The sequence below is a fragment of the Symphalangus syndactylus genome, chromosome 14 (assembly GCF_028878055.3).
Source record: "Symphalangus syndactylus isolate Jambi chromosome 14, NHGRI_mSymSyn1-v2.1_pri, whole genome shotgun sequence".
Lineage (NCBI taxonomy): Eukaryota > Metazoa > Chordata > Mammalia > Primates > Hylobatidae > Symphalangus > Symphalangus syndactylus.
In genome coordinates this window covers 102,461,092-102,694,906 of record NC_072436.2, presented here as the reverse complement: position 1 = coordinate 102,694,906, position 233,815 = coordinate 102,461,092, and the positions used below count along the sequence as shown (strand labels likewise).

Genomic DNA, 233,815 nt, shown 5'->3' with positions numbered 1-233,815 from the left:
AGGAAGAAAAAGAAGAAGCAGAAGCAGAAGAAGGAGGAGGAGGAGAAGAAGAAGGGCAAAAAAATCTTCACAAGGATTGTTCTACAAAGATTTATTTACTGTCATTTACTCACTAAAAAACATTTGCTCAGGCACACAGAAAAAAGAAACCATTTACAAACAGCACAGCATAGGCCGTTTGCTAAATTAAGGTTGATACTGTCAATGAAACAAAAAGCTACCTGAATCCTTACCAAACTGCAGTGTTCACCTAAGCCAAATCACCCTCTATGCTTAGTATAGGCACTCCTTTGGAAGGTATTAAACATCTTACATGTAGTAGAAGACATTATGGTTTCTCTCACTGTGCCTTCGATTTTAAGGACTTCAATTCTATCTGCTAATCTAGGCTGCTACCCCATGTGTTTCGTGTTTTGCTTTGCTTTTCTCTTTTCTTTTTTTCTTCCTTGCCTATGTTCTTCTCTTTTTGGTGTTCTGCCTGTCTTGGCTCCCAAACCCACTCTCTCCCCCATCTGTGGTTACTATGCCTGAATCAACAGAGGTCAAACCCTTATTTTAAAAAAAAAAAAAAAAAAAAAAAAAGGCCGGGTGTGGTGGCTCACGCCTGTAATCCCAGCACTTTGGGAGGCCGAGGTGGGAGGATCACCTGAGGTCAGGAGTTCAAGACTAGCCTGGCCGACATGGTGAAACCCCATCTCCACAAAAATACCAAAATTAGCTGGGCATGATGGCGGGTGCCTGTAATCCCAGCTACTTGGGAGGCTGAGGTGGGAGAATCACTTGAACCTGGGAGGCGGAGGTTGCAGTGAGCTGAGATTGTGCCATTGCACTCCAGCCTGGATGACAGAGTGAGACTCCATCTCAAAAAAAAAAAAAAAAAAAAAAAAAATAGGCTGACCCTGGGTACACTGCCTGTGAGTTAGCCCTGCTCCGCAAGGAGCAATAGCATTCAAAAAAGATTGCTGCCTAACACCACCAGCTCAAAAAAAAAGAATTAATTAATTTTTTGCCTTCCAGAAAAAAGTCAGTGATTCCTAAGGAAAATTTTTCCCTGCCACCTCTCAGGGAGACATTCCTTCTTATAACTCTTCTATGAGAAAGCACGGGGTACTGAGAATATGAGAACTGACAAGAACTTGCCCTACAATCATCTTAACCTTCATGGAGATGGTGTAAGATAGAAGGAATGGGCCAGGCGCAGTGGCTTACGCCTATAGTCCCAGCACTTTGGAAGGCCAAAGTGGGTGGATCCCTTGAGCTAAGGAGTTTGACACCAACCTGGGCAACATAATGAGAGCCTGTCTCTACAAAAAATACAAAAATTAGCCAGGCACGCACCTGTAGTCCCAGCTACTGAGGAGGCCAAGGTGGGAGGATTGCTTGAGCCCATGAGGTCGAAGCTGCACTGAGCCAAGATCACACCACTGCACACCAGCCTAGGTGGCAAAAAAAGAAAAAAGATAGAAGGAAAGTTCCTCCCTGTGAGAGGTAGAGATTTAGATACCCTTTAGTGGAAACCGCTCTCTTGCCTGGGGTGATATCAGATGGATGGGGCAAGGTCAGAGTAGAGAAAAGCCAAAGAAAAATATAAAGCAGTGTTGTCAATAGAAAAGGTGTTGGATATTGCTGAGGCTGAAATGAGATAAACTACACTCTCCGAGAATGAAAAAGGCTGTCTATGTTGCGGGCAAACCGCATCTCTGCAGACCTTGTTATCTTTTCAGTGATATGCTTCCTGGAAGTTTTATTTAAGCTACACCATGCTTGCAAACTGTTGCTCCTGAAGGTATGTATTTTCTAGTGCAAGAATGGCTGACAGAAATGAAGAAGTTGTTTCTCTGAGACTATGTGGAGTTCTGGATGCAGGCAGAGCTGCTTCAGGGCCCAGGTTACAAAAAGCAGAACAGGGCTGGGAAATTGGCCTCAGAGACCTGAAGCACTGGAGGTACTACAAAGCAACGAACTTGACCCAGTCGCCAATATTCTCATGATGGACTCCGTAGGCTCCATTCATTGACCTGAGGGGTAGAGACCATTGATTTGTCCCAGAAGTTGTACAGTGATTGTGGCTAATGAACTGATTTGCCACAGGCGAGGCTTCCTTTGGCGGAGGGGCCAGGGAGGAAATATTTTGTAGGGACAGAGGGAGATTGGAGTACCTGCTGGAGTAGTGTGGACAAGAAAACGGACTCTGGTCTTGGCTTTATCTTTGTACTTGAAAAGTAAGTAAATAGAAGAGAAGAATAGAATAGGGACTCTGGGTTATTGACTGGCAGAAAAATTTTATTTATATCCAAAGCTAGTGATTCAGGGTCATTGGGATAGACCTTCTAAGGGAGATTAAATTAAGAACATCAAGAATTGCCGGGTGCGGTGGCTCACGCCTGTAATCCCAACACTTTGGGAGGTCGATGGGGGGGCAGATCACAAGGTCAAGAGTTTGAGACCTGGCTTGGCCAACATGGTGAAACCCTGTCTCTACTAAGAATACAACAATTAGCCAGGCATGGTGGCATGTGCCTGTAATCCCAGTTACACAGGAGGCTGAGGCAGGAGAATTACTTGAACCTGGGAGGCGGAGGTTACAGTGAGCCAAGATCCCACCGCTGCACTCCAGCCTGGGCAACAAAGCAAGACTCCGTCTTGGAAAAAAAAGAAAAAAAAAAAGAAAAAAAACATCAAGGGTTTCTGTGGCTAATATTTGCTGTAAGAGCCTGGACATGGGCACATACCTCTCTGGCCCAGCCGTTCATGTTGAGACTTGCGGGCATCTTCAAAGGCATGCATTAGCCCCATATGAAACACTGTGAGTAGATGGGTTTCTGCCTGGGTTTACTGCTTAATATTAGGTGTTCTTTTTTTTCTAGAGCAAGGGATAGACAGCTGTCCCTGGTTAATGCAAGAGGGAAATAACGACCTTCCTAGCTGTATTCCTCTGCAGGGGCAATGACTTAGACTGAGATACGTGAGCATCAGTAGGGCTTAGTGGAAAGAACAGCAGCTTTGAGTGAAAGTAAAGGAGTGAAAGTAAACACCATGACACAGAAAATATGCTTGTAGCTTGAAGCGAACACGGCCGTGTGCTTTAGGCTCCTCTGAAAACGGGGTAGTGAATGGTATCCTCCTTGGACAGCCTATCTGGACCACGCCTAATGTGTTTCTCATACCTTGCCTGCCCTCAGGAATGCCTTCGAAATCAGTGGGAAATCCAGACTTCATAGAAGGAACTGCATATCTTGGCCTCTTTTAAGATTAAGACGATATCTACATTGGCCTCATTATAGCCAACATACTGTTCCTTAAACCGGAGAGCTGCCAAATCTTTCTTTCCAACTCACACTCAAGCTTCATTCCTAACTTCTAAAAACTGGCTGGCTGGTTGGGAGGAAGAAACACTGCACCTTGACAATGTCCCTAGAGCCACTGTCCACGTTGTAACTTATTTAATTCTTGGATTCACTGCCACTAGAGTCATTTCATTATTATACTTTGATGGTGAAATCTCTACTCACCTCAAACACTTCCAGCCTCACACCATTTTTCCCGTTCCCAAATATTCTTGGGGTCTGTCTTCAATTATAAATGCTCAGAATACGAGTTCCATCTTTTCATTTTCCCAACAGTTCTTTGCCCAGACTCAAATATTGTGTGTAATGCCACTGCCACTAGGTCAGCCTGGCAAATATTTATCTTTCAAGCTTATCCTGATCACCCTCCAAGAAGGCAAGCTATAGTAAGACATAATAAAATGATTGTTGTTTTAAGATATTTTGTTTTGTAACTGGAGAGCAGCCAAATATTTCCTTTCATCTCTGTAATTTGTTATAGGGCAATTGGTAACCGGAACACATATCCATGGTGTCATACCAATATATAAACATATATATATATGGTAAATGCATAAGCAAATACATAGCAACAATAAACTCTCAATTCAGATAGTGCTAATCACTCTCTGTTAAAGTTACTTGTTTGCTTCTGCTGTCTAAAGCAGTGGTTCTTAATTTTTTCATATTGTTTTGTTTTACAGTGATACAAATGACAAATGGCACTCACTAACAGGACATGTTCCATAGGTATGCCCCAATATCCATTGGTGGCCACTGTAAATCAGACTATGTGCCACGTAGCTCCCATCAGGAACAGATTTAGTATTTTGGGGGTCCTGAAGCTTCTACAAGTTTGAGGAATTTCTTTAAGAAAACAAATTGTGAGGCTAGGCGTGGTGGCTTATGCCTGTAATCCCAGCACTTTGGGAGGCCGAGTCAGGTGGATCACTTGAGTTCCAGTCCAACTCAGGCAACATGGCAAAACTCCATCCCTACAAAAAATACAAAAAAGTAGCCATGTGTGGTGGTGCACACCTGTATTCCCAGCTACTTGGGAGGCTGAGGTGAGAGGATCACTTGAGCCCAGGAAGTTGAGGCTGCAGTGAGCCGACATTGCACCACTGCACCCCAGCCTGGGCAATGTGAGTGAGACCCTGTCTTGAAAAACAAAAAAACAAAAAAAACCCACAAAAGCAAATTGTGAATTAAAACAAATTATATAAGTAAATGCGTATTTAGTAAAAGAAAAGAAATCCCCTCAAAATCCCAAATTTTATCTCACACATACTACAATACAGAAAAAATAATTTTTTTATTTATTAACTTCATAGCATACCTTTCTAAAACCACATTTTCTTTCTTTCTTTTTTTTCTTTTTTTTTTTTTTTTTGAGACAGAGTCTTCTCAGCTCTTTTGCCCAGGCTAGAGTACAGTGGTGCGATCTCAGCTCACTGCAACCTCTGCCTTCCAGGTTCAAGCGATTCTCCTGCCTCAGCCTCCCACATAGCTGAGATTACAGGTGTGCACCACCACACCTGGCTCATTTTTGTATTTTTAGTAGAGACAGGGTTTTGCCATGTTGGCCAGGCTGCTCTCGAACTCCTGACCTCAAGTGATCCGCCCACCTCAGCCTCCCAAAGTGCTGGGATTACAAGCATGAGCCAACTCGCCCAGCCTAAACCATTTTTTCTGATCTTTTCACTGTATGGTCTTTGACTCTTCATGTTATGCCAATTTGGGGATATCATTTTCTGAAGAGAGAATAGAAGGGCAATTCAGTTTTTCCTGTAGTGTAGTGAATAAAGTTTTTATTTATCTGTGACTTAGAAAATTCTCTTTCAGTCTGGGTGTGATGGCTCATGCTTGTAAATCCCAGCAGTTTGGGAGGCCTGGCTCCTGCTTGAGCCCAGGAGTTCGAGACCAGCCTGGGCAACATAGAGAAATCCCATCTCTCCAAAAATATATAAAAATTAGCCAGGTGCAATGGTGTGCACCTGTAGTCCCCGCTACTCGGGAGGCTGAGGTGGAAGAATTACTTGAGCCAGGGAGGTTGAGGTTGCTGTGAGCCATGATCATGCCACTGCACTCTGGCATGGGTGACACAATGAGACCCTATCTCAAAAAAGAAGAAAGAAAGAAAAGAAAGAGAGAGAGAGAGAGAAGAAAGAAGGAAAGAAAGAAAGAAAGAAAGAAAGAAAGAAAGAAAGAAAGAAAGAAAGAAAGAAAGAGAGGGAGGGAGGGAGAGAGGGAGGCAGGAGGGAGGGAGGGAAGGAGAAAAGAAAAGAAAAAAGAAAAGAAAAGAAAAGGAAGAGAAAGGAAGGACAGGGCAGGACACGGCTCAGCAAATTAAAAATGATGGTTCATGGTGGTTAGGTGGAAATGGGGCTAGTCATGCCTTCTTAGCTTCCCTTGGCTGGGACCCAGAGGTCACCACACATGCTATAGAGGATTAGGGAGGTAGCTGAGTTAAGAACCAGAGGTCATCATAGCGGTACAGGGGTGTTCAGTCTATGCCAGGAATCAGATGGATGCTGGAGGTGAGATTCAGACAGGCACACCAAGGAGACCTGAATCACAAAAAGGAGCACCAGGACCTGAGTAAAAACCAAAGAACAAAACATAGGGTCAGCTCCAATTCCAGGGATATGAGCGCAAGGGACCCAGAAACCAGACTAGCCAACCCACCTCACAGCAGAGCCCACCGAAGCCCCACACAAGAGTACTAGGATCCAGGCACACATCCCAGGCCTCCTCCCTGCTGCTAGGTGGTCACACAAGAAAGCTTCCCACTCTGTCTGCAATCTTGTTCCTTTAGCTGCTGTTCTAGGAGGGAGTAGAAAAAACGGAGCCTAAGATACCCAGAATCAGATTCTCATGTCACAGAGGAAACTCCCTAGAATCGTCTGCTAACACTTAAAATAACATCTAACATTTATCAGGTACTTATATGTGCCAAGAATTCATATGAAGTAATAATTTATTACTCTTTTTTCTTTTTTTTTTTTTGAGATGGGGTTTCACTCGTCACCCAGGCTGGAGTGCAATGGCACGATCTCGGTTCACTGCAACCTCTGCCTCCTGGGTTCAAGCAATCCTCCTGCCTCAGCCTCTTGGGTAGCTGGGATTACAGGTGTGTACCACCATGCCCAGCCCATTTTTTTGTTTTTAATAGAAACGTGGTTTTGCCATGTTGGCCGTGCTGGTCTTGAACTCCTGACCTCAGGTGATCCACCAGCCTCAGCCTCCCAAAGTGCTAGGATTACAGGCGTGAGCCACGTTAAACCTCACAATAACTCTAAAACAGAGACACTATTACATTTAACATTTTATGCTGAGAAACCTGAAGCCAAGAGAAATTAAATAATTTGCCCAAGACTACCAGGTGTATAAAATAGTGGAGTTGGGCTTTGACCCCACAGATAGAACCCTGGGGTTCACACTCAGACTACTAAACTCTGTTGCCTGTAGTAGCTTGAAGAACTCCAGATGTATGATACCAATAGCTCCTTGGGGTTGGTCTAACCATTCCCAACCACAGTTCCCTTCCTTGAATTAGGATTTAGGTGATGAACAAATCATTCAAGGGTTCAGAGTTGTCAACTCTCCACTGTTGAGTCAAAGATCATGTCGAATACCGACAGTGTTTCCATTGGGCATTTTTTTTTTTTTTTGGCCACCACCAACATCAATGGCAGATCTCAGAAGATAAAATGAGTGCTGCTCCAATGTATTCAGTGTAGTCTGCTTCTCAAATTCAGAGCACAAGTTGCTCGGTTGCTGGAGACGCATTGTATGCCTGCCATCACTACTCTGTGGATACCACACTGGGGCTGTTACCCATTGCATTGAGTCACAAAGGCATTGCAGGGCCTATGTGACTTAGGTGGACCCCTACCCTGCTTTTGTTGCCCAATGCAATGCCTATGTGACTTAGCAAAATTCCTACTCTGCTTTGACTCTGCATATTTTCAGAAAACAGGGGCCAGGCGTGGTGACTCAGGTCTGTAATCCCAGCACTTTGGGAGGCCGAGGTGGGAGGATCACCTGAGGTTAGGAGTTCAAAACTAGCCTGGCCAGCATAGTGAAACCCCGTCTCTACTAAAAATACAAAAATTAGCTGGGCGTGGTAGCACGCGCCTATAATCCCAGCTGCTCAGGAGGCTAAGGCAGGAGAATCGCTTGAACCTGGGAGGCGGAGGTTGCAGAGAGCCAAGATCGTGCCACTGCACTCCAGCCTGGGTGACAGAGCAAGACTCTGTCTCAAAAAAAAAAAAAAGAAAAAAGAAAAAAAAAGAAAACAGGATGTCTGTGGTCAGAAGTTCCTTCTTAGGCAGCTTACTCCACCTCTGAAGAACCTCTAACTTCATTATAATCCAATTTCCATACTAAATGACACTCCCGGGGGCGCCATGACAGTTGACAATTACCATGACAACAACAGGAGGAAACCAAAACAGGACAAAAGGGAGGCGGCTCCTTGATTCCAAGTAAATCTCTGTCCCTTCCCAAGAAAAAGCATAAATATACCTCTCCTCGATCTTAATGCTCAGCCCCTTCATCAAGAATACCCTATATGCGGAACTTCCCAGTTCCCAGGAGCCAAGAAGTTGATTTGTGAGCTATGCTCCCACTTCTCCCATTCCGTGGCCATGAAATAAAGGCTGCGCTGCTTGACACTCACTTTCAGTTTTGTGTGTGCCGAGCAGGAAAGAGCCCCTCTTGGGGTAACCAGGATACCTGGTAGCAGGGTTGTGCTGGCAGCAGCAACCCACCCCCTCCATCTTGTACCCATTTTCTGCTCCATTCGAGAAGCCTCTGCAGCATCTCCAGGGCACGCTCTCTCCCAGCACAACCATATGTTGCATATTTTTAGAAATAACCACATTTGCTATGGGTAACCCAGAGACTGGAGCAACAGGGCTCCAGATTCCAATTCTGAATTTGTGATAAGAACCCTTGAAAATGTGTTTAACCTTTATGTACCTTCATTACCACAAAACTGAAGGGAGTGCAACATAACAGTATCATTTATAGCTTGTTGGTTGGTTATTTCTTGAGCAAGTGTTGATGTTCATGTGATTCTCCAACACCCTCTCCATCAGCATCTGCTTCCGTCAGCACTCTCAAGACAGAGCCATATCCTTGCTGCTGCTGACAGTGCCCATAAAGAAAGCCAGGTCTGTGCCAAGCCTGCAGACTGCTGATGCTCCTAGAGTCTCTGGTCCACTGGATACCACAGCTGAGAAGAATTCTGTGCACAGCCATGCTTTGTTCCTAAGCAATTCTACTTGTGCCTAAAGATTCCCAAAATCTCTCATAAATAGTTTTGCGGTTTCTTGCTCTCACCTCTTGCTGGGAATGCCTCAAAGTCTCATGAAGCCAACTCCTCTGTTTCTGGTCTCACGGTTCTAACCATGGGTCTCTGACACCTTCCAAGAGGGCAGGCAAGGAACAGACACTGTGCCTCTCCCCCACTATTCACCTCTCAGGCCTTGCTTGCAATGAATCCTACCTGTTTTCCCCACAAGGGCCTGGATGTTTGACCAACCCAGCACAAAACAAGGAGACACCAATAGGTGCAAATTGACACTGGGAAGAGGGAGGCAGGAGCTGAAAGGGACTAGAAAAAGAAATATTGTCCTCACTAGCTATATTTTGGCCCCAGCTTGGTAGGTGAAAGTTGCCCCATAACAGATGTTTATAATAATCATAGTTAGTAATTTCAGGATAGATTAAGTATTTTCCTCCTGTTCTTATTTTAAGTAGGGAGAACCAAGAATATGCAGGTCCATATGGGAAAACAGCATTTTTATTTTTATTTTTATTTTATTTTTATTTTTTTTTGAGACGGAGTTCACTCTTGTTGCCCAGGCTGGAGTGCAATGGCACTATCTTGGCTCACCGCAACCTCCGCCTCCCAGGTTCAAGCGCTTCTCCTGCCTCAGCCTCCCAAGTAGCTGGGATTACAGGCATGTACCACCATGCCTGGCTAATTTTGTATTTTTAGTAGAGACGGGGTTTCTCCATATTGGTCAGGCTGGTCTCGAACTCCCGACCTCAGATGATCCGCCCACCTCGGCCTCCCAAAGTGCTGGGATTACAGGCGTAAGCCACCGCGCCCGGCCACTGGGAAAACAGCATTTTTAGGTTCTAGTTCATGGGCATATTTAAATCTGAAGGTCAAGACCTATACCACCCTTGTATCCCAAATTAGGGCTCGCTCCTTACATACATTCATGTTTTCCTTTATTTCATCCTTAATTGATGGTGAATGAGAGGATTTTATCACATACAGGTCAATGACAAAAAGCTAGAAGGAATTCACCATGTCTGTAGGTTGAGTACTTGTTCTCTACAAGATTGGCAGGTTATTTCTCTCATAAAAGTTGCAATTGTGTAAAAGAACACAGACTCTTTCAGTCTAATTCTTTGACAAGGAGAACTACTGTCGAGTGGTTTTAGTATCATAATGCTTATATGAAAACTGGAGAGCTGGTAGCCATTCTGCAGGGAGCTGAAAGTGGTGGAGATTAAGCACTATATTCAGAAGACTGCTACGTGGCTATTTCCCCCAAGTAAATCAGGAGAGTTCCAGGAGACCACTGCAGTTCCAGGTACACACTCAGACGCTCTCAGAAGGGTGGAAGAAAAATAACAGGCCTCTGATGAAAAGTCAGGAAAATGAATATTATGGGATAAAGGAGCTCCTCGTGAGCAGTTGAGAGTGGCAAAGAGGGACTAAGAGGAAGTTAGGTTTATGAAGGTAACTGAAGCAAAAGAGTGTCCACTGTGTAGTCCAGCGGGAGGAAAGAGAAATTAGGCACCAGAAATTCTGGAATGAAAACAAAGAAATAATGGAATGTACTCAAGTCCAATATGATTCTGGAGAATCCGAACCCAATCACTAAATAATGGAGGTCCCAAGCCCCATAAGCAAGGAATGAAGAATAACATCTTAGTTTCTGGTCTATCCTTTCCAACATTCACTAAAGCAATTCCCCAAAGCAGTAATTTGGCCAGCTATTCATTCCCCCTTGCGGGGCAGGGAAAAGGACGCAATGAAGGTGGGAGGGAAATAGAAGGGACAACAGCAGCAAATACTTTAATAGAGGAGAGACTTAGGAGGTGCTGCTGGGGAAATAGAAAGAAATGTAGGAGCTGCAGGGGGTGGGGATCTGGTAGACCCAGCCTGGAGGAGCAGTGTCTGCACTGGGCTAGCAGATAGTGATCACAGCCAAAAGGTACTTTGTAGGATTGAGATCCTTTGATAATCTGGACTCTTTACAGTTCAATAAGCATGGTGATTTAAGTCTAAGACTGCAAGTTCAGTCTCAGTGGCTCATCCTGAAACCCCAGAAACTTGGGAGGCTGAGGCAGGAGGATCACGAGGTAGGAGAATTGCTTGAGGCCAGGAGTTGAAGACCAGCTGGGCAACATAGAGAGACTCTGTCTACACAAAAAACATAAAAATTAGCCCAGCATGATGGTGTGCACCTGTAGTCTCAGATACTAGACAGGCTGAGGCAAGAGGATCACTTGAGTCCAGGAGTTCGAGGCTACAGTGAGCTATGACCACACCACTGCATTCCAGCCCAAGTAACAGAGACCCTGTCTCAAAAAAAAGAAAAAAAAGAAAAAAAAACCTCCACGATGGCACTTGATTCCCCACATAGTACACCTAGGGATATGGTATGGAGCACCAGCTTCCAATCCACCACAAATACCCAAAATAGCTCTCCTCTCCCACCAGTGAGACCTCTGATCACACCCACGCCTTCAGCAGGTTCCTCCACACACAGACAGTTGTAACCTGTGGAGGCGTTTTCTTTGAGCATAAAGGCCAACGTTAGCATTCATATCCTGCCTCTAGTAAGTTCTTTGTGGACACAATCTAGTCTTAAGGGGAAAGCTGGCTTTTTCAATATATTTTTTATTTTATTTTTTTTTGAGATGCAGTCTCACTCTGTCACCCAGGCTGGAGTGCAGTGGCGCGGTCTTGGCTCACTGCAACCTCCAACTCCCCGGTTCCAGCGATTCTCCTGCCTCAGCCTCTCAAGTAGCTTGGGACTACAGGCGCCCGCCACTACACTTGGCTAATTTTTTGTAATTTTAGTAGAGACGAGATTTCACCATGTTAGCCAGGATGTTCTTGATCTCCTGACCTCGTGATCCACCCCCCTCGGCCTCCCAAAGTGCTGGGATTACAGGCGTGAGCCACTGCGCCTGGCCAGTTTTTTCAATATTCTAAGTGGAAAATCATTGATAATACATTTTTCAGTTAGGATGCTTTAGAAGAAAGTAACAGAAAACCCAACCAGAAATGGCATCAATAAAAAGGAGAAGGTAGGCTGGGCGCTGTGGCTCACGCCTATAATCTCAGCACTTTGGGAGGCCGAGGCAGGTGGATCACGAGGTCAGGAGTTCGAGACCAGCCTGGCCAATATGGTGAAACCCCATCTCTACTAAAAATACAAAAATTAGCCGGGCGTGGTGGCGCCTGCCTGTAGTCCCAGCTACTCAGGAAGCTGAGGCAGAAGAATCACTTGAACCTGGGAAGTGGAGCTTGCAGTGAGCCGAGATCACACCACTGCACTCCAGCCTGGGTGACAGAGCGAGACTCCATCTCAAAAAAAAAAAAAAAAAAAAAAAAAAGGAGAAGGTAATACCTCATATCACAGTAAGTTCAAAGGTAGGATGGTTTCAGGGTTGGGTTAACTCACTGCTCAATTACAGCATTAAGGCACCTGTTTTGTTTCGTTTTCCAATTTTCTGCTTTTTTCTTCCTCTATAGGTTGACTTTTGTTCGCGTATTTATCCTGCATAGCTCAAACTGGTTGCCAAAGTTGTAAGTGCCCCATAAAGATACACCAGGGGAACAAAAGAGTGTCTACTTTCTGCCTTGAATCTCTTCTTATTAGAAGGAAAATTTCCCAGAAGCCCCCTTAGACTTTTCCTCAGTATCTTGTGTACTCACAAGTGAAATACATGTCCACTCCTAAACTAATTTCTGGCAAGGAAAATGGACTCACCATGATTAGTTTGATGTAATCAAGGTCCACACTGCTTTGGGCTGGAACCAGTTTTCCCTGAAACATGTTAAGTGGCCTGATATCTGAACAAAATTGGGATATTGTTAGCAGGAGGAAGGGTAGAATGGCTGATGGAAGGGCAGCCCGTAATGTCTGGCATTGATGAGAACACTGGGCACGACTTCTAAGCACACTCTGGCCTACCATCTCCTCTTTTTCTCCTATAATCCACTTGTCACGAGGTAAATGCCCCTTTCACTTGGGTATAAATAAAGTAATGAAGGCCTTTGTACAACAGGAACCCCCGAGAACCAGTCAAGAATTCTACAGTTCCCAGAGAAATTAATGTGAGTTACAAGTGCTTTATACTGAAACATGCCACCAATTGAGAAGCTTAAGTTACACCACGGATGGTGAGAAAGGATCTTCCAGTTATCACTAAGCATCAGGCATGTGCTGTCCTTGTTCTTCCCTTGACCTGGGTTGTGTACAGAGTTCCTGGGTTTCAATGAGGCCTTGCTGCATGGTTGAAAATCCTGTTTATCTTATCGTCACATGCATCCTTATAATATAGCCACCCATAAATTGAAGTAACTTGAATAAATGTTGGGTTTTTCCCTTCAGAAAATCAATTTAGCCAGGAGACAGGATTGGGAGACTGAATGAAACCAGAAGCTTCGTTTTGTTTGATACTCATATAGTTGGCTTACAAAGTGATTTTTTTTAATTTTTAAATTAATTACAAATAATTAAAATCAGAAAATTACACACATTTTTAAAAGTGTGCCCCATCTCTACAAAAAAATTAAAAATTACCTGGGTGTAGTGGTACATGGCTATAGTCCTAGCTACTTGGGAGGCTGAGGTGGGTGGATTGCTAAGCCCAGGATGTCAACACTGCAGTGAGCCATCATCGTGCCACTGCATTTTAGCCTAGGCAACAAACCAAGACCCTGCCTCAAAAAAAAAAAAAAAAAAGTAGATTTCAGGTTTAAAAAACTATCTGAAGATCTGACCACCAGAGCCAGTCTACTTATACAGTGACCACTGTCTGAAGCTGACTAGTGGGTCCCCCTTTGATCAGAAATAGATTCTCCAACTTGCCACAGACTCCATTTCACACTTGTGCTACCTGCCTGGCCCATCTCAAGCATTTGAACTCATGGCCCTCAGCTACCTAATCAAAAATGCCCACGGAGTTACCTAATGGACCTAACTCAAGAGTCATAGCCAGTACAGTAACCAAAACAGCACAGTAGCAGTACCAAAACAGACACATAGACCAATGGAACAGAATAGAAAGCCCAGAAATAATGCCACACACCTACAACCATCTGATTTTTGACAGAGTTGACAAAAACAAGCAATGGGGAAAGGACTCCCTATTCAATAAATGGTTCCAGGATAACTGGCTAGCCATATGTGGAAGATTGAAACTGGACCTCTTCCTTACACCATATATAAAAATCAACTCAAGACCAATTAAAGACTTCAATGTAAAACCTAAAACCATAAAAACCTCAGAAGATAACCTAGGAAATACCATTCTGGACATAGGACTGGGCAAAGATTTCATGATAAAAATGCCAAAAACAATTGCAACAAAAACAAAAATTCATAAATGGAACCTAATTGAACTAAAGTTTCTGCACAGCAAAAGTAACTATCAACAGAGTAAACAGACAACCTACAGAATGGGAGAAACTATTTGCAAACTATACTCATGACAAAGGTCTAATATGCAGAATCTATAAGGAACTTAAATTTACAAGCAAAAAAACAAACAACCCCATTAAAAAGTGAGCAAAGGACAAGAACAGACACTTTTCAAAAGAAGACATACATGTGGCCAACAAGCCACAAAATGCTCAACATTACTAATCACTAGAGAAATGCAAATCAAAACCACAATGAGATACCATCTCACACCAGTCACAATGGGTATCATTAAAAAGTCAAAAAATGCAGCCATAAAAAGAATGAGATCATGTCCTTTGCAGGGACATGAATGAAGCCGGAGGCCATTATCCTTAGTGAACTAACACTGGAACAGAAAACCAAGTCCTGCGTGTTCTCACTTATAAATGGGAGCTAAACATCAAGTACACATGGACACAAAGAAGGGAACAACAGACACTGAGGCTGACTTGAGGATGGATCGTGGGAAGAGGATGGTGGGAAAAACTAGCTATCTGGTACTATGCTTATTACCTGGATGACGAAATAATCTGTAGACCAAACCCCACTGACATGCAATTTACCTATGTAACAAACTTGCTCATGTAACTCTGAACGTAAAATAAGAGTTAAAAAAACACACACACACACACACACACACAAGTTGGCCATGTTGGTGGCTCATGCTTGCAATCCCAGCACTTTGGGAAGCCGAGGAGGGTGGATCAGTTGAGGCCAGGAGTTAGAGGCTAGCCTAGGCAACATGGTGAAAATCCCATCTCTACTAACAATACAAATATTAGCTGGCTGGGTGCGGTGGTTCACGTCTGTAATCCCAGCACTTTGGGAGGCTAAGGCGAGTGGATCAGCTAAGGTCAAGAGTTTGACACCAGCCTGACCAATATAGTGAAAACCCATCTCTATTAAAAGTACAAAAATTAGCCAGGTGTGGTGGCAGGCACCTGTAGTCCCAGTTACTCGGGAGGTTGAGACAAGAGAATTGCTTGAACCCGGGAGGTGGAGGTTGCAGTAAGCCACGATCATGCCACTGCACTCCAGCCTGGGCTACAGAGCAGGACTCCAACTCAAAAAAAAAAAAAAAAAAACTGCCATATGTGGTGACACACACCTGTAATCCCGGCTACTTGGGAGGCTGAGGCAGGAGAATCGCTTGAACCCAGGAGGCAGAGGTTGCAGTGAGCCAAGATCACACCACTGCACTCCAGCCTGGGCAACAGAGCGAGACTCCGTCTCCAAAAAAAAAAAAAAAAAAGTTATAGCCAGTTCAGAGAATGAAAAGCAAATACATTGATGAAGGGATTTCAGGAGATCAGAAACATGAGTCCCATCACCAAAGAAAAAAACACTCTGAACCTCACAGCCCTCCTCCCTCTCCCCACAAATCTTGGGAAGCGGGCCAACGCTGATAGTAGATGAGTAGAGAATAAAACATCTCCTTGTTTCTAGTGTACAACAATCACTGAGTCATGGGAAGCCCCAGAGCGCTAGATCTGATTACCTGCTGATCATGATTTCAGCTTGCAGAACAAGCCTGCTCCCATTAGTGACAGTATACAATTACTAGCTGACATGCTTACAAGATCTTACCACAATATTCTTTTCAGGAATGTATTTCTTCTACCATCCCCTACCCACAGACACACACACATCCTATTTTGATATGCCTGTCCCAAATGGATTCTGAAAACTGGCTCAGATAGACTCTGTTTTATTAGCTCTCTATATATGTTTCTCAAGGTCCAATTTTCTTCCTTCTTTAATCCCCATGTCATGATTATGACCATTAAAAACCGTCTTTTTTTTTTTTTTTTTTTGAGATGGAGTCTTGCTCTGTTGCCCAGGCTGGAGTGCAGTGGTGCGATCTCAGCTCACTGCAACCTCCACCTCCTGGGTTCAAACAATTCTCCTGTCTCAGCCTTCTGAGTAGCTAGGATTACAGGTGCCCACCACACCTGGCTAATTTTTGTATTTTTAGCAGAGATGGTTTTTCACCATGTTGCCAGGCTGGTTTCGAATTCCTGACCTCAGGTGATCTGCCCACCTTGGCCTCTCAAAGTGTTGGGATTACAAGTGTGAGCCACCATGCCTGGCCGTTTTTTTTTCTGTTTTTTTGTTTGTTTGTTTGTTTTTTGAGAGGGAGTCTGGCTCTGTGGCCCAGGCTGGAGTGCAGTGGCATGATCTCAGCTCACTGCAACCTCCGTCTCCCGGGTTCAGGTGATTCTCCTGCCTCAGCCTCCTGAGTAGCTGGGATTACAGGCGACCGCCACTGAGCCCAGCTAATTTTTGTATTTTTAGTAGAGACGAGGTTTTGCCATGTTGGCCAGGCTGGTCTCAAACTCCTGATCTCAGGTGATCTGCCTGTCTCAGTCTCCCAAAGTGCTGGTGAGAGGTGACAGAGTGCTGGTAGCCCTCGAAGCCCTTGCTCACTCTCAGTATCTCCTCGGCCTGGGCTTCCACTCTGGCCGCGCTTGAGGAGCTCTTCAGCCCACCGCTGCACATGGGAGCCCCTTTCTGGGCTGGCCGAGGCCAAAGCCAGCTCCCTCAGCTTGCGGCGAGGTGTGGAGGGAGAGGTGCCGGCGGGAAATGGGGCTGTGTGTGGCGCTTGCGCGCCAGCGCAAGTTCCCGGTGGGCGTGGGCTCAGCCGGCCCTGGGCAGCGAAGGGGCTTAGCACCTGGGCCAGCAGCTGCAGACGGTGTGCTGGGTCCCCCTCGCTCGATTTCTCACCGGGCCGTAGCTGCCTCCCTGCCAGACAGGGCTCGGGACCTGCAGCCCACCATGCCTGAGCCTCCCCCTGCGCCATGGGCTCCTGTGCAGCCCGAGCCTCCCCAACGACACAAGCACCGCCCCCTCCTCCATGGCCTGGTCCCATCCACCACCAAAGGGCTGAGGAGTGCAGGCGCAAGATGCGGGACTGGCAGGCAGCACCACCTGCGACCCCGATGCTGGATCCACTGGGTGAAGCCAGCTGGGATACTGAGTCTAGCGGGGACTTAGAGAACCTTTATGTCTAGCTAAGGGATTGTAAATACACCAATCAGCACTCTGTATCTAGCTCAAGGTTTGTAAATGCACCAATCAGTGCTCTGTATCTAGCTAATCCAGTGGGGACTTGGAGAACTTTTGTGTCTAGCTCAGGGATTGTAAACGCACCAATCAGCACCCTGTCAAAACGGACCAATCAGCTCTCTGTAAAACAGACCAATTAGCTCTCTGTAAAATGGACCAATCAGCAGGATGTGGGTGGGGCCAGATAAGGGAATAACCGCAGGCTGCCCCAGTTGGCAGCACCAACCGCTGGGGTCCACTTCCACGTTGTGAATGCTTTGTTCTTTCGTTCTTTGCAATAAATCTTGCTGCTGCTCACTCTTTGGGTCTGCACTGCCTTTATGAGCTGTAACACACTCACTGGGAAGGTCTGTAGTTTCACTCCTGAAGCCAGCAAGGCCACAAACCCACCGAGAGGAACAAACAACTCCAGACGTGCCACCTTAATAGCTCTAACATTCACAATGAAGGTCTGCAGCTTCACTCCTGAGCCAGCGAGACCACATACCCACCAGAAGGAAGAAACTCCGAACACATCTGAACATCAGAAGGAACAAACTCCGGACACGCTGCCTTTAAGAACTGTAACACCGTGAGGGTCCGCGGCTTCATTTTTGAAGTCAGTGAGACCAAGAACCCACCAATTCCAGACAGACTGGGATTGCAGGCGTGAACCGCCGCATTTGGCCTTTTTTTTTTTTTTTGAGACAGTCTCTCACTGTCGCCTAGGCTGGAGTGCATTGGTGCAATCTCCAATCACTGCAACCTCCACCTCCCAGGTTCAAGAGATTCTCCTGCCTCAGCCTTCTGAGTAGCCGAGATTACAGGCACGTGCCACTATGCCCGGCTAATTTTTGTATTTTTAGTAGAGTTTCGCCATGTTGCCCAGGCTGGTCTTGAACTCCTGACCTCAACTGATCTGCCCCCCTTGGCTTCCCAAAGTGCTGGGATTACAGGCCTGAGCCCCCACACCCAGCCTAAAACTCATCTTGCTTGTTGGATGGCAGGGCTCAAAACTGAAAGAAAGGCTAGAAGGCATATTTCCACCAATTATTTTCAATAAGTGTGTAATGCCAAACTCAGTAGTATGTAAAGCTAGTAAAATGTAGTAGCTTAACATCTCAGGATCTCAATCCAGAAACAGTATTCAATATGAACGAGAATATGCATAGCATAACATAGTGCTGCATGTTGAAACGGGCCATTGAGTACAAATCCTTTAGCTTATGAGAGGACAGAAATAGTTCTTAAAAATTAGTACAACTTTTTAAAAAATCAGCCAAAAGGGGAACTAAGTATCCTAGAGATTATTGTGGCCTTCGGAGCAATTTCTATCAAACTGGATTCAGCCATAAGGAAATCGGGTTAGTGTTATAAGCTCAGACATTTTCAGTCTGAAACATTTCTTTAAGTATGGAGGGACACCACAGTGCTCTTTCCTAACAAGCCAGAGTAAGAGTCTTCTGTTTTGCTTTCTGGTAGTCTAACGTACATGCCTCAGAAAATGCAGTTGAAAATAAAAGGGCTGCAGGAGTTTGAGACCCACCTTGGCAACATAGGGAGACCCCGTCTCTAAAAAAAAAAAAAATTAGGCAGGCATGGTGGCGCACACCTGTAGTCCCAGCTACTCAGGAGGCTAAGGTGGGAGGATTGCTTGAACCCAGGAGTTAGGCTGCAGTGAGCTATTATCGTGTCACTGCACTCCAGCCTGGGCAACAGAGTGAGACCCTGACTCCAAAAAAAAAAGAAAAAAAAAGAAGGGCTCATCCTACCTAAAGATTTTCAGCACTTGGAATGTAGGCTCTGGAAGAACACAAAGGATTTGGATATTTTCTAGAATTTCTCTCTCCTGGTCCTTTCATCACCCTAAGCAGTACCTGAGCCAAGCACGGTGGCTCACACCTGTAATCTCAGCATTTTGGGAGGCCAAGGAGGGTAGCTTACCTAAGGTCAGCAGTTTGAGACCAGCCTGGCCAACATGGTGAAACCCTGTCTCTACTAAAAATACAAAAATTAGCTGGGCTTGGTGGTGTGCCTGTAATCCCAGCTACTCGGGAGGTTGAGGTGGGAGAATTGCCTGAACCTGGGAGTTAGAGGCTGCAGTGAGCCGAGATCACGCCACTGCATTCCAGCCTAGGCAACAGAGTGAGAACCTGTCTCAAAAAAAAAAAAACAAAGTACCTGAAAATGGGGTGATTAAGCAGAGAACTGTGAACAGAGAGATATTCCATTGATTTTGGTGGGCTTGCCTCTGTCATTTAGTTCAGCATAATTCAATCAGAACTTCCTCAGCACCTACTCTGTGCCAATACTGTGCTAAAGGCCATAGCAACAACAGAAGAAGCCTACAACACAGACCTTGACCTTAGAAAGCTCACCATCTTGTTGAGTGGGCCAAACCTATACACATGAAGGAACTAGGGAACAAGACAAGAACATAATTGGGTGTCAAAATTGGTCTAATCTCTATCTAATCTTAGTTTTCTTATGCATCATTTCACAGTTAAATTTAAAAATTATAAAACATTAATCTGTCCAGGCACAGTGGCTCACACCTGTAATCCCAGCACTTCCGGAGGCCAAGGCAAACGGATGGCTTGAGCTCAGGATTTCAAGACCAGCCTAGGCAACGTGGTAAAACCCTGTCCCTACTAAATATACAGAAATCAGCTGAGCATGGTGGCATGTGCCTGTAGTCCCAGCTACTTGGGAGGCTGAGGTAAGAGAATCACCTAAGCCTGGGAGGCAGAGGTTGCAGTGACCCAAGATGGTGTCACTGCACTCCAGCCTGGGAGACAGAGTGAGCCCTGTCTCAAAAAAAAATTAAAAAAAAAATTAATCCTAATTTAAATATATTAAAATCCGTTATGGGTCACATTCAAGCATAGCTAAAGTGAAAAGCTAGACAATGCCAAGTGTTGACAAGGTTGTGGAGCAACTGGACCTCTCATACATCAACAATGCAAGAATAAATTGGTAAAATAACTTTGGAAAACTGGCAATGTCTATGAATATACGTATATCCTATAATCCAGCAGTTCTAACCCTGGATTTATATCCAACTGAAATCCTTATATCTTTTCACCAAAAGATATAAGGAATCATCACAGCAGCACTAGTCATGATAGACCCAAAGTGAAAACAACACAAATGATTATCAATAATAGAATGGATATGTAGTATATTCAGACAGTAAGATAACACAGGGTAGCGAGAATAAACAAAACTATAGCTACCAGCAACAATGTGAATAAGTCTCACCAACATGATGTGGAACAAAAGAAGCCAGACCAAAAAGGCTGACAATATATTACATGATTCCATGTATATAAAGCTCAGAAGCAGGTAAAATAATTCATTGTAGTAGGACTCAGGATAGGGGTTACTTTTCCTTGGGGATGGTATTTATTAAAATGAGGCAAAAGGAGAACTCTGAGGTCTTGGTTTCTTGATCTAGGAGCTGCTTATGTGGTTGAGTTCACTTTGTGAAAATTCATCGAGGTCTATATGAGTTGCACCCTTTTTTATGTATGTTATTTATCAATTAAAAATCCATAGAACGGTAACATTCAAGTATTACAAATGCATCCATATTTCTTCAAAGATTTCTGTTAATAGACTGAGTACGGTGGCTCACACCTGTAATCCTAGCATTTTGGGAGGCCGAGGCAGGCGGATCACCTGAGGTCAGGAGTTTGAGGCCAGCTTGGCCAACATGGTGAGACCCTGTCTCTACTAAAAATACAAAAATTAGCCAGGTGTGGTGGCACATGCCTGTAGTCCCAGCTACTCGGAAGGCTGAGGTGGGAGAATCACTTGAACCCGGGAGGCGGAGGTAGCAGTGAGCCAAGATCCCACCACTGCACTCCAGCCTGGGTGACAGAGTGAGACTCCTCTAAAAAAAAAAAAAAAAAGTTTTCTGTTAATGGAGAATTGAAGCCTAGACAAGTTGTGGAAACTGACTTCCTGTAGTCTTTGACTAGGACCAGGAATTGCATGCTTCCTAACTCCCTGTTCTGTCACTGATTCTCTAGGCAATTTTAGAAAAACATTATTCCTATTATTATTCCTATTACTTCTATTTCTAAAAATAGTGAAGTTAGCTCTCATTCTTCATTCACCATCATTAGATTTGCCTTTAAGGTGAAATATGTGAAATTGTGCTGCAGTCAATGCTTTTGACATTAAATCAAAATGACAAAGTCCCTCACCATTTTCATGACAGGTGACAAAGTCTACTGCACTGAGGGAGTGTGTTATTATTGTCCAACCTCAATCGTTATCATTCGGTCATAATTAGCCTGACTGGTAAACCACAGGTGAAGTTTGGGCTCTCTGTCATAAACCTTCATATGAAACCCAAGCTCTCTTTTCCTTCCCTCTGAGAGGGAGGTGCTTTCTCATACCTTACATGGATGAATTCTTTTGTTCTAAGGAGCCAGGAGAAATAACAAGATTTAGAAATATGAGACCGAATGAGAAAAGAGCTGGTCTTGACAGAAGAAGACTGCTGCTGTCACTTATTGGCTGGAAAATTTTAGATAAGCCATCCCGCCTCAATTTACTTAATTTGTTTTAAAGATGAGTCTCAATTTACTCATCTTTAAAACAGGGACATTAACTACCCCTCTCCTACTTACCTCAATGGTTGTTTTAAGGTGGAAATGAGACTATGTATGTAAAAATCTTTTGAAAACTAAAAAGTAAAAAGTACAGATGCAATATATTATAATTATGTAAGAATACTCTCAGTGAACTCTATTGGAGTCCTTAAAAAATGAGTGTCCATGGCTGGGCGCGGTGGCTCACCCCTGTAATACCAGCACTTGGGAGGCCGAGGTGGGAGGCTCATCTGGGGTTGGCAGTTCGAGATCAGCCTGGTGAACCTGGTGAAACCCCATCTCTGCTAAAAAATACAAAATTCGCCAGGCACGGTGGTGCATGCCTGTAATCCCAGCTACTCAGGAGGCTGAGGCTAGACAATCACTTGAACCCAGGAGGCAAATGTTGCAGTGAGCCAAGATTGCGCCATTGCATTCCAGCCTGGGCAACAAGAGCGAAACTCCATCTCAAAAAAAAAAAAAAAAAAAAGAGTGTCCATTGTCAGGTGCGGTGGCTCATGCCTGTAATCCCAGCACTTTGGGAGGCCGAGATGGGTGGATAATGAGGTCAGGAGTTCGAGATCAGCCTGACCAACATGGTGAAACCCCATCTCTACTAAAAATACAAAAATTAGCTGGGTGTGGTGGTGCGCGCCTGTAATCCCATCTACTCGGGAGGCTGAGGCAGGAGAATCGCTTGAACCCAGGAGGTGGAGGTTGGAGTGAGCCAAGATTGTGCTACTGCAGTCCAGCCTGGGTGACAGAGCAAGACTCTGTCTCAAAAGAAAAGAAGATAAGAGCAGAGCAGTGCAATAGAAAGGGTCTAGAAGGTTTCTTTGGTTTGGTGGTCAGTGAAGGTCTCCTTGAGAACTTCTGAGAAGGTGGCAACATGTGAGCTACATCTTGAATATGAGAATGAAATTCTGGGGAAAGAGTGCTCCAAGCAAAGGGAAGAGCAGATGCAAAGATGCTGAGATGGTGGGAGGCTGAGGCAGGCAGATCACCTGAGGTCAGGAGTTCGAGACCAGCCTGGCCAACACGGTGAAAACTCAACCAATTGTCAACCAGAAAATGTTTAAATTTACCTATAGTATTTCTCAAATGTATTTGATTGATGTCTCATACCTCCCTAAAATGTATAAAACCAAGCTGTGCCCCGACCATCTTGGGCATGTGTTCTCAGGACCTCCTGGGGGCTGTGTCACAGGCTCTGGTCACTTATATTTGGCTCAGAATAAATATCTTCAAATATTTTACAGTTTGACTCTTTTTGTCAACACAACTCACCATAATGTAGAATCAGTGGGAGTCCTGAGCTTGTTTTCCTGCAACTAGATGGTCCCATCTGGGGGTGATAGGAGAGAGTGACAGATCATCAGACGTTAGATTCTCATAAGAACTCTGCAACCTAGAACCCTCGCATGCACAGTTCACAATAGCATTCACACTCATATGAGAATCTAATGCCACTGCTGACCTAACAGGAGGCAGAGATCAGGCACAAGGCAAGCAATGGGGAGCAGCTGTAAATAGGAATGAAGCTCTGATCACTCTGCTCACTTCCTGCTGTGTGGCCTGGTTCCTGTGGCCCAAGGGTTGGGGACCCCTGGAGTAGGGAGAGGGTATAGATAGAAAAGAGGGCACAAGACTAAGACCTATTCGTAGCAGAGGAAGAACTGGCAGCAAAAGACTTTTCTCCCAGGAAAATTGCTGTGCAATCATATAATCAGGCCTGCCTTCAGACTTGCAATAGTTTGGACAAACACCACACGGAGATTCAGAGGTGGCTTCACTGTGAAGCTAATGAAGCATTATCTTCAGGGTGCTTCACTTGTGCAAGCCCCTTCTGAGGCCCTGGGAGGCAACCCAGCTTCTTGTAATCAAATTTTGCATTTTTTCTTTAAAAGAACTTTCCCCAAACCTGCCCCTCCACCCCTGAATGCATCCAAATGTCATTGCAAATTTCTGACCTTCAGCAACAAGTCAGTACCTAGAGGTTTGTAAATACGCTTTCTTTGGTAGGCTCAGAGTCCTTCCATCCAGCACAGAAAGTCTGACATTGACATACATTTCTTATTTATTTATTGAGACAGAGTTTCACTCTTTTTGCCCAGGCTGGAGTGCAATGGCGCAATCTCCGTTCACCACAACTTCTGCCTCCTAGATTCAAGGGCTTGTTCCCTTGGGAAAAAAAAAAAACAAACTCTTCCTGAAGTCCCAACCAGAAGCAAAACTTTCCCAGCCCTATCTCAGGCCATTTGTCTGTCAGGTCTCTGGATGGTGGAGTTGGTCTCAGTGTTTACTAAACAAACCAGTGTGGTTATCCCATCGAGATCTGAAAGAGAAAGACAAAAAATTAGCATAAACACAAGGCCACCTATTCAATTAAAGCTGCAAACCAGGGCAGCTAGAAAGCTGAATATAAAACAGTCAGGGAGAGTTTTAACACAAGTGAGTTACATAACTTGAGACATGTTTGAGACTCAAACAAAGGCATTCTTATCTCAAGGTTAAAGGAAGGAAGGAAGACCAGCAACAGTTTCCAAGCACTTTTCCTATAAACTTTCTACCAACAGTGAAACTCAACAGTTGCGAACTGGTCGGGGTGGGGAGGACAGAAGCCTCCACAGCTAATCATTCCTTTGGGTTAATTAGGATGTCCTCTGCATAAGGTGTGGCTCCCTACTGGTGGTGGAGTCACAGGCTTTCAAAATTATCACCATTTCACAACCCAGGAACTGCTCCAGTTGGAAGCAACCTTTGAGACTATATGGCCAACCCCCTCCTGTCATGGATAAAAAACACCAAAGGTCATTCAGCTAGTTACTACAGAACAGGGACTAGAACCCTTGTGGTCCAGGCCAGTGCCACTTCCACCCCTGTGCCTGCACCTTCAGACACATCCACAGACCATCTGTCAGCAGCCCACAGCTGGGAGGGCAACTGAGTATAGCCCCTCCAACAAATTTGCTGGTGCTAGACTTGACCTTCCTTCCCTGAAGCCTTCCCTTTCTCCCTTTTTTTCCTCCTCTCTTCTTTCACCCTGCTTTTCTTTTTTGACCTGCATCTATGTCCTCATCCTACTGATGGCATAAAGAGGCCCCCAAGCATTGTTTTAATTTGCCAGTGGCACTGGGAGGCATTGGGATCTGGGGACAAAATGTTTCCTCCAGGCCAACTCCTGGAAGAGGTCAACTCCCTCTTCTCCATCTCTTCCAGCCTAAGCCTTGAGAATCAGTGACAGAACAAGGAGTTAAGAAGCATAAAATTCCTGATCCTAGTCAAAGACTGTTGGAAGTCAACTTTACAGCTCTTGTGGGCTTTAATTCTCCATGAATAGAAATCTTTAATGAAATGTTGACGCATTTGTAGTACTTGAGAGTGACCCTTCTATGAATATTTTTACCAGAAAACTGTTTCAGGCAAAACATTCCACAAAATAATTACATTTTTTTAGGTTTTTTTTTTTTTTTTTTTTTTTTTGAGATGGAGTCTCGCTCTGTCGCCCAGGCTGGAGTGCAGTGGCGCAATCTCGGCTCACTGAAACCTCTGCCTCCTGGGTTCTACCTCAGCCTCATGAGTAGCTGGGATTACAGGCATGCACCACCACACCCAGCTAATTTTTGTATTTTTAGTAGAGATGGGGTTTCACTATCTTGGCCACGCTGGTCTTGAACTCCTGACCTCATGATCCACCCGCCTTGGCCTTCCAAAGTGCTGGGATTACAGGCATGAGCCACTGTGCCCAGCTTTTGTAGGTTATTCTTTAAAACTCAACAACTTTCAATCAGACATGAAGTCCTAACAGTGGACATATTAAAAAGAGAAATACATGGAGGCAGGACCTTCCTGATCCCCTTTAGGTCATAACTTTGAGCAGTCCAGTCTACTTCATGTGGCTCAAAGGGGAAATTGAACCTGCCCAATACCCCTATGCCAACATCAGGGAGCAGAGTCCACTCCTAGTGTCCATCACTTGCCCTGGCAGGGGAACTTTTTTTTTTTTTTTTTTTTTTTTTTTTTTTGAGACAGAGTCTCACTCTGTTGCCCAGGCTGGAGTGCAGTGGCGCAATCTTGGCTCACTGCAACCTCCGCCTCCTGGATTCAAGCAATTCTCCTGCCTCAGCCTCCCAAGTAATAGCTGAGACTACAGGTGCATGCCATCATGCCTCGCTAATTTTTGTATTTTTAGTAGAGACAGAGTTTCACCATGTTGACCAGGCTGGTCTCAAATGTCTGACCTCAAGCGATCCACCCGCCTCGGCCTCCAAAAGTGCTGGGATTACAGGCGTGAGCCACTGCACCCGGCCGGGAACTCTTCCTTGAGTGTCACTAACATTGCCCATGTTGTGGTCTAAGGTCACACCCTCTGGTGCTGTCCTCCTTAGGGATGTGCAACACTTCTCATACCCTCTGTTTCCTCTCTTTTGTTACAGATGAAGGGGAAGAAAAAGATAAAACCAAACACAGCTCAGAAATTCTGGCATACAAATGAGAAAAGAACTACTTCTTAGCCACCTGTGCCAGGTAGGTGGGTGAATTATAGATTTAAATCCAGCAGAATGTGGTCCAAACTGGTTCTACAGACAATGAAGTGGTTCTTTGTTTGGGGGACCTGCCAGGCCAGGTTAAAGTTGGAGGCAGGCTTTTCTAGGGTTGGTAGGCTCCCAGAAGTGATGGGATTACACAATCCCTCGCTGGATGTACAGGCAGAACTGGCAGGCTCGCTGGAACAGAACAAAGCCTTGGGAGAGAAGTTTTTTTTCCTGCAACTCTGCCAGCATCCCTAAGTATTCTGGCTCTAGATTTGGAGACTTTAAATGACAAAATGATAGGTCTAAAATTTATTTTGCAGCTCCAAAGAAAATTGTAAGACTCTTTATAGGCTAGAGAATTTTACAAGTCTTAGTTGTGAATAATTGACTTTTCCAAAACTCTGTAACATCAGCAAAGCATGCCACAGAAAATGAAAATGTGCATTTCTATGGGGCCAGGTCCTGCACAGCTCCATTTCTCTTTCTTGAGCCATGATTTTCTTAAATTTGCATTGAAATAAAGGGCACCAGCATCAAACTGGGTGGCTGTTGCTGGGTTGTTTTGCATTTTTCCATCATCTTATTTGGAAAGCAACGAGACCTTTTTCAATCCTTTGGGCTTCCTCCAAGTGGAATGGTCTTTTAGATCTAGTGTCTTTTGGGGTAAGTAATGGGCCCGAGAGAAAACATAGAGTGAGTGTGAGCATGTGTTTAAATTTTCTAGTGCTGTTTTTAGAGCAATTCAAGAATGAAATCTCCCCAGGGTGCCCAACTGCTCTCAGAATGCAAACCCACACAAAGAGCCAGAGAGGGAGAAGGGATGCTTAAAACAGAGAGGGAGGAGCCTCTTCAGGGACATCCAAGGCTTGGGCCTGGTGGCTTCCTTTTTTTTCTTTCCTTTTTTTTTTTTTGAGACAGAGTCTCACTCTGTTGGCCAGGCTGGAGTGCGGTGGTGCAGTCTTGGCTCACTGCAACCTCCGCCTCCCGGGTTCAAGCGATTCTCCTGCCTCAGCCTTCTGAGTAGCTGGCATTACAGGCGCGTGCCACTACTGCCCGGCTAATTTTTGTATTTTTAGTAGAGATGGGGTTTCACCATATTGGCCAAGCTGGTCTCAAACTCCTGACCTCAGGTGATCCAGCCGTCTCGACCTCCCAAAGTGCTGGGATTACAGGCATGAGCCACCGTGCCCGGCCAGGCCTGGTGGCTTCTGATTGCACTTCTAGAAGCCACCATCCACCTTTACTGCGTGTAGCCAAAGGAAAGCACCATAGCGCATCTCCATGGTGTTTCCTCATGGATGTTGTTGAAAACCTGGTACATTCATTATGCAAGATCGTCTTTATGAGGGTTCTCAGGATAAATTTTGTTTTGGTCCTGATACCAAGGATAGACATACTCTTCTTGAACAATTATACTACCTTTCAGGATTTTGTAAGAAAGGCAAGCAGTCTTCAGAACCCAACTACATATTGTGGATAGATCTCCACCCAGATCCTAGTTCAAGAGGCCTGATCCCAGCTCAAAAGCAAATCCCTGGATCTGAGTTTCTGTTGACATATCATTCATTCAACAATAAATCTTTTATTATTATTATTATACTTTAAGTTCTAGGGTACATGTGCACAACGTGCAGGTTTGTTACATATGTATACATGTGCCACGTTGGTGTGCTGCACCCATTAACTTGTCATTTATATTAGGTATATCTCCTAATGCTATCCCTCCCCGCTCCCCCCACCCCACAACAGGACCCAGTGTGTGATGTTCCCCTTCCTGTGTCCAAGTGTTCTCATTGTTCAGTTCCCACCTATGAGTGAGAACATGCGGTGTTTGGTTTTTTGTCCTTGCGATAGTTTGCTGAGAATGATGGTTTCCGGCTTTATCCATGTTCCTACAAAGGACATGAACTCATCCTTTTTATGGCTGCATAGTATTCCATGGCGTATATGTGCCACATTTTCTTAATCCAGTCTATCATTGATGGACATTTGGGTTGGTTCCAAGTCTTTGCTATTGTGAATAGTGCCGCAATAAACATACGTGTGCATGTGTCTTTATAGCAGCATGATTTATAATCCTTTGGGTATATACCCAGTAATGGGATGGCTGGGTCAAATGGTATTTCTAGTTCTAGATTCTTGAGGAATTGCCACACTGTCTTCCACATTTTTTTTTTTTTTTTAAGATAGGGTCTTACTCTGTTTCCCAGGCTGGAATGCAGTGGCATCATAGCTCACTGCAGCCTTAGACTCCTGACCTCAAGCAATCCTCCCATCTTGGCCTCCCAAAGTGCTGGGATTACAGAATTGAGCCACTGTGCCCAACCCATTCAATTAATCTTTCATATGACAAATATATATAAAGTACCTATTATGTGGCAGGAGATATAGTTGTAAACACGACAGGCAAAATAAATCTTCATTTTTACGTTTGCAATCTAGGGGGGTTTACTCTGCTGGATGCATTTGAATTTGTAGATATGGTAATGAAATTGGTGAAACCGCCTTTGCAAAAATTATAACTGAGGAAATTATGACAGTGAAAGACATCAGACCTAAGTGACTCCATCTTGCGCTTTTGTTTTTTTTTTTTTTTTTGAGACAGAGTCTCTCTCTGTTGCCCAGGCTGAAGTGCAATGGTTTGATCTTGGCTCACCGTAACCTCCGCCTCCTGGGTTCAAGCAATTCTCCTGCCTCAGCCTCCCGAGTAGCTGGGATTACAGGCATGTGCCACCACGCCCAGCTAATTTTATGTTTTTAGTAGAGACAGGGTTTCTCCATGTTGGTCAGGCTGGTCTTGAACTCCTGACCTCAGGTGATCCGCCTGCCTCGGCCTCCCAAAGTGCTGAGATTACAGGCATGAGCCACTGCGCCCAGCCTCCATGTTGCTTCTAACCTTTAAGTTGCCCTTGTTTATTCCTGGGTATTAGCCGAACTAACCTTGGGAAGGAATTTAGTTTATGGTTCAACTGTGAAACAAAATTGGTAATAGTCCTTTCCAAAAAGACCCCCTTCTTGTCTTGGGACCAGTCCGCCTTTGCAGGACTAACAAATTAGCTACAAGATTAGAAATTATGGTTTAGGGGTCATGCAGCCTCTGGCTGCAAGAGTCTGAGCCTCCCCAAATTGCTCCTGGGGATAACATCACTGTTATAAAATGTAAGTTCAGTGCTTGAGATATTTTGCAGATCCTGCACTTGATGGATCAGCTGACACCACCCAGACCATAAGCTGGCTCAACTAGTTCTGCAACTCCACCCAGGAACAGAAGACAGCAAGAAAAACTCACTTCAACCCCCTATGATTCCATTTCCAACCTGACCAATCAGTGTTCCCCACTTCCCAAGCCCCTACCTACCAAATTATCTTTAAAAACTCTGATCCCTGAATGCTTGAGAGACTGATTTGAGTAATAATAAAACTCTGGTTTCCCACACAGCCGGTTCTGCATGAATTATTCTTTCTCTATTGCAATTCCCTTGTCTCAATAAATTGGCTCTGTCTAGGCAGCAAGCAAGGTGAACCTGATGGGCAGTTACCTAGCAAATAGCTAAAGTGGAAACCTCAGAAAAAGACTAGAACACCAAAAAGACTAAAACAACACAGGTGTGAGTCAGAGTGATTAAGACATTTAGAAAAAATGAAAGAATTATATTCCTATTTGCTGCGTGATCTTGAGCAAATGATAACCTCTTAGTCTCAGTCTTCTTGTCTAAAAAATGGTGATAGAGACTTATAGTGAGAAATAAGTGAGATAATATGAATTAAGCTTTTTTTTTTTTTTTTTTTTGAGACGGAGTCTCGCTCTGTCACCCAGGCTGGAGTGCGGTGGCGCAATCTCGGCTCACTGCAAGCTCCGCCTCTCGGGTTCACGCCATTCTCCTGCCGCAGCCTCTCCGAGTAGCTTGGGACTACAGGCGCCCGCCACCACGCCTGGCTAATTTTTTGTATTTTTTAGTAGAGACAGGGTTTCACCGTGGTCTCGATCTCCTGACCTCGTGATCCGCCCGCCTCGGCCTCCCAAAGTGCTGGGATTACAAGCGTGAGCCACTGCGCCCGGCCTGAATTAAGCTTTTCACACAGTGCCTGCTCATATTACTTGCTCAATAAATACTGGCTCCTACTACTTTTATCCCAGGAGCACCAAGAGGAGAAGAGCCCTTGGTATGGGCATTTTGACCACATGACCTGTTCAGCCTGGTGTCAGAAGTGGGAATGTGGAGAGAAGCAGGGTTTCCATTCTGTAGAGGCCATGCCCATGGATGTCACCCAAGTCCTAATATTTCCAAAAGAAACCATACCTAGGCCAGGTGTGGTGGCTCATGCTTGTAATCCCAGCACTTTGGGAGGCCAAGGCAGGTGGATCACCTGAGGTCAAGAGTTTGAGACCAGCCTGCCCAACATGGGGAAACCCTATCTTTACTAAAAGTACAAAAATTAGCTGGGCATGGTGGCAGGTGCCCATAATCCCAGCTACTCAGAAGGCTAAGGCAGGAGAATCACTTGAACCTGGGAGGTGGAGGTTGCAGTGAGCCGAGATTGCACCACTGTACCCCAGCCTGGGCAACAAGAGCGAGACCCCATCTCAAAAAAAAAGAAAAAAGAAATCATACCTAACATACCTAAGCTACCTTTATTTTTTTCTCTTCCATCTCAATAATTCTAATCATAATCCTCATTTGCATCCCCTATTTTGGCTAGAAGGTAATTTCCGTATTTCCATTTAACCTTTCCATTTTACTGATAAGAGCGGTTCTTTTGTTATTTGTTTTGAGATGGAGTCTTGCACCATCGCCTGGGCTGGAGTGCAGTGGCGCAATCTCGGCTCACTGCAACCTCCGCCTCCCGGGTTCAAGCAATTCTCCTGCCTCAGCCTCCCAAGTAGCTGGGATTACAGGTGCCAGCCACCACGCCTAGCTAATTTTTTTTTATATTTTTAGTAGAGACAGGGTTTCACTATATTGACCAGGCTGGTCTCAAACTCCTGACCTCGTAATCTGCCTGCCCCAAAGTGCTGGGATTACAGGCATGAGCCACCGTGCCCTGCCAAGAGTGGTTTTCATCTTGGCCAATGTTCTAGGGTTAGTACAAATAGAATCTCCAAGCCTTCTCACTCACATCCCATGTTTTTCTGTTATTTATTTTGAAGGAAGGGGGAAATCGATTTGCTTTTTGTTTTTGTCAGTAGCAAGCAGTGTCACATGCCACGGACAAAGATCTAAATGACACATGTTCTAATCTTGGAGTTCCTTGCAACTGGCTTTAGGGTTGCTCACTAAAGTCCCTAGGCAGGTGCCTCATTAAATGTGACATCTAAATGACTCACCTAGAATTCTGAGATATACACAAAAGAAGGAAGGAAAAAGAAAAGTTCCAAGGACGTGGGCCCCCTTTGGTTCACATTCTAGCCTCAATGAATGGCCCACTTATGTTTCAAGATCTTAAATCTTGATCTTGAATGTACAATACAATGAAAGCCATAAATATATTAAGTCAAGAAGATCCCCAAATCCCAAGATCTTGAAAACTTCACCTCCTGCGCTTCATCATACCATCAGCCCACACCCAACTCATTTCTCCATCTACCCTCACCATTCATGATCTTGAAGAACCTTCTCCAAGGCCAAGGACAGAGTTCTATAAGCAAACTGGTAAGTGAGAGCGAATATCCACATGCCCCAAACTGGGCCCCTCCCCACAGTTGAGAAACCATTAAATGAAATGGCCTCGCTGTGTAAAAACCAGGGAGGGATAGGAGATATTGGACAAATAGCAGACCAACTGTAATTTCTGCTCATCTAAGATGATCAGACCAGTAACATAAACAGAAGAGGAATGATTCTATGAGCCCCAACTCCAGGCCCTCATGCCTTTATTCTCCATAGGCCTTAGAGCACAAATGAGCTGCACATAGCATGTCCTCTGTTATCAAACAGGCCAACCGAGAGATGGCCTCTCTCAGCTGGCTAAGCTCAGGTACCTTGGAGCTAAAAACATTCACTATCTTGCTGCAGTCTAAAGCTTGGAGCAATTCCTTTTAGTCAACGTACTAGAAGGCAAAGGTCAGGCAGCCAATTCTAGGTACCCTCTGTAAGCATTTGGCAGAGATCTCTGAGCATGGACCTGTGCCTAAGTGTTCAAGTATAAAGGAAGAGGAGAAAACTAGTCCCAGGCAACAGGCCTCCACATTCTCCAGCACTCTTCTGCCCTTCCAGTGGCTCTGAAGTTGGTGGGAGCATTGCGTTGTATCCTGCCCTTCCAGTCTACTATAAACCATATTAGATGGTTCTATGGCCTACTTTGTAGCCCAGTGAAACAGCAAAACCTACCAGGTATGTATCACCTTATATATTTCCTTGCCTCTGTTCCCCTGTGGATGAAACTGGACTTACCTAAACTAAACAGATTATATTATAAAAACTTCTGGGAAGTCTCAAAGAGTATTATCATGTTCATTTAAATGATTGTATAGTTGCTACAGACTTTGCTTTTTGAATGCAGAATATGCATTGATTTTTTTCATATCCAAAGCTCTAGGGGTCTCTTTATTAGCATACTTTAACTATTGTGTACTCTAATTAAATGTGAATCTAGCCTTAATCTAACTGACTCCCTTGATATTACCTCAATCAGAGATCATGAAAAATAGTTATAGCGCCCATTGTATTGAGTGTCTACTATGCACAGGTCAGGAAATGTGCCAGGGACTTTACATATGTTATTTTGGTCCACCTTCACAACAGATTTGTAGAATTAGCTTCAGTTTACAGCTGCTGAATTTAAAATGCAAAAAGGGGCCGGGCGCGGTGGCTCACGCCTGTAATCCCAGCTCTCAGGGAGGCAAGAGGCGGGAGGATAGCTTGAGCCCAGGAGTTCAAGACCTGCCTGGGCAATATAGCGAGACCCCGTTCTCCCGAAAAAGAGAAAAAAAAAAAAAGGCAAAAAGGATAAGTTACATAAGAGCACAGGTGCAAGTGGTAGAACTCAAATGCACACACAACTATGTCTGGCTCCAAATCCAGTGACATGATATCCTTCTTTGTCTGAGTAGGAACAGTCATAAAAGTACTGGAAGGAATTCATGGAGCCTTCTTTCAATAAAAAGCTCATGGTGTCCACAAGATGATCCCACGCTACCCCACCCCAGTGACACTTTATCTGGGGTGCTGTGAACACTTGTAAAAGTCAGATTTTTTTTTTTTTTTTTTTTTATGGAGTCTGGCTCCATCACCCAGGCTGGAGTGTAGTGGCGTGATCTCGGCTCACTGCAACCTCTGCTTCTTGTGTTCATCAATTCTCATGTCTCAGCATCCCTAGTAGCTGGGATTACAGGTGCTTGCCACCACACCTGGCTAATTTTTTTAATTTTTAGTGGAGACAAGGGTTTCCCATCTTGGCCAGCCTGTTCTTGAACTCCTAATCTCAAGTGATTCACCCGCCTCGGCTTCCCAAAGTGCTGGGATTACAGGCATGAGCCACCACGCCTGGCCAAAGCCACAATTTAATAGGAATTAATACTGTCAGAGGAAGTTGACAAAACAAAGTGGGTCTGAAAATGCAAGGAACTGTTGAAGAGTAATTAGTTTGTTGGAAAAAAAAAGATGGAGAATAAAAGAAACAATCCAACAACTCTCTCAATATTTGAAAAGCTGTCATGTAGAAGAAATGGATTTTGTTCATTCACTCATTCATTCATTTCTCACACATTTCTCAGACACCAAACATGGGCCAGATACTTGCTAGCCATTGGATAGCAGCTAGAAAGAAGTCAAATGTGCCTGCAGAGCATAGCAAGAAAACCAGATGTGAAAAAGCAGGCTGGGCGCGGTGGCTCACGCTTGTAATCCCAGCACTTTGGGAGGCCGAGGCGGGCGGATCACGAGGTCAGGAGATCGAGACCACGGTGAAACCCCGTCTCTACTAAAACTACAAAAAATTAGCCGGGCGTGGTGGCGGGCGCCTGTAGTCCCAGCTACTCGGAGAGGCTGAGACGGGAGAATGGCGTGAACCCGGGAGGCGGAGCTTGCAGTGAGCCGAGACTGCGCCACTGCACTCCAGCCTGGGCGACAGAGTGAGACTCCGTCTCAAAAAAAAAAAAAAAAAAGAAAAAGCATTGCAAGTGTGATGATTTCTGCAAGGTATAAAAGGGAGGCAAGAAGAAGTCTTTGGTCTTACTCCCTAAGATTCAGTAACGCAGAATGACTACTCCTTTTTTTTTTTTTTTTTTTTTGAGACAGAGTTTCGCTCTTGTCGCCCAGGCTGGAGTGCAGTGGCTCAGTTTTGGCTCACTGCAACCTCTGCCTCCCAGGTTCAAGCGATTCTTCTGCCTCAGACTCCTGAGTAGCTAGGACTACAGGTGCACACTACCATACCTGGCTAATTTTTGTATTTTTAGTAGAGACGGGGTTTCATCATGTGGGCCAGGCTGGTCTCAAACTCCTGACCTCAGGTGATCTGCCCACCTCAGCCTCCCAAAGTGCTGGGATTACAGGCATGAGCCACCACGCCTGGCCTAACACAGAATAACTCTTAGTGGGTAGAAATATCAATAGGTAAAAATGAAAGGGAGGCAGATTTCAGGGCAGAGTAAGAAAAGCTGTCCTGAGTCCCCAACAATGAGGCAGATGTCAGGAAGAAGTGAGTCCCTGTCAGTGGGAGGTTTCCAATGGTGGCTGACTGACCCCCTCCCTGACACATTCCACAAGGGATTCCCTCATAGGAGAGGAGGTTAGCATAAGCACTCTCTACCAGCGCAGATGCTGAAGTCCTAGAGTCTTGGACTTCATCTTCGACAGAGTGAACAAAAGTTCTCTGAAAGAAGGGCGTTTTTCAATAATGCTGTTCAGCTCTTCCAGCGTGCTACTGTCCAACAATTCAATAGAGCTGTCCAATCTACAGGGAAGAAGGCAAGGGGCAACTTAATCCCAGCTAAGTAACATCCACTTACCTTTAGCAGATAAGTGAAACCTCCCCAACCCATTGTTAATAAAAACTTGGGTGAGGGAGAACTTACTGGGTAAAAACTGTAGCGTCGGCTGAGTGCAGTGGCTCACGCCTGTAATCCCAGCACTTTGGCAGGCCGAGGCGGGTGGATCACGAGGTCAGGAGATCAAGACCATCCTGGCTAACACGGTGAAACCCCATCTCTACTAAAAATACAAAAAAAAAAAAAAATTAACCGGGCATGGTAGCGGGCACCTGTAGCCCCAGCTACTCAGGAGGCTGAGGCAGGAGAATGGCATGAACCCGGGAGGTGGATCTTGCAGTGAGCCGAGATTGCACCACTGCACTCCAGCCTGGGCGACAGAGCGAGACTCCGTCTCAAAAAAAACAAAACAAAACAAAACAAAAAAACTAGCATCCAGAACTTAGAGTTAGCTGTGCCAGCTGCCAACAATTTTTGGACAGAGAAATGTTTTTAGGAACCCACTCTATCATTGCTCTGCACCATAAATTCCGGAGAGCACCCTTTCTTATCTCCTCAGCCTTGCCTCTTAAGAATGGTTGAGTGCTCATCAACGATTCATTCTGGTAGAATAAGGAAGAATGCTCTTGTTTTCTATGACAAAGCCTCCATTTTCTATTTTCATGCTGAGGCAAGTAGCTGCAAGGCTGAGAGATTTATTATTTCATGACTTATGCCAATTTTGGAAGCTTGCAACTTTGAATCAAACCAGGAATGTGAAAAAAAAGGGAAAAAAATTGTACAAACCTAGCAAGCCAGTGTGGAAAACTCAGGAGATAAAAAATATATCTCCTTTGACCAAATTATTCAAGTTGGCAACATCCCACCTCACGGATCAATTGCCCATTTAATCATAATGCCTTATAGCCACGTGGCACTTCAGGGACAGCTTACAAAGCATGTTCTTGTTTATTATCTTCTAGACCTCCCAGCAGTCATCTGTAATGGGTATGGCTCGTGCTATAACAGAGCAGGTGTTAGACTATGAACCAGAAGAATCAAGCTCTATCTCCAGCCACCTTTTTAACTGATGTCTTTGGGCAATTTCACTTAAGCTCTGAACCTCAATTTTTTCTTTTGGCCAAAGGAACTGAAACACCCAGAGACAGATGAAGCTTACAAAGCTTCAGCTTCAGGGCCTGCCACTTGTACAGGTTGTGAACCTAATTTTGAATTCACAGTTTTGTGTTCTTGTCCTTAAAAAGGTCTCCCCAAATTACAATTTCTTTTTTTTTTTTTTTTTTTTTTTTTGGAGACAGAGTCTGGCTCTGTCCCCCAGGCTGGAGTGCAGTGGCACCATCTCGGCTCACTGCAAGCTCCGCCTCCCGGATTCACGCCATTCTCCTGCCTCAGCCTCCCGAGTAGCTGGGACTACAGGCGCCCGCCGCTAATTTTTTTGTATTTTTAGTAGAGGCAGGGTTTCACTATGTTGGCCAGGATGGTCTCGAACTCCTGACGTCGTGATCCGCCCACCCCGGCCTCCCAAAGTGCTAGGATTACAGGCTTGAGCCACCGCGCCCGGCCCCAAATTACAATTTCAGGCCACACAAAACCTAGATCAACCTCTTAATAATAGTATACCTCCTCAGCCTAATTCTAGGAAGCCAAAATACGACAGGTGTCTCTATGATCTCAGCTCTGCCCAATGGCCTGTGTTGGTCACTATGGCTCCTCATGTCACAGGTGAACTCTGTTGGTGCCGCTCCTTGATGGCTGCAAAGGGCTCACAGCTGGCCTCTTCTCCAGAGAAGTGCCCTCAGCTGCACAAGAGCCCCTCATCCTGGAGTGTACACCACCACTCCCATCCAGGATAGCCAACCGATTGCTGATTGACGAGGAGTGATCCCCTATACACAAGGCTGCACCCCTGCCTGAAGGTCGGAGCAACTCTGTGGTGCAAGTCATGTCCTTAGGGGCCAGACTGAAGCTAGAATCCATCTGGGATCACATTCTTGCTTGGTTCCTTCCCATGTCTCATCCTGTTTCACTCACCCCTTTCTCCTACAGCGCTGCCCCACTGAGATGTGTACCCGAACCCTCACCTGGGGATCAGCTTCTAGGGCACCCAACCTGAGACACAGAATGATAAGAAGAGTGCCGTTTATTTCCTATGTTGAAGACTGTCTGGTTCACTTTCAAACATAGTCAAAGAGCCATAAGCCTCCAAAACCCCTTGCAGCTCAGTCTATGGTAGAGATGGGTGTATATAATTGTTCCTCAACCAGCAACTTGGTCTGAGACCCATCCTGTGCCCCAAAGTCCACAGTTAAGAGTTCTAAGTACCTTCGGAATAAGTATATTTGGGAGGGTGAAGGTGGAAGAGCTGACTATTTTGTAATACCCTACACTGTGACCAACCACCCTAGTGTCCTCTCAGAATCTTTAGCTTTGGGTGTTAGGAAAGACACCAAAAGATGAGAAAAGCATGAACAGTAGCATCGTGTCACTTTCAGTCATTCTCTTGGCACCTTCTACCTGCAGGAGATTTATAGCTAGTTCTTTGTCCTGGCTAAATAGAGGAATCAAAGAGCTCTCCAATGTCGTCTGTCAGTTTAGAGAGAGGCAGAGTTTAGGAGTAAAAGGATTTAGAGCCTGCTTCTGTCTCACCTTGTACTCAGTTTGTGACTTTAAAATTAATTAATCATTCATTGCCCTTTAGCACTCCCATGTATGGCATGCAGGTTTACTTCCACATCTCACAAAGACCAAAGTTCCTGAAAAGGATCATCATTAACAGCAGGACTGCCATCCATAAGAGAGACATAATTTTTAAAAATTAAAAAAGATAGGCTGGGCATCGTGGCTCATGCCTGTAATCCCACCACTTTGGGAGGCCAAGGCAGGCAGATCATGAGGTCAGAAATTCAACACCAGCCTGACCAACATGGTGAAACCCTATCTCTACTAAAAATACAAAAATTAGCTGAGCATGGTGGCACTTGCCAGTAATCCCAGCTACTCAGGAGGCCAAAGCAGGAGAATTGCTTGAATCCAGGAGGTGGATGTTGCAGTGAGCCGAGATCATGCCACTGCACTCCAGCCTGGTTGACACAGCAAGATTTTGTCTAAAAAAAAAAGATAAAGACAGAGTCTTGCTATGTTGACCAGGCTGTTTTCAAACTCCTGGCCTCAACCAATCCTCCTGGCTCAGCCTCCCAAAGCACTGGGATTACAGGTGTGAGCCACTGCCCCGGCCAAGACATAATTTTTAATCATCAAAAAGGACACACAAGAAATTCCTCATGAAAGGGAATAAAATGTGAGGCAGGAAGGAAATATTCATTACCCAGACAGGTGCTTGCTCCGCTAGACTCTTACCCTGAGGGATCTGGAGATAACTAAGTCCTCTATCTCCTTCCATTAAAGAGATAGGTATGGGCTTTGCAGGCAAACTGTGAGGATCTAGGTCAAATCCAGGGTCATCATTCAAGGGTGAGAGCATTCAAGGGTGGGCTGATGAGCTGCAGATTTCAGAATCAGGCTACAAGTAGTTGGGAAAGACTGATTCAGAGACTGGGGCCCATGGCACTCACCCAGATGAGGCTCCCAATGCCCGATGCAAACCTTAGCAGAACCACAGGTATCTCTTTATGCAGAACCATTGGTTTTCTGAGCCAGCAGCTTCCTGTAGACTCTCGGAACTGATCTCAGGATGCAGGAGCCTTGAACTTGAGCGGGGAGCAAAATAACTGTATGTGGCTTTGGTTAAATTGCTTGCTGTCCATTCCCTCATGTCTCCTTTACTCATCTTTCAAGGCTGATATCAGATTCAGATTGAAGCACTATGCATGAAACTGCTCTGATGTAAAGTAACACATGTAAATGTAAGACAGTGGTAACTGTGGAATAGATACCAAAGAGGGCAAAGAGGAAAGCTCTTTAGAATCGGAAGAAAGGAAGGCCAAGATCTGTAGGCTCATTCTGCCTGGTCCTTGAGCCCATGCAAGGTCAGGCTCGCAATGCATGTAGAGCCTTCCCTACTATATTAGTCAGTTCTCACACTGCTGTGAAGAAATACTGGAGACTAGGTAATTTATAAAGGAAAATGTGTTAATTGACTCACAGTTCTGCATGGCTGGCAAGGCCTTAGAAAACTTGCAATCATGCAGAAGGCACCTCTTCACAGGGCGGCAGGAGAATGAGTGCCCAGTGAAGGGGGGGAAGCCCCTTATAAAATCTTCAGATCTTGTGAGAACTAACTCACTATCACGAGAACAGAATGGGGAAAACTGCCCCCATGATTCATTTATCTCCACCTGGTTTCACTCACACACCTGGTGACTATGAGAACTACAATTCAAGATGAGATTGATTGGGAACACAACCAAACCATATCACCTACTGTTGAGGGGGAGGTGAAAAGAATCCCATGCCCAGTGTTCCTGGCAAGAATGAATCTGTGTCTATAGGAGTGTGCACCTGTAGTCTCCCTATCACAAGCAACTGCATGTGGCCCATCTGTATTACTGTTCTCTGCAGTGACCTCTGGTTCCAATTACCTTTCCAGCTCCCTGTCCTTCCATGAACCCTGGTAGCACTGGCTGGGGCCCTGTTTGTTCTAGTCTTTTCCCCAGGACAGATAGATGCTTGAATAAACATATTGGATACAAATAGGGCACCCAAACTCTGCTTAGAAATCTCATTTTGTGCCCTGCATGTTCAGCCCAGATAGAATCTCCACAGAGCATACCAGCTGGATCAGACTCAGCTCTACCCTAGCTTGGTGGTTTGGACCACAGGTCCCCCTCCTGAGGAGGAGGGGTCTGCAGCGATTCTCCCCAACTCTCTCCCCTCCACTCTAAGTCAACATTGGTTCCAATTAGCTCCCTCCTCCTCATTAGGAGCCCACAGTACTGATAATGACCATTTTTAATATCTTTTTCTAAAAATATCACCAAAAACAAGAAAGGCACAAGATAAAAGGCTCAAAGGAAATATGAAACATGTAGTTTTAAATTTTTCATCCTTCAAAGAAAGGATCAAAGATAATTAAAATATTAGTGAAGGAAGTACAGGTAGATAAAAATAGGTATTTACATATATGCTGCCCCTTTGTGGGGGACTTTCAATTTTAAAAACTTAGCTGATAAAAACAACAAAGCTGGCAGGGGGCGGTGGCTCATGCCTGTAATCCCAGCACTTTGGGAGGCTGAGGTGGGCAGATCACGAGGTCAGGAGATCGAGACCATCCTGGCTAACACAGTGAAACCCTGTCTCTACTAAAAAAAAATACAAAAAATTAGCCAGGCGTGGTGGTGGGCGCCTGTAGTCCCAGCTACTCGGGAGGCTGAGGCAGGAGAATGGCGTGAACCCAGGAGGCGAAGCTTGCAGTGAGCCAAGATCGCGCCACTGCACTCTAGCCTGGGCAACAGAGCGAGACTCCATCTTAAAAGAAAAAAAAAACGATAAAGCTTGCAAAACCAGGATGCCTGTGAAATAAACATACCTTGTATATGCTGCACAAATTATCGATGATTTTTTTTTTTTTTTGAGATGGAGTCTGGCTCTTGTCACCCAGGCTGGAGTGCAGTGACCTGATCTCAGCTCACTGCAACCTCTGCCTCCCAGGTTCAAGCAATTCTCCTGCCTCAGCCTCCTGAGTAGCTGGGATGACAAGTGCCTGCCACCACCCCCAGCTAATTTGTGTACTTCTAGTAGAGACGGGGTCTCGCCATGTTGGCCAGGCTGGTCTCGAAATCCTGACCTCAGATGATCTGCCCACCTTGGCCTCCCAAAGTGCTGGGATTACAGGTGTGAGCCACCGCACCTGGCTATTGATGATTTATAGTGTATAAATATTGTTGATGTACTGGGTGTGATGGTTAATTTTGTGTCAACCTGACTGGGTCACAGGGTACCCAGATATTGGTCAAACATTATTTTGTATGTGAGAGTGTTTTTGGATAAGATTAACATTTACCTTGATAGACTGAGTGATATGGTTTGGATCTGTGTCCCTACCCAAATCTCATATTGAATTGTAATTCCCAGTGTTAGAGGTGGGGCCTGGTAGGGAGTGATTGGATCAATGGGCAGATTTTCAGCTTTGGTGCTGTTCTCGTGATAGAGTTCTCAGGAAATCTGGTTATTTAAAAGTGTGTGGCACCTCCTCCCTCTCTCTTGCTCCTGCTCTGGCCAGGTAAGATGTGCCTGCTTTCCCTTCACCTTCCACCATGATTTTAAGTTTCCCGAGGCCTCCCTAGAAGCTGCTATGCCTCCTATACAGCCTGCAGAACAGCGAGCCAATTAAACCTCTTTTCTTTATGAATTACCCAGTCTTGGGTATTTCTTTATAACAGTGCAAGAATGGACTAATACATTGAGTAAAGCAGATTCCCCTGTCTGACGTTCAATCAGTTGAAAGAAGAGAACAAAATTTGACCCTCCCCTAAGTAAGAGAGAATTCCTCCTGCCTGACTGCCTTTGAACTGGGACATTGGTTTTTCCTGCCTTCAGACTCAAACTGAAACATCAGTTCTTCTTGGGTCTCAAGCCTACTGGTCTTCAGACTGGAAATACACTATCAGCTCTTCTGGTTCTTAGGCCTTTGGACTTGAACTGGAACAACATCATTGACTCTCCTGGGTCTCTAGTTTGCTGAATCACCCTGCAGATCTTGGGACTTGCCAGCCTCTAAAACTGAGTGAGCCACTTTCTTTACACACACACAAACACACACACACACACACACACATCCTACTGGTTCTGTTCCTCTGGAGAACCCTGACTACCACACTGGGTCATCCTCAAATAAAGCAGATTTTAAGCTGTTGGACCAGAGTGAGATTTGTTTTCTCCTGCAGTCATAACTCAATCTACTGACCTCTAAAATTCATCATTCTTGTAGCACCAAGGATGACTACAGCCCAAAACTTAGACTATCCAAGCATCTGGAACTGAGATTCATACTTTGTTTAGTGGGAAGTCCCAACTTCTTTTATCTTGACTATTGTGTTAGTCCATTCTCACATTGGTATAAAGAACTACGTGAGACTGGGTAATTTATGAAGAAAAGAGGTTTAATCGACTCACAGTTCTGCATAGCTGGGGAAGCCTCAGGAAACTTACAATCATGGCAGAAGGTGAAGAGGAGAAGCAAGGCATGTCTTCTCATGGCTGGAAAGGAGAAAGGGAGAGACAGCCAATTGGGAAGGGCTACGCACTTTTAAACAATAAGACCTAAACACCCAGATCTCACGAAAACTCACCTTCACGAGAGCAGGAAGGGGCAAATCCACCCCCACAATCTAATCATCTCCTACCAGGTCTCTTCCCCAACATTGCAAATTACATTTCAACAACATTCGGGTGAGGACACAGAGCCAAACCGTATCAACTATTAAGAAATATGATTAACCATTTAGGTCAAGTCTGGCAAATAAAACAGGTCATTGAGTGGGTAACATATTTTGGGACCAAAAATCCTACAGTCTGTATAGTGGGAGGATGCAGGGCCTCTGAGTAAAATGGCCATCAGGGGTTTTGCTAGAGCTGGCTGGTTATAAATGTGGAGAGCAGAAGGTATATCCTGTCAGAGGGCAAGAGTGACCAGTGAGAGAAGAGGAGGAGGAAACTTCATGTGGGCCAAAAGCTGGAATTGCCATAGTTACTCTCCTACTTAAAATTCTTCTTTGGTTTCCCCTTGTCAATGGGGAAACTTCAATTTCCACTGCCCATTAATGTGACACACAGGGTTTGGCTCAGCCCTATCTCTCTCTTTTTTTAATTTTTTTTTTTTTTTTTTTTTTGAGACAATGTCTCACTCTGTCATCCAGGCTGCAGTGCAGTGGCACAATCATGGCTGGCTCACTGCAACCTCCACCTCCCAGGCCCAAGCAATCCTCCTTCCTCAACCTCCCAAGTAGCTGGGACTACAGGTACTCACCTGGCTAATTTTTTAAATTTTTGTAGGGATGGGGATCTCACTATGTTGCGCAGGCTAGTCTCAGGGGCTCAAGAGATCCTCCCGTCTCAGCCTCCCACAGTGCTGGAATTAAAGGTGTGTGCCATAGTGCCTGACCTAGGCCTATCTCTTCACATGACCTCCAGACTCTCACCTTCGGGCCTCCAGACTATTGGCAGCTTGGTTGACCCAGCGGTGTGACCGCATGTCAGCTTTTCTCCCTCTGGAATAATCACACGTTCTATGTGCCCATATGCCTTGGAATTGCCCGCTCATCCTCAAAAATTAGCTGCTCCCTCCCCAGTAACTCATCTCCCAGTTGACCATTCCCTCTTGGGCCACTACAGTAGCCTCAGCACCTATTTAACAACTCTGTAAATCCTTCCAGGTGGAGAGGACCATGTCTTACCAGCCACTCTATTTCCAAAGCCCAGCACCGTGCGTGCCACATAGATACTTAACTGATGTTTGTTGAATCAAATTGGATTTAAATTGGCTGTGATTCCAAGGTAACAAGTCATTTTCTTTTTCTTGGTTGACTCATAAAAAGTGTGAGAAGAAAAATAAAGTTATAAGTGTATATCGTCCCCAGACAAATTAAAAGACAACTTCCATGGAATTTTGGATATGGATATACTGGGCTGGGTGCAGTGGCTCATGCCTATAATCCCAACAGTTTGGGAGGTTCAGGTCGGCAGATCACTTGAGGCCAGAAGTTCAAGACTAGCCTGGCCAACGTGGTGAAACCCGTCTCTACTAAAAATACAAAAATTAGCCAGGCGTGGTGTCAGGTGCCTGTAGTCCCAGCTACTCAGGAGGTTGAGGCATGAGAATCGCTTGAACCTGGGAGGCAGAGGTTGCAGTGAGCCGAGATCACACTACTGCACTCCATCCAGCCTGGGCGACAGAGTGAGACTCTGTCTCAAAAAAAAAAAAAAAAAAAAAAAAGGAGGCCGGGCACGGTGGCTCACTTCTGTAATCCCAGTGCTGTGGGTAGCTGAGGCAGGCAGATCACCTGAGGTCAGGAGTTCGAGACCAGCCTGGCAAACACGGTGAAACGCTGTCTCTACTAAAAATACAAAAATTAGCCAGGTGTGATGGCGGATGCCTGCAATCCCAGCTACTTGGGAGGCTGAGGTGGGAGAAGCTCTTGAATCTGAGAGGTGGAGGCTGCAGTGAGCCGAGATGGTGCCATTGCACTCCAGCCTGGGCAGCAAAGCAAGATTCCATCTCAAAAAAGAAAAAAGAGAAAGAAAATTCTGTCAGGATGTAGATGGAGGTAAAACCAAATTTTTCTCCTTAGTTTATTGTCACACTTTAGACCCAGGATTACACTCAGTTAACTTTATCTGTTAGTGATTATTAAGAGGAATGGATCTTCTGGTTAATCAAGTAAAGAACCATATAAAAGAAAACAGAAGGCTTGGGTTCTTGTCCTGATTTTCCACTTACTACCACCTATGGACTTTGCATTTCAATTCCTTCAGTTTTAAAATATGGTTTATAAAATGTTCTTGCTGAAAATGCGGAATAAGCTGAAAATAAATCTGCCAGTTTAAGGTATTATTAGGCATAGATGGCCAATTTCCCAAGAATTAACTTCAAATATATTTAACACCATAAAATATTATACAAATATTGCAGCTTTCTTGCATGGTTCAGAAGGCACTTAAGCGAGTGCTCCAGGCTCTTCATGATAAGTATCATTTACCATTACAACATAAATTTGCGCAAATACCAGTTCATAGACAGTTTCATTTCATAGAATGGTACATAAGCCACTTTTAAATAATACTGTATCCTTTTGGTATTGGCACCCTGCAGAAAAATCGAATGAGATGATCACCAAGCCAAGCTTTAAGGTTTCGGGAGTTAAATGGATACTTACAGATGTAAAGGTTTGTTTCAGCTCTGTCAGCATAATCACTGTTTACTGGTCGGGAGTGGGTTTGGAAGGGTGGTGGTAAGCATTATGATGTGTCGTCAGTGATTGACATCCAAATCATTGTTTTCAGGCCAGTGCATCAAATATTTGGCCTTGTAAGCTTCTTAGTTATAGAGAGGTTGGGCAGCCTTGGGGATCAGTTTCATCCAAAGAGAATTTGAAAGGCTGTCCTTGACTGCAATCCTGAAAATTCTTGTTTACCACGGTGACATAGAAACTGCATTCAAGGGAAAACATCAGTGCTTCTTCAGACTTTCTAGAAACTATGCATTGCGATGGAGGTTACTTCATAAAGAAGTGGCCTGGGAGATGAACAAAAGCTAAACACTGAGTCTACTCTAATTTCACCCACTATTAAGAGATGCTAATTTCGTTCCCAAGTGGGACCAAAAAGAAAAGGTGGAAACTATTCTTGGTGCAGACTGTGCATTAAAATCTCTAGATTAGCCAGGAATGATGGAGCACACCTGCAGTCCCAGCTGCTCAGGAGGCTGAGGTGGGAGGATTCCTTGAGCTCAGAAGTTCAAGACTAGCTGGGCAACATGGCGAGATCCCCCTCCATCTCCAAAAACAAAAAACATCTAGAGAAATAAAACTAGTTTGGATAGAAAGAGGAGGACAGAGAATTGAGTGAATGAGTGATTCAAACTAAGAAAGGACTGGAAATTAGATCAAGAAATAAAAAGTCATGGTAGAAGGGAAAAAGAAGCTACCCGAGAGACTTTGGAAGAGATTTCCCCTATGAAATGTTGAGGGAAGCTTTGTAAAGCTTTCGCATTTTTGACATCATGTACAAAAAAAAAAAAGCACTGGCAGTGATCCAGGCGGTAATAGTGATCTGGGAGGTGCTAGAAAAAACCAGAAGTCAAGAGTAGTAGCAGTGACAGAGAGTGCCATTGCACTACTGCTTTGAAGGTACAGTCTCTGCCGGGCCTTACTTCTCCAGTGAGGTCCCTGGAGCAGCAGCCTCACTGGGAGCTGGTTTGACCGGAAGAATCCCAGCCCCTGCAGGCCTACTGAATCCAAATCTGCATTTCAACAGGATCCCCAGGAAACTGGATGCACTTTAGATTGAGCCTTCACCTTTTTTAGGGCTCTTGCAACCCTATCTCCTTCTTCTATTTTTTTTTTTTTTTTTAATTAAGACAAGGTCTTGCTATGTTGCCCAGGCTGGTCTCAAACTCCTGGGCTCAAGCATTCCTCCCACTAGGGCCTCCCAAAGTGCTGGAGTTACAGACATGAGGCACAGTGCCCACCCTCCTTCTTCTATTTTTTCTTTTTCTGGAGACAGAGTTTCACTCTGTTCCACAGGCTGGGGTGCAATGGCGTGATCTTGTCTCACGGCAACCTCTGCCTGCTGGGTTCAAGTGATTCTCCTGCCTCAGCTTCCTGAGTAGCTGGGATTACAGGCGCCCGCCACCACGTCGAGCTAATTTTTGTATTTTTAATGGAGACGGGGTTTCACCATGTTGGTCAGGCTGGTCTCAAACTCCTGACCTCAAGTAATTCACCCACCTCGGCCTCCCAAAGTGCTGGGATTACAGGCATGAGCCACACCGCCTGGCCACCAGTTTTTCTTCTTTTCCCCTTCCCTTTTCATCATCTTCTTCCTCAAATTCCAAAAAAGGGTCATGTGTGACAATCAATATGGTGGGTGTTTACATCTCTTCTTGGTCCTAATTCAAAGCCCAAGCTAGCCTCAATTCATAAACACGTGAACAAAACAGTTGCACTGGGCCCCAGAAAGCCATCAGGCAAGATGAACCCTCCCCCATAACATCTATATTTGTGTCATTTATTTATACAGAGGCTTAAGTATACACAATGCTTTGTAGGGGAACATGCCAAGAAAAGAATACAATCCCTGCTCTTTACAAAATATTTTTCTTTTTCTCTCATAACCCTAGGGAATAGCCAGGGTGGGGATGGAATTATGAAATCTTTGGACCAAAATATATAAAATGAATAGAAGGAAGCCGTAGGTATTTTTTAGAGCCTCCAGACCTCCAAGAAAACAAGACTTTCCCAAACAATATGCATGAGCAGATTTTTGCTTCATGTGAAAACAAGCTCTCAGTTATCTGAAGGAAACTCAAACACACACACACACACACACACACGCACGTACGCACACCAGAAAAGACATTTTAAAGGCATTTTGTCAAAGATATTTATAAAAGTACATTTTAAAAGGCTAGAGTGAAGTGGTGCGATCTCGGCTCACTGCAACATCTGCCTTCTGGGTTCAAGCGATTCTCTTGCCTCAGCCTCCGGAGTAGCTGGGATTACAGGCATGAGCCATGATGCCCCGCTAATTTTTGTAGTTTTAGTAGAGATGAGGTTTCACCATGTTGCCCAGGCTGGTCTCAAACTCCTGGCCTCAAGCGATCTGCACGCCTTGGCCTCCTAAAGTGCTGGGATTACAGGCGTGAGCCCCCATGTCAGGCCTGGAATAATTTTAAATTTATAAAAAAGTTGCAGAGATAGCTCAATGAGCTCCCATATAGTTGCCCCCCAGCCTCTCCTAATGTTAACATCTTATTCAACCAGAGTACATTTGTCTAAACTAAGAAATCAATGTTGTTAGCTGGGTACAGTGGCTAACGCCTGTAATCCCAGCACTTTGGGAGGCCGAGGTGGGTGGATCACCTGAGGTCAGGAGTTCAAGACCAGCGAGGCCAATATGTTGAAACCCCGTCTCTACTAAAAATACACAAATTAGCTGGATGTGGTGGCGGGCATCTGTAATCCTGGCTACTCAGGAGGCTGAGGCAGGAGAATCACTAGGACCCGGAAGGCAGAGGTTGCAGTGAGCCAAGATCACACCATTGCACTCCAGCCTGGGGACAAAGCGAGACTCCATCTCAAAAACAAAAAAAGAAAAAGAAAAAGCAATCAATGTTGTTACAATGCTATTAACTACAGACTTTTATTCGGATGGCACCAGTTTTTCCACTAATGTTCTTTAGTCCAGGATTGCGTGTTGCACTGAACATTAATACAATTTTAATAAAACAATACAGTGAAGTTACAGGATAACACATGATAATTGATTATCAGATGCAGATGGTGAAAAGAGCTTTGCCTCAGGTCAGGGGCGCCTAACACGCATCTCAGCAGTGAAGGGACGGAAGTCGCACCCGCAGGGGTGTGAGATTGGTTGTTTCATACTGCGTTGGGGCAGGCATTCCAGCTCTCAATAACAACTAATACGGTTCAATGTACGCTAACTCCCCAAGGAATTTGCAGTTCACATTAGGCAAAGGGTATAAAGCTCTAATTACGAACTCTGGGGCAGAGTGGACCATGAAGTTGAACATTTCCACAAAGAAGAGGAGAGACTTACTTTCCCTTGCTCTGAAGTCACACTTCCTGCCCTGTACTCCAGGAGCGATGCGAAGCCTCAGGACTTATGAAGCAAGGTCTCAAGTAAAAAGAAAAAGAAAAAGAAACATTTAGACTTGCCCCTTCTGAGGAGTCGCTGTACTGTGCCTCTGTAGGGGCCACCTTCGCTCAGAGGCTCCGTTAGGCCGGTGAAGCAGGGGGCTACAGTGGGAGGGAGAAAGGCTGAACATTCCTCAGCGTCGGCGTCCATGGGGGGCTCTCGGCGATGGCCTTCTCCGCTTGCAAGGTCATTGGTCTTTGAGCCGGACTCGCTGCCTAAGGCAAGCTAAGACTGGCATTCTAGCATTCCATCTATATTTAACTTGGAATAAATTCTAGATTTAGCCCCGCAGCTAGGATGGAATTTTTCGCCTTCCCCTGCCCTCCCTCTTCCTGCCTTAGAGCTGGGTCTAGGGTGAGGCAGATGAGGAGCCGACAGCGTAACATGCATGGAGGCTCTTGCACCACCGTGAGAGTGAGCGCATGTCTCCTATAATTTTTCCACTCTAGATCCTTTGCTTGTCACACAGCGTGGTTACCTCTTCCTCACCTGCAGCTTCAGCCCCACTGTGTTGTCATAATGACTTAGCACCTACAAAATGAAAAGAGGGCCAAAAAAAAAAAAACCCAAAACGTCTAGCTTCCCCCTCAGTTAAGTATTCAAAGTGTCCTAACTTCCAGCTTTGAAATAGGACTGAAGATGAACCATGCTCCTGGCACCCTCTATTGAGAGCCCAAGTTCAGCAGATTGTGGCCATGGGGGACTGAAAATGGAACCCTGGACAAAGACACTTGCTGGGTGACCCAAGGCAAGGTGCACTTTGACTGGCACATCTATTGAATGAGTATATTAAGAGTTTAGGGTTTTAGGCTGGGGGCTAAAACCTCATGCCTATAATCCCAGCACTTTGGGAGGCCAAGGCAGGCAGATTGCCTGAGGTTAGGAGTTCAAAACCAGCCTGGCCAGCATGGTGAAACCCCATCTGTACTAAAAATACAAAAATTAGCCGGGCATGGTGGCAGGTGCCTGTAATTCCAGCTACTCAAGAGGCTGAGGCAGGAGAATCACTTGAACCTGGGAGGCGGAGGTTGCAGTGAGCCGAGATTGTGCCACTGCATTCCAGCCTGGGCAACAGATTGAGACTCTATCTCAAAAAAAAAAAAAAGGGGGGGTGTTGCGGTTTTAGAAAGAAGAGAGATTCTAGGACCTCAGAGATTTCCTTTTTTTTTTTTTTTGAGACAGAGTCTCATTCTGTCTCCCAGGCTGGAGTGCAACAGCACAATATCAGCTCACTGTAGCCTCTGCCTGCCAGGTTCAACCAATTATCCTGCCTCAGCCTCCTGAGTAACTGGGACTACAGGTGCCCACCACCATGCCCAGCTAATTTTTGTATTGTAGTAGAGATGGGGTTTCACCATGTTGGCCAGGCTGGTCTCGAACTCCTGACCTATAGAGATCCACTGGCCTCGGCCTCCCAAAGTGCTAAGATTACAGGCGTGAGCTGCCACATCTGGCCGACCCTCTCAGATTTCTGACTCAGAAATGTAAACAGTGTGGCCAGTGTGGCCGGCCGCGGTGGCTCACGCTTGTAATCTCAGCACTTTGAGAGGCCGAGGCGGGCGGATCACGAGGTCAGGAGATCGAGACCACGGTGAAATCCCGTCTCTACTAAAAATACAAAAAAAAAAAAAAAAATTAGCTGGACGTAGTGGCGGGCACCTGTAGTCCCAGCTACTCGGAGAGGCTGAGGCAGGAGAATGGCGTGAACCCGGGAGGCGGAGCTTGCAGTGAGCCGAGATTGTGCCACTGCACTCCAGCCTGGGCGACAGAGCAAGACTCCGTCTCAAAAAAAAAAAAAAAAATGTAAACAGTGGAAAGAAGGCGAGAGAGCCGGCTAGTAGTCTCCAGAGAGATCTAATTGGCAGATAAGAACAGAACTTTATGGGTTATTGTTCTGCTTCCAGATTACCTGGACATCCAAGTAAGGCTAGCAGCTCAGAATTGCCCCCAAGCACTTCAGTCTTAATTTTCTCATATGAAAAATAAAGGAATTTTGATTAGTGAATGGTTATCAACAATGACTATTCATTAGCATCACAAGGAGGCTTTGCAAACACCGGTGCCTGAGCCCCACCTCTAGAGATGCTATTGAATTAGTCAGGCCTAGCCACCAGTCCTTTTCAAACTCCCCAGATGGTTCTACTCTACTGCCAGGCTTGAGAACCTCTGTGATGGGTGATGTCTCAGATTCCCTCTCTGACACTCTATGATCCTGAGAGATAATAGGTAACTGCTTTTTGACTTGGCTTCTCTGGACAGAACCCAATTCAAGCATTCCCATTAAAATGACCAAAAGTGTAAAGAAAGGTAAAGGGTCTTTAATTAAGTCTCTGGCCCCCTGGAAGAAGGAAGCTGGGGAAAAGACAGCCATGAGGGCAAGGTTAATGGTACATGTTTAAGCAAAAACTGCTCCAGAGACTCACAGCCGCAGTGGCAGCTAAAAAGTCAAAATTAAGTTTCTCTATGTGCTCTGGCCCAGCCTAGGGGCATGGCCTTGTAGCCCTGATTATTATGCAGTTATCCAGCTGCCCTCCCAGGCAGGTGCAGGCCCTTGGGTAATCAACTGACCATCTCAAGTTGACCTCCCTGAGGCCACCAAAGCCAATTAAACTAGAGGTCACCGGGGTTCGGCAAGGATGATGGCCAGCCTGGGCTTCGCTGAGCGGCAAGTGAACAGTAGGCTGCAGTGAGTGTAGTAGGTGTTAGGGCCTCAGCAAGCTGATCACATGCTGAGCACAGTAAAAGCCTGAAAGGCCCATGGAAGTCTGGGCAACAGCGGATTGCAGGACCAAAGTCTCAGAGCAGAAGTACATCTAGTACCTCACAGTAGATATTCCTAATCCAGCTGCCCAGGGCATTACAAAAGGGCAGGCTCTTTTCCAGGGCATAAAGGTGTTTTTTCTGTTGTTGCTGTTTTCTGTTTTTAATTCCCCTCCTGTTTTCTTTTGTTTTTTTTATTTCTCTCTAGACTTTCCATGTATACTATGAATGCCAAGTGCTGTGAATACCAACCCATGCTTTCAAAGAGCCTGCTGCCTCAGAGCATGTGATGTGGAACTTTCTGGTGGCCTGGGCGTGGAGGTTCTCAACCTCAGCTGCACACTGGGTTTAGTTGGTCTGGAGCGAGATCTAGGCATCAGTATATTTTTTAAGCTCTCCATGTGATTCTAATATGCAGCCAAGAATAAAAAAAACACTGGGCTAGGCCATTCCTGGCCGAGGTGAGGAGGTGGTGAGATGGATTGGAAGGGGGCCATGGCAAGGATTCTTAGGGGTGTCAAGGAGGAGATGAAAGGAGAACTCAGACATGGGGATCTGGCAAGTTTTCAGAAATCACCTGCTGATGCCTTTTAAAGCTAATGCCATTATTGAGTCTTAGTCATCCATTCATCAACTACTCACCAGTGACTAATATTGCTGTGTTTTAGAAATACAAAGATGAATTAAGACCCAGTCCCTGCCCTTAGGGGGCACACAGTAGGAGAGACAGACTCGTGAACACATGGTGGTGTAATCAAAGTTAGTCATGGACTGTATATGTACTCAATTCTGGGGCCCACAGGGCACCCCATTCTGTGGGTGAGGGGCAAGCTCACCCCGATGTCAGGCATACTGGGAAGAGGCTAAAGCTAAAATATCCAATAAGCGCCTGCAAGGAGGGCCTTGGACAGGGGAAAGGCAAGAACAGAATTCTTGGGCTTTCTGGGCTTCCTCTCCAGACCCTGTGTCCTGAGAAGTCTGTGAAGTAGGTACACTCAGGGATACTCTACTGGACAACTCCGGGGGTGTCATTCATTTGTATTTTATGAAAACACTGCCCACTAGAGTTGTGCACCTAGATGGCATTGCGAGTGTGGTAAGAGAAGCTGACTCTGACCAGAGAGCTCCGGAAGGTGCCCCTGCCGTTTGATAAGGAAGCTCCCATGAGAAACACGGGAACAGATCTATGCCTGTGGGCTCTGAGAACAGCCACATCCAGAAGCCAGGCAGAAGATTCTCTATTTTTCTTTCCGGTTTTCCTAGAGGCTTCAGTGAAGTAGAATTAAGAACAAGTCTGTGGCCACCCTTTGGGCTGGCATGGTTCCAGACACTGGCATCCTCTAGGGCCAGGGTAGTTGTGGCATCCCCAGAACTGCAGAGAGGTTCACCGCAGCATGGGCAGGGCTATGGTTTGCATGTGTCTCCCAAAATTTCATGTGTTAAAAACTTAATCCCCAGTGCAACAGTGTTGGGAGGTGGGACCTAGGAAGAGGTGACTGGGTCATGATAGCAAAGCCCTCATAAATGGATAAACATCATTATTAAAAGAGTGGGTTGTTACAAAGCAAGTCTGGCTCCTGGTGCCTGTTGGTCTTCGGTGTTCACTTCTGCCTTCACCCTTCCACCATGGGATGACCCTCACCTATTGTCAGTGGCATGCTCTTGGATTGCCCAGCCTCCAGAACTATAAACTGAATAAATCTCTTTTCTTTTAAGTTATACTGTGGTATTCTGCTGAAGCAGCAGCACAGTGAACTAAGACTGGCAGTGACCCAGAGGGATGAGGTCCCATGACTGAGACCTCACCCAAGCACCCACGGAAATATACTAGATGGAAGGGAGGCTAGAAAGGGGAGTTGAGGTCCTGCCACCATGCTGGTGGGGATGTGTAGCCCATGGGCTTGGGTTTAATTAATTTTTTTTTTTTTTTTTTTTTTTTGAGATGGAGTCTCACTCCGTCGCCTAGGCTGGGGTGCAGTGGAATGATCTCAGCTCACTGCAACCTCTGCCTCCCAGGTTCAACCGATTCTCCTGCCTCAGCCTCCTGAGTAGCTGGGATTACAGGCATCGGCCACCACGCCCAACTAATTTTTGTATTTTTAGTAGAGACGGTGTTTCACCATGTTGGCCAGGCTGGTCTGGAACTCCTGAGCTCAGGTAATCTGCCCACCTCGGCCTCCCAAAGTGCTGGGGTTATAAGCGTGAGCCATCACACCCAGCCACTGTTGCCAATTCTTGATGAGATCAAGAATTTTTTCTTGCTACCTGTGCCACATCCTGCTTTTGGAAGAAAGGAGGAGAGCAGTGAGCTTCTGTTGAATCACTCACCACCCACGTTTCCCCATAGCTGACAGGGAAGGAGTTGGCCATGGCCTCCATTGCATTATCCATTGTTCATTCCCATAAAAACAAAGGGATATCTTTCAATATCTAGGCAATGCAAAAACCTTGCCTTCCAAATAGGGTCTAACCTCTCAGATTCAACTTATCAAATAGCTAGCTCTACAGCCAAGGGTAAAACAAAGAGACCTCAGCTTTGGGCTGCAGGATTCAGCTTCCCAGATGGGAAGTGAGAGCTTGCTAGGCAAGTTCCTCCTCCATCTCCTACTAGTTCACTTTGACCTTCCTTTGATGGTCAAACCCATTTCTCCCAACCCCCAGCATGATTCTGATCACTGTTTGGGTCAACCTGCTGCCTCCTTCTCCACTTGGTCCTCTGCAAGAAAGCAGTGTGAAGCCTCTGGGCTTGTTGATTCAATAATCATCTTTATACTATACTTACTTAGGAAAAAAAATGTCTTTGTGAGAAAAGACAGACACCAGACACCATGCCTGATACAGTGTCAGAAAGAAGCACTGTTTATTCAGCTGCCTTGATTAGTGAGTACCAGACAGCTATTAGAACAAAAATCATGCTTTGGGGCAACAAAATCATGCTTTGGGTCTATTTGTGTCAAGGCGAGCCTCCACAGAGTGCCCAGATAATGCTTGTTATTGTCACCCATATTAGCCAAATGTTTGGATAAATAAAGATGTTGTATGAAATTCCCTATCTGTTGCTTTAACATAAATTGGAGTGGTATACTGGTGAGTCGTGTTCCATTTCATGGCTATGTGGTTTCCATGGCCAAAAAAAGGAGAAGAGGGCTTCCTTGGGCTGGGAATCTGTGTAAGAATGTGCTTGCTTAATCTGCTGCCCTCCTCTTTGCCTCCTCTGTGTACATACACCAGGTCCACCCCCAAACCTATGGTTCATTGCACATCAGGTTACCTAATCCTTGAGTGGTTGCTGGAATTGTCCACCTGGGGCTAGTGTTTACTCTAAATAGACCCACTACACACACAGGTCAGAGGCCAACACAAGTGAGTCTTGGGCATGCCCATCCCATTGACAACTGCTTTCTTAGATTATCTACCTTTGTTTCCACTGGGCTCTGACTCCTTGCTCCATTTTGGTGTCTAGCTGGCTTGAAACCCTTTGGGCTTTGTGTCTTGTTCCCCATCCCTGGTTGAGTATGATCTAATTCTGTGTCCTTGCATTTGACTGTTAGCAGTGGGCTGGTACCAGCCCTGAAGCTCCCTTGTAACCACACCCCAGCCTATCAGCATCAGTGAGGCCCCTCCAACTCTCCTACTAGACAAGTTCTGGTTTCCCTCATGGAGGAGGGTTGAACAAAAATGAAAGATAAGTCAGTTGTTATGACTAGAAAAAGTGATTACCAGGCCCTCCCTAGAATCTCACCTCATTCAGAGATATCCAAGTACAACACAGAGAACCAGAAGTGGCCAATTCATTTTGCCAGTCAGGCTACGTAGATTCATGAGTTACTTAAGGTAGACACACCTTTTGAAAAATAGCTGCAAACAGACCTGGCACAAACACTTGCTTTTGCTGAGAGCAAATAAAAAGATTACATTAGATGGATCTAGAAACATTTATTTTTTTGAGATGGAGTCTCGCTCTGTCACCCAGGCTGGAGTGCAGTGGCATGATCTCAGCTCACTGCAACCTCCACCTCCCAGGTTCAAGCGATTCTCCCCCTTCAGACTTCCGAGTAGCTGGGATTACAGGTGCCAACCACCACACCCAGCTAATTTTTGTATTTTTTTTTAGTAGAGACAGGGTTACACCATGCTGGCCAGGCTGGTCTCGAACTCTTGACCTCAGGTGATCTGCCCGCCTCAGCCTCCCAAAGTGCTGAGATTACAGGCTGAGCCATCACTGGCAATACTAGGAACATTTCTAAGATTCAAGGAAGAATCAAATAATTCAGTTCTTAAAAAGGCTTGGATGCAGCTGAACCTCACAAACGGCTAAAACCAGGAGCTACATCTTTGACAGTCTCTGCTTCTTCCTACAGGAGGTCAAGTTCCTACTCATCTCTAAAGTCCAGCTTTCTCTTCACAGTTGAAAACCTGGCCACCAACAGCTCCTGGCTATTTCTTTTTTTTCTTTTTCTTTTCTTTCTTTCTTTCTTTTTTTTTTTTTTTTTTTGAGATGGAGTCTCGCTCTGTTGCCCAGGCTGGAGTGCAGTGGCATGATCTTGGCTCACTTCTACCTCCACCTCCCATGTTCAAGCAATTCTCCTGCCTCAGCCTCCTGCCACCACGCCCAGCTAATTTTTGTGTTTTTAGTAGAGACAGGGTTTCACCATGTTGGCCAGGCTGGTCTCGATCTCCCGACCTCGTGATCCACTCACCTCGGTTTCCCAAAGTGCTGAGATTACAGGCGTAAGCCACCACGCCCAGCCTAGCTCCTGGCTATTTCATCTTGCAGCTTCATCCACCGGAGAGAGGACCTCCATCCCTGCTCTCCTCTAGTCAGCCATCCTAAATCCTCAGAAGGAACCATTGGTCCACCTTGTAATATGACTGCTTCTACTGCAGTCCCTTGATGGGGGCGAAGGTACAGCATGACATGACAGTCCCAAAAGAAGGGAACTGCTGCAAAGGGCCAGAATAGGTGAGATTTATCACCTCATCTTGGTTCTCAGTTCCACCAATCCCAGCCCCGTCTAGCAAAACAAGAATTCCCCTGTTGTGTCCCAGCTATGTCCAAAGATGAAGGCTACAGCCTGTTTTCCACAAGCCACTTTTGGAATCCTTACCAAGTATTGGCTTGCAATACAAAGGATCCCTTCTCTATTACTATGTAACTAAAAAAAAAAAAAAAAAAAAATTGAGCTGCCCAATCTGAAGAGTCCCTATGTCTTAGAAAAAGGCTTTGTTCTGTATTCTGGATGAGGCCAATCCTCAACAAAAGGCAATATAACAGAGAGGTTAACTTCACAGGTTCTGGAGTTAATTTAGGAATCATTTCAAATCCCTGCTCCAACAGTTATAGGTGTATGACACACAGCCTCGGCTTTACGCTCTATAAATGAAGATAACTGATAGTCACTTCCTGGTGTTGGTGTGAGGATAATTTGGGGCAAGGCATGAAGAGCACTTAGCATGGCACCTGGGACACAAAAGGCCTTTAATGACACTGGATAGACTTGGTCTTCAGTGATGTCCTCTGCTTTTTTCTGCCATCTTCCCCCTCCTGCCATTCCCCAGGGAATCCAAGGCTCTGCCTCCAGGAACAGATGTTTCCCACCTGTTCCTCTTCCATATGACTTTGCAATGGATCTTCATGAAACATACACTCCCACCCCAGTCTAAGACCCTTCATGTCTTGTTAAAACAGTGAAGATAAAGTTAAACTCCCCTAGAGTGGGCCCCAAGACTACTTTCAATTTGGACCCTGCCTGCCTCTCCTACCTTGCAGTGTCTCCTTAAAAAATCTCACCATGCTAGATCACTTGCTATTTCCCAGATATGTCATGATCTTTTACTACAATGCATGACTGCCAACACTGTCCCCTCTTCCTGGAAAGCCCCTCCTCTGGCTAGCTCCAACTAGCCTAACCAGTTTTCATGATGTTTGTGATCAGGGGATTCCCAGAAACTTTTGCTGACCCCAACCTCCATTTCGAGTTAGACAAACTTCCCCTGGCTCCATTCATGCCCATGTTTCCCTCTATCAGAGTCCTTATTACACTGTATTTCCTTGTACGTCTTTGTTATTAAATTCTGCTCTTCTTGAGAACAAGACTACATTTCCAGCACGAAGCACAGAGCCTGGTATAAAGGTAATGTTCAATAAAGTGTGATTGTCTGAAACACCAACAAGTATATTTAGGAAGCCATGCGTCCTGGTAAGGATGAAGATGAAATGTACAGTCCTTTTCCTCTTGTAGCTAAGTGAGTCACTGGGTACAAAATCCATGACCTTGCCCACAACACTCCAACTGGCACTTTCAGCCGCTTCATGGGAAACAGAATTCAACACTGCATGTAAAATACTGGATTTTAAATCCAGAAGCCTACCTGCAAAGTCCCTCTTTCTTGTGATCTTGGTCAAAATGCTTAACCTTGTTTGCCTTGCCTATGAACAATTTTTTTAATACTTGGCTATAGAAAATAAATACAATTATGCCTATAAAATTAAAAAGTATCTTTGATGTTTTTTTCCTACATGGCATTGTCATGGCTGCTATTGAAAAGATGACAATTATCCCAATCTCTAAGCCAAAGTTAGTCCTTCTTCCTGAATACCATCAAGTCATTGTCCGTTACAAGGTAACACTAGACATATTTTGTGCTTTTCTGGGGTCTGAGTATTGCATCTCAAGTGGAGGCCTGGGTCTTTTGTATATGTCTTGTACCTCTCATGACTTTTTATAGTATTCACTAGAGCCTGACGGTGGCTCAGAGCTGTCGTCAGAGGCTATGCTGTGGGACAAGGCCACAAGCAAAACTATAATGAGCTCTTCCTGGCGTTGCCAGAAAAAACAACTCTTGGATAAGGTCAACGAATCTGTCCTTACACAGATCTCTGTGTTTTCACAGGTCGGCCTCTAGTGAGGTAAGTAATAAAAAGGAAAAGCTGAAATTAACTGCAAGAACAAGGGTTGCATTATTCATCTGTAAGCATTACATATTGGGTTTTAAGGATACATGTATTAAACATTGCTAAGCTTCTTCCTGTCTATAATTATTAACACGTTGCTGAGGGACTCATGGTAATTATCATCTGGGAATCCCACTCAGATACTGTGCAACTCTAAAACGGTGGACTAATTCCTAAGGTAAGGCAATGTTGAGCAGGAATGTCAAAGTGTGCAGCATATAAAATAATAAGGTGGCTGGGCGAGGTGGCTCACGCCTGTAATCCCAGCACTTTGGGAGGCCGAGGCAGGTGGATCACAAGGTCAGGAGATCGAGACCATCCTGGCTAACACAGTGAAACCCCACCTCTACTAAAAATACAAAAATTAGCCAGGCGTGGCGGTGTGCGCCTGTAGTCCCAGCTGCTGGGGAGGCTGAGGCAGGAGAATGGTGTGAACCCAGGAGGCAGAGCTTACAGTGAGCCAAGATCCCGCCACTGCACTCTAGCCTGGGTGACAGAGCGAGACTCCGTCTCAAAAAATAAATAAAAAAAAAAAACAAAATAATAAGGTACCCATGAGCAATAAAGCCATAAATACATCTAAGAGGCTTGAATGACCCAGCCCAGGAAGGAGGAACAATGGCCTTGTTAAGATTCGCACATTTCTAAACTTTATTCTGTTACTAATGGAGCAATCTGTGGTTAGCGTCCCCTAGATAACCAACATATGGAAGCCAGAATGTAACCGAGACAGAAGTTAGCAAGCTTTTGTTCATTGCACAAACATTTAGGAAGCACTCACTGAGTGCCTGGCACAGCAGCAGGTCTATTAAGGTAAGTTCCTGGCCCCAAGGGGGAGGCAGACGTGTAAACCAGTGATGTGATAAGGGCAGCGTTCCATGTGTGCACAGAGTACCAGGACAGCCCCGAGAAAGGAGTGGCTAATTCTTCCTGGGAACATTGAAAAGGATATCTTTGAGGACGTGGCTTTTAAACTAAGTCTTGAGAAGCTCCTTTGGCTGAGAAGTGAGGAAAGGGCACTTCAGATGAAAGAGAAAAGCAAGAGCTGTTGAACCCCTGCTCACCAGGAACCAAAATGGGGCCCTCCAAAGCAAGCTGGCCAGGAGCCTTAAAGCCAGGCTGAACAGGAGTCAGGAGAGCCAGAGAGGAGTGCCAGTCAAGCCCTTTAGAGAGCTGGGAGGTCAACATGGACAAATCCAGGTCAGATGGCAACAGAGTCAAAGGATCAGAAGCAGGTAGAGCAGGAACAAAGAGGTGGGCTGCAGGAGACGGAGCCTCCTGTTTATTGGTGGCAGCCACTTGGTGGGTGGGTCTGGTTTAAAAGCGCAGGGCCAGAATAGACAAGTTTCTAGGCACAGAGCTGGGTGTTTGGGGAACCGTAAGCATTCAGCAGAACAGCAGCAAGTGTTCTTGAGGAAGCAGAGAGGCAGGAGGAGAGCCCAGAAATTGGGGTGGGAGCCAATCGTGGAAGGTCTTGGCTGTTAGCTGAGGAAGTGGGAAGTGATTATGTTACCTTAAGCTGGGGAGTGACGCAGAGTCTATTATGACCCACCTCGCCTGGTCTAGTATGTTTATCTTGCTATCTCACGTGTATCTATCCACAACAGTGCCATAAATGCTAAATTTGAAGGAAAAAAAAAGACTCATAAGAACATATTCAACTTCTGTGAATTATTTTCATAAAATAAGGGCAGACCATGCTCTATAATGCTGAGTCCAGTGGTTTTCAACCCTGACTGCATATTAGAAACACCTAGTGAGCTTTTCAAGATTATAATGAGGGCCGGGAATGGTGGCTTACACCTGTAATCCCAGTACTTTGGGAGGCTGAGGCAGGTGGGTCACCTGAGGTCAGGAGTTGGAGACCAGCCTGGCCAACATGGTGAAACCCCATCTCTACTAAAAATACAAAATTTAGCCAAGTGTGGTGGCATGTGCCTATATTCCCAGCTACTCGGGAGGCCAAGACAGGAGAATTACTTGAACCTGGGAGGCAGAGGCTGCAGTGAACTGAGATGGCGCCACAGCGCTCCGGGGTGGGCAACAGAGTGAGTTCCATCTCAAAAGAAAAAGAAAAGATTATAATGAGACTGTCAGGTGGGAAGGGCTCCCTGGCACAACTCCGACCAACCTGTGCACTGGGAGAACAGGGTGGAGCCTTGGGAAGTTCACACCATTTGCAGGAGGGAAGAGCCAGGCGTCCTCTGTTCTCGGGTTCCTTTTCGCCTAATAAATTCCATTTTTCTCATCCATTAAAGTGTCTGTGAGCCTATTTCACAGCCATGTGACAAGGACCCAGCTCTTAGCTGAACTAAGGAAAAGTCCTACAACGATAGGAACCTGGACCCCATCCTAGACCAATTACATCAGAATCTTTGAAGGAAGGGGCAGTCCTGGCATCCGTGTATTTCCAAAACTCCTCCAAGAATTCTAATGTACAACTGGGATTAGGAACTGATAATCAAAAATGGCAGAGAAAGGAAAAGGAGTTTTGTTACTTTTCCCTAATCAGCATGGGAATACAACACAGTAGAAATGAGAAAAGTCAGCAATTTCCAGCCTATAAAGACTCAAGGCTGGATTTCATGGCATTAATCTAAGAGAGCCAGTTTAACATCTTTTAAAAGAATGTGTGTTTTCTTCTGCTCCCAAAGGCCCAAGCTTTCAAGAAATGCATATCTTTTCATTATCCCTGTTTGGAAACCAGGACAACAGATGGCAGGATAATGGATTGTGTCTGCTCAAGTTAGAGTTGCTTTAATTTGTGAGATATCAAATTCATATTGACTGTGGGGACAGGCTGACATGATTTATTTCAAATGGAAATGGAGCCTTCATGGGCTCTGTCTTTGCCCATTACCATAAGACAAAGTCTCACCTATGACCAGGACATATTGGATTGCCACTGACAGAAACTGTTTGCAAGGGCTGCAAGAGGTGGCTCTTGTTCTCAGTGACTAAGTGTTGGAGAATCTCCAGATGCCCAACCAGGAAGCCTGAACTTCACAGCAGTGAGGGCTCCCACCCAGCACCCCGCTCCTCCAGATCAGTCAGCAAAGTACAAAGGAAGCCTTGTTTATATTTATTTTTCTTTGCGGTTAACATTTTATATATTCCTACATGTACTCTCAAAAATGCAGCATGACATTTTGAAAAGAAAATGCAATAGGTGCAACCCATTCATTCCTGAAAGAAATTATCTTCAGGGACAAGAAACAGACCCTACTTGTGGCTCTTGGCAATCCCTCTTCAGCATAGCAGTGTGAAACCCTGAGCCAACAATCAGTCGGAGGCTGCTTGCTGCCAGAAGTGCTCCTACCTCCTGGCAAGGGTGGCTTAGAGAAAATCCCCAACCTCAGTGGGAAAGACAGGGCAAAAGGAGAAGGAGCCGAGGGAAGAACAGGAAAGGCTAAAAGACAAGCAGTGATTGTCTCCTACCTGGAAAGAGGTAAAGAGCAGAGCCAAGCCTCAATGGCCAGGCACCTGCTATCTCACTCCGACCTAGCAACGCTTAATGACATTTGGAGAAGTGTCAATGATGTGAAATTGGCCTGATATGGTTTGGCTGTGTCCCCACCAAAATCTCATCTTGAATTGTAGTTTCCATAATCCCCAGGTGTCATGAGAGAGACCCAGTGGGAGGTAATTTAATCATGGGGGCAGTTACCCTCATGCTGTTCTCCTAATAGTGAGTGAGTTCTCACAAGGTCTGATGATTTTATAAGGGGCTTTTATAAGTGCCCTTTTGCTCGGCACTTCTCCTTGCTGCCTCCATGTGAAGAAAGACGTGTTTGCCTCCCCTTACACCATGATTGTAAGTTTCTTGAGGCCTCCCTAGCCCTGTGGAACTATGAGTCAATTAAACCTCTTTCTTTTATAAATTACTCAGTCTCAGGTATGTCTTTATTAGCAGCATGAGGACGAACTAATACAGGGCCTTAGCAATCTTCTGGTTCAGAACTCCCAATTTACAGATGAGAAAATGAGGCCAGAGGAATAACTGACTTGCCTAAGATAGTGAAATAAATCCGGAGCAGTGTTCAGAATTCAGGTCTTCTGATTCTCAGATCCTTTCACTTTGTATCCCCAATAGATTTCAACCTTGGCTTCACATTATAAATTCCTAGAGAGCTTTCATAAAACCAAACAAAACAAAAAATACTCAGCCCCAGTGTTTGTGGTCTGGGGTATTTCATAGCTCCCCAGGTGATAGTCACTGAGAACCCCTGTACGCTGGCCTAGCCTGACTCAGTGGTCTGTTCCATTTCGCACCATAATGAGCCAAGCCTTGTGCTAAGGACTGGAGCTGTGAAAATGAATCAACTTGCTTCTGAAGCTGCTCAGCATGTGGCAGAGGAGCATACTGTGAAGAGCTCATTCCAGCAGCACAGTGATGAGTAACAATATCAACATAAATAAGTAATAGCAGTGATTAAGTCTGTATGGGAAAGTTGAGGGAGGTGGCATTTGAGTCCACATTTAAAAGATGAATAGAAGTTTGTTGAGAGGACAGGATGCAGAAGCATTTTCCAGAGAGAGGGAATAGCATGGACAAAGGACTGAAGGCATGAACAACACAGCGCATTTGTAGTTTGGTTTATCTAAAGCAAGGTACAAGGTAGGAGCAGTGGAATCAGAGCTATGGAGGTAGGTAAGGGCTGGGTCACAAAGGGCCTGATAGTAGAAGCCATTCTAAGCGTTGGGGATTATCCTGAAATGATTGTAAGCACTGAGATATGCTATGCAGAAAAATGATAAAGTAAAACTTGTAACAGGAAAAGGACCCTAATGGTGGTGTCGAAATGAATTGGAAGGGGAAGAAGCCAGAAACAGGAGGAGCAGTTGAGAGGGGAGGTGAAGAGATGATGAGGGTCTGAATGAGCTGGCAATGTAGACTGACAGCAGAGGACAAATTAGTTCTGTCCCTGTCATTGCACTTATTTATTTGTTTTTATTTTTATTTTTTTTATTTTTTTGAGACAGAGTGTCATTCTATCACCCAGGCTGGAGTACAGTGGCATGATCTCGGCTCACTGCAACCTCCATCTCCCAAGTTCAAGTGATTCTCCTGTCTCAGCCTCCTGAATAGCTAAGATTACAGGCATGCACCACCATGCCCAGCTAATTTTTGTATTTTTAGTAGAGGTGGGGTTTCACCATGTTGGCCAGGCTGGTCTCAAACTCCTGACCTCAGGTGATCTGCCTGCCTCAGCCTCCCAAAGTGCTGGGATTACAGGCATGAGCCACTGTGCCCAGCCAGCCATTGCATTTAGAGAGTAGAATTGATAGGAGAGAGATGGTAGATTATCCAAGGGGTAGAAAAGTCTAACTTCTCCCTATTCTCCTTCATATACTCTGGACTGAACAACTCACTCTCCACTTCCTTCAAAAATCTAGTTGTTGTTGCTTTTTTTTTTGGGGGGGGACAAGATTTCATTCTATCACCCACGCTAGAGTGCAATGGCACAATCATGGCTCACTGCAGCCTCAAGCTCCTGGGCTCAAGCAATCCTCCCACCTCAGCCTCCTGAGTAGCTAGAACTACAGGTGTATGCCACCATGCCCGGGTAATTTTTTTATTTTTTATAGAGATAGGGTCTTGCTATGTTGTCCAGGCTCAACTCAGCCTCCAAAAGTGCTGGGATTACAGGCTTAAGCCACTGCACCAGGCAAAAATCGAGTTTTTTATTGAAGGAAGGAGTCAAGTTCAGCAAGTCCATGCTCCCTGTCCTGAACAGCAGGAGGCATGTTGCCTCCTGAGAATAGTTTTCTTTCTCATCTGCATGGTAAATTACCATTCCTCCAAAACTCTGCTCAAAGTCGGCTGCTCTGGAAAGATGTCCTTGGCCCCTAGAACCACAGCACCTCTATATTCCTGTAAGTATTAAGAGAATTGTCCCATGTCATCAGTAGTTATGACTTTACACATGTACCCCGTTCCCCAACCCATTGCTGACACATAAACTCTTTTGAAACAGCGGCACTGTTTTTTTTTTTTATTGTCTCCTGTCGTAACACAATGCATAGAAAAAATACTTGATAAAAACTCATCAAACGAATGAATGCCAAAGGCTGACTTCATGAATTCTAGGGAAGTGTTCTACAATAGTAATGATGATGATGCTTATAGGATGATGATGTAATCCCTCATAACTAGGCGCCTCGGATTTAACTGTCCAGCATCATTTGGAGCACAGGGCAGAGGATTATACTGAGGAACCACACCCATGTCATTTGAATTGTCCACAAGACCACTTGAAGGACTTTCCAGGACCATCACAAGGCTGCAAACCGCATTTGAAGAGCTGCTTCTGGGTCATTCTTTCCAAGGAGCCTTTTAGCAGGGCAGGGAGTGAAAGGTGAGGACAAGCCTAGGAAATACATAATCCAAGGCTAGGGAGATATAAGCTTAATATTAACTGCTGTGCCTGGGAAAAGTGAGGCTTGTCATTGTCATCTGGGCAATTCTCCCTCGGACTAGCTCCTCTCCCTGGCCTCCTTGGGTAACTAATGTCTTCCAGAAGCACTTCTTCCTCCAGGAATCTTGAATCTTAGCTGAGTGCTACGAAGACGGTTCTGATTAATTGATACACTTAAGGTATGCACTAGCGGTTGCCATCCTAATCCTCCCAGGAGATTATCTTTTTAAAGCGCTGGAAGATTAATGAGAATTTCAGATGCCGTAGCAATTTGAAGGGAAAAAATTGTGGCCTCCACAGTGCCAGCTTGCCTGCCATGAGGGAGACATATTTGAGAGTCCTTCAGCTCCCTGTGGGCTGTACATCCAGGCAAGAAAGTCCAGATCTTGCATCTGAGCTGGCAACTGAAGGAAGAGAGCTGAATCGGCACAGCAGTCAGAATTCTGCTTGAGGGCAGCTTTGCTGAAACTAAAAGGAATAGCTTTATCTGCAACAGTCTCTCTGCACATTCTCTTTCCCCTGTGGCAGTTGCGATGTTAGATTAAGTCTATGTATATGTAGGGCAGAAGCGAAGTGCAGGAGAGGGTGGAGAGAATGATGGGAAAGAAAAGGCTCCCACTAAACACACATGTATGTCAGCTTTTCCAGGCGCTCTGCTGAAACCGGTAGGATGAACACCTTCCAAACAGGCTGCATTCCTCCCGAGGAAACTGAAGAGTGTAACCTCACAGCGAAATTCCTCCCAAGGCTTTGGCTCTGCAGGAAGCTCCTGGCTGTTTTTCAGGAGATGCGTTTGCTGCAGGAGGAGGTAAGGAAGTTGGGCAAGGCAGGCCTGGTAGGGCTGGCCCAGACTGTCTCTCTCAGACAAGTGTAGACTCAGGACTGTCATGCTACCTGGAAATGAGGTCTGGTAGGAATGTCCAGGCAGAAAAGCTGCTCTTCTTGGGAAACTTGGCAGCTTTAAATCACCTAGAGAAATTCTGGGGTGGAGGCTCAGCTTGGCACCCTTAAGGTAGTTGCAAATAAGGGGTGAAAGAAATGCTGAGGACAAGTTTAAAGGAAGTTAGTCAAAATGAAAAACACGACATATGCATCTAGAGTTTCTGTAGCACCAATTGATCAGATGGGTCAATGTGTTCTTTCAGGGTAATGCTTGGAAGCCTTCACAGGCTTTTTCTCCATCAGGTTGCTTGACTTGATTCCATTATTATTATTATTACTATTATTATTATTTTATTATTTTTTATTTTTTTTCTTTTTGAGACACAGTCTCGCTCCATCACCCAGGCTGGAGTGCAGCGGTGTGATCTCGGCTCACTACAACCTCTGCTTCCCAGGCTCAAGCAATTCTCCTGCCTCAGCCTCCCGAGTAGCTGGGATTACAGGCATGCACCACCACATCCGGCTAATTTTGTATTTTCAGTACAGACCGAGTTTCTCCACGTTGGTCAGTCTGGTCTGGAACTCCCGATCTCAGGTGATCCACCCGCCTCGGCCCCCCAAAGTGCTGGGATTACAGGCGTGAGCCACCACGCCCGGCCTGATTCTATTTTTTAAGGCTAGATTCTTACCTCCCTAGACCTTAAGTCTGACTGCCAGCATTACTGGACTGGGGCCTCACTATTGACCATTTGAGTATTCAGTAAAAACATCTCTGTGTCTCCAGATTATGTTTTTTTCTACTCTGATTTTAGAAGGAGCTTCTTGCCTCTGTCTCTCTAGATTTAGCTATAGAATTTTCCTACCTCAACATGAAGTTCTCCCAGACTCTAACCCCAGAACATTCAGCATCATCTAAAGCCTCCAAAAGAGACCATCCCCAAAGTAGGGTTCTGGGTGGATCCAAGCTTTTATTTAGCAGCTCCTCTTTATTCCAGGGCACTACCTACCAAACAGAAAGGCCATTTTTCCAAATGGCCTTGAAGCTTTCCCTAAATATCTCCTTCTGGATTGGTTTGGCAAACATTATCTAAGCGTCCATCATGTGCTAGCCACTTTGCTAGACATTGGGAATACAAAGACAGTAAGACTAGAGAGAGGAAATAGCAAGCCCGAAGGCTCTTTTCTCTGCTAGGAGTAGAGGACTGACCATAAAGTCTGACAGCTCTTAAAGATAGCTTTAACTGAATGGTCTCAGATGGTTTTACATCCTCAGATTTTTCTAGGGCTCACTTGCTGCCGTCATGGCAATTAGTCTTCTGAGTGTTGCCCCAGTGACAACTAAGCCAAGCTCTACTGCAATTTTTCTCCTGGCACAAATACATATCTTTGATCCTGGAGGAAAGGTGTCAAAGAAGAGGAAGCAGGTGGTGGGGAAGGCCAAGCCACCCCATGCATTCTGCCTGTAATTTGGCAGTGCCGCCATCTGTTGGTTTTTTCATATGTCCAAAGCCTGCAACTGCAGTCTTCATGTCCTTCCCTTTCCCTGCAGAAATGGGTCAGGAATATACAACTATGCTAAAACCAGTCTGAGAGTCTTGACCCACTTTTGAGAGTTTCCAGACCAATGCAGCTGAAGCTATCCTGCAGCTGTGCCCTTAAGAGAATGATGCAGGCAGCTGGGTTCATCTTTCTCTGAGCTGCCATGGGGAAGGTGTAGTTTTGTTTCTGAACATTTTTCTTTATTGCTAGAGTCTGAAGACTTGGAGGAATTATTGCAAAACAGCTCACCTTCTCTCTTCCCCAGGGAACACAGGTTGAAGGAAACATCAAGGTCTTAAAGAGCCATTACATTCAGAGCAAGAGTAATAAATGGGCATTTTCATTCCCTTCCTTTACAGTTGGTACCAGTCTTCAGTTCTCAGCCTGTAGGCCCCTGACACGGGACACTATTCTGTACAGTTCCAGAAACCAACAAGAGCCATTCAGCAGGAGTGTTGAAACTGCAGATTGTTTCCACTGTTCTTCATTGTGGCTGTGTTTGGAACTACCAAATACTAATCCTCAGAACTTCGTCTTGGACCTGGTTATAAATCTCATTCCTGCAACTCTGAACAGTGTGATCTTGGGAGAGTTACTTAATTTTTCTGAGTCTCAGTTTTTCTTCTCTATAAAATGAAGTTAGTAATAGTATGGACTTCATAGAATGTACGTGATGATTTAATTACAGAGCGCATGTAATGTGTGTAGCACAATGCGTGGTACACCACTAGGGCTCAACAAATGGCCCAATAATGTGTTGTTGGTCTGGGGTGGGAGAGAGTAATCTTCCTTTGACTGTCATTATCTTTTGACTGGAAGATTGGGAAGGCAACAGTGTTGCCTGTTTGCTGTACTTAGCTCTACTTCATTCTTTTTTTTTTTTTTTTTTTTTTTTTGAGACAGAGTCTCACTCTGTCACCCAGGCTGGAGTGCAATGGCACAATCTTGGCTCACCACAACCTCCATCTGCCAGATTCAAGCAATTCTCCTGCTTCAGCCTCTCAAGTTGCTGGGATTACAGGCATGTGCCACAATGCCCAGCTAATTTTTCGTATTTTTAGTAGAGAGAGCGTTTCACCATGTTAGCCAAGCTGGTCTGGAACTCCTGACCTCAGGTGATCCACCCACCTCAGCCTCCCGAAGTGCTGGGATTACAGGTGTGAGCCACCGTGCCCAGCCGTCTACTTCATTCTTGCTTGGCTGTTTGCTTCCTGCTCTCACCAAATTGTAAAGCTCATTGAGGACATGAACTAAGATCCTGTGGCCAACAGGGTCTTTCTACATAGTAGATAGTCAATAAATATTTGTAGATGGATGCATGGATATTTTTTCAACTGACTAGTTGAATATGATTTCTGATACATGTGAATATCAGTACCCAGGAAATACAAAATCCAAGGCTGGGGAGACATGAGCTTAATATTTACTAACATTTTCCCTTACCTGCCACCTGTTTCTCTTGAGACATTAAATCCAAAGGCTTTAGATCCTGCTGCTTTGCATGGCTGGGTTAGATTTCATATGAGAATTTTGCAAAGCAAAAAAGATACATCACACCAATTGGCCTCTCAATGTATGCTCCCCTCAAAAGGCTTTCAAGCCAAAAATCCCTCAGCAGTAATTATGTGCAAGGCAAAGAAATTAAGAACTCTGGGAAGACATTAAATGAGTCTCTGGAATATTGTAAAAGACATATATGCAAGGCTCTATCCTCCCACTGGATTCTTTTCTGGCACAGGATCTAAGGAGAACAAGTTCTCATACAGGAATTTCCCCTTGCATATTGGGAGAAGATACATTAAAATCTGGTTACGAATCACAGCTGGGTACTTTGAATTCAGTTATGTCCCCATGCACAATGGTGTGTACAAGGCATCGCTCCTAAAGACAACAAAAACCTATAAAATAGAATTTCTAAGGCACAGAGTCCCTCAGTAATAAAAATCTGCAAGGACCAAACAACCTAGGAGTTATCTTTATTCCCTGCCATCAGCAATCCAGAGAACATCTTCTGGGCTTCCCCTTCCTGATCTCTTAGGAATCACTATGAATGTGAGAGCTTGGGGAAAGCAGGTGGTTGATGAATATGAATGGATTATTATAGTCCAGGGTGGATACATTTAAAAGAGGAGTTTGTTTGAAAAGGAAGCAAAGGCCCAGCCTGGCTTGTAATGACCCTGAGGGAATCAGAATCCCAGAGAATCCAGAGTGGGCTTTGTTTGTGGGGTTTTTTTGTTTGTTTGTTTGCTTGTTTTGTTTGTTTTGAGAAGGAGTCTGGCTCTGTCATCCAGGCTGGAGTGCAGTGTCACGATCTCACCTCATTGCAACCTCTGCCTCCTGGGTTCAAGCGATTCTCCTGCCTCAGCCTCCTGAGTAGCTGGGACTACAGTCACCCGCCCACCACACCTAGCTAATTTTTGTATTTTTAGTAGAGACAGAGTTTCACCATCTTGGTGAGGCTGGTCTCGAACTCCTAACCTTAAGTGATCTGCCTGCCTTGGCATCCCAAAGTGCTGGGATCACAGGCATGAGCCACCATGACCGGCCTTTTGTGGGGTTTTGTCTTATTTTGTTTTTGAGACAGGATCTCACTTTGTCACCCAGGGTGGAGTGCAGTGGAATCATCATAGCTCACTGCAGGCTTGATATCCCAAGCTCAAGAGATTCTCCAGCCCCAGCCTCCCAAGTAGCTGGGACTACAGGCATGCACCACCATGCCTGGCTGATTTTCTTTTTCTTTTTCTTTCTCTTTTTTCTTTTTCTTTCTCTTTTTTCTTTTTTTTTTTTAGTAGAGACAAGGTCTCGCTATGTTTTCCAGGCTGATCTCGAACTCCTGAGCTCAAACAATCCTCCCATCTTGGCCTCCCAAAGTACTGGGATTACACACACAAGCCAGCACACTGGCCTGTGTTTGTTTTAATAGAGTAATATGACTAGGAAACGTTTCTCAGTGCCATCTGTAGATTTGCTGCTTGAAGGAAAAAGACTGTTATAATGATGAGACTTCCTCTTTCTTTTTTCTTTCTTTTTTTTTTTTTTTTTTTTTTAAGAAGGAGTCTTGCTTTGTTGCCCAGGCTGGAGTGCAGTGGTGCCATCTCAGCTCACTGCAAACTCCACCTCCCAGGTTCAAGCGATTCTCCTGCCTCAGCCTCCCAAGTAACTGGGATTACAGGCACCTGCCACCACACCCAGCTAATTTTTTGTATTTTTACTAGAGACGGGGTTTCACCATGTTGGCTAGGCTGGTCTTAAACTCCTGACCTCGTGATCCACCTGCCTCAACCTCCCAAAGTGCTGGGATTACAGGTGTGAGCCACCATGCCCAGCGAGACTTCCTCTTTCATCAGGGAGAGGCCCCAAAGGCTATACCGAGGCTTTGCCTGCCTGGTGAGCATGGCTAGGTGGTCACTCTTCCCATCTTCGAAAATCATTTCCTCTGGGAATCCCTGCCCAGCTGACTCCATTCAGCTTGTTTGCCAGATCACCCCAGGAAGCTCTTAATCCTCACCTACTAGAACATGAGGCACCCACATGGCCCAGGGTTTCCCTCCAAAGATTTCACCGTAGTCCCCACAAGTAGGCTGTGTCTAACAGGTGTTCTCAGTGGGGAAGGCAGAGGTTGGAAAGAGCGTCTGGGGCGCACATCTCTGTAATAATAATGGATCCCGTTTCCCAGGTCCTCACCTCTTCATGCCCCCTCCCAGGGAGACCTTCTCAGATATGCTAATTGAAGTGGCCCTTTCCCCCCTCCAGCACTCCCTATCTCCTAACCTGACTTTACTTTTTCCCACAGAAATTTTCACTTTTGACACAATTTATTTTTATTTATGTGCTTTCTGTCTTCTTTCACAAGATTGTAAGCTTTAAGAAAGCAGGGATTTCACTCCAGCCTGGGCGACAGCGAGACTCTGTCTCAAAAAAAAAAAAAAAGAAAGCAGGGATTTTTGTCTATCTTGTTCTCTTTTTCCAGCACCTAGAACAGTGTATGGCACATAGTAAGTACTCAATAAACATTCTTGGAATCAATGCCTACTGAGAGGCAGGTGCTTTGCATTGATCACAAGTGAATGTTGGCCTCCCAGGGAAGCTGAGAGTCCTCCCCATGCAGGGGTTGGGTGTTCTAACAGGGTATGTTTTCATGGCTGTTGTGTTAGTGAGTGGAGTCATTCTGCCTGGTTAAAAATCTCAGAACATATGGTATGTTTTCTTCTGTTTCTTTCTTAAACTCAAACCATTAAAAGAACCAGACTCTGCCCTCTTCCTCCTTCTGTTCTCCCCATTGGCTTCGCTTCTGTCAAGAGGTCTGCAGAAAGAAGTCAGTCTTGGCCTGAAGATTAATCTACCTGGAAAATGGTGGGTCACCTGCTTCCTTGTTCTCACTGGAAGAGGTGGCTCAAGGTGGAAAGGGCCAGATTGTCAGTCATGGTTCTTAGTTGGACAACAGAATCCCAACTGTCTAATTTAAGTAGAAAATATGTTTTTTTGAGAGTGGTAGGTAGTTCACAGAATTTCTGGGAAGGTCAAAGAAACAAGCCTAGAGGCTGGGCAGCTGGAATAATGCCCCAAATCACTCCACAAAAGTGGTCCTGGGGAGTCAGCGTTCTTGCCACTTCTGGGCTCACTAGAGCTCGCCCCATCAACACCCAGGCCTGGAGCACTGAATGCTACCACAGGAACCTCATCCACGCTGCCTGAGAAAGTGGATGTGGCTGATGCCACTCTTACTTCAATAGGTTCACACAGCGCCTACTCCTTATATGACTTGCCATGCTGAGCAGGTCTATGCCGACGTGCAGACCTATCTCCAAAGGCCAAGGACGCTGAGAGGCAGAAGAAAGAGCCTGACAAATTCAGTTTCTCAGAAGGAAGCATTTAATAGGGAACTTAGGAATAGCAGCCATGTCTGGGGCTGCTGCTGCAAGATGGCGATCCACCCTCCAGAAAGTATCCTTTCTATAGTAAGCTTTTAGGGTAAAGCATGGGCAGCTAGTCACACTTTAGACTCGTGGCTGCTGAGGAAGTTAGATACACACCTCTGTGAAGGGTTATCTATGCTACAGGCATTGTTTCTTGAACTTGCTATGGGAATGCCTTGGTATAAGGGAGTTAGATGTTGGTCATTATGGTGGTTTTGCTTCAAGATGTCATTATTCCTGCCATGCAACAGCCTGTTTTCCTACAATAACCAATTACAGAGTCTAGCAAGTGTGTCAGGCTGAGCCTGGCTCATATGCTGGCCCCTAGGCAGCAAGAGAGGCTAGGGAAGCAAGTACTGACTTACCTTCTCTTGTGGGAGATGAGTCCTCATAAAATGGGATGGGGCACTCCCCAAATGCTGAACCATCGACAAAGTATGACAAATGTCCACCTCATGGATACACTTACGTTTCCCAGCCAAATACCCTCTTACTAGTACCTTACTCCAGCAATAATTTTTCTTTTTCTTTTCTAACAGCTTTTTTGAGATAGATTTTCATGTACCATATAATTTATCCATTTAAAGTGTAAAATTCAATGATTTTTAGTATATTCAGATTTGTGCAACCACCACCACAACCAATTTAGAACATTTTCAGTATCCCAAATAGAAACCCCATTTCCTATGGCTGTCATCTCTCTATTCCCCTGTTCCTCCCAGCCCCAGCCAACTACTAATTCACTTTCTGTCTCTAGAGATTTGCCTATTCTGGACATCTTACATAAATCGAACCATACAATATGTAGTCTTTTGTGACTGACTTCTTTCACTTAGCATTTATGTTGCCAAGTTTCACCCATGTTGTAGCATGTAACAGTACTTCATTCCTTTTTGTGGCCAAATAATATTCCATGGTATACAGACACCACATTTTGTTTATTCATTAGTCGATGAACATTTGGGTTGCTTCCACTTTTGGCTATTGTGAACAATGCTGCTATAAGCATTTGTATACAAGTTTTTGGGTGGATGTTTCTGTGGATGCATGTTTTTGTTTCTCTTGGGTACCTAGGAGCAAAATTGCTGGGCTACATGGTAATTCTATATTTAACCACTCAAGGAACTGCTGGATTGTTTTCCCATTAATTTCTAATAGTGAAATCTTACAGTCCCCACTTCACAAGAGAAGATGGACACAGAAAGGTTAGCAAACTTGCCCATGGTCACGTAGCTAAATACACGCCAAAATGGGTATTCAAAGTCCCAGCCCACACTTACTCCACTGCACTTTCCTGCATTCTACCACTGGTTGTGTCTGCTTTCCTATTCTTTTTTTTTTTTTTTTTAGACAAAGTCTTGCTCTGTTGCCCAGGCCGGAGTACAGTGGCGCAATCTCAGCTCACTGCAACCTCTGCCTCCTGGGTTCAAGCCATTTTCCTGCCTCAGCCTCCCAAATAGCTGGGATTATAGGCGTGTGCCACCACAACCGGCTAATTTTTGTATTTTTAGTAGAGAAGGGGTTTCACTGTGTTGGCCAGGCTGGTCTCGAACTCCTGACCTCAGGGGATCTGCCTGCCTCAGCCTGCCAAAGTGCTGGGATTACAGGCGTGAGCCACCACGACTGGCCTGCTTTCCTATTCTTTACTATTTAGGTCCTCATGTATATTTTCATTTTGGTCCCATCTCCCCTGTTATAAATTCCTGAAGGGGCTGTGTTTCACTTACTCTGTAACTCTGTCCTTGACCTTGTTCTTCCTTCCATCACCATTCAACCCACTGAATAAAGCTGGGAGGGATGCCAGAGGTCTGCTGCATAGCTGGTGTTTGTCCACCCGACAGCCATTCACCTTTTCTCTCTGGCTAACAGAACCTGGGTTTCTTTTACCTGACAATGGACTGGGCCTGGGATTGAATGGTAATTGCTCTAAACCAGTCATGAAAATACCATCTTCCTCTGCTAGTGATTGGTTTAGCAATAAGCATGTGACCCAGTTCTGGCCAATGAACTGTAAGGAAAAGCCCACCTGGACTTCTGGAAAAGATTTTCTTCCCTCTTAAGAGAGAGTCCTGGGAGAGAACATCCCCTTTCTGCCTGCTGGGAAGTGGGTCTGTGAGGACAAGCTGGCCACTGGTCACCAGCTGCCCAGCTGGGAATGCTGGAGGAAAGCCTGACCTTCTAGGCCTGAGTGTGTAATTCAGATGTTCCTCAGTGCTCCAGTGCTGGTGCCTGTATGCTTCCCCCTTAGGAAACGTGGGCCTTCTCCCCACATATCTGTGAGTTCCAGCAGCTATTCTTTTCTGTCTTTACTTCTTGTATTAGTCCATATATTCACACTGCTATAAAGAATACCTGAGACTGGGTAATTTAAAACGGAAAGAGGTTTAATTGACTCACAGTTCTGCATGGCTGGGAAGGCCTCAGGAAACTTACAATCCTAGTGGAAGGCAAAGGGAAAGCAAGGCACCTCTTCTCATAGTGGCAGCAGAGAGAAAGAGACAGCAAAGTGGGGAACTGCTGAACACTTTTAAAGCATCAGATCTTGTGAGCACTCACTATCACTAAAACAACATGGGGGAAATCTGCCCCCATGATCCAATCACCTCCCACCAGGTCCCTCCCCAGACACATGAGGATTACAATTCCAGATGAGATTTGGGTAGGGATACAGAGCCAAACCATGTCACTTCTCCAGCCTCTAGTGTGTCTCTCCTCTGGGATTCCATCACCCCTGATTCCCTGACCACCTTGGCAGCTCAGACTAACTGATTCCCACCCTACTGTCACCTGCTTCATTCCACTCCTGTCCACCCGCTGGCCTTATACTTCACCCTTAGCCCTCCTAAGAGCTCTTCTCAAAGAATATTGGCTCTAGGTGGACAAAGTTCCCTTTACCCCTAGACAGAGGTGGTAGTAGCACAGTGTTACCAATGCACTCAATATCAAACAACTGTATACTTTAAAATGGTTACTTGTGGCCGGGTGCAGAGGCTCACGCCTGTAATCCCAACACTTTGGGAGGCCGAGGCAGGCGGATCACTTGAGGTCAGGAGTTTGAGACCAGCCTGGCCAACATGGTGAAACCCTGTCTCTACTAAAAATACAAAAATTAGCCAGGTGTGGTGGTGGGTGCCTATAATCCCAGCTACTCGGGAGGCTGAGGCAGGAGAATCACTTGAACCCCGGAGGCAGAGGTTGCGGTGAGCCAAGATCGTGCCACTGCACTCCAGCCTGGGCAACAGAGTGAGACTCCATCTCAAAAAAAAAAAAAAAATAGTAAAATAAAATAAAATAGTTACTTGTTCCCAGAGAACTTCACAAATCTCCCTCTCTCCACAGCCACCCCAGACCACCAAGGCCACATCTCATTGCTGACTCCTCCAATCCCTGGCAAGCAGTTCAGTGTCTCCATTCTGTTCACCCCCTGTGGCCCTGCTCAAATCCTTGTCAGCTACCCATGCCACGGGCAGTCCCTTGCTCCAATGCCTAGACTCATGTGTGCCTCACTGTTGTCCCTTGTCTTAGGCAAATGTCTGATCTGGGGTCTCTCTCTGCCTCTCATTCCCTAGTTTTTGTTCCCAGGCTGAAGAGATGGCCACAGAAAACCACAGAACCTAACTACATGCGCATTCTTGCTTTGAATGATTACTTCGTTCTGCTGACAATGCTGTTTGCCTCTGCTGTTGGACTGGAGACTGCTGCCCAAGACATTTCATCTCCTGCAGCTTCCCGGAGCCCCTTCCTCACCTTTTCCTGCCCTTCTATTCTCAGCCTCCCCTCCAACTTTGTCAGGAAAGTCAAAGCCATTAGGCCCACTCCAGGTTTTCCCTCTGTCCTGCTTTCCTCTTCCACACATCGCTCGCCTTTCAAGCAATTCCCCTTTGCTTCTTGCTCTGAGGAGCAGAGTCTGCCCAGCATCCAGGCCACATCGTTCTCCAGGACTCCCGATGCCTTGGCTCCTGCTCGCACCCCGGCCGGTGATCCTCAAGGGCTCTCCAGTGTCTCCAGCCTCTCACATTTTCCTCATTCTCTCCCCTTTGCCCAGAAACATACACAGATGTCCACCATAAAAATTCTTCACTGGACCTTGCTGCTCACATATTCTCTTTACTTTTCACCTTGACAGAGAAACTTCTCAGAAAAGCACCTTCGTTTTCTCAACCCACAGTCCCTCCTCAACCATCTGCTATGTGGCTGCCACTCTTGGCATTCTACAAAAATAGCTTTTCCAAAGGCCTCCAGTGACTTTGTAATTGTCACACCCCAAAGCCTTTCCTCAGTTTTGGGAACCTCCTGTCCGTGTTTTCTTCTCTTAACAAATCTGCCCCTGCTCTGTCATGGCCCATCCTGGCTTGTCTCTTGACTTTCTGAGAGACCCAGCTTTGACTCTTACTTTCTCCCCATCCTTCTCTCTACAAAGTTGCTCTTAGTGACCATCCCCTCTCAGCGCACACAGTTTCCAAATCTATATCTCCAGCTTCTGTGTGACCATGGGCAAATGATCTCACTGAGACTCAGTTTCATCATCTATAAGTCAACCATTTGACACTCCCTCAGGTATTCAACAGCCACCTCAGAATTATTACATTTCACCCTGGATTATCCTTTTTTCCCCGGAAACAACTCTTCGTCCTGTTGCTATTGCTGTTTCTTCTTCTTCTCCTGTTGCTGTTTCTTCTCAAGATACCTGTATTGGATAGTTAGGCTAAATTCATCTGCTGTAACAAAGAAGCCCCAAGTTTCAGTGGTTTGTAATAACAAAGGTTTTTTTATGTTACATATGCCATGTAGATCAGCTGTCTTCATTCTGGGAGCCAGGCTAACAGAACAGCCCCAATCTGGGACATTGCTTATGTCAGAGGGATAAGAAACAAGGTGATGGACCAGTCTGTGGTTCTTCAAATTTCTACTCACATCCCATTGGTCAAAGCAATCTTGTGGTGAAGCCTGATTTCATGAGGTGGGATATATCGCCTTCGTAAGGGACCCATAGAGAAGGGGAGAAGATTTTTGAAACAAATTTTTAAGCATGTGTTGTTGTTGTTGCTGTTTGACAGAGTCTCACTCTGTCACCTGGGCTGGAATGCAGTGGCATGATCTCGGCTCACTGCAACCTCTGCCTCCTGGGTTCAAGCAATTCCCTTGTCTCAGCCTCCACAGTAGCTGGGATTACAGGTGTGTGCCACCACACCCGGCTAATTTTTGAATTTTTAGTAGACATGGTGTTTCATTATGTTGGCCGGGCTGGTCTTGAACTCCTGACCTCAGGTGACACACCCGCCTCAGCCTCCCAAAGTGCTGGGACTATAGGCATAGGCCACCACACTCAGCCTAAGCATGTTTTTTAAACAATGATAAAATCTTCTAGAGTTAGTCTCCCAATCACTGGGCTTCATATGCATCTCTGATCTCTACCTCTCCCTGATTCCACATCACTCACTTGCAAGGTATTATTATTATTGTTGTTGTTGTTGTTATTGAGACAAGGATCTTTCTATGTGGCCCAGGCTGGCCTCGAACTCCTGGGCTCAACAATCCTCCCTCCTCAGCCTCCCAAGTCACTGTGACTATAGGTGTGTACCACCACATGCAGGTGCCAGCTATTGTTAATTCTTTTCTCACAATGTCTCTTGAATTCAATACTTAATACATGGTATAATTTTAATCATGGTTTTTATTTTATTTTATTTCATTTTATTTTATGTTTTGAGACAGGGTCTCATTCTGTTGCCCAGGCTGGAGTGCAATGGCACAATCTCGGCTCACTGAAACCTCTGCCTCCCAGGTTCAAGCGATTCTCCTACCTCAGCCTCCCAAGTAGCTGGGATTACAAGTGCCCACCGCCACGCCCAGCTAATTTTTGTATTTTTAGTAGAGACAGCGTTTCACCATGTTGGCCAGGCTTGTCTCGAACTCCTGACTTCAAGTGATCCACCTGCCTCAGCCTCTCAAAGTACTGGGGTTACAGGAATAAGCCACTGTGCCCGGCCTATTTATTTTTTTGAGACAGGGTCTCACTCTGTCATCCAGGCTAGAGTGCAGTGGCATGATTGCAGCTCACTGCAGCCTTGACCCCCGGGCTCAAGCGACCCTCCCATCTCAGCCTCCGAAGTAGCTGAAACTACAAGTGCATGCCACCACACCTGGCTAATGTTCACTTTTTCTGTAGAGACAGGGTTTTGCCATGGCTCGTCTCGAACTGCCTGCCTTAGCCTGCCAAAGTATTGAAATTACAGATGTGAGCCACTGTGACCAGCCTGATCATAGTTAAATTTTTATTGCTGATTTCCCCAACTCCAGTCTCTGTCATATTAGTTAGTGCTCAATATACTTGTGATTACGTTATTTTGCTACTCAAAAATTTTCAATAGTTCTTCATTGCCTTGGGAGCAAAACACAAATTCATGAGCCTGGTGTTCAAAGTCTCTTCATGGTAGAGGTCCTAATCTATATATCTAGAATTATCTGCATGAACCCACCACTGTGGTCAACTTAATCTACTTTCCACTCTCCAAACACACCCCTGCCACTCTCTTTCCCTGGAATTCTTCCCAACTTGTCAAAATGCTACCCATCTTATAAAGCCTATGTCAAATATTTGTGTATATTTTATGGTCTCTATTGGATTGTGTGTTCCCTGAAGACAAACAGAGTATCTTTCACATTCACGTGTTCCATGGGCACCTTGCCTACGGTAGGGGAAGGGGAAAAATTAGCATTTATTGAACACCTCCCATGTGCCAGAGATAATGGAAATTGCTTTACATATGCTATCTCATTAAACCCTAAGAGCAACTCTATTCAGCAGGGATTATTATTCTAATTCATTGATCATAAAATTGAGGTTCAATGGCGTGATTTTTCCAAGGTCACAAAGCTAGTTATTGGTAGAGTCAAAATTTGAAACTGAGAGCTATCTAACAATCAATACATTTGAGGAGGGAAGAAGCAAATAATTATGCTCACAAAGGATAAATCACAAAAGAAATGCAAATGGCTAAAAAACACATTGAAAAATTCAGCCTCACTCATCAACTTTCGAACAGTAATGTTTTTTACCAATCAAAAGTTATTAAATATACTGGCCGGGCATGGTGGCTCACACCCTGTAATCACGCCTGAGATGGGTGGATCATTTGAGGTCAGGAGTTCAAGACCAGCTTGGCTAATATGGCAAGACCCTGTCTCGACTAAAAATACAAAAATTAGCCAGGCATGGTGACGTGCACCTGTAATCCCAGCTACTTGGGGGGCTGAGGTAGGAGAATTGCTTGAACTGGTAGGCGGAGGTTGCAGTGAGCTGAGATCAAGCCACTGCACCCTAGCTTAGGTGACAGAGTGAGACTCCATCTTATTAATATGCAATAATATGTTGGCAAGTGTTGGGGAACAGGGACGTTTTGCACTATTGGTAGAAGCAAGAATTGGATCATCTCTGGAAGGCAATATCACCTTTAAAAATGCGCAGAGCCTTTGACCTAATTAACTCCACTTCTAGAAATGCATCCTGAGGAAGCAGCAAGAGACGCATAAAAGCATTTATAATTAATTTATAATTAAGGATGTTTATCTTGGCATGGAAAATCAGAAACAAGCTAAATGTCCAACAATTGGTGTTTATTAAATATACTTTGCTCACACTTATCATAGAACCCAGTATAGCAATAAAAAAATTATAAAAAGATACTTCATGACATAGGAATGTGCTCATAATGTATTAAGTAAAAACATAAACCAGGTGGCAAAGCAGCATTGCAACATGATGCAATATATTTAGAAAATTATGAATATAAAATGACTCAAAGGATATATTCTAAAATGTCTAATAGTGTTTATTTCTAGAGGTGGGTTTTATTTGCATTTTGCTTATTGATATTTTCAAACTTTCCACACTGAGTGTATATTACTTTTTAAAAATTGGGGCCGGGCGTGGTGGCTCATGCCTGTAATCCCAGCACTTTGGGAGGCTGACAAAAATTAGCCAGGCATGGTGGTGCATGCCTGTAGTCCCAGATACTCGGGAGGCTGAGGCAGGAGAATCGCTTGAACCCAGGAGGCAGAGGTTGCAGTGAGCCGAGATCCCACCACTGCACTCCAGCCTGGTGACAGAGTGAGACTCTGTCTCAAAAATAAAAAATAAAAAATGAAATTGGAGCCAGGGCATGGCCGGGGAGAGGTGAAGAATGTGTTGATATTAACTATGCTTCCTAGGATCAGAACAATCAAAACACATCAGATATGAGGCCTTCCGAAGGGAGTGTCATCCACTGCCTAGCCCCTGCTACACCACACCCTTGGGCTGGGCAAACTTCTGGAACAGTGGGAAGTGCGGGGGCGAGAGCGCCTCACCTCAATCTCCAGTTCTGTTGCTTGTTGGAACAGCACCCAAGGGCCTGTTAGGAGGCGTCATGGTGGTGCCTAGCTGATGGCCAAGGCCCCAAGAGAGGCTTCAGTGTAGGAAGCCACTGAAACTTAAAGCTGAGGAAGAAATACAGGTGCAGATTCCAGAGGAGGAGTTCACATATTCACCTCCTAGAATGCTATATGGTTTGTGGTCAACCTCACTGCCTGAGGAGCAGAGCAGGCTTGAGGCCAAGTGAGAACACAGCCTGAGAGTGAGTCATGGGAGATGGGAAAAAAGCGTAGCAACCAACAGAGACTTAAGCTGAAACCAAGTGTAGGAGTTGACAGAAATGAGGGTGGAGATACAGACTTGCAAGGACTGACTTTGAAAAAGAACCTGTTTTTCCAACCAGGGACCTGGATGTTTTTAAGGTCAGATTGCCTTCTGGAGTAGATCTAATCTTTGCTTTTACCAAAAGCAGGAAATTTTTAGGTCTTATGTAGCCCCTAGCTCACACAAAACCATTGGTTGTTTTTTTTTAAAAAACAAACAAATTTTGATTATAAAGAAAATGCTCAAATGAACAATATGCATATGATTCAGCCCTCATGGAAACTTTTTAATACCTGCAAAGCCCCTGACTTGATTCTTCACATCTGTCTTTCAAGGTAGACTAGCAATGGCATGGTCTCCATCTGGCAGATTAAAAACAAAAATAAAAACAAACAAACAAACAAAAAAAAACCTGAGAAATTAAAATCACATTTCCATAGCTTGACCATGTTGAAAGGTGATACCACAAGAGTCTACCTCACTGGTTGATTCATTGCTCAAAAGCAGTTCTCAATCCCTTTTTTTTTTTTTTTTTTTTTTGAGACAGAGTCTGGCACTGTTGCCCAGGCTAGAATGCAGTGGCATGATCTCAGCTTACAGCAACCTCCGCCTCATGGGTTCAAGCAATTCTCCTGCCTCAGCCTCCCAAGTACGTGGGATTACAGGTGCACACCCCTACGCCTGGCTAAATTTTGTATTTTTAGTAGAGATGGGATTTCACCATGTTGGCCAGGCTGGTCTCGAACTCCTGACCTCAAGAGATTCACCTGCCTCAGACTCCCAAAGTACTGGGATTACAGGCATGAGTCACCATGCCCGGCCCCCAATTCTGTGAAATTCCATATGACAATATTTTTTTCTGGGAAGGCCAAAGCTGTGATTTGGTAGAAGGAGTGGAGGACTTGGAGCTGGAAGAGCTGCCAACCACCTCACTCTCCAAACTACTGCAAACCCTGAAAGTGTGAGTTCTAACTCCACATTTCAGAGAGCTGATTAACCTCTTGAGCTGTGGTCTCCTTGTATGTAAAGTGCAGTTCACTCCTCCAACAAATATCTATTGAGCACCTACTGTATGTCAGACATTGTGCTAGGCACTAGCAACACAACTATGAGCCCTTCCTGACCCTCAGGGATTGGTAAACTACGGCCAGGGACTGTCTTTGCACCCTATAAGTTAAAATTGTTTTTCACATTTTTGGATTTGTGAAAGAAATCAAAAAGAATGTTTTGTAATTTGTGAAAATGTGTATAAAATTCCAGTGTCAGAGTCCATCAATCATCTGTTATTTGAATACAGTCACATTCGTTAGTCTGTGCATTGTCAATGGCTGCTTCCAGATGGCAGTGGCAGAGCTGAGCAGTTGTAACAGAGGCCATATGGCCCCCAAGGCCAAAAGTACTTACTATCTGGCTCTTTACAGAAAAGAAAAATTTTTAAATTGGCTGACCCTTGGACTAAAGGAAAAAAACAAGGTAATTGCAGGTTCAGAAAAGTTCTATGACATTTAAAAGGTAGGGACTGGGTGCAGTGGCTCACGCCTGTAATCCCAGCACTTTGGGAGGCCGGGTTGGGCGGATCACTTAAGGCCAGGAGTTCAAGACCAGCCCGGACAACATGGTGAAACTCCCTCTCTACTAAAAATATAAAAATTAGCCGGGCGTGGTGGCACGCCACTGTAGTCCCAGCTACTGGGGAGGCTGAGGCAGGTGAATCGCTTGGACCCAGGAAGTGGAGTCTGCCATGAGCTGAGATTGCACCACTGCACTTCAGCCTGGGCAACAGAGCCAGATTCTGTCTCAAAAGGAAAGAAAAAAAGAAAAGAAATTAAAAAGATTTGGGGGGGGGGTGGAATTTTTCAAGGCTGTTATGAAGGTGGCAATTAAAGTACCTAGAGAGGACACTCTGTTAACTTCCACATCTGGAGTATTTCCAGGTCCTACTGGCCCAACCTGGTACCAACCAGTTGAAAATAACAGGTGTGTCCAGAACGTCCCTAGTTCCTGCCCTCCGATCCCACTCAAGTCCTGCGGATGCTCTGCGCTGCGCTCTCAGGCTGCCCTCTGGGGATACACCTGTGTGCGTGCCAAGGGTGCTGCTTCTACTACACCAGCGGTGTAGGTGCCAACATGGACTTACACCTCTGCTGCCCTCACACTCGCAGAGACACTTTGCTGCACAGCGGGGTGAGGACAATGACCCTCTCCTCCACTCAGTATCCCTGAAGTTACTTTGGAACCTAAGCAGATAGCTGTGGCCTCTGTCTCCCTGACGCCCTGTGGAAATGGCTCCTTTAGTCCTTCCCTGCTGCCACTTGCCACTAGACTGGAAGACAAGGTCAGGGATTGGCACTGCTTTTTTCTATGCAAAATTCTTCCCCCGCTTCCTCTCTCCCTGTGTTGTCTTCCCCCTCTCCTTCTCCCATGCAAATGCCCCATGCAAATGGATGCCTGTATGGACTAGAGAAAGCAGTGTCCTCTGGCTGTGTAATCTACTGTACAATTCATATGATATGACATTATCGACATTTCCTAATCTCCCTCCCAGTCGGCCACCCAGCCCCTTGTCTTTATCCTACCCCAACTCCCTCACCCACAGATACACAGTCCGGTATCTGTTGAATTGAACTGATGGAACTTGGGGCCCAGCAGTTCAGGCAGTCAGTCCCAGTCTCCTTTGGCCCCTTCGAGTCGTCAGACGGGACCCAGGCAGATCTGTGAATGCATCAGTCCTGGGCCAGTCTCCAGGTGCTCAGCATGCTGGGGGAGATCTGGGTGTCTGGGGAGGGACCACACAGCGGGATCAGAACCTTGAAGGGGGCTCCTGCCCCTGGTGGCCTGCAGGGCATGCTGGCCTGCCCTGAGCTTCCGCTTGTGGCCCTGACATCCTGCCACTTCTAGCCTGTCTCTCTGCATAGCCTCTGACTGGGGTATCATGCTGTGAAGGGTCCACCAGGCCCTGTGCCACCAACTAGGCCTTCTCACAACCATTACTTAAGCTTACCTGAGCTTCACACACCCCCTGGACCTTGCACCTGTGTGTCCAGGCTGGGCCAGCACCTTGCATTGTTCTCTCCTCACCCCTGCTTGAGCTTCCTACCCCTAACTTTAAAAAAAAAAATCTTCAGCTACCTTCTTTAGCCCAGAAACTCTCCTCAGCTTGCATGAGAGAGGGGTTAGGCACAGAACAACCCTGCTGTTCTGATGGGTTAACTTCAGTTTTTCCCAGGCCGGCTTCCTCCCCTCACTCTGAGGGGCCTGTGCCACCAAGGTCCCAGCGTGGCTCAAGGCTCAAGCCCACTTAACCACCGTGGCCGCTTGGCTCCAAGCTCTACTGGAGCAGAACAAAAGGTGGGGAGACAGGCGGAAGGGGCAACTATTAACACACATTGCACTATCTCTCGGTGGGCTCAGAAACTGGGGTGGGCCCAGACTAATGGGACAAGGCATCCAGTTACCACTAGGTGGGAAGACAGAGGGTGGCAGTGGGAGGATGACAGGCCAGTCCAGTGCCCTTCAGCAGGGTAATGTCTATATTCTTCATTTCTGTACCATTTGTTCTTTTTTTGTTTTGGGTTTTTTTTTTGTTTTTTGTTTTTTTTTTTGAGACCAAGTCTCACTCTGTTGCCCAGGCTGGAGTGCAGTGGTGCAATCTCGGCTCACTGCAACCTCCGCCTCCCGGGTTCAAGTGATTTTCCTTCCTCAGCCTCCTGAGTAGCTGGGATTACAGGCGCCCACCACCACACCCGGCTAATTTTTGTATTTTTAGTGGAAACGGGGTTTCACCATGTTGGCCAGGCTGGTCTCGAACTCCTGGCCTCGTGATCCGCCCACCTCGGCCTCCCAAAGTGCTGGGATTACAGGTGTGAGCTACCGCGCCCGGCCATCTCTGTTCCTTTAAGGAGGCAAGAAAATACTAACAAAGCGACAGAAGAAAATGTACACACAGGACTGCCAAGCAATCCTTCTCTGCTTCTTCTTCCAAGCATGTGATATGTCCAACTCCTTTGTCTCTCTGTCCCTCCTAACCAGGATAGGATTATTTTAAGTAGGTGGAAAATGTCTTTGACCATGTAAGGCCTCCTTTAACTCTAAAACCTGTTTTGTAACAAGAGTCTGTGCTCATTTTAATTTAATTAACAAACTTGGAATTGCTCACACTGTTTTCTGATTCTCCAAGATTCATGAAAATGTATGCAAAATGTTATGGGGAAATGTTAAACTATGGTACTCTGTGTCCGTACAGCAATGCCCTTAAAAAGCAAGCTATCTGAGACTGGTGATCAGACAAGCTTCAGAACAATTCTCCCACTGGGTGGGAAGCTGGATGGGTGGCTTCCAAGGTTCCTTCTAACTCCAAGCTCTTGCGACACTAAGGTTAATGGACGCTGAAATGCAGGCCAAGAAAAACCATCTAACATGAGGGGTTAAAAAAAGACTTGACAATGTGTTTCACCCAGAACACGGTGAGCCGAAACATTTCCAACTACAGCTGTCAACAAAGAATGTGTTTGCAAAACAGTCAGAATTTAAAGTAAACTTCAGCAGGCAAATGATAAACCTTCCCTAAAAAGGCAATCACATGGTAAGTGACCAGATTTTGGATGTGGTCCAAAATGCTTTCACATTTTTAACTCCAAAGGGGCTGGGGCACTTGCTTTGGGGGTCAAAAACATGAGAAGTTAGGATGATTGCCTCCTACTCAGCAGGCAGCCGTGGGAAAGCTGTGAGAAATAAAGTATGTGGTGGCGACTCCAAAAAGCCAGCCAATCCCTGAGGATTGTGGTGCAGGAAGAAAGGGGCATAGAGTGGGCACGCTGCAGTCCCAGAGCCATAGGAAAAGGAGGTCCTGGGGATACCAGGCACCCCTCAGTCCAGCTGCCGATGCCCTGGCCAGGGGACAGTGTGGGTTGGTTTGCCATCCTGCTTTCTCCCACATGCTATTCCAGCCAGTACAGCACCACATCTGGAAAAGTCCTAATTCCATTGAGGCTCAGACTCTTCAACCACATCAAACTCTACCTTTTATTGGGGTGTGGAGGAGCTTTGGTTTTGGCTATATATGCCTTACAAATTTTTTTTCATTGTGAAATAGATCGTATTACAAAAGAATGTGCATAACGTATATGTCCAGCTTAAAGAATAATAATAAAAACCAGACACCTATATCCACACCACCCAGCTTAAGGAATTGAATATTGCCAATACCTTTGAAGCTCACTCCATGCCCACTCTTCCCAGTGGTCTTGCTCTCCCTTCCCAAACCCTGGGGCAAGCCACTGACCTGACACAGGTGTTACTCATTCCCTGGCTTTCCTTCATAGTTTTAATCCATTTGTTGTGGATCCCTAACCAATATACTGCTTAGTGGTGCCTTTTGTGAATTTCATGTGACAAAGCCATGCTAATTGTAACCTTCTTAACATGCTGTCTTTGCTCAACAGTATTTTTGAGATTTGTTCATGTTGATGGGTGTAGCTGTAGTTTATTTGGTTTCTTTGCTATATGGGATTTCATTATGCCAAAATTTCTTCTTTATTCTATTACTTATGAATATCTGGGTTGTTTCCTTTTTTAGCTATTATAAACAATGCTACTATGCACATTCTTGTACACATCTCCCATAGAGTATGTGCAAGAATTCCCCTCGGGCACGGCTACTCAAAGTGTAGCCGGCAGACTCACTGCTGGTGCCCAAACTTTTATTGTTTTACAACAAGGTCAGGAGCTTGAGCCAGGATGTAAAGCAGCTACATCATTCAATTCACCACTTAGTTCAACTGCTACTCTTTTTCATAGCAGGACTTCCTTTCAAAAGAGCAATTGGGCCAGGCCCGGCAGCTCACGCCTAAAATCCCAGCACTTTGGGAGGCCGAGGCGGGCTGATTACTTGAGCTCAGGAGTTCAAGATCAGCCTGGACAACATGGTGAAACCCCATCTCTACTAAAAATACAAAAATTAGCCAGGTGTGGTGGTACGTGCCTGTAATACCAACTACTCAGGAGGCTGAGGCAGGAAGACCACTTGAGCCAGGAGCCAGAGGTTGGTCGCCAGTGAGCCGAGATCGCACCACTGCACTCCAGCCTGGACGATAGAGAAATACCCTGTCTCAAAAAATAAAAATAAAAAAGTGCAACTGATTTCATTCTGGAAGAAGCTCCTCAATTCCTCCTACTTCTGCTGCTTGGCAAGGCCCTTAATGTCCTCTGCCTTTTCTCTTCACCTTCATCTGCCAATCTCTGGGCACCCTCTCCCTCATCAGTGAAGACTTTGGCCTCTCACTCAGCCTCTCAGTTTTGCTCAATAAAAATGTGCCGCATGAGTGAGCCGAGATCGCACCACTGCACTCCAGCCTGGGCGACAGAGCGAAACTCCATAAAAAAAAAAAAAATGTGCCGCATGAATGAATGAATGAATGGTGTGTTTCTTCCCAACCCATACATCCGCCTCAGGAGCTGCCATGTTATTCCATGAATTCCACCTCCCCAGTTGATTTTTCCAGGGGGTGGGTAAGAGTCAAAGTCCTCCCCAGACTTTTTCATCCTGGAACCAAGAAGCGGGGTCAGTGTATCTCCAGTGTAAAAGCTAAGATGTCATTCACCGGGGCTGGCAGCAGCCCTACTTACCACCTTGGGAGGAAGCTGCCTGCAGTGACAGAGGACAGAGTTGAGGCACAGAGAAGACAGCAGCAACACGAATCGGAGCAAGCATCTGGTGGCACCTGGTCCCTGACTCCTGGGTCCCTGGGCCTGCCTGCATTGGTTTCTCAGCCCCATCTTGGCTTCTCTTTTTGGTCCAAGCTGGTTGAAATTGTTGTTTCACGTCTGGAAAGAAAATGAATAATACACCCAACTTTAGGCTTAGTGAGCTGCAGAAAGCTGGAATCAAGGCTGCCCTTTGGACTACAAAGCTGGTTATTACGAATATTTTTGAAGAATGTTGTTAATTCTTCAGATTGGTGTTACTGCAAACACCAAACTGAAACCAAAACCAAACCAAAAAAAAAACTCGCAGGCAAATAGGAGATCTGAGGTTGCCATATTTGTAGTAAGGGACATTCCCATCTTTCCTGCCCCAGCTCAGGTATTGGCTGGACAGTTCTGCTTGGTGTGCACCCCACGACCACACACGCCTCAACTCTGATCTCGGCTCGGGTCTTCCCAGGTCCTCTTTCCAGGGGTTCCCACTGTGGTCCATCACTCCATGTCACTTGTCACCACCGGGAAGGCTATTTCACCACATCCACATATAAGGACGGGAAAACAGCCAAACAGCACACAACTCCAGGAAGAATTGTTAACACCAGCAGGGACAGCTAGGGATCTACCTCATACAGGAAAGTGGGAGAAAGGAGTCCATGAGGAGCTCTGAGACACAGCAGGACTCTGCCAAGGACTACTTAGTCCAGAAATAATTCTTTAAAGCTGGGTGGAGCTTTAAAACCATTTTGCCACAGAAATCAAAAGCCCTTTATGGGCATTTCATCTGTCCCAGTCCCACCTAAAGTGGACCCAAAGCACAATTCCAGTCCCTCTCATCATGCCTACAGAGGACAGAACAGATCAGCAGTTCATCCTCTCCCCCATCCCTAGATGAAAACGGCAATTATTCTTGGATCACCTGATCACAGAGGGTACAGGAGAGGGGCACCTGGATATGTCATTCATTCCCGTGTTTGAAGGTAGCTAAGGCTCAGAGAGGTTAAGTGAGTTATCCAAAGTCACACAGCCACACAGTAACAGAACCCAGACTAGAAGTCAGAGACTCTTGTCTAGTGCTCTTTTCTCCCCACTGTGCTGCTTAGGAGCACTTCTCAGGCAATGCCGAAGACATTTCAAAGAGTGTGAATTAGAATGTGAAACCAGTAAAGTAACTACAATGTCCTCAGATATCCACATGACAGCCCTGGGATGTCTTGGGCATTTTTTACCCCCAGCAGACATGCAAAGAGGTCCATGAGGGGCAGATGGACTCCTGTGGAACCATAGAGCTGTGCTTTTCAAACCCTGGATCATGAAATCAACTTGTGGACTGAATAGCCTTTCTGAATAGAATATAAAATATCAACACTGTATCATATGGTAAAGTTAAATATTATTTCACAAAAGCTTTGATACCATGTGTATGTGTGTGTGATGTAAAAAGTTTGCTTTTTTTTTTTTTTTTAACAGTGGTCACTGTCAAAATGTTTTGAAAACTGTGCTTTAAGGAATAACTTCTGGAGGAACTCCCAGCTGTTACAGTTCAAGGCTTTTATATTCCCTGCAGGTAGAAATTAATGCAAAAATGCTTTTATTTTTTTAATGTAGTAAACAATATTTAGAAGCTATTTTAGTAAAGATCCAATTAACCAGAACACTCAGGGAATTTAATGTCCTGGTTAATTGAATCTCTTCATTAATAAGGACAAATTGAAAACCCTTGTCAAGATACAGAGTCATAGAACATTATGGGTGGGAGAGACTTTGCAAATCGGTTTTCACCAACTCCCTCACTATCTTGCTGGCAGAAGCTGAGGCCCAGAAGGGGAAAGTGGCTTGCCCTAGGCCCTAAGGCTAATTGAGCGTTCAAGCCAAGACCTCAGCCCATAAATCACCTGCCCAACTCTCTTGCGAGACTGGGTTGAATCTTAGTGAAATCACACATAATAACCCTTGGGCTTGCTTCTTAATATGAAAGCACAGCATTTAGCTTGTCTATTGCCATTTGCTTTTTCTTATAGCTCAGTGCAGTTGGTTTTACAGAATTTAGAACAAACACCAAAGATCTGCTGGTAGCATCAAAAGGTTGGTGTGATGTGGTTGAGCATCTTTCTCTCTGTCTCTCTCTCCATCTCTCGTCTCTCCTCTTCTTTTTTTTTTTTTTCTTTGAGATGGAGTCTCGCACTGTCGCCTAGGCTGGAGTGCAGTAGCGCCATCTCGGCTCACTGCAAGCTCCGCCTCCCGAGTTCACACCATTCTCCTGCCTCAGCCTCCTGAGTAGCTAGGACTACAGGTGCCCACCACCGCACCTGGCTAATTTTTTTTTTTTTTTTTTTTTTTTGTATTTTTAGTAGAGGCGGGGTTTCACCGTGTTAGCCAGGATGGTCTCCATCTCCTGAACTCGTGATCCGCCCACCTTGGCTCTCAAAGCGCTGGGATTACAGGCGTGAGCCACCACGCCCAGCCCCTCTCCTTTTCTTTTTCTTTGTTTGCTCTGATCTTTTTTCTTCACATACATTATTGGTTTTTCGAGACACAAGGTGATCACCTTTTTTAAAAATATATTTTTTATATTGCTTGAGGCTGAGAGAAGCTATTTTCATTCTTGGAACTCCCTAAACCATTCCTGTGACCCGTTTCTGCCTATAAGCCACTATTTAATGAGTTTTATCATATGGAGAATAAACCCTGGGAAACCGAAATGCATAGCCTTGTCCTTCGGTGGCATGCACTGTTCTCTGTGCACATTTGTTCGTTGGACACATACACATAATGTATCAGGCACTAAGGATGCAGCAGGGAACAAAACAGAAAAATCCCTGCCCTTAGGGAGCTTACATTCTAATAGTAACAAATAAGCAGACAATAAACAAATAAGCAAATAAGCACATGGTAGGTCAGATGGCAATAAAGTCGAAGGAGTGGGGAAAGGCAGGCTAGAGGAAAATAGGGATTGCTGAGGGTAGGTGGTTACTATTTCATATGGAGTAGTCAAAGAAGGCTTGTGAATCAAGAAGCAGACGTCTGAAGAAAGTAAGGGCATGCGGCAGCTCACAGTCTGGGAGAAGAGAGCTCCTGGCCGGGGAAAAACAGCATTGTGTCAGGCTACAAATAACTCCCACCAAGTACCAGTGATTTCTGACATCAACTCCACCTTGCTGATGACACTGTCCTAGAGGTTAGTTTTGCTTGTTTGTTTGTTTGTTTTAATTTTGAGATTGAGTTTCACTCTAGTTGCCCAGGCTGGAGTGCAATGGCATGATCTCAGCTCACTGCAACCTCCGCCTCCCGGGTTCGAGCAATTCTCCTGCCTCAACCTCCCGAGTAGCCGGGATTACAGGCACCTGCCACAATGCCCGGCTAATTTTTTGTATTTTTAGTAGAGATAGGGCTTCACCATGTTGGCCAAGCTGGTCTCAAACTCCTGACCTCAAGTGATCCACCTGCCTCGGCCTCCCAAAGTGTTGAGATTACAGGCATGAGCCACCACGCCTGGCCCCTAGAGGTTAATTAGATACCGATTTAGGGAGAAGACACTGCACTGTTTCATTCCATGAGCAAGCACATGTGCTAAGGATTCTGTGCTGAAAGATATAGATGATCCCTGCCAACCTGATATTAGTGACGAATCAAAAAATGACTGTCCATGCTGGTCAGGCTACAATTAAAGTAAGAATGTTGCAAAGGAGGGAGGTACAACATGCAAGTCTTCCGGAATAGGAAGAAGGATAATTTCAGGCAGAGGAAATAGCAGGCATAAAGGCACAGAGGTAGAGAGGATGGTGCATTCAGGGATCCTCTAGCTGTTTGGTCTGGTTGGGAGGTGAGTGTCAAGAAATGAGGATAGAAGCAAGCAAAAAGTAGAAGTAGAAGGTTGGGCATGGTTGCTCACACCCATAATCCCAGCATTTTGGGAGGCCGAGGTGGGCATATCACTTGAGGCCAGGGGTTCAAGACCACCTGGCCAATATGGTAAAACCCTGTCTGTACTAAAAGTATGAAAATTAGCCAGACGGGGTGGCACATGCCTGTAATCCCAGCTACTTGGGAGGCTGAGGCACGAGAATTGTTTGAACCCAGGAGGTAGAGGTTGCCATGAGTCAAGATCGTGCCACTGCACTCCAGCCTGGGCAACAGAGTAAGACACTGTCAAAGAAAGAAAAAGAAAAGAAAAGAAAAGAAAAGAAAAGAAAAGAAAGAAAGAAAGAAAAAAAGAAAGAAAGAAAGAAAGAAAGAAAGAAAGAAAGAAAGAAGGAAGGAAGGAAGGAAGGAAGGAAGGAAGGAAGGAAGGAAGGAAGGAGACAGAGAGGAAAGAAAGAAAGAAACAGAAAGAAAGAAAGAAAGAAAGAAAGAAAGAAAGAAAGAAAGAAAAGAAAAGAAAAGAAAAGAAAAGAAAAGAAAAGAAAAGAAAAGAAAGAAAGAAAGAAAGAAAGAAAGAAAGAAAGAAAGAAAGAAAGAAAGAAAGAATTGGGCAGAAATGTGGGTGTCACTGTACTCTCTGTACATTATTAAAATGCTCTCTGTAACACTATTAAAATCCTTCCTAGTTGAAATGAAAGAAGTGGGCTGGGGTGTGCTACTGTCATGGGGAGGCTCTAGAGAGGAAGACAGGAGCACACATAAAATCATAAATTTTAATTTACAGCAGAAAAATAAACTGATCAGACTCGCCTTTTATAAAGATTTCCTTGATACACAGGGGATGAAAAGAGGGAGAGTGTAGAAGCAGGTGAATCAGTGAAGAGGCTGACAGATCCATGGTAATCCAGCTGAGAAATTCCCTGGGCCCACCCAGAGGGACTGACAAAAGATGGGAAAGGGTGGGTTGAAACTGATGGCTATTGTGAAGACAGGATTGACACCAGCCGGAGGGGGGTTAGATATTGGGCACAAGAAAAAAGAGTAGGGGAAAAGGGAGTTGTTCTCTCATAGAAGGCAGATGTTGGCTTTAACACAGTAGTTGTAGAACCGGTCAATGAATTTGGGTTAGTAGATTCCAACTACAGAATATCACAAAATACAAGATGAGATATGAAATGTCATTAATTCTTCAAAAAAAAATACCAGGATTTACATATCTCAATATCCTCTCCTTGGAGGCTAGGCGTTTCCTCCTACAGTGATGTCACTGCTAAGAATTACTCAAGGCTTCTGAAGGGGGCTTGCCTTCATAACCTATCCCAAGAGCTAGAAAATTCTCATCCTTTTAGGAAAATTTTGATTTTCAGTAGAGATGCAATGTCATTTGCTGCAAGCAGATATGTGGTTGCCTGGGACAGGGAGGTGGGGTCATGGAGCAGGAGGGATGGAATACAGAAGAGTCACAAGAAAGCTTTGAAAGGTGTTGGACATGTTTCTTATCTTGATTGTGGTGATGGTTGCATGAATGAATACATATGTCAAAACTCACCAAAGTGTACACTTACATATGCGCAGTTCATTGTAGGTCAGTTCTACCTTGAGAAAGCTATTTTTAAAAAGTTATTTGCTGCAAGTCTTTGCTATTGTGAACCAACCCAAATGTCCAACAATGATAGACTGGATTAAGAAAATGTGGCACATATACACCATGGAATACTATGCAGCCATAAAAAATGATGAGTTCATGTCCTTTGTAGGGACGCGGATGAAACTGGAAACCATCATTCTCAGCAAACTATCGCAAGGACAAAAAACCAAACACCGCATGTTCTCACTCATAGGTGGGAATTGAATAATGAGAACACATGGACACAGGAAGGGGAACATCACACACTGGGGACTATTTTTGGGTGGGGGGAGGGGGAGGGATAGCATTAGGAGAGATACCTAATGCTAAATGACGAGTTAATGGGTACAGCACACCAATATGGCACATGTATACATATGTAACAAACCTGCACGTTGTGCACATGTACCCTAACACTTAAAGTATAATAAAAAAAAAAGTTATTTGCTGTAAAAAGTAGTGACTAAGGTCCAATCACCAAGCTGAGGAATCCCCCCTCCTTATTTTTTTAGTGAAAATGTAAGAAAATACTTTTCTCGTGTGTCTTCCAAATTGACTTGGAGCCAATTCTCAATTGTAGGTGGTTGTTTTTTTGTTAAAAAAAAAATTTTTTATAGAATCGCTGAAACAAGTGATCTTTCTCCACTATAGGACAGTCCTCGTGTGGGCATGTAAGTTCTAGAACATATGTTTTTAAGCTTTACAGGCATGTTCTGTAATCTAAATTGGAATCCAGTGACTTGGTATCTTTTGGTTCCTCTACTCAGGCTCCATGAGGGACAGCTCTCCAGGTCTCAGATTTCGTCATCTGGAAATGTATTTTTCCCTTTGCTTAGCTCATTCGGTTAAAGGTTTGGATGAGAAGTGTCATTGCTTCCACTAGCCAGGATTTGGGTTTCAGATATCCAGGGCCAGCCTCACAGAGCTGGAATCCCAGAAAGCTTTCTTTGCACACGCACACACATACACACATGCACACCCAACAACCTGCCAAGAAAAAATTGTCCTCTGACCTATTTGCCAATGTCTGGCATTACAGCATTTCTTCCTCCTTCCTTTTGGGATAAATATTTCATTCTCTCAGAATCCTGTTTGAAAATAGAATCCTGGAGGTCAGGCCTGGATGCTGTGCCAACGGGGAGATCTAAAGCTATCCAGCGGCACCAATGAGGACACTAGTGTCCAAGAGAGGAGGCCACCAGAGGAGGGCAGGGAATGCAGAGGGGCAAAGTACCACTGGGGGCCTGAACTATAGCTACTTCACCATTGTCTTATTCATTTATTTATTAATTCAAAAGGCATTTATGTTGCATCAACATGCCCACCTTAATTCAACATCTGGGCTTAGTACAGAGTACAGTTATACAAAACAGTAAGTTTAGCGAAGTTGATTAGCAAGCTAAAACTGCACTCTGACACCTATCAATAGCAAGAGATTTGGCCGATGGGTCAGCAGTTGGTCCCGCAATAACTCAGAGGGCAGACCACCTGTTCATATCAACCTTTAACAGCAGTTTGGAATTAAATGAGACAGAATATTGATAAATGGAAATTTCAGGAAAGTAGTAAAATATGGATGCAAAACAGGTGGGGACAATATTTAAATCGTTCATCTAAAAATAGTCTAATTCCACGCAGTAGCCAAACCCTATTAGGTTTCAAGTTCATTTGGGTTCACAGTTTGTCTGCTGCCTTCTTTGACTTTACCAGGCCAAGATTGGGAGGAAAGAGGGTCCCCTTCACCATCTTTTGTTTGTTTGTATTTTTTGTGAGACAGGGTCTCTCTGTGTTGCTTAGGCTGGTCTCCAATTCCTGGGCTCAAGCGATCTGCCTCAGCTTCCCAAGGTGCTGGGATTACAGATGTGAGCCACCATGCCCAGCCCCCTCCACCATCCTCATCCATGCACTCGCATCATCTGAGGCCGAGGTCAAGAACTTAGAGTTTCAGGAACCAGGAAGAAATGTTGAACAGGAGCTGCTGAGGGTTGGAAAGGACTTGGGAGTGATTTACAAGGAAAATTCATCTCTTAAATCTCCCTTTTGATTTGTCTCCCTTTAGACAAACAAAAGTAGAACCGCAGTGCGGTCAGGCATAAAATTTCCAAACACTTGGCTGGGCATGGTGGCTCCCACCTGTAATCCCAGCACTTTGGGAGGCCAAGGTGGACAGATCACTTGAAGTCAGGAGTTCAAGACCAGCCTGGCCAACATTGCAAAACCCTATCTCTACTAAAAATACAAAACTTAGCCCCGCATGGTGGTGGGTGCCTGCAACCCCAGCTACTTGGGAGACTGAGTCAGGAGAATCATTTGAACCCAGGAGGCGGAGGTTGCAGTCAGCCGACATCACGCCACTGCACTCCAGCCAGGGCAACAGAGTGAGACTCCGTCTCAAAAAAAAAAAAAAAAATCCTGAACACTTACTTGGCATCTCCTGTACGCCAGGTGCTTGCTAGGCCCAGGAGACATACAGGAGAGGGAAGTAAGGCCCCAGATGTGCTGCAGCTCGCATCTACTCAGTTGTAACCCGGGGCAATGGTCTCGAGAACCAAGCTTCCTCCTCAAAGCTCATCCGTGAGACTGGCAAAGACACAGCTGCCCAGGAAGTTCCACTGTTGAGGGAGAGAGTGGGAATCAGGGCCCAGGCTGGGGATTGTGGGGAGTTTCATGGTGACTTCCACCTGCCACCTTCCTACAGGAAGTGTCCCCTGATAAAGGGCTGAGCCCAGGATCCCAGGATGTATGCCATATGACCCTGCGCTCTTGCCATCCCCTCTGTCTCCATACTGACTGGAGGAGGGTTGGGAAGGGCCATCTGCCAAACTGGTGACCCAGGCCCTCAGGCCCTGTATGGACACAGGCTAGGGCCACTTGTCTTCTCTCTCATGGCAATCAGAGCAGCCTCACTCCACTGGGTATGGCTGGGGACAGTATTGTTTTACATCTATTGCTAGTTGCACGCTGCTCTGTTGAATGTGACTTTCTCCTGGTGATGTGGAGTAAGCCAGACAGGGCATGAATAGCCAAAGGCAAGTGGGAGTCAGGGAAGAACCTGGTGGCAGGATGGGAAGGAGCAGGCCCAGAGCTTGCCAAGGCACCTGGAGGGACCTGGGATGAAGGTGGCCAATGCCACTGCAGGGTCTTTAGAGCCAGACAGACAGGCTCCAGAGCCACCTGCTGTCCTCCCCACCACACGGCCCCCAGAAGGCTTGACCCCATCTGGCTCCTGTCTTAGATATATCTGTTAGATATCTGTGGATATCTGTGGGATGCTCCACGTCACTCCACTTGGCACACCATCAAACTCACCCCCAAGCCCCCCTTACTTGAGTGTGCTTGAGAAAGTTTCTGTTCTGGCAAACAAATGAGCCAAATGGCAGTTATGCCAGAAGCCTCCTGCCTCTGCTGAGCACAAAGGGTGGAAACCATGATGTGGTCCCAAGGAGACCAGGGTGGTCTTTCCTAGAGCCCTTTGCCCGTTTTGGAACAAAAAGGGTGAACCCACAGCTCTGTTTACCCGCTAGGCGCTTAATATGTTTTTTGGTTTTTTTTCTTTTACAAATCAGTTTGCCAAAGTTTAGAGTCAGCAATGTGGTCCAGCAGAAATTAAACTAGAGCAGGGTCACACACCTGTAGCTCCCTTAATTAGCTGTGTGAGATTGGCCAAGTAATGTAAGTCTATGTCCTAGTTCTCTCATCAGAAATACAGGACAAATAATATTTGCATTAAAGGTTTCATATGAAGATCACGTGGGAAAACAGGCACAAGAAGCCTTGGAAATGCATGAGCAAGAGCAACACCGTTTCATGAAGTGGGAATGAAAATAGGAGGTATGAGGGTGGTATCACTCATGTCAACCAGCCAAGAAGTCCCTACCATCCCCCTCCACCAAGCTCAACGGCCTCAACTAAAGAAGCCAAAAGATCAATCTCTGAATCCCTCCCAAACAAAGGCTGTGGCTACCTGCCTACACCAAAGTTGCTAATTCCACAAGGAAAGCAGAATTGGAGTTTATTCCCCTCCTCCACCCCCTCCATCTCCATCCTCAGATACAGATGTAGATATATAGATTAGATAGATAGATAAGTATAGGTATATACATAGATATAGATATAAATAGGTATAGATATAGATATAGTTAGAAACAGAAATAGATAGATATAGATAAGTATAAATATCAGTATAGGTGAAACTGCCCTTACAAATTTATAACTAAGGAAATCATGAGAGTGAAAGAAAGACCCAACCAATTCCATCTTGCTTCTAACCTATAAGCTGTCCTTGTTCATTCCTGGGCATAGGCTGAACTAACTTTGGGAAGGAATTCAGTTCATGGTTTGACTCTGAAACAAAATTGATAATAGCCCTTTCCCAAAAAGACCCCTTTCTTGCCTAAGGGCCAGTCTGCCTTTGCAGAACTGACAAATTAGCTACAAGATTAGAAATCACAGTTTAGGGGCCAGGTGCAGTGGCTCACACCTATAATCCCAGCACTTTGAGAGGTAGAGGGGGGTGGATCACTTAAGGCCAGGAGTTCGAGACCAGCCTGGCCAACATAATAAAACTCCATCTCTACTAAAAATACAAACATTAGCTGGGCATGGTGGCACACGCCTGTAATCCCAGCTGCTCTGGAGGCTGAGGCAGGAGAATCACTTGAACCCAGGAGGAGGAGGTTGCAATGAGCTGAGATCATACCACTGCACTCCAGCCTGGGAGACAGAGGCAAGACTCCGTCTCAAAAGAAACAACAAGGAAAAGAAATTACAGATTAGGGGTTATGCAGCCTCTTGCTCCAAGACTCTGAACCTCCCCAAATTGTTCCTGGGAATAACATCACTATTGTAAAACCTGAGATCAGTGCTGGAGATATTTTGCAGACCCTGCACTTGATGGATCAGCTAATACCACCCAGACCGGTAATCTGGCTCAACCAGTTCTGCGATCCCACCCAGGAACAAAAGACAGCAAGAAGAACTCACTTCTACCCCCTATGATTCCATCTTCAATCTGACCAATCAGCGCTCCCCACTTCCCAAGCTCCTACCCACCAAATAATCTTTAAAAACTCTGATCCCTGAATGCTTGGGAGACCAATTTGAGTAATAATAAAACTTCAGTCTCCCGCACAGCCAGCTCTATATGAATTACTCTTTCTCCATTGCAATTCCCCTGTCTTGATAAACTGGCTCTGTCTAGACAGCAGGCAAGGTGAACCCACTGGGTGGATACATAGGTATAGATAGTTAGAGGTATAGGTATAGGTAGAGATAGAGATAAAAAGACATAGACATCAAGATGCTTCCAGCTGCAGGTAGCCACACAACCCAGTTGAAAGTGGCTTAAATAGGGACGGGCGTGGTGGCTTATGCTTGTAATCTCAGCACTTTGGGAGGCCGAGGCGGGCGGATCATGAGGTCAGGAGATCGAGACCATCCTGGCCAACACGGTGAAACCCCATCTCTACTAAAAATACAAAAAAAATTAGCTGGGCGTGGTGGCGGGCACTTGCAGTCCCAGCTACTTGGGAGGCTGAGGCAGGAGAATGGTGTGAACTCGGGAGGCAGAGCTTGCAGTGAGGCGAGATTGCGCCACTGCACTCCAGCCTGGGTGGCAGAGCAAGATTCTGTCAAAAGAGAGAAAGAGAGAGAGAGAAAGAAAGAAGGAAAGAAAGAAAGAAGGAAAGAAAGAAAGAAGGAAAGAAAGAAAGAAGGAAAGAAAGAAAGAAAGAAAGAAAGAAAGAAAGAAAGAAAGAAAGAAAGAAAGAAAGAAAGAAGGAGAGAGAGAGAGAGAGAGAGAGGGAGGGAGGGAGGGAGGGAGGGAAAGAAAGAAAAAGAAAGAAAGAAAGAAAGAAAGAAAGAAAGAAAGAAAGAAAGAAAGAAAGAAAGAGAAAGAAAGAGAAAGAAAGAAAGAAAGAGGCTTAAACAATAGAAAATTCTCATAACTAGTTCCAGTTCCAAGATGTGTTAATTTAGTGGCACCTCAGTGCCATGAAGGACTCAGAACTTCCCATTTCCTTCCTACATTGACTGATGTCCTCAGGCTTATTGCCACAGGGTGTCACAAAGGCTGCTTTAGTGCCACACAGTGCATTCTCCCCCAGCTACATCCAAAAGCAGGAGGGGAGATTTTTCTCCAATGTCTCTTTTTATTAGGGCAGAAAATATTCAGAAATGTTCTCCTTCTCACACACACCCACTCCATATAGACCCAACCTCTCTGGAGGCAGTGGGCCCTGCCAGCAAGGAAGAAGGACAGGGTGAGGGGGTGGCATGGAGGAGAGAGCTGAAGGGATGGGGAGAGGGTTCGAGTGCACAGAATGGCTCAGGTGCAGTAATTCAGTTCATTCTTGCTAAAACAAAGCAAGAGGAATTTGTTTCTGAGTTTTAACTGGCCCACAAAATTGCTGTGTAAGCTGAAGAAATCTTAACGGTCACCCTGCAGACCTGGGCCACCAAGCGAGCTGCTACTTGGTCTGTGCTCAGAAAGCCAAGGGCTCCATAGCCAGACTCCCACAGCCAAACTCAGGAAGCCCCCAGGAGTGTTGCCATCTCAGCGACTACATGGTGCCCACCATAGGGCACACCACCCAAAAGGTGACTCAGCCTGCCTCTTAACACCCACAAGGCCAGGGACCAGACACTGAGATGTCCACTCTGGCTACTGCAGAGAAACCAAACACTTCCCCAACCAAATTTTCTAAGAGAATCTTGCCCATCCCCCAACTTCAGCCATTTAAATGTCACAGGAGAGCACCCAATGGGCAGAATCAAGTTACAGCAGAAATTATAGCTGCAAGAGAGTCTGGGAAATGCAATTGTGAGCTCTCAATCCCCTGCAATTACAGGAAGGCACCACAGAAGAAGGGTGGAAGACACTGAGCTCCAGTCCCCCAAAATCTACCACAGCAGTTAGCTGTGTTTGCCACCCCCTTCTCTCCACAGTTTCTAACTTTGATTTGGGTCAGTCCATATGTTCAAGGGGAGAAGGGAAGAGCTCTATCCCAGAATCCCAGGTTGCAATGCATGACAATTAACATAGTTCATTCTCCTGGCCACAGTAATTGGCTGAGGCATTCACATGACTGTGGGCTGCTGAAGCTGATCAAAGCTCAGGACTTTTGCTCAAGCTCCTGGAAAATGGGTTTGCTCTTTCCAGCTGAGCATTAAAAAATCTGGAGCTGCTACATCCACCTTCCACTGGGAGAGAAGAGCCTTCTGAAAAATGGAGCAACTGAGATGAGGCAAAGCCAATATGATATTTTGAACCCTTGGATTCAGCCCTTCCTGAAGCCACCTAGGCTTTTTAGGAACATGAACCAATATATTTTCTTTTTGTTTAAGTCAATTTGAGTTGTTATCTGCAACAAAAACAGATAGAGGAAGATTATCAAAGACTCACTTTGATTATTTTCTTGAACATGCAGGCGGTGGTCACTGGCTTACTGAGATCAGTCCTCCAGCTCCTTAAAAGTTAACTACTCATGGGCCAAGTGCGATGGCTCATGCCTGTAATCCCAGCACTTTGGGAGGCTGAGGCGGGTGGATCACGAGGTCAGGAGATCGAGACCATCCTGGCTAACACAGGGAAACGCTGTCTCTACTAAAAATACAAAAAATTAGCTGGGCATGGTGGCGGGTACCTATAGTCCCAGCTACTCAGCAGAATGGTGTGAACCTGGGAGGCGGAGCTTGCAGTGAGCCGAGATTGAGCCACTGCACTCCGGCCTCGGTGACAGAGCGGGACTCCGTCTCAAAAATAAATAAATAATAAATAAATAAATAAAAAGTTTACTACTCACACTGAAGTGACAAAGTCCAGGGAAGGTGGAGAGCTGTGAGCAGCCAGAGCAAGGGCTGCAGGACGGTCAGCGGCAGCCTCTGCTTTCCTCCACTCTACAGACACCACTCCTGTCTCTAACTTGCCCATGGGCTGGAGCTGTGTTAATTTTGCTCTTAAATATTATAGAGGTCTTAACACCTTCCTTGGGGAATCCCACTGAAAAGTAATAACATCAGAACACATTATTACACTTTCAGATACATCTTAAAATATATACTGTATCTAAAATTTTGCATTTTGGATGAATAAACACTCTCATTAATCAAACCAATTAATAAGAACTAATATATTTTTTTCTTTTTTTTTTTGAGATGGAGTCTCGCTCTGTTGCCTAGGCTGGAGTGCACTGGCATGATCTCGGCCCACTGCAACCTCCACCTCCCAAGTTCAAGCGATTCTCCTGCCTCAGCCTTCCAAGTAGCTGGGATTACAGGCACCCACCATCACGCCTGGCTAATTTTTATATTTTTAGTAGAGACTGGGTTTTGCCATATTGGCCAGGCTGATCTCAAACTCCTGACCTCAAGTGATCTGCCCGCCTCAGCCTCCAAAATGCTGAGATTACAGGCATGAGCCACCATGCCTGGCCTACCCCATTTTACATAATGTGATTATTACGCATTGCATGTCTGTATCAAAACATCTCATGTACCCCACATACACCTACAACATACCTACAAAAATTAAAATAGAAAAAATGTTTTTAAGTATAAGGAATATTAAAAATATCCACAGAAGAAACACAAATGATCAATATTCATAAAATTTAAAACAACTAATATATTTTTCTTCCTTTCTAGTATCAAAGATATTGCACGTATGAACTACTCAACACATTTAAGCTGATTTTTTTTTTTAAACCACAGCCTGGACGAGGAAAGACAGAGGCCCAGGGAGCCTGACTGTCCTCAGCCTTGAGTGAACAGCAGGGCAGGGAGAACCCCGGTGAGTCAGTGCCCAGTGGACCCTGTGATATGCAGCCCAGATTCCCCTTTGGGAAAGGAAAGCTGATTGCCCCAGATGCTGGAGGGGTTGTCAGCTGATAGGTCTCAGCTATCAACTCTCTTGGGGGATTATCGTGGCTGAAGATAACTGCCTCACCCAAGATCATGCCTCCTTTCAAGGGCAGCCGGTATCCCCGATGCATGGAGAAAGGTCAGGCTCCCTCGCCTCAACTGGGACAAGTGAAGGGCCTGCCCAACACCAGAGCTCCCTGGTGCCTGGCTGAGGCCTTCATGGGGCCTGAATTGCAGTGCAGCTTCCTTCCCTTCCTTTCCCCTCCCTTCCTCAGGCGCTGATCCTAAAGGCACTCCCTAGTGAACATCCTGCTCTCTAATCTCCACTGGAGTCGGCTTCCCAGGAAACCCCCTGCGCCATTGTAGTATAGGCAGGAGTTCCTGGACTCCAGGATTTAACCAGGTAGAACAGAAAAGAATTCCAAACCGATTTACAGCATCTATTCCTGCTGCCCCCCTCCCCGCTCCATCTTCTCGTGGAAATAAAATTACCCTTCATGGTCCAGCTGCACGGCCCGCCTTCTCCCCAAAACTCCCCTGCACCCCGAAGCAGCAGTATCCCTCCCTGTCCCGAATTCCCATAGCATTTCGTGTGTCCCCTTTTCAGGAAGCATCATCTGCTGGTATTTCCTCATTTCTGCATTTTCAGTGTCAGCCACTAAGTTCTTGAGTCCGTGAGACACCTTCTTAGAGCCAGTTTTCTGATCTATAAAATGGGAGCAATGATCCTCCTGGGGGTTTAATGAGCAACCAGATAATATCCTACCCCAGTGCCTGCCCCACAGGAAAAGCTCACTAGGCTAATTCCCTCTCTCCTTCTTCCTGAAGGGACCACTCTCCTCAGCCACAATGGGGGGTTTTCCCTCTTTCTGCTCTGGGGAGGAGGGGAGCAGCAGGAACCCCCCTGAGGCCATTTCTGCCTCGTGGGTATCTGCCTTTTCCACACGCTGCCCTCCATGGCGGACTGGCTACTTGCAAAGAAAAATGGCATCATTTGGGCTTTGAAGAGGCAAAGGACTCACACAGGTACTCCTAAGTGGTCAAACTGCAGTCAGCTTGTCCTAGAACATCTAAATCTCCAACTATTTTTAGGATCAGAGTTAATTTTCTGGCTTGGTGTGAGCTGCCAGGATGGGGGAGGTAGTTGAAAGGAGATGTTGTTTCACTCCTAGGTCTCTACCCAAAGGAACTGAAAACAGGGACTAGGGCAGGAGCTTGTACACCCGTGTTCACTGCAGCACTATTCACAATAGCCAAGAGGTAGAAGCAACCGCAGTGTCTATCAACAGATGAATGGATGAAACGTGCCATACACACACAACGAAATATGCTTCAGCCTTAAAAAGAAATAAAGTTCTGGCTGGGCACAGTGGCTCACACCTGTAATCCCAGCACTTGAGGGGGGCCTGTAATCCCAGCACTTGAAGGGACGAGGCGGGCAGATCATGTGAGGCCAGGAGTTTGAGACCAGCCTGGCCAACATAGCGAAACCCCATCTCTACTGAAAATACAAAAATTAGCCAAGTATGGTGGCGGGCACCTGTAATCCCAGCTACTCAGGAGGCTGAGGCACAAGAATTGCTTGAACCCGGGAGGTGGAGGTTGCAGTGAGCCAAGATCATGCCATTGCAATGCAGCCTGGGTGACAGAGCAAGACTCCATCTCAAAAAAGAAAAGAAAAAGAAAACAAAAGAGAAATGAAGTTCTGACACATGCTACAATGTGGATGAACCTTGAAAACATTATGTTCAGTGAAATAAACTGAGACACAAAAGGACAACTATTACATGATTCTACTCATATGAAATATCTAGAATATTGAAAGTCATAGAGATAGAAAGTAGACTGGCAGCCACTAGGAGATGGGAGGGACGTGAGAATAAGGGGTTATTGCTCAATGCGTGCAGAGTCTGTTGGGGGCTATGTCAGCTAGGCCTGGTGGAACTAGACAGTGGGGATGGCTGCATACTAAATGTGAATGTATTTCATGCCCTGAACTGTACACTTAAAAATGGCTAAAATAGCAAATTTTATGTTATATACATATTTTAGCACAATATTAAAAAATATTGTAATATCTCGGAAACCATTGAACTATAAGTGGGTGAATTGTATCATATGTGAATTATATCTCAGTAAAATATGTTATAAAAATAGATTACTATTCTGGGTCAAATTCAAAGAGCTGTGTAAATTTGAAGACCAGAAAAGAAAACGAAAAAGAAAAAGAAACAAAACCCCATAATTGGACAAGCAGAGTGACATTATTTTCAGCCACAGTCTCCCTCCAGACTTCCTTCTTCCTGGCACCCAGAGCCATTTTAGGGCCACACAGTCTCCAGCAGAGTTTCTTGGAATTTGTTGCAGGCAAATGCAATCTCCCAGGACCTCGGTCATGTCATCTGGCAGCTAAAGACTCCCCAGGGTAGGGCAGGCCTTGAACAGATGCTAATAGTGTTCCTTCATCTCTCTGTACCTTTGGAGCTGGTTCTGGGTATAGGGTAGTGGGAGTAGGGACCTCAAGAAGCAAAGAAGTGCTCTCTTCCGTCAGGACTCAGAGCCCACCAGGCTGGCTGCAGAGCACTAAGATGCAAGAGGCCACATGTTTTATGTGTCCATATTCCCTCCCTCGACTCCCCACTGTGGTCCCCAGTCCCTACCACCACCACACACATAGCCTTGGACCCCAGGCCCTGGGACACAAAGTGTGTGTGGAGTGCGCTCAATCTAACATGATAATTAATTAGGTAACCCACTTTGCATCATAGAGGAGTCAAGGACTCAGAGGCCTACGAGGGGCAGATCTGAAACCCCGTGAATGAAGCCAGTCCCAGCAGGCCAGGCAGAGCAGACAGCAAATGGAGTTAGCTGTTGCCACAAGGCTCCAGCCACTTGCTGCCATGCGGGAAAGTGACCTTGTGTTGCCAGTGCTTCATGGATTTTAAAAATGAGCCAAAACAAGGTTTTTTAGGTGAAATCTCTTAGTGTTCATTTCATTGCTGGCAACTATTTGAATTTTTTTTTAAAAAAGGAAATTAAAGCCAACTTCCAGGCCTAACAACGTATTATTGGTAATATATCTGCAAGCCTGATATGACTTGTGACCTGCTGGTTTTTAACATCTGTTTAAACATAATCAGGCTGGGCGCAGTGGCTCACGCCTGTAATCCCACTACCTTGGGAAGCCAAGGCAGGTGAATCACATGAGGCCGGGAGTTTGAGACCAGCCTGGCCAACATGGTGAAATCCCGTCTCTTCTAAAAATATGAAAATTAGCCAAGGGTGGTAGCAGGTGCCTGTAATCACAGCTACTCGGGAGGCTGAGGTGGGAAAATTGTTTAAACTCAGGAGGCAAATGTAGTGGGCTGAGATCACGCCACTGCACCACTCCCGCCTGGGCAACAGACTGCAACTCTGTCTCAAAAAATAAATAAACAAACAAATATAAACATAATCATTGTGATCAGGAACCGGTGCTGAGCTGATAGTGAGGAAGCTGATCCTATCCTTGAACACGGGCCAAAGGACAGCCCGGCACTCTCAGAGGCTGCCTGCTTTAATTTGCTACAGACAGATAAAAATTGGGCTGCAATTTATTTTAATTTCATGGGATTTTTAAACAATCTTATTTCCATTTGATGTTGATCATCCTAACGATGATTATAATGAGGATGGTCAAAGAACTCACTGGTTTGGGTTGAAGAGCACGTGGGGTTCTCGGGAGGAGCAGCAGGTACAGCAGGGCAGAGCGTGTGCTCCTTTAAAATCACACCCAGGACCACGGGTCCTCCTGCCTATCCCCAGCATGTGTCTCGGGGCCAGGTCAGAGGCTTCAGTGTCAGATAGATATCGTCTATGCCACAGCTTCCTGAGCTGCGACATGGAAACACTAATACCTCACAGCGTCCTTGGGAGTTAAATGAGACACCTACAGGCTGGATGCGGTGGCTCATGTCTGTAATCCCAGCACTTTGGGAGGCTGAGGCTGGTGGATCACTGAGATCAGGAGTTCGAGACCAGCCTGGCCAACATGGTGAAATCCTGTCTCTACTAAAAATTAAAAAATTAGCCAGGCATGGCAGCAGGCACCTGTAATCCCAGCTGCTTGGGAGGCTGAGGCATGAGAATACTTAAACCTGGGAGGCAGAGGTTGCAGTGAGCCAAGATCGCACCCCTGCACTCTAGCCTTGGTGACAGGGAGCGATTCCATCTCAAAAAAAATTTTTTTTATGCAAATGAGACACCTACAGGTCTCAGGTCTGTAAAATATCAGGCCACTTCCCAACAAATGCTGAACCTGTCCCACCCCCTACACATCTTGAGCATACCTCATCCTTGCTTACCAGGTCCAGTTTTTAAAAAATTACCTAGATCAGAGATAGACTTTGGCCCATGCCAAACCTCAGCGCTCTCTCTCTTTCTTTCTCTCTCTCTCTCTATATATATATATATGTGTGTGTGTATATATATATATATATATATATTTTTTTTTTTTTAGGCAGGGTCTCACTCTGTCACCCAGGCTGGAGTGCAGTGGCCTGATCGTGGCTCACTGCAGCCTCAACCTCCTGGGCTCAAGTGATCCTCCTGCCTCAGCCCTCAGCCTTCCGAGTAGCTGGGACTACAGGCACACACCACCATGCTCAGCTAATTTTTTTAAAAAAACTTCGTGGAGGCAGGGTCTTGCTATGTTTTCCAGGGTGTTCTTGAACTCCTGGGCTCAAGTGATCCTCCTGCCTCAGCCTCCCAAAGTGCTGGGATTACAGGCGTGAGCCACTGCACCTGGCCAGCTCCATTTTTAATAGTTGACTCTCTTCTTCTTGACAGATTCTTTTTTTTTTAGGTAACTTTCATAAAGTTCCAAAATAATAATAGTTATTGGCATCCATCCTTTTTCTTTTAAAAAGGAGGGCAAGGGTGTATGTCGGGGACCAACGCAAACAGGTATGGACAGGTGGGCAGAGGGAGGGTTCAGCCAAGCCAGGTGAAAGGGCTCAGGGGGACGTCCAGCGCCCAAGGAGTGAAGCCAGCATCTTGGCCTTGAAACACTAGCTAGTCAGCTCTTTCCCCAGAGAGGCCCCTCTGGCTCTTGGGTACCTTTGTCTGCTGGGGGGAAGGAAAAGAAGAAAAGTGATGTGTATCGAGCACATTTGCTTCTCCTTTTCACTCCCCACATCATGTAATGGTCACAGAATCCTATTCATCTTTCTGAAGGACGCTTCTCATCAACACCACATTCAGTGCTCCACTGGGGACCTCATCACGATTTGCCTTCAAATCTCCAACTGCTCCACACTCCTCCAGACCACCTTCTGGGGACCTGGGGCTGAGGCCAGGGGAGGCTCCACCTGTCTTTCCCAAGCTGAGAGTGGGGATGCAGACACTCAGTGGCTCTCAAGGGAAAAATGATTCCTTAGCTCCAGTCCCTCTGCAGCCTCAGGGCCCACCCCCACCACGCACCCAGCACCGAAGCCACACTGCGTTTATCATCATTTTATGAATAGGCCAGGCCCAGGCACAACGCAGTGCCATTATTGACAGTATTGCCTTTGTGCCTGGCTTGCTTTTTTTTTTTTTTTTCCCACAAGCCTTTAAGGTGTTGTAACCCTATTTCTGCAACCAAGGTATCATGAAAGTTGGATCCTTATTCCAGGGTTCAAGACAAATTTCATGATGACACAAGGCATGTGTTAAGGAATATGCTTGACTAGGGGAAGGGCAAATTTACCAAGCCAGGGCCTACAAAATAAATGAAGGGAGAGGTCCCTGAACCCATTCATCTTCCCACAGCTGCTGGACCACATTGTGGGTCTATTTAGCAATGGAGGCCCCCACTGCACCTGTCATTCTTTTTTCACATCCTACAAGTAAAAGCAAATTCAACAAGGCAATCTGGTGCAATGCAGTCTGGATTTGCCAGCTGTTTATAGAAGTTGTCTGAAAGTGCCAACTGCCTGGCCCTTGGAGCCCACAAGACAGAAGAGACCTTCTTATCAGGGGAAGAACTGCTAAGGCCATGGGCTAGGTTCAGATGCAGCTTCTCCAATAGAGAGGAGATAGGAATCTCCCATCCAGCCCAAGCAACCTAGGGAAAGCCCCCGCGGTCATTTTAGACAATTCTGCTCTTTCCACCAAGTGAGCAAACTGAGGCTCAGAGCTTAAGGCAGGTGGGAAAGATCACATACCTCAGAGGTGGTGGAGTCCAGATTCTAGATCAGGCTCTTCCCACCATGCTGTGTGTCACAATCACCCTCATTATCCAATCCAGGGTCCTCTGCAGCTGTGTACAGGCCTCACTCTCTCATGGAGTGACCCCATGGAGTCAGCCCACCTATAGGCATCTCGGGTTTATGGGAGGTGAGGGTCCTGCCCTCCTGGGTTCTCCAGGATGACTGGAACCAAGAAGAAGTCTTGAGGATACCAACAATACAAGGTCAATTGTGCTGCCTTATCACCCAAGATTTCTAGATGGCAGGGTCACTTTTTCTAAGTTTGGTTGCCCAATTTTTAGTGCCTCCACCAAAAAAAACCTTTGCATGCTCAAGTAAGTGCAGATATTATTAACATCTCATCTCCCTTTCCCAACACAGCAGAAACAGGGGCTCAACACAGATAATAGTGAAGTCCTATAGTGGGGCGTGTATGTGTGTGTGTGTGTATGTGTGTGTGTGTGTGTGTGTGTGTGGATCCCTATGTGGGGTTCTGGGTTGAAAAGCCTAGCAGGAGAGTTTAATAAACTGTCCTCACCTTTCACAGGATTCTGTGCAGTTTTGTGATAGCCAACCCATATGAGTCAAAGACTGCCATAAACTGTGGACCTCTAATAGACAGCAGATAGAATACATAGCAATTTATACCCTATACTTGCTGTAATGTCAAAGTTTCAGATAATTTAATATAGAGGAATTCCAAAAATAGTTTAAACACACACACACCATCATCAAATGGTGTTAAACCTGTCCTTCCCTGGCCCAGGTCAGGATGTTTCAAGACGTATTTATATCCCTCACCTCTCCTCCTCCCCAGTCCTGAGCAGTCTTCTACTGCCCCATTTGGTCATGGTACTAGCCTTGACCTTGATCAGAATTATTTAAACAATGCTACTAGCCTTGCCCCTAAGCATTCATGTGTCCACTGATTGGCCTCCATATGGAAGACACTCCTTGGTTTCTGTTGTTTGCTGGAATTATTTTGCTGTGTCTGAGAAGTTGTTGAAGAGACAGCTTCATGCATCTACAGGCTCGATCTCCTCTGCATAGCTGTGGCAATGCCAGCCCTCAAGGTAAATGCAGCGAACACCATGGGAGAAATCCCCAGTTGGAGACAGGATGCTGTGAGATGAGGATGACATTCCAAATAGTGCAGCAGGCATTTGGAGATACAGCCCAAGAAATTCCAGAGGGCATGCAAATTACTGCCAGCTACAGTAGATACTGGGACATGTGGACAGATGGTCTGAGGGCGGATGATTCCGGAGTCATTTCGGGAATGCACAATGACCCTCTCAGAAAGCAGTCAGCCAGAAGAAGGCCCAATGAGGATCCAAGAGTGACCTTGTGGTCCTCAACCTTACTGCCTTAGTAATGGGTGGAAAACAATCTAAATATAAAGCATTTCTTTTTCTCCACTGTGCTTGCCTTGCTCGATTTGCAAGTCCAGGGACAAGGCCTACTGTCTGGGATGTCAGAGAGCTAAGATTCCATTCTTTAATCATCCTTATTTTTAGTCATGGGGACAAGGGATTTGAATTACTATGCTATCATCTCCTTGGGCTAAAATGCATCTGCTACTAAGAATCTTCATGGAAACATGAGGTCTGATTTTTTTTTTCTTCCATAACCTTTATTGTTGGGGGCATAGGTATTCTCCAAAAACTACTGTTAAATAATCCAGATTTGCTAACCCATCTAAAATCTTGTTCTGATTCCCTCTTTAGCTTAATCTTCTCCATCATTACTCCATAGATCACTTAAGTCCCCCTACTTGCACACCTACTACCTAGAGAATGTTGTTTTTAAAAGTCATCTTTCCTTTAATAGATAACTGCACAGAACAGCAAGGAGGCACTCGAGGGAGGTGGGGTGTTATGCTCGTCATGGAATTTGGAGAGCAGGCTTGCGTTTGGGAATTCAGCAGTCAGCAAAGGTGCTGGTCCTTTTTTTGGAGACCTGTCAGTCCTCAGTTGACTATCAGAGCACACTCCTGACCTGCTGCAGTTTGCATTCAGTGATTTTGACCTTTCCTGTAGGGTGTGTTGCAATGGTGAGCTTCTTATTGGCTCAATGAGCCTCATTTGGAATCAGATGGGTAATTATGTCTTTTCTGGCTTCCCACCCTTTCTAATCAGCATACTTTACCTAACCTGAGCCAGCAGCAACCATCTCAAACTCTCTGCATCCCTTTCTACTTAATCTAATAAGTTTGCTTGACTAGACAGTAAATATCAATGGCTAAAAGACTCAGAATTCTTCCTCCTCCTCTCTGTCCTCTCCCATTTTTCTTCTTCCTTGTCAACTTATGTGATAATAGTACCTTGATTTTTTTTTTTTTTTTTGAGATGGAGTTTCTCTCTTGTTGCCCATACTGGAGTGCAATGGCATGATCTCGGCTCATCACAACCTCCGCCTCCCAGGTTCAAGTGATTCTCTTGCCTCAGCCTCCCAAGTAGCTGGGATTACAGGCATGCGCCACCACACCCAGCTAATTTTGTATTTTTAGCAGAGATGGGGTTTCTCCATGTTACTCAGCCTGGTCTTGAACTCCCGACCTCAGGTGATCCGCCCGCCTCAGCCTCCCAAAAGTGCTGAGATTACAGGTGTGAGCCACCACACCTGGCCAATACCTTGATTTTTAATCATCCTTTTTATCTTTCCAGTTAGTGTCAGACCTTTGAGTTCATCTGGGATAAGAGGGGAGAGGCGGCGGGTTGGAGGGCTGGTCTGAGTGCCCTCAAGATGAGAGCATTTCCAAGGCAGGGTCACCCGCTTAGACGGTTGCCCTGACCCCCTTCCCATGTGGGAAGACAGGACAGAGCCCAGGCAAATCTTCCTTGCAGTGGAAATGACCGAAGTTTGGCTCTTGGGATGAGTAGCTTTGATGAAGGTCACTCAGAAGCTGTTGGCAGGTATGAGCTCGAAACCTTGCTTGCTCTCATCCTACACGTCCCCATGAGTTCAATGCTTCTCAGAAAGTTTTAGTCACAGAACCTTCACTTGAAATGAAATTCAAGCAGAATTGCACTGTTTGGAGCAGATAGCAGCTGAGTAGCTGAGAGCCAGGGATGTGGAAGTGCCGAGAATAGCCTTCCCCTCAGTCTCCCCTTTCCCCACCCTCTGTCCCTGCAGTACCCCCACCAAACATCCCAAGAACCACTGCCCCCCAGACCACGCAGCCTCCTTTAGCCAAAGGCCGTTGTAAGCTGAGCCTTCCCTATCCCCTATTCCTCTTTTCCCCAACCAGAGAGGACAGATGCTCCCAAGTAAATGAGCTGAAATCTAAGTCAGAGACACTCCTAGGGGCTGTTTACTTGGTGTTCCATGCCTAACGGGTTCGGATGTGCCCTCTGGCTGAATCATGCCTCTGACGGTCCAGCAGATGCTGCCAAGAAGCAGGGTTGGCATTGGGCAGCAGGGTCTCCACCGCAGACATGTGGCATCTGATACCTCCCCACCTGCTTGACCCTTCCAGCATCTCTCCCTTCTGCAGACAGATTCCTGGCTCTGTTGTTTGGGGTTTCCTCGTGCCTTCTCATCCTTTCTGTACTGTGTCTGCACTGAGTCTGAGATCAGGGAAGTATCTCAAATTACAGAGCAGGGATTTGGGAGAGGAGAGAAGATATGGAAATGTTGATACCCAAGAAAGTCCTGCTTTTAAAAAAAAATATTGGGTAGTACTCGGCAAGCTTCCAGCGGAGCGAATAGTAGACTCCACATCCCTTTGTACTTAATCTAAGAAGCTTGTTTGACTAGGCAATATACATCTTGACATCTCCTGGGAGCAGTGGTATTGTGCCGGACCTGGAATCAGAAGCCTGGTTCTGCTTCCAGCTCAGCAGTGAACAGTTCCAGTGACCCTCAGCAAATGTCTTGACCCTTTAAACTTGGCCTATATTGTTAATAAAATAAAATGTCATTTCCAAAGCCTCTTCTAAGCTCTATCTTTGTGTTTAACAGGCCACTGATAGCTTACTGCCTGGCAGTAAGTCCTCAGCCCCCTTCAGAGCAAAGGGGTCCAGGAGGCTCTTTCAGTGAAGTTGTTCTGGACAGCATCCTGCACCTTGAATGAAATCAGCCTTGTAACCTGGCTCAGGCCAAAAGCATCCATGCACTGGACCAAGGGAAGCTAGTCACCAGTCAGGTGGCCCGTAGCCACTCTGTCCAAAGGGGGCCCTCCTTATTGATGGTGACCAGACCTGAGATTCTCTCATGCCAGGAGGACGACTGAAGTTCTTACAGAGAACATGCTGGAGCAACCCCGGAAGACAGGGTAATCTGAACAAGGACTGCCATTGCTCTACTTCTTCAGGGCACCCCCATAGGCCAGTTCCGGGAGCACTGCGACCTGGCACTCAGTTTCTCATGTGGTCTTACGGTCAACACCCATCACCAGAGGAAGGTCAGGCCCATCTTGTCCTGGCAACCTAGTATCACCTAGAGGCGATGATTCCATTCTATTTTGCAAGGAGGCCATGATGTGTAGGAGGTAAGTCCTGGGTCTTAAATCAACTGAGATTGCAAATCGGGTGTTGAACATTACTCCTCGTTTCTAACCCTACACATAGGATTAACTCCAGTCGGTCAATGGAGCAAAGATTTCTCCAAAATCAGGAGCCTGAGTAGTTTATTACTAATAAGGTGACCTTGAAAAAGATGCTTGACCTCTGTCTTAGTTTCCTCACCATGTGATAGGGACAATGTTGTTCAATCTACCTACCTCCTAGGGCTGCTGTAGAAAGAAATCAAATGGAATCATGTACATGAATATACTCAGTCATACAATGGACTAGATAAATAATTGTCCTTAAAACTCAGACAGTGAGGGGCATGAGACAGGAAAGCATGGAACTAACAGCACTGGCTCTGGAATCAGACTTGATTGGGTTCAGATCATGGCTCTGCCAATTCCTATAAGAGTGACCTTGGACAAATTGCTTAGCCTTTCTGGGCCTCAGTTTTCTCATCTGTAAAATAGCAATAACATAGCACTGACTTTATAGGGTTTGTTAATTAAGTTAATGTATGTCAAGAGAAGTGCCTAGCATATAGTAAATGCTCCCAAATGTCTATTATTATAAAGAATGCCACATATCTCTGGCCAGAAGCACATTTTGTGGGCTCCCACAGCCTTCCCGTGCCCATAGAAGGGAAGCGCTTGCTCTGGACCTTGGCATTCTTGAAGGGATGCGTGGTGGGTCCTCCTCCAACAGAGGTGGTTCCTGGCCTCCTATTTCAGCACAGTTGACTGTGAGACCACGTGCAACTTCCGCCTTCCCAAGAGCTTCAGTTTCCTGCCCTAGAAAAGAAAGGCATTTGTAACCATCTGTCCCACAAATGGTCACTTGGATTGCCTCATTTGTGGTATCCTGGACAAAACCCCTACTCCATGATTTCCTGGATGTGCACCCTACTGCCGAGGGGCGCATGAGCCCACGCATGCCACCAAATCAGCAAGAGAACTCGAGGAAACAACCCTGGCCTAAAGAGCTCCCTCGGGAAGGCATGGAGAATTATTTTTGCTTTAAATATCTCTAAAGAAGGTTTAGAAAAGGGACTCTCCAGCTTTTCCTTTGTCTTTACGTTTTCTGGTTGGGACATAGACATTTCCTATCTTGAGTCCAGGATGAAGTGGACATTTTGAAAGGAAGTTTTATTTCCAGAATACAGTCTGTTCTTCTCAGCAAAGCCCTTAATTGGAAACAGTTATCACTGACCCCATTGGCATGCCCCGGGGTGGGGAGGGCAGGCACCCAGCCTGCAGTGATTTTGCTCTGCCATTTCCAAGGAGGCAGCCTGAAGAACTGAGCCCCTTATGCTGGGGGCCTCGCTGGGCTGACCAGTCTGCTTGGTAAAGGGCCGAGGCAGAGGGTGGTTTCAGCTGTGCATATTTCATTTTCTGCAGTGGTTCTAATTCAGGCTGTCCAGAGACGATCATCTGGATGACCCCTAGAAAGGCCCCCTCTGGAGCAGGAGAACAGGAGAGGAAGAGGGTGGCCATTGCACTTAGAGTGACTCTTCTGTGTTGGGTTAGCTGCTGGCTGGATTTCTGCACTTGGCTGCAGCCTCTTGTAGCTGACACATTCATACCCAGCCAGAACGACAGCCTTGGCTGCAGGTTTGGATTTCCTAACACCCAGATGTGAGCTGTGAGTGGCACACAGCAGTGACCAGTTCCTAATATTTGCTCAGATGACACAAAAGTCTTTGTCCTTGAAGCAGATCCCAAGCCAAACCTTGGACTCTGTCACCCCGGCTTCCACAGATGCTTGCTTCATAAGTCCTAAGGTAAGAAATAGCACAGCTCCATCCTCCAGCCTTACCACGAATGGATGCCAACGTACAATCTCAGAAAGCTTGTGCATTAGGAAGATGCTGCCGGAGCACTTGCAGTGAGTGACCCGGATCATGCAGGCCCTGTCAGATGACTTGTGTCACTTTCCTCAAGGAGAAAATTACACTCTTTATACTTGGCTGAGGGGAGGAGGCATTGAGCTTTTCTTTGTGGAGGTAAAAAAAAAAAAAAATGCTTTGCAGATTTTACCTTTTTTAACCTCAAAAATATTTTTAAATTTAAGATGTTTTCTGGGGTAGTCTACATGAGGTGTGACACTGTAATTGTGAATCTCACCATCCAGCTAAACTAAGGCCTATGGAGCATAATTCACTCTTTCCTTCAGTGAATATTTGAACAGTGTAAAACTAAAACAGCCCGTTAAGCAATGTGCAAGGTTTTCCCGCTAAAACAGCCTGGAGTCAAAAGACTTGATCACTGGGCTGCAGCAGTCAGAGTCCGATTAAGACCTGCAGAGACCATAAAGACAGGACCCGTTATGGAACCTCACCCCAAATTAAAGACAACACCAAACTGCATTTTTTTTTTAAGCGTAAGGGAAGGAAATCAAGGATCTGATTTTTTCCTAAGATGAATGTTTCAGTAACAAATAATCTCCACCTCTCCCATCTTCCACCCCCGCTTATTCCCATCCCTCCGCCCCCTCTCCACCACAATGCTCATCCACCAGAGGAAAGTGGGGGTGGGGCAGGGGTTGCACTTGAGTGACAGATGTGAGGTTATGGCTAGAAAGTGAGAGCTTAACCCCAGGGGAGAGAGAGACTTCCTTTCACAGCAAAGTGGTCTAAAGTAGCCAAGGCAGCTGGTTGGGAGAGGAATGAGAATTCTCAAGGGGAGATGAAACTGATGCCGTAATCTCATAGTGGGGAAGACATAGCGGACTTTAACTCAGGAAGTTATCGTGAAAGAATTGAGAGTCTATGAGAGAGTAATACTGGAGTGAAATCAAAAGAGTTGACGTGAACGCCATGCAGAAAATTATCTTGATTCTTCCAGGAAACTAAGGACAAAAGCAATAATTCAGTTTCCACAGAGAAATGTGTGTTCTTGGGGAAGAGTGGAGGAAACCATTCAAGGAGAAACATTGGCTTTTAAAGTCACTAGACTCAAAGACGGGGTTGGGGTCATGGAAGGGAACAGAAAACTAGAAAGGCTTGGAAATAACTTGGTGATATTTTTGGTTGATACAAGCTGAACTTTTTCTTTTTTTTTTTCTGAGACCGAGTTTCATTCTGTTGCCCAGGCTGGAGTGCAGTGGCGTGACTTTGGCTCACTACAACCTCCATCTCCTGGGTTCAATCAATTCTCCTGTCTCAGCTCCGTAAGTAGCTGGTACTAAAGGCACACACCACCATGCCTGGCTAATTTTTTTTTTTTTTTTTTTTTTTTTTTTTTGTATTTTTAGTAGAGACAGAGTTTCACCATATTGGTCAGGCTGGTCTCAAACTCGTGACCTCAGGTGATCCACCGGCCTCGGCCTCCCAAAGTGCTGGGATTACAGGCATGAGCCACCCCTCCAAGCCTATACAAGCTGAACTTTCTAAACTCTAAATCCCATAGTCTTTGGTGGACTGCATCCTAGATTCACCTTTCCTTAACTGTGTACCAAGAGGTTGGATGCAGTAGGCACTGTGGGGAAGGGGCACTGTAGGAACCACAAAGCGGAAAGGCTGTGAATCCCAGGGTACCCTTTGGAAAAGCCGTTGGGAGAGGGTGACCTACCACACAAGGGACAATGTAAAGTATCTGCAGGCTTCTGCTTGTGACTGCCCTGAGGCCAGGTTCTCACACAGCAGCTTTTCTATTTGTTTTATGTATTTCTCTCTAAATAAGTTTCTTTAGCTGTTAAAAAAAAAAAAAAAAAAAAAAAAAAAGACCGTTCTCAAAGCAAGGTTCCCTAGACCAACAACATCAGCATCACTGGGGATCTTAGAACCTGAACCAATGGTCTGCCCCGCCCAGACCTACAGAAGCAGAATCTGTAGGAGTAGGGCCAGCAATCTGTATTTTAATAAGCCCTTCTTGCGATCTTGTTTGAGAACCACTTGTTTAGCAAAATGGCAGGCCCATTGTGCTATCAGAGTCTTAAATATTTCACCCTTGTGCTATTTGTGGGTCTATTTTTGGCTTTTGTATTTAAACTGCCTTTGCAGAAATGAACAAGGTTTCTGTGCCATAGAACTCAATGTTTCTGGGGTTATTAAGCATATTACTGAATCCACAATTTTAACCTTGGGGGTGAGGAGGAGGCACAGCAGGGCCAGCATGTAATTTGATCAACTCAGTCTGCCTTCTTTTTCTAGGTTGAGGGGAGTGCAAAACAGTACACAGAGATGTGGGGAGGGGGGCTCCGGCTGCATTTTGCTCCCCCTGAGCTGTCTGCCTGAGGCAACTGAGAAGTATCTTTAAGATCTGCACCAGCTGGCTCTTGCCTTTGGAAACAAGTGCTCAGAGGCCAGCATGTGATCCGCCAGCAGCAGCTAGGTTGCTCACATGCTTTCCGTCTCCTTTTCCCTTCCAAATTCAATTATCTTGCATTTCTTAACCCTGAGTCTTCTCCCTAACCCCAGGAAAAATGGGATTTTAGAGCCCTGGAGACTCAGTTATGCAGTTATCCCTTAGCCTCCCCACTCCTCCTAGCCAAACATTCCGACTAGCACTCTCCCTGACTGGATTCCAGACCTGCCAAGACATTCCAGGACAGAGGTGGTTCCTTCCTGCTGGCTGCCTGGCTGTCAAGCCAGATATGTGAGGCCAAGCACAGGTATCTGTTAGAGAGGCCAAGAGATGCGTGATCCCTGCAGCCTCTGGTACAGAGGAGCAGGCAACCAGGGCTTGTGCAAAGCTTGGAGACAGCGAGGAGCAGGAGACTGTGTGTTATGTAAGGGAAGCATGTGGGTTGCACGCTGCTATTCACCTGTTGCTAATTAGTACACTGCCTGTCAGGACTCAGGCGAGGAAAACATCTTCCTCCGACGCACGCTCACCTCGCTGTCAGAGTGAAGACATAATGATCCAGTCTAGAAGGGTTCTGTCCAACAGGAAAATTTATTGAACCACGTGGTATGTTAGGTGCTGAAGATATGAGATGAATAAACCAGGGTCCCTGCTCACAAGGAACTCGTGACCAAGAAGAGGGACACAAACAAGTAAACAGTTGTGTACAATCCATGTGATACAGAAAGCAAAACTACCTTCGGTGTACAAAAATCCTGCACTGCTTTGAAAGTTGAGTCAGGCCAACTCAGAGTTCCCTTCTAGAAGTGCGTCCTAGGCAGGGAGAAAAGTTAAGTGCAAAAGTTGAGGAGTGGGGCGGGGGTTCTCAAATCCTGAAATGGCAAAATTAAGCTAAGGTTCTTATGCCAGGTACAGAGTCAGGAGGGCTGCTTCCTCTGGACAGGGCCAGGAACAAGACTCAAAATATGAGTAGAAGAACCCAAGGAAAAAGTAGGCAGGAACAGGTCAGGACATGGACAGAGAAGGGTGGGGAGAAGTGGGGGGCAGGGAGATTGCTGGGATCATAAGCAAGCACTGAGGCTTGTCTTTGTGAGCCTCTACAGAGGATGCTTGGGAACAGGAGCCTAGCATAGAAGGCAGGGTCAGGGGCTGGGCACAGTGGCTCATGCCTGTAATCTCAGCACTTTGAGAGGCTGAGGTGGGTGGATCACAAGGTCAGGAATTTGAGACCAGCCTGGCCAAAATGGTGAAACCCCGTCTCTACTAAAAGTACAGAAATTAGCCGGGAGTGGTGGCATGCACCTGTAATCTCAGCTACTCGGGAGGCTGAGGCAGGAGAATCACTTGAACCCGGGAGGCGGAGGAGGTTGCAGTGAGCTGAGATCATGCCACTGCACTCCAGCTGGGCAACAGAGCAAGACTCCGTCTCAAAAAAAAAAAGAAAGAAAGAAAGCAGGGTCACAAGAGAGGCAACTGGAGTCCAGAAACAGTTTAAATGCCCCCCCTCAATGGCCTTCTGTATTCTGGAAGGCACTAGCAGGAATGAGAGGGATAGTCCAGGAGTGGAGAACTGAAATCTGCCCATTTGTACACAAGATAAAGTTTTGAAAAAACACCAGGGAGCAAAGAATTTACAAGGGTTGAAAAGTTTACAAAGCAAAAAACAATCCCGCAGAGGCATGTTTTGTTCTATTTCCTGACCTACAAAGAGATCTTCCCTCAAATGTCAGGCTCTGGCCCCAGTTCTCTTTTCCTCTCAATGTCACTCTCATGGCCCCGCCACCTGGGCTGTGACTTCAATGACCATGAACACCCTCAGTCTCCAGACCAGCCTCTGTCCCAACAGACAAGTGCTTACTGGACACCTTCACCTTGAACCCCCATGGTTACTGCAAACCCCCAACATGTCCAAAAGTGAATACGCCATCACCAGCCCTCCCCGCCATCCCCTTGCCACTGGGCCTTAGCTCAGGGAATAGTACCTCAATTCACCTTAATGCCTGACCCAGAAATCCAAGGAGGCCTTTCTCTCACCTCCTCCTTCTAATCAAATTATTTCCTAAACCACTCTGGAACCTATTCACCTTGTATAGTTTGCTATTGCTGCTTTAACAAACTGCCACAAACTTAGTGCATTAAAACAACACAAGTTTATTATCTTATAGTTCTGAAGGTCAAAACTCCTACAATCAAGATGTCAGCAGGGCTGTGGTCCTTCTGGAGGCTTTAGAAAAGGATCTGCTTTTCCTAGCTTCCAGAGGCCACCTGCATTCCTTGGCTTGTGGCCCCTTCCTCCAGCTTCAAAGAAAACAGCAGAGCATTGTTGGGGCTCAGAAAATAATATCCCAAAATGAAGGTCTCAGAAGCAGCCTCAGAAGCAAAAGTCACAAGATTTGTAACCTCCTCAATTGCTCCTATAGATAACATAACTATTGTAAAACCTAAAATTGGTGTTTGAGGGTATCTTTCAGACCTTTCATTTTGATGAAACAGCTGGTGCCATCCAGACCAGTTAACCCATTACCAAGAAACTGTCTCAATTGGTCTTGTGACCCCCTACCCAGGAACTGACTCAGCACAAGAAGACAGTTTCAACCCTCTGTGATTTCCTTCCCAACCCAACCAATCAGCATCCCCATTCCCTAGCTCTCTGTCTACCAAACTACCCTTAAAAAACCCTAGCCTCTGAGTTCTCAGGGAGGTGGATTTGAGAATTATCTTCCATCCTTTTGTTCGACTGGCCCTGTGATTAGTGAACTCTTTCTTTGCTGCAACACCTGCTGCTCTCAGTGAATTGGCCTTTCTGGGCAGCAGGCAAGAAGCATCCATCAGGCAATTACATTAGCATTAGATCATAATCTTTTTGTCCAATCATATTTCTACATGGCTGTCCATAATTTTCTGAACCTAAGCATAAACATGGACAATTTCCCCTGTATCTTTGGGTCTTCATTCTGAAGGCTCTTGTATTATACACACAGCCTTACATAAATAAGCCTTAAATATGTTTATATGCCTTTTCTCCAAATAATCTGCCATTTGTGAGTTGATTTTTCAGTAAACCTTCAGAGAGTGAAGGGGAATTTTCCCTTGGCCCCTACAGTTTCAACAAAGTTCTCTCTTCTTCCATCTTTTAAGGATTCTTTTGATTACCTTGGGCCCACCCAGATAATCCAGGATAACCTCCCCATCTCAAGATCCTTAATTTAATCCAAGTCCTTTTTGTCTTAAAAAGTAACATTTCCACATGTTCTGGGGATTAGGAAATGAACCCCTTTAGGGGGGCCATTATTCTACCTACCACACACCACTTCCTACCCCAATACCACTGCCACCATCTCCTTCATTTGGAGTCACCAACACACTCCCAAATGCATAGAAGAATCACAAAATATTTAATGAGGGGAAGAACAAAAGAGAAAGAAGAAGGAGAAAATAAAGAGAAGGGGAGAGAGGAGAAGAAAGCCTCTTCCCATAGACTCCCTGAAGCAAAGGATGCCTTTCATTCCCAATCTCTTACCTAGTTTCCTTGACTCCAGTATTTCCCCCTCCAAATCATTCTTGGCCTTGCTCTTTCCTTTTGCCCTTGCTATTTGCTCTGTCTATAATTTCAATTTCTATTTCCTAACAGTCACCCCCACTCTGCCTCAACCCCTACACAGAGCACCTGGCTCAGTCCTGTTCCTTCAGGTCTCAGTTGAGATGTCATTTCCCCAGGAAGCCTTCCCCAGCTCTCAGGTTTAGGTCTTCTGGGGTCTCCAGTAGGTGCCATTGTACCTTGCTCTTATCTGTCCTAGCCCTTATCTCATCCAAAAGTCATCATCTATTCTCTTGTCTATCTTCTGCTCTGAGCTTTCAACACTTTGAGAACAAGGTATGAATCTTTTTCCATGTTTCCCCCCAAGCACATTGTACAGCTCGATAAATATTTTCTGAATAAGATCTAAAAAATAAAATAACACTTCTTTTCATTGAACCTCTTTGGAAGCCAGATCTGATCTAGTTTCTTGTGTTCAATGCCAGCCCCAGGTCTTGCTCTTTATTGATGCTTATTACCTGTTGCTGGCTTGATGGGAGGGTGTGGTGACAGTCAATAGATGCATTCCAGTGGCAAAGGAGGGGGCAGTAAACAGTTCAGGGTTTGTCAGTTGGTCCCAGATCGGGAAGGCAACTGAGGACAAGGCCCTGGCAGAGAGGCCTGGAAGGTTTTCCAAAACTGGGATCCAGAAGAGAGGTTTCCCCTCTCAGGTCACATAGGCGAGGCTGGACTCTGCTGTCTGTAATTTCATCACTGGCCAGAACGGGATTTCTGAGATGTAATCAGAATTCCAGGACAGCACACATGAGGCAGCAGCTGGCCGGCAGCCTTGTGCTAGATGAAGGCTGGGTGGCGAGGCAGTTCCCCAGCAGGGACACACACTAGGGGGGCCCACATTCCCTCCTGCTCCACCCGCCATAATCCACCTCCCCTTCCCCCTTCTCATCTGTTATTTCTGAATGCCAGGCCCACTCAGGCCACACATTTAAGAGAGCACCACCAAACTTCTAGCACCTTCAACAATTGTCAAGACTGATGAGAAAAAAAAAAAAAAGAAAGAAAGAAAAGAAAATAAATTGTTATCAAATGACTCTTCCCCATCTGTTTTATAGATGAAGGATTGACAAAATCATAGTTTGTCTCCTTCAGGAGTTAGTGTGGCCAATACAAATCATATCAAAAGTACTCGTTAATGTAGTTTCTGTAGACTAGAAGATAAACAAGTATCTCTCTCTCTTCCTCTCTTTTTACTTTAAAAAAAAAATTAAAAAATATTACAGGACTTTCACAGCCAAAGTCAACTTTTCACTTCCTTTTCAAAAATTTCCTGGAAATTTTTATTTTGGTTTCTTTTCACAGTTATATGATATTTACTTATTCGTTTTTCTCTTAGTGAACATTTAGGTTGTTCTGGGTTTTTTCTTCTTTCAAATAATTCTACAATATATTCTTCTGCATATCTTATGTACACATGGGAGACTCTCTTAAGTGGAATTGATGGTTAGGTACTTCCACATCTTTACTAGATAAGTAATTACTAAATTACTATCCAAAATGGTTGCATCGATTTATACTCCCACCCACAGTGTACATGTTGCTCTGTATCTTCTCAAATACTTTGGCAAATGGTTGTTTTTACCAATCTTATAGATATAAAATGGTACCTTGCTTTGCTTTAATTTACATTTCCCTGGCTACTACTGAGATTGGCATCTTTTCATGTATTTATTGGCCTTTTAGATTTCATCTTCTGTGAATTGCCTGTTCATATCTTTTGCCTAATTTCCTATTGAGACATTTATCTTTTTCTAATCAATCTACAGTTTGGATTGTATATAAATTTGTCTATATGATTTGAATCCTATATAATGCATATGATTCCAAATCATATACATTCTGAATAATAGTCCTTTTTTTGTTTTGTAGAGATGAGGTGTTGCTATTTGGCCCAGGCTGGTCTCAAACTCCTGGCCTTAAGCAATCCTCCCACCTCAGCCTCCCAGAGCTCCAGGATTACGGCGTGAGCCACCATGCCCAGCCTGGTACTAGTCTTTTGTTCTTTATAGGCTATGTTCATTCAAGTCTTCCAAGAAGCAGAAATCAAAACAAAATTGGAAGTGCAAGACAATAATGGGGGGTAATACCTGTGCAGAATAATGGGGGGTAATACCTGTGCAGGATAATGGGGAAAAGAGCAGGCATGGTTGGGGAGAGTTTTCAGACCCCAATGCAGGTCTTTATGCCTGTGAAAGGGAAGAAGAGGAAAGAGAATCGGGTGGGAAAAGCCTCCATCTGCAGGGCAGCTCTGAGAAAGTTAGCCAGGCTAATGGGGATCCCCAGAAGAAAGTTTGCCTTTTAAAGAAGTCCCACATTGAGCAGGAATGACTCAACTCTGGTACTCCCTCCATGCTCAGTCATTGGCTAGGATCGGTCAGAGCTAGCAGAGCCTCTGCTAGAACACAGTGGTGGATCCTGAAGATGAGGCAACTCTAGGCTATCAGCCAATCACACCTCATAAGTGTGTCTCTGTTGAAAGGAGCCGAACAGCACACTCCCGACTGCTACATTGCAAATATCTTCTCCCAGTTTGTGTTTGTCTGCTTTTTATTTTACTTTATGGCATATTTTGAGGAAAAGAAGCTTTACTTTTTTTTGTTTGTTTGTTTGAGACAGGGTCTCTGTCACCCAGGCTGGAGTGCAGTGGCACGATTACAGATCACTGCTGCCTCAACCTCCCTGGCTCAAGCAATCCTCCCACCTCAGTCTCCTAAGAAGCTGGGACTACAGGGGCACACCACCATGCCTGATATGGTTTGGCTCTGTGTCCCCACCAAAATCTCATGTTGATTGTAATCCCCATGTGTTGGAGGAGGGGCCTGGTGGAAGGTGATTGGCTCATGGGGGTGGTTTCTAATGGTTTAGCACCATCTCCCTAGTGCTGTCTCATGATGGACTTCTCACATGATCTGGTTGTTTTAAAGTGTGTAGCACTTCCCCCTTCTCTCTCTCTCTCTGTCTCCTGCCACCATGTGAAGATGTGCTTGCTTCCCCTTTACCTTCCATCATGATTGTAAGTTTCCTAAGCCCTCCCCAGCCATACCTCCTGTACAGTCTGCAGAACTGTGTGTCAATTAAATCTCTTTTCTTTATAAATTACCCAGTCTCAGATAGTTCTTTATAGCAGTGTGAGAATGGACTAACACAATGCTTGACTATTTTTTCGTATCTTTTGTAGAGATGGGGTCTCACTAGGTTGCCTAGACTGGTCTTAAACTCCTGGGCTCAAGTGACCCTCCCACCTTGGCCTGCCACAGTGCTGAGATTATAGGCATGAACCACCATGCCCAGCCAAAGCTTTACATTTTAATGCACACAAATTTATGAATGTTTTTCTTTAGTGCTTGTACTTTTTCTGTTTTATGATATTACTGCCTATACTGTGATCTTGGAAGTTTTTCTATGTTTTCTCCTAGAATTCCGAAAGTTTTACTTAAAATTTTTCTTCACCTAAAATTTCATATTGTTGGGTTTGTTTTCAATATGGGCTATCAGATTCCCAGTATCACTAATTGAATAATTTATCCTTTCTCTACTCATCTGCATGTCACCTCTGCCATATATCAAGTCTTCACACGTACAGAGATCTGTTTTGGGAGTCTCTATTCTGTTCTGTTGGTCTGTTTGTCTCTTTCTGGGCTAAAGCCACACAGTCTTAATTTAACAGGTCTTATAGTCTCATAGGGTGAGTCGTTCATCTTGCGTTTTTCAAAATTTCTTAACTATTTTTGGTCCTTTTTCAGAACAATGTTAGAATCATCTTGTCTAGACCCATAAAAAAAATCCTATGTGAATTTGGTTGGAGTCACTTAGAATTTATAATTTGGGAAGAATTGAAATTTATGACACCGAGGCCGGGTGCAGTGGCTCACACCTGTAATCCCAGCACTTTGGGAGGCCAAGGCAGGCGGATCGTGAGGTCAGGAGATTGAGACTATCCCGACTAACACGGTGAAACCCTGTCTCTGTTAAAAAACACAAAAAATTAGCCGGGCGTGCTGGCAGGCGCCTGTAGTCCCAGCTACTCAGGAGGCTGAGGCAGGACAATGGCATGAATCCAGGAGGCAGAGCTTGCAGTGAGCTGAGATCGCGCCACTGCACTCCAGCCTGGATGACAGAGCGAGACTCCGTCTCAAAAAAAAAAAAAAGAAAGAAAAGAAATTTATGACACTGTATCTTCATATCATAAATATATCTTATCTATCTATTAAAGAATACCTAGGCCAGGCACAGTGGTTCACATCTGTAATCACAGCACTTTGGGAGGCCAAGGCAGGAGGATCACTTGAGGCCAGAAGTTTGAGACCAGTCTGGGCAACATAGTGAGATCCTATTTTACAAAAAAAAAAAAAAAATTAGCCAGGTGTGGTGTCACCCACCTGTAGTCCCAGTTACTTGGGAGCCTGAAGCAGGAGGATTGCTCGAGTCCAAGAGTTCAAGGCTGCAGTGAGCTATGATGGTGCCAACTGCACCCTAGCCTGGGCAACAGAAAAAGATCTTGTCTCTAAAAAACCCTAAGAACAAAAACAAAACAAAAAAAAGAATACCTAAACAAGTAAAGTTTTATAATTTTCTTCACAAAGATGATGTATATATTTCTGGTACTTTATAGCTTTTGTTTCTCTTATAGGTGTTAGCTTTAAATTTTTTTATTTTCTAACTGTGGTTGGTACCTTAAAATGCAAGTTAATTTTTTTTTTTTTTTTTTTTTGAGACTGAGTCTCGCTCTGTCGCCCAGGGTGGAGTGCAGTGGCGCAATCTCGGCTCACTGCAAGCTCCGCCTCCCAGGTTCACGCCATTCTCCTGCCTCAGCCTTCCAAGTAGCTGGGACTACAGGCGCCCGCCACCACGCCCGGCTAATTTTTTGTATTTTTAGTAAAGACAGGGTTTCACCGTGTTAGCCAGGATGGTCTCGATCTCCTGACCTTGTGATCTGCCCGCCTCGACCTCCCAAAGTGCTAGGATTACAGGCGTGAGCCACTGTGCCCGGCCTGCAAGTTAATTTTTGTATAATGACCTTCTATCTAGTAACTTTGATGTGTTCTCCTATAAATTTTATAAGGCTCTCTTTTACACATCTCTGGAAAGTTTAGATACTTCTGTACCGGAGCAAAAGTCATCAGCAAGCACTTACCCTTGGTGACCAAAGCAGTCCCAGCAAAGGATTAACTGGCAACCTCTCTTGGCTAAACTACTGCAGCTTGTTCCTAAATCTTGCTATCCTATTGACATATGCAACAGCAACGCCCCCTTCTGGAGACCTGCCAACAAGACAGAAGTCTCCAGGGAGAAAGCCCTCGTGCTTGTTTAGATCAAAGATCCAGACCAAGTGGCCTAGCTTGAGGTCAGCATTGCTGTTACAAAACAGAATGATCCCCAGGCAAAGGGCTCAGAGCCAGCTGGGTTAGATGAGGGGCTGCCTGGGTGACCTGATTAGAGGATGGTGTTTCTTGATTGGCCACATCCACTCTGTCCTTCCACTTCTACTTGAAAAGGCCTTGGGGACATCAGAAAGCAGGCCAGAGGGAGGAAGCAGCACTGCATGGAGAGGGAGTTAGCGTGAAGCCTGCCCCTCGCCCACTGAACACTCCTGCTCAGCCCGCAAGCTGTTTCCCAGCTAGGCTTCCACCCAAAGCATCCATCTGGCTTGATTGCTGGGGGCAGTTGGCGGCTTCAAGAGACCTGTGAGGCCAGGAAGATGCATTCCATAGCTGTTGGCTTTGAGGTCATCCTATGTGATGCTAGAGAAAGAGAGACAGACAGAGGAGGATGAAGAGCTGATGCCCATTTGTTGGGCACTGGCATCCCATTGGACCCCAGCTGTCTCCATGCAATGGCCCAGAGGCAAGGTGACTTTTCCAGAGATCCCATTTCCCCTTAGAGAAAGGCCATTTCTCCATGGCCTACTTGGGTGTATAGGATAATGGCCTGATGTGAAGGGCTAGGTTTTATTTCCATATCTATCAAAGCTGAGAGCCAATGGGGCAGAGTAAAAAGTAAGTGAACCTCAAGTCAGATAGACCTGAGTTCAAATCCCTATGTGAACTCAGGCAGGGTGTAATCAACTCTTCTGAACTTTGATTTCATCCTCTGTCTAAGGGGGAAGAAAATACCTTCCTTGTAGGGTTGTTGAGATGATTAAATTGAAATTAAATCATGTACATCGCAGCAGAGTGGCTGCCTGATAAAGTTGTTTTCAATCCTTAGAAGGATAATCGCTGAGTCACCTCTCTAATGGATGTGGGATACTTGCCAATCTCAACCTTTTCCCAGTGAACTAAGAAATGTGAGTTTTCCTGAAATGAGAGGCAGCCACTAAGTCCTGTGTTGTGTGCTCAAGATGGAGTTTATGTATGTATGGTAACTCATTCTATTCTTACGACAACCCTGTGAGGTGGATAGAATGGATATTATAGCCATGCTGCAAATGAAGAGACTGAGGTTCAGAAAAGCACTGTGACGTCTGAAAGTCATAAGCAGGATCTAGAGAGCAGAAATAAGAAGCTGTGTGTGTCCTTTCTAGAAGCCTTTGCTGTGCTGCCCAGGTCATTACCCTTCTCTGGTCTTGACAATCTAGTCCTAGACCTCAGGTAGTCCCATAGGCTTTTTGTTTTGTTTTATTCTGTTTTTAGAGACAGAGTCTCACTCTGTCATCCAGGCTGGAGTACAGTGACACAGTCATGTCTCACTATGTTGCCCAGGCTGGTCTCTAACTCCTGACCTCAAGCAATCCTCCTGCCTCAGCCTTCCAAAGCACAGAGATTACAGGCATCACTGTGCCCTGCCTTAACCCCACCGTTTTTAACTTAGCTCTGGGGCAATCCTGATCTCTCTTTTTCAGAGGATAAATTAATTATTTCAATTGCCAGGAGCCACAGTTCATTGACTTACATGACCCTTCCGGGCTCTAGTGTTAACAAGAATTGACTGAAAAGCTGTGGTTTTTTTCTATTCTGGCTTTTCCTAGGAACTGCCATTTTGTGTAATGTCCATGAGCTGGAAAGTACAATCAGATAACACTAAAGAGGCAAGAAAGACTCATGGGAAGTAAAAAAGGGCAAAAGAAGCATTTTCATAGGAATCAGCAAATCAATATTTAAACAAAAAATTATTGCTCTTATTATATATTGTCTTTACTAGAATGATCTGTGTAGCTACTGGTCCCTTCATTCATTTGTAAGGTTCTAGAGGGAAAAGGTCTGTGTCTGTGTTTAATCTTCTTCTTGTTGTTTTTTTTGTTTTTTGTTTTTTGTTTTTTGTTTTTTGTTTTTTGAGATGGAGTCTAGCTCTGTCGCCCAGGCTGGAGGTACAGTGGTGCGATCTCGGCTCACTGCAAGCTCCGCCTCCTGGGTTCATGCCATTCTCTCACCTCAGCCTCCCGAGTAGCTGGGACTACAGGTGCCCGCCACCATGCCTGGCTAATTTTTTGTGTTTTTAGTAGAGATGGGGTTTCACTGTGTTAACCAGGATGGTCTCGATCTCCTGACCTCGTGATATGCCCGCCTCAGCCTCCCAAAGTGCTGGCATTACAGGCGTGAGCCACCATGCCTGGCCCTGTGTTTAATCTTCTACTACACCCGGCCTGGTCTCTAGCATGTACACAAGTGACTCAAGTGACCCATAGAAGGAAGAAATCGGTGGCCCATCCTCCAGAAATGCCTTCAACTCTGGCTTTCAGTTATGTCTGACATTCTCACCCTGAAAGTTTCCGTCTCTTGGAGGCTGTTCCTTTCCACCAGGTTAACCGGATCCCACACACTTTCCCCAGAGCGAAGCAGGACACCATGGGAAAAGGCCTTGGAAGAAGAAAGTCGAGGGAAAAGCTGACACATGGGACATGGTCAGTCCTATGAGGGACCCAAATGAGAATACGTGCTAGGACATGGAGCATGGTTCCAACCCCCACAGGAAGGAAGAAAAATCGGGGTCCCCGAGAAGGCAGAGGTTGCTCACACCATCATTCTGGCAGGACTAGTTTGGTTCCATGCTGCAACCTGGGCTGCAAGGTTGAGGAACTCCAAGTGGTTCCTGTGTGAATTGAGATGATGGCCTTGGTCTATTCCTCTGGTCTCCATCAAAATTGGGATGGACTACTACAGACCTCTGGGGAGCCCAGAATGCTCTTCAGACCAGGAGATGCCCAGAGCCTCATTCCACCAATGCAGGTCAAGAGGCTACTGATGTATTATTTCCTATTTGTTTCACTTACTGTTTTGATCATTGACTTATTTAGTCATTCATTCATTAACATACTTATCCCTGTTTTGTTATAAAATGGATTTAAGGTGAAACTAATTTATCCAGAAGATAATTTTTTTTTTTTACAAGAGACAAGGTTTTGCCATGTTGCCCAGGCTGGTCTCAAACTTCTGAGCTCAAGCAATCCCCCTGCCTCAGCCTCTCAAAGTGCTGGGATTACGGGTGTGAGCCACCGCGCCTGGCCTAGAAGATAATATTTTTAAGAGTTAACTCATTTCTATCGTCAATTGCATTCAATAATTTAATTCAACAAATAATTTTTAAATGCCTAACTCTATAAACAGTGAGACATCAGTGAAAAGACAAAGATGGACCCCACCCAAATGTACCTTACAGTCTACCTATGGACAAGTAACAGACAATTTCAATATAATTGCACACCAGTTACTTCATAATTCTAGTAATTTTTTATTTTTTGAGACAGAGTCTTGCTCTGTAGCCCAGGCTGGGGTGTAGTGGCATGATTTTGGCTCACTGCAGTCTTTACCTTATAGGCTGAAGCCATCCTCCCACCTCAGCCTCCCAAATAGCTGGGACTACAGACACACATCACCACATCTGGCTAATTTTTTTTTTAAAAAAATGTTTGTACAGACAGGGCCTCACTATGTTGCCCAGGTGGCCTCTAACTCCTGGAATTAAGTGATCCTCCTGTCTCAGCCTTCAAAGTGCTAGGATTACAACCATGAGCCACTGTGCCTGGCAAATCTTACTATCATTCAGTCCCTAACTACTGCAAAAATTAGTGTTCATAGCCATTTATATTTTATATACTCTAATGACATCTCACTAATTGTCATACCATTCCTCAACAAACAACAGTTGCTCTCCATAGCAAGGCTGGTGCAATAGCAGCCCTCTGGCCCCCACCCCCAGCCTTTGCTTCCCAACAGCCTGCTGCTACCACCCAGGCAGTGGCCTTCAGTGAGCTCTGCCCTTAAAATGAAAGAACTTACATACAAACATGTAAGTGAGAATGGATGTTACAGCAATCAGCAGACAATTTTTAATGCAACTTGCCAACTACAAGCAAGCATGGGGAAGTAGCTAAATTTGTAGAGACCCATTCTCAAACAAGATCTAGTCCTGTTTAGCTCAGATCATCCAGCTTACTTCAGAATTCCATTTAACAAACTCCCCCCAGGGACTGACTAGGACTCATGAGTTATTTGTGCCTCAGGACACCCACAGGAGCCAGGCCTTCTCTAGTCCAGGATCCTCTGTGCTGGCTCCAGGTGAGAGTCCTTTGTTTCACCTTCCTCCACCCGGTGTGCAAGCTAGGGTTTCTTCTTCACTGAGGGGATGCTGGTGATTCAGGTCCTTCCTGGGTTTATGCAGAAAGAGACCCTGGTTCTCTTGGCCTGCCAAGCTATGTGAAAAAACACTGAACTCAAGCCAGATATTTTACAGTCCTATCTAGAGGACTATGGGAAATTCATTTGACCTCTAAGAGCCACAGTTTTCTTCCTAGGGAAATAGAGATTCTGCTACCAGCCCTGCTTTTCTTCCTGGCTGGCTGCAAGGTTCAGGGCCTTGTGAAGTGTACATCCCTGTGTAGAGAGAGGGAGGGATTCATGCTCACACACTCATCTTCTGCTGGGATGCCTAGTTCCCCTGGCTGTGTGTTCTCCTGCATCCTAGAGGCTCCACTGTGGTCAGGATCAGCTCTAAGTCAGGATACTTACAGTTATGTAAGTTATAATTATATAAGTTTAAGCTGGTCTCAAACTCCTGACCTCAGGTGATCCACCCACCTTGGCCTCCCAAAGTGTGGGGATTACAGGTGTGAGCCACAGCACCCAGCCCCAGATGTTTTAAATGGAATATTTGGTGTCCCAAACCTAGATTACAATCTGAAGAAGAGGAGAAACAGACCTCTGTATAAACCAATGTAAAACTGAAGCCAATCTCAGGTGCTGGGTCAGGGTTGAAATCTCATGATCTCCCAGCTGTGAACGATGTTTGAGATAATACAGGTTAATCCCCGCCTTTTAGAGAGGAAGAAAGGGAAGCCTGGCCACTGGCTCCACATCACCCCTAAAGGTAATAACAAACCAGGACCCAGGGCTAATATTTGTTTCTTGAGCTTTAAACTTTTTCTGAGTGTGTTTGGATTTTTTATAGAAGTTATAATTATAAATAGCCTGACATAGATTCTTTCCTTCACACTCAGCCTCTGTCTTTTACTCGCTTGGGTGATCCCCAAGTCAGAAGCTGAGAGTAATGGCTAATATTTGTTTCCTGAGCTTTAAACTTTTTCTAGTGTGTTTGGATTTTTTACATAAGTTATAAATATCCTGATGTAGATTCTTTCCTTCACAAAAGCAGAGAACAGCTCAGATCACCCAGTGAGTAAAAGACAGAGGCTGAGTTAGTACACAGTGTGAGGGTGATAGCAAGAGTTGGGGAAAAAAAAGATGGATTTTTTTAAACTTCCTTGGAAATAGTGGTAGGATACACAATATTGAAGGAGGAGAACAAAGTTAGAGGACCGACACTATTTGACTGCAGGAGTTACTGTAAAGTTACAGCAACCAAGAGAGTGTGGCATTGGCAAAACAATAAAGAGCTGGGCACGGTGGCTCACGCCTGTAATCCTAGCACTCTGGGAGGCCAAGACGGGTGGATCATTGAGGTCAGGAGTTCGAGACCAGCCTGGCCAACATGGTGAAACCCTGTCTCTACTAAAAATATAAAAATTAGCTTGGCCTGGTGGCACACACCTGTAATCCCAGCTACTCAGGAGGCTGAGGCAGGAGAATTGCTTGAACCCAGGACATGGAGGTTGCAGGGAGCCGAGATTGCACCCCACTGCACTCCAGCCTGGGTGACAGAGCGAGACTCCATCTCAAAAAAAAAAAAAAAAAAAAGAATAAACAAAGAGATCAATGAAACAGAATAGAGATCTCAGAAACAGACCCATATAAATATAGTCAATTGATCTTTGACCAAAAAAACAAAGGCGATACAATGGGGAAAAGATAATCTTTTCAAAAATTGGTACTGGGACGAGACATTTATATTGAAAAAAATGAATGAAGACATAGATCTTATACCCTTCACAAAAAATTAACTCTAAATAGATCACAGACCTAAATGTAAAACACAAAATGGTAAGACTCTTAGAAAATAACATAGGAGAAAATCTAGATGACCTTGGCTTTGGTAGTGACTTTTTGTTTTGGCTTGGTTTTTTATTTATTTTATTTTATTTTTTGAGACAAGGTCTCTGTCACCCAAGCTGGAGTGCAGTGGTGCAACCACAGCTCACTGCAGCCTTGACCTCCCGGGCTCAAGTAGTCCTCCCATCTTAGCTTCCTGTGTAGCTGGAACTACAGGCACATGCCACTAAGCCTGGCTAATTTTTCTGAAATTATCTGTAGAGACAGAGTCTACGTTGCCAGGCTGTCTTGAACTCCTGGGCTCAAGTGATCCTCCCGCCTTGGCCTTCCAAAGTGCTGGGATTACAAGTGTGAGTCACTGCACCTAGCCAGGTTATGACTTTTTTGACATGACACCAAAGGCATGATCTATGAAAGAAAACATTGATAAGCTAGACTTTATTAAAATTAGAAACTTCTGCTCTGTAAAAAATACTTATGATAATATAAAGAAAAGCCACACACTGGGAGAAAATATGTGCCAAAGATGTATTTGATATGGGACTATTATCCAAAACATAAGTAAAACTCTTAAAACTCAACAGTAAGGAAACAAACAACCAATTAAAAATGCGCCAAGACCTTAAGAGGTAGTTCACCGCAAAAGATATACAGGTGGCAAATAAGCATACGAAAGATGCCCCACGACGTATGTGATCAGGAAAATGCAAATTAAATCAGCAATGAGATACCACCTACACACCGTTTAGAACAGCCAAAATCCAGAACACTGATGTAAGGTACCTGGAAGTGCTTCGGTCAAGGAATAGGCTGAGGCGGGTATCCAGGCCTGCATGAGTCAGCAAGTTTGGCACGCAGGCGCACACCTCCACTTGTTATATAAACTGTTTGTGTAAAGTTCACACTTGACTTGGAGCCACAGTTGTCTGTAAAAGGTATAACTGCCCTGTTAACACTGTGCACCAGAGACATAGCTCTGGGGCTCGGCTCGCCTCAAATGGCTTGACATGGTGGGCGCGCAGGCGCCCAGAGAAAGAGAGAGTGAGTCAGAGCTGTCCGTCAAGACGGACAGAGGAAGCCAGGACACAGCTCAGCTCACTCATTCCCAGGGAGAGAAAGAGTTAAGCTGCTCACCCTGAAGGCAAGGGAGAGCCGGCCACGCAGCTGTGTGTGGGAGCCGCCAGACTAAGCAGCCAAGACAGGGCAGACAGTGTGAGAGAAAGCTGTTGATAAGAGCTGCTGCTGAATAAAGTCATCTTTCAACTGCCTACAGCCCCCTGAGTGTTCTTTCTGCTCATCCAGCCACTCCCTTCGGACTCAACGTAACATTTGGTGTAGTCATGAACCTGACAACTGACAACATCACATGCTGGCAAGGATGTGGAACAAAAGGAACTCTCATTCATTGCTAATAGGAATGAAAAGCGGTACGGCCACTTTAAGGATAGATTGGCAATTTCTTACAAAACTAAACACACTGTTACCATATGATGTAGCGATGGTTTTAACCCAAAGAAGTCAAAAATTTATGTCCACACAAAAACCTGCACATGGGTGTTTATAGCAGCTTTATTCAAAATTGCCAAAACTTAGAAGCAACCAAGATTTCCTTCAGTAGGAGAATGGATAAATGAAACTGGTACCTTCAGACAATGGAATATTACTCAGCACTGAAAAGAAATGAGCTATCAAGCCATGAAAATACATGGAGGAAACTTAAATGCATATTACTAAGTGAAAGAAGCCAATTGGAAAAGGCTACATACTGTATGATTCCAACTATATGACAACATGGAAAAGGCAAAACGATGGAGATGGTAGAAAGATCAGTAGTTGCTAGGGGTTAGGGTGGAGGGAGGGATGAATAGGCAGAGCGCAAAGGATTCTTAGGCCAGTGAAAATACTCTGTATGATGGTTTAATGGAAGATACATGCCATTATAAATGTGTCCAAACTAACAGAATGTACAACACCAAGAGTAAACCCTAAAGTAAACTATGGACTTTGGGTGATAATGATGTGTCAGTGTGGGTTATCAGTTGTGACAAATGTACCACTCTGGTGGAAGGGACGTTGATAAGAGGGTGGCTATGTATGTGGGGGGCAGGGAGGATGTGAGATATTTCTGTATCTTCTGGTTAATTTTTCTGTGGACTAAAACTACTTATAAAAATAATGTCAGCCGGGCGCAGTGGCTCACGTCTGTAATCCCAGCACTTTGGGAGGCCGATGAGGGCAGATCTCAAGGTCAGGAGATTGAGACCACCCTGGCTAATGTGGTGAAACCCCGTCTCTATTAAAAATACAAAAGGTTTTAGGCATGGTGGGGGGCGCCTGTAGTCCCAACTACTTGGGAGTCTGAGGTAGGAGAATTGCGTGAACCCGGGAGGCAGAGCTTGCCGTGAGCCGAGATCACGCCCCTGCACTCCAGTCTGGGTGACAGAGCAAGACTCCGTCTCAAAAAATAATAATATTAATAATAATGTCTTTTTTTTGAGTTTCTTTAAAAAGAAATATGCAAAGGACAAAGCAGGGGCCCCTGAAATTTCATCACTTATAGCAGTGGTCTCCAAACTACTGTGATCACACAGACCATTAGAAAATAAGTTTGCACACCTTCCTTCAATACATGTATACTGTATTTATTTATAATTTTTAAAAAATAATTGTAGACTCATGGGGCTACCTTTTTTTATACAGAGAGTACAGTTGCTAGACAGATAAGGACTGCTATATTTCTCTTATTCAAAGGGATGTTTTTTCTCCTCTCAAATAAAAACTGACATGAGTCGGGCTACTTACGCAATTTCATCTTTTCTCCGGTTACAGATTTGATTTCATAAGACATAGTGATCACCTCTTCTCTGACAGGCATTGAAGAGAACACACTGATAAGTCCAGCCACTCTGCAGAACGCCACGGCCCATGTTTTGCTTGCTTTTTGTTTCCATCTAGGCTTGTTTTGTGTTAAATGGCCCTCACACTTTTTCTGCCCACTTGCTCCAAGCATCCTAGATGTTTTAAATGGAATATTTGGTGCCCCAAACCTAGATTACAATCTGAAGAGTAGAAACAGATCTCTGTATGAACCAACGTAAGAATGAACTCAGTCTCAGGTGCTGGGTCAGGGTTGAAATCTCGTGATCTCCCAGCTGTGAGAGATGTTTGAGACAGTCCAGGTTAACCCCCGTCTTTTAGAGATTAAGAAAGGGAAGCCTGGCCACTGCCCCTAAAGGTAATAACAAACCAGGACCCAGGAGCCACATTCCTCACCTCCCCAAGTCAGAAGCTGAGGGTAATGGCTAATATTTGTGCCTTGAGCTTTAAACTTTTTCTGAATGTGTTTGAATTATTTATTTATTTATTTATTTATTTATTGAGACAGGGTCTTGCTGTGTTGCCCAGGCTAGAGTACAGTGTACACAATTGTATTTATGCCACTGCAGCCTCAAATTCCTAGGCTCAGGAGATCCTCCTGCTTCAGTCTCCCCAGTAGCTAGGACTACAGACATGCAACCACCACCTTCGGCTAATTTTTTTTGTAGAGATGGAGATCTTGCTATGTTGCCCAGGCTGGTCTCAAACTCCTGGCCTTAAGCAATCCTTCTGTCTTGGCCTTCCAAAGTGCTGGGATTACAGGTGTGAGCCACCATGCTCGGCTTTTTTTTTTTTTTTTCCCCTATGATCAGTTAACAGAGGATAAATGTGTTCTGTTTTATTCTCTCATTTCATCTTCTCAAGGTGTTGTATTTGGCAGATGAGGGAAAAATCAGGCCATGTAGAGGGAAATGACTTCTCTGTAGATGTTCATGAAGTATGCCTCTGGGTTTTAAGTGGAATCCTAGCACCTAAGTTTCCTAATACCTAATACCTACTTCTTTTTTTTTTTTTTTTTTGCTGGAGTTCCACTCTGTTGCCCAGGCTGGAGTACAATGGCACGCTCTCAGCTCACCGCAACCTCGGCCTCCCGGGTCCAAGCAATTCTCCTGCCTCAGCCTCCTAAGTAGCTGGGATTATAGGCACCTGCCAGCACACCTGGCTAATTTTTTGTATTTTTAGCAGAGACAGGGTTTCACCATGTTGGCCAGGCTGGTCTTCAACTCCTGACCTTGTGATCCACCCACCTCAGCCTCCCAAAGTGCTGGGATTACAGGCGTGAGCCATGGCGCCTGGCCTCCTAATACCTACTTCTAACAATAAATAGAATATTACTATACATTGCAAGAGCAGAGCTCTGTAATAATCAAGGGAGCTGGTGATTTATAAGGAAAGCCTGGTATGTCAGTTACTGCAATTATATACATCTAAGCTTGAAATGAAGAAAAGTCTCTGGTCTGGGTGAGGGCAAATCTACTCTTTAATACAACAGAATGATCTAGCACAGGAGATTTCTCAAAATGTGGTACCTGGACCAGCAGCATCAGCATGATCTGGGGACTCACTAGAAATGCAAAATCCCCAACCTCACTTCAGACCAACTAGATCAGAAACTCTAGAAGTAGGGCCCACAATCTGTGCTTGAACAAGCCTTTGAGTTTGACATCTGCTCTGGGGCAGTGTTCTCAAATTTTGGTCCTGGGACCTCCAGCCTCAGGATGTCCAGAGGGGGCTTCTGAGATGGGTTATGTGGAAGTACAAGGAAATGAAAGGACCAATAGTTTATTCCTTCAAGTTCAGTGTTTCCCAAACTGGCCTAATTGTAAGGATTACTGGGGACCTCTTAAAAAGACCAACTTTCAGGTCGGATGCGGTGGCTCACATCTGTAATCCCAGAACATTGGGAGGCTGAAGCAGGAGGATCACTTGAGCTCAGGAGTTTGAGCCTAGTCTGGGCAATATAATGAGACCCCATCTCTACAAAAAAGTTTTAAAACTTAACCAGGCATGGTGGTTCATATCTGCAGTCCCAGCTATTCGGGAAGCTGAGGTGGGAGGATTGCTTGAGCCTGAGAGATCGAGGCTGCAGTAAGCTGTGATTGCACTGCTATACTCCAGCCTGGGTGACAGCAAGATCCTGTCTCAAAAAAAAAAAAAGGACACTATTCCTGGCCCCTACTCCAGGGGATTCAGAATCGAGCCAGGAGACAATAGTGGCAAAGGGTAGGCTCAGATTCTGATGCAGCCCCTTGGAAGATGTGGCCCACTCATCCTAACTCACTTGGAAATTATTGCTCTGGGACTCCAAAACCACTGATTTAATTTATAAAATCCACCTCAGCCCAACACCATCAACATTTGAGAGGGACCTACTTACTGGTCCATTGTTCAGTTAATAAGTATTGTTCAGAATCTATTGTGTTTTAAACAAGGGAATAAAAATGTTTTTAAATAAAAAATTCTGTCTCTGATTATTTTTTAGGGTTATGATGGATGATCAGGCACATGGAAGCCCAAGGAGACCTCTGAAGACAAAGCATTCGGTCTAGATGGAGGAAGGACTGTCACTAAATGGAGGGAGAAGAGAGAGGTTATGTAGGAGAGAGCAGCAAGAAGATAAACGGGGAAGGGAAGGACCAAAGAAGCTGACATTTCCTGGGAAACTAATGAAGGATGATTCTGGTTCCTTGGACCCATGGGAGGGAGACCAGCTTGATGGGTTAGTACTGAGGTGAAGGCTTTTGTTTTGTTTTGTTTTGAGACGGAGCCTCTATCGCCCAGGCTGGAGTGCAGCTGCACAATCTCGGCTCAACGCAACCTCCGCCTCCCAGGTTCACGCCATTCTCCTGCATCAGCCGCCCGAGTAGCTGGGACTATAGGCGCCCGCCACCACGACCAGCTAATTTTTTGTATTTTTAGTAGAGACGAGGTTTCACCGTGTTAGCCAGGATGGTCTCGATCTCCTGACCTCTTGATCCGCCCACCTTGGCCTCCCAAAGTGCTGGGATTACAGACGTGAGCCACCGTGCCCGGCCGAGGTGAAGGCTTTTGAGGCTGCTTTGTTTAAGCACCTGCTCTGTCCCTTTCCAACAGGCAGTTGGCTCAACCTATTTGAGCCTCAATCTCCCCATCTACGAATAGGCTGATAATAGGACTGCTGTCAAAGAGCCGTGACCAGCAAATGTAATGAGGTTGTTGGTGTTTCCCAGGCTCCATCAGCTGGTGTGGCCACACAGCTATAGCTAGCAAGAAGCACACGGTCCATGGGAACCATTATGATTCTAAACGCCTTCTGGCAGAACTCAAACTTTTTCTAAGTCATCGCCTCTTAGTCAAGGGAAAGGCTGTCCCCTTATAGACACTTCCAGTGATGATCAGTACTGTTTCTGATGTACTTTATTTATTTTTTTTTTTTTGAGACAAAGTCTTGCTCTGTCACCCAGACTGGAGTGCAGTGGTACAGTCTCGGCTCACTGCAACCTCTGCCCCCCAAGTTCAAGTGATTCTCCTGCCTCAGCTTCCCAAGTAGCTGGGATTACAAGCGTGCACCATCATGCCCTGCTAATTTTTGTATTTTTAGTAGAAACAGGGTTTCACTATGTTGGCCAGGCTGGTCTCGAAATCCTGCCCTCAAGTGATCCACCCACATTGGCCTCCCAAAGTGCTGGGATTACAGGCGTGAACCACCATGCCCAGGCTTTCTGATGTACTTCAAAGCCAGACTACACACCAATAAAAGAGTTTATATGCTTCGTCTCTTCCCATTGGTGAATGAGGAGAGGTGGAGCGGGAAAGGAGCCTGTTCCTGGGGTGGCGGGCCCAGCAGCTCTCATGGCTGCCTATGCCTCCCTCTGGCTCAGTTTAAACTCAGCAGGACTTAATCCTAGGTGCACCGTCTGTTTGCTGCGGAGCCAAGCAAGTTCCTTCCAAGGGTTTGCTCTGCATCTCTTGCTCTTCCTAAATCTGGTTGCCTCTTTCCCACCATAACTTGCTACTCCAGGTGAAAACAAGGCAAATTGATTGGAAAAAGAGCTGAGATTGACAAGAATTTAATTTTCCCTGACAGACTCTTTAAAAAGGGACAGGCCAGCGCTTAGAGCTAAAGAGGGTTTATTGACTGGTAATTGGTTAATTATCTACACCAGTGGTTCTCAAACTTGAGCATACATCACAACCACCTGGAGGGTTGATTCTTACACAGACTGCTGGGCCCCACGTCCAGGGTTTCTAATTCAGCAGGTCTGGGGTGGGGCCTGAGAATTTGCCTTTCTACCAACCTCCCAGGTGATGCTTATGCTGTTGGTTCCAGGACCATACTTTGAAGACTACTTACTCTACATTTTGGAGAAAGAAACTATGAGTTATCAAAAGCCATAGATTATCATTAAAAAGCCAAATTGAAAGATACTCTCCCTCAAAGGCTAATTATAATGACGGCTAAAAGGAAGCATAAAATATCACTAAATAGGCATCAGATAATCTATGACATCATACTTGATTACAGTACTGGTCCTGACCACCAGTGCATGGTGTTCAGTTTATCGTTTGTGAGCATGGTTGTCGTTTCTAATTTTGTTTTTAATTTATAGAGAACTTTGGCATCCAGTATAATATGAGGGCACTTGAATGACCCGTTGTTCCAAAACCATCTCCTGTTTTGAGAGAAATTTCCAGCTTCAGAGTCACAAAGTTAGTGACGCCGTGTCTACATCTACATAGGGAACTAAACAGGGAACCCAGAGTACCTTCTGGCCTTCTCTCATTGAACTTGGAAGCATTAATTAAATTAGTTGTCAATACTTTGGTGCCGAGACAGTGAGAAGCAAAGCACCACAGGTAGAACCATGGCTAAAATCGGCCTCGGGAAGAAAATGAGATGGGGAAGCAGCTTGAAGATTTGGGTCTTAGGGCTGGGCATGGTGGCTCACGCCTGTAATCCCAGTATTCTGGGAGGCCGAGGTGGGCTGATCACCTGATATCAGGAGTTTGAAACCAGCCTGGCCAACATGGTGAAACCCTGTCTCTACTAAAAACACAAAAATTAGCTGGGCGTGGTGGCTCATGCCTGTAACCCTAGCTCCTTGGGAGGCTGAGGCAGGAGAATCACCTGAGCTTGGGAGGCAGCGGTTGCAGTCAACCGAGATCGCACCACCACCAAAGTGAAACTCTGTCTCAAAAAAAAAAAAAAAAAGATTTGGGGTCTTAGATAGCTGTCCAAGGACAAAACAGGGAGGGAAATACTGAAATAAGGTTACAGGCGGTATCAGGGCACCTGCTTTCAGGTACCGCCATCTCGATTATCAAAGGGGTTACAAGATGCAAAAGTGAGAGCAAAACAGGTCCCGACTGCTCCAAAGGGAAATCAGCAGAGTCATTAATGACTTGGCTCCTGACCAGCCCCGTGTGCCCTGTTTAATTCACAAGAGTCTCTCCTCCCTTACGCACTGTCCCAGTTCTCTTCCCGTACCCAGGAAGGCATGCTTTCTGTGTAGGTCATTGCACAAGGAGACTGGGTCACTTATTTCTGGGAGGATATGGTGCAGGTCCATGGAGGGGAAGATCAACAGCTCAAGCTCAGACAGAAATATGTACTCTGAAATTCGAGATGCCTCATGCTAATTCCCATGGAGACTGGTGTCAGGTAACTGAGGACAAGACCGTAAACACAGTCCCATCTGTCCGACCCTGTTCTGCAGGCAGCATCTAGGGGATTCTCTCTCCCTGGGGCAGCCTCCTTGGGCCTCGCAGCCAGCTCTTGGTATAGAAACCTCGCCTGGAAAGGAATATTTCCATTGTGCAGGCTCAAAAGAGCTTTACAGTGAGCTCAGGGCCTTCCTGGACAGTGATGTACTCAAATTGGGGGGACTGATGAAAGTGTTGGGAAGCAGGATGGGTAACGTTAGGGTGCTCAAACCCACAAGGCTGAAGGTTATGCCAAGAAAGGCTTTTGAATATATCAAAGAAACTGATTTTTGTAGCCTTCTGCCCATGAGCCAGGCACTTTGCCTGTGTTGTTTTACCCTCACCATGTGAAGGTGCAGAAATAGGCTCAGAACTAAGTCACTTGCCCAAGGTCATCCATCAGGTAGTGACAGAGTCAGGGTTCCATCTGACTCAGAGCCCATGCTCCGTCCATCCCACCATGTAGCCCTCTAAAGGGGAACAGCAGTAGGATCTGTAATTCAGGAGGAAAAGGTGATATTCAGGTATTCTCTATTTCTGCAGCATGAGAGCTTTGGGTTAGATGCAAGTGGGGATTGTTCAAAACAAAAATGGATTGTCTCAGGAAGTTAAAGAACTCCCTTTAGGGGATGATTCGGGAGCACGACCCTGCCCTGAAGTGGAAGAATGCAAAGTGAAGGAGGGCCCTCTGCAATCTAGGCGCAGCCCAGAAGAAAAGGCATGGAGGTAGGGCCCGCATGTGGTTCTGGGGAGTCACAGGACAGGGAGAGCTGCTAAAGCCCCCCAACCTCACCAAACACACACACGCAATCCAAAAGACTAACTGAAAATGTGGGGCCTTTTTTTAAACTTTACTACTCAAAGGAATGAAGCTGTAGTTTACACCAGGTGTCAGGTGGCTGTTTTTGGCTGTTAGACTTGCCTGCCCCTTCCCCGGGACACCCTTCCTCACCCAAGATAAATGTTGTTGTTTATTCAGACTGCTTGGAGGAGGAGGAAGCCGAATATTTGTACCCAGGAGACTTTTTTTTTTTTTTTTTTTGAGACAGAGTCTCGCTCCATTGCTCAGGCTGGAGTGCAGTGGTGCAATCTTGGCTCACTGCAACCTCCACCTTCTAGGTTCAAGTAGTTCTCCTGCCTCAGCCTCCAGAGTAGCTGGGACTACAAGCACACACCACCACATCCGGCTAATTTTTGTATTTTTAGTAGAGACAAGGTTTCACTATGTTGGCCATGGCTGGTCTCAAACTCCTGACCCCACATGATCCACCCAACTCGGCCTCCAAAGTGCTGGGATTAACAGGTGTGAGCCGTCACGCCTGGCCCAGACCTTCTCAGCAGAAGTCCATCAAACCCTAGGGGTTTGCACCCCGTGGGCCCTGCCAGGAGGGAGGCAGCTGTATGTTCCCATCTGTGGAGGGCTGGTGTGTCCTGCCACAGAGTCAGGGGTCCTCAGATCATGGGTGCCAGCCAAGAGTGGAATGATTAGGAGCAAAAGCAAATCTAAACCTTGATAGTCTTGTGGACTTCAGCATTCACAGGTGTCCCCATCTGCAAGCAGTTCACCACCAGAAATGAGCTCCCTGGGGAGGGGCTCTGTGTGTAATTGGCTCCTCTGAGAGGCTCCCTGCCCCCAGCAACTGCGGGCAACCTCACCTCCTAGGAGCAGAGAGCTTTGCTCCCCAGTCTGGGTGAACAGCGTCAGTTGCTCAGGGGATATCCTCTTTGACTACCTTGCCTAGTGTCCCAGACACCCTCAGGTGTTCCTGTTCACCTCTCCTACAACACTGTCTTTGCATTCAGCCATCTCTGTTTTCCCCAAGAGTCTAAATCCTTTTCATCCTTCAAGGACTAACTGGAAGACACTTCCTCCCTGAAGCCTCCCAGGCTACCCAGCCCATGAAGATCTCTCTTTCCTGTGAATTTCTCACCTGTCTGTACTGCTCATTTGGCCTTCTCTGAGACCTCAATTCTCTTAACCATTGACTTTTAGCTGTATCTCTGTACAGATTATTTCTCTTTTTTAAATATTTCCCCCAGCACAGAGCACACTCAGTCCAGTGAGCACAGCAGACATTCTGATTGCTGGGCTGCCTTGTATGAATTATGAACAAACTTCTTTAAAAAAAATTTTTAGTGGGCCTGCATTATATCCTCTCAGACACAAATGTCCCAGCCTTCACAGGGTATATCTGTTCATACAGAGGAAAAAAATAAAACAGAAAATGGAAAGCATTCATAATGCCACCATCCAAAGTCAACCTGTGTGTGCTAGGATATATCCTTCTGCATGTGTGTGTGTGTAAACAGCTTCATTGAGATTATCATTCACACATATCATACAATTTGATAGCCACATGGAAAACATCAAATTAGATCCATTCCTCACATTAGGCACCAGGGTAAAAGCTTTTGGATTAAGCACCAAATGGATCAAAATCTACATGTAAAAATGAAATCATACAAATAATGCAAAAAAAAGAGTGGAATACTTTAAATGTAGAAAAGACAAAATCTTCTCTAATTATAACTCATAAAATCCCTAACTCATAAAAGTAATAAAATATTAACAAATTTGGTTCTGTAGCATTATAAAAACATCCTAAGTAAAATATCCAAGTAAAATCAAAAGGCAAATGAAATCTGGGAGAAGGAATTGCAAATTGTATCACAGACAGTTAAGGTTAGTTAACAGTTAAGGTTAATGAATTGTTAATATCCTTAACAATTAAAGAACTTCTCAGAAGAAAAAGCCTAATAACCTGATAGAAAAATGGGCAAAATATTAAGACATTTCACAGAAAAAGTAAAGCAAATGAAACTAATGAAAATATGTTTATATTGTTTTCCTAATAACAGAATTGCAAACTTAAAATACTGTATACTATGGTACCATTTCTTATCTTTCAGATAGGCAAAAGCCCAAAAGTTGGACAATATAGTCTATTGGTGAGGCTTTGGGGAAACATTGTGCCCTGTTGCTGATGGGAATTCAAAATCATGCAATCTCTTTGGAGAAGGATTTTGTAATGTCTAGCAAAATTACATGTGCTCTTGCCCTTTGACCCAGCAATCACAGTTCTAGGAGTCTATTGCAAACATAAATACCAGAAATGTGAAGTGGCACATGCTCCAGTAATTCATTGCAGCACTATTTGTAATAGCAAAAACTGAAAACAACCCAAATGTCCATCAGTAGGCCACTGGTTGAATTCATTAAGGAGTATGCGCACCGTGAATTGCTGTGCAGCAATAAAAGGAAGGAGGATAGATGGCCTCCAGAGTATAGTGGTAAGTAAGAAATACAAGGTCAGAAGAGTAAATACAGTATGCTAGCTTTTTTTGTGAGAAAGGGAGGAGGGGCCTGGCGCGGTGGCTCACGCCTGTAATCCCAGCACTTTGGGAGGCTGAGGCAGGCAGATCACCTGAGGTCAGGTGTTTGAGACCAGCCTGGCCAAGAAGGCGAAACCCCATCTCTACTAAAAATACGAAAATTAGACAGGCATGGTGGCAGGCACCTGTAGTCCCAGCTACTCAGGAGGCTGAGGCAGGAGAATCACTTGAACCTGGGAGGCAGAGGTTGCAGTGAGCTGAGATCGCGCCACTGCACTCCAGCCTGGACAACAGAACAAGACTCTGTCTCAAAAAAAAAAAAAAAAGGCCACGTATGGTGGCTCACGCCCGTAATCCCAGCACTTTGGGAGGCCAAGGCAGGCAGATCACAAGGTCAGGAGTTTGAGACCACTCAGGCCAATATGATGAAACCGCATCTCTACTAAAAATACAAAAATTAGCCGGGCATGGTGGCAGGCACCTGCAGTCCCAGCTACTGGGAAGGCTGAGGCAGAAGAATTGCTTGAACCCAGGAGGCACAGGTTGCAGTGAGCCAAGATTGTGCCACTGCACTGCAGCCTGGGCGACAGAGCAAGACTCCATCTCAAAAACAAAAAAGTTAATTAGAAAATATTATCTCTGCACCCATTAACTCGTCATTTAGCATTAGGTGTATCTCCTAATGCTGTCCCTCCCCCCTCCCCCCACCCCACAACAGTCCCCGGAGTGTGATGTTCCCCTTCCTGTGTCCATGAGTTCTCATTGTTCAATTCCCACCTATGAGTGAGAACATGCGGTGTTTGGTTTTTTGTCCTTGCGATAGTTTACTGAGAATGATGTTTTCCAGTTTCATCCATGTCCCTACAAAGGACTCGAACATGGCACATGGATACATATGTAACAAACCTGCACATTGTGCACATGTACCCTAAAACCCTAAAGTATAATAAAAATAAAAAATAAAAAATAAAAATAAAAATAAAAAAAGAATTAAACCAAAAAAAAAAAAAAAAGAAAATATTATCTCTAAGATGAGATGAGAAAGAGAATGACATCTGTGACAGCTGAGTGGGGAAGGGGCAGACATGGAGGCTAAATTCTTTGCTTATATCTCTTTTATAATTTTTACTTTCAGCATGTAAATATGTTAGAGTATTGAAAAACAAAATTATACTTAGAAAAGGCAACCCCCTTCAATCAAAAACAAACTCAGCCAAATGATGGTTATAGTATAGCAAGTTGATTTTGTAATCACAGGGATAATTATTATTTTAAGTGACTTTAAAACGCAGTACTTTGACTGAACATCTCTCTAGGGAGGATACAGCCTAGGGGCAGAGAGAACCACAGAGAAATCTGAAACCATATTTGTCAGTCTTCCTAGTTATTCTACCGGACAAATGGCCGAGTTTCTTCAACAAATAAAATGTACAAAAATTGAAAGGGAAACATTCTTTTATGGATTAGAAAAGACTTAAGAGACCTGTGACCAAATGCAAGGGTGAAAAGAGAATTTTGAAATAATCAAAGAAAATTGAACTGTGATATTAACTGATATTAAGGAAGTGTTAATTTTGAGTGTGATTTTATTTAATTTCATGGTTTATTTTATTATAGTTCATTGTATTATGGTTCTGATTAACTTATATTACGGTTTATTTAATTTAGTAGTGTGGTTATGGGTTGTTTTTTTTCCTGTTAGAGATTTTTTCCCCCTTTTGTCTATGGTATATTTACTTATTTCTAATTTTATTTTGAGTTGTTTGTTGTCGTTTTTTAAAAATTGTGCCTTTAAGTGAGATTCCCAGGAATCAGCAACAGAAGCTCAGTGGTGACTAATGCTCTAGATGTCCTAGGGCTCTAAGCCCTACGTGGAATACCTAAGTCAACAGTGAATTTTCAGAAGGGGCAAGTAAGAAATGACAGCCTTAGGACGACGGCAGCGGCGGCCCCCAGCGGGCTCCGTGCGTGGCTCCGCCCGCGGGCTGCGGTGCGAGGTGGCGGCCGGCTCCCCTCCTCCCCCGCCGGCAGTCGCCGCTGTGATTGGGCGAAAGATAGCGCCGGGCGGATGGAAATCCTAATGACAGTCTCCAAATTCGCCTCCATCTGTACCATGGAGTGGTGAATCAGATCGGAAAGATGCTTTAAAAGCAGATTCTCTACTGCACGCTGAGGAACAGTACAAACAATGACTGAAATCAGGTGGACGTAAAATCGACAGTATTAAAGAAATCATGCTGAAGGATGAATCATTGAAGACTCCATTTCCCAACTGAATGATTGTTCTTTCTCACAGTTTACATTTTAGGAAAGCATTGGTATTAAATGGACTACATTAAAATGATTTTAGAGAAAAAAAAAAAAGAAATGACAGCCTTAAAGGCAACGAACTTATAAGAAATATTCTTGTTGAATCAAGTTGATTGAAGCAGAAAAACTTTCTTGGTACGAAGAATCACACCATCAGAGGCCAAGAGCACAGGCTCCCAAGTTCCAATTCCAGCTCTCTCATTTCCTACTCTCTGGCCTTGGGCTCATTACTTAGCCTCCCTGTGCCTCAGTTTCCCTATCTACAAAAGGAAAATGGGTAGAAAGAAAATCTATTTCATAGAGCTGATGTGGGGAATAATTAAGTTAAAGACATGTAAAGTGCTTAGAACAGTGACTGGCACATATGAAGCACAATATTATTAAATATAATAAATCTCATTTTTTAGCACATAATTTCTAGAAAAAAATTGGCCAGTCATGTATATTGCTCCTTTTAGTTTTTTGCGCCTTTCTTTCTCATTTTTCTTTTTAAAAGACAGAGTCTTGCTCTGTCACCCAGGCTGGCATGCAGTGGTGTGATCATGGCTCACCACAGCCTCAAACTCCTGGGCTCAAGCGATCCTCTCTCCTCCCGAGTAGCTAAAACTACTGGTGTGCACCGTCACACCCAGCAAATTATTTTTCGGCGGGGGTGGTAAATACGGGGGTCTCACATGTTGCCCAGGCTGTTCTTGAACTCCTGGCCTCAAGCGATCCTCCTGCCTCGGCCTACTTTTACACCTTAAACTAGTGTACCATGTAAACATACCAATGGGGGAAAGATGAACAATCTACAGTGATGCTGCCTCTTCTAGCGACTCCAGGGGCGCAAACTGGGGCCTACAGAGTAGAGGAGCACAGGCTGCCCTGAGGGCCGACCAGGCTTGCTGCCAAATGACCTCAGGATGGCCTCCTCCGGGAAGCCTTGCTCCTCCCTTGGTCCAGATCAGGAGCCTTCTTTGCCTTTTTTCCACTGTGGGTAGCTACTCCTCGAGGGCACATTCATCACAGTAAAGTAAATGAAATTTCCACGGTTCTCCTCTCCCCTGCAGAGGGGCGCATATTGAGGGTAGGGCTCTGTTTCACTCTCCCTGGTAATCCCCAGCACTGCACCCAGCTCCACAGCACTTCAGATCTACTTGTCAAAGTGAACAGAACTGGGAGCCAGGGGACAGCCTGTATGTGACAGACCCGCTTAAAGGACCTAGTGACTGCGCAGAGAGGAAACGTCAGAGGAGATGGCAGGAGCGGAGAGGGAGCCACAGGCAAACTCCTAGTCTGCATTTTTTTCTTTCTCTTTCTTTTTTTTTTTTTTTTGAGACAGAGTCTCGCTCTGTTGCCTAGGCTGGAGTGCAGTGGCGCAATCTCGTGCGGAGGCACAACCTCCGCCACCAGGCTTCAAGTGATTCTCCTGCCTCAGCCTCTTAAGTAGCCGGGATTACAGGCACATGCCCCCAGGCCCAGCTAATTTTTGTATTTTTAGTAGAGACGGGGTTTCACCATGTTGGCCAGGCTGGTCTCGAACTCCTGAGCTCAAGTGATCTGCCTGACTCGGCCTCCCAAAATGTTGGGATTATAGGCATGAGCCACCTCGCCCAGGCTATGTTATGTGTTTTTAGCACAATTTTAAGAGAAAAAGAGGTGTAAAAATAATTCTACCTGGGCACGGTCGCTCACGCCTATAATCCCAGCACTTTGGGAGGCCAAGGTGGGTGGATCATCTGAGGTCAGATGTTCGAGACCAGCCTAGCCAACATGGTGAAACCTCATCTCTACTAAAAATACAAAAATTAGCTGGGCATGGTGGCAGGTGCCTGTAGTCTCAGCTACTCAGAAGGCTGAGGCAGGAGAATCACTTGAACTTGGGAGGCAGAGGTTGCAGTGAGCTGAGATCATGCCACTGCATTCCAGCCTGGGTGACAGAGCAAGACTCTATCTAAAAAAAAAATAAAAAATAAAAAATTCTAAACAGTTGATTGAATAATCTCAACTACTTGGGGATAAAATGTGATTTTCCTCCTAATATAATTGCCCACAACTAATCCAGACTGAGCCATCCTTTTTTTTTTTTCTCAAATAGAGGGTTCCTTAATCACATCTTTGCCACCTTCCATAGCTTTCTAGCCACCTTTGATTATCTCTGATTTAAGACTCAGTCCTTTATATCCTGAAGCTTCAAGTCTCACCACCTCCCTGTCCACACGTGCAGACTGGGTCTGTCTGTGACTCTAGCTTAGGCTTGATCTCTTTACCCATCATCTCCTCCCCTCTCTAGAGCCAGCCCTCCAGTATGTGTTGGTGCAGGAAGAGAGATAGGCAAATGGCAAGTGTCTCCTCTCTTAGCATAGCAAGGTTGCATGGATCCATCCTGCACGCCCTCAGGAGCCGAGAACTCAAGGCAGCAGTTCTGGGCACTCTCTGCCAGGCAGTATATCCCTTCCCCACTATCTCCCTCCCATCCTCTACTCCACAGCCCGAGGGCAGATTGACAAGCCCGATGGCCAAGCAAACAACCATCTGGGAGCACAACTCCCCTTCTTACAAACACCTCTGGTTTTCCTTATGATTCTCTTAGGTCCCCACCCCATTCCTTGGCTTCAAGAAAAAGAGTGAATAACCCCTCTCCCCAAGACCAGTCCAGCTCACCCTCTCCTTTGTCAACCCTCAGAGCTTGAATTGGGAATCATGGAACCAGTTCGGACTCCCCCTATAAGGCAAGGGGAGCTTGGCAGACTCCAGCTTCTGGGGGCTTACTGGTGGCTCTCAGAATGGAGAGACCTTTGGTTCTCACCTTTAGACCCTCTATTAAACTAGTGGTGTCAGAGGAGGGAGAGATCACTTTCAACTTTCAGTGATAGGGAATCAGAGAAAACATTTTTTGAGAGGGAACATTTGAACTGGGCCTCAAAGGCTAGGTCAGATTTGGCAAAGTGAAGATGAACGGTCAGGTGAGAGGGAGGGAAGCCAGAGGCGAAGGCTCAGACACAAGGAGTTTCATGGCACGCAGGCATACCAGTTAGCTACGACAGATGTGCGTGCAGGAGAGTGGAGAAAAGGAGTGAGAGCATGCCCTGTGTTTCATGTTGCCTTTGGCTTGGTCTGATCTCAGTCTGTCCTGTGATGCTTTGAGGAGGGTGTAGGACCTGTATTTGCATTTGCACAGGCCAGTGAAGCTGAGAGTACTGAAGTTCACTGATGCTGGCCAGGAGCTGTTTGGAATGACTGCCAATCTTGAAAGCAGAGTCCATGTATCTCAAGACATAAAATTAGCAAAATTCTTCTGCAGCCAATCCCATTTTCTTGCAGTCTTCATGCAGAAGCACCAGCTTCTCTGGGCATTTGAATCACTCCACACAGCTCCTTCTATCCTGAATGACACTGCCCAAAATACACTGAAGGCCCGTCCAGCACCCTGGAAATTCCATGGCTACACAACATGAGGAAGCCGAGTCAGGGGAACAGGGGGCTTCAGGTTAGCTGTGGCCACTCATGTGCTGTGTGATTTTGGACAGGTCAGTTTCTGAACCTCAAATTCATCAGAAATGCAGGGGTGATACTAGCTGCCCTAGCATAGGATTAAATGAGGGAGGTAATGTGCACGAATACGTTGAAAAGTGTCAGCTGGGCTCATGCCTGTAATCCCAGCACTTTAGGAGGCTGAGGCCAGTGGATCGCTTGAGACCAGGAATTTGAGACCAGCCTGGCCAACATGGTGAAACCCCATCTCTACTAAAAGTACAAAAATTAACCAGGCATGGTGGTGCGTGCCCAGTCCCAGCTACTTGGGAGGGTGAGGCAGGAGGATTGTTTGAGCCCAGGAGGCGGAGGTTGTAGTGAGCCAAGATCACACCACTGCACTCCTGCACTCCTGGGTGACAGAGTGAGACTGTGTCTCAACAACAACAACAAAGTAGTGATGTTGATGTGTATCTTACATGATGAATGCAGAGTTTCCACTCCTCTCAAGACCCCAGAGTATAGTGCATAGGGAAGCAGAAAGCATTTGTGTTCCCGGGGGGAGGCTGGCTGTGCAGGGAGGACATGATCAAAAATACTGCCAGCTTAAAATAAGCATCAGTGTCACCAAAACGCTGCTTCCAAACCAACCCCTGATATTCTAGGTCCACCATTCCTCTGTCCCACCTCCCAGCTTTACCTCTTTTTTTTTTTTTTTTTTTTTAGACGAAGTCTCACTCTGTCACCTAGGCTGGAGTGCAGTGACGTGATCTCAGCTCACTGCAACCTCCGCCTCCCAGGTTCAAGCAATTCTCCTGCCTCAGCCTCCCAAGTAGCTGGGATTACAGGTGCCTGCCACCATGCCCAGCTAGTTTTTGTATTTTTAGTAGAGACAGAGTTTCACCAGGTTGACCAGGCTGGTCTTGAACTGCTGGTCTCAACTGATCCACCCACCTAGGCTTCCCAAAGTGCTGGGATTACAGGCATGAGCCACTGTGCCCAGCCTTTCCTCTGATTTCTATGGCACCTATCACCATGGTATGCAGGTACTCACATCAAATCTGTTTTTAAGTTCAAAACAGAGCCATATGTGGGAAGACGCATTTCTCTTCTGAAGCCTTATCTCTGAAGCTGAGCTTGGAGTGAAGTGACAGGCGGAACCGACTCCTTGGAGGATGGAATCTTGAGGTTTTATGTGGGAGCAGAAGAGAAGCAAGCACCAAATATCTATCAAATGCCCACAGAGGGAAACACTGTAGTAGCTGCCTAGAGATTCAGTCCTGCTCAAGTTTCCCTGCTCAGATCTCAGGCGCAATTTTGAGAAATGTTCTTCTTCCTCAGTGGATGACCTAATCAATGACCTCACCCTTTGTGGGGAGGCGTGCCCGTACGCACAAAACACAGTACTCACAAAGTCCACTAGAGGCCGATCCAGGCCTTGGCCAGGGAAGCATCCATGGACTTGGGCGTTCGTTGCAGAATCTTCAGACAGGTCTGGATGAGCGGTGAGGCCCTGCCTTGGAGGGGCTGCCCTCCCTCTGTGGCATGAAAACCCTGCTGCCTGTGACAGGAGGCGACTGCACCTCACCCGCGGCCTGTATGCTGCAGGACCCAGCGAAGAGCTTCCTTAGCTTGCAGCTGTGCAGACACTAGGAAAGGGAGCACGTGCCAGGGAGATTTGCCTTCTTGGTCCGGTAGCAAATGCAGTCCCGCCGGCCCACCTGGTACAGGTGGGACGTTCCGCAGGCCTTCCAGATCTTCTTAGCAGGTTTATGGGCGAGAGAAAGCGGTTCCCAGCCTCCTGCCCTGATGCGGCTGCACCTTCTGGACCACCGTGAACACTCTGCCCCCTGCCAGGCCCCCAAAATACTCTTCTGTCTCTACAGTTGTGCCACCTATCCCCAGCACCAGGGAGCAGCTCGGCAGGACCAGGCTCTGGGGGCCAGCACACGCGTTCTTCACAAGCCTAAGAGGGCTGTCGTGAGGGAAAAAAAAAATGGCATTATATGACGTCATTCCAGCTTTAATACCCTTTCTGGAAAGAAGTGAGGATATAAAGAAATAGATTATGTACACACTTACATGAAGGGTAAGTACTTGGAAATGTTAAAGAGTTCGTTTTAAAAGTCCTTAGGCAGCACCCCCTTCTCAGGTTAATTCCCACTTGATCAAAGGTGGAGCTCCGGGCTCCGAGGAGGCGCGGTCAGGGTGGGAGGCCTGGGCTGCGCGGACCACGAGCGAGCCTCCTCGGTCTCCCTCCTTAGCGGAGAAGATCCTCCAGGCTAAGGTCCAAGGCCCATCTCCCTTGGGGTTGTGGCTGCCCACCTCCTCCCCGCCACCCTGGGCTTCGGCTTTGTCCTCAACTCCCCGGGAGTGGTCGCAGTCCTGCTAGCCAGGGCTGCGTTCCTACCGCGAAGGCCCGGGCGCGCGCTGCTCTGGATCGGCTCCGGGGCTCCGGCCACAAGGTGGCGCCACACGGCTACCTGCGCGCCGCTCTGAGGCGGTCGGATCGCCGCGGTGCAAAGGACCCAAGACCGGGGGTAACCGGTCATCCGAGCCGACCCACCGCCCGCACTGCCGAGGCTCAGGCGCTCAGTTCGGTGCCGAGAGGCACGACCCAGGGCCAACCTGGACAGGTAGCTTCAGCAAAATTGCCGGACAGTTAAAAAAAAAAAAGTTTCCTCCCCCACCCCCCACTCCCAAATCAATTCAAAAATAGAAATTAAACTGTGGGCTGGGCACGGTGGCTCATACTGAAACCCCGTCTCTACAAAAAATACAAAAATTAGCCGGCCTTGGTGGCGTTCACCTGTAATCCCAGCTACTCAGGAGGCTGAGGCAGGACAATCGCTTGAACCTGGGAGCAGAGGTTGCAGTGAGCCGAGATCACACCACTCCACTCCAGCCTGGGCAAAAGAGAAAGACTCCGTCTCAAAAAAAAAAAAAGTTAAACTGTGGTGGGGAAAGTTGTTGGCGACAATACAGACCCGCATGGATACAGGCAGCGGGGAGCATGAGTTCTGGAGCCCAAATTGCTGAGTTCAAATCCTGCTTAATGACCTTGGGTGCGTTATTTAACCTCGTATAACCCCATTGCCTTATCTGCACATGCAAATAATTTACTTAGAAATCATGTCATGAATTGACAGGAATTAAATAAGTTGATACATCATATATATTTATAGGTGTGTGTTTTACATATTTAATATAAGTGCATATAAATGTATGCATATAATATGCATGTATAATATATAAAATTATGTACATATATAACATATATGCCTAGTACATAGTAAGCACCAGTGTTAGCTATATTTTATGCATTTATATATTTATTCGTTATGCAAGTTCTGTGAATTATTAATTTTTAAAAACATATTTTCACTCAAAAGAAAGATACTATTGGGGTTTAACCTTTTTTTAAAAAAAAATTTATTTTTGAGATGGAGTATCGCTCTTTCCCCCGGGCTGGAGGACAGTGGCATGATCTCGGCTCACTGCAACCTCTGTCTCCCGGGTTCAAGCGATTCTCCTGCTTCAGCCTCCCAAGTGGCCGGGATTACAGGTGCCTGCCACCATGCTCAGCTAATTTTTTGTATTTTTAGTAGAGACAGAGTTTCACTATGTTGGCCAGGCTGGTCTTGAACTCCAGACCTCAGATGATCCACCTGCCTCAGCCTCCCAAAGTGCTGGGATTACAGGCGTTAGCCACCGCTCCCGACCTGTTAACTTTTTATGGAAATTTTGAAACATGTACAAAGGTTGAGAAAACAGTATAATGAACCCACATGGGCACATCACCCAGTTTCAATAATTAACACATTGTCAATTCCGTTTTATCTTTACCCTAGGACCCCTCTTCCACTCAGCTAGGCTATGTTAAAGCAAATCTGAGATTACCTATAATTTCATTTGGAAATACTTGACAATTATGAAGTATTTTTTAAAGCTCAATGTTTGATACTTCCTTCATGTACAATATTATATTCTTCAGTCCATAGATTTCCCATGACACTGGAAATCTTTTCCAAACCAGCATTTGACACAGAAGTTGGAACTGAATATTGAATCAGTTATGAAAAATTTGGAGCAGTGATTTATTTGCCTGAAAAGCATTTCCCCTTCTCAGGAGATACGTTCTCCCTGAGGAAGGGAACATTACGCTCAGCCACTGGTTCTCTTCTAGTGAGAATCTACGGGGTGTTCTTTTATCTGCAGTGACACACCCCAGGTTGAATGATCACTCCAGGGAAGGAGATTCTTGTAATTAGTCAGATTCCTGCACTCAGAGAAGGATCTATCCATTTTAAGAAGGAAACCACTTCTCCAGACACTTGAAGGCTCTAGGATATATGGCCAACACTGCAGGTAAACCACTGTCTGCTCAAAGTGTCTTTACACCAGTGACAAGTCCCATGCATACTAAAAAGTTAAGCACATTTATTTCCTCAAGGAATGTTGTTAACGTGTTAAATTATTTACTTAAGATAGTAATACACACACATCCCTGCCTAATAATACATTAAGAGCCCTTTCAGACAGGAGAAAGACAGAAACCAGGGAAATAGTTGTTCTTATTCAACTGTATGGTTTTGGGGGGTTTTTTGAAACAGAGTTGCACTCTATCGCCCAGGCTGGAGTGCAGTGGCACGATCTCGGCTCACTGCAACCTCCACCCCCCGGGTTCAAGCGATACTCCTGCCTCAGCCTCCTGAGTAGCTGGGACTACAGACAGATGTGCGCTACCATGCCCAGCTAATTTTTGTATTTTTAGTAGAAGCGGGGTTTCACCATGTTGGCCAGGATGGTCTCGATCTCTTGCCCTCATGATCCACCCGCCTCGAACTCCCAAAGTGCTGGGATTACAGATGTGAGCCACCGCACCTGGCCTTCCATGTTTTTACTGTTGCCTTCCCCCTTCTTGATGTTGCTAGTGTTAGGGTTTCCACATTTGATGTACCCCATCTCCGTACCTCCCCACGGTCCTGCGTAAGCCCCAAGTCTAAAAAAGCCCCGTCTTTCCCTTCACTGAATTTCTGCCTCTGCTACACAATTAGCACTATCGTACGTGGACATGCCCCCTAGAGGCTGAGCTTGCGTGAAGGGACCCAGGCATTTCTGGAGAGATGGGACCAGCCTAGAGGAGCCAACGTGCATACGGAGCCCGAGCAGCTCCAATTTTGTAACCACCCATTAAAGTGTGACAGGTGATGGGGAGGAAAGGCATTGCCCCTTCCTGAAGAACTAGGACAGTGAGGGGACTTTGGGAGTCTAGGGAACATGGTGCCATTTTGTACTCTGGCAGAGCCCCAAGCACAAACAGCACCCCCTTCAGGGGGGTTACGTGCCTGGGTGTCATGGGAGGCCACTCCCTCCGAGGGCTTCTCCAGCAGAAGGTGAGCCAAAGAGGAAAAACAGGGTGAGGGAAAAGGCCTTGAAATCACTGGATGAGTTTTACAGGGGACCTGAGCATACTGCAGAGGAGACATAGGTTATAACCATAATGTGATCCAGCATACAACCACAGACTGGGGAGTCTGAGAAAACAAAGGTTATGCTTTTTTTATTTTACAAAATCACCCTTAAAAATTATAATACACAAGCCAGATATGGTGGCTTATGCCTGTAATCCCAACTACTCGGGAGGCTGAGGCAGGAGGATTGCTTGAGCCGAGGAGCTCAAGGCTGCTGTGAGCCAAAATCGCACCACTGCACTCCAGCCTGGGAAAAAAAAAAAAAAATTATAATACACACTCATAACAATTTAAATAAACTTAATTATAGAAAGCTATTATATTATGTATAATAAATATATATGAAAAATATATCTCATATATGACACATATTTTGTAATATATTACATATAATATATCTATAATGTACATATTTTTTCTCCTCCCCTGCCCAATTATACTCTCTTGAAGTAACCAGTATTAGCATGCTGGTGTATATATCATTCCATATTTTTTCTACGCTTACACAAGCACAGAATCACCTGTTGAGGTCTCATTTATGCTTTTAACAAAAACATGGTCATATTCTTCATTATCATTTACCGCTTGCTTATGTTTACTTAATATGTCTTCTACACATTCCCAAGTCAACACATATAAATGGGGTTCATTCTACTTGATGATTGCATAGTATTCCATAGAATAGATGTACTAGAATGTATTCAATGAACCCATCACTCATCATGGGTTTTGGTTACAGCTCATCAGCTTTGTTAATTGTTTCATCTGGGCTAGTCCTGTTTTAGTTGTAATCTCCTAAATAACAAAGGCCATATCGTAAACACAAACTTACTTCTCAGAACTTCGTTGTTGCCTACATATGTCACACATTTAACATGACGTGAATATCCCTTTAATTTTGGAAATGCACATAATTTCTTCTCATTGGTTAAAAGGAAGACAGTTCTTAGGATGATAGGCTTATATTTGGCACGTTTACTGAGCAGGAGGAGATAATTTTTAAAATTTCCTAATCCCATATGGTCTGATTTTTCTCCATATGTCAACCTCCTTCCCAACAGGTGTGTCATACTTTCCCACGGCACTGCTCTTGTATCTCTACAGAAATCATTTAAACTCTACCTCCGTACCATAAAATGATTTAAGTTTCAGAGTGAGACTGCCTAACCCAACACACTAATTTCAAAGATGAAAAAAGCTAAGCATTCATAACTTAGCTACCTAGCAGAGGAGCCAAGGCTGGGACCTATCCAGGGCTGTCTCCACTACAGGACACAGCCACACCAGGGCTGGGGAGTGGCTGGGGCACAGCACATAGGCGACAGTATTTTTATTTGTATAAATTATAAAGTAGGTCTTTAATTTATAAAGTAGGTGGTTAATTTATAAAGTTGGTCATTAATTTTTCTCAGAGACTGAACAGGTAGCTGATGGGTGCCACTTGCTAACCACCTGTTTGAAGAAGGAACTCTTGCTGCTGGACCTCAGGTCTACAGCTTGTTTTTCCCCAGAGGCTGCTCTTGCTCCAGCTTGCAGTTTTCTCTGCATCCAGCAGCCAATAGAGTTGTGAATGCCCCTCTTTACTTGCATTCCCACACCATCCCTGGCATGACAGTGTGCCCTGGCTTGGAGTTGAGGCTGCTGACTATCTAGTTATATAAGGTAAAATCCTTCAGGCATAGCCAGAGGAAGCCCGTCAGGGGTGGACACAGATTTGTGGGGCCTAAACTTACAAAGTTTTTGAGATCATCTTTAATGGAAAACAATATAAAAATGTCTTATTTTTGCCATTTATAAAAGAAACATATGCACACATTGCTAGGTCCTCTGCCTGGTGTCTTAGAAAGGTCTAGTCCCTGACAAGTGAAGGATGCTGAAGCTTAATTTCCTATATCTTCAGGGCACAACTTCCCCCGGGCCTTATATGGAGTCAGTAGGCACACACCTGGGGCAAACTTTGATCCTTCACATACAGATGGACAGAGCTGCTCAGACTCCTCCATGAGGTTATGCACACAGTAGCCCAAAGTCCAAGAGTTCCAGGACAGTCCCTGTTTTCAAATATTTAATTATGTGTCAAACGATGCATCTTGACTTTTCAAAAACTATAAGTGATAAGGTTACAGAATAGAAGTACCAAAGAAAAACAAGCAAGCAAAACAAAACAAAACAAAACCAACACCCCAAAATGCATACCAATCAGGATGGAATTACCAATTGTTCCCTGTGGATTTTTCCATTCCCATCTCAGAATGGAAAGAGCAAGCCCAGGATGGACAGCAATGGCACCCAGCAGCTGCAGAGTGCAAAAGTTCCCACCTGCTAAGAAAACAGCAGGAATCTTTAGAAGGAAATTCTCTTCCCTTATTGGGTAGCAGTAATTATGCTGCCAAGAAAAATCTTGCCTTCATAGACTTATGTTGCATGAGAAATAAAGTTTAGCTGGAATGGACAAGTTGAGTTCAAAAAACTACCGAAGAATCTCCTTCTAGTCCTTGTCCTCAGCTTTCCATTCCATAGTAACTAGACCCGAGACTTCAGAGCACGGTATTGAAGCCGCTATGCTGCATAAGTATCCCACACCCAAAGACTCAGGCAACTATTCCACAGATTTCTTTCTTTTTTTTTGAGACAGAGTCTCACTCTGTCACCCAAGCTGGAGTGCAGTGGTGCAATCTCGACTCACTGCAACCTCCGCCTCATGGGTTCAAGCAATTCTCCTGTCTCAGCCTCCCAAGTAGCTGAGATTACAGACGCCCACCAAAACGCCCGGCTAATTTTTGTATTTTTAGTAGAGACGGGGTTTCACCATGTTGGTCAGGCTGGTCTCGAACTCCTGACCTCAAGTTATCTGCCCACCTCTGCCTCTCAAAGTGCTGGTATTACATGGGTAAGCCACCATGCCCAGCCAATTCCACAGACTTCTAAGGGGCTATCAGGGAACAAATGTGTAGTAAAAACTGTTCACCAAGCATTTATGAATCATCCAGGAAGATCAGGATAGGTTTTTGTTTTGCTTTACAGGAGACATCCTGTATCTGAGAGGCAGAAGACACCTATCTGGCACATCCAGGGTTAGCACAATGTATTCACTGCCCGTTCAAGAATAGTAACAATGATCATAATAACAGTCATAACTATTGTTTGTTGAGACTATGTGCTTTAAATGCATTATCTCACTTAATCCTCATACCAACTTTGTCAATATTCATATTTCACCTACAAGAAAATAGACTTAGTGATGTGAAAAGACAATGTCATACAGCACACGGTGCTGAAGTTGATACTCAAACCCAACTCTATCAAACTGCAAAGGCCATTCATTTAACCACCGTGAAAGAAAATAAAATCTCAGGACCCCAGTTCATGACGCCAAAAGGAAAAAATTAAGCTGAAAGCAGAGTCATGCCAGAAATTGCCTTTCTGTTTGTTCCTAAGCAGACAGCTACAGATAAAAGGCCGGATGTCTTCACAGTCAGCTACTCTATGTTCACCTTATCAGTGATCAGTGCTGATTTACTGAGTGGGAGACGACTACATAATTTTCTATACTCCTACTTGCTCCTTTTCTCTTGCAACATGTGGATTCAGTCATGTGACCACATCCTCCCTCTTTCTCTTCCAGCCTGCTTTTCCCCTTTAAATACTGAAGGCTTCAAAATGATCTCTGGAGAAAAGCCCCGACCACAGGCTCTTTGTGATATCTGTGTTCTTTTCTTCCGGCCATGTCCTTAACCTTGGCAAAATAAACTGCTAAGTTGATTGAGATCTGTCTCTGATACTTTTTAATTTATACCACCATACTTTCCAGTCTTTTTTTTTTTTTTTTTTTTTGAGACAGAGTTTCACTCTTGTTGCCCAGGCTGGAGTGCCATGGCGCAATCTCAGCTCACCGTAATCTCTGCCTCCCAGGTTCAAGCAATTCTCCTGCCTCAGCCTCCCAAGTAGCTGGGATTACAGGCATCCGCCACCATGCCCGGCTAATTTTATTTTATTTTTTTAGTAGAGATGGGGTTTCTGCATGTTGGTCAGGCTGGTCTCAAATTCCTGACCTCAGGTGATCCGCCCGCCTCGGCCTCCCAAAGTGCTGGGATTACAGGCGTGAGCCACTGCACACGGCCTCCAGTCTTCTTTAATAGGCAACAGATGGATTTCTAAGCAGTTACCTCAAGAAAAAAAAAAAAAAGGAAAATTCCGTGAAACAAATCCACAAAGATTAGCCTACAGAAACTGCTGTTGGCCAGGCTCCATTCCCTCACCAGTCCTAGCAGCAGAATCACCTGAGTGCTTACAAAAATGGCAGATTCTTGGGCCCACCCCAGATCTATCGAATCAGAATCTCTGAGGATAGAGCCTGGGAATCCTCATTTAACATGACCCACCATACCTCAACGCCCAAGCAATTCCCCTTCACATTGAAGTTTGAGAAGAGCTGCTTGAAGGATGAGCATTCCTCCCAGCTTGCCTGGAAGACAAGTTTATACTTGTTATCCTGGCATATCAATAGCGCCTCACTTTACCCCCATAAGTGTTCCAGTTTAGACAACCAACTTGCATGTATATATTTCTATATTTTTTGTACCAAAGTGAAACCATACTGTACGTGCTATTTTATAACCTGAAATTTTTATGCAATGATTTCTACTTTTCCATATAAACTTTTATCTTTTCTCATACCAATCTATATTCAGATTTTCTCAGTCATCTTTAAAACATTCTCCACATCTGGTTTAATCAGTCTATGCATTGCGTTATAATAGTTTCTCTTCTAAACTAGTAAGTTTCTCTTTCTATCTCTTTCTCTCCACCCCACATCCCCACCTCTCTCTATCTCTCTCTGTGACACTGACTTGTTAATAGACTAGGCCAGATGTATTATAGGCTGGGCCATGTTTTGGATTTTTCTGGACACTTCTTTATGGTGTTAGTTTGGTCCCTTGTTTTCTGTATTTCTTATCAACTGAAAATTAGATTAAAATTTTTATTCTTATCAAGTTTGAGCCAAGTTTGGCTATACATCACAGGTAATGTTGTTTATTTCATCTTATATCACATCAGGAACATGTACTATCTTGTTGACCCACAATTAGTGACACTGAGATCAACCACTGAATGAGAGTGACTTTTTGATCAAATGACAGGACACAGTTACATTCTTTTCCTTGCAACTGGGTAAAAATCTGTATGGTATCACTTTGGCTCTATATAAATATTCAGTTTTTCACCTAACACTTTCAACAATTTGATACTTGTTGCCTGAGTTCAGGGTGTTGCAAAATGTCAGTTCACTAGTTCTATCAATCTTCTACATGATTAGCAGACATTCTTCAATAGAACAGAGATTTTTCTTCATTATCTGGGACAATTCAGTTACCATGAAAAGCAGTTCCTATTGGAAAGGCAAGTTAAATGTTTCTTTCCTTTTTTTTTTTTTTGTTCAGACAGTCTCACTCTGTCTCCAAGGCTAGAGTGCAGTGGTGCACTCTCAGCTCACTGCAACCACAGCCTCTCAAGTAGCTGGGATTACAGGCATGTGCCACCATGCCCGGCTAATTTTTGTATGTTTAGTAGTGATGGGGTTTTGCCATTTTGGCCATGCTGGTCTTGAACTCCTGACCTCAAGTGATCCAACCACCTTGGCCTTCCAAAGTGCTGAGATTACAGACATGAGCCACCGCACCCAGCCTGAATGTTTATTTCTTACGCTTTGATTGTTATTTTCAAATTAAGGAACTAATTTAATAGCCACTTGGGCCCAATTTCTGTGGTCTATTTGCAATATCTCCATCAAGAGAGCGAGCACCTTCCAGAAAAGTCTAGTGGTTACAGGAGAACTAAACAATGCCAAAAAGTTTGGCCACACTGTGCACAGATACAACTGGCAACCAGAAATACTCCACTGGAAATGGTAGCCCTGATGAGAAGTCATGGCCTAAGCTAACTAGTTTTTCACATCTGATCCTCTAGTCACATCATATACTGCATTTTTTTTTTTTTTTTGCTCAGGAAATTCTCGAAGAGCGCTTCATTTATGATAGAACACACTCTGTTGCCTCTCAGAAAAGAGCTTTCATTAAGCAGAAACAGAGCTGCTCTAGTGAATGGGCTCTCAACAAACAGGAGTACTGTACCAAGGAATAGGACAGTGATTCTTTGTGTTCTGAGTTTGACACATGGTGTAGGACTTTTCTGGCTGGGCACTATGGCTCACACCTGTAATCCTAGCACTTTGAGAGGCCAAGGTGGGCAGATCACTTCAGGTCAGGAGTTCGAGACTAGCCTGGCCAATATGGTGAAACCCCATCTCTACTAAAAATGCAAAAATCAGCCAAAAGTTAGCCAGGTATGGTGGCAGGCGCCTGTAAGCCCAGCTACTCGGGAGGCTGAGGCATAAGAATCCCTTGAGCCCAGGAGGCAGAGATTGCAGTGAGCTGAGATCATGCTACTGCACTCCAGCTTGGGCAACAGAGCAAGACTGTGTCTCAAAAACATAAAAGAGTATTCCCAAAGGACATACACCACATACTGTGGCATATTTTATTTTCCAAAGATGGTAGCTATAATCTCTCTTATCCCACATGCTCTTCTTACAACATAATTTTGACACTTCTCCCCCTTGGGAGTGCCCTTAAATCTGGAAAGGTTTATGGCATGGATGAAGTGACACTAGGTAAGGATATGCCACAATTTATTTATTCACTTTTTTTAGATGGGGTCTTGCTCTGTCACCTAGGTTGGAGTGCAAGGCATGATCATGGCTCACTGCAGCCTCAAACTTCTAGGCTCAAGCAGTCCTCCCACCTCAGCCTCCCAAGTAGCTGGGACTATAGGTGCATGCCACCATGCCTGGCTAATTTTTTTTAATTTTTGTAGAGACCATGTCTCATTCTGTTGACCAGGCTGGTCTCACATTCCTGGCCTCAACCAATCATCCCCCCTTGGCCTCCCACCTCCCAAAGTGCTGAGCATGATCCACTGCACCTAACCTATTTATTTCCTTTTTGATGACACTTAGGTGTTTCCAGTTTGGGGCTATTACAGATGAAGTTGCTATGAATATTTATGTACGACTCATTGTAGAGAGCCATACTTTCTTTAGGAGTGAATGGCTGGGTCATATGGTAGGTATATGGTTTAACTTTTGGAAACTGCCAAATTGTTTTTGCAAAGTGGTGGTACCATTTTACATTCCTGTGGAAAGTATATGAGAGTTTCATTTCCTCCACATCTTCACCATCACTTAGTATGCTCAGTCTTCTTTTTTTGTTTTTTGGTTTTTGTTTTTTTGGGATGGAGTCTCATTCTGTTGCCCAGGCTGGAGTGCAGTGGTACGATCTCGGCTCACTGCAACCTCTGCCTCCTGGGGTCAAGCAATTCTCTTGCTTCCTGAATAGCTGGGACTACAGGCACGCGCCACCATGCCCAGCTAATCTTTGTAATTTTAGTAGAGATGGGGTTTTGCCACGTTGGCCAGGCTGGTCTCCAACTCCTGACCTCAAAGGATCCACCTGCCTCAGCCTCCCAAAGTGCTGGGATTACTGGCATGAGTCACCGTGCCTGGCCTCAGTCGTCTTAATTTGGCCATTCTAATAGAGTGGTATCTCATTGTGGTTTTCATTTCTATTTCCCTAATGACTAATGAATAATGATGTTAAGCATCTTTGCATGTGCTTATTGATCTTTTATGTATCTTCTTCAGTAAAATGTAGATTCTAATCTTTTTGCCAAGTTTTAATAGGGTCATTTTCTTATTGAGTTTTGAGAATTCTCTGTATTTTCTAGATACAAGTCCTATATCAGAAATACATGTTGCAAATATTTTCTCTTAATCTGTAGCTTGACTTTTCCTTCTCTATTAGAGCAGAAGTTTTACATTTTGATGAGTTTATGAGTTTGGGTTTTGGATTTTTTTAATAGAAAAATGTTTTTGGTGTCGTAAGAAATCATTACACAAAAAAGGTCACAAAAAGTTCTCATCTATAAGATTCATAATTTTAGCTCTTGCATTTAGGTCTTTCACCCATCTTGAGTTAATTTTTGCATATGGAACAGAATATGGCTAGAAGGGGTCTTTTTGCATATGTATTTCCAGTTGCTCCAAGAACATTTGTTGAGAAGACGGTCCTTTTTCCACTGCATTATCTTTTCATATTTGTAACAAATCAGTATGCATGATCAATATATGTGTGGCTTTATATCTATATTCTGTCCCATTGATCTGTTTTATTTTACACACCTACCACAGTCTTGATTACTATAGCTGTATAAGTTTTGAGGTGGAACCCTCATGAATAGGATTAGTGCCCTAATAAAAGAGGTCCCAGGGAGATCCCTGCTCCTTCTGCCATGTGAGGTTACAATAAGACAGCCATCTATGAGGAAGCAGGCCCTCACTAGACCCTGAATCAGCTGATGCCTTGATCCTGGCCTCTCTAGCCTCAGACGGAGAAATAAATTTCTGTAGTTTATAAGCTACCCGTTTGTGGTATTTTGTTATAGCAGTCCATCCAAACTAAGACTTACTCCAACTCTGGTTTGTTTTCAAAGTTGTTTTGGCTATTCTAGGTCCTTTGCATTTCATATGAATTTTTGCAATCAGCTTATAAATTTCTACCTTAAAAAAAAAAAAAAAGACCTGCTGGGATCTTGACAGAGATCGTATTAAATCAATTCAGGTCAATTCAGGGATAATTGACATTTCAACTATATTGAGTCTTTTGACTCATGATCAAGATATATCTCTCAATTTATTTAGGTCTTCTTTAATTTCTCTAAGCAATGTTTTATAGTTTTTCAGTGTACAGGTCCTGCTTATCTTTAAATTTTTTTTATTTCTAATTATTTTTGTTGTTGTTTTGAGATGGAGCCTCACTCTGTCACCAAGGCTGGAGGGCACTGGCACCACCTCAGCTCACTGCAGCCTCCACCTTCCAGGTTCAAGCGATTCTCCTGCCTCAGCCTCCCGCGTAGCTGTGATTACAGATGGCCACCACCACACCAGGCTAATTTTTGCATTTTTAGTAGAGACAGGTTTTCTCCATGTTGGCCAGGCTGGTCTCAAACTCCTGGCCTCAAGTGATCCACCCACCTCAGCCTCCCAAAGTGCTGGGATTACAGGTGTGAGTCACCATGCCCAACCTATTTCTAATTATTTGTTGCTTATATTCATTGACGTTTTAATTCTTTTAATTTTTATCGTTTATAGTTCTTTATGGTTTTGTCCTTTTTTATTGTTTAAAAGCATCCCATATTTATTTCACTCATGTAAAACCATCTCATCGAAGAAGGTAAACCGTTTTTGCTTTTTTTTTCTGCTCCCTGCATAGTCTGTTTTCTCTAGGTTTCTGTCTTTCATGTTAAAGGATTAATTTTTAGCAGTCCATTCATAATTAAAAGGGACACACTAAAAAGCCAATTAGCAGCTCTGCATGCAAGGGCAAGGAGGGTTCAGTAGTAGCTATCACTGTAACTGCCCATTTAACAAGAAACACTTAAAATGTCAGAATCTGCAGTATTTTTGCCTTTGGCTGGACAGCTTCTCCAGAGAAAAATCCTCCAATCTGCTTAATGAGCTATAAGCTGATTGCCAGAATTCTGGGAGCCTAGTTGGAAGGAGGGAGCAAGAAGAATGAGGGTGGGCAGTCTCAGTCTTCCATATGTAGATTTGCACTTCATTTTCATTTTCAGAACGGTGCCTCAGCGCTCATTCTCTCTGCCTTTGTTTCTGAATTTGATGCTTCTCTACTTGAATTTCTCAAGAAAATAAGCTTCCTTTCTTGTTCAGAGGTAAGGCAGAGGTAGCCATCTGGCAGGACCGGATATGGAAAGGAATCTGTGGTTTTAACTCTTCCTTATGTTCTTTCAACAAGACTCTGTTGTGAGCCCCTCTCACCTCCAGCTAGTTAACGCAACTGAAATGTTCCGATTCCTGAACCTTTCAGAGTAAACTTTGTAAACTGGCAAGCCTACTGGCATTTTCTCTGCAGGCTACTTTCCATTTTTCATCGGCTTCACATTTTTCAGTTTGTTGACATCACTAATTTGCTGGTTTCTTCTATCTTAGGTGGATTTAAAGCATGCTTATTTTTTGCACAAGTGTGCAATCCACAACATTTATCTAGAAGTCGAAATAGTTTTGAATTACCAAGTAATAACCCAAAGTAGCAGTCCTGACCCTTCGTGCCATCCAGTGTGGCTGCAGAGTTCTTACGTCTAAGGAAGGGAGGGAGGCTGAAAGGTGGGGCCTGGTTCACTCAAATTATTAATTTTAAAACACTGTCGTTTGTAAAGATACATAAGAAAGTGTAGATGACTATTTTCTTTTTTAAGAGACAGTGTCTTGCTTCGTCACCCAGGCTGGAATGCAGTGGCATGAACACTGTAACCTCAACCGCCTGAGATCAAGTGATCCTTCCACCTTAGCCTCCCAAGTAGCTGGGACTATAGGCACGCACCATCATGCTGAAGTGAGAAGTGCTTGAAGCCAGGAGTTCAAGACCAGTCTGGACAACATAGGGAGATCTGATGTTGTTTTTAAAAATTTTTTTGTAGAGATAGGCTCTCCCTGTGTTGTCCAGACTGGTCTTGAATTCCTGGCCTCAAGCGATTCTCATGTCAGCATCCCAAAGTGCTGGGATTACAGGCGTTAGCCACCTCGCTCAGCCAATTTCTATAATCCTCCTATAATGGCAAACCAATATAAAAGTAAAAATTAAAAATTGCAACATCAGACAGAATTGCCCTTATATAAAAAGAATGAAAGAATAATTACAAATCAATAAAAAGATGAGCACCCAATAGAAAAATCAAGATGGCTAAAATATGTGAAAATAACATTTTTCACCTATGAAGTTAACAAAATTTAATAGGCCATCTCTTGAATTGAGGGGTGCAATTTGGCAATTCTGTCAAAATGTGAAATGTGATTACTCTTTTCGACTGAGAAATTCCAGTTCAGGAAGTATCATGAGCACATAAATGGGTGCTTGAAAAGCTGTATGATGGGTAAGCATAGGCAGAGAGTAACAATAAAAAAAAGAAAAATATAGAAAAATAAAACTAAGAAAAGCTGTATGGCAAAAACCTAACAGCAAGGGATTGATGAAATAAGTTACCATTCCATCTCACAGTGGGATACTCTGCAGCAAAGAAAAAATGATAGTGGGGAGGTGATTTTCCTTTTGTTTAAACCTTTTTGACTGAATCTTTTCTAATAAGCATGTCTTTTATAATCAGAAAAATCAAGATTGCCATTTTGTTTTATTCACTTAGAAGCAATTTTGAATAGTAGTTGAGAGTATGACCTCGGGAACAAAATTGCCTGGGTTCAAGTCTGAGCACCACCCCCTTGTTAAACCTTCAGCAAACTGCTTGATGTCTTTGCTCCTGTTTGCCTGTCATTAAAAGGAATATAACAACAACCTCATGAGGTTGTGTTAAGAATTAAATAAACGAACATACAAGGTATTAATACTTGGAACCTACCTGGCTCACAAAAGGCAGTTGATATGTATTAGCTATTATTATTTCATTTTGGAAACAGAGATTATTTAATGATTTGTGTTTAGGCTGTCAAAATGTCTCTGATGTCAAACAGCTGTTTTAAAATGCCAGCGGTCAATGGGAAAAAACAAGAACCAAGTGACAGGTTTAAATATTGGAAAGGAAGAAACACCATGTAATTATTTGCGGATGATGCAATTGCCTACCTAAGAAAATCCAGGAGAATCAACTGAAAAATTATCAGGATAAGTAAGAAAATTCAGTAGAATAGAAGAATAAAAGAGACATATTCTGAATTCAATAGCCTTATGGTATACTAGCAATTACTAGTTAGAAAATAAAATGGAAAAAAAAAGATTCAATTCACAATAACAAAAAAATACAAAACATCTAGGAGAAAGTTTCACAAGAAATGTATAAATGCACCCAAAGAAAATCAAGGTGTTGGCTCCTTTCCGGAGGCTCTTGGGGGGAAGACATTTCCTTGTTCATTCAGCTTGTTGGCAGAATTCAGTTCCTGACAGTGACAGGACTGAATTTACCTGCTGGCTGTCAGCTGAGGACTGTTTCCAGTTTCTAGAAGCTGCCCACATTCCTTGGTGTGCAGCCCCCTTTTTCTACCTTCAAAGCCAGCAACAGCAGGCAGTTCTCCTCATGCTTTGAATCTCTCCTTCCATCTCCTCTTCTCTTAAAGAAGACAGGAAAGTTTCTCAGAAGTGTTCACATGATTAGATTGGGCCACCTAGATAACCCAGGAAACTTTCCCCATCTAAAGGTCGGTAACCCTTACTCACTTCTGCAGAGTCCCTTCTGTCATGAAGGTAACATATTTACAGGGGCTGAGGATTAGGATGTGGATATCTTTGGTGGGACATTATTTTGGGGGGCTGTTATTATAAGAGTTAAGAGTGTCTGCTTTGGAACCAAACCTCAGGGTTTAGAATCCTGGTTTCAAAATCTAATGGCTCAGCAAGATTGAACAGCTTACTTTACATTTCCCCATCTTTGTAATAATGGCCTCAGCCTCATCCGTCATAAGAATTACTTAACATGTATAACAGGATGCCTAACATACAAGTGCTCAATAAATGTCAGCTCTAATTACTAATAGTCAAATTAAATGAGGAACATTTTCTGATCTCAATTAGGTTTCACCTTGTTTCCAACCCAGGGCTGCAGCCTGCCGAAAGAGTTTTTAATCTTGATTCTGTGGTCTTCAGTATTGTAACTTCCTTCTAGATTCGTGTTATCTTCCCTTTGATAGCATGCTTGCTCCTTCATCTCAGTCACAAAGTCAGGCAGGGTCACCCTGTGGCTTTGGCACAAATGGAGGCAGTTCTCATCTGTGAGCACAACTTTAGAGACCCTGACTACATGGGCAAGGTGCTGAGAGGAAGGGGAAAGGAAATACAGAGTTCCCTGACATTACAGAGTTCAGAGACGAATGCAGGTTTTAACAAAAAAAAAAAAGAAAAAAAAATGGGGTCACTGCAGTGGTACCCAAGGCCTACTCTATGCCACTCAATTTGGGTTTAATTAACAAATAAGATAAATAAGAGAGATATTATCACTATTCTATAGATTAACAAAAAACTGAGGCTCACACCACCATTAGGACTTGTTCAGGCTCGTATGGCTAATAAAGGGCAGCATAGGACGCAAATCCAGGATTTTTGACTTTCCTAAGTCCTATGCTTCCTCCCTTCGGCACCTTCTTTCGAAGGATATGGAAACCAAAATGGAAAACAGTTTCCTATGCTTATCTAAAACTGAAGTAGGGTCTGCCACTGGCACACAGTTCTGTTTGTTTGCCACATCTGAGAATCTCAAAAACCCCAGAAAGTGGAAAACTAAATGATGGAAAAAATCCTGGGGCTTTGATGAAAGAAGAGCTACTTAATTAGAAGACACTAAAAATGATAGAAAAAAAAAGAAAATTGAGACTCATCAACCTACAAATGTTAGAGAAAAGAAACCTATCAAATCCAGACTGACAGAATTAAGATGGACAGGGACTGTTTATGATAATCTAGTTGGCACTTTTCAAACACCTGTTAAAAGTACTTATTCACAGACCAGAAAACAAACTTATCAAACTCTGTATCTCCACAAAGAGTGCTGGCCAGAAATATTCAGGCAGGTAGTCATGCCAGTGAGTTCCTGGGAAAAAATACTAAGTTGAATCATTAGAAATTAAATTGTGTTTTCCCATATGAACAGCAATATGATGAGGGGTCCTGGCCAAGGGGGTAGCATGTCAAATAAACCATACATATGGCCAACGTAATATTAAAACTCAATGTTGTCTCTGGAAAATTCCATATTCATTAAAAATAAAAGGGTCTTTATGTACCCTATCTTGGTTTTATAAGGAATGTCCATCTACCATAAGCTGTGTATACAAATATAATTTATATATATACAATACCAAAAGTTCTATAATAAACTTCCCTTAAACCTCAAGGTTAAAATTAAAAAAAAAAAAAACTTTTTTAATAGAGATGGGGTCTCACTACATTGCCCAGGCTGGTTTCAAACTTCTGGGCTCAAGCAATCCTCCCACTTCAGCCTCCCAAAGTGCTAGGATTACAGGAATATAATCCTAAAATATTAACTTTGCCTGCCTTTAGAATTTAGGAGGGTTTTTACTGATGCTATATGAATGAGGCAAGTCTTTTGTGTGTGTGTTATGAGCGCCAGGGTCTTGCTCTACTGTCTAGGCTGGAGTGAAGTGGTGCCATCACAGCTCACTGCAGCCTCAACCTCCTGAGCTCCAGCAATTCTCCTACCTCAGCCTCCCAAGCAGCTGGGATTACAGGCACACACCACCATACCCAGCTAATTTTTTTTTGTAGAGATGGGGACTCACTGTGTTACCCAGGATGGTCTCAAACTTCTGGGCTCAAGTGATCCTCCCATCTCAGCCTTCCAAAGTATAGGCAAGGTGTGAGCCACTGTGGCCGTCCAGCAAATCTATAAGAAAAAACAAAAGCCAGGTGCAGTAGCACTGTGTCTGTGGTTATAGCTACTCCGGAGGCTGAGGCAGAAGCATCGCTTGAGCCCAGGAGTTCAAGGATGTGGCACGCTATGACTGTACCTATGAATAACCAGTGCACTCCAGCCTGGGCAACATAGGGAGATCCCATCTCTTAGAAAAAGCTGTCCAGGCAGGTTGGGGTAATTTGAATTGCCAACTTGCTGTTATTTTCTAGTACCTGAGCTAGACTTTTTAATCTATAAAGTCCATTTGTATTGCAGAAAAACCACGGATTCACAATGGCAATGATTGGATTGTGGCAGGTGATATTTCCTATTGTGGTAGCATAGGGACTCTCTGGAATACCCTTATCTCTTCTAGAGATTTGTATTGAATGTCACCAAAAGTACTTTTCTACATAGTATTTCATTATGAGATCAGTTGGTCCTCAGGTATTGTTGCTATTCCCGTTTTAAATGAAAGGAATCTAATGTTTAAAAGTCACCTTAAATGACTTGCTCCCAGTCACACAGCTCATTAGTGGCAGAGCTGGGATAAGCAGCCAGGTCTCACAAAGTCCTAACCCAGTGCTCTACTACACAATACTATCTCAAAATTATTGGGAATTATTTTAGGCTCATCCAAAATGACCAGAATGTAATGAGTTATTTCTGTCCCTTCTTAACTCCACCACATTATCTTGGGCCACATATAAACTGTGCCTTAAACAAAAAATACTACTCTTTCCCGCAGGATAACCAGCAGCTGTCTGCCAGCACTAAGATTATTTCTTCCAAGAATCTTTGGGAGCTGGCGAGATGTATACATGGTCAAAGCAGGATTTCTAGCTGATAATAGTATGACCATAATCCAGACAGTAGACTACAATCCAAGTCTTCCCAGCAACGTCTTTCCTATTTAACCTGTTTTTTTTTTTTTTTTTTGAGATGGGGTCTTGCTCTGTTGCCCAGGCTGGAGAGCAGTGGTACGATCTTGGCTCACTGCAGCCTCGACCTCCTGGTCTCACGCAATCCTCCCACCTCAGCTTCCCGAGTAGCTGGGACTATGAGCATGCACCACCACACCTAGCTAACTTTTGTAGAGACAGGGTCTCGCTATGTTGCCCAGACTGGTCTTGAACTCTTGGCTTTAAGTGATACTCCCACTTCGGCCTCCAAAAGTGCTGGGATTACAAGCATTGCAGCTGACCAATTTATTTTTAAAATACCTATGATCACTCCCTCTCACCACTAGATGGCCAATGGCATAGTGAGACTTTCTTCTGACTATAAATGCTCTGTTCAGATTTTTCTCAAAGCCACATGACTGCAGGGAGAGTGATTATTGCGTCTCTTCTTCCCAAGTCTTTAGGATCTGGTATACCCCAGATTTCTTCAAGCTCAGAAAGGCCAGTCTTACAAGAACACAGCTTTCAAGATATCCAAATCCAATACCTAGGTGTGCAAACACTGATTTCACTCCCTGCATCATAGCAACCCATTCTATCTATATCCTGCCCCCATCCACCTTACCCATAACTTGACTAAGAGGAGGTAGTTGGTGTCAATTGGGAATCCCATGGGATGGAACCACTGCTGCTTAACAACCATTTCCTCAGCTATCTTCCCATAGGCTGGGATAGAAAGTTCCCAGTCCGACCTCTCTCTCTGACCTACGACCAGCTTTAAGGATCCTCACATGAGCATTTTTCGTGATGCAGGGAATTGGCAGGCAGCCTGATCCTTTCCTTTATTCACTAAGATTGTTGCTACAATGCAAAGTTACTAGGTAACAAAAATAATATTAAATTAACTTGATCAATTTAAGAACCCTATATGGATAATTCAGGCAAGAATAAAACCTTTACTCAATAGCAGTTTTACCTATTGTATCCAAAGAACCTCGGCAGCCCCTTACCACACGTGTTAACTGCTGAGCCAGAAAAGAATCAGGAAAAGTATGGAACAGAACTGCATTCTTAACAAACCATGCCATGTAGCCTAACTTCTACATTATATAGATAAGGAACTAGACCCAGGAACTGAGTTGCCCAAGACCAAATAGTGACAGAAATTACTAAAATCCAAGCCTCACCCCTCAGTCTCTGCCCTTTCCCCTGTACCCTGTCACATATTCTTCGTTGGAAGAGCATCATGACCCATCACACGGCCCTGAGCTCCATCCCATGTGTCACACCTGGTGGCAAGTAGGTTGAGGATGGGACTCCATCTATTCCCTGTGCACTTTCAGTGTCTTGCTCTACAGTTTATAAACCACGTGGCCTTCATTCACACATAATGGCAATAATTTGCCAAAGCAGTCTTACCTTCCTCAGAAGCATAAATAAACTAACAAAAATAACAGGTTTTACTGATCCTGAGTCAAGTGTTTAAGAGGCAAAACTTCAGGGAGCAAAGGGTTATTACACAGCAGGAGGAGGTACAACAGGTGTGGAACTATTTTAGTCTTTTTGGTCAAGTGGTGGAAATTTTGGCTCAAATACTAGTGCCTTGCTGAGAAATACTGTGGGATAAGTGATCATACTAGGTCTTTGTAGGACAAGCTTGAATTTGTATTGGCAACAGTCGTATAAATATTACTTACCCTTGTAACAGTCTAGCAAGAAAACCTTTACCATGACTCAGGTGGCTGATACTAGCATCAGTCCTCTCAATTTTCTGTTAGGCAGAAAAATCTGAGGCTTTATTATGTATCATACAGGTGCATAAAACAACACGCATTAGCTATCTCATTTTAGCTTTTTTTTTCCACAAGATTCCTAAAACCCTCTAAAGGATTTATAAATACATTGCACACATAATTTTTGTTTTTATGGATTTTTGTCTATATAAATCAGTCTTACCGAATTCCTCTTCAAGACTTTGAAGCAGCTATGTATATACGTTAGCATGTGTGCCAAAGTCTAAATGAAACTAGGTAAACTGGATAAAATAGTCTCTTAATTTTTCAAGAAAATGTGAGTACATTCATGAATAGATCCTCCTGCAGGCTGAGACTCAGTGAGAGTAGCTCAAAATTAGTTAGGATAAAGTCTGTAAACTAAGCAACCAGAGCATTACTCAGGCTTAGGAACACAAGAGAAATTCTATTTTCTATTCATAGAATCATCCCCTCCCCACCCTCAAATCCTCTTTCCTAACTGTTCACTGTGCACAAGACCTCAGTGGGCTCTCTTCCCTGGCTCTCTTGTCCCATAGTCCAAGGTGACCAGAAGTAGCCAGCCACGCTAGCAATACAATCATAAACCAGACTCAGGATCCCATCTCCTGCTGGTGTGGGAGTGAACTAACTCACAGATTCTCCCTACACACCTTCCCCAATGTATCTAACCGGCTACATTTAAGCCTTGCAGACCCATATTAGCCCTTATTTAAACTAAAGGATTGCTGGGCTAGACCTACTTTGTTACTGTAGTAAAATACTGTAGCAAAATAAAATTACTATTTTAACCTTTTTAAAGTATACAATTCAGTGGCATTTAGTGCATTCACAAGGTGTACAACCATCACCACTATCTAGTTCAGAACATTTTAATCACCTAAAATATATCTTGTAGCCAATAGCAATCACACCTCCATTACCCCCAGCTGGCAACCAGAATTTTGCTTTCTAATTAATAATTTACCAAAGCAGTTAACATTGCTTAGGCTACTACAGCTAATACTTCTACTCACTGAGAAGAGCCAATTATTTCAATGACTCAAAAGGGCTTTTGTGTAAGATTCTGAGTATTAACATCTGGATTCAAGTCATTATATCCCCGTTTATTTCGTTAAACTTGGGCAGATCACAAAAATCGGGGTCTCTCATCCCCAATTTGTGAAACGGAATGCTTATACAGCCTTCGCACCTCCACCACAAGTGCTGATCATTCCTTGACCTTATTTTTTCATCTTATAGTGGAATTCATAAAAGCTAAAAGATTTAGATTATATTACTCAAAGACTGAAGACTCCCTCATCAATTTTCAGTTCCTCTTAAGGATTTAGGAAATAGTCTGCCTCATATTTAGAAAGAAGGCTTAGCCATTTTTCCGTTGCTTCCCTTCTAAGCTGAAATTAACCTACTGACTTTTTAAAGCTAACCATCTGCCTGAACTTGTATTGTCTGGCATACTAAGTGCACTTGATAGAAGCTGGAATAAATGGCTGAAATATCCAAGAAGCCAAATCGTTGCAAGTGACATTTCTGATATGGTTTTTGTAGAAACTGAAGGTTTTTTGGTTTAAAATTGTCATTATTTCTTTGGATTTCTAAGTTGCAACAAAAATAATCTTATCTACTTTACATTCATGCTTTGTGACATCAAAAATCAGATATTTAAATGGAAATCAATGGATAATAAAATGTTTTGAATATATACACACATAGTCCAAGTAAGTCAGATTCTGCAGATTATCTGGGATATCAGTATTTTTTAAAAGTTCCCCACATGATCCTTTTTGCTAGTCATGAAATCATCTCCCCAAAATATGACATTCCTCTCCTAACTGTTGAGAAGCACTGCTAAATATCACCGTGCAGCACAGGCATTATCTATCTACCTTGTTTTTCTTCCCCTACTCTCCTAAGAAAAGAGTGTTTCACATAAAGTCACATCCAAAAATCACCTTAATAACCTAAACTTCACAATCGTAAGTTGTAATCAAGTTTCACACTCCCAAGCTATACCACTGGTATTGTTATTTAATAAGCTACACTAAAATTATGGTAACAATCAAAGTATTTCAGGCCATTTACTGATTTTCCAGGCTCTCAATAAACTATGATTACTTCCCAGAAAAAAAAAAATAGCATTGCTTCTTAATTTCTTTTGGTATTACTGGGGAGAAAAAAAAGGAAAAAATAAATGATGACCAGATTATAATTATCAACTCAACTCAAAGCAAACATTTCAGGGTTGCTCTGCTGCTTAGGCTGATTACTGTGTCACCCCACAAGGGAGCTGTGAAAGTTTCCAAATCAGAGACTGCCACTAATGCAATGCTTTGACTTTATTAGCAGTTCTATATCACTTACAAGGGTTTAATGTATACAGTAGAGATGATTTCTAAGTTACAAATAAATAAGCTTTCTGCTCTTAAAAATTAAACGACCCTAGAGTCGATTTTAAATGTTCTCACCACAAAAAATAAGTATGTGAGGTAGTGGATATGTTAATTAACTTGATTTAGCCATTCCATAATGTATACATTATACCCCATATATGTAATTTTTGCCCATTAAATTTTAGAAACTCTTAAAAGAGCCATTAACAAATCTACACACAATACTTTCAGTAAGTGTCCATAAATATTACATCTTTGTCTAAACTTTGTGGTATCTGACAGAAGAGCACAAGGTACAGTCTCACGCCTGTAATCCCAGCACTTTGGGAGGCTAAAGAGGGAGGATCATTTGAAGCCAGGAGTTAAAGGCCAGCCTGGACAACATAGCAAGACCCCCATCTCTACAAAACAAAAAGTTTAAACCTAAGAGTTACAAAAAAAAATAAAGCCTACGGTTTGCAAAAGGACAAAGATATATCATGTTTAAAATAGGGCCTTTTCAGGCACAGTGGCTCACGCCTGCAATCCCAGCACTTTGGGAGGCCGAGGCAGGAGGATCACAAGGTCAGGAGATCGAGACCATCCGGGCTAACATGGTGAAACCCCATCTCTACTAAAAATACAAAAAAATTAGCCAGGCGTGGTAGTGGGCGCCTATAGTCCCAGCTACTCGGGAGGCTGAGGCAGGAGAATGGTGTGAACCCAGGAAGCAGAGCTTGCAGTGAGTGGAGATCATGCCACTGCACTCCAGCCTGAGCGACAGTGAGACTCTCTCAAAAAAAAAAAAAAAAAAAAAAAAAAATTGGGCCTTTTGTCAAATAATTGTCAGTGCTTTCATTTGATTGTGTTGTGTGTAGACTAAACTGCTAAAGATGAGATTTAGGCAAATGGAGACCGTTAAAATACATAGGTTGTTTTCAAACTCAAAAGAGAACTCTGAAGATGGGTGTATTGTGCACAAAATACCAAACTAGCCTATGCTCAGGGTAGTTTCCACTGCGTATTCCATTTTTCTCTACTAGCTAGTTTCCCTCAAGACAGCAAAATGGCTGTAACAGTCCCAGGCCTAACCTTACACAAGCAGACCACACCCCTTAGCGAGAGCACTTCCTCATCCATTCTTCAACAAATCCTAGGTGTCATTCTCTTTGGATCAACCTAGGTTACCTGTTCAACACAGAATCAGACTATTACCTTGTTTACAGCAATGGTTCCCCACCCAATCTGATATCCTTTTACTATGCTGAAATAAAATTCCTAGATAATACCTACCTACACACAGACACACACAACTTAAAGAAAAACCAAATAAAACTCTAATTGTTAAGGGAGAAATAAAATTTACGATAAAATGTACGTTGTAATACATAAATGCTCAGATACAGCTACAATAGAAGACAGAGATGAATGTGACAGCTACAAATGAAAACTGACCCTTGTGTATTATAATGGCAATCCCAATACGTTGATGATACAATTTTCCAAAATGGTGAACAACTCTTGAAAGCATTCTAAACATTATTTCCTTGATTTATAAGGTAGTTGTGTTGCTAAAAATTCAGTGTACTGCATATTAAAACCACACAAAAATATTTTGCATTAATATATTAAAAAGTCAGACTCTAGGATCAGATCATTATAAACAGGTTTTTTACCTATTTGAGTATCTGACAGGAAATCAGAAAGTCATGTAGGACAAGGGATAATTCTTCCTGGTCCTACCCATCAAATTGTTTGCAGTGTCCCCTAACCACTGGAAAAACACCCCTAGAAACTCTCAAAATACCCCTCTAGGAGGACCTGCTGCCCTTATTAAGAGGTACTGAGAGTAATGAGGCTAAGTCAATGAGGCTCACTCAAACCTTGATTACTGTTACAAAATAAGAGAGGGTGGAATGGAGGATAGAGAAAACAATATCCAACATTACTAGCTTCCTCATTTGTAAATTAAAACTAAGAGAATTTCAAGTGTTCCCCTGAATGAAGGGCTTTCTATGAAAGTAACTAGTAAAGCAAAGTCCATTTTATTTGTTCAAGTTCAAAAAAACATTAGAACTAAGATCCCTAGAAGACGGTATTTTGCTAAATAAAATATATTAGGTTTTAACCAACACATGAATCCATTTGATGGAAATGCTAGGTTTTAGGCAAAAGCAATGATATTATGGATTAAATATCCACTATTTTAAATCCCAAATATCCACAGATTTAATATCCCAAATAATTTCTTTGGTTTAAACAGTATTCATGCCTGCACATTCACTTACTTTTTGGTTGACACTGAAAATCATCATGAGCAGAGCCGCAGTACTATGAAGACAAAGGCCTGCTATTCTTCACATGAACCCACAGTGGACTAAAAGTCTCTTAGACCAAACAACCATATGGAGATAGGAAGTTCATCACTGTTATCTTACAAGCACTTTTGTTACCTTTAAGTGAAGCAAAGCTCCTTGTGCTTCAGATTCCTAAGTATGGGAGAATGTTCTACACTCAAAATTTCTTTATTCCAGAAAGAGTATCACTGATAGCTACTTTGCAGTTCTGTAGCAGCCTACCTGTAAAGAAAACATGAAACAACTCACCCCATTTAGTCATTTTTTCCCCTCTTCTCAGTTCTGTTCAAGACATAGTTGAGATAACCAAATCACTAGGATGTTTGCAAAGTCTCATGTTGGCTGCAGCTGCAAATATTTTTATTTGGTGAGGTAACACCTTCAGCAGGAGAATAGGGATTTTAAAAGGCAGCTCATATTCCATAACTCAGTTTGGCAGATTTATTATCAAATATGTAGTAGGATTTGGATACAGAGATGGGATTTCAATATTTTTTTAAAAAACTCAAAGCTAGTATTATTTCTTTACAGCTCTTAAATCTGCTTTTTCTTGTTCTTCTAAAAGCATAAAGATAGCACAGAGAAGAATGTTACCAAGGCTAAGGAAAGAGAGTATTCACAAAGCAAACTTCATTAATAGCAGTCATGCCTAAGTAAACTATCAAAAACATTAGTGACAGCAGCAGTATAGGGCTTACACACCAGTGCATATATCTATCAGCAAGGCCCAACTTACCAACTAGTTTACTCCCAAACAATTCACTTATTTTGGTGGAGAGAGAGCCTTACAGATAAAAATCATTTCTACACATCAAAACTAATTAAAATCTAAATGAAATAAGCCCTGCCAATACCTACAGGTTTATTTCTTAAAATCTTAGGCATTAAAAAGTCTGTAATTCTGACAACCCACATTAATTTTCAGAGGAGGAAGGAAAGTAGAACTATTACATAAACCAAAATTAAGGTATTTCAATTTTTCAACAGAGGTAGAAAAGTATTTATAGGGGAAAAAAAGCTTTATTGTAAAGTTAGATAAACTTAGGTATTAAATTGGCAACGAATAAGAAACATACATAGCCCAGTATCGAACATAGTTCACACAGTTACCCTTGGCATAACTTACTGGGTTCTGTGATAAGGGTCTAAAATACTTCTAGATTAAATTTAATTTTTTCTTTATCTTTAGAGGGCTAAATCCTGGCCCACTGCCATCAAAATGAGGGGAAATAAATGTTAATGTGTGTTTAGTTTCCCTAAAATTGTAAACGCCTGCCTTATTTCTAAAAGGATTTTTTATATTAAAATTTAAAATAAAGTCTTTACAAAAGATCTAAATGGAACTTTCATTTACAAATTTTAAAGTGTCAGGATTACAAAACTGATATTGTCAACTATTGATATCAGTTATTCTAGGTAGATGACACGTATTCTCCCTTCTTTTAAAGATGAAAACAAAATGGCCACATCAGTTTTTCTATTGTAAAAAAGCTGTGAACTTGACAACAATCGTGCTATAGTCTCTTAATACCATGTTTGGTCCTTAAATCTTACTTGCCTATGTATAAAATCTATTATTTTAAAAAGAAAAAAAAAAAACAGATCCAGTGGGAGAAAGAATGTTTAATAAATGGTATTGAGACAAATAGCTATCTGTTTGGAATAAAAATAAAATTAGATCCTTAAATCTTGTACCATATAGAAAAATACATATTACTGATGGATCCAAGAGTAAAAAATAAAAATGTAAATATCCAAAATTCTACATACAATTTTAGGGGGTACACAGATTCTCTGAAGCCCACCCATGGATCCCAGATTATTATCTATAAGAGGAACTGTTAATTATAACCTCTATAAAAATCTCAATGCCAAATACTAGCTGTATCTAAGATTTAAGTCACATGCAACAAATGAAAATGAACACATTAACTCATTGTTATAACTTTATAAAATCTCCAAACTGGACTAGAAACAGAGGCATGTCAATACAAATGGACAGTGACTTAAAAAAAAATACACCAATTTAAATAAGTTTGAATGCATACTGTATACGTGTATCCATGTCTGTTAGCCTTTCAGAAATATAAAATCAGTTAAATCTGTAGCACTTAAAATTCAACATACGTAATGTTATTCTCAAACTTGATTAAAATAATAAATACAAGTTATGTTTAATATGAGTAACTGCAACATACTTAAACATCTAAACATATAATAGGAATTCTATATTAAAATGCAATACTTTCACCTGCATTAATCTCTTACACAATGAAAAAATACTTGCAGATAATTAGCATTAAGAATGCAAATATATTTTTACTGTGGAAGAAAAATTCCAGTAATAAGGTTAGAAATCATATATCTGTATAATCTACAATGAAGCTGTAGTCTACATTATGATATTCTATCTTAAAATGAAAACAATTCAATATTTAAGTTTACAACAAATTTACTCGAGGCAAAATATGTTTATTACAGAACAGGATCTTAAAGTAAGCAAGGCAACATGAGATCAACCATTTTAGTTTTTTTTTTTTTAATGAAGTGTAGCTTTGAAATTGTAATAAAGGTGAACATAAATTCTAACATGCTCTTCTCTTCTTATAAATGGGATGATGTAGAAAAGCAAAGCTTCAATGTATAGGGATTGGAACCATCTGTAAAAAGTAAAAAACAGTTAATATTTCACTTCATCAAACTTTCAAGATCACCTTGAAGTACCAGAGTAAATTATTTCACCTTTTTATACTAAATATAAAAAATGTGGTGAATATAAAGCAGGAATATAAAGAAGTAAAATTGGCCAGACGCGGTGGCTCACCTGAAGTCAGGAGTTCGAGACCAGCCTGGCTAATGAGGTGTAACCCCGCCTCTACTAAAAATACAAAAATTAGCTGGGTGTGGTGGTGCACACCTGTAGTCCCAGCTACTCAGGAGACTGAGGCAGGAGAATTGCATGAACCTGGGAGGTGGAGGTTGCAGCAAGCCGAGATTGTGCAGTCCAGCCTGGGTGACAGAGTGAGACTCCGTCTCAAAAAAAAAAAAAAAAAAAAAAAAAAAAAAAAAAAAAAAAAAAAAAAGTAAAATTTCTAAGTAAGGTAAGGGAAAGATTTTTATTCATATTTACTGGAAGGTAAGCTCATGAAGGCAGGGACTTTGTTCACTGCTACATTTCTATTGTTCTCAACACTGTCTGGCACTCAATATTTTTTAGTGAATTGATCATTAAAGAATAAATAGTATCAGGATTAAGCAGCAAAGCTCACATTGCAAAAATATTGCCAGCAGTTAACTCTCTATAAAAGCCAATTCAAATACAGCTTGGGAAGTAGGACAAAGCTGGAATGTACATGAAGACATCTATGATCCCAAAAGGTTCCAGGAAATCTAGTATTAAATCTCTCTTCATCAGTGGGGTATATAAGTTTTGAAATTACTGGGGAAAAAAAAAAAACCAACTGGGTATACTTCACAAAAATATTTCCATTTTGTAAATTTTTCTTTCCTTTAATTTTTCAGACCAGGCAGGAACAGCTCTTCCTCAACTGCATATATAAGAAATCAAAGCAAAGAACCAGTTTTGCTATCTTAATGTATCAAAACTTTAGTATTAAAGGCTGTAGTTCATTAAAGAAAAAAAATTCCTGTATGGGGAAAAGCATATGCATCAACAAGTGTGTACAAGACACTGCAGAGGATAAAAACATACATAACTGTCCCTATCTCCAAATAGTTTATAATCTATATACTGTCTCTAAGGTATTTCATATAACTTTAAAGCTTTTTAAAACTTTCTCTCAAAAATTAAGCCTGACGGATACTTAATAAAATTTCCTTTTTTTAACTAAAATGAGAAGAAAGCCGACATTGTGGCTTTTGCCTATAATCCCAGCAACTTGGGAGGCTGAGGCCAGAGGATTGCTTGAGGCCAGGAGTTCCAGACCACCAGCCTGGGCAACACAGCAGGATCCCTCCATGTAAAAAAATTTAAAAATAAACAAATATACATCAATAAGCTGGGTGCGGTGTTGCACTCCTATAGCCCCAGCTATTTGGGAGGCTGAGGTGGGAGGATCACTTGAGCTCAGGGAAGATGAGGCTGCAGTGGGCCGTGATTGCACCACTGCATTCCAGGCTAGGAGATGAGCAAGACCCTGTCTCCAAAAAAAAAAAAAAAAGGTGTTTCTTACTTAACTTTTTATTAAGGAATTTTCAAACATACACAAAAATGTAGATAGGTTTAATGAATCCCCACATACCTATCACCCAGCTTCAATAATGGTCAATATTTGGCAGTCTTACTTCACCTACCTACCCTTCACACATAGTTTTGAAAGCTAGAATATTTTAAAGCAAACTTCAGATGTTATTCCACCCATAAATCATTTAGCGTTTTTTTTTCTCTTTTTTAAACCATCATTCATCACCACACCCTATAATGTTCCCCTATTATTTAAATACCCTTTAGATCCAGGATCAAAGTAAATTACACAGCACAAAGTTTCAAAAATTAGACTTGAGTTTTCTCATGCCTGTAATCCCAGCACTTCGGGAGGCCGAGGTGGGCAGATCATGAGGTCCAGGAGTTCAAGACCAGCCTGGCCAACGTGGTGAAACCCCGTATCTACCAAAAATACAAAAATTAGTTGAGTGTGGTGGTGGGTGCCTATAATCCCAGCTACTTGGGAAGCTGAGGCAGGAGAATCGCTTGAACCCAGGAGGCGGAGGTTGCAGTGAGCCAAGATCGTGCCACTACACTACAGTCTGGGGGACAGAGCGAGACTCGTCTCAAAAAAGAAGAAAAACAAAAAACAAAGCAAAACAAAAAAGGCCATTGTTACTATTATGGAGACAAACAGGGTAACAATTTCACTTGACTTGGCACAAATTAAAACAACCGAATACCATTTTTCATCTATCATACTGGTAAAAATTGAATATCTGACAACACTCAGTGTTGCTAGGAGTGCTGAGCAATGAATACTTTCATATACCACGGTTGGTAATGTAAACTGGTGCAACCTTTATAAAGTACAATCTAGCAACATTTTACCTAACTATAAACCTTCATGCCCTACACTACTGAAAAACTGTCCTACAAACACACATTAGAAAGTGCAACTATTGACCAGTCGTGGTTGCTCACATCTGTAATCCTAGCACTTTGGGAGGCTGAGGCAGGAGGATCACTTGAGCTCAGGAGTTCAAGACCAGCCTGGGCAACACAGTGAGACCTTGTCTCTATTTAAAAAAAAAAAACTAAAAATTAAAAAAAATTTAAAAATGAAAAAGTGCGACTATAAGGATGTTTATTACAGTAACAGAAAAAAACAAACAGAAGCAACCAGAGTGTTCATCAGTGGGGGGATGGGTAAATAAGACAAAACTGTGATACATCTTGACTATAAATAGCTATCCTGAAAAATGCTTTAAAAAAGCAGCTTTGAATGTGGCAATATAGAAATAGTTCCAAGATATATTAAGTGAAAACAGCAAGACACAGGAAAGTATGTACAGAAGAATCTTTTTTTTTTTTTTTTTTTTTTTTTTTGAGACGGAGTCTTGCTCTGTCGCCCAGGCTGGAGGGTAATGGCGTGATCTCGTCTCACTGCAACCTCACCTCCCGGGTTCAAGCAATTCTCCTGCCTCAGCCTCCCAAGTAGCTGAAACTACAAGTGTGTGCCACCACACCAGGTTAAATTTTTTTTTTTTTTTTAGTAGAGACAGGGTTTTGCCACGTTGGCCAGGCTGGTCTCGAACTCCTGACCTCAGACGATCCGCCCGCCTCAGCCTCCCAAAGTGCTGGGATTACAGGCATGAGCCACAGTGCCCGGCCAAGTTTTAAAAATATATGTAATTTTATATACACACTAGGGAAGAAAAAAGAACTAGACAAAAGGTTGGAGGTTGTAGAAAGCTTTAACTTTTCATTTTGTACCTTTATGTACTGTCTGAGCTTTTTAAACATATGCATGTATTGCTTTCCTCTAAAATGATCAGCAGGGATTGTGGAAGCTATAGCTTGAAGGTAATTCCAACCTCCTGGTACTCCCACCCTGTATAGTCTCCTCCTACACTCACTGTACTATGTTTGGTCTCTGTGACTAAAAAAATTATAACATTAAGTGATGGTATGCCACTTCCAATGTTAGGTTATAAAAAAATTGTTGATTTATCTCTTGGATCACTCAGAGAGAAGTCAGATACCATGAAAAGGCCAATGTGGCTTGACTGAGCCTACACACAACCATATGAGTGCGCCTGGGGGTGGATCTTCTGGCTTCAGTCAAGCCCTGAGATTACTGCAGACTTAGAAAACAATTTGACTGCAACTTCATGAAAGATCCTAAGCCCAAATCACCCAGCTGAAATGCACCCAAAATACTAACCCTCAGAAACAGTAAGATAATAAATGTTTGCTGTTTTAAGATGCTAAATTTTATGGCATTTTGTTATACAGCAATAGATAACTAATACAGGAATTAATATGCCTTTCTTTTTTGTATTTATCTGTATTTTTTTAAGCAGCCTATTAAGTGTTATTTTTATATTACCATGAATGTTTCTGTGAAGGTAACTGCCACTAAATAATTACGACACAAATAAAACATTTTACTTACTGGGGACTCTTATCTGATAGTGATTCAGTGCTGTAAGCGCTTCTACTGCATCAGTTTTGCACTCCCATTCTAATAGCCCAGAAAGTGTTTTGGCTGAAGCTAAAACAAAAAAACACAAACTCAGTTATTATTACTTATCACCAACTTGACCAGAAAACTTTAAAAGAGAGACTGTTCACTTACGTTTTGCATCAAACACTTTATATTTGATGAATGTAAGAACTTCATGGTCATTACACAACTGCCAAAGAAAGTAAAACTTCATTAAAAATATAGCCAAAATAATATCCCCCTTTTTTACAGAAAGTAAACTTTATGGCAGAATTTAAGTTTTAATTCTCGAATGAATGGATTAAATCAAGTATGTTTTTACATTAACATCAAGCTGTATGAGAAAATCAATTAAAAACAGTAAAATTCTATAAACTATATTAAGTAACTTAGTGCTATACAATAAAACCACAGGTTTGTTAAATAAAATATACATTCTCAGAGTTGACCAGGATTTATCTAGTTAAGGTAGGGAGTAGAGTTCCACAAAATCATTTCTTATCTGAAGCATTTCTTACAGTTCCTACTTAGCATTTTCTAAGTTAGGGGAAATGATACGGATAGAGAAAATTTTTTTATGGGTGAGATTTAAAGACATGATATGTCTTTAAATGACTTTCTGAATGCAGGAGTAAGATGACCTCATTCTAATTCCAACTCTCAAAAGGATTGAGCCACAAATCAACGAAGACCAATGAGGAATGGAGGCCAGAAAAGTACAACGGTCAAAGAATAAACTATCCAGTACCAAGTAAATAAAATACTAATAATATCAAAAGCAAAAGAATGAGCAAGATGACTTCAAAATGAAGCTAAAACAGATTTTAAAATAGGAAATAGCAACATTCTATACACATTTGTATTTCAGTGCCTACCTTTGTGAAGGTCTCTTCTGTGACACACAATGGAACATTATAATAATGCAAAACACAGGAGGGTGGCTGGATTATATTCTTAGATGCTTGGCCAGCACTTGTAAAGCGATTATTTTTGCTCATTGCAAAATCTTTGTAGCTACTCGTACCATCCTCCAGCTCAAATATTTGACTTGGAACAACTGAATGTTGTTTAGACACGCTAAAGATTGGAAAGAAAAGACATACAAAAGTACTTTGTTAGATAAAAAGCAGCAAGTAGTCTCAGAATGCTAATATATTTTGCTTGCATAAATCTTAACCAAAAAAGGCATACATAGAGCTACTTAAATAGAGGATTTCGTTTGGGTTATAATCAATCACTCTTGTAGTTTAGACATCAATTAGAAAAAAAATCTATTAAATATATTCTCATATTAGAAAACTTTAACATAAAAACTTGCCCATTTTAACATGTTTTACCATCACAAAACTAAAAAGCAGGTATAGCTAAGCAAAATCTGAGTGATACGACCCTAACTCGTCTAAAATAACAGTATTACAGCTGTTGTTTCAGATGTGCCCTCAGTTACATTAAAATATTCTCAAGTTGACATTAATGTCTCTAATAAAAAGACCAAGATTTTAAAATATTTTTTAAAATGTATCATTTAAGATAGATAATTACCAAACATTAAGTCTTTTCCCAAATAATTTGACATTATTAAGGTGTGTGACAGCTCTTTCTACAGCATACTCATCACCCATTTCTACCAGTGCCGTACCAGGAATGGTCTTCATAAATTTTACCTGTAAACACAAAATCCCAAAAATGTGACCATTTAATTCCCTTTTACAGTAACAGAATTTTTAAAAGACAATACGACCTAAGTGGTTAAAGTAACATACGGAAGATCACCTGGATTTTAACTATATTCTGCCATGTTATGAGATACCCTTAACTCTTATCAAAATTCAATAGTTAAAAAGGAACACTATACTACTATTGTATAGCCCACTGAAGAACAGCACAGGCTTACCCTAACTCTGTTATGTATTAATTGTGTGATTTGAGGGCAATATACTTAACTTCTCTGAGCCATGGATTGTCGCTGAAAATACAGATAATACCATCTGGCAGCACTCGTTAATATTTATTCTTTCAACAAATATTTATTGTCTAATATGTTTTATATATAAGCACTGTGGTAGGTACTGGGGATTTAATAGCGAATGTTAACAGACATCTTCTTGAACCTTATATTCTAGTAGTTAAGTCAGAAATTTAAAAGTAAACAAATAGTAATTACAAACTATGTAGAATTCTGTTAATGCAGTAAACAAGATGCTATGTAAGAAATAATACAAAATAGCCTTGAGATAGCATGGTCACAGGAAGGCTTGTGCAACACAGGGGAACACACGTTATTTCATGACAGTTTGGGCAGAGGCCATACTTACCCTCTTGTACTATTTCCAGTTTTAGAATATAATGCTGTAAGGGTTAGAAGGTATAAAGTATGATATCATTCAGCATAGTGCTTAGCCCTTGGGAAGTCCCTAAGTGGCTATTAAGTACAGTAGTTCCCCCTTATCTTTGAGGGATACATTCCAAGAACCCCAATGGATGCTTCAAACTGCAGACAATGCCTGGTGCAGTGGCTCACACTTGTAATCCCAGCACTTTGAGAGGCCAAGGTGGGATGCTTGTTTGAGCCTAGGAGCTTCAGACCAGCCTGGGCAACACAGTTGAGACCCCATCTCTACAAAAAAAAAATATATAAAAACCAGCTGGGCATGGTGGCATGCACCTGTAGTCCCAGCTACTCAGGAGGCTGAGGCAGGATTGCTTGTGTCCAAGAGCTAGAGGCTGAAGTAATCTATGACTGTGCCACTGTACTCCAGCCTTGGCGATAGAACAAGACCTTGTCTCAAAAGCAAACACACAGCAAACACACAAAAAAACTGCAGACAGTACTGAAAGATAATTAGATAGATAGATAGAGACAGAGATTAAGCATAGTATATACTATATATAAGCATAGCATATATATACTATGCTTTTTCTTGTACATACATACCTATGATAAAGTTTAATTTATAAATTAGGCACAGTAATAGACTAACAAAATAATAGAAAAATTATAAATGATCTACTATAATAAAAATTACGTGAACATGCTCTCTCTCACAATATCTTATTTTACTGTAGTCACCTATTGTTGGAGCAGTTAACAGTGAGTAACTGAAAGCAAAACTGTGGATAAGGGAGGACTCCTGTACCAATGACATAGATGACACCTTGAACTTATTTCCTTCTTATCTATTGACCTCTAAAGAATACTGAAAATGTATTTACATAACAAATGCAACATGGCTTCTATTTCCATCACTTCAACTACCCACTTTAATAGGATATACTCCACCTGTACTTGAACAAAACTCAGTCATAACAGGATTTTTCAGCTTTATTTGAAATCTCTTTTCTTCTCATGGACAAAATTCCTCTCCCTTGATTTAATCCAATGACTATCTACAAATCTAATAGTGACTAAATATACACATTAAATATGTGGTTCTTGTATTGGTAAATCTCCAAAAGAAAGTTAGAAAAAATTAACTATATATGGATCTTTAAAGGATTATGATAGTTTGAGTTCAACGTATCATAGCTTATCATTTAAAATGTTTTTGTTTTTTGTTTTTTTTTTGTATTTTTTTTTAGTAGAGACGGGGTTTCACTGATCGCCTGACCTCGTGATCTGCCCGCCTCGGCCTCCCAAAGTGCTGGGATTACAAGCATGAGCCACCACGCCCGGCCTTAAAATGTTTTATAAAAAAAAACTTGGGAAATGTAGGGTGAAAGAGACTAGAATTAGTCAAATAACATACAAAAAATCTAAGTTTTATTAGAAAAAGTAATTTGAGTTTCTAAATCATATGAGACAATTAGTTCATAACACAAAAGACAAAGATCTACTAAAGATATTGATTAAATTGCCTGATTCTGATTGTCTGCATACGTGAAAAGCACAAAAAGAAAATATAAAGTTAAAATATACATTAAAGCCCATTTAATTATCAAACATGCATTCCCTCCACTTAACACTTGGGTCTAAGATAAAGTGTCTGTGTGAAAATAATACTTCTCCCAATGCTACTAAACCTATCCCATGTATTCTTGGCCAGTTACACAAGCATAAGTATCCCATATGTTATCCCCCAGACCAAATGTGGAATTTTCTTTTTGTTTTGTTTTGTTTTTTTACTGGGATCAAATGGTTGACAAAATTCTTGTTTCAGAATTCTGAAGAGTTGCTTTAGAATTAATGAACTAAGAACTAAATGTAGCAACTTTTCAAGCCATGTTCCCCTCCCACACATAGTGACTCACATGCTGCAAGTACTTATTGTTGCAAAGAACACTAAAATCACTTAAAACGGGAAAAAAACACATTACTACAGTACTAAAACTCAAATTAGCAAGTGTTTTTATCAAACAACTGGTAACTTAAGACTACCATTCATTTTCCTAGTTAAATTTTCCATGATTCTTTCAAAAACTATTTATCTCATATTTGTGAGGTACCAATAAATAAAACTTCGCAGATTGGGGGAAAACACAGTTATTTGATAATAAAGTTAAAATTATTAAAGACCTTCAAAATATGTAAATTGCCAGACAGAAAGTTTTGGACACTTTCTATCAAAGTGGGTCAGTTTCAAATACTGATTGAGCTAAATGCACATGGTTCCTCCGAAGAGAATAGAACCCTGGCATTTAGGAGGCAAGTGCATAAATTCTAGAACTCTTCTGAATTTTCACAACTTCTGGCTAGGCTCTGAAGCTTGTTTTTATATATACCCTCCATGAAAGTAACTGCTCTTTCAACATGTTAAATGCTAGAATCTCTTTGAAATGAGATCACCAAAATATAGACTTCAGGCCTCTCATACCATAGTGGTTGATTACTACTGCTTTAGACTTCTTTTTATATTGGTTATTTACAAAATATTTGTAGTATCAACAACCTATACTTATTACTTATCAACAAAAAACATTTTCCAGAGTTCCTATATAATGGATTTTTAGCTTATGTGGGTCATTACTGAAAGAATTTGGATATTCCTGATACAAGGAGAAGACACATATTTGCAGCCTTTTCAGAATTACCACTGAATATCCTAGCAAAAGAAACTAATACAAAGAGAAACTTACCTTCTCAATATTTCCATATAAGCAGAACAGGTTGAAGACTCTTGAACAATTCATTTTTAGTTGATGTAATCCACTAACCATTACAACTGAACCAGAGGGATTTCCTCCATGCATGTAAGAGGAAGAAGCTTGCGGTAATGGATAAGCAACAAGTTCAGGTGTATCTCGAGAGCCCATTCTGTAACGACTTGGTAAAGGCAATAATGGACCATGGGATCCTATAAAAATGATCAAAATAAATAAATTAACATATACATATAGTTCTGTTTGTAAATACTTTAGTAGATATACTGCAACACACAGAAAAATAAACTCTTAATATTAGCTAGTTTGATGTACAAAGAAAACTCAAATGTATGACTATTTCAGTATAACCTGAGGAAAATTAATAAAATCTGTATTCATTTGCACCAGATACAATATATATTGACCTATACCTGCATACACCAGGCTATAAGTTTATATTTTTAAAAAATTATAGTTTAACAAAAAAGGCTATGGGGGGTTAAGAAAGTGAATGTAAAATCTGGGGCCACTGCATACAAATTATACCTCAAATTTAAAAAATAAACCTCCTGCCAATGTCTTTTGGAGGAGTAATAATATTACATGTACAGTGAAATCTAGGAAGTTATCTCTATACAGATATAACAAAAAGAACCTCTTCAGTTATAACAAAAAACCTCTTCAGATATAACAAAAAGAACCTCTTCAGTTCCACTGAAAAGTTGTTTCCTTGAATATATTTTACTATGTACTTTTGGGTTGGTATCTTATTCCCCTAATTCTAATTTTAGTTAATAACTCAACTACACACAGGTGTCTTATTACTCTACAACTTCCATTTTTTGAAACAATATCAAGAACCCAGAAGGAAATAATGCCTGAGTATCTAAAACTATTTCAGCAGAAACACACAAATCTATGTCTCTTACATTGAGAATCCTCATTAAGATTAACTTGCTAACTTTAGAGTAGCTTTAAACAACTTTATCTGTTTTTCCCATCCACAACAGATGTAACAAAAAATAAAGCTAGAGTGCAGAATGAAAAGAAATGAGGGTGGAGAAAATGACACTCAAAGTAGGCATAGGGCACATTTTACAGCAATAAGAAGGCAGAGGAACTCAAAAGCAGCAACTAAGATGGAGACATGCAGCTTAGAAACAGAAACCCTTCACATCTTAGATGCTCCTAATAATAACAGAAGCATCATCTAGGGTACATGCAAAGGTCCCCCTGATGTGCAAAACCAATCCAAAAAACCAAGTCCTTTCTCTATTTCTCAAGAAGTAAAGAGTATGTAATGCCACTGAGTTGCACCTGTACACAGGACTAAGGGACAACTGTCATCTATCTACTAAGTGAGTTACTAAGAACTACTGAATTTTGGTATTCATAACATACTATTAGAGCTTATGGTAGACTCCAATTTTCGGTATTCTAACAACAGCTGCCATTCTTAACAACACAGTAACACTACCACCAAGCACACACAAACACGGTGTGAATTTCTGCAATTTTAGGGAGGAATATTTTATCAATGTATCATCAGTGTCTCCTTAAATTGGTCATGGATTTCAACTACTCCTTTTATTGGCAATTGGTAGTTTAACAAAACAATCCATATGAGCGACTGTTTAGTAATTAGGTTTTAGACTGTTTAGTAATTATTTTAGCCTGTAATTTAGACTCTTATACACACACCAAGATTCAAGTATCAATTATTCTTACTCCTATTGCAAAAGTACATATACATAATATACTGCCTCCCTGCCACCTACCATTTGCTTGTACAGTAATGACACTTCACTATCATCACACTAAATTTTCTTTTTCATGGAAGTAGGAAGACACATGGTAGACAGGCAGTGGAAACTTTTACTCTATGTATAGTGGCTAAAGTCCAAAACCTCTGAGATCTACTGTCCTAAGTAACAACCACAATCAGTCCAAAAGAATAACTGATGTTTATAATTATGACTTTGGGCCATCATTATTAAATTATCTTATCTATACTACTTAAAGTATTACCTACATTATTTAAGATAAGAAAAATCAGAAGTCTTTTAAAAGTTTTCTACACTAAATTGATAATAGAAAGTCTGGGTATTTAAAAAACTAATGCTTCAAATATTTAAAAAACTGACATGGAAAAATGCTACATAAATGGTATATTAACATCTTGAAGGCATTTTTCATCTTTCAAGCTTTAAAATCTTTGGTCTACAAACCATATCCAAAGATACTACAAATTAATATACAAACTCTTCTTGAGCTAATAGCAAATAAATCTATATATCAATTTCTGCCATGGTTCAACTATGAAAGCTTCTACCAGTTCATATCATTACATCTGGACTTCCCAAATCAAAAGATGTAAAGAATTGTGATGATTCACATAGATTTCATACTGCTATAATAAACCAATGAATAAACTTAATCTGATGGAATTTATGGGTCCTGAACCATAATTAACTTTCTATTCCCTTTCTTATAGTCATCACATAGGAAAAGGAAAGGTCATCTATAAGGTGATCCCAAAATGCAAGTAAACCTGTTTTGCTGAAGTGCTGATCTGAAGGGATACATGTGTGATTTGCAATATTTGTAAAAAGGCTCAATATCACTAGCACACATCCCCCATCTTTGCTTTTTCCCCTATTACTCATCTTACTTCTCTGCCTCTTTATTCACTCTTTTTCCTCCTATACCCCAATTCTGCTTACTTCCCTAGAAAAATAGAACAAATTAACCTGAGATTAAATATCTTAATGGACATAGCTCAGAATGGCTACCCCCCTACATAATCTCACCGCAACTATCAAAGAATTTCACAATAGGTTTTTTAAAAATAAAAAATTTTTGCAGGGTATATAACATATTTCGTTTATACTATTTTTCGGTAAAATATTTTATAAAGGAAGGCAGACTTATACTAAGAAAAAATCTGTTTCCACACTACTACAGTAGAGTTCCTTGTCCTTCATTTATTCTTTCACAGATTTTTCTAATCCGCTTTGGCAAAATATTTAACCAGTTTTTAGCCTTCAGCTGACTGCCATGACTCTACAACTAAACTACAAACTTGTAATGGCAAATTTTTTGTAACCCTCCATTATCAAAGTGCAAAAGACACCCAATGTTTTTTTACTGCAGGATCAGAACTACCCATACAACCATGTTTAGTATTTACTCTGATACAGGAATAACTAAGAAAAATAATCAAGGTACACATTCACTAAACCAACTGTAGTAAGAATTTCATTCTATACCACACTTACTGTTTTGACAAAACATGGTTTCAATCTTTTCTGCCATATAGACTATGGAACCTTGAAGACACACACACACACACACTACTAGAGTTCAAAAGAAAAACACTAGAAAATAAGCTAAAACTCACAGCTAAGAATGGTCACTAAAGTAAATATGTAGGCAATTTTTTAGGACAATAGGCAATACCAGGTGCTTTTCAGTGACCAATCCCAAGACTACAATATAGCAATTTCTATTTTCTGCCACCTTTAATAGTATTGTGCTTCAACTTTAAAGCACAGAATAGGTAGAGTCAATAACTACCACTAAAAACTAGAATATTTTCAAACAATTTACAGCTAGTTAAAAGATTCTACTTATAAGAACAATAGTTTGATACCTAACGTTACGTAATTTTTTCCTGGGGCAGATTATTATTCTAGGTTCCATAATCTTATCAACATAGCAAACAGTAAAAGCTGAGAAGTTTTAAAAGGGGAATAAATATGAACAAATTTAACTGAAGCCAAAATACCAGCTATAGAACTAAAAGGTGAGTCTAAATAGAAGCACGTTTCCTTTTTGACAAATACCCTATTCTTTCTGCTTTTATCACTCAAAATTCCTCTTTGTTCCTAATTGCTAGAATGAAAGAAAATACACTTACTGAACAATAATTCTTCTTTCTGGTCCTCTTACAAGCCAGAACCCATTAAAAATCAAAACCAAACCAAAATATAATGGCAAAAAAGTATTCAATCCCCAACTAGTAGCTCTCACTTATCTCAAGGATTTTTTTTTTTTAATCAATATCCTAAGAAAACAAATTTTGGACAACTCCTGGGGGTACATTATAAGGGACTGATCCTATATAAACCAAGGCAGATGCACAGGAAAAATAGAGAGACAAGAAATGTGCCATACTTCATCAGAAATGCAGCAAGTCAAACAATTCATCTATACTACCTTCTTTCTGCTTTGACAACTTACCATAGCCATCATGTCTAAACGAAGAAGGGTGTTCTCCCAAAATGGCTTGTCTCTGGCGACCCTTTCCTCTATCTGACACAAAAGTAGAAACATGGTTTTAACAATTTTGACCCAAGTACTTAACAGAGTTCTCAGATGGGAAACACCCATTCAAAACATCCAATACAACAATTCATAAAAGAAATACGATTCCTGGTTAACTTTAAACATCCATTCATATCCAATTTAAACACAACACCAAGAGTGTAAAAAATTAATTCCATCTAACAAATTCCACTTAACTTGAATATATCTTTTTGGCAAATGCCAAATACAATCACGCTTTCAAATTTAAGGAAGAATGGATACTTTTCAGAAAGTGAATGTACACAATGCTAGAAGTTTGACACTGTACAGAAGTTTTTACCAATACATGTCTTTAAAACAAGCTTTAAGTGCAGTACTTTTGAAAGACAGTACCTGAATCATACTATTAGCTTCAACAGCAACACATTTTCAAAGTGGGCTTCTTTCAAGAAGTTTCAGCATAAGCCAACAACAACCTGTATTACATGGTTTCACAATCAGTAAACACAGAGTATTTTATAAGTATATGCACATATTTACAAACACCTGACTTGAGAGCTGAAAATGTTCACATCACTGGCTCATATTATATCATGAATAGGTCAATGTCTATTGACCATAACACCAGGTAGGACTATGAGCAACTCCCAAACTTTAAAGATGCCAAGATAAAGCTAACCAAGGGGGCTACATTATTGGATGAGAATACTACAATACTCTAAAGGATAATTTTTATTCTAGCTACATTTTCAGAAAAGGCATGCCAATTTTCCCAAATCTAATTAGAGACATCAACAAAAAAATTACTTATAAGTTTCTAAAATAGCACCTCCTATGTTGGTTAGTAAATTTTAAAAATCATTATACAATACTTTTATAAAGTTTGCTGATGAAATTACAGTGCCCAATAAGATTTTTAAAAATATGTATCTTAAGACTCTGGTCATTCTAATCCTTGAAAATTCAGAGAGGCTTTACCTATATCCTTAGTCACCTAAACAAATGAGGTTTATGGGAGATGAGAAATACTTTAATTTTCACTTCAGTCTAGAGAAGTAGAGTTTTAATCACCTATTCCAAGTTATTGTGGCATTGAAAGGGACTGAGGCCATCTAGTTTAACTTTTATTCAATGTAAAAATTCTCTTTACATCATCTGTCAGTTGGGACCATTTAGCTTCTGCTTACCCAAAACCAATAACAAGATTTCCAGATAGCCCTAAATTGTGAGAAAATTAATTTTTATATTGTATAGAAATTGATCCTCTACCCATATTCTACCCCATTTAGGGCCTTACAGACTTAGTCATTGTCCAAAACCTCTTCTAAATGCTCGAGAAGTTATTATGACTGTCCCCCGACCCCATTTCCCCAAAGTCATTTCTTCTTCAATCCTAACATTCACAGTTCCTTCCACTATATGGCTTCTAACATCTCTCATCATGCAAGTCTCACTCCTTTTGAGCCAATCTAGCCTACTAATCCATTCTGTTAATGTTCCTCTGCTTAAGCATACGCCATCAAACACTAAATACAATTCCTTATCTGACCTAGGAATCTTAAAACCACAACAACCATAATGTCTTCATGACTCAGTTTTATTGATACAGTTAACAGTGTGCTATAAAGGAAAGAGAACTGGGTTGGGAATCAGATGATTCCAACTTAAACCACTAATTTGCTATATAGTCACAGAAACAATTCTCATTCATAAATGAAGGAGTTAGAGTAGATTATCTTCCAAGGTATCTTTCAGCCAAACATTCTCATTAATAATTCACTTCATTTGAAGTATTCACTGCATAACAGGTCACGTAAAACAGAAGTGAGCAGAAAGCTGAACACTAAATATATCAGTTTCTAAACAGTGGTAAGCTTTCCTAGAGTCAAATGATCTGATGGAAGCTGTGAACCTTCTCCCCAAAAAGATGCACCTATCTACAGGTTCTAAGATTTCTGGAGGGGTTCCCTGGCATCCTGGTTAGGGATTCTTTACACTAAAATGTAATTCAAGCTGAAAAGGGCTTTGAAAAATGTGAAGGTATGTTTTTAAAAAAGCTTTTTTTTTTTTGGTAAAAAAAAAATGTTATGAAGGTCGTTATTTGGGGATAGCAACCTAACAGTTTCAATAGCTATCAACTTGAGTGCAGGCTAAGAGCTCTACAGAAACAAAAACATAAACTGTTATGGTCTTGCAAGACAAATATCTGTAAGGAATTAGGAAACAAAAAATTTTCCTTCAAAGCATAAACTAAAACCGTTTTATGTGCTTTAATTACATTTCACTATTCACATATATACCTTATACATTTCTAAACTTATCTGACTAGAATTATATGAAGAACTAACCTCAGCTGGCTTTGTGTAAACTTCAGACCTTTTAAAAGAATAGATGTAAACACTATTAAAATAAGCTTATCTATACCTGTTTAAAGAGACCCTGAGAAAAATGCAACCAAAACTATTTCAAATGAGATTTTTTTAAAAAAACAAAACCGAGTGGTCAATAACTGTAAATTGACAGAAGTGAGACATTTCTCATCAACCACGTGTCCTGTTGTTTCAGTGCTAAGGATTTGCTTTCTAATACTGACATCAACTGTACCAATCCAAGGCCAAGCAGATTTCCATAAGTAGTGAAAAACATGGGATCTAGCCAAAGCTCCATTACAAAACAAACCTATTTGCAATTTCATGCATAAGGCAAGATGATTTCCTGGGAATTGAGAGTTAAAGGAGCCAATCATCTAAAAGACCTAAATATGCAAACATGCAAAAGATCAATCATCACATTGTCTGTTTCTTTTTGCTAGAGTACATGCATTATAGAGTACCCACTGCCCAAGATATTTTGTATGCCATAAAATTTTTTTCTAGTTACTTTTACAGACATACTCATCTTGAGTTTTTCCAACCTGTAGTTCAAACACTAATATTGTAGTTAAGATGTAGCCAATACTGCAGCCCCCTTGTTTTTACAAGATCCACATTTTAATTTGTATATTCCAGAATTGCCACACAGTTAGTTGAACAATTTTATTAGTCAAATTTATGCTCATGAAATCTAGCACTTATAGGTGAAGATGCATCTCAAATGAAATGCTCTTATTTTCAGATTTATCAAGTTTAAATATATTCTATCTTGAACAGACATGTTACTTTCACCTACATTTGAAATGTCAAAATTTCTAGTTACACAAATTGACAGTGATAACCTTAAATTGTTACAAAAAGTGACAACTTATAAACAGCCACTTTACAAAAATCAAACCACACAGAAGAACGTCTTTCACATATAATGCACCTTTTCATTATGTTAGAATTTCTGTTCAGCGACAATTGAGAAAAAAACAAAAAATTTAAAAAGTAAACAATGCAGCAAGTGTGCACCTTTCTAATCCTTTTATTTTTACTATCTGTGTGGATTGGTTGAGCATTATCAATTCCCAAAACCTGTTAATAAACTGGTCCTGGTTATTTGCCAATTAACAATTTGAATCTAAGCTGCAAACAGTCACAGTAATGGGCATTAAGATTTACAACATTGCAGATGAAGTCTAGTTTCCGTTAGTGGAAAGTCTTAAATTCTACAACTGAAACCTTAAGGGAAATCAGACCAAATATACATACAACTTGAATAAATGGGCACAGTCTATCATGGTGTTCATCCCATGCAATTCTGAAGTACTGTTAAGTGTCCTCCTTTAAAAACTTGGGGTGATGGTGCATGCAGTATGCAGTCAAGGTGAATTGCGAGTCTGAGTTTTTCAGAGGGCTTTTTGCTGATGCCGATGTTGTGCATGATGAAGTGTAGAGTCAGCCTGCTGGAGTCCTCTATCCTTCTTAATGCCTCGTCCAGCTTGGGGGAAAGTCCTTTCCATAGAGAAGCAGTGTGCAAGTTTGCAGTTTGTAAGGAATATTCTGAATCAGTTTCCTCTCCTCCAAAGAGAGAGAGCTGCTTGGAGAAATGCAAGTCCTTGAACTGCGGGCGTGCCTGAATGTGTGGGCTCCTTGTTGAACTAAATATAAATAGCTCAGTACATACCAGTAGGGGGCACTAATGTTCAAGGTTATTTTCCAGCATTACATGGCCTTTTGCAACAAAAGCATTCATCAACAAGGTTTTCATTTGAATTAACTAGCTCATCTCAGGAAAAAAGAATCTAACTGCATGTAAAAATTTGTCAGCAGATTAAGTACATTCTAAAATGTATAAAATACCTACCTCGTCTTCCCAAATATGGTTTAGTGTAGTCCCAACTGTCATTGTCATTCCTAATAACATTTAGACGAGTTGGCTGTTAAGATTGAAAATAATGTAAGTTCAAACTGTATATCCAAAGCATAAATATTTCTTGGGTAGGGTGTTGAAAAAAATATTTACCCGTGCATATTCAATTTTTAGTGTGCAACATCCAGCATATATATCAGCTCCATTGAGTGCTGCTTTAGCTTTCTGGGCACAAAGGACTGATTCAAACATAAGCTCTATTAAGGAAATTTGGTTTAAGGTATCTGATACTTAATCATTATTCACTCCCAAAGGACAGGATTGAAAATAATCAGAAGTAACTCTTTTACTTCTGGAAATGTTTTACCAATTTCAGGATGAATTTTAAGCAATGTTTTGTTTTGTTTTGTTTTGTTTTGTTTTGTTTTGTTTTGTTTTTGAGACGGAGTCTCGCTCTATCACCAGGCTGGAGTGCAGTGGCACGACCTGGGCTCAATGCAACCTCCACCTCCCAGGTTCAAGCAATTCTCTTGCCTCAGACTCCCAAGTAGCTGGGACTACAGGTGTGTGCCACCACACCCAGCTAATTTTTTATTTTTTTAGTAGATACGGGGTTTCACCATGTTGGCCAGGATGGTCTCGATCTCTTGACTTCGTGATCCGCCCGCCTCAGCCTCCCAAAGTGCTGGGATCACAGACGTGAGCCACTGTGCCTGGCCAGGAGAATTTAAGATCAAGGGTGGCTGGGCACAGTTGCTCACGCCTGTAATCCCAGCACTTTGGGAGGCTGAACCAGGTGAAGCCTGAGCTCAGGAGTTCGAGACCAGCCTAGCCAACATGGGGATGTCCCATCTCTACTAAAAATACAAAAATTAGCTGGGTGTGGTGGTAGGTGCCTGTCATCCCAGCTACTTGGGAGGCTGAGACAGGGGAATCACTTGACCACCCTGGGCAACAAAAAGCGAAACTCCATCTAAAAAAAAAAAAAAAAAAAAATCAAGAGCACCAAAGAAAACGTAATACAACCGAACTATCTACCTTAATTCTTTTAGGTCATCATTAGTACTTTATAAATCGGAAAGCAGAGGAGATAATGGAGCATGGTCCCATTCCCTAGCAAAGGACAACTTGCAACCTTGAAACAGAAAAGATTTTACTCTTTAAGAAGAACATTACAAAGAGCCAAAGTAATACAAAACAAATACATGATTTTTACATATTTCTGAGAAGGCAGAGTTTTATAATACTTTATCTAAAATTTTATCAGTTTTTTAAAAAATTACTTAAGTCCATAATCTTAAAAAAATAAAATCACAAAGGTATATAAGGTAAAAAAAAAAAAAAAAAGATAAAACATAAGTCCCTTGCCAGAAGTAAGCACTATTAAAGAGTTTGCTGTATATCCCTACCTTCTTCTGTGCATACACATGCACACGTAGGTTGGGGTTTTCTCTATTATTATTTAAGATGGGTCCAGTTTGGGGGAAAGTGTATTATCTATACTATTTTGTAACTTGCTCTTCTTACTCAACGTATGACAAATTTAACATAAAGAAGTTCTTACATAAACCATTACCATTTTAAAGGTTCAATAAAAAAGGTAAGATTTTACTGACTCTAAAGTTTCGGTACTTCCAAACTACTTTAAGAGGGAGTCAGAAAAGTTCACTTAGGATAAATTCCAAAATAGTACAAGTGTACATATCTTCAAATAGTGTTATTTAACAGCTTAAAAAGGAAGCACTAGATTGCTTTCTCGTAGCAAGTTATTCTTATCATAAATAGTAAAATTCCCTATGAGTACTGCAGTTTATTTTTTAAATCTAAGTCACGTAGATTTTTGTGAGAGGACAAAGTAAACACCACTTGTCTAGAAATGCTTAAGCCAGAAAAAATAAGATCCATATGAATTACACATCAATAAAAATTTACAAATAAAGGATATTCAACCATAGCTTGTATCCCATTTCTCTTGAATATAACAATACGTTGCACTTTGCCAACAGGGTTGCATACAGTATATAAAACATCCTATGAAGGAAAAGAAAAAGATTTCTTCACACTTTACACCTGAAAAGACATTAAAGCTATACTTCATTTTGTTTTACCTAAAAACCATCAACTGTGGCCGGGCGCGGTGGCTCACGCTTGTAATCCCAGCACTTTGGGAGGCCGAGGCGGGCGGATCACGAGGTCAGGAGATCGAGACCACGGTGAAACCCCGTCTCTACTAAAAATACAAAAAATTAGCCGGGCGTGGTGGCGGGCGCCTGTAGTCCCAGCTACTCGGAGAGGCTGAGGCAGGAGAATGGCGTGAACCCGGGAGGCGGAGCTTGCAGTGAGCCAAGACTGCGCCACTGCACTCCAGCCTGGGCGACAGAGCAAGACTCCATCTCAAAAAAAAAAAAAAAAAAACCATCAACTGTCAAGATGTCATTTCTATTGATTAATAAAAGTAATTTTTAAAATTATTACTTTTTTTTTTTGAGACAGGGTCTCACACTGTTGCCCAGGCTAGAGTGCAGTGGCACGATCACAGTTCCCTACAGCCCTGACTTCCCAGGCTGAAACGATCTCCCACCTCAGCCTCCCAAGTAGCTGAGACTTCAAGGCATGCACCACCACACAAGGTTAATTTTTTCATGTTTTGTAGAGACAGAGTCTCACTATGTTGTCCAGGCTGTCTCAAACTCCTGAGCTCAAGGGATCCTACTACCTCAGTCTCCTAAAGTACTAAGATTATAGGTATGAGCCACCATGCTGGCCTAAAATTATTATACTTTAATAAATCTTAAGTTATTTCTTCACCTACACAATACACCCACATTAAAGAAGTTCCAATGGAACATTTGGAAAGCACTGTCACCTATTTTATCTCCTAAATGAATCCTCAATTTTTATTTTCTTAACAGGTGACTAAAATAACTTCTGATGATATAAAATTAATAAACCAAAACTATAATCAATGAATATTTTTTCCGAATGTGACACTGAAATGTTTAATATTATAATCACTTGTGTTATAGTAATAAATATGTATATTAAGAGATAATATTAGAACAACTCTGGTACTCATTTTTCAAGGGACAATGGCTATAAAGAAAAGACCCAAGGAAGACCATACAGTTACATGTCACTAAACAAGACACCTGAGTCATCTAAGAATCTAAATACCTACTACTTAGGAGTAATTATTCAACTATCAAGAAATTTCTTGAGCATCTATAATTTACACAGCTGCATTGTTACACACCAGAGATATAACAAAAAACAGAGTACCTACACTAGATTAGTTATATGTTTTCCCAACACCAAATATTATAAATATATTAATACTATATATTAATAAGTCTATATTTAAAATACAAAATGTCTAATTAAATCCAAAGAATATCTTATGCTTTAAGTTTATGTCCCAGTATCATATGCCCAGACTACATATGATACCAACTGAAGTTTCCCCTTACTGTGATGTTCTTCTATTCATTACAAAAATTAAGTGTCTGTGTTACTAGCTTATTATGAAACAGCATGTGAGTAGGAAGAAAACTGGTTCTGGAAACAAATCCTTTTTAAAACTTCTACCAATAACACTTTTCAAAAGAGTAAAGAAGCAGGGAATTTAAAGTAAATCAAAGACAGATTTTTAACAAGCTATGCAAAATAGTTCATAATGATACATGCATCTTACCGTAACATGGGATTCTGTCATTACCTAGTAGATGCTCTTATATATATGCTGGCATATGCGTGACAGAGATTTTTTGAGCGATTTCAAACAAGTCTGTCTATAATTCCTTAATATCAAAAACAGAACTGGTACTGATTATACGTTAAAAATTTCAATGTGCCTATTTAATTATGACAATTGTGCTTATCTTTTTAACTATGGTGCTCAGCATTTTTTCTTTGTTCATTAAACTTGATAGTCAAGATTTTCAAAATTAAAAAAACTATTTTCTAGTATCTAGATGGCAAGGAAAAAACTACAGACCAGTCACTCTGGAGGCAAATTGCAAAATCACTTTTAATTTCATTTGTCATACTAAAACACATACCACTGTAATTGGATAAAGCGGATTCTGAATTGAGAGCAGAAGAACTTTGTTGCCTCCTGATGGATCATCAGTATTTCCTGGCCGAGTGATCCTTTTGCTTGTAGAATAGTTGAAAAAAGCCTGTTGACCAGCAATGTACACGGGTTCATCTGCAGCAAATGTCACACATTCTTTGGCACTATCTATGTTTTCAAATTCCACTAGAGCCTGTCGTTTAAATGGCATCATCATCACATAGCTGAAAAGGGAGATAAGGAGGAAACACACAAACACAGCAAGTTCCGTTAACATTATTTGTCCTCAATTACGTAAAAGCAGACTTTAATAAAAATGTGTCAAATCCCACAGTATTCTTCACTACCTGTGTCCAATGTAAGTCAACTTTTTTTTTTTTTTTTTTTTTTTGAGACGGAGTCTTTCTCTGTCACCCAGGCTGGAGTGCAGTGGCGCGATCTAGGCTCACTGCAAGCTCTGCCTCCCAGGTTCACGCCATTCTCCTGCCTCAGCCTCCTTAGTATCTGGGACTACAGGTGCCCGCCACCATGCCCAGCTAATTTTTTATACTTTCAGTAGAGACAGGGTTCCCCGTGTTAGCCAGGATGGTCTCGATCTCCTGACCTCGTGATCCGCCCACCTTGGCCTCCCAAAGTGCTGGGATTACAGGGATGAGGTAAGTCAACTCTTGAATCATCCAAAGAATTGTGGTACAACAGATAGATGTATACATATGAAAGCTTATCTCCCAGTGATTAAGTTTATCTACCTCATGACCTCCTCAAAAACAATTATCTGTTATTAGTTACTAACAAGACAACCCAGTTTATTCTTTGGGGTGCTACTCTGAAGCAGTATTAAAAAATTTCAAAGACACAGAAACCAATGGAGATCAAACTCAACAGAAGGTTGGCAGACAGAATCCCTACTTAACAGCAGAAACTACTACCTCTCTTGAATTTTCTTGAATAAACATCCATACTAATAGCTAAGAACTGACTATACTTTTAAAACAGAGATAAATATAAATGGAAGCAACCACAGACTGACCAAAGTTCCAAAGTTCATACAAATAATCTCCTCCAAAACATTTTAGTATTAACCATCCATAAAAAAATTCATTAGAATACGGCAATCATGATTGTCTATGAGCGGGAGGGTAAGATGTTTACTTTTCATAGTACACTCTTTACTAGAGAGACAAACAAAGCAGCCAAAAAAACCCCAAAATATAATACAGTACATTCTTTTTGGAGGAGATATATTTTAATACAGGAAATGAAGAATAAAAAAGATATATTTTACACTTGATCTTAGCCAAAAGGCCGAGAAGCGATAAAAAAGATATATTTTAATACAGGAAATGAAGATAAAAAAGGAAGGAAGAGTTGAAGACAGAAATCACAGTACAGGCCGGGCGCGGTGGCTCACGCTTGTAATCCCAGCACTTTGGGAGGCCGAGGCGGGCGGATCACGAGGTCAGGAGATCGAGACCACGGTGAAACTCCGTCTCTACTAAAAATACAAAAAAAAAAAAAATTAGCCGGGCGTGGTGGCGGGCGCCTGTAGTCCCAGCTACTCGGAGAGGCTGAGGCAGGAGAATAGCGTGAACCCGGGAGGCGGAGCTTGCAGTGAGCCGAGATTGCGCCACTGCACTCCAGCCTGGGCGACAGAGCGAGACTCTGTCTCAAAAAAAAAAAAAAAAAAAAAAAATCACAGAACATGGATCACAATGGGGGAAACATGTCCTCTATTAACAGGAACAAGAACCTTAAAAATGCTTTAAAATACAATTAAGTGGTTTTCGTAATAGCAGAAGGCCAAAGAAATGTCGGGTCCGGTACTCAGTGACATCAGTGTTTCTCAATCAGGCATCCAGGACCTACTGCTACACTATGGAAACTGACAAATGGTACAGTATTAATAAGAAACAGATCACCTTACAGCCTGGCAAATTATTATTACAATAAATGTCAGCTTCCTCATTTATAAAACTTGGAGAATTGTCAAGATTACAGTTACTACATACAAACTGCCAAGCGGATTGCCTTGCACATTGTACACCCTCAATAAAAGGTAACTATTACTGTATTTTTTTTTTTTTAACATATCTTGCCTCATTCGTCTTTGTCCTCAGAAGCTAGAAACAGAGCCTGGCACATATTTGTTAATCTAGGGGGGGCTTATTAGTTTTCCCCACCCACATCATTCAAAATTAAAGAAGTACAAAAACGAGGCACTGAATTTAAAGATTTACCAACTAAAAGTGCAAGATATAAATCCCAGAAGACATTCCTTTTAGAAACACAGACGCTTCACTGAAGTTCTAAAGTCTTGCATGTGAAAAATAGAAAACGCTGGTATCAGGTCTATGCTAAATAAATTCAAGAAGAAAAAATCTTCTTTCACAAAACAAAAAAGTTGGTTTAATATCTAACTGTATTACTAAGGTTATGTTATTACGCTAATAATGCCATATGAAAACAGAAAATTATAAAGGTACTGATATGGTTTGGCTCTGTGTCCCCATCCAAACCTGGTATTGAATTGTGATCGCCAGTGTAGGAAGTGGGGCCTAGTAGGAGGTGACTGGCTCATGGGGGTGGTTTCTAACGGCTTAGCACTATCCCCCTAGTGCTGTCTCCTGATAGAGTTCTCACAACATCTGGTTGTTTGACAGTGTGTGACACCTCCCCCTTTGCGCGCGCGCTCTCTCCTTCTCTTTTTTTTCTCTCTCTCTCTCCTGCTGGCTATGTAAATATGTGCGTACTTCCCCTTCACCTTTTGCCATGATTCTGAGTTTTCTGAGACCACCCCAGAAGCAGAAGACTGTATAGCCTGCAGAACCGTGAGCCGATTAAACCTCTTTTCTTTATAAATTACCCACTCTCAAATACGTCTTTATAGCAATATAGCAATGTAACAACAAACTAATACAGGTACAGAAGTAAATTATTTATTGGCCTGTTATAGACTTAGTAAATTTGCTTTCTGTGACTAAAATAAGAAGTGAGCTGGCTAGGCACGGTGGCTCATGCCTGTAATCCCAGCACTTTGGGAGGCCGAGGTCAGTGGATCACAAGGTCAGGAGTTCAAGGCCAGCCTGGCCAAGATGATGAAACCCCGTCTCTACTAACAATACAAAAAACTGGCCAGGCACAGTGGCAGGCGCCTGTAATCCCAGCTACTTGGGAGGCTGAGGTAGGAGAATCGCTTGAACTTGGAGGGCGGAGGTTGCAGTGATCCAAAATTGCGCCACTGCACCAGCCTGGGTGACAGAGTGAAACTCTGTCTCAAAAAAAAAAAAAAAAAAAAAAAAAGTGAGCTAAAAGCACAACTTAAAAGTGAAGGTTACCCAGAAAAGTAGCATCAATGAAGATAAAGAAAAAATTAAAATGTTTTATTTTCCTTTTTATCACCAATATTCAATATAAAAAAAACTAAAATGTTACAGACATTTTAGCATGTGCTTAAATTGTTTTTTGAAAATCTTTAAAACACACTCATATGAAACCAGCTGTGGTGGCTTGTGCCTATAGTCCCAGCTACTCAGGAAGCTGAAGTGGGAAGATTGCTTGAGCCCAGGAGTTCAAAAAAATAAAGAAAAAAGGTAGTAATATGAGAAAGAGTGGGAGATCAAAGAGAGAAAAGGCTAAAGAAACAAAAAAGCTAAGGGACATGGTAGGGTCAATGCTTTTAACTCCATCAACTTAAAAATCTTTACTAATTTCTAAATAAAAACATAGGAGAAGACAACAGATTTAGTGCACACACTGGGTCCTCCCAAATGTTGTATTGTAAAACTAATCATTTCCTAATATCTCCTTTAATGGGAGAGAAAGGGAAAAAGAAATACAACATATATTTTAAATACTCTTTTGATTATAATGCATACAGTATAGAAAAATAACAAAAGTTAAAAAATACAAGCAATTTTATCCTGACACAACACAACCATTCTTAGTATCTTGTTATATTTTCTTCTGAGCTTCTTGCCTATGCATCTAGTTTTTAGATATAAGCTTACTATATACTGAACTTGGTGACTCACCATTTTAGTATAAGCAGTTTCTATACTGTTTATAATCCCACACATTCCATTAAATAAAGGGAAAGGTTCCAAATTGTAACATTTTGAAGCAAAATTTCTATTGGAGGCTGTTCAAGGTTCTTTCAGCCTTAATAGCAGCCACCTCATATCCAAGTTCATTTAATACAACTGAAACTCCTATTACACCTATTTATGCCAATTAAGCTCTTAATTACACACTAATTTGTTCCAATTATTTCAGACTTTTCTATCCACATAACTACCAATCTTGAGGGCAAAATGACGCAAATTAACTGAATGACATTCACATACGGAAGACTTTACCAGAGACTAAGTATCAAATCAAAATTTTAGAGTCTAAAAATGCAAAGGCCACCAGGAATAATTCAAATTACTAACTTAAAATAGTTCTATTTATTTCATTCCTAACCTTCAGGTCATGGTACTAATTAACATCAAAATAGTTACTGCTTCCCACAGTTTCCATTTATATTTGCTCATCAACTTGTTTTCTGACATCTGCCTAAGAAAATACATTTTAAAGCCCTAAATATACAAGAATAGAGGAAAAATAAACCACAGACACCCACCTCTTTATAATTCCATAGGACAATGTGCCACTTATATAATCATTAGAAGGTCCTTATAGAGACCGGGGTTAGTCTACTGCCAACAGCAAGACTAAAGGTCTAAGGAGTCTGTCTACTTAATATGTAACTCTCCACGCAGATTTAATTCCAATATCCACTCCAAATGACTGAGAATTGATATAATCAACTTAGTGATACACTTTCAACATATAAACTTTACTATGCCCACGTGGATTCTCAATTTGTATGTCCAAGGTTAATGAGTGTTTGCCAAGTTATTTACCTCTCAATGAGGTCACCCAAGAAAATAAAATGATACCATGATGGAAGGTATCACCTAATACTACTATTCCTTTGAAGAAATAATCCATTTCTGCTGGATACCCTCTGCTGGACATCTCTGATCACTACCTCACTATCTATGCATTTTCCTCTCAATACTCAAATACTTAACATGAATTTTTATAAAATTGAAGCAGTAAGGGTAAGTATCTCAGAAAATACATTGAAATTTCTCTTCTATTCATATACTTCAACTTGATCTGTGTCTTCGACAGCTATAACAAAAACTCTAAACATATTCATCAAGAAAAAAATAATAAAATCAACTCTAGATTATCTATATTAAGAAAAGAACAACAGCCGGGCATACTCCAAAAATAATTTAGAATTTTTAAGTGTCTATTTTTGGCAGCAGATTCACTTTTCTAATTACGTTTTCACTTAAGTCAATATTCTTAAGTATACACCAGCTGTGGGAAGAGACAGGGGGGCCTGTGTGAATACAAGGCACAAAAGGAGGACAAACTAGGATAAAATATTGCTCATGATTTGCATTAAGAACTCACAGAGCCTGTAACACCAGCACTTCTGGAGGCTGAGGTGGGAGGACAGCTTGAGCCCAGGACAGCAGCTGGGGCAATGTTAAGAGACCCCCATCTCTACAAAAAATTGTTTTAAATTACGCGGGCATAGTGACATGCGTCTGTAGTCCCAGCTATTAGGGAGGATAAAATGGGAGGATAACCTGGGCTCAGGAGGTGGAGGTTCCAGTGAGCCATCAATGTGCCACTACACTCCAGCTTGGGCAACAGAGTGAGACCCTGACTCAAAAAATAAAAAGAACTCATAGGTATATGCACATAAACAAAAGAACTCACAGCAATATGCACCTAAACAAATAATGTCTACCCTTAATCTACTTACTTTTAGTTACCAATGAATTCCTAAATATTCCAAAATCAAGAACAACAAAAAAATCAATATTTAAGCATCACTACTTGAAACTCTGAAGATGAAGCACGTAATCAACTCACTGGTTTAAAGAGTGTTTGAATAGGACTCACGGACTCATTTGAAAAATCAGATGAAAAGCGCACATAATTTCTTTATACAACTTTGCTGGGGAGTGAGAAGTGATCATAGCTCCACAAAAATACACTCATGCATCACCCAGGAAGGTTAAAAATAGCAGGCTTAAAACGTTCCAAAGAAATACAGTCATAGGCAAACAATAGATACTACTTTGTTTATATATACAAACAATATTTACTATGCTAAACATCAAGGCTTGTAACAAGCAAGCAAGGATTATTCTACCACACCGTTTTCAATCTACATGAAGTCCCTATCATCCTTACCATATTGTCCCAAATTTTTCCAGCGCTTCCACGAGGTCTGCTTCCACCACAGATTCACAGAGTCCTCGAACATGGACGACGGGTGAAACAGAAACTTTATGATGACTTCCACCTGCCTCCTAGCAAGAGAAAATAATTTCTAGTTAAAAAATTTTTAAGTCTAAGGCCGAATGCGGTGGCTCATGCCCGTAATCCCTGCACTTTGGGAGGTCAAGGTGAGCGGATCACTTGAGGTCAGGAGTTCGAGACCAGCCTGGCCAACATGGTGAAACCCCATCTCTACTAAAAATACAAAAATTAGCCAGGCGTGGTGGCACGTGCCTGTAGTCCCAGCTACTCTGGAGGCTGAGGCAGAAGAATGGCTTGAATCCGGGAGGTGGAGGTTGCGGTGAGCCGAGATCGCGCCACTGCACTCCAGCCTGGGCAACAGAGTGAGACTCCATCTCAAAAAAAAAACAAAAAAAAATTTAAGTCTAAGTTGAATTGCATCTTTTAGTAAATTCAAATCTGCTTAAAAAGTAAACATTTTTTTAAATCCCAAACCAAATCGCAATTCACAAGTTAGCAAAAGGATATGAGAATAAAATAATTAAATGTTTGTTTTAAAATTTTTAATTTCTAAAAAGGGAGCATTCTATCTCAGCAAGAAGTACAAAGATGTTATTTAATAACATTTCAACTTCAAGAAAATCTCAGAAAGAAAATTTAGCAGATACATAGGGCATGCTACAACTGGAAGTATATTTGATACTCATTAGTTCAGTGTTACCTCCATAAAATCAAAATCTCAACTAGTACAAATGAACAAAAAGTTCCAATCAAAAATTTTTCCTCAAAATGAAGATAACATACTTATCTTTCCTGTAACGTAGTAGATTTGTATCATCTTTTGCTCTTGTTTAATTGGTTATCCAGTCCCACTATAACTTGAAGATACTCACTTAGCAGTATTAATTCACTAAACACATGACAACTTACATTTATACAAGGGTACCATCTTTGCAAGGCAGGGGGATGAATAAGAACTACTCAAAAATGCAAGCCCTCCTGGGCATCTATGGAATATTGTGTATCTTCGAGTATGCCAGGCAGGATGTTTCAAAATGTAAGAATATGGTCTTAAAGTTTATTTTTAAACGTAGTATCTGTACGAATTACTTTGAAAATGCAAATAGCTTTCATTTACTTATTCAAGTTCCATTAAGACAAAGATCTGTATTTACAAATGCCATCACGCACTTCTCTTGCATCATAACTTCAGAAATGACTTCCACTGTGTACATCCCTGTCTATACAAAAAGAAATTTATTAAAGTTTTTTTTTCCTATAACAAGACTAATCTGAAAGCACTATTTTACCATTAAAATTTAACAATTGTTTTAAGAAAATTAAATATCTTTAAGGCTATTTTAAATGTCTCACCAATTTTTCTTTATGATAAAGACTATTAGGAAAATATAACAAATGAAATGCCCTGCCAGTAAAAAATTATGTCACGACTAAAAGAAAGGAACTGATTTAAATATATAAAGTAACCACAGAACTACTCAGGCTACTGTCAAATCCAAAAAATAAACTCAGTCCTTTGCCAATACTAATTCTATCCTTGCAATTTATTTGAATTGCTTATGCTCTGTCTTTCCTATGGTTAAACGGATATCCCTTACATGCCACTAAGTTTGAAATGAATCATTCTGACTATACCCTAAGTAAATCAACACTTTCTTAAGCAACATTAACAATGAGACTCTGTCTAGATGAAATTCAACAATCAAATGTGCCTACCATCATTACATTCTTAAATATAACTGGAAATGAATAAAGCAGGAAGAGCTCTAAATAATATCTACCTGCCAAACAGAGCATGTATTTAAAGTATAACAAGTTTTACTCTCAAAATAATTAGAAAATAATAAACTGCAAGATATAATTAAGAGAATCATTTCAGTCCATTCTTAGAAATCAGGTGGCAAAGGTAAATAAAAGGACAACAGAAAACTCTATTGGCCTGAACTCTTCAAAAAGTTAGTAACAAAAAACAGTGGAGGGAAGATTCTATATGGAGACTAAGAGACACAGCAACCAAATACTGGGCCAGGCGTGGTGGCTCATGCCTGTAATCCAGCACTTTGGGAGGCTGAAGCAGGTGGATCACAAGGTCAGGAGTTCCAGATCAGCCTGGCCAAGATGGTGAAACTCCGTCTCTGGCGTGGTGGAGGACGCCTGTAATTCCAGCTACTCAGGAGGCTGAGGCAGAGAATTGCTTGAACCCAGGAGGCAGAGGTTGCAGTGAGCCGAGATTGTGCCACTGCACTCCAGCCTGGGTGACAGAGGGAGACTCCATCTCAAAAAAAAAAAAAAAACCTAAATGCTAGCTGGGCGCGGTGGCTTATGCCTGTAATCCCAGCACTATGGGAGGCCGAGCCATGTATCACAAGGTCAGAAGTTCAAGACCACCGTGGCTAACACGGTGAAACCCCGTCTCTACTAAAAATACAAAAAATTAGCCAGGCGTGGTGGCAGGCGCCTGTAGTACCAGCTACTCTGGAGGCTGAGGCAGGAGAACGGCGTGAACCCAGGAGGCAGAGCTTGCAGTGAGCCGAGATCGCGCCACTGCACTCCAGCCTGGGCGACAGAGCAGGACTCCATCTCAAAAAAAAAACCCAAAAAACAAAAAACAAACAAAAAACCAAATGCTGTATGTGAGCCTTTATTATACAATAGTTAAAACTACTATCAAACACATATTAGGGACAACTAGAGAAATTTGAATACAGACAGGATATTAGGTTAACATAATAGAATTAATTATCACTGTCTTTAGTAAGAAAATAGTAATGGTTATGTAAAAGAACACCCTTATTCTTAGGAATGTTGCGATATTTAGGCATGAAATGTCATGATGTTTGAAATTTACTTTCAAATAGTTTAGGGGAAAATAGTATAAGGGAAAAAAGTATGTATATAAATATAGATATGCAGATGTAGAGAAAAAACCCTACACAGCAAAAAGCTAAAAACTGCTGAATCTAAGTGAAGGATATATGTAAGTTGAACATTTTATATAATAAAAAGTTGCAAAATTATTTTATAATATTTAAAGCCTGCAAAAAGGTATGAAGAACTTTATTAAAAATACCCACGGCCAGGCACAGTGGCTCACGCCTGTAATCCCAACACTTTGGGAGGCTGACAGGCAAATCACCTGAGGTCAGGAGTTCGAGATCAGCCTGGCCAACATGGCAAAACCCCATCTCTACTAAAAATACAAAAATGAGCTGGGCATGGTGGTGCACGTCTGTAGCTACTCAGGAAGCTGAGGCAGGAGAATTGCTTAAACCTAGGAGGCAAAGGTTGCAGTGAACTGAGATCTCACCATTGCACTCCAGCCTGGGCAACAGAGCCTCCGTCTCAAAAAAAAGAAATACCCATGAACCCACCATCCAATTTAATAAATAAAACATTATTGGCCAGGCATGGTGGCTCACGCCTGTAATCCTAGCACTCTGGGGGGCAGAGGCAGGCTAAGGAGTTCGAGGCTCAGGAGTTCGAGACTAGCCTGGGCAACACGGCAAAACCCCATCTCTAGCAAAAAAAACAAAACATTAGCTGGGCATGGTGGGGTACGCCTGTAGTCCCAGCTACTCAGGAGGCTGAGGTGGAAGGACTGCTTGAACCTGGGAGGTGGACATTGCAGTGAGCCAAGATTGTGCCACTCCAGCCTGGGTGACGAGCAAGACCTTGTCTAAAAAAAAAAAAAGAAAGGAAAAAAAAACACAAAACAATAAATTGATCACATCTCCTCTTACTACCCCCTTCCTTTCCCATTATAGGTAACCACTATCATGAGTATAGTGCTAAAAAATATAACTGGTTTTCAAATTGGTCTTCTTACAAAGAAATGGATTATACAATCGATTTTTAAATCTCTCAAAAAAAATCTCATTTTAATATATTATTATTTAATTATATTTCCTAAGTGGAATAAACTGAAACCACAGTCATCACTTAAAAGCTGGACGATGTGGGCCGGGCGCAGTGGCTCACGCCTGTAATGCCAGCACTTTGGGAGGCCAAGGCAGGCGAACACCTGAGGTCAGGAGTTTGAGATCAGCCTGGCCAACATGGTGAAACCCCATCTCTACCAAAAATACAAAAATTAGCCGGGCATGGTGGCGGGCACCTGTAGTCCCAGCTACTTGGGAGGCTGAGGCAGAATGGCATGAACCCGGGAGGCAGAGCTTGCAGTGAGCTGAGATCGTGCCACTGCACTCCAGCCTGGGTGACAGAGCAAGACGCCCATCTCAAAAAAAAAAAAGGTGGACAATGTTAAATATACTCAGTATGGTAATTAGGGGAAGATATGATTATCTCAACCTCAAGGCAGAAAACATACCCCTCACCCCCCTTGTATTTCCCTTATTCCCACTCAATGAATCTGCCATTCATAAGTTTATTTACCTTGATATTTCTATTTTTAAATTATGTCTCCTTTTAACACACAATTTTCTCATTCTTTCTGTAGTGATAAAAAAAAAAAAAAAACCTATGGTTGTTTCCAAATATAAAACCAATGTATCAAAGGTATCTTTCCAAACTATTTGTCTACCATCCTCTCCTGAGCTTCGTTTTCCCCCTTTTCCCCCAAAATACTCATATTCTTTTTTTTTTTTTTTTTTTTTGAGACAGAGTCTTGCTCTGTCACTCAGGCTGGAGTGCAGTGGCTGGAGGTCTCACTGCAACCTCTGTCTCCCGGGTTCAAGCAGTTCTCCTGCCTCAGCCTCCCGACTAGCTGGGACCACAAGCATGCACCACCACACCTGGCTAATTTTTGTGGTTTTAATAGAGACAGGGTTTCACCATTTTGGCCAGGCTGGTCTTGAACTCTTGGCCTCAAGTGATCCACCCGCCTCAGCCTCCCAAAGTGTTGGGATTACTGCTGTGAGCCACCGCGCCCGGCCTGTAGAGATTATTTTACCTACTCTAAAATAACCTCTTTTAAGCATCATACTATGAATCTTGACTCCTAAACTGGTGAATAAATCAGTTTTGTTTTTACCCCCCATCAATATATTAATATTGTGGTCATGTCTTCTCCAGCTTAAGGAGTCCTTTTTTAATCTTTCCTCATACAGGAGCCCAAGTTATTTCCATTTCAGATGTTTAGTTACCTAGGCTCTCTCCTTTCTATATCTATTGCTTACCAGACTAGAAAATAATATCCCAGCTGCGTACCCAGAAAAAGAAGGCATGCTTGCAACATACATCCACTTTACAAATTTGCATAATCTCTTCTCTAGGTCAATTGGGTTAACTGTAATGGCGGCATTATTTGGTCTCTACTACAGGCTCTAGCCCAGTCTACTTAGACATTTCAAATTCTCAGCCCTTCAAAGGCCATTTCAGGGACAAACTCTTAATAATACAATTTTTTTTTTTTTCACAACTCCCTCTTCACAGCAATACTAACTTTAAATACTAATTTTGACTACTGCAGATTAAGGACTAAACTCTACTGAAGAGAAGAAAAGCTCAGTACCGTATAAACAAAGGTTCAGTAAACATTAGCACACCCTACCTCATCTACATTTTCCTCTTCTACATAATCTTTCAATTACCGATATTTGTAATGATTTATTAAGTCACACCTAAGTTTACTCTTCAGGCGAAATATCCTCCAGGTTCTTCTGTCACTCCTTTTATGATGCAGTTTCTAGTGCCTTCTCCATTCTGGTAAGCTTTCTGGATACATTAAAATTTATCAGTGTAGTCCCAAGAATGAGTACAGTATTTCCGACATAAAACTATCCCCTAGATATCTTACTCTGGACACTTCATATAGACCAAAGGACAAAGTTTTAACGGGCAGCTGTAAATATAATTTTAACCCACACAATGTTTAATCACATTTTTTCCCTACTAAATTAAATAATTATGCCTCTTGGTCTTTTTCTCTCTGTAAAGAAGCACATCTAAAACACATGGAAACTAACTTTCCTATCCAAAGGTTTTAGGTACATTTGATCACATAACAGAGAAAAGATGTAAAATTATGGCCATAGGAGTCAAGTAACTTTTTTTATTATTTTTTTTTTTGAGATGGAGTCTCACTCTGTCGCCCAGGCTGGAGTGTAGTGGCGCGATCTCGGCTCACCGCAACCTCCGCCCCTCCAGGTTTAAGCAATTCTCTGCCTCAGCCTCCGGAGTAGCTGGGATTACAGGCACGTGCCACCACACCCAGCTAATTTTTTTAGTAGAGACGAGGTTTCACCATCTTGGCCAGGCTGGTCTTGAACTCCTAACCTCGTGATCCACCTGCCTCGGCCTCCCAAAGCGCTGGGATTACAGGCATGAGCCACCACGCCTGGCTGAGTCAAGTAACTTTTTAAAAAACAAACATTTTTTTTTTTTGCTCATGTAATAGAAATCATTTGGTTTTGCCTACCCAGAATTCTTACCCCTTCTGCTTAAAAATAAAAACATGCAAACAAAACAACTCCGTATTATTATTATTATACATTGGTATTTTCAATCACACAGCCATGCCTCCTCAACCTCAGAGGTGGCCTGATGATTAATTAGATGGGGGAAGATCAAAAATGCTTGATAAGAAGGGATAAATATGGGCTGGGAAAGAGAGGATGCTCTTTAGCTGCTAGCTATAAGAATGTCAGCCTAGCTTTACCACTATACAGAGAAAAGGAGAATTGAAGCATGGAAAGAGAATCAAGTCCCTATGACATCATCTAAATCCCTGGATCCAGCCATTCCTAAAACGAGTGTCACAATTTGGCTTTCCCAGTTACACGGGCCAATAAATCTTCTACCCCGCTCCCTTTTTGTTTTCCTTAAGCTCATCTGAGTTGTTGCTGTGGCTGCAAGCCCTGAAAGTTGTATTCAATTTCATGGAGGCAAAAAAGGCAATGTATGATGTAGAACCACAGATTTTTAGATATGTAATACTTTTTCACTATTATAGCCCCATCACCTCACATATGGTAGAAGCTCAATTATCATGTTTTAAATGAGGCTAGAGATCACTGAGTTCCAGAGAGGTTAAGTGAAAAAGCTTGTTAGCAGAGCCAGTACACTTGCTTTGATTGTGCTACTGGCTCTATGAACAGCTCTTTTCACCGTGACGTACTAACATGAAGAAACAGTCTAAAACCAAAAGATGGTAAAACCTACTACTTTTCATTTCTTTCCCCAAACTAGGCCTAAAAATCCTCACTCTACTAGAACAGCTTCGCTGGAGGAGACACAAAACACTACTGCTATGCAAGCCACAGGCTCTGGCACTTACCTCTGGGGCACACATCCTTTAACTACTTTATTTCCAGGAAGTAGTTACTACACGGTCTTCTAAACTTCTCCTGTGAGAGCTAAGTGACCTCATCCCATCTCCCAACCCCTATGCATCTAATACATCACAGTAATATTGCTATCATCAGTAATTTACATTGTGCAAGTATAACAGAATAGTGTATCCTGAATTCAAACTGGATTTTTAATGTGCTGTATAATCCTTTGTTTGGAAATCCTAGGAGCTACAATTTTATCTTGGCATTTTGCCATCTTTCACGTCTGTTTATTAAAAGCTGAGAAACAAATTTTCACTTCATCAGCAAACAAACCACTTAATAATCTTTGATTTGCCTGTTTATTCACTAGCAGAAAATAGAAAAACTTTTTATATCTCCAAAATAAATTAGCACTCCATCCCAATTCCTCAAGTGGTTTTGCCAAGTGAAGCCTTAATATTTCCAACTCAAGTTGCCTTCTTAAAAGAAGATACAGAAACTTACTATTAATATGATCTTGAAGGTCATGCCTATTAAATTTAAGAACACTACTCCACAAGAAAAAAGTAACTGCATAATATGTGGCAGGAACCTCTATAATCAAGCCTTATTCAACAATGCAGCTCAGTGAATGTGAAAAACCCTAGGAGTTTTTTGCTCTATTAAAAAAATGTACCAGAAGACACAAATTTGAAGGGTGTTTTATTTCTCATATCCAAAGTACTAACTCTTCTCTCATTTCTCTTTATACCTTCAACATAATGATCACTCACAATTATCCATTCATTTATAAGAGCCTTTGTAGAACCACTATGTTTTTCTTAAATACTCATTTTCCTCTTTAAATGTAGTTAATATATTATCAAAGCACTCAAGGTTAATCATAAAAAACCAAGCAATGTAAATCTTCAAAGGCTTACTTTGCACTTTACAAACTTCCAACTAGAGTTGAAAAGAATGCCATCATTGTACCTAATCTGCATTTACTTTAACAGTCTAACCACAAAGGTATTTCTTCTCTGGGCTGAAGGACCACTGAAGTTGTGCAAAACCCTTTTCAGTTACAATGAATTACCAAATATCTGAACGAAGAGGCACAAGACAGTAAACTTCTATCTGGGGAATGTCTATCCTAATAATAGAATTTTATTATGTACAGGTTTCCATAGTTGCCACGATTTCAAAATAGTACCAAAAATTACATGAAAAATATTTAAAAACAAGATAAACAAGACTTCATTAGATTTCATAGTACAATAATGGTTTTACTGTTAAATGAAAGCAATTCACCCTTTCCTAGGAAACATATCAGCAGTAAGATAAACAAAAAATTAAAATTTATACCTCAATTTGCTTATATCAGTTCCCGCCTGGGTAACTTAAAAGCAGCATTAGCATTACGTTAATCACTTAACTATAGCTTCGGGTAAAAAAAGGCATGTGTTTTTCAACCTTCATGTTTTACAGACCAAGAGAACTCAGAGCAGTAAACTGACTTTCTCAGACTCACACAAATTGTATGCTAAGACCAGGTAAGGTGGCTCAAGGCAGTAATCCCAGCACTTTGGGAGGCCGAGTCAAGTGGATCTCTTAAGTCCAGGAGTTAAGAGACTAGCTTTGGCAATATGGTGAAACCCCTTCTCTACAAAATACAGAAAAAAAAAAAAATTGGCCCGGCGTGGTGATGCAGGCTTCCAGTCCCAGCAACCCGGGAGGCTGAGGTAGGAGGATAGCTTGAGCCAGGCTGCAGTGAGCCGTGATCGCGAGCTGCTGCACTCCAGCCCTGGGCCATAGAGTGAGACACCCGCAAAAAAAAAAAATTGTATGCTAAGACTAGACTCTTGACCATCCCCAAACCCTACTCAGTGCCATTTCCACCGCTCCACACACTTCGCTTTGGATACATTAATTATGTTATTTTCTTCCCAACATCCAAAATAATACTATTGATTTAATGCTTTATCTGTTTTCTTTTTTTTTTTTTTTTTTTTTTTTTTTTTGAGACGGAGTCTCGCTCTGTCGCCCAGGCTGGAGTGCAGTGGCGCTATCTCGGCTCACTGCAAGCTCCGCCTCCCGGGTTCACGCCATTCTCCTGCCTCAGCCTCTCCGAGTAGCTGGGACTACAGGCGCCCGCCACCACGCCCGGCTAATTTTTTGTATTTTTAGTAGAGACGGGGTTTCACCGTGGTTTCGATCTCCTGACCTCGTGATCCGCCCGCCTCGGCCTCCCAAAGTGCTGGGATTACAAGCGTGAGCCACCGCGCCCGGCTTTGCTTTATCTGTTTTCAAAAGCAAATTTTTATAATCTGATTTAAGTATCTTTCCAAAATGCTTGAAGACATTTCATGATGCTGCACAAAAACCCAAGCAAGATTTCTAGCAACGAGGTACACTGATCGAATACATCGAAGTACCAGTTGTAACATTCCTGCTTCCAATTTCCACAACAGAGTTGGCTTTGAACTGAAACTTCCTAAAAAAAAAAACGCATTTCCTTTATTCACACTTCCAAGTTACATTTTGAATATTTCAAATAGCTCGGCACAAATATCTAAAGTAATAGCTAACACCGTAACAAGACTGAGAGAAAAAGTTCCTTTTTTAAATGTGTTGCAAAGTTTGCCCTCACATCCTGGTAACTGTAAACTGTAACGCTGGGTGACTACTGACCAGCCTTTTTTTTATTATTATTTAAAAATTCAAACGGCTATAAAGGGCTTCTAAGGTGCGTCTTATTTTTAAAAGGTAAGGTAAAAACCCTTTTAACCTAATAGTAGGATATACGTGTACAATTTCGTAATTCTGTTAGTTTGCAGAATTAATCACAATTCATATGTGTTAAATGTTTAAAAAACATCTAAGTCATTAAAACCGCTTGAGTGCACCAAAAAAGGGCAATAACGTTTGCTCCGCTTTGTTTCCTTAAAGTCTCCATCCAACTGAAGCTAACTACTTGCTGTGGACCAAATGATCACATTCCTTCGGCCTCCCCCTAACATTTCTGGTAAGAGAAAGACATGGCTATAGAAATGTGTTTAATGCAGCCCTGAGCTCAGTTCATCCTTTCATGGGGCAAATCTGGAATAAATTACCAATGAAAAACTTTGGTAATTTTAAGATTTGTTTTACTTGAAGGTAGGGGTGTACCAACAGCTGCCAACACTTCTGTTGAAGTGCTGTAACCGAAGAGGTAAAAAGTGTACTGAGCAATCCACAAAACTGGGTAGAGCAAAAGATGCACGCCATGCTTATAAAGAGTTTAATTTTAAAAATTTTTAAATTAAACCTTCAAAAGAACTAGCATGTGAAAGCCAAGGCATAACTTGTTATTTAATTACGGGTCTCCATAGGACCGAGGCGGAGAGAGCCCCCGGTGGAACCGACACAACCATCCCGGGATGGTGACCAACGCGCGGATGCTGCGGGCAGAGGGACTGAAGAGAACCGGTGGTCCCGACGCTGGCCCCGAGCCCGAGGAGTTAAACTAACAAAGAGCTCTCCTAGCCGCGAAACCCCCCAGAGCGGAAGCGACGCCTCCCCGCCGCCGCCGCGCCGCGACCCTCCCCAAGTTCAGGGCCCGGCAGTGGACTCGCTGTGGGGCCTGCGGCCAGAACGGGGCCGGGTTCGCAGTCGGGATGCGGGAAACAGGTAGAGGCCAGAATACAAGCCCCAAAGAGAAAAGTGGGCGCTTCCCCAACTGGGTCGGCGCAGCGGAAAAGGCTAATTGAAGCGAGCGGGAGGCCCCGCCAACTGGCCCTGCTTCCCAGGGAGCAGCCAGGCACAGCGGACAGGGGGCCGCGCTTTGTTACCGGCTGGGAGAAGCTCCGGCCGCCGCCGCCGCCATCGCCCCCGCCCCGGGGCGTCGCTTCCCGGCGGTTCTCGCCTTCCTCGGCCGAGTAGTCGATCTCCCCCTCCTCGGTCTTAAGACGCTTGGCCTGGCTCTCGTACTCCCGGTCCTCCTCGTACGTCTCCCTGGGGGAGGAAGAGGAGGAGGACATGGCGGCGGCCGGAGGGACCGGCTGGCAGGCGGGTGGGGGTGGCGGTGGGGCGCGCGCCTCGGATGCCGCCGGCCAGTCCTCGCCACCGGCAGCGCCTCTTCTGCGAGGGTCTCCGCGACCCGGCCGTCCGCGGGGACTGCGCGGCCAGGAGACTGGCGGCTGAGAAGCGCAGACGGACTGAGGGGGGCGCCCCGGGAGGAGGCTCTGGAGCGGCCGCTCCGCTCAATTACCGAGCCAACATTCAGCCTCTCCCTCCTCCTCCGTCTCCGCTCCCTGCCCGGAGGAGCGAATCTAAGGATGGGGACGCAACCGTGGCTTCCGGTCTTCCCTCCTCCCCTAAGCCGCTCCCAGCCGCGCAGGCCGAGCCTCCGCCCCCGCCTTCGCGGCAGTCGCGCAGGATCGAATCCAGCTGCAGCCTGCGGGAAGCGCCCCCGGCCCGGGTCCTGCTCCCTATTGGCAGGGGCGGGAAAGTCGACCGGGCTTCCCATTGGCTGTGACGGCCGTTCGTCAAAAGCCGTCCGCTGCTCGACCTCGCCTCCCTCCCCGCGCCTTCTGAACTCGCCGGGGTCTTGCGAGGCCTGGCGCGCAAGGCGCGCCGCCTGGGAGCCGTTGCGACCCCGCGACCGTTGGCGCTGTGCGGCGCCTACCCGAGGCCAGGCGTGGAGTGAACACTGACGAGCGACGAGAAGTGCGGAGAGGCCAGGGCTGCGGGTGTTAACCGCCCTGCCGCTAATTTAAATGCTTGTTATCACCTTTTAAAAAGAGAACGAGGAAAAAAAACCTCTAAAATCCCTGCAGACATACCCCACCAAAAGCCCTAAAATTGCAGGCGATGAAGGGAGAAAACGGCTTGGAGCCATGAAAGTGGTTTTTCCACTGTTTTGTGTGCAAAATCTGGTAGAAGTGGGCGGACTCTCCCGCCCCTAGCTGGGTGTTGGAGAACAGCTGTCAGCGTTGACTGAAGGCTGCGAGGCGTGCGTCGGCAGGAGGCGCTGCACGCGGGCGCTCGTCGGTCTGATCGGTTATAACTCGTTTGTAACCTGGGCCCTTTACTGACAATGTAAGGGACTTGCCTGTCCCTGTAAGTCCCTGCTCCGGTTAAATATGTTTTAATCCTTCCATATAAAATCTCATCCTCCATCCCAATTCTTTCTCTTCCGGACAATGTATTTATTTCACTTGATCATTTATTGTCGAAAGATACAAAAGCCTTTCAAAGTTCTGTGATTACAGCTTGCTCCCTCTGTGGCGTCCTGAGGGCTCTTCCAAGATTTTAGTTGCTGTTCTCTTTTTGCAACAGGGCCCCTTATAACTCCCTCTTAAGATGTTCTGTTTTAAAAACTCTGTGAGCGCCTGAAGACAGGAACTGTGTGCAATTTTCATTTTCGCAAGCCCAGTTCCTGTGCAATCTCCAGCACAATTTAGATGCTCAACAATGCTGGATGAGTAGTCCTTGGGAAATAAAGGTCCAGTGTATCTTTCAGGAAAGTAACCGGCAAATCAAGGCAACCTAACTGCCCTCTGTCAGGTGCCTCTTGGAGGACTGCCTGAGATCAAGAGCCTCTTGTGTTTCTGTGGTCCTTGTCCCTCAGATGCTTTCCTAGATGTGGCTCTTCCTTTCCTAAGAGTGTAGATTGCTTCCTCCTCCAGCCTAGTTCTCTCCAAAGTTATTTCCTCCTCCAAAAAAGCTATTTTTATTTATTGCTGAGAGTGCTTTAACATAACACTTTTGTACTTTGTAAATTACACCGCCTGTCATTTTGGAATCCAATTGCAAGATTTTCCACACTATGCAGCTATAATCAAATGTGTGTGCGGCTGCAGGTATACATTGACAAAACAGAACTAAAAAATTATAAATTTATTTTTTAAATTAAAATGGAAGTTGACAGAAGAAATAGCAAAAGAGAGCCACAGAGCTGGCTGTGGATGAGAAAATGTCATTGGCAAAAAGCTCTGCAATGGTTTGGGAAAGTAAAATAGCAACAAGGGAAACAATGATACAATTCTGCTTAAAATATGTCCTATGGATTCGTATGTCCCCTAACATATTCAGAATGCAGACATTACCTGGCCTTCAGAAAGCTGAAGATACCAAGGGTCAAAAAAAAGATCTAACAAACCTGCTTCATGTGTTATCTTTAGCATCCTTTTTATAGCAGTCTCAGTACCAAAGATCAGGAAAGGATGAGCGAATTAATAAACTTGATACAAAGGAAACTTCTTTGATGAGGTGAGATGGGCCATTCCCAAGATATTTTTAATTTGCTCAAATTAAAAGACAAGAGCTGAGAGCTTAAAACAATTATTTTTTAACAGAAAGAGAACAATAGAATATTATGTGAAATAATTGAGAGTGATGAGAAGCACTAAATATCTTTTTGTTAAGTATGAGCAACTACCTGTTAATTTTGTTTTATGTACATTTTCATATGCTAGGTGAATTTAGTTTGGTAAATTCTATTCACTCACAATTGGATTTACTAGGCCTTATACAAACTTTCCAAATATTTCTTGTGAAGATGCAAATATTTTAAATTCTCAAAGCCCTGCATTCAACCTATGGATTATACCACTTTACAATGCAACTCTCACACCAATAGGTAAGAAAACCCAGCCTTGCCAAACCTAGGGCTGCTGTGCTCAGCGTTCACAAATAGCAGGTGGAAGTCAATATGTACCAGTATTAAACTTTGTTCCTTTTGTAAGTAGCCCAGTTGAGTAAAAAAAAAAATATTAAAGGAGTAAAACTTAGAAAGCATTTTTAAAGGATATCAGTCAGTTCGTTGACCATGGGTGAAATGCGAGCTTGTTGCAGATGAGTTGTTCAGACAGTGATAGTAGGTCCTTTGATAAGGAAAATACTAGCTAGCTCATCACCAGGGCATAAGAAGAGCTAAAGAGAGAGGACATAAATTATACTCTACATGATTTCACTTAGGTGAGACAAAGAAATTACACACTGCCCAGTAGCCAGAAATACCTAAGAAAAGCAGAAACAGCTCCTAAATGCCATGACTGTCTGGAACCTCTCGTGCATTACGGCCTCAGACCTTTGACTATTTTCTGAACGTTTGATTGAATTGGCTGCTGTCAAGTAGGCAGCAGCCAAGAGCTCCCATTGCCACAGCTCAAAGAGGACTCCGGTTATACTGGAGTAGGAGACAGGCGTAGGGCAGGCCTAGGGAAATTGAGAGTCAAGGGCCTTTATAATCAATCTAGCCTCAAATTGCCCTTCAGTTTTAAATCTCATTACTGACCTATTAAATTTATAAGACATTGTGCTAGGTGATGAGAGGACTATGTGAGCTGGTCCCTGCCCTCTCAAAGCTTGCAATCAAGTTGTGGAAACAAGGCTCATACCCAAGAGATAGGCTATAAGCATCCATATGTAATAATACATATACAATAATTAATAGCCACATTTAATGTGCCAGTCACTGTGCTAACCACTGAAAGGGTTTTGTCAATAAATTCTGACAGAAGCCTTCTACCAGAGGCATTATTATTACTCTTCCCAGTATACAATTAAAGAAACAGTCTAGGGGAGATTAAGAAACCTGCCTTAGGCTGGGCACAGAAGGAGGCAGAGGCAGACAGACCACTTGAACCCAGGAGTTTGAGACCAGCCTAGGCAACGTGGCAAGACCCTGTTTCTACACAAATTTTAAACATTAGCCTGGAGTGGTGGTGCATGCCTGTAATCCCAGCCACTCAGGAGGATGAGGTGTGAGGATTGCCTGAGCCCAGGGAGGTCCAGGCTGCAGCGAGCCTTGATTGCGCCACTATACTCTAGCCTGGGTGTTGGAGTGAAACCCTGTTTCAAAAAAAGGAAAAGAAAAAAGGAAACCTGCCCTAGAGCTGCAGTTAATAAATTGAAAAGCCAGGACTGGAACCCAAGCAATTGGGTTCCAGAGCCAGTACTCGTCATCAGAAGACCGATGATTTAATTATTGTGTTATTTACTACTATGGACATACAGATCTAATTTATAGTCACTTATTATATAATGATGCAAATTCATTCACTAATTTCTCCTTTTTATTTATTTCTTTATTTGAGACAGGATCTCACTCTGCTGCCCGGGCTGTGGAGTGCAGTAGTGCAATCATAGCTCACTGTAGCATTTACCTCCTGGGCTCAAGCAATCCTCCCACCCCAGCCTCCCAAGTGGCTGGGACCACAGGCACATACCACCACACCCAGCTATTTTTTTTTTTTTGTAAAGACGAGGGTCTCACTACATTGCCCAGGCTGGTCTCAAACTCCTGGGTTCAAGAGATCCTCCTGCCTTAGCTTCCCAAAGCATTGGGATCACAGGCATGAGCCACTGAACTCAGCTTTATTCACTAATTTATACCTGGGTTTATGTAGCTATAATCCTCGGAAGGGTTGAATAGATTATAGTTTTCATCATTTGCATTTGTGTAAGGAAATTCAATTTACTTCCACAGGAAATTACAAATATAATGCACTGTTTTCGTGTTAATTTTTAAATTTTTTTTTTTTTTTTTAGACAGGGTCTTGCTCTATCACCCAGGCTGGAGTGCAGTGGCATGATCTAGGCTCACTGCAACCTCCATCTCCTGATTCTTGTGCCTCAGCCTCCCGAGTAGCTGGGATTACAGGCTCATACCACCACGTCTGGCTAATTTTTGTACTTTTACTAGAGATGGGGTTTCACCATGTCGGCCAGACTGGTTGTAAACTCCTGGCCTCATGCAATCCACCCACCTAGGCCTCCCAAAGTGCTGGGATTACAGGCATGAGCCACTGCGCCTAGCCTTAAACTTAATTTCTGTAGAAAAAGCCCAGAAATTATGTGAAAAGTGTCACCATTTTCTGATGGATGCATTATTTGAATAACTAAAGATGCATATTACAAGTTTTTCATACCCAAACTCAATTTCCAATATTGCTGCCATTTCATTGAATATGCAAAACTTTTGTTTCCTCCCTCAAATCCTGTTAAAGTCCAGTAAAACCTTCATGCACATCTTATTGTGAGTCACACTTCCAAAGGATTAGAGCCATAGAGGTGTGTTATGATTAAGGCAACATACTTAACATGAAATCCAACTATTCAGAGACAAATCAGTTAGTTTCTATGAAGTTTTGTTAAATCCAGAGTGCATTATTTCTGACGATGCCACTTATTTGACAGAGATCACAGAGGAAGAGCACTGTGGCACTGTTGCTGAAACTAGCCCCTTTAATTCAACCTATATTTGCTTAGTTATGGTCAAAAGAAGCCGCAGTTGCAGGAGGATGCACTCTGCAGGAAATGCCTCAAGCACTATTAGCTCAAGATGTAGTCGAGTGTAACCACAGTGGTCTACTCCATCAGGAGCTGTCATGCACAACTGCTCTGGGAATCCAGCTGCCACAGTGTTTGACCTCTTTAAAAAAAATTATGATAAATCTGCAAAAATAAAAGATTAACCTTAGAAGTACTCACTCATATACCCGATAATGAGAGGTAAAATTCAGGTTCTTTTTTTTTTTTTTGAGGCAGAGTCTCACTCTGTGGCCCAGGCTGGAGTGCAGTGGCGCCATCTCGGCTCACTGCAAGCTCTGCCTCCCGAGTTCACGCCATTCTCCTGCCTCAGCCTCCCAAGTGGCTGGGACTACAGGCGCCTGCCACCAAGCCTGGCTAATTTTGTGTATTTTTAGTAGAGACGGGGTTTCACCGTGTTAGCCAGGATGGTCTCGATCTCCTGACCTCGTGATCTGCCCACCTCAGCCTCCCAAAGTGCTGGGATTACAGGCGTGAGCCACCGCGCCCGGCCAATTCAGGTTCTTGTTATTGGTTACAGCGATTTGACCTTAGTCTTAGAAATAATATTTAAATTATTTTCACTTTTCCCTCTGACTTGTGTGACTTGATATTGCTTTAGACATTTAAAAAATAATTTTAATACATTATAATTTAATAAAGAACAAAATGATAGCATTTCTGTCCACAGTTGAGAGTGAATAGAATTTGCCAAATGAAATTCACCTTGCCTATGAAAATATGGATAAAATTAACAAATAATTGCTCATACTTAATGACAAAAAGATATTAAGTGCTATTGATCATTCCCAATTATCACAGAATATTCTATTGTTTTGTTTCTCCTAAAGAAAAATAATTCAATTTTAAGCTCCCAACTCTTCTTTTCTGTCTCTTTTAATTTGAGCAAATTAAAAATATCTTGGGAAGGGCGCATCTCACCCCATCAAAGAAGTTTCCTTTGTAAGCAAGTTTACTAATTCTTTCATCCTTTCCTGATCTTTGATACTGAGACTACTATAAAAAGGACAACGGATGCTAAAGATAACACATGAAGTAGGTTTCTTAGACCTCAGTTTTTTCACCCTCCTTATCTTCAGCTTTGTGAAGAAGGCGCTGTCTTTGCATTCAGAATGTTAGGGAACATTTGGATCAATAGGACATATTTTAAACAGAATTGTATCATTGTTTCCCTTGTTGCTATTTACTTTCCAAAACTATTGCAGTACTTTCCTCACCCTCACCCCTAAATCCAGAAAATTAATAAGTCACTGTATTAGTCCATTTTCACACTGCTAATAAAGACATACCCGAGACTGAGAATAAAAAGAGGTTTAATTGGACTTACAGTTCCACATGGCTGGTGAGGCCTCAGAATCATGGTGGGAGGTGAAAGGCACTTCTTACATGGTGGCGGCAAGAGAAAATGAGGAAGATGCAAAAGTGGAAACCCCATATAAACCCATCAGATCTTGTGAGACTTATTCACTATCATAAGAATAGCACGGGGCCAGGCATGGTGCCTCCTGCCAGTAATCCCAGCATTTTGGGAAGCCAAGGCAGACAGATCACGTGAGGTCGGGAGTTGAAGACCAGCCTAGCTAACATGGTGAAACCCCATCTCTACTAAAAACACAAAAGTAGCTGGGTATGGTGGCCTGCACCTGTAATCCCAGCTACTCGGGAGGCTGAGGCAGAAGAATCGCTTGAACCTGGGAGGCAGAGGTTGCAGTAAGCCAGGATCGCACCATTGCACTACAGCCTGAGTGATAAAGTGAGACTATGTCTCAAAAAAAAAAAAAAAAAAAAAAGAGGGAGAAAGAGAACAGCACGGGGAAAACTGGCCCCTGTGATTCAATTACCTCCCCCTGGGTCCCTTCCACAACACATAGGAATTCTGGGAAATACAATTCAAGTTGAGATTTGGGTGGGGACACAGTCCAAACCATATCAGTCATGCTAGCCACACTTTAAGTGATCAATAGCCACATAAAAGTGGCTATCTCATTGCACAGGATTGGACTGGACTGATCTCATCTTTGTGTCTTCAGCACCTAGAATATTGCCTGGCTAGATGTTTGTTGATCTAAACTAAGCTTCTCTTTCTCTGCCTCAAGAAAAAGAAGCACATAAAACAAAGCATGTCAGCTTCGCAAATTATGTCTATGAAGATGTCTCAAAAGACTGATCTATAATACGATTTGCTCCTCACCCATATTTGAAATGAAATCATTTTAAAAATATATTCCATTTTTCAAATAACTGCATAGATATGGCTCATTTTGTGCACTTGATGTACCAAAATGTATATGATTTAAATTTATAAATCAGCCAATTGTAATAAATGCGAGAGAAGCATTTTAACAAAAATTTTCCTATTGTGAATATTTTCAAAAGTGAAATTCCTTTACTAAGTGAGTAATTACTCTCTGATTTACCTGTAAGCACATCATTATATAAAAATCAGAATTTGGGCAGGAGAAGGGAGAGCATCAGGATAAATAGCTAATGCATACAGGGCTTAATGCCTAGGTGATGGGTTGATGGGTGCAGCAAACCACTATGCCACATGTTTGCCTATGTAACAAACCTGCACATCCTGCACATGTATCCCAGAGCTTAAAATTAAAATAAAATAAAACTTTAAAAAGTAAGAAATTGCCCTTAATTGAGGAATTAGGCAAACAAAAAATAGTTTTATTTGAATATGCTATTGTAAACATCTGATGTAGAAAACTTTATAGAATAAAGTTACTATTATTACTAACTACAAATAAATAACCAGCACTGTGTAGCACTTTACTATGTACAAAGCAGTATCACAAACATTGCTTAATTTGATTCTCACAGAAACTGTATAAGCTAACAGGTAAGGTCCTTACTGTCTCCATTTGGCAGGTAAAGTTCAGAAAGACTAATCTTTTGTCTCTAAATTCCGATCTTCTTTTCGCTATACCAATAAGGACATATGAACTATCTGTGGTAACTACATTGGAATTGGAACTTTAGATTTTTCTGCCTTATTTAGATGGAAATACTTTCCTAGAAATATAACCTTTTTTTTTTTTTTTTTTTTGAGACTGGGTCTTGCTCCATTGCCCAGGCTCTACTGCAGTGGCACAATCTTGGCTCACTGCAACCTCCACCTCCTGAGTTCAAGTGATTTTCATGCCTCAGCCTACTGAGTAGCTGAGACTACAGGCACCCGCCACCACATCCAGCTAATATTTGTATTTTTAGTAGAGACAGAGTTTCACCATGTTGGCCAGGCTGGTCTTGAACTCCTGACCTCAAGTGATCTTCCCACCCTTGCCTCCCAAAGTGCTCAGATTACAGACGTGAGCCACCGTGCCTGGCCCTAGAAATATAACTTTTTAAGCAACCTATAATTTGTGTGAACTAAAACTATTGTTTTACATCTCTGGAAAAAAATATATCTCACCACCTATTTATAAGAAGGCCCTCAATCAATATTTGCTAAAAGATCAATGATTCCATGAGTGATCCTGAAAACAAATAGAGCAGACTATTATCAGCCAAAGTTCAGTTGCAAAGAACAGAATCCAGTCTGGTTAGTTTAAGCTAGAAGTATTAAAGCACTTAAAGAACTGAAACTACTAATGGAGTAACTCACAAAACCATAACTCAGAACTGGGAAACCAAAAGAGCTGTGTTGTTGTTGCTCATTGTGAAGCTGACTGCTCCAGCACTATGCCACCATACCACAGTCTGGAAGCCATCACAATCAGGAAGCTGCCACTTCCATGGCCAGCTCCAGAATCACACCATACCAAATATAATCTAGATACACCACCCCATGTTTCCTGATATTCAGGAAACTAATGAGAGAACACTGGAACCTCCAGAACCATTGTTACAGAAGAAAAAAAAAATGCACCCAAAGCCAAGCCTAGCCACAGAAACAACCTTCCAGATCTTACATAGAGGCTCTGATTATTGAAACTTAAATAATAATAGCTGCAAGAGAGTCTAGAGATGCAATATTTGGCTTACTAGTCTCTGTAGGAGTCTTGGCCAATTGGCCAACATGTGTGCTCTTTTTAGAATCTTTTATTAGTAGCAGAAATTGAAAAAAAATTATTCTTGCAACAAATTAAGAGAACTAAAGATAGCAATAATCAACTAACATATTACCAAATCAACTCTTATTATAAGGATTTATTATAAGATTTCAGTGTGAAGAAGAAAGTACTAATACACCATTTTATCTCAGTCTGAAAGCAAAGTCTCTGAGATGGCTTCAGCTATTCTGCAACTGGCACCAAAATGACCACAGGAAGGGAGAAGAGAAAAAGCTAATCTGCTTGATTGTTTCCATAGTGCAATGTTTTTTACAGAAAAATAAGTGAAATGTACAAAAACGATTCTTGGAAATGCTTCTGCATGAATACTAATGTGTATATCTGCAATTTAGACGTAATTTTTGGTGTTTTTCTTTTTTGTTTTTTTGAGATGGAGTCTTGCTCTGGCACCCAGGCTGGATCTTGGCTCACTGCAACCTCTGTCTCCTGGGTTCAAGCAATTATCCTGCCTCAGCCTCCCAAAGTGCTGGGATTACAGGCATGAGCCACTGCGCCCAGCCCATAATTTTTGTTTTTGGTCCTGTATACAGTAAGACAAAACTCAAGTCCTTTTAAACTAGGGAAGGCAAAATAGTTTACCTAGTCAGATTGAGTTATTTTCACAAGCAGCAGCATTTCCACCCCATCATCCAGCTAGTGGTGGGGCACTAGAGGGAAATAATTATTGAGTGAGAAAAGAAGAGACAGAATTTTGTAGCCACAGCCTTATGTGTTGAGGGATCCTATGTGCACTGTGGTGTGGCATTCTGAATGGTTGGGGCACCACAAGGGCACTGTGTGGTGCAGTGCCCTTCCCGGGGAAGGAAGACGCCAGAAGAAACAAAATGAGTGAAGAAAGCTGAAATCACCAAAAACAAATTTAATCTACTTCACAACTTTAAAACATTAACTCTGTCCAGTCTTGTAGTGGAGAAGGATGATTGCCTAGGGACCTCCAGATCATCAAACCCCAGTCTTTGAGATTCGAATATAACAAAGAGAACGATGGGTCAAATAGACAAATTATCTAGAAATTAAATGGATTGGAGCATCAGGTCTCTATCTATTGCTATTTATTTACTTCCTGGCATTTTGGAGAAATCTTTGGAGGCAGTTGTGACGTGCCAGCCATCATAGTTCAATACTGGGGCAGATTCAATGATTCATAATCCCAATGACATCCTTGACACATTGTGAAAGAATTGTTTCTCTTTCTTAGACACCCACAACTACAAAATCAGTTCCCTCATGCCCCAACCCCCTACCCCTACCAGCCTTCTTCTGCAGTAATAGAGTTTTCAGCTAGGCATTTGACCACACGGAGGCTACATCTCCCAGACTTCCTTGCAGCTAGGTGTGGTCATGTGACAAAAGTTCTTGCCAATGCAATACAAACAGAAATGATAGATCCATCTTCTGCATCACTTGCTTCAAAAATGTTGTTTGCCCTCCACATCCTCTTTTTCTCCTTCCTACATGCAGGAGTATAGAGGTGGCACTGAGTTAGCTTCCACCATGCACAACACTATAAATGATGGCAGAGAAGCAAGACGGAAGGCACAGGGTACCTGGAGGATTTTTACTGAGAAGTGCCACCCCAGCCTGGACCTCACACTTCCGGACTGTTATCTGAGAGAGACAAACTTCTATTATGCTTGTGTACCTTATTTTGGGATCTGTTGATATGGCCATCGTTAGCCAATACCTAACATATCTCTGGTAAGTCTGCAGAGGGGGAAACTAGATGGATTGCTGGAAACTACAGCTTTGTTTTCTCTAGACTGTATTCTTTTACACTTTTCAGGTTTTGTGCTACATACATTTATTTTCTGTTTTGTTTTGTTGGTTTTTTTTTTTCAAGTTTTGTGCTACATATACTTATTCTCTGTTTTTTCTTTGTTTGTTTGTTTTTTTGAGACAGAGTCTTGCTCTGTCACCCAGGCTGGAGTGCAGTGGTGTGATCTCGGTTCACTGTAACCTCCACCTCCAGGGTTCAAGCAATTCTCCTGCCTTAGCCTCCCAAGTAGCTGGGATTACAGGTGCCTGCCAACACGCCCGGCTAATTTTTTATATTTTTAGTAGAGACAGGTTTTCGCCGTGTTGGTCAGGCTGGTCTTGAACTCCTGACCTAAGGTGATCCACCTGCCTCGGCCTCCTGAAGTGCTGGGATTACAGGCGTGAACCACCATGCCCAGCCTATTCTCTGGCTTTTAAAAATCCATCAATTCCTTAATTTGTTAATATCTTTGTATCCCTGTTAAATTAAATAAAAAACAGGGCCAGGCACAGTGGCTCACGCCTGTAATCCCAACACTTTGGGAGGCTGAGGAAGGCGGATCACGTGGGTGGATCACGAGGTCAGGAGATCGAGACCATCCTGGCTAAAACGGTGAAACCCCATCTCTACTAAAAATACAAATTAAACAAAAAACAATGTTATCTTCCTAGAGAGTGTTTTTTCATCCTGGCTGAGAAAAAGAGCCATGTATTTGCCCCCAGATTTTTTTGTTTTGTTTTGTTTTTTGAGACAGAGTCTCGCTCCGTCATCCAGGCTGGAGTGCAGTGGCGCTATCTAGGCTCACTGCAACCTCCGCCTCCCAGATTCAAGCGATTCTCCTGCCTCAGTAGCTGGGATTACAGGTGCCTAACACTGTGCATGGCTAATTTTTGTATTTTAGTAGAGGCAGGGTTTCACCATGTTGGCCAGTCTGGTCTTGAACTCCTGATCTCAGGTGATCCACCCACCTCGGCCTCCGAAAGTGCTGGGATTACAGGCATGAGCCAACGTGCCCAGCCCAGACTTTTGATATCTTGGCTTCCACCACCAATGTTAGCAAATATTTCTAACAGAGTCTGATAGCAAAAGCAACAGTCTTTAAATCACTAAGTATAATGATGACTATAAGAACCAATCGAAACACGATGATTTTCATGTGTTCCTGAAACCATCCCTATAAACTTTATAAAATTAATCAGGGAAGGAGGGAGGGAAAGAAATGAAAATAAACCAAGCTCACAGCCCATTCAGCATTAATCATGAGGCCAGCTGCTCTCTGACTGCTTCCTCATGGTTGCTTGGTGCTATTGCCTCAGAATCACATAAACCTGTTACAAGATTTTAGTTCCCCTTAACTCCTCAATAGATAACAACTGGAACATTAGTAAGTGTTTAGTTTTACGTTTGAGATATTCCTCCTGGTCCCACGTATCAACAACACTACTAACATCAGCTGGGGGTCTGAAGGAACCCCAGGAGCTCACTCACCAAGGAATTCAGTTTTTACATCCTGATGATTTTATTCCCCTCACCCTGACCGATCAACAACTCCAATTTTCCAGCCCCTCAGCCTCCATGATCACCTTAAAAGCCCCAGCCCAGAACTCCTGGGAGGGATGGATTCGAAGTTCTCTTCCCATCTCCTCACTTGGCGCCCTGTGATCATTAAACCCTCTGCTGCAAACCTTGCTGTCTCAGTGTAACTGGTCTGTTACTGTGGAGCGGGCATACAAACCTGTGGGTCCTACAACATTGCCACAAAACATAATAATTTTATGGGAACACACTGCTTTCTCTGCTGTCATCTGCCCCAGTAAAGTCAGCTACATTCAGTCGCTTCATGTGTTACCACTCCTACATTCAACAAACATTTATGATAAACGTTTCAACCTGACCCTGTGATGGGCCCCGATAAAAGAATAAGACACAGTTCCAACACCCTCTGTGTCCATTCCAAGTATTCATATCTTAAAGAAGGCTAAGGCAGATGGTTATATCCTTTTTCCTCCACAGACTTATGTGAGATTTCAAACACAGTGGGTAACACAAATGAGGGTAAAGAGATACCCTCTCTGCAATGTGAAATGACATCATTATTCAAAAGCTAAAACCATCACCTAGAATCCTCCCCCAGTGCCGTTACTTTCCACTTACAAAACAATAGCATTAGAAGCTGTAGTCAAAGGCAGACTTTAACTCTCTCTGATAAATTATTAATAACAAATGCGTTTTACCAAAGTTAACAAGCTCCCCATACCAAGTATAAAAGCCATAAAAATGATAATACCCTTTGTCAAGGTAATTCTACTCAGGAGAATTGAAGTTTAGTCCGAACCAATATAGAAGTCATATGCATAGAGATGTTCACAATATTATCTATGACATCTAAGAGTCAAGAAATCATTAGATAAATTATGATTGTCGACTAGATATACTGAGGGGTAATTATAAGACTTGTGACAATAAAAAACAATGTATTATTTAATGGAAAGTTTTGAAAAGTCTAATTTTTCTTTTTTTTTTTTTTTTTTTTGAGATGGAGTTTCGCTCTTGTTGCCCAGGCTGGAGTGTAGTGGCACCACGATCTCGGCTCACTGCAACCCCCACCTCCTAGGTTCAAGTGATTCTCCTGCCTCAGCCTCCCAAGTAGCTGGGATACAGGCATGCACCACCATGCTCAGTTAATTTTGCTTTTTTTAAAGTAGAGATGGGGTTTCACTATGTTGGTCAGGCTGGTCTTGAACTCCCGACCTCAAATGATCCACCCATCTCAGCCTCCCATAGTGCTGGGATTACAGGTGTGAGCCACCGCACCTGGCCTGAAAAGTCTAATTTTTAAAAGTGTGACCATGTGTACCAGGGCTTCCCAACCTTGGCACCATTGACTTTTTGGTCCAGATAATTCTTCGCTGAGAGGGAGCTGTACATTGTAGAATGTTTAGCAGCACCCTTGGCCCCTACCCCCTGGATGCCACTAGCGCCACCCATCCTCAGTAGTGACAATCAAAAATGTCTCCAGACATTCCCAACTCCCCAGAAGGCGGCAAAATCACCCCGAGTTGAGAACCATGGGTTATACTCTATGATCACAGTTATGTAAAAATGTATGCATATGTGGACAAAGCTGGGAGGAAATTTGGAAAAATTAAAAAGGCATTTCTAACAGGATTATGAAGTTATTGAAGTTTTTAAACATCCTCTTTAATATTTTTGCAATAAAAATACTAAAGGTTAAAATTGAGTACTGTTATGAGTCACAAACTCTTCTAAGGAGTTTTAATCTTTAAAAGTTATTATACAGTTTCATTATTAGAGATAATTTTAATCTCCCATTATAATGACATCAAAGGAAACTTTATTTAGAGGATTGCAAGATCATTTTTTAAAAACCCATAAGGCCGAACTGATATGTGATTCAGATGGAGAAGGACAGAATGACTCATTAGTACTAACCATAATTCTTATTCTGCAGAATGCTTCTTGGAACTTGCTCAAATTCAGAAAGAATTTCTAAGGAAATTTTGTATAAGAAAAAAATGAATTCAGAATTATTCCATCACAGCTACCCAACACTGGATTGGAGTAAGAACTTAATGTATGTTTGGTGTCAATGGGAAAGTTACTTAAAATATTTTGATAATTCTCAATTTTATTTTTAAAAATGTATTAAGGATTACAGCGTCTAACATTCGCAGAATATTCTACAGTGTTCATTCTCTCATTTAGTGAATTTGAGCACAAGAAACAGAACTTGAGTTGTGAACATGTGCTGAGTAATATAGGTAGGTAATATGGAACAAAGAGTGTAGGCTACTCTAACACTGTAGGGTTGGGAAAGAATAAAATTGTCAATATTCAAATAGCCATTCTATTCCTTGCTCTGGTAGAACAGGTGATTTTCAACTGTTTTAGAAAGTCTCAATAATATTATTCTACAAAACAATATATCTGAGAAGTGGGTAACCCAGTGCCTAAGCCTTGCCAGAGAGGCAGATGTAGATGGTTGACAATCACCCTTTCCTGTTCTGAGACATATATGTGATTCCATAAATA

At 43.1% G+C, this 233,815-nt stretch overlaps 1 protein-coding gene and 4 long non-coding RNA genes across 13 annotated transcripts; 2 read left to right on the top strand and 3 right to left on the bottom strand.

Moving 5' to 3' along the window:
- Positions 1–23,767: 23,767 nt before the first annotated feature.
- LOC134732509 (uncharacterized) lies at positions 23,768–152,044 on the bottom strand. Of its 2 annotated transcripts, XR_010115767.1 has the most exons (4): positions 150,402–152,044; positions 113,071–113,200; positions 87,268–87,465; positions 23,768–24,037 (listed from the first exon to the last, which is right to left on the bottom strand). It is a non-coding gene; the product is annotated as an uncharacterized lncRNA (long non-coding RNA). The 2 variants fall into 2 exon arrangements; XR_010115768.1 differs by lacking the exon at positions 113,071–113,200.
- Positions 49,104–51,694, top strand: LOC129462533 (uncharacterized). Its single transcript, XR_008650878.1, has 2 exons — positions 49,104–49,248; positions 51,464–51,694. It is a non-coding gene; the product is annotated as an uncharacterized lncRNA (long non-coding RNA).
- Positions 152,045–154,882: 2,838 nt separating the features above from the next.
- LOC134732511 (uncharacterized) lies at positions 154,883–158,090 on the bottom strand. The gene is made up of 2 exons (XR_010115769.1): positions 156,767–158,090; positions 154,883–155,068 (listed from the first exon to the last, which is right to left on the bottom strand). It is a non-coding gene; the product is annotated as an uncharacterized lncRNA (long non-coding RNA).
- A 19,033-nt stretch (positions 158,091–177,123) lies between these two features.
- Positions 177,124–219,059, bottom strand: HNRNPLL (heterogeneous nuclear ribonucleoprotein L like). Of its 8 annotated transcripts, none has more exons than XM_055243374.2 (14): positions 218,859–219,059; positions 218,440–218,602; positions 207,330–207,448; positions 201,055–201,292; positions 198,942–199,027; positions 197,150–197,246; positions 196,991–197,063; positions 192,701–192,772; positions 188,453–188,670; positions 184,922–185,043; positions 184,255–184,456; positions 183,512–183,569; positions 183,329–183,427; positions 177,124–179,365 (listed from the first exon to the last, which is right to left on the bottom strand). In XM_055243374.2, the coding sequence occupies exons 1-14, from the start codon at positions 218,867–218,869 to the stop codon at positions 179,310–179,312; spliced, it is 1,614 nt and encodes a 537-aa protein (XP_055099349.1). In that variant the 5' UTR covers positions 218,870–219,059; the 3' UTR covers positions 177,124–179,309. The 8 variants fall into 8 exon arrangements, with proteins under 8 accessions (XP_055099349.1, XP_055099348.1, XP_063474194.1 ...); XM_055243373.2 differs by having other exon boundaries at positions 197,150–197,251; positions 198,947–199,027; positions 218,859–219,001; XM_063618124.1 differs by lacking the exon at positions 197,150–197,246 and having other exon boundaries at positions 196,991–197,058.
- A 140-nt stretch (positions 219,060–219,199) lies between these two features.
- LOC134732508 (uncharacterized) lies at positions 219,200–233,569 on the top strand. Its single transcript, XR_010115766.1, has 3 exons — positions 219,200–219,709; positions 229,468–229,704; positions 233,235–233,569. It is a non-coding gene; the product is annotated as an uncharacterized lncRNA (long non-coding RNA).
- Positions 233,570–233,815: the final 246 nt, after the last annotated feature.

What these genes read in the sequence shown, in the direction of transcription:
- HNRNPLL (XM_055243372.2), bottom strand. Translation starts at nt 218,628, where the DNA reads ATGTCCTCCTCCTCTTCCTCCCCCAGGGAGACGTACGAGGAGGACCGG. An exon ending in GAAAAATTTGGGACAATATG is followed by an intron (nt 201,293 to 207,329) that starts GTAAGGATGATA and finishes CTCCCTTTTCAG; the next exon opens with CTATGTGATGATGATGCCAT. An exon ending in CTATCAGATAAGAGTCCCCA is followed by an intron (nt 179,366 to 183,328) that starts GTAAGTAAAATG and finishes TACTTTTTACAG; the next exon opens with ATGGTTCCAATCCCTATACA.